Source organism: Calonectris borealis, chromosome 8 (assembly GCF_964195595.1).
Source record: "Calonectris borealis chromosome 8, bCalBor7.hap1.2, whole genome shotgun sequence".
Lineage (NCBI taxonomy): Eukaryota > Metazoa > Chordata > Aves > Procellariiformes > Procellariidae > Calonectris > Calonectris borealis.
Window position 1 is genome coordinate 15,548,595 of NC_134319.1, and position 288,358 is coordinate 15,836,952.

At 37.5% G+C, this 288,358-nt stretch overlaps 1 protein-coding gene across 5 annotated transcripts; it reads left to right on the plus strand.

Annotated features, from left to right (window-relative positions):
• Nucleotides 1-11,675: 11,675 nt before the first annotated feature.
• On the plus strand, nt 11,676-140,618 carry ADGRL2 (adhesion G protein-coupled receptor L2). 5 transcript variants are annotated; one of them, XM_075156125.1, is made up of 23 exons: nt 11,676-11,788; nt 68,274-68,487; nt 89,192-89,301; nt 93,997-94,008; nt 94,941-95,741; nt 103,532-103,828; nt 104,370-104,473; nt 105,313-105,498; nt 106,538-106,576; nt 109,478-109,661; nt 111,567-111,689; nt 111,958-112,163; nt 113,248-113,421; nt 114,497-114,706; nt 115,724-115,944; nt 117,218-117,284; nt 125,828-125,919; nt 126,776-126,820; nt 127,799-127,967; nt 131,665-131,793; nt 132,214-132,310; nt 135,115-135,243; nt 137,836-137,888. In XM_075156125.1, the coding sequence occupies exons 1-23, from the start codon at nt 11,716-11,718 to the stop codon at nt 137,871-137,873; spliced, it is 3,720 nt and encodes a 1,239-aa protein (XP_075012226.1). In that variant the 5' UTR covers nt 11,676-11,715; the 3' UTR covers nt 137,874-137,888. The 5 variants fall into 5 exon arrangements, with proteins under 5 accessions (XP_075012226.1, XP_075012227.1, XP_075012223.1 ...); XM_075156126.1 differs by lacking the exon at nt 126,776-126,820; XM_075156122.1 differs by lacking the exons at nt 93,997-94,008; nt 106,538-106,576; nt 126,776-126,820; nt 137,836-137,888 and adding an exon at nt 138,548-140,618.
• The last annotated feature ends 147,740 nt before the right edge of the window (nt 140,619-288,358 follow it).

The following is a 288,358-nucleotide window of genomic DNA, read 5'->3' on the forward strand; positions in this document are numbered from 1 at the left end:
TTGCTGTTCTGTTATCTCTCTGGATATTTTTGATACAATTTCTTTTTGCATAAAAAAAAGAAATGAGCTTGTAGATACTGGCTTCCTTGTGTCCACACAACAAAATTATCTTGGAGCGCTATACAAAGGTATTATAAGTGTTACGATATCTATTATTGCAATCTTGACTCTTGATTCTTTTCCGATTCTAAAAAATACTGAGATTGTAGGGCTTACGAAGTAAGAGCCTGAAATGCTTTACCTCTCCATGTGTTTAAAAATTGCAAACTGCTTTACAATAAGACGGTCACACCAGCCAGAATATGACTTTGTTTTATTCACTACAGAGAAGGGGTGATTGGCAGGCTCTGGCATTCAGCTGTCCACGGCTGAACTGCAGGGCTTGAGTTGCATTGGCAGGGCTGTGCGTAAAACTTTGTGCCGTGTTTGCCAACTGTGTTCTTGGCTCAAGCTGATGTTACACGTCTCTCGACTCCAAAGCACGCTCATTTGCCAAATTCTACCTAAAAATGTATGCTGGAATTCGTAATTAAATAAAACCCTTGATATTTATTTTATGCCTTGGAAAGGCACGTATTCTTTCACAGTAGATTCTGCTTTGGTAGAAATACAAATAAAAAATAAAATAGCCCAAGGTGGGTTAGAAAGCTGTAACTGCTATTAGGAGAGAAATTGTCTCTTGCAAACAGATTGGTAGCTTCAGTTTCTTCTAAGTATTGGAATTGTGGGACTTTACCAGGTTCTTACCTGAAATGCTTTGCATACACACATTTTTTATTTTTCAAGTATTTTGAAAATTGTTCCACTACAAATGATAATTGCAGTCAGTATATAATTTTGTTGGTTTTTCCTGCTATATAGCAATATAGCTACCTTATTGTTGCCGTAAGCTAAAGTTACCAGTTGAACAATAAAGGTATAATTTATGCCAAACCAGTCTAGAAGCTTTTTCAGAAGACTGATAGCAACTGCTTTTATACATATTGCTATGTAAAATGCTTATTAATGTTAGCAGATGTTGCACTTTAATCCCCCAGAATGATTGTTTGGTAGCAGCAGGAGATTTATTAAGCTTGAGTTGTGTGAAATTGTGTGTGCATAAGCTGCTATTTAGATTGTAAAAATGCCATTGAAAACTGTTAAAAAGTTCTAACTGTAATTGGCACAGAGGTATTAGCTGTTCTAAAAGAAGTATATGTGTACCGTTGGCCCTTGTGCTGTAACCTCTTTATCATTTATCTTCTTGTATTAATGTCACTAAATTATTAATTCATGAGCAGGGTTGGATAGGGTGAAGGCACTATTTAAATGTGGCACATGTATCCTTATCGCTGGAGACATGAAAAGAGTCATTTTGTGTTATCTATAAAATGGAAAGGACATTTAAAATTTCATTTATGGTAATCCACTTCAATTCCCAGTAAAACACCTAGATTATTACTTCTATAATATAATGTTCTTATTAAAATTTTGTAATCTTTCCACTCTGTTCACTTATAAATATTGTTGATAGACAAATGTAGACTTATTTTTTTTTCTTTTTAGTTGCACATACAGTTCATGAACCGCAGCAGAACATACGAAGAGCAGGTTTTTTTATAAAAAAAAAAATTATCTTTGATTTCTGGTAAAAGAATACAAAATAAAGGCCATTAAGTATTTGTAATTGTGAAAGGGCAAATAAATTATCATTTAAAATCATAACATAACCTAATTAAAGAAAAATACGATATTTTCCAAAGTAATGGTGTCATTGTCACATTGAGCTACTAAGACCTATATTATTTAAAAGAAATTGTAAATGCATGACACAGAGTTCTTGGTCTGCTTGGTGAAACCACAGAACGTCAGAGGTCATGTTGGTGCTAAAAATGTGTTAAAAATGTATCTTAAATTTCATCTGTGCTGTATGGATGATTTAAAAAAAAAAACAAAATGTATGGGAAATACAGTGTTTTCAGTCACTCCAATGAAAAGTGTTCATTCTTTTCAATACTTTAAAAAGTATTAATTCTTTTTTAAAATTCTCCGAGTGAAAGCGATTTAGAGATACTTTGTCCTCAAGTGCTCACTGTGGCTGGCGTGGCAGTGCTGGAGATAACCCATATTCCATTTTGTTTAATAGAAGGTATCACTTCACACTTCCCTTTTCACAGTGCATGGGAAAGGCCGTCACTGTTTCCAAAATACATCTTTTTTTTTTTCTCTTTCTTCTCCCCCCAAAGGAAGAGAAAATACTACATAAGATGCTAGGGAGAAGAGTTTTAAATAGTGGTACATGCAAGTAGAAGGAACCTTTCTGTTGAATTACAATTTAGAGTCTTTTTGCTCATAACTTCTCCAAATGTAATCATTATAGTTTTCCAACTTAGCCTTTCTACAAAAGGAATAAAAAATGAACTGAAATAGTTTTCTATTTTTCTATTATAGCTTGAATAAATAAGAAAGCCCAATTAAAGGAGTGGTACAGCTCCGATGGATGACGGGTAGTCATTCAGCTGCCTTGCACAGTTAAGAATAGTCATCTGAACGTTCATTGCTTATTAAATTGTACAAGAAAATACTCTTAGCTATAGTTGCACCATTAGATGCCTAGTCAACTCGCACATCTTTACAGAGCCCATCATCCAGTAACAGAAGAGAATTCTTAATTTCATTGCAGAATCAGGCCCTTTCTGAATAGTTACTGAAGATTTATTTGCCACATTTATTGCATATGTTTCATGCATTCTTGATGTGCGAGCAATAGTTATGTAATTCGGTCGTATATTTGTGTGCAGGCACAAGGAAGAGAGTTAGTGCTGTCTGTGCAGTACTGTCATACATGGCTTCTCACCCTTGAGTTCTTGTTTTCACCATGAATGTGTGTATGAGAAAAGCCAATTACAAGGGAAGAAAAATGAGAGTTTGTTGATTATTTCATGATTTTTGAGTTTTCAGCCTTCTACTTCTGAGTGCTACTGGTATGCAAAATTGGTGAACCTGAAAGATGTGTCTTCTGTCAATGTGTGCTTCTTTTTTTGTACTTAGTTTTGTACAGGCAGAAGTCCTCCACAGGGTTATGTAAATTCAGTGAAGTTTCTACCTGTAAGTCATACTTGCCTGGAGAATCTCTTGTGTGCTTAGAAAGCGGTTAAAGACCATTCTTCGTTGATTATTCTTTCAAAGGTGACATATTTGAGGTCCCCATCATTTCTTCCCTTCTTCTGTTGTCAAAATGACAAATTTTGATGTGGCTCGTGGCCGACTATGGGATGGTAGCACACAGCACTTCCCAGGTTTCTCTGCAAGAGGTCACCCACTACCTTTTAATAACTAAATGGTTTGTGAATGGTTTGGAAAATACAGCTTTATGGAATTACTCTTAGAAGTTTGTTTGGTAGTGGCGGTTTTTAGCGGAACTAAAATGTGGTCTTCTGAATTTCCTGACAGACTGCTGGTAAGAAAATACTACTGTCTGATCACTGTAATATTAATTGTGCTTCAGAGAAAAGAAACAAAACTAGTAATGATGTAAGAAGGGGTTATTTGAAAGAAGAAAAAGAAAAATGCTTAAGTACAGTGTGTTTTAAAACATAATTAAAAGCATGCATTATTGAAATGGTCTTTCATAAAATGCATTATTGTGATGCTATGATAAACTTTAATACTTGAGGATATGATGGAAGAAGAGGTATTTAAAAACACCTTTGTTCTGCTGTCTCTATAGTCACAGGTTTTTCACATTTCTTTGCATGCTCATCTGATATATTTTATCCTAGATTACCTCCTTGCTCCCAAGAAATCCCTTTTGGTAATATTGATAACCTAATATATGACAGATTTTGGTCATTATTATTTCATTTAGTGGTCATATGTATAGACCAAGAGGGAATCTGAATATTGATTCACTGAATGGCTAGTAACAATGATTTATGAGTCAAGGATTCAGTGCAGTGAGCCAAACGCAGTAGAGATTACATCTTACGTGCCACCATTGATTTTGTTTCATATTTCACTGCACAATGATTAGGCCATGGTCTCACAGATGTTAACAGTAGAACCATATTCCTCTCTAAGCAAAAGGTATGCCACAAATTACACATATACACATTGTGTGTATACGTATGTGCCTCCTGCTCCTGATTTTTTTTAAATGATAAATGTTTTTCAGTTACTTTTTAAAGAGTTGGAATTTCTCTGGTAACAGCAAAGGTTTTTGATAGAATTTTTAAAAATAATCAAAAGTGACTTTGCTGCCCACACAAGCTTGTTCTTGAAACTTGAACCGTGTAATTTATATTGAATACAGACCACATATACTGATCTTAAATACAACTGATAGAAAATGGGATGCTTTAAAATGGATGCTATCACAGCACCTTCATGAATCTTTTTGATAATATTCCTTGGCATGTGCCTGGAAAAGAAGTCTTCAGTGCCGTAGTTTCCAGGGGATTGGTGCTACCAAACTGAGGTTTGTGCGTGAATACCAGATGCCGAGGCTGCAGCACAGCCGTCCCCGACCATGGTTCGGTTGCAGGTCCAGTGTATTGGAGCTATACAGCCCCCATTAACCCAGTTACAGCATGGCTAAAAGTGCTGTAAATGCATGGGTAAAAATGTGTTCTTGTCTGCTCTTGCCTGTAATTTGATTTTATTTGGGAAGTTAGTAGCTCCTGGGAGTTTTGCTGGTGACTCTATGCTGGTCTAATGAGGTTGTCTTTACTTAAGCGTGTAAGCTGTGAAAGGCATATCTGAACTCATTTCCCTGCTTAAGCCCAGTGTTGAGCGGTCATGAAGCAGATCGGGTGCGTTGAAATCCTTGCAGTCAGCTCGAGAAGCACCACGTCACTGCACAGGTACGAACATGTCTGACCACAGTCCCAGGACTTCTCTGTTTGTTTTGTTTTTCAGTCTACTTCCACCTCAAACAAGTTCTTGGCTGTGAAAAACACTGGATGGGAGGAAAAAAAAGAGATCAGCTAAGTGGCATAACAGCTTTGAGAAATATGGGCCTTTGCAAAGCCTTGTCAAGGCTGTCAACAAGCAGTTTACTGTCTTACAAGACTGCACTGTCTTTGGTTGATGTTAGTCTAGTGATTTTTTTTTTCCGAGGGAAAGGAATGATATCTTCTAATATAAATAGATTATTTTGAGGATTTTTCTTCTGTGAGAAGTTTGAAAAGCCTTTGAATTTTCTTCAGCTGTTACGATTGCTTTTTTTGGTTTGTCATATGGTTCTTGGTGTTTTTTATAGTTATTCATTATTTTCTTGTTTATTTTTGATGTTCATAAAATCTGTCCTACGTAGGTCTGAAAATGAGAGCTATTTGTTTTGCAGTTTAGTGACGAGAGTGGCAAACAGCCTCAGACTGTGCCTCTGGTGTCCAAAGTGATCAGCATATTTAATATGCTCAGCGTGAAACTAAGATATTACAGCCGATAATGGTTGTAATTGACTTACAGCATCCCTTTCCCTCTCCTTTTCTTTGGATGCTGGGGATTTATCTTTGAGACCCCGGGAAGATGTGGTGCCCCAGAGGGCAGAAGTGTTAAAAAGGTTTTACCTGCACTGTTCGAGAGGAGGTGGTCTGATGTAGCGGCACGGTGCCGGTTCAGGTGAAATACAGGGAATTTGCAATGAGGATTGAGTGACACCCCCATCCTCCCCCCCTTGATTCTGAGCATTTAGCAAAGGCAAAAAGAGAAATTCAGACTTGGCAAAAGGAGAGTGCCTGGAGCCAAAAAAAAGCCATTCTTATTAGCGCTAGCAAAGGTTTACTTTGCTGGCTTATTGAATGAAAACTCCCTAGAGTGTCCAGGCTTTATCCTGTGTTAACAAGAAGGGGCAAAGCTGGCTTGTCAGGAATGGAGCACTGTGTAACGTGTCTGTAAAACACAAGAGTGAGGCCAAGCCGAACTGGAGTGCTGATGAGAAAGGAAAATCTTCGTCTTTTCCTCTTAAATCCTATTTATTTTCTCTGTGAATGATTGCAGTAGACCACTGAGCTTCTGTGGACTGACGGACTAAATTGTGATGTTGCACTGTTAAAATAGTGTCAGTGCACTGCTCAGTGTCATGTCTTGCATAGGTAGATTTGGTATTTTGAATGATCTGCTGCACTGATGAGCTGGGAACCCAGGCTGGTGTGAGGTGGGCATTTCTGTGGTCATTCTAAATTTAGGGTGCACGGTCCTGGCACACTATTTCAGACGTTCCTCAGGCATGGGTATGTCACTTCAGAGCACAACACAGCTGAATGCATTGAAGTCATTTTTTTTGTTGCAAGACTGGATGATCTTGGTCAAGTCTTGTTCTTACTGTATCATTCCCTTCTCTGATACTGTATTCCTACCACACAACTTGGAAAGAGATGTTTTGGGTTAGAAATCCAGTGTTCAAGATGACAATTAATAGGGACTGTTGAATACAGAATTGAAGATAAGACACTCTGGTACATTTTAAGCATTGAATTGCTTTTAATGGAAAATGAGTCTTTGTTACCCAATTTTAGACAGAGCAGAGTTAGCATTTCCTTTCTTCTTGCAATATGCAACTTGTTTAATGGGAACAGATCAGGCATTGATTGTTTACCATAGGTAGTAGAAGGACGCTAAGTAAACCAGCATGGGGTCTTGCTTGTCTTTATTTTTTTTTCTGTAAGATCTCGTAACTTTGAAGATTTTCTACAATCTGGTACTGTAGCACTAATGCAAAGTTATTGATGTAAGTCAATTTTTGCATAACCATGTTGAAGACTTAGGAATAACTCATATTGAATGCATCTGAAGATAATGTTGAATGTTGAAAACTAGAGCTGGGTCTTATTGCAAATATGTGTAAAACTGTAGCTCTTGGATCATAAACAGTATTACTCTGATTCTAGTATTTTACTAATATGGCTTAGACAATTTTACTAATCACACTGCACTAATTAAATTCTTACGTTACAGATTATAGGAAGTTTAACTTTTTTTTTTTTTTTTTACATTGGGAAGGCCTCATGATGCGAAGGCACATGGACACATGATTTCTCAGGAGACTAAGTAGTCTATTATATTGTATGAATATATATCTACTCACGCTTGCCTCCTCTTCCCCCTCCTTTCCTCTGCAGAGTGTCTCAGATATATTACAGAATTACTTCGTTTCATAAACTGGGTTATGAAAGGCAGTGGGGGTGCTGCACGTGTGGCAAGGTAGGTCATAGAGGATTTATAGGATTGCCTGGGTTCTGCTAGTTCCTCGGCTCGTACGAGCTGTGCATCTATGGGTGATGTTCCTTACCTCTCTGTGCCTCATCGCCTGTAAGGCTAGTGTAATTTTTATTTCTGTAATAGGGAAGTTAAAGCTTGACTGAGGTTGCAAGTGCTTCGCAGTGTTTCTAAGATGATTTGGAAAATGAAGCATTATATTATAAAATACATGAGTGTTAGTCTGAAAGACTTTCAGCTAAAGAAAAACATTCTTGCTTAGCTGGAAAGAGCTCTGCATTCCCCTCTATCTTAATTGCCTGAAAAGCTGGATGGAACAGGAGGGAAAAGGCAGCTCTTGAGCGTGCTGTGTCAGTTGTCCGGAAGCTCTTAAAAGACTCTTTTTTGGCTGTTGAAAATAAAACCTTGGGAAGGTTAAATAGAGTATAGTTGGGACGCGGCAGTCCTTTAGAGGTCTTTCTCATCAAAGATGAAAGTATTTCAAGGAGCATACTTGGAGCAGCTTTCTCTTATCTCTGGGGTGCTCTTGAGAAAGGTGGTGGGGAGAGGGATGGCCAAGAGTGGCACGTATTCTGCAGCGGTTGTGTTCCGTCTGTAAGAAGTTTCAGAAGTACAGAAGAACAAGCAAGGCAGGGTCACTGAGATATTTGGGACTTGGAGCACAGCTTATGAATACAGTACGAAGAGATGCCCAATACCTTTGCAGGGTACAGGTTTGAACATTAATGTTTCCAATACTGATCTAGTTTTCTTTAACAGCACGTATGCGAAGAAACTTAACAAGGTGATCTGCTTTGTTTGCAGCAGAGTTTGGTGGGGATTTTTTCCTACGAGAGACTGCAGTATGGCCCAGAGGTAGGGATTTAAGTTACAACTGAAATTTTCTGGGCAGCTTTTATTGCACTCTGAAATTCAAGTAACCTTTTGCTCTAGGGAGTTTCTCTCCGCCCCACCCACAAGCCAAGCAGTCCGTGGTCCGAGTCAGTGAAAAGGTTTATTAAGGTCTGAGGGGAAATAAGTTATTTGCGCAGGACAGCTGCTTGCCGTGGTCTCCTTTTTCTGTTTACAAAGAAGTAACTTAATATGTCTTTTACTGGTCCTACTTGTTTGACTTGGGATTTGTTGTTGTTGTGAGATGCCGCTGACAGTCTCCGTATCGCTGATAGATGGATGGTCAGAAGGACGCGACTGACGGCAGTGTCTATAGCCGGAGTGCTCTCTGGCTCCAGCTCATGTCTGGGTACCTTTTTCAGGATTAGCTTTTGTTATGCTGATGAGTAGTTGGTTCAGAACTGCACTGTTCTTTTACTTGGGGCCACACAGAGTTTCTCAAATATATAGGTTGCATTAAAAATTGTTTGCTATGAAGCTGTTAATTTTTATTCGAAAGAAAAGAAAGAAGCAAAACCAAACCCTATTGCATCAGTTTTCAAACACTGCTTAATTTTTTCTTTTTTAGAAAAACATGTGTTACTGATAATCTGGTAGGAGCTGGTTAGTTTATTTTGATTTCTTTTTGCAGCAGCACACTGAGTTAAATTCTATGTCTGTAGGCTACAGCAATCTATAGAGAACAATATGTTGCACAAAGCACTTAAATTTGTCCTTAAAATATTTTGCATTTACTCTTAGTTGAATAGTTTCTGCTGGTTTTGGTATCACAAAAACATCAATATCCTTTCAGAAACTGTGGTTTCTTATTAAAATAGTTAAAATAAGTCAGTTTACAAGGTCAGGAATTCTTTTTTGATTTTTAAAAAAAAAGTCTCTGCCATAAATTTTGCCTCTATTTCCTAGAGAGATGTTGGGTACCACAAGTGGTGCTTTGATTATTGTTTTTGTTTTTAACACAACCCTTTCCACCCCCCTCCAATTTAAAAAAAGCCCGCAAGGAAGCGATGAGTTTGACGATGGTAAAGCACAGGTATGTCACTATCCATTTGAAGGTGAAGGAAGATGTCTCAAAATCTGGGTGTGCAGTGATATGTTATGGAAATAATGATAAAACTTGAGACTCAGGAAGTAAAAATCTTCTGGACAGACTGGGAACAATCAGAAGGCTGACTTAATTTCACTTTTAGCCATTATTGTTCTTCATCTATTCTCTTGGATTATTCTGATTGCTTACTGAAATTATGCTGATTAGTCTGTGGTGTCTGTGAAATAGTTTTATGATTTTTCCTTTGGGTGCTACAGGTAAAAAATTAATCCAAGCTCTTCCCAAGCTTTTAGCTGAACTATCTCCAGGGGTTTTTTTGGATATATCATGGTGGCAATTTCTTCTTCTTTGCTCAGCAGGAGCTCCTTTGCAATTGTAATTTCTGCTGAATACAGTGCATCCTTTGTGGATTTTTAGATATTTTTTTTTTTTTAGTTGCAAAACACAGCCCAGTATGAAAGATCTAGGGATACAATATGACTGTCTCTTCGTAACTGCTTCTGGGTTGTCCTGTAGCAGCTGGTGTATCACCATCTAAATTGAGGGCACATCTTTTACCTCTAGGCACATGGGTCTGTGCCAAGGAGAGCCACGCTCTGGCTGTCCTGCACTGAAGCACTCCATTTGCTATTGCATGCTCTTTGTTGAAATATGTGCGGATAAAAGTGCCTGTGATTGAAGAGCACCTGTCTGTAGTTGGAAATTGGAAAAAGCGTTTGGTTTTATGTATAAATAAACATAAAATCAGTCGGCCTCAGATGTCAGTTCTCTTTCATTTCCCTGTGTGAGAAGTCACAAGCACGCTTGTGTTGTGTGAGAGGGATGCCTACACTGAAGGGGCATCACTCCTCTTAAAGAGGAGCCAAGTAAAGAAGCCTACTTGGCTATTTAATAATCTCCTGTTCTGCCACAGTCACATTGCCTTCATTGAGAGCCAGAGAAATTGTTCATAATGTTTTGTTAATTCCTGTCTTCCGCTCCTTGGGGGAAAAAAGTGAGTGTCAGTCTTGTTGCTGTCTGTGTGCTCAGGGAACAAACTTATCATTGATTAATATTAACATTGACTAACATACACTGCCTACTTCTGAAAATAATCTGCAGTTCATAGAATTTCTTTGTCTGGCATTTTGTGCTCTTCATCCTTTCCGGTTCTCCTTGCCAAGAGGGTGAATGTATTTTTAAAGCCCTCAACATGCCCCAGTACTCGTAAGACTCATAAGTGGCCCCTGGATCCTGCCACTTAAATTTTTACATAGTCATCGTTATATGTTTTTCAAGTAACGTTAATCTCAAGTACCTCAGGAATACATCCACGCAGTCCTGTCCATTGGTCTTGGAGAGACCAAGCCAATGTGGCACCAGACTTGGCTCTTTGGATCTATAATTGCTGCAATGTTCAGAGAGACATTCTTCCAGAGTTGTTTCACATCTCTGTAATACATAGAGCCAGCTTTGTAGTTAAAAATAATTTATTTTTATATGGATGTTAATTTTTCTGTAGCTTCCCAAACTCTAATAGTCGAGGCTGAAGCATCTAGCTTTGTACAGTGAGATATGGAAGAGGAAGTATGTAGTTACTCCCTTGGCTGGTGAGCGAATGAAGTCATTAGTGAAAGGGAGCACTCTGCTGTCAAATCTTCTATCACAGCAACTGCACCCTATCACCATAATTATATTTTTCAAATGCAAATGATAGCTTTAAGAATTCTTCCTTTGGTACATCGTTTACAGGAGCAGTTCGGTTCATATTTCTCAGTCGGAGACAAATCTCGTCAGAGCCTAAGGACAGGAGAGTCTCATCCGTTACGTTTATTCCCTTTTCTCTGAAGGCGTTTATTGGGTAGAAATGCAGCAAACTGCAGAGTCATATGAAGAGGCCTCCAACAAAATACCAAACAGCGTATTTTGTCGGCAAAGTTGCTGTTAGGGTTTCTCATCCAAGGAGAGTGACCTATGTGTGTAGCACGCAGGGAACGCCAGAGCCGTGGCAGGGAGGAGACCTGCAGAGCCTTACTGTTGAGCAGAGTTGCTCCGTTGTTCTCAGCCACTCCATGTTTCGAATCGCTAAGAAATATGGCAGTGCCCTAGATTTAATTTTATTGTTGTTCTTTGAGGTAGAGAAATGCAGGTTGTGTCAGATTTGGGGAGTGGGAAAGGCTTAGCCTAGTCATCTGCAAATCCAATTTCTTATGTTCAGAGAAAATGTTCTCTTTTTTTTTTCCATGTGTCTAGTACAAGTACATCAGTCACATTCGTACTTTCAATTTTAACATGTATCATTATTTGGCATTCTGTTTAATGATCACTGACCTTGAGAGATTACATCCCACAAACCTGCCAGATTCCCAGCTACAGTACAGGTGTACTGTCAGTTTTTATTAAAAATTTCTGTCTTCATGTCAAGTAGAGTTTGGTATTCCAAATTATTGGTGTTCAGCTATTGATGGATTTTTTTCTTCCAAATCCTCTGCTTTTCCAGGTATGAAGATGAATAATGCACACCACTGGTTTCGATGATGCTGGGCTTTTATAACTGGATTCATTAAGGAATACAAAGAAAATTCTTACAGGGATCAATAATGGTGTCTTCGGGCTGCAGAATGCAAAGTTTTTGGTTTCTGCTTATTATCAGCTTCCTGCAGTGTACTGAAGGTAAGCTTTAGTTTATTTTTTCACTTGAGTTTGCAGATGAGAAGAATGATCTGTACAATTAATTTCTGTTAGATGACTTGAAGTTTGAGGATGTCAAACTATAAGTATCTGTAGCATGTTCTAGGTTTAATTTATAAGATTCAAATTATTCTCATTTTTAATGAAAAAAGAAAATAATTTTTTTGGTTTTGATACACTGTGGTATATTAAAACTGAAATGCTGTGTTCAGGCAACTGAAGTGACAGTATTAATATCCTTGGTTGGTACTTGTCCTTATTTTTGGACACTTCCTGTTTATTCTTCGTTTTTTCTGTTCTCATTGCGCAACTATTTAGAAGCAATGTATATGTTAAATGTGATTATAAAATAGCTAAACAGTGCAAATGAAATACCTGTTTTACTTTTCTAATTTGGCTGGCTGAAAATAAAATGGCAAACACTTCAATAAGAGTAGTACTATGCAAGTTAAATTTCAGGAAATAAAACTCGAAGTGCATACAGGAATAGCATCTACTTAAAAATATTTTTGCTTTTTAAAAAAAAGGGAAAAATACTTCATGCTATCAAATGTGGTTAAAATAGCTCTTAAATTAAAGATATGAGGAAGGAAAAAGCTTTTTAAAAAAAGTTGTATCATCTATTCTTTATCTGTTTTTCTTCATAAACTCTGTTTTATCCAGTTAGTTTGTATCCCCAGCTGTTCTTGTGGCCCTTTCAATTGATAATAGAGAAACACAAATGATCAGGAAAACATGGTTTATGAATTTTTATTTACAAATATTTGTATAGAACTTGAGGCTATTTCTGGGTGTAATCACTTTGACTAGATTGCAGGTGAAAAGACTGGTTTAGTAATAATGTAGCACCTCTGTGCCTTCTTACGTTATTCAGTAATCAGTACATAATATATAGGCTGCTTTGGCGTGATCTCACCATCTTTTAAAGCAGATACATACCTTACCCTTTCAAAATAATTTGAATTTTAAGGCTAAATTTTCAGAGATACTTCAGGATAGCTGCTCTGCCTCCTCCTCTCTTCTTTCCCAAATCTATACAAACAAAAAGGATCTAGTCCCCAAAAATGGCAAAAACCAAGATTAAAAATTTAAATATTGTATGCAGTCTTCCATGTTCACTGCGTAATTTCCTAAGCATTTATTCTAGACTAAGACTTGGATCTTGTGTTGTACTGACAGGCAAGTTTTGCTAAAATAGGTTATTCATATGTATGTGTGAACATACACATATATCGGAGAGTGCGTCCTAGGAGTCTTCATGAAGGTTTCTGAACATGGGGAAGTCTCATTTCGCTTAAATAGCTTTCACAGTCAGTTTCCCTTCCCTCCCCTCTTTTTTCTTAAATATTGCCAGGTTATATTAGAAAACTGGCATTTCCCACGGCACACTGCGGATCTTGGATGGTTTTATCATTGGTGGGATTTCTGATTTGGTAGCTGCCGTACTGACTGCTCTCTTGGTGTCTGTTGAGTCTCTGGACTTGGGTATAATCTCACTTTTATGGGAAAGTAAGTGCCAACAGCTGGAAGGTAAAATGCTTTTCAGCCTCTTTCACAGGTAAGGAAGGTAAATGCATATTAGGAGAATGGAATTACAAATCTTACGACTGGCTGGTAATAACTTGTGTTAATTATAAATGCACTTACATTGCAAAAGTGGTTGCACTAGTTGAAACCAAAGATGTAGGGGGTAGAGGCATCTTTGTGTTTTTTCTGAAGTTTTAAAATACTAAGGATTTTATTTGTTATTGTAATTGTTTCAAATCCCTGTATCTAGTACCTTTTACAAAGATTCATGAGAGTCCTTGCAGTTTAATGCTATGTGGTGGTCAAAAACATTTGAAAACAGGAAAAGCAGACAAGCAACTTACTTTCTCTGGTTTGGTTACAGTAGCAAACAGCATGCTGCAAAGAGTGTTTTATCTGCTGAGTTTGGAAAGGAAAAAGTCAACTGAGAACTTCTGCAGATTGAATTTTTGCCATTTGCAGAAAGCTAATTTTCATTGTCATCTGTAATATTTCAAGTTCATTTTGTTCTGTCCCTGTTTTTCTTGCTTTTAGTAGCCAGCAGCAATCTTTTGATGCTTCAGTTGTGAATTTACTTTTTTAAAGTCTATACAAGAGCTGCTTTTTCAGCTAAAAGAAACAGGGAAGGAAATTGGGAGCAGATAACAGAATCATACCAAATTAATTGTAAATTCTTAAAATAAATGAAATATTGTGGCTCTGTATACTGGAAATGAATATTAATATAGAGTTGGCTTCCAGCCACAGAAGCAAAATGAATACCGCATTATTACACTTTCTCACAAGATTACATTGCCTTCTGCTTCAGTAATAAGAGATGCCAAGTGTAACGTGCTTTAGTAGCACTTCATGCCTGGAAGTATGAACATGAACAAAGGTTAAAATAAGAGCATCTAACTTTTGCTAGAAATAAGAAAATCTTTAATTCTCTTGCTTGGAACTTAGGGCTTTTTATAGAAATCTTATGTGTGTATGCAGGATGTGGCAGTTGGTGCGGGAGGTGAAACCTGGCTGAATTCCCTGCTGTTATATTTTAATGTTTTTGTACAGTTAGCGGGAAAAAAAGATCCTGGGTGTGGACAAGTGACTCATTTGTTCATATACTGAAGCATTTTCCAATCAAGATAAAGACTTCATTACTCTCACAGTGCCTTAACTTTAACTCACCAGGGAATCAGCAAGTAGGCACAGTTATATGAAGGCTGCAATTTTATTTTAGTGTCGCCTGTCCAAATAGGAATCATATCTTCAGTTAAGAAGGTCTTGGTTTTGCTTTGTTTTTCCTGGCTAGAGCAGTTCAGGTGGGGTTGCTTTTGAAGCAGTCCATTCCTTCAGGTAAAATGAACCTGGAACGGACGAGTGCTGGCAGCTGAAGGGAAAACCGCACCAAGTTATTATACACTGCTGGTACATTGATAAACAGCATGTCAATATTGTTGTGTAGAGGCTTGAAAAATATTGTTATTACCATGAACAGCAAGCATTGCAGCCCTGAACAAGGAAAAGGTGAGAGGAAGGAAAAAGGAATGAAAAGCTGAAGTCATGAGCTTGAATATTAAAGTCATTTTGGAAGGTATTTTTCTGTCCCTTTGTCTAGCATATTCTACTATAGGTCTGTCTTTAAAACTACAATTTTATTACAAAAGATGGACTGAAAGAACTGCCTTGGAAAGTATAGTTTGAATGGGAGTTGCACAGGTAGCTGTGTGAAGCCTGGCCTCGTACCGTGGCTGATTTCCTGGGGGAGGTGGGAGCTCCCACTGTGGCTGTGCCAGAGTCCGTCCCCATCCCACGCCATCCCAGCTCTCTGGTCTCGTGGGTTCATGCTCCTGTCGGTCCCGTGCAGCTGAGTCCCTCACCTTTACCTACCTGTAGGAAAGGAATTACTTTTGACACCACCTCTATCTTTTTACTTTTTTTTTTCCCCTTCCTAATTAGGCCAAACCATCCCACAAGTTAAAAATTATCTGAGAAAATATGGAAGGTCAGAGAGTGAGATCACACATGCCTTGTTTCCATAGCAAAGCAGAGTAAAAAGCTTATTATACATATTATTGGTTGCTCTTCAAGCAAGTTAAGACAGATACACTAATATGCATATGAAAAAAAGATGTCAGAGCTAAACATTCCGATTAAGATTGGTTTTTGGACTGTACGAGTTCTGATATTTTAAGCTTTATCTTGCTTATGAAGGCCACCTTTTTGACTCGCTTTAGATGCCTTTTGTTTTTATTCTCTTCTGCTGCTTGAGAAGCACAAGGGCTTGGGAAGCCCTGAAATAATTTTCTTTGCTTACATTTTATTTTAACCAAATAAAATAATTTAATAAAGTTTAATAAGATTTTAACTTATTTTATTATGAATTATTATCTGTGCTTTGTCCAAAGGAAGAAGCATCATGCTTTCATTATCTATTTAATTCTGTTTTCCTAAATGGCATTGATGTTGTTTTAAAAAAAATCCAGCCTGTCTTTGCCTCTGAATGTATGTTTTAATTAACATTATGCTGAGAAATATAAATTCCTGTAAATTCCACTTAGGCCAGCCAAGGAGCTGAATGTTAAATTGGAAGCAGTTTTAAGTGTGCATCCAATGTTAGTGCTTTTACTACAGAAAAGATATACTATTTACAGATAACGTACATTGGGCCACTACAAAGGTATTTGCTATTTTAGTGTGTTGCTTCAGATCTTCAGCCTCTTGTCAAGCCACTCAGCGTGTCTAAGGCATACGACACAGGTACTCAACAAACTGTAGAAGCACGTTGGTTTTCCTACACATTTACTAGGAAGTATTAGCAGGATTTTGCCCAGGATAAAAATTCAAAAAATCTTGGACTTGAGAAGAAATCAACTTCTGTTAATTAGCGGATATAAGTTCTACAAGGGGTGAAAGCCATTACGGAATCATGCAAGAGCAAATAGGAGCACTAATTTAATTTCTAGCTGGGGAATTTATCACAGCGAGAGCTCTGTGAAGCAGACAGTTAGTAGGCAACTACTTGGTTTAACAGAGGTCGCAAAGCATCCGTAGGCACACCCAGTGTACTAAGCCCAGCTAGTTATTGCCTGCCCTTTGGAGGGTCTCTTAATAAGCCTTCCAATACTATTTAATTTTTATTATATATACCTAATGTGTTTTATGATTCTTTAGCAAATGTTTTTTTCTTAATTGGTTAATGCAGATTATGCAGAAGAAAATATCTGTGTGAAGGGAGCAATTGGGTTTCTGCAGAAAGCAACTGCTGCACTGAGTCCTGTTTTCTTTCCTGGAAGAGCATGCCATTTTTCACTGGGGTATTCTGGTGCATACTTATCTGGGACATCTCTTTTTCCTTTTCTGGGGGAGGTGTAGGCCCAACATATATTGTAAAAGGAAATTGATCTAAACAGTGAGACCAAACTTCTTTTTAAAGAAGAATGTCTGTTAAACTTTTCAAGTGCATTTCCAGGTAATAGAGACTGACAGACTGCCTGGAAAAGCCAGAGATTCTTTAACGTGCTGGCAGTGAATATCCTTTCGTATATTCCCTGAGCAGTGAGGTCTGCAGGATCCTATGCTGTAAGATTACATTTTTGAAACAAAAGCAAAACCACCACTGTTTTAACATGTAGAAGAACCATGTAGAAGAATGCAGGAAGAATAATTTTAAATACTGTACTGATATTTATATGAGAATTTGCTAGGAAATGTTAATGTAAGGGTCTTATAATTTAAGCAAAGAAAAAAGTATGAATGTGTAATTACTATGAGATGAATAATAGTATTACTATTTTAATATGCTGTCTTCTTCCTCAGTTACTTAAAAATACTCTCCTTTATGAAGGGGAAATTGTGCATGTTCTTGAGCTCTGTATTCAGAAGAACAAAAGAACACTGTAACGTGTAAAACTGTAGAAACGCAGCATGTTGTGCTAAGGGCGGATGTTATATTTTCAGAGCTCTCTAAGCTATTACTTCAGTTTACCGTCTTTTGTTGCTGTAACCTTGGTGGGTCTTGGTGGGCGAGGCGAGCATGCAGCTGACCACCGCAATGAGAGGGGATTGACTTAACCTTCAGCTAACCGGCACTGACACCATTGCCTAAGGGGCTTTTCTTTTATTAAATATAAATCTGGATATATTTTAGATTAGTTATTACAGTAAGGTACCTTTCCAAGAACACAATAGCTTATATGTCTTTTAAAAAACAAATAGGCTTCATTAGTACTCTATTATGAAATAAGGAAAAATACATCATTTATTTTTATTAACACTTGTATTTTTAAAAGTATTTAATTATTTTCATTTCTGTTTTATGTCGAATGGAAGAATACTGTTTGTCTTAGTAAGAAGGTTTTTTTTATATAGCTTTAACAACATTGTCTTTCATTATGTTGTACCTTTTAGGTCATAGTGTAAAATGGAAGTATAAGTGCTTGAAGCATCTGATACCAGTGAATGCCTCAGCACTGGCTTTCTTATTACATTTAGTGTCCTTATGATCAGATTATAAAAATTATCATAAAGTATAATGATTTTAGATTTAATATTCGTTGCCAAGTTCTACAAGCACATAATGGGTTTTATGCTTGCAAGTAGATCCATTGATGTTCATGGTCTACCTCTGTGAGTAAATGGTACAGAAAAGTAGTACGTTTTATGCTAATTGTGTGTTGTACGGATATCTTAATAGCAGCAAGTGTACGCAGGACGAAAGCACTACAGAGGAAGGACTTACGCAAACAGCTCTAATGTATGTTTCATATATATGCCCGCTTCTGTGTTTGTGATGGCATTCCAGGTTGTGTTAGGTGAGGAAGAAGAGAGAAAACCATTCACAGGGAGAAGTTCTTGGCTTGTCCGTACATACTCTTGTCATAAATGCACTTAATAGTATAGGAGCTCCCAACATGCTGTTATGCAGTTGTATATATTTATACAGTAACCTTCATGGAAGAGATACTTAAAAATTGACTGGCCTTTTATAGTGGTTAATTAGTATCATATTTACTCATCAACATTGGTTGGTTAGAAGAATATTTATAGTTGCTCCCTCTGATTATTACTATTTTTGTTTATTGTATGACTTTGTACTTGGATAATATGGCTCTAAAGCAGCACTTCATTGTATTACATGCTGTCCAAGTATAAAATTAGAAGAAAGAAAGATAAGGAAATAAAACACACACATATATAGTAAAGGTTCGTGAATAATTTTGCTATACTTTCAGTTTTACATGGTACTTATTATGTGGCTGTGTTGGTAAAACCACACTGCAGGTTTTTTATTTCTAATCGCTTAAAATTTGATAAAATTTCATTCTGTCAAAGCTGGATCGGCTCCAGTTTTACTCATTTCTATAGATAGCACTAGTTTATCCATTGATGGTTTGTTTGGATTGACATTTCGAATGAGACCCATGAATGCTGGATATTTTGCCAATCATCGTTCACTTTTTTCCTGGAATTTTTTACATTGTCAACACAGGATCAATTTTGTGATCTGTAAATGAGCCCAATCTCAAATCCGAAGACATCATATGGTAAACTGAATATGCAGTTCTTTCCGATAAATAGGAGCTGAAAAAATCCTTTTGCTTGAAGATGGCCCAAATTCCTGCCCTTCTGGAAAGAGTCTTGAACTACTCCACTGGCTTTCAAAACCCAATTGTGCTAAAGCTCTTTGTGTTTCTGTAATCTCTATCTCCTGGCTTTCTTTTGAAGTGTAAAGAAATGGAGTTGTATGAATGTTAGTTTGGTTTGTGGGTCTTTCTTTCAATCAGGGAGACAATTCATCCATGTCCCAGTGACATTGAGGCAACCCCCGTGAGTGTGTTGCTGGTGGTAGGGGAGATTCCCTGGTTGTTCCTCCTGAGCTTGGACCAGTCCAGATGGTTGGGAATGTTTCATTCTTTTTGTTTTCTTGATTTATACTAGTATAATAATCACTGATTTTTTCTCGGTGTATAAAATGCGGGGGGGGAGACTAGTTGGGAAGCAAAATGAATTTTTTTTCATATGTTGCCTCAGCAACACATACATGTGAGAAACCCAGGGGGACCACATAACTTTCAGTTGTTGGATACAGCAGTCGGTGAGTTTTATGAGAGATCTTGACGATGGAAGGAGAGCTGGCTTTTGTGTTCTCCCTTGTCAGAGATTTTGACGTCTCTCTCAGGAGTTAGGTACTTCTGTTGTGTTCCAGCAGAAAGTACAATTAATGCAAGGTGCTGTTTGAGCAATTTGAGTTCAGTAATTCATTTAGGAAACCTGAGAGGAAGTTGATGCTGAAACCAGATTCTCCTATCTGCTGCATTTTTAGTTGGTGTCGCGATTTAACCCCAGCCAGCAACTAAGCCCCACCCAGCCGCTCCCTCACCTCCCCCCCGGTGGGACGGGGGAGAGAATCGGAAGAGTAAAAGTGAGAAAACTCGTGGGTTGAGATAAAGACAGTTTAATAGCTAAAGCAAAAGCCATGCACACAAGCAAAGCAAAACAATTTGCTTTAATTAATTCACTACTCCCCATCGGCAGGCAGGTGTTCAGCCATCTCCAGGAAAGCAGGACTCCATCACGTGTAACGGTTACTTGGGAAGACAAAGGCCATCACTCCGAACATCCCCCCTTCCTTCTTCTTGCCCCAGCTTTATATGCTGAGCATGACGTCATATGGTATGGAACATCCCTTTGGTCAGTTGGGGTCAGCTGTCCCACCTGTGTCCCCTCCCAGCTTCTTGTGCCCCCCAGCCTCCTCGCTGGTGGGGTGGGGTGAGAGGCAACAAAGGCCTTGGCTCTGTGTGAGCACTGCTCAGCAGTGACTAAAACATCCCTGTGTTATCAGCGCTGTTGTCAGCACAAATCCAAAGCATAGCCCCATACTAGCTACTCGGAAGAAAGTTAACTCTATCCCAGCCAAAACCAGCACAGTTGGAAAAGCAATGAGAAATGTTTGCTTTTTAAAGACTCCAGGGCTATTTCATAGCACTTCTGTTTTAACCATCTTCCTAGCGAGCTTCAGTCAGATTTGCCTGTTCACCACGGATCCTGTTTGACTATGCATGTGACTTGATCTGCCTTCCATGGTGTTCCTCATTAATTTCTCCTATTTCTCCCCATTGAGCTGGCTCTGTTCTTTTTTCTAACTTAGACTTGTGGATTGCCTTTAATATTTCGTCATAATTTTTTTTTAATTGTAAAATGTTACTTTAAGAATAAAGTTCCAATATATTCTGTGCCATTGTTGACATTTACCATTGAAAGTCTGTTGGAAAAATGTGGATTTGAGGCTTAGAACTATCACGCTTTTTAGTGGCTTAAGATAAATATGCTTTTAGTAAACACAAACGAACAGTTTGCTGCTTATGCTTTTGCATCATTTAATTTGCAACAGATGAAGCTGGCATGCGTGAAGAGTGAAGCATGGAAAGTACTAGAGGGCAAACGGGTGGTTTGTGATGTGGATTATTATCCGTAAAGATGGATAGAGTCCACAAAACATCACTTCATGTATTAATGTACCAGCTGGAAAAAAATTAAATATATTAGCATAGCGTATCATGCATAAACTGGTTTAGGCCTTTAATTCAAATCCTGCTCAGTAATAAAAAACTTTAAATCTTCTATATCTTTATACTAGTGTAGATATATATATATCTATCTCTTCATATGTATAAAAAGCATGCTGTGCAAATACATTTTTAAAAATTTGCAATACAAAAGTCTGGAAGTCATCCATATATAAACTGTCTTGAAGGATTTATAATATAGAGTGTTTTGTTCTGCAGTGTAAACTAAGTGCCGACAGAAAAAAGTCAAGAAATGCATCTAACCACCAGTGGTTTTCTTTACCAGTTACACTGTAATCTAATAATACAACAATTATTTTCTTACATGTATTATATATAACAGTATAACAATTAATTTGCTGTATAAATTATTTTGAATTTCACTCTGTTAAATCAGCAAAGTCCTAACTCAGTCCTGGCACAACTCCAGTTATAGTATGTAACCTTATCTCTTTGATGCATTATCTTCTAGCTCTTGGATTTGTTATGGATCCATTTTAACAGCATTTCTATGTTGCCTTCTTTTTATGAAAGGTTTTTTAAGTATGAAGAGAGACTTTCTGAATATTTGCTATTAAAAGTTTGTCACCGTGGTAATGCCATTTGTAAGAGACTCAATGATTCTAACTTTATTTACCTCAAAGCCTCGACTGTTTCCATTCTTTTTAATTCCTTTTTTTATTTGGCTGATTTAGAAAAAAAAAAAATTAAAAAATCTAGTGACGATAATGGGGAAAAACTTTACTAAAGAAAATCTTTGGTCAAGGTATGAATGATTGTGACCTGACCAAAATTCATTCTCTTGATCCTATTTCCATTTGGAGTAGGGGATCGGATCGTAACGGAGGGAGGGGAAAAAAAAAAGGTGCATTTAAAAGCATGCAAAGATGTTAAGCAACGATAACTCTGTAACCATTTAAATGACAGCAGCTGACTATTTGAATTAACTTTGTGTTTGGCTTAATTTGGGGTCCTAATTATTCCTAACTTACGTGAGTAGATTTCAATTATACAATACTGCAGGGATTTGTAGCTAAGGCAACTAAAGGAATCATTTTACATAAAGAAATTTTGTTCAACTGATTAGGCAGGTTAAAATGGAATGATAGAAAATGGGAACTCTTGTCTGATAAGGCCCAATGAATTGTTTCCAATGACACTATAAAGAAGTAACACGAGGAAAGCTCATTATTGAAAATTTTGAGAATTTTTATGCAACATGTATATATCTTGATAATGTGGCGTTAGTTAACCGCTCACAAGCAAGTGATTTTCATGAGTGTTAACAATAGATCTATCAATAAAAAGGCAAATCACATTTTTGTGGTACCTTAGTTTGGTCTTCATGAGGTGACTTTTCCTAGAAGCTTGTTAACTAAAAATTTAGTTCTTAAAAAGATTTTTTGATATATATTTATTTATTTATGCCAGTTAACCATTTAAATAGGCAAAAATTTTTATGTTTACGGCATGGTATTTCATGTTTTAGACATGAAAGCATTTTTAGACATACAAATCTCATCTTCAATATCCCATTTATCTAAAATTGCTGTTCCATGAAAATAATTCTCAATTATGTTACAGCCTTAAGATACCCTGGGGGAATTAGAGGTGAAGGAGATGTTGGAATAAAAGACTCTGGAATCAATTTCCATTTGTATTACCCGCACAAATGTATACCCTTCATTGAGAATTAATTTTTCAACAAATTACCTGCATATTTTGAGCTTAAAACCAGGCATTTTTATATATATGTGTATATATATATATATACACACACACATATATTTAACAGTGTGTACATATATGCTCAGCTAAAATTTCATTTTTATTCTTTTAGCATTTATAAAGTCATGTCTCCTAAATCAGATCTGCAGCATAGGTAGGTGTCTCCTTTTCATGATGGCAGATTAACATCCCTGGACTTAGAATGCTTATTTTTGTTTTTCTCTGGGTTTTTCACACTCACCTTTTTTGGTTTCCTCAACCAGAGTATTGAAGGTTACAAGAATGCTTATTCTGCTGACTCAGGAGTACAGACAACACAATAGCATGTCTGCAACCTAAACTGATAAGCCTGTTTTTAGAGCTGTCAGATTTGCCTGTGTCATTTAAATATATACCTAGACCTCATAGTCAGAGACTTCTAGAGAAGCACTGCAATTGTTTTCTGTGTATGTTGTGTTTAGGAGATCAGAACTTGAAATAGCTCTAATGAGGTCAACGTAAGGCTTTGATGCTGTTTAAAGGAAGAAGAAAAAACCACCTACGAAGCATATGGTTAGTATGTGTAACAGTAGTTTCTAAATTAGACCCCAAATAAATACTTTAAAAAAAAAAAATTTACACAATAATAGATCCACATGAATCTCTTCCCTTCCCCCCCCCGACAAATTCCATTTTTCTGTGGAAAATACGTATTTTTGATCATATGTCTGCTGTTAACATATTAACACTACTCACTTTCAATTAGTATTGCTGACAAGTTATTTAGGAAGATCTCTGGAGCATGTGGAGATGTGCACAGCTTCTCCGTGTCAGGTGTTTGCTTTCCAAAGTGAAAGTATTAAGATGTTTGCGGTAGGTAGTGTGCCTTTGGAAGACCGTCAAGGGCAGGGCTGCAGGTGGCCTTCATGCACCTGGGCAGGAGGACATCTGCGCCTGCCCTGGGAGCCGACATCGCGGAGGTCAGGCACGGCTGCGCTTCTGGGTACGTGCACATCGGTGGGGTGAGCCAGGTGACGCTGAGCTACAGTGTTTTCATCTGATGGTAGTGGGGAGTGTTGAGTCCTGCTCTCTCACCCCATCACCCTCTGTTGTGCTGGCCCCGGCCCCCTGTGGTGGCCCTGTGGTGGGCTGATATGGGGAGCAGGACTGGCAGAAGAAAGTCCGTCTTTCTTTTTGGAGGATGTTTCCCTCAGTCACCTCCCTGAACCATGTCACCCTGGCATCAGGCATTGGACAAGTGGGAGAGGTGTAGGTCATGATCAGAGTGCTCCATCCTTAGGTAGATGAAAAAATAGCGAGATCTGTGCGTCTGCTGGAGCTTGGGAAACCACTGTGCCAGATGAATGGGTATGTTATTTTCAAGGGGGAAAATAGGTCTGAAATGTGTCATTCCGTGTTAGAATCTAGTACCGGTTTGACTCTTGAGTTAACACGATTAATGCTACTTTGTGGGGCTCTGTCATCTAAAGTCAAAGTATCTGGAGCCTGAATCTCCTTCATTTAGTTGCAAAGATGGTGAAGGGTATCCCAGATTGTCTGCAAGTGTTTAAAAGCGCAAATACGAAGACTCTCTCTGCAGCTTTGTGAGGGTGTGGTTCGGTAGATGTCAGAGTTGCATCTGATTTTTGCCCTGAAGAGGGAAACAAGATTTTTCCAAAGGACTCATTTGCCAGATAAGCTAGTCCTTTCAAAGGTGCTTTAGGGATTTTAAGATTGCGTACACTTTTACAGGGACTGTAAGTTGCCTCATTTTACAGTCCTTCCAGTTGAGATTTTTTTCTTTCACTGGTAGTCAGTATTTGAAGCTTCAGAGGAAGGTGCCAAAAATACTAAAATGCACAAATAGCCTGCTTACAGTGGACATTTCTTAATTATTCATTGTCATTGAGTCCCAGTAGATTTATCCCAACTCATTGCTTAATTAAATACTTTTTTAATATCCTAAGTTATATTTTCAGGTTTTGGAGTGCATTACTGTGGTCATGAATCTCCTTGCCTTTTGTAGACTTTACTTTTTAAAGACATTATCATGGAGCAGATTTCTCCATTTCTCTCTTTTCTCCCCATTTCCAGATCATTTAAGGAGTATACCAAGTAACACCATTGCCTTGTAAATTTTGTCATCCTGTTTCTCTCCCTCCATCCTCGCCATCCTTTTCTGATGATCTATGCCACCTCGCAAAACTCAGCTGTGCAGAGGAAATCATTCGGCTTCTCTGCATTGTCTTCCTTAGCCTTAACTGGTCACCTAATTCAGTAAACCCGTCACTTCTCACACAAAAGTAGGCTTCCTACATTTGTTGTACTTAAAGAATTTCTCTTTATGAAATCATTGGAAAACATTTTGGAAAAACACCTGTGAGTTTAAGATGTGCACAGAACATAGGCGTGGAAAATTATACCACAGAGTCAGGAGACAAAACCAGTCATATTTTGTCGGTTTGGTTAGCTTTATATAGTGATACAAGTCATAGTGCCAGATACTTTTCTTTAATTTTGTAGCACAGTTATAAATTTTGCTGCATCTAATTGCAGCAAACTTTTCCTGCTCAGCAGATTTTTCTTCTTGCTGAGCAGGTAGTGTGTTTATATGAATGATACTTGGCTACATAAACTTGGTTTATGGATGTTTAAGGGCTTATAATTTTCTCTTCAAAGTCAAACTTAATTTTTAATTTTTTTTTAATGAAAAGATTTTATGGCCAACACATGCCCCATGAGAAAAAGAAGAAGTTACAGATGGTCCAGAGGAGAGGGTCTGCTTCATACATAAAAACTTCATGTCAGCATTTCAGCAGAGCATTTTCTTAGGGTATCTCTGTTATCACTGACACTTTCACATTGACAAGCATATGGGATGTAGTGCTGAATGTGTAAATTGAAATAATCACATCTAGCATTTCCCTCTACCAGGTGCCAGCTTGCTGCTGCAGCTCTGCACTTAATGTTGAAGGAGGAGTGCTAGGAATAGTTTCATTTGCTAATTACCTCTTATCTCCAGTACCTAGTCCTTGGGCAAACAGCTTACCCAGGTGTTTTTGAGAACACCTATCTGGACAGTGCAGGATTGCAGGTGGTCCTGTGGTGACAGTACAATGTGCAGAACATGTAAGAAATCTCCATCCATCTGTGTATGTTTTTTTGGTTTTTTTTTTAAGTTTTCAGTGAAGAACAGAAGACAAATTTGAGAGAATTTGTCAGTGTGAAAAGCAGAAGACTGCTATTCCTCAGCCCAAGAAAAATGTGTGCATGTGTTTGTTATGTTGGAGTTTTTTTGATAACAAACTTGATTGTCCTGTCTTGTGATTTCAGCAGAAAGTATGTACATGCCAGTAAGAGTTTTGCAAGGACCTGCAAGTTAAAATAAATAGAATGTGGTGGTTTAAGGAAGTGGTAGAGTCTAAATTGCCTTTCAGTACTCCTTTTCCAAGATCCAGTTTAACAGGATTATATAATTTTACTAATACCACTTTGATCTGTCATTTATACAAAAAGGCAGGCTTTACAAAGCATTTGTCTTACAAGTTCTTTTTGGGCTAGACTTAATCACTTGCAGAACTGATAATATTTTCTCATTCTTTCAGAATTCATATTACAGTCTTATGCTTAATATGACTGTGGTTTGAGTACGGAATGGTAAAAGGAGCCTTTTAATTCATAATCCAGTAATTCAGACAGCTAAATTATGCCTTCCTTTACCTGATACTTATTAAAGTGAATCCAAAGAAACTTCACAAGTGTTGATGTCATCCAGTTGCCCTTTTGGGTTTCTTTAATGCTGTTTATAGAACAGATACATTCCTTACTATGAGTAAGTGCAACATCTGTTTCTTTACGATTTCTCCTTGCATTTTTCCACACTTCTCATAAGAGTTAGAGTTTTCATTCTCAGGCATGCTATACAGTCCAAAATTCATGATGTTCACTTGAGCATCTCAGTTATATATGTACGCCCAAGACAATTTTATTAGTAGAGGCACCTTCACGCTTGTTTTATTTCTTGCCTCTAGTTTGCAAGTTAATATTTACTAGCACTCAGGAATCGTTACATAGCAACTTGTTAATTTAAAAAAAAAAACCACAAACAAACAAAACCAAGGAAAAAACCACAAAAAACAACCCAAAGCAAAAAAAAAAAAGGCTAATGGATGATGATACCTTTCTTTTGAATTGAAAAACTCAGACCAGAGTTTGGAATCCTGACGAAGAAAATTTAGTTACTAATGATGCGCTCTTTAAAACCAGTTATGAAGAGTTAATCAATATTTTAATACATAGTTAATCGATAGTTAGAGAATCTAGCAAATCTACAGGATTTTTTAAACTAGCTTGAAAATTACTTCTACCATCTGTTGATGTACTTATGTTGAGCTCATGCTGCTATATAATAATTTGTGTTTAAAAATAGTGGTCTGAAGTGTATTCAGAAAACATCAGTATCAATCCCAAAGCCTATTTTAAAGGATCTCAGGTTGTTTCCAAGGTTAATTCTCATATGGTTCTGTGAAAACAAATCCATGCATATCTCTGTCTTCCTCTCTTTCATTTCTTCTGTAACCTATTTGGTTTGCAACGTTACTGCAACAAAACAAGGAGGTTGTGTTTCAACAGCTAGAAAAAATTGCCATTTCATTATCACTTTGAGTAGGAGTAAAACTGATCAAGGTAATAACTCTAGTTAATACATGAGACAAGAGTGACAATTATGGGGGTATTTCTGAATGCGTTAGGTGCCTAACTTCCATTTCAATCAGGGAGAATGAGGTGCTTTAAAAATCTTAAAAAATATAGCACTTGATAAGAATTCTCACTTAACTGAGAAATGCTTCCTCATAAATGGATGAGGTTCTCTTTGTCTTTGTTTAGATTAGGAAGACTAATCAAACTTAGGTCACATTTATGTCATGCACAGATTATGCTGAATTAATCATCATTTCCTTTCACTCCCGCCTTGGCTGCGTTCATCCCTTGCTACCCTTGTGCTGGTACCTTGGAGGGCTGTTCCGGGGCTCAGCAAGGGCAGCTTGCTGCAGGGCCAGATTAGCTCTACTGGGGACCTGGCCCCACGAGGCGAACTGAGCAGGTTAGCTTGGAGCTCAGAAACCTTCCCGTGCATTCTCACCTTGAACCACCACCAACCCATTAGCTGGTACGTTCCTCTTCCCTGCTTCTCCATCTTCTACATAAGTTTCTGGAGAAGCAAATGTAATTTTGATAGTAGAAGAGAACAGCTATGTGCATCCATTGAGTTTTATCCCTTCCCTGCTAAAGTCTGGTCTTGTATTAGCAAACTGGTTCTAAGTAAATTTCCTAATTTGGGGGAAAAAAAGTAAAAATTACAGAAAATTAAAAAAAAAAAAGTAGCTTGAAAGCTTGGGAAGGTGTGCAATAGAGTGTAGCACAGCTCTCCCCTGCACGGTGTCCTCAGAACATTTTATGAATGGTTAACTTCTAGTGCTGTTGTGTTAACATTTCTGTATTTTAGAAATGAATAAATTATGGAACGAAAGGTCAAGTTACTTGCCCTAAAATACAGAGGGAGTAAGCACTGGGACCCTGATGAGCATTCAGAGGTCCTTTCCTCTAAAGGAAACATTATTTTAAAAATAAATTAATTCACTTACAGTCAAGTCATTTCCTCTGGCATCTGTTACATAAAATATACATTCATAGATGAACAGTTTTGACTAAAAACTCAGCAGGTACCAAAAGGATAGTTATGAATCTCTCTCTCTCTCTTTTGCATCTTAGAGGAGGGAAACTGTCCTGAATCTGTAGTCCTGAAAGGAATGAGTCTGGAATAATACCTGTGCATGCAGTTACTCTATGCAAATCAAACTGCCTTAAAAATCAATGTGCGGGTTTTGATGTAATGGATTACATCTTTCTCTTCTCTTTGCGTATCTAAACTATTGGCAATGCATGTTTCTGTTAGTGCCAATCTAAAGTAAAAGAAATATTCATGATAATTGGATCCAGTTCCCTAAAATTAATTTAAACTTTCGCCATGTGCTTAGTCTGTATTGTTTTCTGTCTCTGAGTTTGTAGGCAGCAATTCAGCAAGCTCAGAGAACAATTAACTTCTTAAAGAATTTTTTCAATCAATTAACTCTAAATCTTAATCTGATTCTGGAGGTAGAATCATCTGGCTAATTCGTGAAGACTGGAGCTTACTTGAAATGCAACAGCAGCACTGGTCAGTTTGCTTCATGGGCTTTGGAGACTTAGGATGGGTATCCGGTTTCTCGGTGAACTCAGTCCCGGCAGTGTCTGCGTGCCGCTGAATGCGGGTGCTCCTCCTCTGCCCCAGCCCCGACTGCTGGATCACCCTCTCCCCGCTGGCACGGCCACCCCTGCGGCCCCGTGCTGACAGGAGCCGGGGCTCGGCCCCGATCACGGTGCTGGGCCATTTCCCAGCCCAGCCCGGGGGTGGCACGAGGGGCTGGGTGTCAACAAGGAGAGGCAGGAGAACACAGGGCTACCCCTTTCTTTAGCAGCGCAGTTTTGTGCTCGATCAAATTAACGCTGAAACTATTTCCTCAATCTCCCGTCAATGCCCTAGTTTCTACAAAGCTTCAGTTTTCTGTCCCAAGAGCCAAGTGTTTTTAAAAGTGTTGATGTGCTTAGAGATGGAGGCAACCGCTTCATTGTAGGTGCACGCTGTAGGTTCCTAGGTATTATGAAAACTGTGTTTATGGATGCCAGTAGGCATTGTATCTGCATTTTAGGTGCCTAAAATCTAGTGATGAGAGACTATGACAGTGGCGTTTTCCAGCTCTTCTTTCTGCTTAAGTGCATTAACCTGAGGGAAATGGGTAAACAGCAAAGACCAAATAGCATCTCGCACCTAGGAATTTATTTCAGGCCTCTGAAGAACTCATTTAGCTTGTTCAAGGGGTCACTTCTTTAGGTGACTCCTAGACCAGGAAAAACAGGATTTTCAGAGAATACCTCCAGGCCAGGTGAGGCCCCAGACCTTTTAACTCTGATTTTCATTATAATGGCTTCCTCAGTCCAGGCATGAATAGACATCTGGGAAACTGATCTGTTCATCCTCCAATAGCCTGAGCGGAAAGTCAGATCAGCCATTTCTTGTCTTTCTGATATTTGTTGTAGCTGTTTCGTAAGTTTTACTGTGAGATTTATGAGCTCAACTGGGATTGATCATGTAGAAACAAACTCTTTCACAAAAACATGATTTTTTCATTCCTTTCCAAAGCTTGTAATAGAAAAAGTGCCTCTAAATTAAATAAATGGAAAATATTCGTAGTGAAATATTTCCTCTTGGAAAAAAATGAAGTGATTTTAAGAGTAATGTTTATGATGTATATATAATGTATATGTTAAACAGTAATTCTTAAAATGATGAAAAAGTTGTTTAGATAAAATTTCAATGTATCATATTAAGCAAATTCAATATCTATATCCTGTAATTCAAACTTACTATTGGTCTTTAGTACTATACTGTGTTATGTCATATAACGACAATATAATGGTTATTGGAAGGATAGTTTTATTTTTCCCAGTGTTTTTGCTACAATGCATGTTTCTTTAGGATCAGCTTTATACCATTAAGACTACGTTCACACACTATTTGAAGAATATGTTATAGATATATAGGGAGATAGAGGTTGAGCTATAGAAATAAACCCTTACATTGTTCCCATGGTACTGATATTTCCTATTGTCAACATGTAATCTCCTTTGTTCTGTCAAGAACCAAAAAGTATTTAAACACATTATTGTGCAGTTCAGTTCTATTTCCAAGTATAGTTGTCACTATTCTAAAGTATCTTCTTATGTTTTGGTTATTCATATGGCAAGCTCTTGGTGCCAAGGCATGGCATTTTTTTATATACAGGTTGCTCTGTACCGTGCAGAAGAGGCTAGATTCACGAAGAAGGCAATGGGTTCCTTTGGGATATGTAGAAAATATTTAAAACAATTCAAAAAGAAAAACTTGCTGTTATTTTAAGAAACATGGACTGTATACTTCCACCTCTTAACACAGCATATTTTCTGTTATTGGAGCTTAATGGATCCGAATCTGAACAAAGAAATTGGATGTTACAACAGTACCAGAAATACGGATTTGTTATGTTTGGTGTTTTTGCTTAAGATTCAGCTGGAGGGAACTGCATTTTGTAGTGACAAGAGTCCCAAACTGATACAAAACAGTAATGGACAGTAATCTGGAAAAGGCATTCTAGACGCTAGCTGTATTATTCATATGACCTCCATAAAACTCTAAGAAGGGGCATTAGATAATAAGTAAGCTATGTACCTGCTGAATACTTCTAAATATATAAGATTTATAATCTGGAGTTGTACATTATAGTAAATCTTGAATCTCATTTGAATGAAAGCTGATTCCCTAGTGCACAGAGGGTGGTGTCCTACTTAATTGCCTTTTTTAAAAATAAATTTTTGCTCCAGAAAGCAGGAGGGAAAAATACAAATTTCCACAGCCATATTTGATATGACTAGTGCTGGAAATCGTGAAAGGCAGAGGTGCCTGATAGGAGACTTAAGATATTCCACTTTGATCGAAGGGAGAGGAAGGTAGCCCTGAGCAAGTGCTGTGAGCAGCCCTGGGGGGACTCCATCTTTAACAAAGGAACAGAGGAATGTAGCTGCGAGTAACGCTCTGAAGCAAGTTAGGTATGGGTAGAGGAGGAGGTCGAAAACCTGCCGAGTGAACCAACACAGTGGAAGAGCTAGGAAGGGTTTCCTTGGGAAGCAAGCTCTACAATTTTGCTTTTGTATTTTACATTTCTTTCTTAACTCTTCCCAATTTTGTAATCAAGAATGTGACCCTTTTACACTTCTCAACGTTTAAAAATGTTTATCTACCTAACATGTACAGGGAGAGTCCGGGATGTCAGATCAGCAGCAGTGGGATGCAATTCCTGCGAAGTTCCTAGTGTCAGCATGGCAAGTGGTATTATGAGTGTCAGGCAGAAGGAAGATGCCCCCCCGGCTGATGCCCCGTGGGCAGCGAGGTGTCCCATTTGGCGAGAGGCAGACAGCAGCAAGGCAAGATGTTCCTGCAGGATGGGAGGAAGAAAATACTTCTTATGCAGGAAAACCTGCAACCTCTCAGTCCAAATAATTATGCCCGAGAGACATTTGTAATAAGTAATACGCAGTTTTTCACATGGAACACCAAAATAACAAAAAGCAAATATTGTACAGATTTTCTAGTTAATTTTTGTGAGGTTGAGAATATTTGGAAGGTGTCTGAGGGAGAAAAGCCTGTAGTCACCCACTCCAGGTTTCTCCACAGTGATGTGCTTGAGTGAGATTGATGCAAAAAAACCCCAAAACAAAAACATTTAGCCATATGAACACAGTGTACTTTTAAATAAAGAGTAAAAACAACTGAATTAGCACTACAGTTAAAATATTTGCCTGTAATGTTTATTTTCTACATTGTAGCTAGTCAGATTTGTTGGTGTTATAAAGGGTTAGAAATGGTAACATTCATCTTGCATCTCACTTGACTAGATTGTTAGCTGTAATAATCTCATGAGAGATTTGAACCCTCTCAATTCCTTATCGTCTGCAGGAGTTTCCTTTTCTTTCTAATTTCCCCTTCAGCTGTTGTTCTCTATTTCTGGCTTGTCTACAATTAAAAAAAAAAAAGTTTTTAGAACTCACTTCTTGTTAATCCCTTTCTTTTGCAGTGTTTCCCTTTGGGGCAATTCTTAATCTCCCAGAAGCATCAAGGCATTCAAGTTAATGTTGGTTTACTGGCCAGTCCGGATAAGAGAGCATTCTTTGGTGCATGTTCTTGTATCTTTTTTTTCCCCCTCATCCAGTAGAATTGTGGATTTCTAGAAAGGTTTGGAGTTGAGGCTGCAGATGTGTTCAGCTGGTAGTCTCTGCTCCCACCTCCTTCCCTATTTCCTTGCCAATTCAAACAGCACTTTCCAGATTTTCTTAATGAAATTCAGTTCACCTTACTCAGCCTAAAGTGAGTAGTAGAGGGATGTATTCATTTAACCTAGAAACCCGATCTGTGAGTTATCTCAGATCTATCAGCCTAGGTGCTTGTTGGGACTTGGATCCACATCGCAGGAATGAAAATTTCTTGCCAGAAATTTTAACTGCAGTCTTTAGGCATAGCTAGCATTGTCGAAATATGAAAGAATTAAGTTATCTCATTACTCTCCACTTTGCAGAGGTGAGAAGTGTGTCAGCACCTTCCCATGATGAATAGAAGTATTTAAGATTAGGTATATTTTTTTCTTGTTACTTCAACTTAATCTCTTCCCAAGGTGCTTATTATTTTTTGTCGTCTTTGCCTGTTTAAGACTCCCACTGAAATAAATAAGAAGCCATGCTTCTGGGGACAGTGCTTGGCCCTTTGGAAGTGTTTTGCTGTGGGGTCTCTACTGCTGTGGTGCAAGTCTCATAATTTGAAATACCTATTCTGCATTTTAAACCATAAGAGAAGTGAAAAAAGAAAAATTGAAGACATGACTACGAAGTTTTTTTCATCTGTATGGAAAGTGTGATTCTCTCGTTAACATTGTTAATGCAGTTAGTAAGGAAAGAACCTGGCTGAAACAAAGATATGTATCAGTAAAACTCAAAATAATTGGCATCAAGGTAGTGAAAGAAAATAGTCACTGAGATACAGTTTATTTTTAATATTAAGGCATTGAAGTTTTTTTTAAAATTATGATTTTTGTTTTGACATCATTATATACACGTTACCGGCATTTCAATGAAGATGACATTTCCTGAAACAAAACACACCATTTATACATGCTGTTGAAAACTCAGCTCTCAAATTATTCTGACTTCAGCGGTAGGAATTACACATATAAGCAGAGCCTTTAACATAAGATGACTGCAGCACCAGCATCATCTTTCATCTCCTTTCCCTCCCCTGTCTCACACTTATTCCTTGGTTTTGAAAAGGTCATATCTGTTAGTGTAAATGTCCTTGTACACCAATACCTATAATAGTAGAAGGGAAAGTTAAAGGGATCTCTATTATGGAGAATTATCAATACTTGTTGCCTTGTCTATATTTCAATTATTATTAATTAAATTAACAAATCCTTCAACTGCTGAGAGTAATAAAAAGCTGAGATTATACTCATTTGCAATTAAAATAAGCCAGCGTGACCACTTAAAAAAGCATCCTACCCTTCTTCCCCACCCCTGGGACCTGTTTCCAACTTTAGTTTGCCCCTCCCTACAGAAATGTGGTCTGAACCCTGATCAGTTATGCAGCATGGGTGATCCATTTGCACTGTAAAAAAAAAAACCAACACACCACAAAACACCTAGCCAAAACAAGGGAGGAGCAGCAAAGATGAAAGCCAAACTATTTTTTTTCCCCTTTCTTTTTTTTGTGGTGGTGCTCATTTATGCTATTTGAAAAGACAGCTTTAGTCTTTTTAAACTCGGTTTGTAGTTGAAGAATCAGATTTTCCCAATGCAACAGGATATGAGAAGACAAATTGAAGGATAGAACCCATGATATTTTTTACTCCCACTTTTGGGAGGAAATAAGAGATTTTTATGACCCTTTTTATTTAAGGAGAAAAATAGAACCCAGGTTGGATTTGATGTTATAAGTATTCCCTTGCGTATAGTTTTGAGGTATTATCAGTTTTTATAGGTGGATTTAATTTCCATGGAGTAAAATCGGTGCTAATTTCAACATGTGGCAGGCTACTGTAATGTTATTTCTTTTGCTGTTTTACAATTTCTTTCTCTGTTCTACTGCTTGATTACTTTTATTGTAAACCCACAAAACAGCTGGCATAATGCACAGATTAAAATTACACTTTTACAAGAATGATGAAGTGTTAAACTACTTTTACTCTGACATTTTGGGTAGCTAGATTTTAATTATTTGACTAAAGTTGTTAATTCAGCTCAATAAAAGCCATATCCACATGATAGATGTAGATGTCAAAACGCCACAAAGGGTTCCCCGTCTTTGATTAGAGGTGTTACTATGATGTTAAACCCAGATTACAAGAGCATTTTAAATTCTATTGATTCTGTCATCCTTCTTTCTAATGTGCTGTTCAAAATCAATGTAACAAAAAAAAAAAAAAAAAAAAAGAAAAAGGCAAAGAATGACATTATATTTCCCCCCTAGACCTGGTGGTTTCTCTGTAAGTTACCAAGAGACAGTCCCCACGTCTTTCACTCAAGAAAGGACTCGACGAGACAGGGATTTAGTCTGACTCGGCTGTCTTGCTTTAAGTTTCATTTTGTTATACATGCTTCACCCATCTTGGGACGTTGTATCGGAGCATGTGCTTGGGGGATGCAGCTGTCAAGCATTATTTCAGATAAACAGAGCCCAAGCTACATCCTATCAGAGAAACTGTCCAGAAAATCAGATACTGCTTCTTTCGGGGTTAGCTTGACTTTTGCTTACACGCAGCACAAAAGAGCTTACAGAGAGGAAACACAGTCCTTGGCACGTTCTGACTAGTTGCAAATTCATGAATACTCTGTATTCTGTCTTTGTTCAAGGCTTAGTCCTTATGACCCCAAGCGTTCAGTTATTCCCTTCCTTTTCCATTACCTTGCTCTTCTTTTCTCAGGGAGATAACAATGGTAATTCTCCTATGCAAATGATACAATTCTTAATGGCAGTATTCTTTAAAAAAGAATCAGTAATATTTTTGGAATAAGAAGAGAGTAAAGAGAGAAAAAGGCTATCAGTGTTTATGGGAGTAATCCTGCAGAGGACAGGTCATACAAAGTCGTTGAATCTTTTCCTTTAAGTGTGTCTTCCAGTGTGTTTTCTTTGAACCTTAAGGGCATAACCTTCTTAGAAGTAATAGTTAAAGTCACAGTTTACAGGATAAATATACGTATCAACTTTTAGCATTTGAAGGTAGAAGTGCAGTTAGGAAATGCGATGTCTACTGTATTGAGCAGAACATTTTACTTTGAACGTATGTGGTTGTAATCTTAAATTTCTGTATCCTGCACAGAAGAGAAAAAATGGGAACCAAATGTTATTCAGTTCACACTATCCTGCTTAAAAGTAAAACTTCTACAATCTGATGTTTTTCCTAAACACAAATATTAAAATTAGCATGCTTTAACTTTTCAAAATTGCTTTTACATAGGAATTCTGCTGAAACATAATGTAAATGTTATGTACTGTGACTTCGCATTTATTGCATTTCAAATTTTATGCCTCAAATGGATGGCTTAAATAGGAATTAAGACAAAATGATTTTTTTTTTTTTTTTGCATTTAAGTAGTTGCTGGGAAAGAGGGAATAGTCTGAACATACCATCTTGTAATCATGAATTAGAATGAGTTATGCCAAGTAGCTGTGGAGGCCATTTAGTATTTCAGAAACACAGCAGGGGAGTTTTTTTAAAAGACATAATTAAAAACAACGGATGATATAGGCTGTTATGGATCTCAGGTCCCAGGCTTCCAGAATAATTTAAGTTCCTCTAAAATACCTCTTGCTGTTGTTGCCTATTAGCATTTGTGTGTTATTTCCCTTTAGTCAGTATACTCGAATGTAGAGATTTCAGTAGGTCGCAACTGTGTTGGTCACTTCCATAATATTTTGGTCAAATATTGTTTTTTTGGTTTTAGATAATAGACCTTTTGAGAGAATATTTGAATAACATTCATGAGTTTTGCTGTTTTGAAAACCTTACCTTAGCTAGGAGAAAGACCATACCGTACCAGTGTAGGTGAAGTTACTTCTGTTGTTATAAATGACAAAATTGTTCAACTGACTAAAGATCAGTATTTTTCTTCGCTAGTTAACAAATTGTACATGAATTGTTTACAATCAGCTCTCTGTTGCTTTAGGCACAGAGGACCATGCTTTAAAACAATTCTGCATAGCTACACAGGGATATATCTTAAATTTCATTGTCGTATCAGCAGTTTTCACTAGGGACTGCAGTATTTGGGGGAAAATTTCCTTGCCGCTAACAGTGAAGATTAACGTGCATCTTTGAAAAATAGAGAACATAAAAACATGCATAACATTTTCAATACTGTAACGATATTCCTGAAAAATGTTAAATAGAATTTTGAATTGAAACCTTACTCTTTCCTTATTGCAGCGTTGATCTGTAGTCATTATATACTGTCCTCTAAATTCCAATGACATATTCACCGCTGTAGACGTGGGTCAGTAATGCTGTGACACCAACCATTGGCATCTTTAAACAGGATACTGTCTAATACAGTTTATAGCTTAATTCCCTGTACCATTAAATAAATAAAGCATTCAGTGTGTGCATCAGTGCCATCAAGCATGAATACCCTGGTGGACTGGGAATTAAATGCCAAGTGAGGGTCAGAAGCAACAAAGGCTGAATAACTCTCAGCAAATGTATACATATTAGGTAAGGAACAGTGCCCCTGATGCAGAAGAAATGGAGTAAGCACCTTGCAATGTCTAGATGGAGCATAAAGGGTTCTTTTGTTTGCCTGAGCTGCCATCATTGACCCAAGTAGAATATTCCATTATTGAATGAACTGAACAATAGTTTATTACAGGTAAAAGGAAATCTTGGGATCCCAAATTCTTCTGTGCTGTTATACAATTAGGCCTGGTTATTGTACAATCTGTAGCCCCTCAGGCCACATAGACTGTTAAAATATATTTTGCAATATCTTCTCGTAGCAGGCAAAAAATATTATCGCAGTTTTGCCAGATTTTCTTTGTCTTAAAATACACTTATAACTTTATATTCTTACAGGTAGCGAATAACTTTGTGCTAATTGTGCTAGTTTCCCTGTTTCTAGTAGTTCAGTTTTGGTTCTATGAAATACTCTGCTTTTTCCAAATACGAAACTTATATGTAGATAACAGAATTGCATTCTGGTTGACCAGCATGAGGTTACTGCTGAAGCAGCTTTTCCTCATCTAATTTAAACAGTTTTTCTGAAAATATCAATTATGTTTTATGATCTAATATAAATGTAAAACAATGTGTCTAGCAAAAGTTCCCAGAGGCTGAATATAGTTGTTTCTTTCTTGGGTTATGTTTGAACAGTTCCCATAAAGAGACATATTTTTGTAAATACTTAAATTGGTTATTCTTCATTATTATAGTTTGGCTAGCTTCATATTACCCTGTAGTGTATAAATATCCTAGAAATATTATTTTTGTTATTAAGATTTAACAGGATCAAGTGCTTAAAAGAGTTACCTTCTTTGCTTTGCTTGCCTAAAGTATGAGTAATGAGCTTTTTGGCTGATCTAATATAGATCATTTTATTTTAGCATTAAAGTATCCTGTGTAAGCAACTGAAATGAAAAGGCAAAAATTGTATTATGAAACCTTTGTTAAAACAGAAGGGCAGAAATTAAATAGGTGACTTCCTGGTAAGCTGCATCAAGGGATAATTATTGCTTTGGATGAGCAGTAACCCAGAATGCTGGAGTACTGATAACTGTCTGTGTTCCCATAAAAATTTTCTTCTTCAGTCTTTATATATAAAAATTGAGTTGGTTGTAACTCTGTCAGTGGGTTGGGAGAATAATTGCCAATAGTTAGAAGGAAAAAGCATGGTTATGACAGAATTTTCCACTCAGTTACTTAAATGTGTTCTGCACAAAGACATTCAACAGCCAAAAAAGTCTGTGAATTGCCTGAATTGATGGGAATTAAATAATGAAAATTAAATGAAATTTGTTTTGGAAATAAAAATGGAAAAAAAAATCAATAATGCATCAAACTGTCATAAGAGGCTATTCAGTTTCTTGCATAGTTTTAGTAATTTATCTCCTGAACTAAACTGGTGAATGTGCTGCTATATGATACTACACACTTACCAAATTCTGTAATTTAATCCCCACTGTAATTCAATAGCCTTTTGCCTGAGATATTGTAATCTCTTTAGGATGTGCTTATCCATGAAAGTAGAGCTTACCAGCCTCTGTGAGACTATATGTGAGCGCAGAATTTAGTGCCCATTTAAGTAGTCCAATGCCCTTTTCGTTAGGTAGTTTAACAGATCTGATTTTGTAAGGTTTTGTTTCCTTAAAAAACCCCTGAAATTAAATTAAGATAAAATAATAAAATTAAAACATCATGGTACTTGTTTTATTCCTGCAGGTGAGAGATTTCAGACCAGATCCTCATTAAATGAGAACAAGTTTAATTGCGATGACTTCACTAGCCATGAATTCAGTGCTAGCTTTCCCTTATTAAGATTAGTTTTTATGACTTTCTGTAAATATCTTGTTTTCCTGAGAGTCTGAAAATATACATATAAACCCTATAATTGACAAGCGTTTAGTGCCTCCACTAATTCCTACCTCTGTTTATATGTTCAGAGCTAACAGAAACATAAACAGGTACAATGCTGGGTACTTTAAGGCTTTCCTGTAATCTCTTTTGATGTTCTTCATTTCTGAATTGGATAACAGCACAGAAAAGGTCGAGCTATTGTTTTGATTACTGAGTAGCACAGTGTCTTCGGCCAGAGTTACAGTAGGTTTGCATCTGGTCATACGAAAAAGGTATTCAGTGTTCATCAGTCTCATAGCGGTTTTGAAAGTTTGATTCAAGTGTGTAAACCCAGTTATTTGTGTGGTAGTCATGAGGGGTGGGTGTTGTTTAAAATGATAATAAAGCAAAACTTCTGTATGATTAGGACTGCTCACTGCCTAATCAGGACAAAAAATCAGGTCCTCCATATTCTCCCATTTTAATGTTTATAGTACCAGTTTCCTGGAATAACTGGAATACTGGAATACAGACAATTATAACTACAACAACTGAAGTAACTGGAATACAGATACTTTCGTATTTGAAAGTAAATTCAGAGGAACTAGATATTGGGGTTTGACTATTTTAAATCCAATGAATAGTTTAAAAAATTACTTTAAAAAGGGAGCAGTAAGAACAAGCAATGAATTATCACTTGGCTGAATGTAAATGCAGATTGCAAAATCATCTAAGATTATTTTTTACACTGTATTTGTGAAGTCCTTACCTTTATGGAAGAAATAATGCAGATGTAAGATCTTTTGTGGGAGAACAACATCAGGGTGAGCTTGTGGACATGTCCCTTCTCCAACTTCACCAGAGTCCAGCGCCTCACATGGCTGGACTCAAATATGCTTTAACGTACAATGAAACTCTGAAGAGAGACTATAAAATGGATTTTTAGGCTCAACAATTGTAGGTCAATAATATTAAAAAATGTTCTATCTTCACTTAGAAAGACATTTGCCTCTTAACTTTCAACCTCTTCAATCCAATCTATGTGTAAAAGAAGATGCCGTTTTTTGAGCGTTTTTGTGGAAGCTAATAACTATAAATAATATTCGTGTGGATTCTCAACAGCATACAGTTTGACCCTATTAGACTTCTCAGATCCCTTCATCTATCCACATCCATTTTTACGTGAAGTTGTTAATTTGTGAAATGATAATTAAGATTTTGTCAATTAATTGTTTTTAAAGTTCTAATAAGTGTATTGTACCACTATAATGAACATGTTCAATTTGTGCTTGTATGGCACAATTTCTTCTTAGGCATCCTATAATCTCTGCCTCATTATCCAAACAAGATTTCAACTTCCTTTTCAAGTACATCCTCATGATTAATTAGGCTGTTAGCGAGAAGGTACCTCATGCAACTGAAAGCGTAATGTAGCACTCATGTTTTGGAATGTGTGTGGTGTCGTCCAGAGACCAGAAGAGGAACCACCAGGATTGTGTCTATGACAGTCTTCAGCTACCCTGTTTGTGCTTTAATAAGCAATTGGAATGGATAATCTGGTAACACGTCATTGTAAGTAGTGAGTAGTAATTGCTAGAAAATAAACTGAGATCTTACAAAACAACTGCATGCATGCACTTCTGGATTTTCACTGTAGATCTGGAGATAGGAGTTGAAGCAATCCTGTTTGTAGAAGTCTGTTTCTACGGAGAAAGTAAAGTATAGAATAAAACTTGTGACTAAGCTTTCTAAAAGTAGTGTTCTCTCATAAGTTTGATAGCCTCTGTCTAAATTCACATTTCTTGTGGAAAATAATGTAGAATAACAATAATTTTCTCATTCATATTTTTCTGTATTTTAGGAATAATTGGAATGCCCATGCACACATTTTTTAAAACAAATAACACTAGAGTGTATCAAAAAGTATTTATGAACCACTGGTTGGTACCTCTTAAAATACTAATAGTGTTTGAATTACTTAGCTGTAGCTACAAACTATACCAAAATATTTCTTATGTTAAATAACTGAGGAGGAGTAATTCTGATGTTCTTTGTTATTTTCTTTTGTCCTTTTTTATGTTTTTAACTTTATCGTTAGGAATGGTGGGCTCTGCCATTCCACTGAAAGATCCTTAATCAGATAATTTTACAAAAAAGCTCTGAGACTGTCTAATGCTTGCTCCCCAAGAAGAAACCTTCTCAAATCCTGGATGAAGCTGACTGTTTGGATTGTTTGTCCTGTACAGAAGTTCAGGGATTCTTCTTATACATGCATATGTCACAGCATGTATCCTGGGTGAACTTCAAATTTCAGAACTGGTCAGAAGGAGCTGCTTTTTGTATTCAAAGGGCAGTGAGTGTTCCGCGTTGCTTTAAAGCGTGCCACTTTTAAAGCTCATTGTGGCTTTGCCTTGTGTTCTGCTCGCCTCTGCCTTCGCTTGCTGTGTTTCTGAGGGCAGTTACGAGTGGGCTTCTCCCTCCTGTAGGTACTTACACATAAATCGCCCCTTCACCCTCTGCTGGATTGATTTTGTACCCCATGTCATGGAAATGCATAGGTTCTGAGCCATTTCTGTAATGTTGTGATAGACATTTCGCCTCAGAGGAGCTGCTGGCGTCGCGTGCTGAGCCCCTCCGCCTCCAGGCCCGCCCTGGCGACCCGCAGCAACCCGCGAGCTCTCACAAAACACAGGGGCCTCGACACCCCCGGGCCTCCAGCGCCGGACGGTTCTGCAGCTCTGTTCTCCCTCGTTCAAAATCCTGACTCCCGGCGTGGTATGTTCAGCCTCCTCTGGTCGGAAACTTCAGCGTGGATCCAAGAAAACTTCTCAAAAAATTTTATGGGAAAAAAGAAAGATCAGTAAAATTTACAATAAGTAACTTGCCCCAGCCCCTGCTGCACACCTGCGACCCCCCAGTCCCGCTCTGCCCAGTGCAGCAGCAATGCGGCATTTCAGCAGGCCTGGCCTGGCTTTGCAGATGCAGACAAGGTTTACTCTGATGTTGACAGCACAGTTTTATTTGTCTTGGTTTACATAGTAACTTAAACAGCTGCCGGAGTATACTGTGGCATAAAACCTGAGTGTGCCCAGAGCTGCCCAAGTGTGTGACTACTCCATGTTACGTTGTGCTTCCTCACCCTGCCTCAACCTTGAAGAAAGGCCGTATAGTATTTTATAAGCTGATTGTGCTTGATCTTGCCGAACTGTAAAACAATAAAACATAAACACCGATTTTGAAATGCGAGCTGAGGAACAAGCGGTTTAAATACCGACTGATTTTGAAACCGGAGCCAAAGAACGAACAGTTTTGCCCAGGCACGCAACCTAGAGTGCCGCATCAATTCACCCGATCTGTTCCCGACTGTTCCCTCCTGAGGTGTCGGGGGCTCTTGCCTGTGTCATGCCAGCTGGTGAGGTACACTTGTTGGCTTGAGGATGGCTCTTGGCCAACCTGCATCGCTTCCAAACATGTTGAAGTGACTAAAATTTAGATTTTAAGTATTTAGTTACTCTGAGCCAGCTCTTCAAGGTTTTCTTTTTCCCATCCCCCGTGACACCCCCTTTGTTTTTTTGTGCTGGAAGATGCAAAAATTGTGGGCTGCTGCTTTGAGACTTGAGCAAAAGTTTCTGACGAACACCAGATGAAGAAAAAGTCGTCTTTTGTAAATGTTTATGTTACAGTTAAGAAATAATTTCTTCCTAAGCACCTGCAGTTTTAGACAGTAGAGTCTACTTACCGTTTGGGGATTTTTGATTTTTTTAGTACTTATTTGTGCTTTTGTTTTGACTCTTGGGCTCTCATTAGTTTGGCAGATGCCTTGCTCTGAAACCGTGTGATGCCTTCCTGGAAATATAATCGAGTCATATAAAAATGACTGTACAGATCGTTTGAGATACTGTATTCACTGTATTTTTAGTTTTGGCCTCTTTTCTTTGGCATATATATGTATATAGCTGATCTTTGCATTTTTTCTTTCCAATATCAGTTTTTATCGGTAAGTAATTGGTAATTCGAGGAGCAGTAATCTTTAGACATTTGCAATATTGGCATGGGAGCTTTGGAGATGAGACATTCAGTCTTGGTCTTGCTTAATGTTAGGTATGTGGTCCCACACTCTTAAGATCACTGTGCTCCTTGTACATTTGGTGGTACCCCCAAGTGGGATCTGAAGTCACTGGTAGTCTGACCTGGAGTTGTCCACTGCTAGCCGGTAGAAAATGTGTTTTTCTGGGACCTAGTTCTGAGTTAGCTCTCAGGACTACTTGCAGGCATCTCCTTCCACCTGAGATCTAGAAGTCAACACTTGTTCCTGCATTTAGCATCTTTCAAAGGTGAACCTGCTGGGAGTGGTTCTGGTTTTGCTGCTCATGCCATCTCCCACCTTTTACACAAAAGTACTTCTGTGCAGGCGCACTTGCGCAGGAGCTAGAAAGTTGGAGAGTGTCATCTGTGCTTGGCAGGGGACGAACATTTATCTCCTCTGAGGCCACCCTAAGCTCCAGACTGAAGGGGTCCACTCTGCCCGTCCTGTCAATAATTTGCTTGGGGAAGGTACAAGAAACCCTGCAAGATGCTGTTCTAGAATAGTCTGATGCTGATGTTAGATATGTATCCTCCAACCTCGATCAAGTATAAGTTGTCTTAAAGCACGAAGGCCTGCTGCCAGTGATCTCAAAAGAGAGTAAAAGCTTCTAACTAGGTCACTCAGCTCCTGGTCATGCTCCCAATCCGATGCAGTAGTCTGTCTGTGCTCAGTTCTAGGCCAAGTTACAGCCAGAATTATTTCTTCGGTCCTAAAATGAATGAATCTTCAACTGCCTTTGGGTTACAATTTTATAATAGGTCTCTGGAACAACGTGGTATTGAGAACTCACAATTGTATTAATGTGTTACCTAGGAAATGCTAATTAATCCACACATATCATTTCCATGAAAAGCAAATGCTGAGTGGTTTATTAACCTTTTCTCTGAGGGAGGTGGAGAGAAAATGTAGGCCTCACCATTAATCTACCCTCCCAGAGAGATGCGCAGAGAAGAGGTGGAACTGCAGAGTTTATTATTTCTCCCCAGTAAGAGTGCCAGTGCCATATACAGAGTTTATTACCAACTTCTGCCCACAGGGAAGTAGGAGAAAGAAAAAAAAAGTCATTAGTGTCTGCTTAGCAGTAGTGATGTCAGGAGTCAGCGCTGGGTTTATTAATTCCCCCGTGCCTGGGAAGGGGGGAAGGCAGGCAGGCGACGGGCAGGCACACCGCTGTGCTGCTTGCAGGTACTGTGGCTCCCTTGCAGGCACTTCTCGGTTTGCACTTAATAAGTAATATTCAAGCACTACCGGTTTGCTTCTTCCCTCTCGTAAGAAAGAGGAATGGTGAAAGCATCGAATTGATCTGGAACAAAAGTCTGGGAGGTGCTAAACTAGCTTTAGGCATGAGTGCTGTCCTTTGCAGGCGTAGAAACAGTTTGGGATTTATTTTTAATTTCCATTTATTCTGATTATTCCACTTCAGTGACAAGTTTGTTAAAGTTATCTAGGAACAGTGAAAGCAGAAGAATCTCTTTTTATTTTCTTCTGATCTCTAACTAAATTTTTGGATGTAAGAGGATGAGATTAAACTGGCTTTAAAATTTTGCATGACCTGGTCACCAAACCCAAACAATTCAGTTTTTCGTTCTAGAAAATGCTGTGCTTTTTTAATATGTTCATTTGTAATGTAAACAAGTTGGATAACTTACTTTCAATGGCAATAATCCACAAGATTTGAAGAGGTGCATATTTAGTTGAATTCCAGTCTGTTTTTTTCCCCAAAAAGTTCCAACATAAGTAAGAGTAAGATTTGATACTCATTTAATTTAAAAAAGTAAGACTTATTTACCCTTTCTAGTATAACAAAATAGGAAGAATGTAAAAATTTCAATTGAAATATCATTGAGGTAGATATATCTACAAATTGGTAAAGGGAAGTGCAAATTCAGTTTAAAATCTATGTTTATCAATATGTTTGATTATCAATCACTGAGTCATCCTTTCTTTAATAATAAAAATACAGGTGTAAGTAAGGATAAATTGATTCTCTAAATATAGATTCTCTAAATATTCCGATGTTTTAAATAATTGAACTTTGATTTAAACAGCAATTTAGGTGATTCTGAACAGTTTGATTTACATTCATCCATTCTGCTTCCAGAGTTGGCAGTGGCTGTGCATGCCACCCGTTCTTTGCTCATGCAGTTATTCCTTCCCTTAGCGTTTAATTATTATTGCATCCACAGACTCTTCTCATCTCCAGTATGTAAACAAGCACAAACGATATTGCATATCATACATAGGAGCACTGTGTGGCAATGGAAACCAAAGACCTCTCTGAGCTTTACTCGAGGTTTCCACCTACATGAACCTGTAGAGCAGAAGAGCTTCTGTCCGTCCTGGGAGTCTGAGGGATCTCTCAGACAATCCTGTCTCACTGCTTGCTAAGGACTTTCTGAGTAATGCTTGTCACCAGAAGGGATCTCTTTTATCTCGGTTCCTGCCAGTGGAGCTGGGTGGAGGAGTTCTGTGTTCCTGTCAAGTGCCCTTGGGAATTAGCTAAGCACCGTGGAAGTGACCTAAATCTCTGCTTTTATCATATAATTAACATCATAACTTAGGCGTGGAACATGCCTCATTGTTTGGCAGTTATCTTGAATTCACCTTTCAACACCAAAAGCTAAAAAAGACCAGAGAATGTACTTAGCAGCAGACCGCAGATTTACAGTACGGAAATAAAATGAAAACACTGCTAGTGTCTACCAGTAATTTAGATAAACTCCAAGCAAACGGGTCGGTTTCTTTTATCTGTCAGGCTGATGGGGTTTTTGTGCAGCCCTGTGACTGGGCATCAACCTTGCACACAGACGCTCGGTCCCAAGGTTTCCCATCGTGGAGGAAGACCCGTATTTGAGGATTGGTACTCAGACTGGGGGATGCCATTCAAATTTACATTCCCTTCCCCTCTCCAGATTTCTGTGAGTGTAACTTAATTAGTAAGTTGATCTTAACCTTTTCCTGCTGCTGCTTAATTTTTAGAAATGCTAACAACCTTTGGGAATGGTTAGGTGGAGCTATTCCTGTCTAGACAGTAAATACAGCTTAATGACTGTCCTGGTCTTTAAACAATCTTTAACTTATTGTGAAGTACATGCTCCCTTATGCTTAGTAGCACAGGGGGCACCTTCAGCATCCTGACCTCTTTTGACATAGAAAAATCCCCTTCATATAAACAAATATGTGTATTTATTAGCAACTAAACCTTACTCAAATCTTTAAATGCGAATCGTACATGTCAGTTTTTACTAGTGCTCAACTGAGGCTAGACAGGGTAGTAAACAAACCCTCTCAGGCTGTAAGGGATTTGTGGGGACTGACCCCAGCTTCATCTTTCAGGGATACTGGGACTGTATTACTCTTTCTCCACCTGCTTTCCAAAATGTGGGAGCTAATTTAGCATAATCTGCAGAGTCTGGGGAGTTATTACTGACCTCTGTGTTTTGTTTCAAAAGGCACCGTTCTTTATAGAAGTTTGAAGCCAGACATCAAAGTATTAATTTTGACGGACACTGAATTTCACAGAAATTCTGAGGGAGTTGTCAAAATGTGAAAGCAAACATCACAGACGAAAAGCAACCAAATGCTGGTTTTAGTTACTTTAATCTATTCTGGTTTTGTATAAACACATTTGTGATGTTGCTTAGTGCTGGCTGTGTACTCTTTTGGGCATGAAGATGTCCTTGATTCCTGTCTCAGGCACTGTTTCTTCTCACTTCATCAGAAATTGGTCCTGATTGACAACAGACATTTGTGTTTTTAAACTGGCTGTTAGGAATAGTCACAGTGCCACAAAGAAAAATAGGAGACATATGTCCCTAGAAGTGTGTAGTGAACGTAATCTATTCAGAGTAGTAGTTTCCAGTGGGCTAGCAGCAGGGAAACTTAAACACATGCATCGAAGGATTCAAGAGTCAGTCTTCATCTGCTTATCCTAAAAATGTGTGCTTTTAAAAAAACTCATCTATAGAAGTCTTTCATAATCTATTGCGGATTTTACTCAAACCTTTGCAAATAAACTTCTGTAACTCGCTTTGATGAGATGGTTGTGTCTGCGACTGTCTTTGCTAATGTTCAAGATTAAGGTGCCTAGGTTTATGTGTAAAACTTACCTTTTTAATGTAGATTAAAATATGAAAAAAGTAAGTGCCATACTTATTCATGTTCTGTGACAGCCCACACAAAGAAAACGGGAAAGTTAAGACTCAAGGTCTATTCTATAATTCAAGGTTTTTACTGAAATTTGAAGGCAATTTAAACCACCTACTTATTTCAAAGGTAGTATCGATAGACCACCTGCTGTTGACATGCACTAAGAAAGATGGAAGGATGTAAATGAGTTTTAGTGATTTGCCTGCCTTTGAATACAAATGAGGCTAACAACCTCCCGTCCTGCACTCTGGCAGTCAACTACCAGAATGTTTTCAGCATGCTTTATTGGAAAGTGAGTGTTGTCATCATGAATTATCATTAGACTTCGTTGTTGTTGATGACTACTTGTTAGCAGTGGATAATTCAAGTGTAATTCAGTTAGAATATTTCAGGTATGTCACTAACTATGTATTTTGTAACCGGCATTTGACAAGGAAAACTACTTCCAGCTGAAACTTGGGAAGACTTCTTTTACCTGCACATAGGTGGCTGTGGAAGGATTTGTGGTGAAGAGCGAGATTTAAGCTGAATTAGCTGAAAGAGGGAAGAGAATAGAAGGCTGCCTATCCCTATCCTATGGTTGTAAATGTAATCTTCCAAGCTCAGTCAGAGTTTTCAGTCTGTCCAGGGAAGATGTGTAAACTTGTCTAACGGTTGTCGTGCTTTTCTGTTGAGAACACCAGGAGACTCGGAAATTAAATCAAAGATTACAGAAATGTCTGTAAGTTTTTCTTTTAGTGCGGATGCAGAGGCCTTTGTGATGAAGACATTATTTCTTCCAGTGGCCTAACAAAAAACTAGGAAGCAAACGATTAAGAGCAGGAAGAGCTCAGTCACTTTTTGGGCCGATGAGATAAAAATCTGAACAATCAGGACTGTCCCTTTGGAATAGCGCAGTTGGCTGCTGGGGGAGGTTTTTGGACTGATTTCCATTCATTGTTTTCAGTGACCCTCCTTGAAGAGCCTGAGAGACATTTTTAAAGTTAGCACCTCTTCTTTCTTCACTTGTGAATTTTGAAAGCACTCCGCTGTGATTTATCTGTGGTTGCAGACTGCCACTGGCTATCTCCTCCCATAGTATCAGCCATCCCTTTGAATATTTGCCACCTATTCCTTGTTTATGCATAGCTTCAAAAGCAACAGTTGTCACAAAGAAACAGGCTATCCTAAATGACAGCTTTCACTGTCTTTAAGATCATAGGTCAAAATGGAAAATGAAGGTTCGGGGATAATTTGATAGCACCAGATACTATCCTAATGTCTTCATAAACCAATTATACAGCTTAATTCAACACTATAAAACTTCCAAGTCAAAGAAATGTCTGCTTGTCCTTAAATGGGCAGCTATCATAGCAGTAATTTGCTTATGAGATGCTTTTCTTTCTGGAAGACTAGTCTGTCTCGGTTCCTATCAAAAATAAATCAATTTCCTGTGGAAACTGGCATAAATCTTTCAGATTGTTTCTTCGTGTTTTTGCAGCGTTTGTCGGAGTTGCTGTTAGCTATAGCTGGGTATTGTCTCCTGATGAATTGTAGCAGCGGATGAACAAAACAATATTAATCTGTTTTTGTTAATCCTGTTTTGTAATTAAATACATCTTTCATATAAATTCTGTTAAGATTTGAATGAAAGGGGATTTACGGAAACATGACTTGCTTTTTATAAGATAGTTTTAGGATTATGAAATCAACACTGGGAAAAAGAGAAGTTTGACTTGCTCACAGAGCAAAAGATTTTCTCTTTGTTATTCCTGCTTTGCTGGTGCTATGAAAAAAAATATAGTAAGAGCATTCAAGCTGGGTTGCCTGTGGTTTAACTCTAATTCTATAGGCTCTACACTCTTTCTCCCCAAAATCCCCACAGCAAGTGACCTTGTCAAACAAAAGTGTGGAATAATGGGAGGCAGCCCAGGGACTGTGGCTCATTTACAAGCAGCTGTTTGCTACTGTCAGAACAAAGGCAAATCAAAGTTGCATTAACGGGGTATGACAGGCACAGTGAGCAACTCCCCAACAATGTTCATCCTCTTGTGTTGTTCTGATTATAATATTGGTTTGCCTGAAGGAGAAAATGGTCATAAGGTCAAGTCAGACATGTATGTTTTCAAAAGCCTTTCAAAATTGCACACATTTTTCAGCTGATCAACTATTGATGTTTTTTAATAAAACTGGCAAAATGGCAGATAAATACATATTTACGTGTGTGCCTCGCTTTTTGTATGACAATTAGAGCCACACAGAGAATCAACAATTACGTCTTCACAGCAAGATAAGTTTGTAGTGTCATCTGGCCTTCCCCTCTTGTCTGATTCAGCTGGTCCAAGAACTAAGGCAATTGTAGGTAATGTCGCTTTTGAATTCCTAAATGGCATCCAGGCACGTTTGGAGGATCACTCCGTCTTCTGCATAGCTTTTGTAGTTTACTGCTTGACTAGAACTTTTCTCTACACCTTGCAAAATAGCACCAAATTATCAGACTCTTTGGTAAAGAAGTTACGTAAATGACATACAACCTTCCTTGAATTTCCATTAAAAGTGTACCCTGAACCCCGAGAAGCATCATGAGCAAGGTCTACTCGACTTAGTTGAAGTCTGGTAATGTGTAGTTATTGGGAAAACTCAACACCAATAAAGAGCACAGGAAACTTCTTACGGAATAGTGGAAGATTTTAGGCAAAAAGGGCCAGAATCCAGCATGTGGGTGAGCAGTACTCCCTAATCATGACTTTATGGAGTACGCAGTAGGTGAGTTTTTAGCCATGTGAATGAGGCTGTTGCATAACTTGAGCCTGTACCGCTCAACACCAGTCTGTCGTCCAAAATCATTACGAATCAGTTAGATTTGCTGAGAACATGTCTGGGAAAGGCTTGGGAAGAAAGGAAATTCAAACAGAAAGGACAGGAGAATTGCTGGACGTGAACTTTATAACAAGGCACACAATAGGCAGCACATATCTCAGTGTTTATTGTACCTCATGTAGGGTGATAAAAGGCTGAAGGCAGAGTGACTTTAACAGTCCCTGAAGTGCAGTATTCCCTGAGAAATACACAGTTTAAAGTGCCCTACTGCCATTATGAAATTTATAAATAAAAATAAGGAAAGTGGTAAGACTTACACATTTATTGGGCAAATGGCTATGAATACCACATCATTAATAACTGGTCAAAAAGATCTATTTGTTCCAAAAAACAACTGAGAAACCGTCTTTTATAGTTAGCAAGTATTTTACTACTAGTGTAAATTCCTGAATTGCTTGATTATTTTTTGATAGGGAGAGGGAAACTACAAAGAGGGAGAAGAGAAAAATGCTTTTAAAGTAAAATATACTGTAGATTTAAGGCAACTGTGGAATACATTTTGGTAATGGCATTTGACATCTGCTATATTTCAGAATTCAAGATACAATAAACTCTTTTAGAATTTAACAATTTGAGGTGCAGTTACTTCATTTTCAGCCTAATTTGCAGTTTAGTTAGGTATGTTGAGAAGGTACAGACATGAATAATGTGGATAAAGGCCAATTAAGTTATGGCCAGTGTATCTCCTAACTTTTAGAGACAGCGTGCTTGAATTCTAAACATTTAGGGTAAAACTTTCAAAAGTGCAGTGGCTTGCATGCATACAAAGTTGTACTGACAACATCTTTTAAAGTGCTAACATGAATGTGAATTTAATTTAATTTATTCTCACAAACTTGCAGTTCTAGCTGTATGTGTTACAGTATCATGTACAGGTGCCAGCCAAGATTACGGCTCCATTGAGCTCTACTCATCCAAAAAGTTCTATATTTATCAGCATGGAGAGCTTGTCGAGTTTCCTCTTTCACTGCCGTTATCAACTGTTTTGAAATATTCAAAACCTTAAGTGATATTGAAAACTTACTCAGTGTCCAAAACACATTGTGTATTTTGAAGTGAGAAATAGAACCGTACTTGTAAAACTGTGCTTGCATTTAACTTAACACTCAAAATAGAAGAACACAATTTGCATAGGAAATTTGATAACACTAATTTATTTTTTTGAAAGGTTCAGATTTCTTGTACTACTTTAGGTGTCACACAATGTGCAGCAGTTTTGTATCATCACCTTATAGTCAGTATATTTAACAGTAGTTAAAGAAATGGAGATTTTATTTTGTTGTGTATCAATCTGTTAAACTCAGATGGCAATATCCTAAATTCCTTTCAGTTAATGGTCCTACTCTTGCTGGGAAAGGAGGACATTTTGTACATTACTTTGCTTGAATAGTGCTAACAGACTAGCAGATGGTCACTTTCCAACTGGTTTGCCTTGAAAAAAGAAATTAAAACATTATAGTGCCGGGGAGAGATGTTGTAATGTGTCCCTTTCAAATTAACAGGTCGTTTTTTCTACTATTTTATGATTGTAAAATAGCTCAATGTCACATAAAAGGTTAAAAGCTGGTGTAAATGGCATCATGGGAAATTTGAAATAAATAGGGTCTCATATGGTTTATGGCTCTATACTTGAACACACAAGGAATATATTTCTTTCCTTGAAAAGGCGTTCTGTAAGAGCTTGCCATGTTAATATGAATTGTGGTCACAATAGATTCTATTTAAAGTAGTTTTAATTCACAAGGTAATATTTTTTTGTTTACTAAATTACTCCTTGCAAAGGCCACTTGTTCAAACTGTTTGCAAGCCTAAGAGAAAATGTGATATTTTCAGAAAAAAATTGAAGCCACAGATTCCAGTTCATTGAATTATTCTGCTGGTGGCTTAGCGGTTACTTTTCGTAAAGCACAGACCTTCAGAACTGATTAAGTTTTAGACTCCAAACTCTCAGGTATTTCATATTGGTGCCAAATTTGTTTTTCGTGGTAAAACTGACTCCAATATGATATTCTGCGATGTCCTAGTTCCAGCAACCCTACTGAGCAAGACTTGAACGAGTTTAGCTCTTGTGTCTGTCCCACTGGCTGGTTTATTGCTATGCAGGTGAAGAAAGGTGATGGGAAAGCCCTCGTAAAGCTTCTCACTAGCTACCTGGGTGAGATAACCCTCGGTTCTTCTTCTGATACACTGTCACCTGTGGCTGTTACAGGGTTAGTGTCCAAAGACTAAGAGGAGATGCTTAAAATTGAACTGTAAATCGAAGGGTTTCTGCTTTATAAGTCTGTAAAATTGTCATGACAATGGGAAATGTTTTGTCTTTCAAAATCATTAGCAGTGGTAACCTTTAAAATTATCAGTCCCATGCAGCTAGGATGTTTTTATGTTGAATCTGATACCAAGACAATTTTCATTTTTGTTTTAAATGGGGGATTGTGAACTACATCTAATTCCATCAGGGACCTGGAAGGAGAGCTGGGAAAGAAAAGAGCCACTGGAACATTATCCTGCACCCAGAGCTTGTTCCTCAACATAAAGTTTGTGTAATTTTCACAAAGGGGAGTGCTGTGGTTTGCTGGTTTGGAGTTTGTTTTCAGTCTCGTCCTACTCTCCAGAAAGAGACCTATGGATAAGTTGCCTATAAATGAGCATCACAGCCAGTTTGTTTCAAAGTGCCTTTAATTTTTTATTTCTGTTTTGCTTCCAGTCATCTTTGCTTAATATAGTTGGTAATCTGTGAGGAAATACAGAACACATTGCCTGTGTTTCTCAGTAGATGAATAGCAATGGTAACTGCGAAAAGAGGCTATTCAGATAGGTGATGAAGCCTGAAGATATAATTTCCCTAAAAGGTAGCTTAGGCCAATTAAAATTAATAACCATCTCTCATAACTACTGCAGGAGAGAGTTGTGGATATTTCTGCATGATACTGTACAAGGACATATTAAAATTGCATTTGAGCTCAGAACTGTTCGGAAACTGCTTATCTAGAGTTTAGTGGTACCACGCCCAACCTAATAAACCAAGATCTGGCGACAGTCGATGGTCAGCCCAGCGCTACCCTGCAGCACAGCTTTTGACCAGTTTGAAGTACAGCCAGTGAGTTGAAGTTTGCAGCAGCAAGGGAGGCAGCATGCCCGCTGCTGCGCCATGCGGGCTAGCATAGACATAAAGAGGTGGGACACCCTTGGCTTCCACCACTATGGGGCAAACTGCCTCCGTTTCGGTTCATACCATATGAGTAACAAGTTGGTTTCAGATAAAGAGCCAATAATGCCCTGCAAAAATTCCCCGCATAATAGCAAAGTTTAATGAAGTCCAGGGATTAGTGTTGTAAAGAATAAGAAGTTTCAAGGCTTTTGTTCAAAACTGCAGGAGTCTGTGCAAAAAGGTGAAGACAAAAGATGATGGATAGAGACTGCTCAGAGGACATAGAAGTTCTAAAGAATTGAAAATCAAATTGACCACCTCGAAAATTGTTCAGAGGAGAAATACCAGGTTGTTATGGCTTCCTACCAGCAGAAGAGACGGGGGTATTTTTTTCACAGTGGATTATGACGGAGAAGGGTCTGGGTAATATCCTCCAGCATGTTGTGTCACTGGGAAAGCCAGTGACACCGTTCTTTGAATCTCGAAGAATGTGAAACTCTTGGGTGACAGAAATAGATTGTCATAGAGATGTTTAGCCCTAAAGGTTCAAGATCACTGAAATTTAGCAAAAGACATAAAAATAAACTGGTTGCTGTCATTGTGCTCAGGAATGCAGGCTAATTTTTCAAATAAGAACAAAATAGTGGTAAGAGCGTGCCATAGTAAATTATCTGTAAATCAGCTAAAGGGCTTTTTTCTTCTGATGGATGCTACATGCGTATTTTGCAAATGAATGTGTTTATACCCAAATGGCACATTCATTTGCTTTTGCGTTATCTTTTCTAATGGAAACCTTTATTTGTCTTTTTCATTTTTTTTCCTTAAGGTGATTGAGTTGTAGAGGCATATAAAGTGATACAGATATTAATATGCATTATTGTAATTGGCTGTAATTAATCCATAATTGTACCTTTTTAACTGGGATGACAAATACGGGGGCTTCAGTTTTTAAATTTATGTAGGAATAATTCTTCCTATATGTGATTTAGGTTTTATAGCTGGAAGAGGTATTTGGATTAAAGAATATTTTGAGCGAATAGGAGTCCATTTCAACCTGAATTATCTCATGATGCTCTGATCCTATGAACTGTTGTGGATCAAAGGTCAAAGCTGAATTTGCCTGAGCTGTCCTAGCTACCAAACACCTACATTGTGCTTCCTGGGAAGAGAAATATGGACAGGATTTGGGTTGGGTTTGGAGGAGGGTTTATTTTGTTTTTGATTGAGCCTGCTCTGGAACAAGCATTTATTGCTTGTTATGCATTGCATGTCTACAGATCTGTTGAACAAAGGTTTTTACCAATGTCCTTAGTTTACGTTGGAATAGTTGAGTATTACAGCAGAAAAACTGTCACACCATATGTTTTCTTGAGATGCTTGGTTTTTCTACCAACCAAAAAAAAAAAGATATGACAGTTGCTAGAGCCAATAAAACTAAATAAATAGCTTTCTTTGAATAGTAGCTGAACAGACAGAAGAAAGTGCTGTTAACATGTTAGACCCCTTTGAGTAATGGATAAAAATAAATTTGTAAATGACATTTACCCAAATGTGGTGTCATGACAAATTTCAGGAATTATATAATTGGTATCCAGAGTGTCCCATTGAAACTTGTATCCTGAGCTGAATCCTTTGCATTCTTTAAATACTGAAAGAAACAAAGATCATTGGAATGGCATATAGCAAAGGATTAAAATCACTAGGGTTTATCAGTCTTGTTAGTTTTGACGTATTTTGGTAACATTAAATTTATAAAAATATATTAAAGAAACTGGTTTTGGTGGTTGTTGCTTGGAATAGCATTAGGAATTAAAAGTTTTATCCATTGGTAAAATAGCAAGGAGACAATCAACTAGTTGCAGCGTTTCAAACAAGAATCAGTTGCAGTTCTTCCTTTAGAAACCCTTCTGGTAGTCTTTTTCTCTCTGTTGTTCCTAAAGAGAGATTTTAATTTTTTTTCCTTTCCACAATCCTTCCCTGTCTCTCTTTTGCTTAAAGTCAGCTGGGAACATAATGTACTTGCCTGTTGTTCCTCGTATTTCCTTACTTTGAAGATACTTCCTCTAAAACCTGCTTCAGGATTTCTTGAAAGATGAGATAGAGACATTAATACAGCTTTTTCCCCTTTTTGGCCTTCCTGGTGTTGAAGTACTGAGAATTGCTTATGCTCAAAGTTTGGTGTGTGTCCAGTGGTGATGTGTGATTACACCAAAAACTGAAGGAAAAAACAAGTTTGGATATCTTTGTCAAAGGTAATTATCATCGCAGAGGAAAAAGACAATGATACAGTAAGCTATCTGAATGACTTGGCATGGGGTCAATTTTTAATCTATTTTGTTGTGCTTTTGAAAGCATATATTTTGTCGTGTACTTCCCTTTCCCAGTTCGTCCTTTCTCAAGCATCTTACATGTCCACGAATAAAATGAACGGCTGATTCCTCTTCCAGGGGGATGTGCTCAGGGGAGTAGGAGCACAGGGGAGCTAGAAATTCCTGGGACTTGTGACAGGCCGAGATAACCAGGCTCAAAATGTTAGCAACAGTAAATTAGGAATGCCTTTCTAGTAAACACGGCTGCTGACACCTTCCAATGCCATGATCAAGCTGGTCGGTCCCATTTCTAATCCAAGAGTTGATGGCAGTCTACTGGAGCTCGCTGGTTAGTGACGGTCTGCAGAGAGGAGGCGGATGGTGCTGGGTGCCGCGGTGGTGGGCCCCGCGCGGGCAAGCTCACCGCCAGTTACAGGGTTGCCTGAGAGGAATAGAAAAGCTACTTTCTCAGTCTCTGACCAGAATGCATGATAAGGCTTGATGTCAAAAAGGGCAAGATTGGGCTCACAGCAATTATGGCAGAAGCATACTGGTTTCCTTGACAACCAGATTGAGGATTCTTTGTGATTTATTATTTACCACTTCAAACTCTCATTCTCTGATTTAATTAGGGAGAGGGATTTCCGTAAGTCCCCTCCCTTCCAAATTCAAATACCCCTGCTCTATTGTTAGGACCAGCTACACCTATCCCAGATTGATGTGGCTCTAAACCAACTACAAATTAGGCTCCGCACTTAGCGTTTGGAATTTTAGGCAGGTTGTTCAGACAGCAGCTAACTGAAATTCAATGGATATTATGTTGGGCGATGACTTGTTAATCTGCGCTTACTAGCAGGGATAATAGACATCTGCACTCGCCACCTCCCCAGCCTCCCCCCCCTCCAGTTTTTCAAAGGCAAGGGACTGCAACAAGTGATACTTCTCAATTGTCCTTAGAGCTATGGGAAAGATAAAATAGTATCTGCAAATGCCAGTTTCTCTTGCGTGGCCAATTCACATTATTTTCTCCTTGAAGGCTTTATTAGCAATACATCAGCCACTGTTGTGTAAACAAAGAGTGTATTTTGATACTTGGGGGGTTTTTTACTACTACCAGTTAGATAGGTATTTGAAACAGAAATCCTCTCCTAAAATGTTGCTAAAGATGGGAAGTACAGTTAATCTGCTCTAACTTCACATATATTTCAAATAGTATTTCCCACATTTATAAAGCAGTGGCTGAATCGTGACCTACAGGGCCTGTTCTAAATTTAGTAATTCAGAATAGAATTTTGAACACAATAATATATATAATAGAGATTTTTATTCAAATGTCATTGGCAAATCTGCGTCATTATATATCAAGACTGAAATTGGGTCCTCCAAAGGGCATTTTTTCTTAAAGTACTTTCCTGGGTTGCATATTTTTTATTTCATATTCATCATGAGGTGTCTGCTGCATTTAATAAAATAAAATGAAGGTCACAGAAGATCGCTAGTTTTCCCATAATGTGTCCCAGTAGATGACTGGAAAAAAGGTAGTGATTAAAATGGGTTGAGGATCTTCCATGCAGACTACATAGAAAATTTGTGTTATTTTTTAATTATAGGGAGGAATTTTAGTTTTAATTGTGTTTATTTCACTACGTATAGTCTTTCAGCTGTAACACCCCAGTTTTAATTTCAAAATTTTATACACGTTTTGTCATCTTTACTGCAGGGAGTTCCTGAAGTGAGTCAATAGGTGTTGCTCTTCCCTTGGTGGGCTGAATGTGAAGCTCCTTGAGTCAATAAAAAGACTTACAGTGACCTAAATACTCTTGTGTCAAGTCCTAGCTCACTAATGCACCAGTGCTCCTTTAGGCTGTTGAGGGAAACTGACTGCTGAAGATGCTTCTTTAAAATGGAGTAGTATAATGAAGCTCATTAATGCATTTTTCATTAGAACAAGAATATTGAGTGTCCAGGTTAAATTCTAAGGAATCTATTCTGCACTCACTGAGGTTAATGACAAAGCTCCCAATGACATTAGTGATGTAGGATGAGAACTTAATTGGGGTAATTAAGATTCTGCTTACCTAAAATTCCCTATTATTTTCAAGTAGATAAAATATTACAAAATTGCTACTATGAAGAGTTGTATAATGTTGGATCTCAACACATCCTTCAGAGATGACAGCATTTCAGTGGGAGATAATACTGTTTCTGTATTTTGCATTTGATTCATAAAGTACCCTTGTAATCTTCTAGAGGCTTGTGTATATGAAAACCATCATCATCATCATCAAAAGTAGGGTTCTTTTTGGTTTTGGAGTTCAAACATTGTCTTTATTGTGGATTTAAAGATAACATGGGCCATACGTTGCTGAAACCCGGTAAGGATCTGGACTTCAAATTCAGCAGTGGCAGAGACGGAAAAGGCACTGCAGTTCCACCGTGGGATTGTATCACTTGCAGAGAGTAGTTTCATTAAATACAGCTTGCTTTGCAGTAGTGCAGACTTACTAAAATCACTATTGGTACCAAAAGAAATGCAGCTTGCTTACTGAGTAGAATAGATAGGATATCCAGCTGTAGTGCCTTTTAGGAAGTCTAACCCCTCCGTTATAAATGATTATGTCAGGATGCCTAATTTAAATAGTTACCCTAACACCTGCTCATTCCTGCCTCCTTTGGACACCCCTAACCTTCTCCTTCCCTCCTTGGCATCCCCAGAAGATTAACAACTCCCTCCTCAATTACGCTGCCATAACGGCTGCTTTGATCACACTCTGAGCTCGCTCTGGAAATTATCTTGATTAATAAAACTCACCGCTGTACAGGAAAGAACAATGTAAACGGATCGACGAGCGGAGAGACCCTGTGGGTGCGAGCAGAGGCTGGCAGTTGGCCGGGCAAGGCTGGCTTTGCCGCGCCGGGACAGTGAGGAGGCGGCAGCCCCGGCGGTTAGATCGGGAGCCGTCCCCTCTGACTTGCAGAAGCCGTCCGCCTGTTTGTACATCTAAATAATGTATCAGGAGAACACGGCGCTTTCGGTAGGAAAGTGTCGGTTTAGGTGGTGTGGAAAAAAGTGGAGCAATCAGATCTTTTATACTTCACAGCTGCCTCCTCCTGAAATACTTGCTTTAGATACGTAGAAAAAGATTTTTTTAAAAGAAAACTGTGACCTGGTATGGTGAAGCACTATGTAAAATGCATTAATTAGTGAGGAAATTACTTCACCTTCCACATCTGTAGTACCGGTGCAGTACTTCTGTCTTGCTGGATATTGAGCTTATACTTGAGCACCTAATGATGATTTTTAAACTGGTCTAGTGCAGAGCTTTCCTAATCCTTTCCTTTATTATTGGTTGTATTAAGATCAATGAACAACTTTGGAAGCACAGTCTTTCAGCTATTAGATGTGTGCTTCTAAGTGGAAGTAACGAGCAGATGCAAAGTTTTCCTTCCTGTGTTGTGTTACAGTGTGTATTCATCCCTTTTGTTACTCTCTAATGTAAATAGCATTAATTATGGAACTCCCATCACATAATTACGGAAAATGGTTTACTTTCTGTCTTAGTACTGAGGGAGAGATTTCAGGGATCCTGATTTTTTCATTTATTTCATTTGAGCATTCATTAGCTGGTTCTCTAAAAGCTGAGAGCATTCTTGCATCCACATTGTGACAGTTGGGGGAGGGACCCACAAATTCCAGGATTAAAAACCAGAATCCAAATTCAGAAGCCCTGAATTTGAGTCCAGGTGGAATTTAGCTATCTTGTCACTTCCTCTCCCTTGTCTTTCGTGTTTGCAATAAGGCATATGGATATGCAGTTCCTTTATAGGTGATTAACAGCAGTTTGACAGGGTAGCAGAGGTGCATATTTCCTTTATTTACTCTGGAAGTGGTACCTCTATGGCCATTCTTACTCCCTGCTGCCCAGGGAGCATGGTAGAACTGCATATATTCATTAGGACTTCTAAAATTACGTGTTTATTTATAAACAATTAAGTAGTCTTCCTTTCTTCATGCAATTTAGTATTCAGAGGATGGTCTCAAATATCTATGTAGGATTATTCCATGATTCCCGGAATGTGCCAGAACCTTAAGTTTGTTGTAGAAACTGTGTATGGTATATCCCTCTCCTCTCTGTAATACTCTCTTTAGAAATCTACAACTATTTCATAGAAGGTAAGGTCAGGAAGAAAAGCTTTTCACTCTGACAGGCATTTTCCGAGATTGCGCCGAGTTTCATTTCTATTTGTGGGAATATTTGAAATGACGGCACATTTACCTTAAAGTACATTCATCACATTGCTCTTCTCCTTTTTTTCAAAAGGTATGACTGTGTATTTTGGTGTAGCAGTTTCATGTGCGGGATCTTGAGCCTTTATGTTTCTTCTTTCTACTCCTGAGTCCTCAGAAATGTTTCGGAAGCTATACTGAGTAAGAAGGGGGATTGCTGTGCTATTTGCATACTTACAAGCACTCTTTAAGTGGCTTGCCGTCATTAAAATTCACCACATAATTTTTCCACTGTAAATTATCTGTGACAATTGACTCCACCCCATTCATTTTATTGAAACAAGAGAGTATATGAACTCTTACATTGTTGCTTGATTCAATTTCTAATGTATATATATTTCTGTTTGTAAACAAGAGAATGTCCCCTTTGAAATTTTACAACTGTGATCTCAAATATTACCATGTGGTAGCAATCATACAATATTTTTAATTAAATCTGTGATAATTTTTTAGCACTAGGCCCATATTTGGTATTTTAAACTCTGGCACTTGTAGAATAACATTTTCTTTAAAATGAGCCAGAATTATCAGGGTCCAGTTTCTACATTTTAGTGAGATTAAATGTTTTGCTTTCTTAAACAGGTTAGGGTATAACTCGTTTAAGAAAGAGACGTACACAGTACACCAAGGGTTATGATTGGCAACCAGCATGTCTCCTGCTGGAGTGATTTAACTTTCACCAATGGACATATTCCCAAGGAAATGGTACATCTCTGCATAGTTTCTATCAACTTCTGAGGTGACAAGGCTTTGGATTTTTTAAAGATGGGAACAAAAGCATAGTTCTTTTATCAGCTGTTCACTCTGAATACTGCTGATGAAAATCATACCCCCTTTCTTCCTCTTCCCCGCCCCTCCTCAACACATGGTTTCCAATCAAAAATGATTGAGATAACTGGAAATATAAATTGTTGTCAAAATACATTTTTATAGAAAATAAAAGAATATTTATTTTTGTTCTGCTACCAGCATCCTGTGCAGAGGAAATAATTCAACAGGAAATCCTGTTGACACAACGTTTCTGACACATCAGCCTTTGTGTGTCTTACCTCCCTGTTTCGGAGGTTGTTTCTGATTAAGAAGCTTCTCCTTCCTGACAGGTGGTGTGCTCAGAGAGTTCACAGTTGGTAAACTGGAGATAACCTCCAGGGGGATTTAGAGAGACCATGGGACTTACTTGCCTTGAGAAATTTTGAAGATGCAATGTATTTAACAGTAAGAAGGAAAAGGGTAGAGTGCTTTCTGCGAGCTGGCAGAGGATCAAGTGTGTATGATGTGAAGGAAAAAAGGAAGGAGATTCTTGCAGCCTGAGAACAGACATCTGGCTGGCAAAAGAAAAGAAATACCATTGACAGATGAATACTGTTTCAAACTGGGATAATTTTAGATCAAGAGGGCAAAGTTTTGCTCTCATGCATACAGCTCCCACTGAAAGGGATGGGAAAGGTGCATGCATATGAGAATAAAATTTGGTTCTAAGTGAGAACTGAACAACACGCATATTTTTACACTAGATATTTAGACTTTCATGTTTAGATCACATGGTTTCCATCTGCCATATGTAGGCATTGCTAAAATGCTGCCAGGAACCAGGCTCTGGTTTGGTGACTTTCATTAAAGGAATTAGTGGTTTCTATCCAGTTTCAGTGTGGCTGGATTCAAAGTGCAGAAGCCCATTTTCACGGTTTAGCATTAATTAGCACTCTTGTGGCAGCCTCAGCAGGGAGGTGAAGGATTAAATGGGCATGAAGACCAAACTATCTCTTTTCCCATAGTGGTGATTCCTTCAACATAGGGTTGAGACATGATGGACGAATAAGAGGATGAATGCATGGCTGCTGTCTGGGCTGTTCTTGTTCTGGAAGGACTTGGGTTCGCAGGTCTGTCCATGTAGAACTCTTTTCTCTCCTGCTATTTAATAAAAGAAAACACAAATCCCAGCAAAAATACAATCCAAAAAACCCCTTAATTCTGCTACCTTGCAGAGACGTATTCTTGCCCTTCTGAATGAGGGGTGAGAGCTGTTTAGGAGAATTTAAATGAGATCCTTGCCAGCCGTACACAGGAGGGATCGACGCGGTTACTTAAAAAGGCTGAGATGCTGCTGCTTACTTCAGGTTTTGCTGAATCATTCAACGAGGTACAGAAAGCAGGTAAGCCCTGACTCTTTTTTTGCTGAAGAGAGCCTCACAGGGATATTTTTGAGAATTGCATGGAGACTGGAAAACGTAAAAGGAAAATTGTAATAAGTTTCAGTGAACCTGGAAGGCAGGACCCGTCCTGGTGTGAGTCAGAGGGCGTAACTCAGGCTTCTGCCCTGAATTACATTAATCAGACATACCATGCCTTATGTTTATGTACACTGAATATTAAGTATATAATTACAGAAGATTACTTACTGTTGTAATTCTGCTGTTCACACTGAATCTTGAAAAACACTAAAATTTGACAAAGATTTTTGAAATTCTAAAATTTTGGAAGACTAAATAGCTGTCTAATAAAATGTCAAAATTATTGATAAAAGGCCATTATTAGTTACTTAGTATTTCTAAAAGCTTTTTTTGATAGCAATTCATATTTCTATTTTGTAAGAGACAGGCTTCCAGATTTTAGCCAAGTAATTAAAATATGAAACGGTATGTCTGAGAAACTGAAGTCTAGAAACCAATGTTAAAAATCACCCCTCACAGCTAATTTATTCAATGAAATAGTTGCCTTGCCTCACTGTAATTTATGTGCACGTTTAAATGGTCAAGTCTGTTCTTAAGGACTTTGGGCCTCTCTGTTGAAGTTCAAATAATGAACATACTTTCATGGTCCTTGTTTTGAGTTAATCCCATTGTATGAATGAGTTAAAAAAAGATGAGAAATGTCTCTTACAAGAAACTAGGTTTCCTTCACTAAATCATCCTTTTTCTCTAGATGTCTCCTCCTTCCAGCATCTTAAATGAAAATAATGAGTATATACTTAAAATGGCAAAGAATACAGCTGTAGGAGAATATTTTTTAAATGATCGCTTCCTGCCTAATTTTACCCCGACTGAACAGTGGGGTTTTGTCTGCCGGGCTGCAGCGCGGGCTGGCACTGCGCTGTCTGCTGGGTTTCCCTGAAAGAAGATCTGAGTGTTGTGATCTCCAGACCTCTGTGCAGTATCAGAAGCTCTTACTGTGCCAATGTAATCTTTTAATAGACATGCTTGCCAGAATGACTTTTTTACTTCAAAGACAGCATTAGAAAGCACAGTTGTCATTTAAATTGCCTCTATCTTTGTGGTAGTTGGTAGTGATCTGTTGACCAGGATTGGATAATTTAAAAGCTGTTTAACAAAATAACATGCTTGTCTGTGTGAAATATATACGCTGCTGAGAAACAGGGAGGAAAGTCTCCCTTGACAGAGTTCGTGGGATTCTTTAGAAACTGCAGGATGCTGAGGCTTTTCTGTGGAATTATAAAAGCTTTGCGGAGCCCATGTTGAGCATTTGCATGATTTTCAGATGGCGAAGTTATGTTCAGCTGTCTCAGTGCACCCTCCGAGCGTGCACGTACACACTTCTTTGGGAGAGGGAGAGGATTCTCAGCACAGTTTTCGTCGGGCTTTGCGTTTGTTGAACATATATTATTGAAATGCTGCCCAAGATGCATCACTTCATCTTGTGTAGAACTTGAATCATCATGTTGCATGATTTGGTAAAATAAAAGAGATTGTGAAAGAGACAACTGTAAACATTCTGTTTGAAAAGATGTGCTCTTTTCAAAAGACCTTTCTGTTAGAGCCAAATAACACAAGAAGCAGTATTTCCTTGCTCACAGAGGCATATATATTTATTTCTGCAAAGATTTGTTTTGGATTCTTAGTTCTTCCAGTATCTGCATTCTTTGAAATAATTTTATATTTCCATGTTGACTTTCTCTGTGCTTTAAGTTTTAATCAAAGGTTCCTTCCTTCTGATGTCAAGGGCGACTGATGTTAGCCTGTTTACATTCCACTATTTTTCCTCTGTATGGGGTGAACATTCAAATGTGGTGGTGCCTTTTTGCTTTTATCTACCAAACTTAGCACACTCTCTTATTATTGACAGCTCAAAAAGATGGTATGCTAGTGGGCAGGATGCTGTGAATTATTAACTTTTCTTTGCACTTTGACAAATTTAGGTTATCTTTCTAAAGACAAATAATTTCTTACAAAGGAACCAAAACCATAAATAAGGCATTGCAAATGTATATAAAACGATTTTTAGCCAAATGTGAATTTAACGTATTTCTGAAACACGGTTCTGAGTTACATTTCTTTCATAGGACTTGTATTTTTTCATTTCATAGACTAAAGTATAAGAGGAAAGATTTTTGTTTGTCATGTTTCATTTAGATTTTTTCCTCAGTGTGTTTTTCTACGTGGATTGATCAACAAAGCATTAAAGAATGTATATTACCACTGAAAATCCCCGCTACCTTTTTTCCTTAGAAATGCGATTTCACAAAAGCAGGTTATTTTGTTTCAATAAAGAGCCTGCACTCAACTAATTTGTGAGCAGATAAAACGTGCAGGAAACGTATGTTTGCCAGGAAGCTTTTCTATAATCAAAATAGTCAGCAGGACAGAAACCACGCTCTTTTTCTCATTAGGTATTAATATTCAATTTAAAAAAAAACCACACAGAGCACTGATTAATATATACAGAGGCGAATGAATCAGAGACAGCATATGCTGCATTTGATAATAGACGCTTACTTGAGTTAATATTTAGGTTGTGCTGGAAGTCCCAGCCCTGGCACCAGAAAGGTCTTTGGAATCGAGAAGCACTTTGCGTTCCTGGGCGGCAGACGGCAGGAGCGGTGTCATCCATGGCACAGTTTGCCTTGAAGCAATTAGCAGGAAGACGAGGAATGTTGATTTCAACTGCAGAAGGAGAGCCAAACAAAAGAGATTTATGCAAGGTGCATTAAGGCAAGCAGCGGGTTGAACACAGGTTGGTTAGAAAATACAGTATTGAAAATATTCATGAGGAATTGCATTGGAGATACAAAGTTACCAGTGACAACAGTAATTATTGACTGAGCCACATACTTACGTCTAAAAAGCTCTGGAATGATGCAGAAGCAGGCAGTAGCATTCAGATGCTGGTCGTTCAAACTTCCATCCTGTGGCAGTGCATCTGTTTATCGGGAATTATCTCCTGAATGTAAATGAATTTCAGTCCTAAGTCATTGCACCTGTTGCCAAGAGGTATTTATTCCAATCACTTGCCTAAAGCGCAGGGAGTTATTGCTTGACATTTTATAGCTCCAAAAAAAGCTGTCGTTTCAAAACCATTTGTTCAGAGAGAAGAAAATGGAGCAAAACAGTTCATTTTACCCTAAGCACTGCTATTTGGCAGTATTCACATTTGCACGGCACAAAGCTGCAATATTGATTTTTCGCTCACAGGGCCTCCCACTAGTTCTTTCCTCGATTGTCAGGGTTTCAAGATGGATTGAATTACACTTTGCTTGTTGATATGCTTATTTTTTCTTTGTTGATAGGAAAATGTTACAAATAAAGCTTCAGAATAAAGATCATAGCAGCTTTGTTAGTGGACTTTACATTTATTTATTTTATTCAGTTAAAATTCTTTCTGTGCCATAGAGATTCCTCAGAGCAGTCTCCCCTCCTAATGCATGCTGCTTTGTTTTGCTTTATTGCTTGCTGCTTTTACAATATAACACCTACGTTACAATCTCAGGTGTGTCCTCTGTTGCCTGTGAAGTGATCCAATGTTGCTCTAGTATTTTTAATGTTTGTCCTAATACAGAACTTCTCATGGATGGCTGCAGGGGGAAAAATTGCAGGATAAAACACATTCATAGTACTTATAGCAGTTGCCATAGATGATGAAATAAGATTTGCAGGCAGCTGATCACTGTAAAAAACTGCAGAGGTTTGGTATTTGGAATCAAGGTATTTCCTAGCAGAAGCAGAGGCTGTGCTGCAGGATCTGCAGTAAGGGTTCAGTACTTGTCACAGATAGCTCAGTGTGGGTTTGTCAGCGCTGGCCCCATAACGATCGATACGTCTGACCTGCTGCTGCACAGACGCTGCACGCGTAGCCACCGACACCTCGGGGGCTGTACCCTACGCCCCCCCCGCCCCTCCCCGCTCTGCCCTTCTGCAAAAATCCCCTTTGGACAGCCAAAGCCGCTGTTCCCCTCCTTGCTGCTCGAAACCCAAAAGTGGGGCTCTGCATCCGTGTGACAGCGCGTGCGGGACTCCTGTGGGAGGGAGGGAGGGGGCGGCCAGGCTGCCCCGGCCAGGCCGTGGCCGGGCCGCGCGGCAGGGGGCCCTGCTGAGCGCAGGAGATACAGGCACCGCTTCCGCCAGCTGGAGGGATGAGCTTTATGTGGACGGCAGAAAACTTGACAGGAGCAGTAGGATGTAGGAATGGCAGTCGCTAGCAGCATTATATTTGGTCCCACTGCGGCTGTCATGATGGTAATTAATCAAAGGAGCTGCTGTATGCATGTGTGGTGGGGGCTTTGCGCGTACCCCTCTCTGTGCCCATTTCACGCCCTCACTGAGCCGTGAGCAGCTTCTGTCTTCGTTGTATTAATTTGCTGCATGGGAGGAACATGTAGGGTGTTAATGTGATGGATTCGTGTTTTAGCTCTTTCCAGCTTTCAGCTCATGATACTTCAGCAAGCCCCTAATAATAGTGTTTGCTATTGCACATCGTTTGTGCAGCCAAACTGACAGCCAGGGGTGAATTTGAGATGGAACTGTGGTGCTTTCTACAGCAGTATGGCTTCTTCCCTTATTAACAAATACTGAAACATACTGGCAGAGTAATGGTACCCATTTCATGTAGGATATGTGATGTAAAGGCAGATCTGGTTGCTGCACTCTGGCCTTCCTCTTGTGCCGGGGTGAATTCCCACCCAACCAAGGCGCTGGTCCTCTGAGACCTCATCGGTTCTTCTGCAGTAGAGAGAGGTTAGAGCCAGACTGGCCCTTCGCATTACTTTCCTACACAAGGTGGACAAAAGCTGGTCCTGGTGCAAAGGGGAAGGTAGGGGCGTGCAGGTAGAGGAGGGGCGGACGGGAAGATGGCCTCTGGCTGCCAGAGAGTCACATCCTGACACTGGCGTGATCATTATCAACAGCTCTTCTTTTGCAGTCCTAACAGATAATCGTCTTCATACATGAGGAGTTTTAATCCACAGATCATTAATTCAGTAGAAGAAGTGACAGCCTCTGGTTCATGTGAAAATTTACTATCAAGGGGTTATCTCAAGTTGTTCTTGATCTTTTTAGATCCTTGCTTCCTTGTGTCTTCTAACGCATCATACTTTTTAAGGAAAGTTTATTTTCTTTGCCATCAAAATACCATAGGGCTCCAACTTTCCATACTTACTAGCTGTTTCTCTTTGCTGTCACAACTTGTCTCCAGCAGCCTGCACTGAAATATTAATGGCCTTGTGCTACTGTATTAAGATGACTTTTTTTAAAAGTAGGCAATATCTGTGATTCTGTTGAAAATTTAGGAAGGATTTACTATTTTAAAGAAATAGGTATTTAACACTATCATGTTACCCAACTTGTCTTCCAAAAAACAGTAATGCATACATTTTGTAAGAAACAGAAATATTCTGTTTAATAATAATACACTAGCAGCTGTGTACAAGAAAGTATACAAGAAAGTAGTATACAGCTGCTGTTGTTTTTTGACGCAATATATTTCTTTCACAAAGAAATGTCTATAAAAGACAAAACATCTGGATCATGTCTGGACTATTGTTTTGTTTCTAAAGCATTTGATACTGCTTCATTACTCTTAGAGAAGTTACCTATTTTTAGGAATTCTCTCAAGCAGAAAAACATGTTAAAAATGAGAATTCCCTGAAACACAAACAAAATTTTTGGGAGGGACAGGGAGATTTTACACAGTACACATCTGCAGTTTGCTGTACTGATCATCTATATATTTGTTCAAAATCTCATCTGTCTGTGGTTTAATTTATGGAAAAGGCACACTAAGGAGGACTGAAGTTCAACTAGGTAAAGTATCGGCGTGTATATTGGATCTGGTGGCACAGACACGTCCATGCTGGGGACATAAAATAGTTAAGCAAAAGAAACCAACTCTTCCCAGAGAAAGGAAGATACAAATTAAGAAAGACTAGTGAAGTTGGAACTATGGCTTTGGTTTTTTGTTGTGGGGTTTTTTTGTTTGTTTTTTTTTTTTTTTTTAAATCCCTTCTGCGTTTGCAAATCCCACTGCTGCTTCCCACTTTCAGACACGGCCTGTCTGACTGTGCCCAAAGAGGAGAGAAAGAAGCAGAGAGAAAAGAGGTGGGAACAGGAACGTGCAATGTAGCCAGGCAGACAGGCGCCACTGTCTGCCCTGGCAAGGGTTAGAAGAAGTGAAGAGGAATTTCCTCCTTTCCCAGATTAAGGACACAGCAGCAGTGGTGTAGGGATGTGACAGTTTGATGAAAGATGCTTCACTTAACATGGTACCAGGTCAAACTGTTTAAAGGTGCACTTCCTTTAGCACACTGATGACAGTTACTGCCTATGTGACAGAAAAAGAATAGTCCAATGCAATATATCCTTAGGCTCAATCCCATTTTTTTTTTCTTTTTTTTCAGGTTTCAGCCGAGCAGCACTACCGTTTGGTTTGGTTAGGAGGGAGCTCTCCTGCGAAGGCTACTCCATTGACCTCCGGTGTCCAGGAAGCGATGTTATTATGATAGAAAGCGCTAACTATGGACGGACAGATGACAAGATTTGTGATGCTGACCCCTTCCAGATGGAGAACACAGAATGCTTCCTTCCAGATGCCTACAAAATTATGACACAAAGGTAAAAATACATATATCATTTTGAGGACTAAAGAGGAAAAATGCCTGAATTAATATGGTGAGAGGTATATACTGTAGGAAATGCTGAGTTGTAGTTGCCAGTTTGCTCTTGAGGTAATACTATTTCTATCTAGTAATATTAGAAGGAAATAAAATCTACCAGTTGCAATTAGAGAGGTTTTTTTTTTAAATTCCATGAGCAAAAGTTAAGAAGCAGGAAGATAACTGCAAGGAGAATGGAACAATTCACTTATTTGGAGATTCCCTGTGTCCAAATGGCGGCTGCATTTTTCTGTAACTTCTGCATACCCTGGCAAAGTTACACATTTCCTATGAATGCAGTAAATCATTGCCGTAGTTCCCACCTGTAAAATGCATCCAATGGAAAATGCTGGAATGATCAAATGCCAGGATGATTATATGTCATTATACACCTTGTGTACAGAAGCATATATGTGCATGTAAGCACAAGTTACATTATGTCTTATTAACAGCGATTGTCATTCAGAGAAGACAGTCAGAAGAGCCAATAAAAGTAGTTTTAGTACAAAAGGTGCATCAGATCTAAGATTCACAGAAATTCCTGTGCTACAGGCTGCATACGGGCAGCAGTCACCTAATACTGACAGTTGTGGAAATGTCAGCACAAATCAGTCACTGGCATTGTCACTGCCTTAAACTACAAGCCTGAATAAGTTCAGGATTGGTGGGAAGTTTTCCTCCCAGTGCATTTTTCCTAGGGTGAGGAATCTTAACAGGGGATCAGAATAACCTGGGAGCTTTCTGGTGCATGTACACAGATGTGTCAAATGAAACATGCAAGTCGTCCTGCGTGCTGTGCTCCCTCTGCTGTGTTCTGTTTGAGCATGGTAGCACTCAGTAACATATAGTCACGTTTTAAAAATAATCTTCCATTTTGATTTCCCAATTCACTCAAGTTGTAATGAGTGTGACTCTTACATCCATGAATACATGGATGTTTTCTACTTCTGTAGTCAAATATTTGGGCTAGATCTCAGGCTTCAATTTCAAATGCTGGAGGTAAATTAAGGATATCAGGCCTTCTATTCTTGTTCTGTGTTCAACCTGTGACTTGTTCCATGATCAGTAAGGGAAAGGCTCCATTGTTACGCTAGTAAAAAAGTAATATAACTTCTCTAAATCATGTTTGAATTATCTTTTTGTGGTTCTAGTTCGTTGTTGTTAATTAGATCAAGCCAGATTTCCATTGAGACTGCAGCAGCAGTGTCATCATCCTCTAATCTGTCAACTCCCTTTGAAACCACCTTCAATTGCTTTTGTAAATGTAGTGCCTCTCTGTAGACTTCCGTGTTGTGTAAAATGCATGTTGTGTTTTGATCAAAGTCCTCCTTATGTTCATTGCAAATATACAGATTAAGGTAGTCAGAGACAAATACAGAGGCACAATCTTGCTTAAAGTGACATCAAACTGTTACTGGAAGGCTGAAATTTCAATCCTTCCCCTTCAGTTAATCAACTATAAGTTTATGATCGCAGAGAGTATTTTTAAACTTCCCCAATTTTCCACTCTTACCCTTTTTTCAACAGATTAAAATGGAGATGTGATCACATGTATGACATTGTTTCAGAATATCTATGCTCAGAGAGAGTTTTTCGGTTTTGTACTTTTTTTTTTGTCTGAACAAATGGCAAAGATCATTTGACACTTTGTTTTCTACTTTTGCCTGGCATTTATAGTAATTTGGAAGTTTGCTTCCATAGTTTTCTTTCTCAGATCCTGTCATAAAGTAGAAAAGATGTCTCTTGCCTTGTTTAATCTTTTCTCAAAATTGCTCAATTTGTGCTATATTGCAAGCATAGAAGAATATTGCAAATTTCTTATGAAATATTAAAAGTTCTTGTATCTCATTTATTTATAACTGCATTGGTGATCATAATTTTTTGTTGTCTAAGGCGAACTGTTGTTTGGTACTCAGCACATGTCCTTGATCTGATATCTAAAAGTATCACATCAGCTGTATTTTGATGGCAGCAATTGCATAGAAAAAATCTCACTGAAGGACTATTCAGATTCATTGGTTTTCTTTTTTTTTTTTTTTTAAACTGACTAGAAAAAAATAATCTGTTAGAACATTTGATCACAGGGAAAACTTTTCTTCCATACCTTTAGAAATAAGCAGCAATAGTTTCTACATTGCCTCTTAAAATCTTGCAGTGTTTACTTTTAAGGACTAATGACATGTTTTTATCACTTCAGCCAGCAGTGTTTTTACCACTGCGTTTGACCACTCAATTCAGTTTAGACCTGCAGTTAAATGTAATTCCACGGCAATTACTAAATACTCATCATTCATTTGCAACAGTACTCCACAGCTTTTGCACAGCAACTGCATTTACTGCAGTTACAAAGTGAAAACACTAGCTTAATGAGATCAATACTGTGAAATCCGAAGATTGAAAAATAAGATGTTTCCAGTTTAACACACAGCCATGTAATCACATGCCCTTCTCCCCTTCCAGAGAATTTGAGATACTGGCACACAAACTTTGCCAGTATGCACTGATGCATCAGCTCCTCTTTCTCAGAACAAGCTGCTACTTAATCTTTTCTCTCTCCCTTTTCTTTCTTTTCTGCAGTTCTCAAAAGATTTTTAACTTAATGCTTTCCTAGGAAGCCTAACTAGAACACTAATGACTTCATTGCTTTGCTTTTACCTTTGTAAAGTAGTTATTAAATTTTTAGTCCCTGATTGAAATTACATCCCAATTATTTTAGAATAAAGTCTTTCAGATGTATTTAGATTCCATGTAAACTTCAGACTGGCACGGTTAAAATTAAAGCTTTGAAGAAAAAGGCTAGACCTTTAGAAAATCTCCCCTTTCACACTTCTCTGATAATTAACCCCAGCGTTTGCATACAGTCAAGTTTGAGAGATCCTACCGTGCGCTAAAGTTGAGTATAGAAATGAGCTTATTTCTAGAATATTTGGTGAGGGAGTAGTGTGAGTGAGTGGCAGAGGACCCACGTTTCAGGCAGTTAAATCTTAAAATAGTCAAGCTCCTTGGTGCTCCACTGCCCTTTAGCAGGGACAAATCTCCTCTGTTTCCTCTTCATTTAAAAGAAATTAAATGAACAGGGAAGCAGAAGATGCAAAGCAGCCTGAGGAAATTGCTCTAGTTGCTCGCTCATAAAGTGTGTTTGTGTGGCTGTAGCCAGAAACTGTCACGAGACTTTGAAGTTGATAAGGCTAACTAGTACTGCTCTTTACAGGCACAGCAGAGATTTGAAATTTAACATGATAAAATTTGCTTATGACCTAGTCTTAAGTTCACTTCCATTGTAAGTGGATGGCATGAGTTATATTCAAACTGCCTGTGCATTTATGGGGACTTTCTGCCTCCAGCGTCAACTTCAAAGCCCCGCTCTGCAACTGCAGGTGGATGGGGCATAGATTTTTGTTAGGACAGGCACTAAGGGTTACATAGATACCCCATAGTGTTTGGATTCCTGTTTTATTAGCTTAAAATAATAACAGATATTGAAAAGTACTTGTAAATATATATTTAAAATACATTTCAAAGGCAAAAGCGTATTGTGTATGTAATTTCATAGTGGAACAATAAGCTGCTAAGATGTGTTTTTGCATGCTGGGACCTTTCTCTCCTGAATTAAAAATAAGCTTTTTTTAGTAGGACTCATTTTTCCTAGTCCTAAACTTTTTGTTTAGGAAAAGTTCCCAATTATTTTAAAGATTAGACACCGTAACTATCTTTGTGATTCCAGTACAGTGCAATTAGATGATATTTTTTGCTTCTGTATTTAAATAAATACTTGGGTAGTGTTGCAGATAATAATTTTGAATAATATAATTTTAAATCTTGAGAAATCCAATATTAAAAAACTGTCAGGTCCATTCCAAGCTGCACACCTTATTTTTTAAGTAATTTACAGTTATAGCTATTGGTGGGGCTTGTAGAATATTAACATTTTGTACTTAAAGAAAATACAGCCTATTAACTCTGAATCTATGGAATCATTTACTTAAACGCAAAATTCATTTAATGTTGACAGCCAAATTAATGATAACTTCAGAAAGAAAACATTGTTTCCCTCCTAAAAAAGGCTAAAATACCTTGAATTTTTAAACAGGAACTTCTGATCTGTGTTCTGTAGAGAGAGCATAGTTGTGATCATTAAAAAGAGGAAAAATTGAAAATGTTTAAAACTACAGACTTTGCAGACCATGCAAACATCCACATTGAAAAATATAATCTCACAGTTGGTATATTCCATTTATTTTTGATCTGCAACATAAAGGAGGTTACATCAATCCTGCACTGAAATGGCCTTGAAATTCTGTTTTCATCTACAATTTATACTATAATTGTAGCTTTATGTGATCTTTACACCTTTACTAAACATATTTAATCAGTATAATTTTGCTTTTTAAATATGCACAAACAAAGCAAACCTCATTATAATACGCAAGCATAAATATAAAAATATGTTAGGTATAACAGATGAACTTAGGGAACTGTAATTTTTTGAAATAACCTTCCTTTTTAAAACATTGCTACAGAAAAGTTGAAGGATTAAAAGAGGAATAAATCCTCTTCAGCAGTGAGTGTTTTTTCTGTTGCACGTATCCTGTCCTATCTATAGCACATGCAACACATGTACCTTCAATTATCATGTTCATCATGACACCAGTGAAGAGTTCATGCTTGGGTTTTTGTTACCATGAACTTTTCTCACATGGTAATACTCTTAACCTGTTACGTCCATCATCTGTCTGCAAGACAGCTGTGCTTAAACGAGGGTCTTCAAAATGTAAGCAAAGTGCCTCCTGTCCCACAGAGTGATCGAGGGAAAGCTGGAGGAAGCAGCGTATCCATTCCTTCTCCTGAGACTTTATTTTGTTCTTAATCCTTCCCAATGGGAGAGTGGGAGAATGGAGATATTCATTCTTTTCCACCTATTCACGTCTAACATATATGTCATTTTGAAAAATCCTGTATATAAATGAGAGTGAGACATTTTTGAAAGGAAACAAAATGAGTTCTCCTCTGAAGAACTCATCTCTCAAGCCCTCCCTCTTGTTCCTACCTGTCAGGTCTGCAGAGGAAACATTGTCATACCGTATAGTGTCCTTTCAACTGAAAACAAGTTTGGTCTGTCCATAATGTGAGTGAATGAAGAAAATCTTCTGCTGGACTCCAGGCTTGGATGGATAGTGGGTAAATCTCCTCTAACTGATAAATCTCACTCATCGGAGTGAAAAGGTGTAGCCAAAAGCAAACCTTGTACAGGATGTCTTTGCTGGGAGAAGGCAAAACCTGCTGTGGGGTCACTGCAGAGCTGAATTCAAGCCTTTACAAGACTTCCACACAAAGAATCATTTTAGTAAGTCAAAAATAGCTTCCTCAGATGGGGCCCACAGTTGATTCTGTGTTTAAACTGTAGCACGCTTCAGATTTGCATTTCTTAATGTGACTTAAAACAAGTTTTTATGGGCAGGATCTTATCCTCTGCCATTCACAAATGACTGTGATTGTGGTAATGGCGCACTTTACTTCGGGGGTCTGCCAGACTTAGACAAGGGCTCTGCTGACCCCTGCTGCTATCCTTGCTTTTTCCCTTGCTTTTCCTTCTGCACACGAAGATTGCCTCCCTTTGTCAAAGATACTATATAGTGAAAAGTGTCTCAGAACAGGAGATATACTTAGCCTTTTTCTACTTTCTGGTCATTAAAAGCTTGTGTATCTGTCCTTTTCGTGTTAGGGAAATACCGGTGTTGATGATAGGATAGCACAGGCTGATGTGGGTAAGGTACGTTCTCGGAATTTATGCACATCGGAGTTCCTGTGGTACTGATGTATCTCATGTACGAGGTCCTTCTTTTGCTTTGGCATGCCAGCTGCTTCACAAAACATTTACCGTACAAGATTATCAACGTTAGATATCTTTTTTTAAGCATCCTTTAAAAATGAAGTCTTCTACTCCTCTGAAACAGACGTAGGTCTTAGTGCAGCAGTCACTCCCATGAGTATTTTGATGTAGCAGAAGCTTAAAATGCTCTCTATTTTTAAACTAAGCTTTTCACAATACCAGGCCATGGCCAGATTGATTTTTGTTTTGTTTTGTTTTGTTTTCTATGTGTTAGTCACAAGACTTAGTTATGACTCAAATGTAAAGAAAAAAGCAGAAATGCACACAGCCTATTTTCATAACCACAGAGCCTAGAATATTCATGAAGCATACCGTAGTCCTTGGCTTTATTTCAGAAAAAACAGTAACACCCATGACTTATCTGGCATTGTGCATTTTCACTATCATTAATTCTTAATATGAAAGTAGTAGGTCTAGTTTACTCATTAAAAATAGGGGGATTTATTAACGGGGTTGTTCCATCATGGCATTGCTTAGTAAATTAAATACAAATCCTCATATTACGAGGTTCTGAGCAGTCAGGTACGGTGAAATATCTGTCAGTGATACTTGATCATCTTTCTGCGGTGTGTTCTATTATTATTTTCTGCAGAAGAAATTATATTACACGTGTGCAAGCACATAACACACACGCGCGTTGCTGTAATCACAGCATTGGACAAGCTACAAAGGAAACAAGAAAAGGATCATTCATACCAACTAATGACATTTAAAATTTAGATTTAGTTTACTTCAAAAAAGATTGGATTCATTATTTTACCAGGGTGTAGCTTGATATTTTATTTAGTGTTTTCATATCTTATATTTAAGTTGTTCTCTTTACTTTATTATTGGCAAAAACACTGTCAAATTCTTGTTAAGTCAGTGTGTATCTTATCTGGCAGGATGGTATATACACATTCATCAGTCTTTCCTTGCTGTTCATGGGTGAAAATAAATATAAATAACTATACATACATATACATACATTTTTAAGTATTACATGCTGTTTCTTGCATATTTGAGCATCATATAAAATACATGCCTCAGCCTGTGATTTTCTGTTTGTTTTTTTTTTTTTTTCCTGATTTCTGAAATGGGCTCTACTAGGTGTGCATACTGTTTAGCCTACAGTTAATCATATACTATAGGTTTGGGGTATGAAATTACCTCTCTTGGTAATTTACTAATGTTTTTGAGAACTTGACTGAGATAACAGTGCTTAACCTTCAACATCTTTGAGTTGAATGTTGTGTTCTCTTGGACGAATTTGTATGAATTTCAGATAGTTTTTGAATTTCTAGTCTAACCAAGGTAAGTTCCTGGTTTAGTTGCACTTTATTATTAAAAAATTCTGATTTACTTATATATTACTGTGCCAAATTTAGTTCATATAGAATAATACCGTAATAATTGCAGCCTATTAATTCCTCCCACCCCAATATATCCTCTATAATACTTAGCCAAAACAGCTACATTATCTGATAAGTTGATTTAGGACTTTATACATGTGTTCATATAGCCATTTATCTCAACCCTTGCTGAGGAGACCTTTATTAAGCTGTGATGACTGCTGAATATGAAATGTAACCAAGATTATTTTTTTATTCAAATATAATTTAAATATTCATCAAAGAGGAGTTATGCTTGAAACTGACAGAGACTATTAACATCAAAAAATATAATTAACTGCACTGGGTATCATGAAGCAGAGTTAGCCAAATAGCCGAGAGGTCTAATTGCTCCAGAGTCTGAGAAGCAATAGTTTTATTTTATACTGTTGCTGTGGAATTAATAGTGATGTGGTTTCCTGTGCGAGGCAATTAAAAGCTGCCTGTTAAGGTTCATTGCATTATAGGAAATCCGTTGAATATCACTTAGTAAACAGAACTGACATGGAAAAGGTACATGAAGATGGGCTGAGCAAGGTATAGATCGTAAATTAGGACAGATTAATATGAATTAAATATATGTAAGTAAATTATGAGTACTTTTTAGTGTTATAAAGTCAGCAGTAGCGTTGAAAGTGAAAAGTTTTCATTAGTAACACAAAGGAAATAGAATTTGAAGATTATTACAGTGAAGCTGTTTAATTCAGAGGAAAGAAATAGAAGAGTAACACGGGTTTAAAAATTAAAAGGTAGCTACAGAGTGGTATAGAGAAATGAGCAGATCTTATATTCTGAAAATTTCCTTCTGCCACAGAATAATCTCCTATTTATAATAAAAAGAACCTTCTGACCTGTGTGGCTTAATAAAGCTTTTTAGTTGAATTCAACAAGAAAAAACATCTTTACTCAATCCCATAGATTCTGCCTGTGCCCAGGCTATACAGTCTAAAAAGGGGTGGCCATATTCATGGCATTTTGACGTTAATGAGGTTGCTGAAATGGAAGAGTTTAAGGATCAAAGATACAAGCAATAACAGTATTTTACGGCATTTCTTTTTTTTCTCTCTAATAATAAAATTGCAATCTAATTGCTTAATAAATGGGCCATCATTACTGAAAGACATAGCTAATTCCCCGCTTTGCATTTTATTTTCTACATGTTGCGGAACAATAATTAGGAAAGATACTATGGCCAGTATGACAGAGGTCTTTTTTTTTTTTCTTTAATAAAATAACTGTGAATGAAAGGAATTTGCCTGTATGTTCTTTAATTTAGTATGATAGTCAACTTCTATGTTTTTTAAGAAGCAATCTTAAAAACTAGTGTTGTACTGGTAAAATAAAATCAAACAAAGAATTCAGCTAGAATTCCTGTTTTATATAATGATTGGCTGCCTGTTTCATACGTTATTTAGCATACTTACCCTGTTTATATCAGTGACATAAGAGTGCGTGCTACTTTCTCAGAAGAGTACTGTCTTTGCCGCTTCACAGCACAGTGCCTTGTACTCCCAGGCTTGCACATGGTGTTAGCAGATATTTAAAGCACTTCAGCCTAACATTTTATAGGTCATGATGAACTGAGCCTATAAAACAAGTTACTGCAATGAAGTTAATGCACTCTTAAGAGTGTTACATAGACCGAATACTCAGTATTCAGTATATTTTTAGCCTGCCGTAGACACATCAATGGGGAGGAAAGGTTCTTATCATGTAGAATTTTTCCATGTCAAACCTGCTTTATAATACACTCGCAGAATCTTTACTACAGATTTACTATTGAAAGCTGTATTTTTTTCCGGGTTTTCACTATAATACAGCAGCTAGCAGAACCTTTGAATTTCAGTTTCTTCTAGCATGTATGCACGTGCGGGCAGGCGCGCACACACACACACAAAACAGGACCTGTTACATTTTTAAAAGAAATTAGGTAGCAGAATCATTTCATTGAGTAAGCTGCCCTGACCAAAGTCATGCAGTTTGAACACCTTACAGGAAGAAGTCTTATTACTTCTTAATGACACCGAGCTCTATAACATTTCATCTGACAAGATACATATTTTGTCGTTATATTTGCAAAGGCATCTATGCTCCTAGTAATCTGTGATCTTTAACCTTACTGTTCATTGCTTCTCAGATATCTTGCTTCTTGTGATACATATCTATATGATGAAGGAGCAATTTTGAAATGTATTTAATACACACGTTTTTCCAGCACTGTAAAATTGTTGTTTCACCATAACTCAGATTTTGTGCTCCTTTTCCTCTATTTAATACATTAATTTAGGCTGAGTTGGAAGCATAACAATAATGTGACAGTTCTGAACCCATAACCTTTCCCTGTTTACTGAATTTCTTAAGAGCATTGAACTCAACTGTACTATTACACTTGTGAAGCTGTAGGTGTTTTCTCATCTAGGATGTAGTAGCACTGATACTGCCTTCAGTATATTATTCTAGTGCCAACATCACAAGTGGGTATGAAAAACATCATTTACTTTGTATATTTAGCTTTCTTAGATAATTTTGCTGCCTTTGTGACAGAGATACAGCAAAAGAACACCTCCTGGAGTTGCATTTAAAACAGGAGCACTTTGGATAATGTGCTGTAGACAGAACACATACGAGTTAGTGCTCAGTTATCATGCATGCCATCAGCAATGCCTTGTTGCTTTCTTATCAGTCACTTCCTGCTGTCAGCCCAGTGCTTATTTCAATAGAAAAGGATTTGCATCAAATGTAATACAGTATTATGTATGGCTAACATGGGGTTTTTAATTGTGCAGGCACATGAGACTCCTTCAGTGGTAGACAGTTTGATAAAAGGATTAGATCATGAATGTTTTTGACACAATTAAAGATTATCTGTGCATTGACAGAGTCAAGCCAGTGAATTTTCTGATGTGTTTTTTACAGAGGTTGAATCTGCTTGACTTGCATAAAAACCAACCACAGAATACTCAAGTTTTTTACAAATGTAAAAACAAGCAAACAAAAGCAGCCCCCTAAACTTTGTTGGGCTTAAAACTGGAAGTTCCAGGAATCAGAAAGTGCACAGCTCAAGTCAGTAACTTAATCACCTAACTTCAAATCGCGAAGAAGAAAGTGGGATTGTGCTTTCCAAGTTAGAGCAGAAGGGTACTTTTGCAGGGGAAGTCCTATACCTGGAAGCCCTGCAAGCTTTCCAGATGATAATTGGATCCAGACATCACTGTGGGTAATGAATAACCGTGCTTTTGTGACAGACATTCCTCTCAGAAGAAAAGAAAGTATTTGTAGTGAGGACTCTCAGACACATTTTAATAGGAAATGACACCACTGTTACAGAGTTGATTAAAGACCTACCAAGGGACAGCAGTTCTGGGAAAAATCAGCAGATGAAATAAGAAAAGTTGTAATTTTATTATTAGTTGTCGGTTAAATATATATAACTTTAAAGCCATGAAATCTGCATTAAAAATTATGAGAAAAAGGACCGTACCATCTTGCTAGCAGATTGCACTTTTATAAATCTCGTAAAATAACCAAGTTGTCTTTTGGCCTCTTGCTCAGTATTTTGCTTTGAGTTCTGTTGAGCCGTAGAAATGAGTCACTCCGTAGCCCTGTGGAATTGGTAGATATGCAGCAGTGGGCACATGGCCTCTGTTGATGAAAATTATAACCCAAAAAGGGGATATTCCCCAAGGCAAGTTTACAAAAAACAATTTATTCTTTTTCACCCTGTAAAACTCATCTTACATGCAGGATCTCTTGCATTATTACAAACTCTAATCCTCTGAGTGGGTAATTAACGGACCAGAAAAGCCATTTGTGGAAAGAAAGAGCCATAAGGGTGAAAAATATTTCTCTGCTGAATGATCTTTAAGGAGTAAATAATTACAAGAGTGAGAGGTTTGGGATGACCAATCTAAATCTGAACATAATTAGGATGAACACAGTTTGAAAATCGAAGCAGTTGGCATGTGCAACAATTCTCATATCAGAAGACTAATTAAATATTTAAAAGCCCAATTTTAACTATTCACAGAAAAATAACCTGCCACAAAAGGGTCTGTAACTTTGCAGATAATTAGGAAGGGTTACAGGGGGAAAAAGCACAGATTGGCTCCAAGGTTCTGCAAGGTCACGTCTTATTATGGTGTATCTTTTATATGGTCTGATAACAAGTTTCTTGCTAATTTAATCTAAGTAGGGCATCCCATAGCGATTTCCCATTTCCCTTGTTAAAAATGTGGTAATTTTTCTATATGCAAACTGCAATAGATGAACATTTTTATAAATAATTGCTCCTAATTGATACAGGCTATAATATTTTTAATTATTCAAGGGGAATGCATGTGTTAAAGTTCAGTTAGGGTTGCCCCCACCACATCCCCCATTTGAAATTGTCCTCATCCTGTCCGTTGCAGAGGGCAACCAAGGGACCCTATGAAATCATGTTGCCTCAGCGGCCTATTCTGTAAATTAGTAAGTCTTACTTTCATGTTAGAGCTAAGATACATTTATGTTGAATATCCATTTCTGCAAACAGGAGAGCTGTGTTAAACTCGGAAGACCCATGGTGAGTCAAGCTGAATTTGCATTGAACTGACCTGGAGGTCCAGTTGAAGCGTTAACATTAAAAGCGTACCAAGGTTTCTACATTTCAGAAGTTGCAGTAACAAATCAGACCTGTCATTTGAAATACCTTATTTTAGTAATTAAAGTGGGTGATTTTTTAAAATGTATTTAAGATCTGTGCAAATTAACGTGACGGATAAAGCTACACGTTTTCAATATTGTAATTTTTCAAGTTACTCATTTAATAATGACTCAGAAGCTGTCTTAAGTTACATAACTCTTAACTGCGTTACGAATATGCTGCATGCTAAGCCATGAGTAAAAAAGATCGATGTGCTGCAAAAAAGAGTTTTAAAGGGTTTTTACTCTTACTCTATGCTCTGTACCTGGGAGTCTCTTCTGCAAGTTTGTTGCAGCGTTATGCCTAAAGATCATACGCTGCGCTTCAGGATTTTCATTTGGATTTTCTATACGCTCTGCTCTAGCACTGTGCCTCAGAAATAAACGCCCCTTCGTAAAGCTCTGATATTATTACCCAACCCTATGTTTCTCCCCTGAAACCTGCTCAACCCACAAGGCGTGATGCTGCACTCATGCTTACTCAGTGTGAATAATCTGTGTAAATTGCTCAGATATTACGATGCTGCACTACTAAAATTTTCATTAGTAAATAAGCATAGCTGCAGGCTATTTATTTTGTCTAAATGGTGAAACATTTAACTGGATCTTTTGAATGGATTACTTTTCAGCAGTGCAGATCTGCTTGGCTTAGTTGGTGTACTAAGACATACACTGCCTGTAATCCCATGCTGCATTTTGCTTGCAAATACGCATGCACATAAATAATATGACAAGATTATGAATATGACTTTATTTCTATTTCTTCTTCCTCAGGTGGGATTGCATTAGAAACATTCTCTGTGAAAAGCAGGTCTCTTCTGCTTCATACTGTTACAAGGTTTGGGTTTGGCTTGCAGCTACGCAAACCTCACCAGGAGATTGTTCCGTTTACTTTGCACACCTCATTGCATCTTTTGATATCTGCTTTTCCTGTCTTTGCTTTACAGTCAGCTCCTCACAGGCTCTGGTAGTTCTAGTAGGCCTTTCACATACGTGGTAGAAAGTAGTGGGGATAGAAAGGTGGGATTATAAAAGCACTTAAAAAATTAGCGAGAGAAGGCAGGAGTTATGTATTCCACTGGAATCTACATTTCCTTTTCCTTTTTCGTTTTTTTTCCCCTCCCTATTTTATCTGCTGCTTCAGTTTCAGGTTAATAATAACCCCATAACAATAGCGTTTGCACCAATAAACAAAGTACTGGAACAAGAATGAATTGTAACAAGAAAAAAATATCTCTGATAGCTTAGATGTGAGTAAGTGAGAAGATTTGTCTTTTTAACACTGACTGCTTTGAACTTACAGAACATGAATACTAAAAGGCAAATGGGTCATAACTAAATGCATTAAAATTTTAAGAAGACGATGAAAGCAAGAAATGCTCTGTTAAATTACTTTGCCATACAAGTCTGATACACGTTCATTGATAGAGAATCAAACTGGGTAATCCTAAGAAAGGGCCTGTGGGAGTTGCGTATTTTCTGTTGTGTTTTATTGTCTATTTGGAGTTTTCATCCTTAATGCATACCCTTACACTCCCACAAGATTACATGGTATGAAGAAAACACAATTAAATATTATTGCGTATTTATTGGGCAAACGGAAACAATGCTATGGTGCACCTTCTACAATATTAATTATGCACTATTTAGCTTCCTTATGTCATGTTTACTCAGTAATTAGGAAGATTCAACAAATCATTGATATTATATTTAAAAAGAAAGTAGAAACAATTTTCTTAGGTTTTTTCCCCCCAAATATTTTTCGTCTGAAGCCACCAGGTTTATTGCTGTAGTGGTCACATTGTCAAGTGCACAGAAAATCCCAAGGCTGGGTTGTGAATTTTCAAACAAATTTCTAGCATGCCTTACTGCTTCAGTGGTCACAGGAAGATCTCCAATATTTAAACACAATTCTTACGGCCAAATTCTGCTTTTATATGTGCTCATGTATCTCCCATTTTTTTCTTAGATTATGAAAACTACCATCACAGCTCACGAAATCTGTTTTCCCTTTGAGCTAGGTAAAATTGGTGCTGTTTTTTTTTTGCATGCTCATTCCCCCATAATAGTTTTAGGGATTCTAACGTATAATAATTTTTAGAAAATCTTATACACAAGTAAGCAAAATTGCCAGTGTGGCATCCTGGGTTTTTTAAAAGCCAGTTGCAGGATTACATGTCTGTCTTCAAGGAAGCATGGCTCTGTAGGGATGCACGCGCTCACTCTTCCTGCATGGGTAGGGTTGTGCTACTGCTGCTGCGCCGGAGTAGCTGGAGCGCTATGCATATTGCAGTGATGGCTGGCCAATGCTGTTTCAAATCAGGGCTGTATAGCAAGGCTGGGTTTTTTTAGCAGGTCTTTTTTTCAGACTTTGGTTAGGCCCAATTTGCTAACTCATTAGGTTTCAGTATGTGATAATATATTTCTTGTGAGGTGAATTTGAAACTCAGAATTTAAATACATGCCTTTAATTTTATCTACTGTGGTATGTGTGTGTGCATACGTATGTATTTATACACCTCTAAAATAAAATCTCTGTTCTCTGGCTATTTCATATGTAAGTTTTATACATATTTTTTAAGACCAAATCAATAAAATATAGCATTTAAGTAATATCTGACATCTTCATACATATGTAACTTTGAGTTTAATAACAGGAGCGGAGGTCTAGTGAATATGCATACGAAAGCAGAAGCACATCTCACGTGGCAGTTGTAGACCTTTAGGAATACATATGTAAAGACAGGCATTTACTCTGGGTAAAGAAGTTCAGGAATTTTTCAATTTAAAATGTGCTGTTGTTAAAAGTCAATACACGAAGTGTAGTCATCCCACATTCCCATCTCTTTTTACTCAGACTGCAGCTCACCCAGGGTGAATAAGGAACAAGACGACCATATGGAGTATGTGGTGCTACAACTCAGAGTTTATGTGCTTCAGGTGGTATTTAAGCAGGTTGCTGCAGGCGATATGCAGGAACATGTCATCATGTTAGCTTTTAAGTATTTAATCAATAGGCTGAAAGAGAAAAAGTGTCAGATCTGACTTAAATGTTTCAAAACATACCAAGATAGGTTTTTTTAAATGTATTGACAATTTAATTAAAAATGAATTTTATTTATTAAATGTGGCTTTACACTGTATCTTTTTTTTTTCTTTTTCCAGTGAAGTACACATGACTGTGTTCTGTGTTTGCCAGTTTTACCTTACTTAATGAAACACTGCATTCACAGAAATGCAGCATTAGAAATACCCAAAATTATTTTGATAGCCCATTTCTGGCTAGACGTTAACTCATATCCTTTTCAAAATAACTTTGGTATTTCTTTTATGTTACTGTCTTTGTCAAAGTTATTTATGCAAAACAAAAGCATTTGAAGGATAAATTGTAATGTGGACATTAGTTCCTACATACCTTAACTTTGCAAACCACTTCGAAAGGAACTGTGTGTATCTTTATGTGACTGATACGACTTACCCATAAAGATGACCTCTTCCCTCAGTCAATCTGTTTGGTCTGTGTAATGCTAACATCTTTCCGGAATCTGCTTCTCACATTCCAGTACTTCACTTTCTGGTCCAGTCATGATACGCTGTGTTTTTCATTTTAATGCTGGAGTATTTGTTCAAGTCCATAGATTTTGCATTTTTAATCTTCCTTAGAACAGTGGTGAATAATGGCCCTTGGCAGGAGATAATGAAATTTTCTTAATTTATATTTTCAAGCAGAAGCTTCAATTGAAAATGGCATCCTGTGGCCTGGAGACATAGCTCTAGTGCAAGTTTCAGGGGAGCTGTAATAATAATGCAATGCCAGCGGTGACGGGGAATGATAGGACAATGAAGAAGTAATTTAAGAAAGAAAGGAGAATGTACCAAAGCTTTATTGTAGCATATCTAATGATCTGCTGAAGATTCCCAATAGCTTTTGAAGCATGACAGGAGAAACTAATGTTATCTTGCCAAAACAGAAGCCTCTGCTTAATCAGCAGAACAAGATTATTGATTAAAACACCTCACACAATAGATTGCACATGGAATCTCATCTCCATACATTGCACGTGGAAAAGTGCAATAATGAGCATAAGATAATAAAAAAAAAGCAAAAGCAATTTGTTGGGAATTGTACAAGTCAAGATTAGAGTTGAAATGCAAACAAATTATCCTGGAAAGTACAGCTGTCCTTAAAGCTGAGCACCGAAGGGGGTGGATGCAGCAGGGACATGGCTACATCGTAAGCAGAAGATACTTGCTAACAGCCCTACTGGAACTGCTTTACTTTCCTTTTTTTCTGTATTCATCTGAAATGTGAAAGGGCCATTCCTCATTTGCACAGTCTTCTTCCTGAGGTGAAAGGAGTTCAGACATTGTACTGTAACTGTTAATTAAACACTCCATTTGATTTTTAGATTACTCAAGTGATGCATCTGCATTATGAAAATGTAACCTTTCTTCATTCATACTAAAATACTGAAGAAACGAGTGTTAAAGTACACAGTTGTTCCTTGCATTCATGAGAATAGTGATACTTCCCTTGCAAAACTCTTGCTGCTGCTAGCACAAGAACCTGAATTATCATTCCTTCAGTGCTACAGTTAGTCTTTTCCTAACTAGGGTTTCAAATTTAATTCATATATTACCTTTCCTAAATCAACTGTTACTGAGTTTGTATAGAGTTCTTTGCAGATCTGCTTTATTTTCTTGTAAGTGACAAAGTCATTGTATCATAAATCTTTGTGAATATTGTGAATGTCTTAAGTGTGAAGACATTTCTTGGTGAGAGATCATGTGAATTTTAAGATTGTACATAAAAACCTGAGAATTTGTGTATTTTAATATATGCTAGGGAAGTATGCAGTTAACTAGATTACAGAACACTTAAATGGTAGTTAAAACCTACAGAAAACTTAAATACTAGATTACAGACACTGAAACACTACAGTATTTGTGATTTGACTTCTTAAATTTGCAGAAATTACATCTGGCTTGTATCATGCCTTCAGTTGGAATAATCTAAAAGAGTTTGAATAGATGGACCAAACTAACAGTATATTGTGTAGAAAAAATAACATTGGTGAAAATGAATGAGGGACTTCAAGTCATTTGCCAGTTAAGGTTGTTGGGGTTGGGTTTTTTTTCTTCCCCCTGGTGGTGTCTAGGCCAATTCTGCAAATCGCCAGGAACTTTATTTCCACTGTAGTCTTGTTTTGGAGAATCCCATGAAGCGGCCACACTCAGAAAGGACTTGCCCATTACAAAAAGGAATGAAAACGGGTGGCAGGATTGAGTTGAAGGCTGTAACAGTGTAATATCCTCTTCACTGGGCATAGTGTTTCTAAGTGTGTAAAGGTTTCTCAGTGGTGAACAGTGAAGCTTGGCTATGGCAGTGATGCGGTAGCTTTGACAATCTGTAGCTGTGTAGGATAATCTGCTGTTTAGTGCTATTTTATGGAGAGTGGAGTATCTTTCATCCAAAATACCAGACAGAATTCCGTGTTTCTTGTCTTACAGAAGCTCAACTAAAACCTTTATCAGTTTGTAAAATGGTCTTTGCAGGCAGCAGCAGAACTGTAGGCCAATAACTAATAGAGAAGTTAGTATCCCTGGTTTTACAGGAGGGAAAAAAAAACGCAGCAGACAGAAGACACTCATTTATCCAGAGAATAGTAGTGTAAATTTCCGAATTGCTTGTCTCAGAACTACCTCTACGAAGTCTACTTACTCTTCATCTCTTCTCTGTAACCCATGAATTGGGATTGACAGCTGCTGTAGTTGCTGTTGGGTTTTTGTGAAGGTTTCACTGGAATTGAAATTTGACCACTAACTGTGTAACAGATAGTTACCTGAAATTTCCATTTTTTTACATGTGAATATTTTAATCAAGTGTCTTTAGTTTGAAATCTTAGAAGTGCATGAAAATCAGAACCTTACATGAAAATTACTCATGTTTTATAAAATGCAGCCAGCGATGCAGCAAAATCAGCGATGTGAATGTCAAAAGCTATGACTTAAAGGACAAATACTTCTATTCATTCAGTTACCCAAGTAACCTAAGTACATGGGGAGGTGGTGGTGGTGTGTGCTTTGTAGCACTGCTGTGTGCTGCAGCAGTGGGCATAGCTCATTGGTTTGGAATTGGGGTCTCCTTCATTTTGGCCAAAGGTGAGCAAAAGGTGACCATATGCACAGCAGGTGAAGTCTCACATAAAGAAATAGTCAAAAGTTTTTAGAAATTCCTGTAAATGGCCTTCAGTGCCTGAATTTTGACACTGGCACTTACTGTACAAAGAAAAAAATACTGCATTTTCTTCTGAATTATTTTTATACATCCTTTTGATACAAGCTAGCATGAAGTTCTTCTCAGTTTCTTGACTGACGGCAACAGTAGGAGTCTTTCACTGGGGGGAAGATGAAAGAGAAGAAAACAACTTTTCATAGGGAGACAAGAGTCCCATCTTTTTCGTAAGATTTACAAATACTACTAGCAAAACTTTTTTTTCCACAGCTAGATATGACCTTCATCAGTTTCATTCTTAAGCAATTTCTTCCAATATGTATCCATTTTATTTTGCAACAAATCAATATTTCCCTCTTAATTGCCGCTCATTCAAGTGTAAAATGAAATTTTCATTCAGCTCAAAGCTGTGGAAACCATTATACTGAATGATGCACTACACAAAGTCTTTTTGTGGGAATTATTTTGGCTTCAGCATAAGGTTTTCACTAAAGAAACAGAAAGAAATTTAAAGAAATTAATTACAAAATCTTACATCCGAGGTTTTCTCATGCTGGTTAGTCTGGCCTGAGGTGTGAGACATAAAAAAACCCATACAGGGCTTAGAACAGAGATACCTTTGAGGTTTTGGGCCATATTGCCTTCTCCTGCTTCTACAGTCTCCTCCTACACAACACACACATTAGCAGCACTTTGACCTCCATGTGAGTACAAAAAAGTGGCTGTGTTGTATGTTTTCAGTATTACAGATTCAGTACAGTGATTTTCTCTGCAAGTTGGGTGCACATTTCATCACTTCAGCATGGGTCTGAAAGCCATTGGATGTGTCATACTCATTCCAGACTCCCTAGTGCTCTGCACGAGCTGTTGCACTGAATAATCGTGCTGTTGGGAGTGGTGCGGCGTTACCTGTGCGATAGCTGTACAGGGACCTGCCTGTGCTCTCTGGAAAGTCACTGCCACAAGCAGCACGGAGGTGACAGGTGAATTCCTCACCAGCTACCTGTATCCATGGTTGTGCATATATACAGAAATCCCTGGCTATTTCCAGTTAGTTCTGCAATTATGACTCTTATGAGGCTAGAAATAAGTAGCGTAAAAAAAAGAAAAAAGGAAAAAGAAAATAAGAATTAACTGATAAAGTCAGAAGAGTTGTTGTTGCCAAGTTTGGTCAGCAAGAGGTACAATATGTCCTGACCAGCTCTGTGCTAGTTTGATTAGTATATAAAAAGGAAAGTGATTTATATCAGTTCTTCAAATGTAGCTTACTCTACCTTTTATGAGGTAGCGTGAATTATTCTTATACCTGTTGGCAATGTACAGCTGTGGAAAGCTGTTGATACAAGATAGATTATTTTAGCTTGGGATGTGGTATTCAGGGAGTGTGGAAAGTAATAGGGCAATAGAAAAGTTGATGTACAGCTGGAGTCAAAGGCTAGACTATTACTTAAGTTCAGACTTCTGTTATTCAGTTTGCTGACAAACAAAACTAACCCCTGAGAAGATCAGCCAAGCTCTTTTTCTTTTAGTCCCCAAACTCCCTGACCTTCTCTTTTTTTTCTTTCACTTCCTTCTGACTATTTTTTCTGTATTACATTTTGACCATCTGATCGGGGATAGGTGATTCTTTTTCCACTTTTAACTTCTAAGGTAACTTTTTTCCCTGGAAAAATGAATTAGTAGTCTAAAATTTCTTTATTATTATTATTAAAAAAAACTTCAGAAAACATTACATTCAGTAGACACTCGTGGTTTGTAATAAAGTTTTTCTTTGTATGAAAATGCATTGGCTTCCATTGTTAAGCAAATCAGATATATGTTTCAGTAGTTAGACTCCTCTAAAATACATTTTAATTAATTTTCTTGCAGTTCTTCCTTTTAACTCTTTTTCTTACTTCCTCAGACGGTCATTCTTTACCTCTTCCTGTAACCTAACAGAGGAAGCTTAGAGTCCACCAATTGCTCTTAAAATAATTAAAATGGAAATGCTAATGCTCTTTGCCTACAATAATAACTCTTCCAACCAAAATAATTTCCTTGAATCACAACAAAAATCTCTCTAAGATGTAAAACTGTTCAGCAGTATGTATATCTCTAAAGATGAAAGGAATTGCTCGTTTTTGTTATTGTACATTGTTCAAAATTACACATTTTTACATTTTGTATCATCTTTGCATTTTGCTGTGATTTTATTGAGCGGTAGTATCAAATCAGTATATATTTGGGACAGCTATATCTACCAGTGGGAACGAGTGACATTTGAGATAACATCGATCTCCAAATTTAGAAGTATAAAGCCTGAACTGAAATGTTGTCTTGAAGCATTATTTATGGACTTCGACTGATCTAGTATTAATTAACTTTGTTGTCTTATGGATTGGACTGCCCAAGTGTGAAGAGAGTTAGCACTGCATATAGTACTTTAGTATGAACTTGCAAATTAAATGTAATTTTAAATTAATTAGCTTGCTTTCTTTTGCCATTCCAGGTGCAACAACCGAACACAGTGTATAGTAGTTACTGGGTCAGATGTGTTTCCTGATCCTTGTCCTGGAACATACAAATATCTAGAAGTTCAGTATGAATGTGTTCCTTACAGTAAGTATAATCTTTTTATTCTTGCTCACTTCCTCTGGCCCTCACAATTAAAGCTGGAGTGCTGTTACATGGAAAAGAAGCATATGTTTATGGCCCACAGACCCATTATGCATGCAGAGCACTTGCAGACTAGGGCCTCCAATTAGCTTCACGAAGTGTGGAAGGAAGCCATGGTGTGATGCTGGCCAAGTGTCTGTCTGTGTTCTTAAGTGTTTGGCTTTTAAGGCTACTGTTTTTCCAGAAAACAAACTCGAATTAGCTATTCAATAGGCCAGATAGAAATTTGTACTTTTGCCCGCTACCAGTTGCTGACAAATTGGCTTGGCTCACAGACTTCTAAAGCAGGAATTGACTTCAATTTTAATCATGATCTACTTGAACGGCTACCTGCTGTTGTGGTGACTTTGGGTGCACAGCAAAACCCAACACTGACACTCTGAGGCAAATGCCTCAGTTGGACATTGTAAGAGGACTTTGTGCTTCAGGGGTGCATTATAAGTGAACGCAGATTCAGAGTGAATAATTAATCAGTAAGTTACTCAAACTTGGTTCTTAAAAACAATGGGGAAAAGAGTGAGAAAGAAATGTTCACTTTTAATGTAAAGGGAAAATATGAATTGTGCCTTGAATCAGTTGCCAAAACAAAATTTTTCACTGAAAACAAAGTAAATACTGAAATTGTATTGAGATAGAAAAATTTGAAGTTACAGCTACTTCAGCAGTTTTGTACAATATTCTTTCTAATGCCAGAATTCAGCAGCTTTAGACATACTTCTTATTTCCTTGCAATAATTAATGCTTTTTTTCATTTACATGCATGCATGTTTATAAAAGTTCTGCAGATTCGAAACTCTTAACTGGTTTTGCTTTCTTGTAAGGTCATTCTTTGCAGTGACTTCTCCCTCGTCCCGTAACTCAACAGAGAAATAGCTGTGTTTGCAATGGAATTTGAGCAGTGCACTCATCATTCCCTTAAGTTATTATTAAGCGTGAATTTCTTGATCTGCAGTAATCCTTAACCAAAGTCACATTTTTTGTTGGTACAGGAAACAGGCCAAGTCTGAGATGCAAAAACACTGTGGTGACAGTATATATCCAAAAAGGAAGGAAATGAGTTCTGGCATAAGCAAAGCTATGTCAAAACTGTCCGTACTGTTTACTGCACAATTTTAAAATTTAGACTTCTTAAACTGAACTACTACTCTGTACTGCTTCACCACATTGAACCTTCACTGTTGTTAAAGGCCAAACACAGATCATCTGGTTTTATTTCATTTCTGCTGTGTCATTGTGAAATGGTTGCTTGCTGATTTTTTTTCTGTACCATTTGTAGGATTGGAAGCCTACTGCATACAGTGATCCCTAGTACCATTCCTCCTGTGTGTAGTACCGGTGGCTTGTTGTAACCGTTCTTCTCGTGCCACTTTTGAGGAGTGATGTCTTACCCCAATCTAACCAAAGTTTTGTTCCACAAAGATCATTTTTACTTTAGCGCTATTTTCATTCCCAAATTCTCAGAAAGAGGGCAGTGCATCTGAGGTCAGTCAAATGACAAGAGGTTACGTTTCCAGTTCCAGTAGGCTAGCTCATAGAGAAAAAGTGTAATGCAAATAATGTTCAAACATAATTTTTTATGCTTTAGGAAGAGAAGTGTGGATATGTTCTACCAATTGGGTATTGCTATCTACAGGAATCTTTTCTTTTCCAGTTTTCAGAAGTATAGTGCCACAGCGCGGCCTACCCTGTACTCTAACGTGTAGTTATTCTACTTTTAAAATGTTTATTTTTGTTTACTGTTAATTGCATTGGCCTACCCTTTGAATTATGTAATTCTGTGTCTATCATAACTCAGGATTCTGGATACTTCTTGTCTTTCAAAGTCTATAAGTTTTGGAGTTTGTCAGCTGCAGCATGTACAGTGATGACACTATGCCCAATTCCAGAACTGTAAGAGGCATCACCTGTCATTACCAGCAGTCATCAAAAAGGTTGCCAGTTACTAAAATCACTTTTGAAGTTTGATTTTGCTTTAGTAGCCATTTTGATTGTTGACCATCTTTCTTCCCTGTCCCACAAAGCCTATCCTGGTATTTTTCCAAGTCTCTTTTTTTGATGCCTGATGAACTCCAGTTATCAAGTCTAGTTTTTTTCTCCCGTGTTCCAGTGCTCCATATCTAAACATACAGAATGACTGAAATCATTAGGTTTGCAAATAGCAGCTGTGCCAGCATAAGAGACTTGTTAGGAAGGTGGGATAGGCTTTTGTGGGTCTAGGAAGGGACGTTTTTAGTGATCACAGCACTTCTAACCAAAGTTCAGTTATGGTTCTTACTTTTTCTGAACTTCATCTTCAGTGACTGCAAGACTGCAAAATTTGCTGTGTCTCACTGTGGCGCCTTTCAGTCCATGAGAGATTACAAATAGCAATCATACCAGGTTTTGTGGTAAAGGTTGGGAGTTCTTACGCACTGGAGTTGGTGTCACCCTTGTACAAAATGCAGCTTATGAGCTCGTCTATGTCTTGCTGGCCTCCAGAAATACATAGCTGCTTTGCTGATCATACATACTGATTGAGCCTTTTATCGGTTCTGTATTCATCGCCCTCATAAGAAAGTACTTAATGAAAAGCTTCCTTTTTTGCATCTCAAAGTGTAGACCTGTTGCTCGTGTTTTCCTAATCCTCTTTAGTACGAAAAAAAAAAATCTATTGAGATACTCAGTTGGATCTCCAACAAAACTAAAATTCTAGACAAATTTGGTAGGCATTGCTTTGTCCTAAAATAAGAGTGTTATTGATTAAATTACAAAGAAATTGAGAGTACCGTACTTGACATTTCTCTCAATTATGCTGCACAATGTATGTTGACACTTTGACTGAATAACAGAAGTCAGCCCTTTTATGAAGAAGAACATCAAAAGTACCATTCTGTACATCTGTGCATTTTTATTTTAAGCCTTTTTTGGACTGAGGAATTCAATAGAAAACATTTTAAAGTGTTTTATTCTCTCTCTGTCTGTATTGATTGGACTTTGCAGCATTTGTTTATTTCAATAAGCCCATCTGTCCCTGAAAAATTACAGCTGTACACCAATGCACGCAGAGCAGACGTGCTACTAATGCTTTTAGTTACCCCTATCTTTTTCCCCCTCTCCTATTACTATATCAATATTGCTCTTTGGCAAGGAATAAATTCATAAATAAAAGTTCACAAGCAGAATAACCTGAAAGTCATTAGCACTGATTGTGAAACCCAGGAATTCACCTCAGAATACATCTTCTGCTTACTTGGATAACTCAAGAATTACAAATTGCAGAAAAACAAGTATTTTACCTAAAGATGTATAAATGAACAAAGGATAGGAAAACTACTGCTCATTTTGAGACTATTAACCCCCTCCCAGTCCCCCATAAAGTTTTTGAATTGTTCCCTGAAGAAACACTAGATCGGCTCAGCCAATACCATTCGCTCAAAATAATCATATGTAATTTTGTTAAATGAAACTGAAAATCCCAAACTTTATATGAAACATACAAATACATTCTTCAGGATAATACCCTAATACTGAAAATGTAATAGCTGTGCAAATAGTTTTGATACACTTCCTTGATATCAGCAGCTACTGTTACACAGATTGGTACATCTGTCATTTTCCAGGTCGTTTTATGAAACTAAGGGAGCATACTTCAAAGGCTACTGAGTATATGAAATAGATTTTATTGCAAATAATTATTGGAAAGCTATTTACTAGCTGGACTTCAGCTGTACATCTTTCTGTAATATGTTCCTTGAAACTTCCTTGGGGAAAAATTGCTGTAGTAATATAACTTTGTTAATCAGGTTCGGTTTATATTTTCCATGTACAGTGGCGGGATGGATATTTGTTTTAAACACTTAGTATGACTGTCCTTGCATACTAGCTTGCTGTTTCGGGCTTAATCGATGATGCTGGAGAATATCTTAAATAGCTTAAAAAATGTTAATTTTTTCTTCTCTTTTCCTCTTGCTTACTGTGCTTTTGCTTCTTTTTTCTAGATGTTTTTGCTTATTCCTTCTAGTCTGATTTTGCAGTTATAGACTGAGAAGTGGCAAAAGTTCTCAAGATTAACATTCAGGAAAAAAAATAATATAAAGCCTAAGGAGAGCTAAAGGATGCAAACTGCTTTCTTTAAAGAAAGGAAAGCAGAGGGATGTCTGGGGCAAAGGTGGGGGAAGGTTTAGTAAGCACACATACAAACCTATAAAATTAATATACTACATTTTGGGTTTATAATTATCTAATTAATATAATATGTATATGTGCACTCGCACATATATGATAAATTAATGTGTCACTTAAAAACCAACTTGATAGCATTATGCTTTGAGAAGAAGAAGAGTATGTATAGCATGCATTAGTAAAGTCATTCATTATTTATTCAGGTTCACTAAGTGAAACTACATGCCAACATATCTGTATTGCCTCCTTAATCTACTAAAATGATTGATCCATGTTAACTTGTGTAACCGTAGAATCTCTCTCCTGCTAGGTTTTCCTGTTGTCTGTTTCTCTTTATCCAATATAGTGCAGTTCTTATTCTCCCTGTGTTTAGCGTCTGTTACTAATTTAATCTTTAGATTAATAGTCAATTTATGTTAATCTTCTTTCTTTTTTCCTTGCACTTTTTTATTTTTCTTCCGATGCTTAAAATAGAAGTGGAGCAAAAAGGTAAATAACGTATACAGTCCAAACCCCAGCTCCTTGTTATGTGCCTTATGGATGTTAACCTCTTCCCTTCCCCTACCCACAACACTCTTATATTATGATAATCAGCAGGATCTCATAAGTACACCTCATAAAGAAGTCGACTGTTTGCAATAAAGTGACTTGGCTGCTTAAAATAGGTGGCGGGGTATAGTGTCTGAAATACTTGGGCTGGAGGGAAGACTCCCTTGCTTTTTTCTCTCCCTTTCTCTTTGTCTTTCTTTCCCTCTCTTTCTCTCACCCTTGGGTAAATTCTTGTTAATCAAGTGTCATCTTGCCTGGCTTCCAGAACCCTCTCCATAGCATGCCATGGTTACAGGGTTTCCTGGTCCGTTTCATTCATTGCTTTGGTTGTGTTTTGTTTTCTCTGCTCCTAATTGCTTTCTCTATATACCTGATGATTTGTTTTGTTCCTTTATTTTTAATCGAGGCACCTCCTTTTTCAGCCTCACCACTTCTTAAAGTTCTAAACAAGTCAATGTGATTTTTTTTTGGACTGAAATGACCTAGCACACTGCTGCACACCAGTTAAAGCTCTGGAGCGTTAATGCGTACTCACTAAAAGTCTAAGACGAAAATGCAAGAGTAGCTCTACATTTTCAGCTGTCTGTGTATGCCATTGAGCCTTGATCTGTACTAGTGAAAACAGTTCCCATCCACTTTCCATACTGGTACAGCAAAGAACATGGTAACTTTAAGAAAAGTGGATGATAAAGGGTGATAATTGCATTAATTATAACATAAGGTATAATCTAGTGCCAATTAAATTGATTTTTTTTCTTCCTGACACAGTCATTATGATTTACCTACCTTTTTTTTCTTTGTTTTTTTCTTTTTCTTATGAGACAGTCTTAATTTGACGTAATTCTTGTCTTACTTCTCTCTGTGACTGTTAGTTTTTGTTTGCCCGGGGACGTTGAAAGCAATTGTGGACTCACCGTATTTATATGAAGCTGAACAAAAAGCAGGTGCTTGGTGCAAAGATCCTCTCCAGGCTGCAGATAAAATATACTTCATGCCATGGACTCCATATCGCACTGATACTTTGATAGAGTATGCTTCTTTAGAGGACTTCCAAAATGGACGCCAGCAGACGACATATAAACTCCCAAATCGAGTGGATGGTACTGGATTTGTAGTGTATGATGGCGCTGTCTTTTTTAACAAGGAAAGAACTAGGAACATAGTAAAATTCGACTTGAGGACTAGAATTAAGAGTGGAGAGGCCATAATCAATTATGCTAATTACCATGACACTTCTCCATACCGATGGGGAGGAAAGACTGATATTGACTTGGCAGTTGATGAAAATGGCTTATGGGTAATTTATGCTACAGAGCAAAACAACGGGATGATAGTAATTAGCCAGCTGAACCCCTACACCCTGCGTTTCGAAGCCACCTGGGAAACGACATACGACAAACGGGCAGCATCCAATGCTTTCATGATATGTGGTGTCCTGTACGTAGTGCGGTCGGTGTATCAGGACAATGAGAGCGAGACTGGCAAGAACGCCATCGATTACATCTACAACACCAGGTTAAGCAGAGGCGAGCACGTGGACGTTCCTTTCCCCAACCAGTACCAGTACATCGCCGCAGTGGATTACAACCCCAGAGACAACCAGCTGTACGTGTGGAATAACAACTTCATTCTGCGATATTCTTTGGAGTTTGGCCCACCTGATCCTGCCCAAGGTAAGAATTTGTTTTTTCTCATTTTTAATCTCTTTGTACTTCCTTTCAGATAACTATGTTACCATATCTTTGCTCTTAGACTTAGCTCTTGGCAGAAAGGCAAGGGGGGGTTGTTTGTCTGCACTGTGCTGAGCAGTACAGTGTTACTTTGGTGCAACGCAAATTTGCAGCACCTGTGAAGAGAGAATTATTTTATTTGGTTTGCAGGCTTGTACTTTTCTTTTCTTTTTTTTTTTTTTTATACAAGTGTTTAGCTTTTCTGTGTTTGAGAATGAGTTGGGGAATTGTTTATTTACTTTATACCATCAGTCAGTTTGACTTTCTATAGCTAAAGTAAGTTTGAGTTCATTCACGCTGAGCTAGAAGCCTGTTCCCATCCGTTCGATGTTACCTGACTTCTGAATTGATTACAGCATACATGCAGACCTTTTAACTTCTTGGCGCCAGCAGTTGAGAGTGATGTGTGCTGGGAGGTCCCAGAGGAGATGTATGGGGTTAATGTGCAATACCAAGCATAAATATTTTTCCGCAACCCTATTTTCACCGTTTCTAATGCCAGGTTAGACGAGATTATCCAACCTCTTTTTAGTAGGTTTCTCAGTAAGTCCATTACAATTGCAATTCAGCTCACTTGAAGTTGGAACAACTACCTAAAAGGAAAGACACTAACTGCCAAAAAAACGAAAGAAAAACGGAGGTCTTTAGGTCTCAGAAATCCCTAAAAATTATATGAACAGCCACATATTAACATCTGCAGGGGAGAGTAGATACCCAGAGAAATGCTCTGTGGCAGAAGATGCATGCAGCAAGGAACAGAATGTTGATAAGCTGCTTCAACAATGAAGGTAACACTTCACTTCTCTCATCTAACTGGTATGCATGTTTAGCAGCCATTTTTTCTACTTCAAAAAAGAAGTAATAATGGCCTCTCCACGTGAAAAGTAGCTATCCTGCTTCAGCGAGGCTGATTCACACACAGCAGTGCAAACCATGTAGTGTGCACACAACTGTATCAACATACATACAGCTTTTCCGAGGTACAAAAGTACCCAAGACGCAGCAGGACAAGGCCGTTTAGAACCAATACATTAGTAATCTTCAGAGCCAAGTGAAGATCTGTCCCGTCTGTCTCCTGCAGACCTCCCTGGCAATACATGGCCAGGCTCCGGCACGTTCCAGGTGTTTGGAGACTGAGCCCCGGCCGCGAGGACAGCCATCCTGGGGAGCTTTGCTCTCTACACATCAAGCTAGTCTGTTCCTCAGGGAGCCTTTGGGGCTGCTCTTAGCAGAGATATACCCACCTATGTAATTAGAAAAAATGTATAGCTTTCATTTTCATACATTCTCATGCATGTCACTTTTCATTTGGGTTGCCTGAGATGAAGATGCATTTTAAATTCTCCAAAGCTTTAATAGTAAGAGGAGAAAATGGAGGTACAGGTTCTAAGTAGCTTTCGCAGTTCAGGCAGCTGCTATGAATGTGGCAAAAGCTAATCTTTAAATCATTGCATTGAGGGAAAAGTGTTAAGGAAGAGCAGGGAGAGAAGAAAAGGTTTTGTGGAATCCTTCCTTTACTTTAGTAAACCCCCAAAAGTCTCCACTAAGACATTTCATAATGTTTTTATTATGAGAGAGAGTCTCCAAGATCCTAAGTTACAGTACCTGTGCTGGCCACATCCCATCTAATATCAGAAAGAGATTTGGGCATCCACCAGCACCCCGTCATGTTCCTGGGTTCCTTGCTAGCATGCAAGGCAGGGGGAGAAATGGTTTATTCCAACCAGACCTAGATGAGAAGGGGTCCAGGGCACACTGCAGGGTGCTTGCCTCTCGTCTGAGCTCTTTGCCTATTCACCTGTGAAGACAGAGAAGGAATGTTTTTTGAGTGATTTATGAGTTTGAGTTTTAAATGCATTATGACATCAGTAAATATGTTTTGATTATGGCCTTTTTAAAATATAGAAACCATATGAAGACACTAGGTTTATTTGAATATGTGATGCATATATTCACAAATGGTATTTTTCCTTATATAAAGCCAATATCCAATATTTTAATTTTGTATGGATCTGTACATAGCAGATCTAAGAATATGTTTCAGTTCATTTCCTCTTTTGCCTAAGCCAATTGCCTGTAGTTAAAGACTACTAAATTAAAGGAAAAATTATCTAATATGATTGTCCTTGAGATGTACTGCTATAAAACCAAGAAGAGATTCTATACAGTTTCTAACTCTATATTTTATTTGTATTATATTCTCAGTTCCTCTTTGTTTCAGCATGAAGTCTGTATAAATTAAAGATCAATCCTTCTATTGTTACACCCTTAAAGGATCTATATGTGTAATACACATTTGGATTTTTTTATCTCACACGGAATTAGATCAGATTTTCAGCACGTTTGATGAAGGGCATTTTTGTGTTTCTTTTGTTCTGGTTTGGTTTGGGTTTTTTGTGGTTGACTCAGATTTCTTAATCATCTACTCAAAGACATAGGTGTTAGGATAACATTCTTTAAGTCACCTAACACAAGAACCTTCTTTTAGTGTCTTTTGCAATGGTACTTTAATATCAACTATTTAATGGTGTCACAAGGTCAGTGCCTCAAAATTGGAAGTCGTGGCCTTTTCTGTTCGAATGGTTAACTTGGGGCCATTGTGGGAAACTCAGCAATCTGTGTTCCCTCTGTTGCCGTGGGAGCAATAATGATATATAGACACATGCTGATTCTTTTTTTTTCCCCATCTATCTGTCTTGGCTATCAGTTCTTGTCTATACCATAACTTCCAACTACCGAGTGCTTCAAAAACAAGAGTCTTTCTTCCTACATGAAAGATGAATTTGTCACGTTTGAGTCACACTTTCGAGCTCAAGGGTTTACATTTGCTCCCAGAGCCAAAATGTTGGACTCATCCATGACCCCAAACCTGCCTTTTTTCTCTCTGTTGCTTCTTTCATTTTTAAATCTGCCTATTGAAACATCTGAAATACCACTATAATTAATCGAATGTTGACCTTGCCCTTGCTGCAAACCTACACCATTTTCTCCTCTTGCAACTGTCCATGTTATGTGCTTCCCGTATCCTTATTTTCTTAATCTTCAGGAGAACTCTTCAGATTTCTAAAACTGCGGATACTGCAGCCAGGCTACTGTTTTGCCCTGACAATGGGGTCTGCTGCTCTTAGAACCCCCCCCTTAACCTCATTCTTCATGTGTTGTTTTTTCTTCTCTCTTCTCGTGGGAATTGTAGTACCTAGATGTAGAAATGGTTTTCAGAGCTATAGTTGACAAGTACCACTCAGATATTGCAGAAGAGCACATTTTCTAAGGTTAAGTGTGAAAATTGCATTTAAAAATCAAAATCTCAGTTTAGAAATAAAATAAAATATATCAGGCCCTGCAAAAAGCCACTATGAAAAATTTGAAACAAACCAGCGTTTTTATATCATTGGTAAATTTAGTGGATATGTCCTGTTACATTCTTTCTAAAGGTTTCCAAGGGACCAAATGAATCCTTGCTGAAATAGGAATTTTAAAAGGAATTTTAAGTTAAAAGATCAGGAAGAATGAAGGGAATTTTCCCCCTAACAAGTGAATATGAGCATAACTTGTAAGGTTTCCTTGGTAACAAAAAGAAAATAAATCCTTTTGTTCTGTGTTAGTGCATTAGGGAGAGATTTCATCTACACTCATCCCAATTTGCGCTAACTGTGCAAACTGTTCAAACTGAAGTTGTCTCCCCTTTTGTACCATGATACCCATCATTAAGTTTTATTGGATCACTGCAGGAAAATATGGATGTTGTGAGTGTGGACAGAACGGAAACTCGAAGAGTACTATCACCAAGGGCTTGAAATAATAGGAAACTAGTGCAACTAAATCTTTGTAACACCAAGAATCTGCGACGAAGTCATGCAGCAAATCGTTAAGTAAATTAGATCTTTACTATTATATCGAATCTGATACGCTACAGATTGATTAAAGAGTGGTTGTACAAATAAAGACAACATAATGGGGACCACATAGCACATTTCTTGATCATAGGTATTTGGCTAATTTTGTGGCATATTTGTTATCATTTTCAGGGTATAAATTTATAAATGGCTGTGTAAACAATTCGCTTTAAAGTGAACGGTATTTGGAAGGGTCAGTAGAGTACTGGCTAGCATAATAGCTGGAACCCATAGGTAATTAGGTGAGTCTTAGTGACTTCCCTGCTATTCACTGAAGCATGAAAACAGGCACACAGCGGTAATAAGCAGAAGGCAGGGAAATCTGGATTTGCACAGGTTTCTGATCTTCGTTGCTTTACATGGCAGCTCAGTGTATGACACCTTTTGAAAATGAAAGCGGGCACGAGTACACTGAAATACCTGACCTATAAGTGCATATGTTTAACTGAAAAATGTATGCAGCTGATTTCTAAAATTACCTAGATGCCGGAGATGAAAATGGAACCATTAGTATTTTCAGAAGTGGTGCATCATCTGGGCATTTCAACACAATTCTAAATCTAAGGTCAGAGTTGTATTTGGGGTGGAGATTTTTTTGTTTTGGCTTGGTTTGTTTTTTTAAAACGTATTTTGTGGCTGCTTAGAGTAGAAATCTGTTGGCAAAGAATACTAGATAGCTTGTGTGCCTTCTCTAAATCTACTCTTCACTGTCAGTTGGGGAAACAAAGTTACTATTCCCCTGCTGTCCTAAGAAATTGTGTTATGTTTTTTATAGAAATCAACTGTTAAACAGGTGTTAAGTTTTACTCCAGTGGTGTCTTCATTTTTAGAAACAGATAGTATGCATAACTGTTTAAATCAGCTGTTAGGAACTGCACGAAACAAACGTAAATTAATTACCCTCAACTTGAGTCTTTGGATTTACTTCCTATTGCTCTTTTCTTACTTTTTTTTTAATTTTACGAAGGCTGTCTTCAGCTGATAATGAGACACACCTATTCTTAAAAAAAGGAAGAAGGCAGAAGAGGTTTTGGTTTTCTCCTCGGCATGTCAAACCTAGTCAAAAAGTCCAAAATAGAATCTCGCATTGTAAAAGCCGCTTTTTTGGCATTGGGCAAAATCTACCTATCTTCAGCCTTGTAGAGGCTCACCCGTGCTGCTTGGAACAATAGGTTAATAACCTCGACATGGAGTTTGTTCTTCTTCTTAGTTGCGGCATATTAATCATCACTGCCATTATCTTACATTGGTAAAGCACTCCGCAAGACAGTGCATGGGAGCCAGCGGATGCTGTCACCCTCAGCTTTCAGAATGAGACACATCAGGTGGTGGCAGCTATCATGTGTCTTCGTGCAGCTCAGGAGAATGGCCTTGCAGATTAAGTTCCCCAACAGGTCATTAAAACCAAAATGATCTGCCTTCTAAAAGCTAGATGTATTCCTTAAAGTGATGTGTTCGGTCATTTCTTATTTTTTCAACCTCCTCCTTTCCCAGACTTCCAGCACTGTCTGAAGTTTCCTGGTACATTCTTAAATATACTGCCTTCTCCTTTTTTTAAATTTAATTCAAGAGAAAATCTCTTAGAAATGATCTGTGTTTTTTTCCAGTTTTTGAGAGAGGTGGTTTGAAGTCTTTCTCCTAAAATGTGAGATTATAAATATATTTCTAAAGTATGTACTACTAAGCTATGCAGGTCATTTTTGAATCATAGGTGATATGCTTTGAAATTGATTTTAATGGATAGCATTAAAATCATTCTACCTAAAGTTGCTAATGACAGCAGGATATTTTAGCTCAGGATGCAGCACAAAGTATGTTCTGAAAATTGTTACCTCACTACTGAACTTCAGAGAGTTGTTATGAATTCTTACAGTGATATTTTGCTCCTGAGACAAAGCTATCCTAAACATTATAGGTTTTGAGTGGTAATTGCAATAATGCTAATACACATTTCAGTGATTAAATATGTACTAATTAGCACAATGTGTTAGGGGATGGATAGTAATAACTGGTTGTCCCCTGCATCATTCTCTGTCCCCACCAGATCCCCATTCCCCAGGACCTGATTCAGCAGGCGTTGCCTGACACTTCTGCAAGTGATTGCAAGTGCTTTTGACAAATGTTAATTGGGAAAGCACTAGAAGGCTGGATGCATTGTAATCAGAAGAAAATTACAGCAGTTTCACAAGATGTCAGGCAAGCACTTGCAGAACAGATCCGGGGATTTCAGGAGGTTTCATAGTAGCTGGCTATGCCACGAATTCAGCACAGTTACACAGACTGTATTCAAGCAGCCAAGAATGAGACTGAAGAGAAGACAGCCTCTGAAGAAGTTTCTCATTTGTGAGCAAGAGAGAGATGAAAAGCACATCTTTGCATTTAGTCTTTAAAAACAGATCATGATGTTCAAAAACTCCAGCCTAAATTCATATGAAAATAAAAAGATAAATTCATATTTGAGACTCCTAATGTATTATAACTGAAATAGAATTGAAAAAGGATTTTGAAATAATTGTTATCTGCCAAACTGCTTGAAAGTTAATCTTATTCAAAACACTAACTTAAAAAACATCTGCTGAAAGAAGGCGAGGCAGCTCTTTTGTTTTTTGTTTATGATTTAATTTAGAGAAGATGCATTGTCCAGTAAGTCAGAGTTCAAGGGCCTAGCAGAAGAAGAAAAAAAGAAAGAAAAAAGCCACTTTATCCACTGAAGTTAATCCTAAAATTAGCTTCATTTATTTCTGTATCAGTTAGGATTTAAAAAATACTTGGTATGAACATATTTATTCTCAGCACAAGGATCTGTGCTTTTATGTGCCTATAAAGCACTGTGAACACTAATGAAGATTTGGAAATAATTAACGATAACTGTTTCAGTTACGTTGCTCACTTGCATTGTTTCTGCCGTTGCTCAATATACATTTGAAGGTGATGAACAGGGATTCCGGACTATATCTCCACTAGCATTAACTAGTATTATCTCTGCAAAGCCTCAAAACCATGGAATAGCTGGGGCTGCACCTCAGCAGCTCCAGCGATGCATTCCCAGCGTGGGTCAGTGGGGTGAGCAGCTGCGAGTCCCAGGCAGAAGTGATTTGGCCTAAGCCGATCCTAGTGTTTCATAAAAGATTAAACTAGGTACTTGCCACTGGCTTGAACGAATTGTGTCTTCATACCTGGTTTGTCAAAAAAGGACGTTAAGGCCTGAAATGTTCAAACATGAGAACACCAGGTACATGCTAGGCGTTGCTTCTGTTTGGAGCTAATCTGGCATGCTGCAGCTCTCTCAAGCAGAATGACTGCCGGGTAGGAAGATGTTATCGTAATTATTTTCCTGGAAGGTGTGTAGTGGGTGACTTGAAGTTTTGGGGTCTGTTTTTTTAAAATGGTCTTGTTAGTTACAGCCCACTGCCTTTGTTGTTAAAGCTGGACTGCATTGTTTATGGCACGCTGATTCAAATTATTCTGTCTGTTGAGTTATTCCTTCTGCAAAAGTGATTAAGTAATCTTTAATTGCTTTGAGCGTGTTTGTTACATACTGATAACTCACTAGTACTGCCTTTCATCCTTTAGAAGTGTAACTATCAATTTTTATTACGGAAGAGATTATTTGGCGAATGTGCTGAAACATCATACTGGTATGAGCTGGAAGTGAAAAAAAAAAATCGGTCAAAGTTATATCTTAAGCACCCAGAATAGCAATAAGAGTAATATTAAGATAAAGGAAAGGAGACACCAGAAAATCCTTTAAAACTACATAAATAACATTTAAAGAACTTTTTTTTTAATAATTCTGAAGTAACTTACTTCATTATTACTCTAATTTTCTCTGTGCAGTGCCTACCACAGCAGTGACAATAACTTCTTCAGCAGAGCTATACAAAACCACAGTGTCAACCACTAGCACTACATCACAGAAAGGTCCCATAAGCACAACATCAGCTGGAGGAACAAAGGAAGGCAGCAGAGGACCCAAGCCATTGCCACCCGTTTCCACAACCAAAATTCCTCCTGTGACAAGTTTTTTCCCTTTGCCAGAGAGATTCTGTGAACCGACTGAGGCCAGGGGGATTAGCTGGCCTCAGACACAAAGAGGAATGATGGTTGAACGCCCTTGCCCCAAAGGAACACGAGGTATTGCCTTTAAAAATGTATCTTGATTTCAAGCAGACATTTCAAAAGCAATGTGCTATTCTCTCATGGTGATTTTTTTTTTAATCTCAAAACTGTCACATGATTTTTTGTTACTGGGAGAATGCAGTATTTACAGGCAATAGTCAAGTTTTAATCTGCAAACGGCATTTGAGCGTAGCCGCAGAATTACCTTGCGCATGCACTTTTGAGAATCCAGGTCAAATTTTAGGGCTTTGCTTGAGGACTGTTGTGAAATATACTTACAGCTGCCTTTCTCATTATGAGCTCCCCTCTGGATGAGTTCCAGGAAAAATCAAAGGCTTTTTGTTTGTTTGCAGAAAACGTCTGGTACTTTTCACTGACTTTTTTATTGCTGTTTGTAATCTACATTATTTCCTTACGTTTTTGTCAATTATTGTCAACTACTGCCATTAGCAGCATTCAGAATTTAACATTGCTTAGGAGCACGGTGTAGCCGATTTCCTGAATGCATGCAGAAAAATGGTTTCCATTTCACTGTAGTTTTCTACATCTGTTGTAGGAACTGCCTCCTATCTCTGCATGGTCTTAACGGGAACGTGGAACCCCAAAGGCCCTGATCTTAGCAACTGCACCTCACACTGGGTGAATCAGCTGGCGCAGAAGGTTGGTTGAAACCTTTTAATCTGGTGTACACTGGTGATTAAGGATTTTAACTCTGAGCATTAATAATTCAGTTTGTTGAAGCCGTCTTTATTACTTTGTGTTCATTTAAAGTAGAAGGAGTTATGAGTACTTTGTGTGCAAAGCATTGGCCAACAGTTAGGTTCATGTGTGTTTTTGTACAGTCTCTCTCCAAGTTCTTGTATTGAATCTGTGATTATGTGTTTTCATTGCTATTTAAAGCAAAGTAGCTTTGCTGGTGTTCAAAAAACAAAAGCTATATTTGCTTAATAAATCAAATATTATAAATCACGCAGCAAAAACTGCGATATACAGCAAGGTTTTTTGGTTCAGGAAAAATTATACTGTAATAAATAGATTTTTGTCTGAGTGCATTAATAACAGTATGATTAGAGTGCAGAGCCACTTTGTGTGTTTTCCCTCCCTACTGAGATTTACTAAGTTTATGAAAACTGGATAATTTGTTGTCAGTACCAGGCTACTTGACTTTCAAATGCCTCAAGCACTAGTATGAACAAATAGATTTCTTACTGTCTGATAATAGCAGTAAAATAAAAGTGAGGATGAATAGAAGATCTAGCACAAAAGTCCCAGTCTGATATCTGGTTTTGATGGCTGTTAAGAACTGCTTTTGTGTGTCACGGATCTAAGAACCTTTAATCTTCTGAGATAAAGAGAACATTATTGGTCTCAATTAGTTGCAGATTTCAATGTATGTGCAAATGGTTATTTCACCACAACAAAGGTACACGGGGAATTGGAATTAGGAGCCGCAAGCAGAACAAGGGACCCTGCTGAGATAATATAAATTGTCATTTCAGATCAGAAGTGGAGAAAATGCTGCTAGTCTGGCCAATGAACTGGCTAAACACACCAAAGGACCGGTCTTCGCTGGCGATGTTAGTTCATCAGTGAGGCTGATGGAGCAGCTCGTGGACATTTTGGACGCTCAGCTGCAGGAATTGCGGCCCAGTGAAAAAGACTCTGCCGGAAGGAGTTATAACAAGGTACACCCCTCCCGTCATCTCCTCCCGCTGGGATAACCATTGCCCTTGGTTTTTTTATTTTTTTTCCTTTCAGAAACATTAGTCTATACTTTGTTCCTGTATGTGTGCTTATAGTTCTGGAATAAACATGTAAGAGAAGACAGCAGTAAATACACAGTGGAAAGTTGCAATTACCTTCTTTAGGGTATAAGGTATAATTCACAATAGCTGACTGGTCCTAAAATAAAGAGCTGTGTCCCTTATTAAAATCTGGAATGCATTATAACTAGCGTGAGGGAAATGGGCATTAGCTCTCAGAAATTCTGTAACAAATCAGCATGTTTATCCGGTGATCCTTTTAACCCTAAAATGTAATAAAATCAGTGGGATTCTGCATATTTTATGTTAACCTGACTTCCTGCAGAATAATAGCACTTTCTTAGCTTTTTTAAGACGCCAACGTCACTTACAATTGATCTTTATAAAAATACCTTCATACACATATCTAAGACGAATAAGTGTTTTCTCTGGAATGATGTTCAGAGAAACATCTCAGAGAAAACGTGTCTTTGGGGTTTAAATACAAATCACAAGTGTTATTACCATTTCTCTTCTTCTCAGAGGAAATGCTGTATTTCTCGGCCTCTTCCTTGTGTCAGCTTAGTCAACAAGCTACAAACAAAACATTTTTTCAGCCTCCTTTAGAGGGAGAATTCCATGCGCTCCTCTCTTATTTTGGCAATAGTTTTATTTACAATCCCTATCTGCCCTTAAAAGAGTTTTCCCAGAGACAGATCAAGTGCCCACACAGGGATTTTCTCCTTTGACCTTTTCACAGAAATCCCACCGTTGGGCAAAGATACCTGGGCACCTGTATGAAGGCTGGGGAAAAACGTTTCCTGTGTGATGTTTTTTGTAGTCATCGCTGGACAGAAACTAGATTCATGTCCAGGATATAGGTCAAATTTGGGATTTGAAACACCAGACTAATTTTTTTTTATATTTCTGAAGCTTTCCAGAATGTGTCTAACTTCTGATTTTCTTTTTTCTTACTAAAAAGCTCCAAAAACGAGAGAAGACATGCAGGGCTTACCTTAAGGTATCTCTCCTGTGCTGTCACCCTGCTTTCTCCCTGCTTCAGCAACCTGCCACGCTTTATCATCTTGCTGCATGATCCTATGTATTTCAGTCTTTGATAAATGTGTATTGTGCCCCATATCAACTGTACAAATGTTGGCTTTGCACAGGTACAACACTCAGAAAAAAAATTAAAGATCAAAGTTTATACCTTTTTTTACCTCAACTTGTTCAAAACTAAAAGAGCAGAAATGGTTATTATCTGAATTGGAAGTAACATCTCCTCATAATACAACTTTGGGTAGAGGAAAAAGCTGGCAACTTAACAGAAATTACTTCAGCTTGGTAGTATTTTATATCAAAGACTGTTTAGAGTTAATTTGCTTGCATGAAAAATGTACCTTATATAGCCTGCTTTGTTCTTTGTGTATTCTTATACTTAGCAAAGTCACTCTTTCTTACAGTTTTAAGAGTTGTTACAAAGGCCAGATTCAGTGACTTCAGAGTAAAATGTAAAGACAAACATTTCTCTAACTTCACTAGTAAAATGTGTGCCACGTGTCCCAGGCTCTATGGAAGGCATGTAACACGTTGCTACCCGATTTTCAGATTCTTTCATCTGCTGTAGAATGGTTGTCCATAGTGGCCAGCTCCGGCTCTGCAATACAATGCCAGTAATGCCACTTCACGCCTGTGAAGAAGAGAAGAAAGTCCTAGAACAGATCGTGTCTGGCTCTGAAAAATTTTATTGCACGTTTTTTCAAAGTTTCTTTTAAAATACTGATTCTTACTTGTACCCTCTGAGATAAAATGTAAGGATGATTTTTGAAAAGAACTTTGAAATACTGTGCAACATAATAAAATAATTCAGACTCTTACTAAAGAGACATATCTCTGTACAGGGTGCTTCTGTCTTTTATCCTGTAGCCCAGGCAGTGGATGAGCGATGTCCAGTTATGCAAAAATATGACAAAAAGAGACAAAGATCTGGAGAGCAATTAAATTCTTAAATAATAATAATTGTAATAGTTTTTTATTAGAAAATATTTTTTAATAGTAAAGGAAAATCCAGCAGATATGGTTTGAGTAGACTGAGTTTTCATCCTTCATTTTCAATAGTAAACATGAGTGTGAGAAGAGCAGTAATGGGGTTGCTCCGACAGCTGCGTCACAGAGGCCGCGTGGTCTTCCCACCGCCCGCTCACCTCTGTCTGAGAGGAGAGAATGCCTCAGAAATATTACTGGGCAGGTGATCATTTTCCACAGGAAAAATGCAGTTAGATTATCTTGTAATAAATAAAAAGCATTTCATATTAATGAATGCATACTGTCAGCGCTATATGGAGATACAGAAGAAACCGTAGCACAACCTGAATTTCCAAACGGTGTCATTTTCTGTAGGTCTCAAATGGGCTTCTCTGTTTAGATAAGACTAATAAACCTCTTGAAATTACAAATCAAAAGCTGACTTACACTATGCAATTGAAGCGAGTTCCCACTTTGTGACAGAGGATTCATTTGTACCTCAGATTAGAAGCTCCAATCTGTATTTTTTGGTGACTAATGAATCTGGCCTCTGCAGACCAATTTCTGTTCCACTCTAGTTAATGGCTGCAGCAGTATCAGTGCGAGCATTTTGACTATTCTGTCTCCCATTAGAGAAAGAAAAAAGGCTTTAATGCCACTTCGAAGTACCTTCCACCTGCCAGGAGGTCGTGGTGGCTCACAATGCAGACAGAAAGAGGATATTAAAATGGATTAGGCTAATTAATCTTGCTCTGACAATAGCCTTGACCAATTTTTCCTATTCGTTTATTTGCCCAATATAGTATTCCAGACTGACATCTTTCTGTTTGTACAATGTGTTCTGTTTCCATTCCCAGTGCTTTTAAATTGATCAAACAAATTATATATATGCTTAATTATGACTAGGTAAATGGGACAGAGTAAACAGGGTGTTTCAGCAATGCATGGCATACTCAATGCACAGCATACTCAATGCACAGCTACATTATGCATTAATGTAAGAGCCTGCCTTCAATTGATTAACTGATTACTCTGATTGATTGGATTATTTTGTAAAAATAATGTAATCACGTCGCTGAATTCTTCTTCTTCCTTATTTACTGTTACTTTATATGCAGCTTAATGAACCTTAAAACATGATGATAGAGTTGTTACAAGAAAGACTTTTTAAAATGGCAGCTTTATTCACTTTTACAGTTTTGCCTTCACTGATAACAGGGACAGTCAGTGGACATCTTGTTTGCTCTATTGATTTCCTTTTTTAACTGACCTTTGTGCAGGAATGGGAGTTAGTAATCTTTTTAAGTATCTATGAACAGGTACAGGAACAGGAGGGGGAGTGAGAGTGGCCTGGGCTAATTTATATCCACTGAGTCAGCTTCATTTCATGCCTCCTGTAATAAAGAAGGCAGTTTGTCATAGACAAGTAGTTTAAAGTGCTGTGACTGCATGAGTTGGGCTAAGTTTCCAGAAGAGTATTACTGTCATTTTAGCCTAAACTGCAGGATGCCAATTTTGGCATTAGTATTTTTAAATAGAAGTTACACATTTTGACACTGACTTCAAGATGAAAGCTTCAGGCAAAACTTCTGGCATTTATTTTTACATTTTTCAGCACATTAATAAGACCGTCTTTATATCTGACAAGAGACGAGTCAAATCTGCATGTTTACCACTTAGAGACCACACAATGCTAGTGGCTAACTGCACTTCTATTAATGCTAATCCAGCGGGAGGATGGAAAATACTTTTATGTTGAAAATAGTTTTCTAGTGCCATTAAATCACAATAAATCATTCTGACGGTTAAGTATTATAATTGTCACCAGATAACGTCGGAAACTTTCCTCAACTGCCTAGGGCAATCAGACCTAATGATAGTTTTCTAATGAATGCAGGCAATTGTGGATACAGTGGACAACCTGCTCAGGCCTGAAGCTCTGGAGTCCTGGAAGGACATGAATTCTTCAGAACAAGCCCATGCAGCCACAATGCTACTTGATACGTTAGAAGAAGGGGCTTTTGTCTTGGCTGATAATCTCTTAGAACCAACTAGAGTCTCAATGCCCACAGAAAATATCGGTAAGTAAATTTCTTTTCAAGCATAATTCGAAGTGCTGTGCATTGCTTTACACAAAATCAGGAAAAAATATTCCAGATAGCAACATACTCTTTGAAAGCTGAGCTGCGCAACATTTGGTGGAAAGGTAAATGCTCCTAAGCAGGGGAAACACACTTTTCTTGTTTAGTTCTTCAAAACTAGCATTCTTTTTTAGTGTCATGAATACAGCGTAAAATGGAAAGTAGTGATGTTGCAAAGTTGATTTACCACTGAAAAATCATTAGCAGAACGTATGGATATGAAGAGTGCTTAAATGGCAGAGTATGGATTTTTTTGAGGTAACTGCTTTCTGTAGAGCTGCAGAAATGCTTTCCTGTTATATATAAACTGTTCCTAATGAATTTAAATTACTTTTATGCAATGTACTCTGCCAGTTAAATATTTTTAGGCACTTAGAACATAGGCCAAATGTTTATATTAAACATGACTGCCTTCAGGTAAAAATGTGTTCAGTGAACTACATCTCCCATAATGCAGAATAGCTATGCTCCAGAGACTGCAAAATAGCTGACGGTAGTTGGAGCATAATTTGGAATTTAAGTGGTGACAGAGAAATGAAGGGGTTTGGTAGTAGAGACATGCAAATATTGGTACGTGGGATGTGTTAAAGCAAATATCATTGCTATGCATAAAATTAAAATTCCTTCGTCTTGTTACAGAGATTAACGTAGTCTCAGTGAGGTACAAGGAAGCTGAAAGTCTGCTAATTTGAGGGGTACCAAGATGGAAACTTGGAATAGACTGCAGAAATGAGACTTTTCACGTTTCAATGTCTGCATATTTGTAACTGTAGAAGATGATTCTGTCTAGTTTTTCATTTGAGTAGAAAGATACTCAGAAAATATGGGGAAAGGTGTTACAATCCGTTATCAACGTAACTGCACCAGTGTTTCTGAAGGAATGTGGGTAGAATCACAGAAAATCTCTCTCAGGATGTACACCAGCAGTTCCATGGAGCTCAGTAGACTGTCTGAACATCACTTCTTACGACTTCAAGTCATAGTTAGTAACACATTACTGATGCCACGCAAGACTGAATTCCCAGCGCACATACATATGTGTGGCTTAGAGAAGGAGAAATGATTCCCTAATTTCATACCTTTTGTCCGTCTATTGTTTAGACCTATAGTTAGACCGGTTTAATGTAATGCAGATATTTGTCAACAGATTGACCACTCTGAACTATATGATTTTACATATCCAAGGGAATCCCATGAATCCCTTTGATGGTAATCCCATGAAAACTTCCCAATATACAATGTGTTATAAAATTAAAACTTAAGTAAGGCTGACTGGCATCTAATTTTTCAATTTAAATATTTTTTAGCAGAACCAATTAAATGGTTTCCTATAAACCTTTATACAGAATTAGATTTAGGAAAAAAATTAGAAATTTTTTTTTAGATACAAATACTGATTTAGCTAAATATACAGCATAAGTATACTTAGGTATTCATGACTGTTTTAAACACTCCTTATATCTAAATCAATACTTAAAGTTCTAGATTTGTTAGCAGAGGATACTGCAGAGACGTTAGGAGCTTCAAAATTAACAAAATTCATGTGGTATTTCTAAGTGGATGTTTTGGGGGCACAAATTAAAACAAGGTTTGATGTCATGTTATCACCATAAAGTGCTGTCATTTTGGTAGTGTGCACTAGGTTTAGTTAAAGAAACTAACTCTGTGTGCTTGAAACATGCAGTACAGATCTGTCTTACAGTGGCAAATGAGGACGGTAGTGTGAGAAAACTAAATAAGGAGTGGGGGGAATATTGTCATCTAGCATATTGCAATCGGGCCAAGAGACATTCTCTGCATTCTCCTTTTTTATCACTTTTTTTTTTTTTCTTCTGGTCTGCTTAGTTTTGGATGTTGCAGTGCTCATTACTGAGGGCCAGGTGCAGGACTTGAAATTTCCTCAGGGCAGTAAAGGAGGCAACTCGATTCAGCTCTCTGCAAGCACTGTGAAACAGAACAGCAGGAATGGTGAGTCTTGGGCACGGAGCACTGAAACTCCTTTAACTTTTATAAAACCTACATTACCTCCCCTAGTTAAAATATCAAAACAAAACACAACAAAACTGCTCTGTGGCTTTTTCTCGAAGATCATGGGTACCTGGGCATTCTTCTTCAAATCCATAGCCTGAAAATGCCTCTCTGTTTACCGATGCTTCATTGTCAGTTCATTAGAGTACAGGTTGCTGTCTTTCTGTAGACCTCTGTGGCGTGATGATGGGATTTTTTTCTTTTGTAGGATTAGCAAAACTGGTTTTCATCATTTACAAAAGTTTGGGGCGTTTTCTCAGTACTGAAAATGCAACCATAAAGCTAGGCAGCGACTTTGCTGGGCGGAATAGCACGATCGCAGTCAACTCCCACGTCATTGCAGCCTCTATCAACAAGGAGTCTAGCCGGGTGTACCTGACTGATCCTGTGCATTTTACACTGGAACACATTGATGTGAGTTATGCTAATGAATTAATAGGAAGGTCATAAAATAAGCAAGAGAGAAAAGCAATGCAGAAAAATAACCTTTTTTCCATTTGAATTTTAAATGTTGGACTAGGTCAGAGACACAAGCTTAGTTAAGTCTATGAACATAAAATTAAATGAGCCTGGTTCAGTGATTATTAGAACTTAAGTGTATTCTTAATGAAAGCTAATTCAGTAATCAACATGAAAATGTAAATGATTAATTTGTTTCTAACTGAAAATTAACTCTTACCTTAGTAGCAGGGTAGAAAATAACTGTTAAGATTCTTGATGCTCTGATGTAGCAAGTTTCAATGACACTTTAACTTTTTACATTAATTTTGGACCAAGTTCTGGAAGCCTATACAAATTGTTTAAATGCATTTATTCAGTGAAGAATAAGGTATTATATCTTGGTTTGTTATACTTTAAATTTGTGTGTATTTTCTTCATGGTAATTTATTTGTTGTGTTTATTTGCTCATTCGTTTGGTCCTTTCTGTTTTCATGTCTCACATGGGGAAAGTAAGTAATCACTACCATGATAGAGAAAATATGGTTGGATTTTCCTCTCATTTTGCCTCTTTTTATAAACCTGTTTTGATTTTTTTTTCATCAAAATAGATAGACATTGAGGAATGAGCTTTTTCCTGATGTCTGTTCACATAACTTTGGCTTGACCAAAGGTGAGAATCAAAGGAAAAAGATCATATTTTCAAATTCTCAATTACAGGAAAAATATCTTCAGAATAAATTCGCAGTCCTAATTTTGCAGAAAGCAAAAATGACTATAGTGTACCATCAGTGCATAAAATCGTAAGATGGAAATTGTAATTGTTTAAAATTGGGTCTACAGTAATTGAGAGTACACTTTAGAGTGTTTCGGACTATAAAGTCCCTTTTAAACTAGATGTCTTCCTTGTGTAACATAGTCCACAATTTTGCTGATGAAAAACTTTATTGTCCGAAACATGCAAAGTTTAATCTAAATTACCCTTTACACATATTAAACAATTGTTATTGCCATCTTAGTGTGTAAAATCCTCATTTTATGTTATCCTTTTATCTCCCAGCCTGACAATTATTTCAATGCAAATTGTTCCTTCTGGAACTACTCAGAGAGGACTATGATGGGATACTGGTCAACTCAAGGCTGCAAACTGGTCGACACAAATAAAACTCATACAACATGTGCTTGCAGTCACCTAACCAACTTTGCAATTCTTATGGCTCATCGGGAAATTGTGGTAGGTAATGATGTTTCTAGCCATTGGCAGGGAACAAACTTTTAAAGATTTAGCTTTAAATTTCTAGCAAGATCCAAAATTGCCAAAGTTTCTTAAGTATTTATAGCTTCTACCCACTCTTTTCAAAGCAATTTGCTTTCTGTAGTACTTTTCTTCCTCACCCGTAAAGTTACAAGCAAAATAACAGGAAAGAAAAACAAGGAAGGACAAGAGTTTACTTCAAGTCATATTTTAAAGTTACTGACCAAGCTTACAACCGTTCTACAGACTTCCCCTCAGTACAGCCAGCGAGTATCTGTAGGGGCAGCTGTGCAGGCTGTTCCTGGAAGCACAAGTGCCAGCTCTCCTTAGAGCAGGAAGGTCAAGCAGCTTCCATACTGGTTGTTTAAATGCCTCTTCATACTCTGAAATTTTGTTGTCTTTTTAAAGCACTTGCTGGATATCAGGGCGTCCATGCAATATTTGCAAGGATATGAGACTTCTCATAAAGTCTCATATCTTTCTCATTGTATTTGGAAAGGTTGCTGAAAAGATAACCAAGATGACAAAAGTGATTCTGTCGCAACTGAAGCAAGGAACCTTCTTTAGCTAAACATGAGATTACAGCTGGAATTACACATGTAACATATTCTGCATTTTGTCCTAACTGGTGTGTAAATCGTTGCTTTCTTCTTTGCCGTGGAGTTGCAGGTCTGTAGGAAAGAACATGTACTCTTAGAGGAAGTCCCAAAGAAAGCTCTCCTCTTTGTTTGCATCAGAGCCTAGTGGCACTTTCAAAATGTTACATTTCTCAACTTGTTCTTGTCTCACAAGTTTACAGCAAGCCATAGGAAAAGTAAAAATGCTATCTGATCTGGCTAAAATAGTCACATTTTTCTCTCAGTCCTGCTCCTCTTCTGCTTACTGTAATCTTGCTCTTCTGGAAAGCTGACCTGAGACTGAGAAATTACTGAGTACATTTTGCCCATCTCATGTAATGAACAAGTAACTTTTCTGGATGCTACCTGTGAAGATAGGTTTTTGTTTATACTCATTAAGAGTCATATTAATTTTCTCCATTCTTGGTTATTTCTAGTACAAAGATGGAGTGCACGAATTGCTCCTCACTGTCATCACCTGGGTGGGAATTGTCATCTCTCTTGTTTGCCTGGCCATCTGCATCTTCACATTCTGTTTTTTCCGGGGCCTGCAAAGTGATCGTAACACTATTCACAAGAACCTTTGTATCAACCTATTCATTGCTGAGTTCATTTTCCTAATAGGCATCGATAAGACAGAGTACAAGGTAAGTTTTCTCTGTGTGTACTGATCTTGTTCTCTGAAATGACTGTCTGAAATGGATTTGAAGTAAAACATGACAACACTGCCAAGTGTTCAGCATTCTGACACAGCAAGGCTGAAATAAAAGCTCAGTGTGAAAATAAGATAGACATGTTCATAAATAGTATTTACATCCATCAGAAATATCACTGTGGCCTTAATTTCTCACTTACTGCAATGCTTTTCATTTTCAGTTGAGAAACATTGGCTATTAACGAAGCAGGTGGTTAAACTTTTGAAAGAGGAGATGAAATCGAATGTTGACATACTGGGAACATATATATGTTTTCTCTATATATTCGTATATCTCAACAACTATTGACTACTTTTGTGTGTGTATATATATATTAGTACAGGGCCTTATCTATATATTTACACGTTTTACTTTGCACATTTATGCAGGTTTTTTGGCAGTATTGGTGAAATTAATTCTGAAATGATTCATTGGGTTGAAATCTAATAATTCAGTATAGTTTCATCCAGAACTCAGCCAAAGGGGGGGAGAGAATTCAGGTTGATTTCTGTTACGACAGTAGAAACTTCCAAGTTACAGCAGATAAAAATGGCTTGATGGCCACTTCATAATTCTACATAAGCTGTATTACATTATGCATCTAGAACCAACTGTTCATGTCTCAGATTGTCTAAACTGTAAGTCCTAAAAGCATATCCGTTTCAAAATCAGTTTCAAAAGAGTTGCTTATAAAATTGAAAAGTCCACTCTATAACTGAAGAGTGGGGGGTGAGACCGCGATTTCCTTATCTTCATTCACACTGTTTAGGTAATTTACTTTCTGTAGCTACTGAGCACACATTAGTATTTTCAAATGTTCAGTGTATGTTTTTAGGTAGGGAAAATGCTCCTGAATTTGTGAAAGATCTCTGATAGAAGTATATGCTGTTCTATTACACATTATTTAATTGGAGATGTAATGATGTGAAGTTTTGTGGTTTATATTTCCATCTTTCTTTTTCTTTGCAGATTGCATGTCCAATATTCGCAGGTCTCTTACACTTTTTCTTCCTGGCAGCCTTTGCCTGGATGTGTCTAGAAGGAGTGCAGCTTTATCTAATGTTAGTAGAAGTATTTGAAAGTGAATATTCTAGGAAGAAGTACTATTATGTTGCTGGCTACCTCTTCCCTGCTACAGTAGTTGGTGTCTCAGCAGCTATTGACTATAAGAGCTACGGAACAGAGAAAGCGTAAGTAATTGCAAGTGACCTGAGTGTTTTTCAAGTGAATAATTTTTTAAAGCCTATTAGCTGTCAGAGGGTCCCTGACAGACTAAAATGCCATCTGAAAGCTTTATTGGTAAGAGAATGGCAATGCTGTGCACAAATTACAATCAAGTCTTTTGTAATTCTCCAGGTTCAGAGGATTTGTACTCTAGAGAGACCGATTCTAAATTATGGTCTTTCTTTTAACACAAAAGATTGACCTGAAACAAATTGAAAAAGTAAATAACTTTTTGGCCTCAAATGTATATTAAGTAAAAATTCTCAATTTAAAGTATCTGACAGGCCTAACCACCCAGTTTTAAGCTAATGCTTCATTAGATCTCTTTGTTCAACTGCCCCTTTAGCTAACTCTCGTCCTGAATTATGACAGTACAATATTCCAACCCGTATGTTTCACTTTGATAATATTTTATCAAGCGAGTAGAGCAGGATTAGAATTAGCCACTATCTTTTATTTGCAAAAATACAGATCTATATAGAAAGTGACAGAAGGTAGACTGTAAACATTTCTGAGGATTTGAGTTGCTGGAGGCATGAATTTGCCTTCCAATAGTATTTACTTTGTCCTTTGATGCAATTAGTTACAGAGTGGGAAGATACTGTTGACTACAAGAAAGCTGCTTGATTTTGCTACTGATGAAAGACAAATAAGAGCAATTCAGCAGGGAACTGGGCTGTATGAAAAACGAATTGCTAAGTGAAGTCGGCCCTAATAGGTTTACACGTCATTTAGTCTGGTATCATATGTATTCTTTCTCTACTGTTTAACTCCCAGTTGGGGCATTTTGTTTATACCGTACTAATTTTCAGCAAAACATGGCATCTGAACATTTTCTGTCTCTTACTCCTCAGGAGTAAGCACTTTGCATATGATACAAAGTTAAAAGCAGATTTTGAAGATTACATGGAAAATCTGTGAGAAGTATTTACTGATGTTAGATTCGTTAGTCCATGATAGCACCTGTGACTAAACCTTTTGACTGAAAGGAGAGAGCGCTCATTTTGGTTTTGTTTCTTCTTATATGTTAGCTATTTTCAAGTTCAATAGTGTTATTAAACAGAACTCATCAGAAGAGTTTCAGGTTAGGAAAAATTGTCCATGGACTAAGTGGTACTGTGCAATGTTTATCATTGTTTACTGGCAAAATGTTAGCTTAAGAAGTATTTTTGGACTTTCCATTTATTGGACTGAGGTGCTAATGCAATTGTTCACTTTTCATTCTTTTTTCCATGGTAGTTGCTGGCTCCATGTAGATAACTATTTTATCTGGAGTTTCATTGGACCTGTTACCTTTATTATTCTGGTAAGAACTTTGTTTTTTCCTTTCCTTTTAGGTTGTCTCACAGCAAAGTTAAAAACATTGAATAACATCAGTCAATGTTATTCACAAGACATTTCATGAAAATGCTTATAAACAATTTATAATGTGACCAGTGGTTATATAAATGTTTAGAAATCTTTAAAGAGTGCTGATCAAATGATTAATTGTCAAAACTGTGGTGGTACTTCAACATAGCCATTTTTTCCTAATGGCTTGAACTCTGAAGATCATATTGACATGTGTAGTCATATGAAAAATCAATGAAGTACAAAACACAGAGTTTTTTTTAAAGGAACCATTATTATTGCTTTCAATTGAGTCACTATTGTACACGTTCCAGAATTTAACTGCTAATTATCCAACATAATTATCTCAAAAGGGTGTTCTAACGCATTGGATAATTAAATAAATCTTATATTTCATTACACTTACACAATATTTGTATGTGTATTTGCATATGCATATTTTTCCATGACTACTACTGTGTGTATTTATGCTACATGTAATGTATGTCAGACATACAAGTTCATCTGTTTTAGTATAAATAATAGAGTATTATGTAACCAGTAGAAAGCACATACACGTTCTTGCAATCATTTGAGTAAAGTCGTCGTATGCATGCACACCCATCTGTACATCCACAGCTGTGTGCCCCATTGTCCATTTAAGATTGAATGTTGTGTTCATACATCAATTATCCATTCTCTGAGTGCTTTCAGGTAAAAAGCACATAGTCATCTGTCAACCCAAGGAAAAAACATCTCCCTGTTGTTTCAGACTAATAATACCAACACTGCACAACATAGGAATTTGGAAGGAAAAGTGAATGCAAGATGTGCATTTTGGCTCACCTTGTCTTTCTCTACTAGTTCAGTATCTTTAAAGCCTGGCTATACTTGAGAAATATTCTAGAAGGCGGGTGCTGCGGACATAGCCGATGTACATAAAGAGCTTTTCTCATAACTGCTGATAGTTTGGAAGGATGAATTAATTTGTTTTCATGCTTCTGAAAGTCTGAATAGTTACCTGTTCCCCTGCCTTTATACAGTAGTAGAGTTGTGAAATGTTAACAGAAGTTCAGTTCCCTTCAGTTTCCAAATTCAGGAGTTGCATTTTGTCATTATTATTTTTTCAGCCTGAAGCACATGCATCAGGCATAATTTTGAAATTTCTGACTTTTATAGATCTATACACCAGACGTACTATTTCAAATTTTTTTGTAGCTTATAGTTTACATTACTTCTCTGTGTAAAAATAAACTGATACTTTGATTATGGAACTTTCTATAAATAATGTACCCAGGCAATCTTTTGTAGGTACTTTATTCCTTCCTGGTATGTTCAATATTGAAATAAGGTTGGTTTTACTCTCTGTTTATATCAAAAACTATTTCAATCCTTGAGCAGTCACTTAAGAAAAGATAGTTGTGCAGTGTATAAGTTGTTTGAGTTCATTGGCATATTTTCAAATAGGCATAGATGCCAAAACTCATGTGTGTATGAGTTGAATTAGAAAAATTATAGTGTTTGTAAGATTTAAATATAGACCATAATAATTGTACAAAGTTTATTCTAAATACATTTAAATTAAATCAAGTGTCGGGATGATAGGGATTCTTTTTTAATTAAACCTACAATTACAACTGAAAGATATACTTAGTATTTTCAATATGATAAACAATATTTTTCAACACAAAGTTGTTTCTTGCAGTTGTTGTAATCATTACTAGAAGATTGTTCTAAGTTTCATGCCACAGTAGTTCAGTTATCTCAAGTCTGATTGTATGGTGATAATTTTGCTTTTTGTGTCTAGCTTTTTATTTTATTGTTACTGGGAGTATTTTGCTAAGTCACCTCTATTTCTCTCCCTTGCTTTAAAATAACATTTCGCATGGGAAGCTTTGGGCATTGCTGACGGCTTTTTCACTTCCTCATAACCAGGTCAGAGTGAGAATAGAGGTGAAGGACATTTAATCATATTGACCATGTACAGACATAGTTCACTATTATTTACTGGCCATGACATTATTATCCTCCAGCAAATCATTTAGGCTGAGACGCAAAAGGCCTTTGGGAGCAGTATTCCCAACTTCAAAAATATGAAACAGCAGGTAGCAATCACAGCACAGTTCCTGGGAGTAATTCTTCTCTAGCAATTGCTTTGCCCTCTAATCGTCCCAACTGAGAAAGCAAGAGGGACTGGAGGAAGAAGTGTGAGAAGTGTAATGGCTGAAAAATAATATGTTGTGCAGTGTAACCGAAGAGCCATATTTGTAGTGTAGCTTACTTAGTGTCAGTAGCATGTGAGAATTTCACCTTGGTAAGCTTTTTAACATGCTAATCAAATCACTTTTATGATGCTCAGTTTAATAGTACTGTCAATGCACATAAATTCTTTTTTGACAATATTGCTTACTACTATAATTTACAAATTTTTCTCTGAGTTTATAAGCATTTGCACTTGTATCTGTATACAGGTTTGCACAAAATGAGAGTGGGAAGTATAGGGGGGAAGTATGAAGTTCCTTAGTACGTCTTCTGAGGAACTTTCAACTTCCCTGTTTCCATAGCCTGTCATGCCTTCGGGCACCAGGGTTATTATATCTATGAGAAAAGAGCATGTAAGTAATGAGCAGTGGGAAACCATTAGTATGCCTGAAATGGTTTAATGAAAGCTTGGATCATGATACGTCAGGAGCTGTTCTTATCATTTGGACAGCTCCATCTGCATCTTTAATAATTAATTCAGTTCAGTAAGAGTTCAGCGTGCACACTCATTTAGAAGCCTTCTTCAGAGAGCACCTCTCTCGCTGCCTGTCCCAGAGAGAAATAGGCTTCTGCATGGCTAAGAGCAAAGATCTGGAGATACAAGAACAGTTTTAGAGCTGCATTTGCCAGGTAACAAAAGCTCCAGGGAGTTCAAAAAGGGTCAGAACATGTGCAGTTCAGCTAGGTTACTTCAGAGTGGTGTTTCTGTTCTTCTGTCTTATCATATCCATGTCAGCACTGCAGGCTGTGTGGAATGAATTTTAAGCTGCTAAGCTCAGGCAGACGTGATTCAATTGAGCAGGTTGATGGCTATAAAACAAACAGTGCACTCCTGTAATCTGTGGTCAGAAAAGCCAGAGTATTTTGACTTCTATGTAGATCCATATTCATTCATATCCAAGGAATAGGTGATGTTGGTTTGACTTTAATTCAGCCAAAACCACTGGAGTTTCCTTCTCGCAGATGGAGCCAATGTTAGGCTACTGAAGGTTGTTTAAGCAAAAATTCCTAGGATGACCTGTTTCATTAACATAGGAAAGATAGTTTCTTTTTTCACTCGGGTTAAGGCATTACTTCACCAAAGTGGATACATACATACAGATGCACACATAATCTAGCTCCACGTATAAAAATGGACTGTATTTGTAAGCTTATGTGTATAAATAATACACGTATATCATTCTATAGTAGACACTTGATAAACGGTATTTATCTATTGCTCACAGGGGGGAATTAATCATAATTATTGCCAAAACTAGCTTTATTAGTGGCTACTAATCCACTGTACCTGCAACTAATTCCAATCCATTAGTCTTCTGTGCAGGTTATTACATCCACTTTTTAAAAAAGTTAATTTCACTTGAAGACACTCCCTCTCTCAAAATTACATAGCTTTCAGGTGTCAGAAAGACAAAATTCCTACTTATACCATTTTTCATGTCCAGTATACCTTCTGATTTCCAAAACGGCCCTCTGTGTGTTGGCTGTGAAAGAAGCATGATCTTCAGGGTGCTGCATTTGATTATTACCGTAAAAATTCTTCAAATTTTATATTTTAAAGTAGTTGCTTTTTATTTTTTTAATATATATCTAATTGTCTTTCTTTTGCTCCATTCTATCCCATTACGCTTGTCCTATTAAGAGATAAGTAGGAACTAGTATTTTAAAAGGTGTTCTAATTGTTTTTCTTCACTTTTACATACATTTCTAAAATCAGAGTGTAGATTAAGCTAGTTCTCTATGTAATCCAGTATCCTGTCTCTTATAGTGGATAATATATTTTATAAATTACAGCAAAAACCTAGTATAAACATGAATGAAATACTATCAATCCAAGGTTTTGCTTATTCTTTTCAGCTAATGTTTTAAGAGATCTCACATTATAGCTCCACCTACTGTAACTGTGTGTTTTGTCACTCTCGATATCACAGCAAAATCTTCAAATCCGAACCTGATGCCTGACCAGACTTCTAAATTCTTACTTTTAGCCTTCAAAAGTGTGGGTCTGATTTTCAGAAGTGCAGCATGAAAGAGATTTTACTGACTTTATCAAGGGTGTGATTTCACTGTTTGAGATGTATGTGGCTGTGTGTGTGCTTACACAATGTATTTATATTTTTTATTATCATTGAAGGAGAGCGGTACTGTTCAGGTGGAGATTTTGGTTCATCTGGGGTGGATGCAGCCCAATTGTCAGGATGACGCCCAGCCAGTCACTAGCCCTTTATGTTATATGAAGTGATGAGAAAGTCATCAAGTTTGCTTTCAAAAGCCCATCTTGCCATTCATGTGGGCCCTTAGGTGACCCTGGAGTATTGCGTGTTTGTGGTGAACATTTTTCTTAAAGAAAGGTGTGCTACTGAGACCATCTGTCAAGCTTGGAAAACATCTAGATTCGTTTGCTTAGATCAGTAACACTTCAGTCCTCACACAGTCATGAAGCAATTCAGGTTGGAAGGGACTTCTGGAGATCTCTGGTCCAACTTCCTGCTCAGCTCAGGCTCAGCTCTGAGCTCAGGCCGGGTTGCTCAGGGCTGAAAAAGCTTTCCGTATACAAAGTTGGTACAAATGAATGCAAAAGCACTAAGTGTATTTCCTTCTCCCACTAGGTATTTCTCACCAAGAAAAGTAATTCAGCCATTCCTTCTAAAAGCAATTATTCTCCAACAAGTTCCCTTCCGTCACTGCTCAGTGTCTTGTGTAATAAAATGGCAGGATGCCCAAAAATCTTTAACTCATGAGATCCTCCAAAACAATCAGTTTCTAGATGAAGAGCGGTAAGGGAGCCAAAAGCGAATCTGTAGAAAGGTTTGGTTACAGTATTTGTAAGTGGGCAAAATAGGCTTTTGATAATGATACAGTGTGTAACAGAGATGCCAGCATGTTTGAACAAGTGGCAAACCATGGTCTTTTGACTGCTGAAACTGAAAACTATGCAATATTTCACAGTGATGGAGAAACAAGTATCATATGCTCTGTTGTCATAGTTACTTTGTCTTCAAAGTACAGTATTCTGCTTTTTTTCCTTTTTTTTTGGAAGGACTTTTTCAGCTGCTGTGATACAGCATTATTATTACTGTGGGCTGCTTTTGGGGTTCTGTACCTAAATTAGAATTAAAGTGTCTAGTAAGAAACTGCTATGTACAGTTATTCCCTAGTCCAGCAAGGACATACATACAGTCAGAGCTGAGTATCTGCATAAAACCTGCTTAGTATGCTGGAGCTTGGCTCAGGCTCTGGGGTAGAGCTTTGTCTGCTTGCACGTCACCGAAGGAACGTCAGTATGTAAATACAAGCTTTTGGTTTTTATATGTCAAACCAGCACTTCAGTCATACAAAGAATCAGAGGATAAAAACTTCTCATTTCATAAGGCAGTCATTTATGGGCTAAGCCATGTCTATGAGTTTTTGATCCAAGAATGATGTTGCTAGTACAGTACAGGATACTTCAGGCTAGCTACTTAGGCAAGGATTAGCTTCCAGCTGTGCTGTAAATGCTATTCTGAACTGGATTGTGCACTCCCAGTTGCATAGGTTGCAGCCAAAGTTGATTTACATGTTAGGATTGGCATGAGGCATGTCTCTTAGCTCTTAATCTGTTTCTTTTCACAAAATGTAAATTGAAGTTACATTTTTTTTAAGCAGGCTGGAGAAGTTCATGTTATGTCAGCTACCAAAATGTGCAAGAAACTTTTTCAAATACAGAAGAAGAAAGTCTGCCTGCAAAGGCATGGAACTGAGGTCACGCGCAGAGCTCCCGTCCTCTGTCTGGTGCAAAGGCCAGGGAGAGAAGCAACTTGTTTTCTCACCCAAGGAACTTACGCAGTACAGTGGAAACGTAGATAAGAGGAACAAAATGATCACAATGTGTCGTCGTTTAATCACGGCCGGCAACTAAGCACCACACAGCTGCTCAGTCACTCCCCCACAGTGGGACGGGGGAGAGAATCGGAAGAGTAAAAGTGAGAAAACTCGTGGGTTGAGATAAAGACAGTTTAATAGGTAAAGCAAAAGCCGTGCACACAAGCAAAGCAAAACAAGGAATTCATTCACTACTCCCCATTGGCAGGCAGGTGTTCAGCCATCTCCAGGAAAGCAGGGCTCCATCACGCGTACGGTTACTTGGGAAGACAAACGCCATCACTCCGAATGTCCCCCTCTTCCTTCTTCTTCCCCCAGCTTTATATGTTGAGCATGACGTCATATGGTATGGAACATCCCTTTGGTCAGTTGGGGTCAGCTGTCCCGGCTGTGTCCCCTCCCAGCTTCTTGTGCCCCCCAGCCTCCTCGCTGGTGGGGTGGGGTGAGAGGCAGCAAAGGCCTTGACTCTCTGTAAGCACTGCTCAGCAGTGACTAAAACATCCCTGTGTTATCAACACTGTTTTCAGCACAAATCCAAAACATAGCCCCATACTAGCTACTGTGGAAAAAATTAACTCTATCCCGGTCAAAACCAGCACACAATGATATAATGAAGTGCTTCTCAACTGGTTAGTCCTTACCTATAAGAATCATAAAAGGTAATCATCGGGGTCATGAGATACTGACACTTCTATTACATTTTGGAGCAATGGAAATCATGGTTAACCTACACTATGTACATATCTTCATTTAAAGGTCAAGTATTTTCTATCGTTCTTGAAACACACGACAGAAATAAATTATAAAAGCTTATTTTTGTTATTTGTATCACATACACTTTTTGTATTAATCTCAAGATACAATTATAAAAATTTTTTACTTTGAATCAGGACTGATGAGGTCAAAAGCTACCAAACACTGTTCTGGTGTTGAGAACTGCATTATAGTTTATACTGTCCATCTTGATTTCGAGACAGCAGCAGCAGTGATAAACTTGATTGCCCTTAGCAGTAGGAATTATTTCTATAATACATGTCTTTATTAAGAGACTCTGATCAGAGCCTTCAAATTACTCCTCTTTTGTAGATTGTTAAGACCTGCTCTTTATTAGGATTTGAGTAACATTTCTGATCATTGTGGCACAGCTGTAGGAACACATCTGGTATGAACTGGTATCCACAATGTTACAAAAATTGTGAGGATTTTGATGCTGTCTCAAACCAAAGGCTTCCCAAAATGAGAAACTGGGCTTGATCATTCTTCATCAGTAACCAGTTGCAGATATATACGAAGATTGTAAGAATGGAGTTATAATATATCTAATAGATGTGTTATAAGGATGTCCAAGCATATTCTCTTAGCTATCGGTTCAGCCATTTCTTGTGGACCATTGTACTAGTGGATGAGGATGTATGTCTTCTCCCTGAAAGGACATAGCTCTTACTGTTTTCAAACATAACAATTTTATTTGAATTGTCTGCATGATATAGGACAGCACATACTAATTGCTTAAATTAACTGTATACCACTTTTCAGTCCATGTTCTACAGGCATCCTTGTATTTGGCTTACCTGTGCTCTTCACATGCTTTGAAATCGATAGGAGAAAGGTGCCTAGTATCTTTGATATCTGTGATTCTGTTTCACAGTAGGAAAACTATAAAAAATTACCTTTACTAGCTTCCCCGGTGTTATCTATATGAATGACACAACAAGAATAAGACAGCATAGTCCTTTCCTTCAAGTGGCATGCAGTCTCGCTTCGACAGAATCCAAACTACAAAGGGAAAGAGGGCAGTAGGAGGGTACACCACCAGCACATGTCTATGGCACTGTTAAGTTTGATGCATTTGCTACATCTTTGTGTTTCTTTTTCTCTTTCTTTTTCTTTTTCTTCAGTTACATTTCAAGACCACAGTGGATTTGTGAGAACAAAAGGGAATAAAAGAACAGAAAGGGAGAAACCAGTAAGGGCGAAAAACATTCCAGAAGCAGGATGGGGTGATAAAAAGACAAGTAGTATAGTACAGTAAAGGGGTAACCATAGACCTCGGAGGAAGTCAGTGAGATGGGGAACAGGGCCAGAGGTGACAGGCGAAGGTGAACAACATGCTGGAAGACAGAGCTGGACTGACAGTGACAAGTGTTGGACATGAGCTAAATATGGTGGTTCATGATGATGAGGTGAATTTGGAAAATTAAGTGAAACAAGAACTTCTAACATTTTTTTTCTCCTCATCCATATTTGCAATCACCTTTTAGAGACTGTCTGATATAGTTACCCAGTTTCACTACATATTTGAAAATAAACTACGGGATTTTTGTTTAGTCTGTAACATCATCATTATTCAACCTATTACTTGAAGTAGTTTGATTTCATTCTTATCTGTTTTGACAGCTGAATCTTATCTTCCTGGTGATCACATTGTGCAAAATGGTGAAGCACTCAAACACTTTGAAACCAGACTCTAGCAGGTTGGAAAACATTAAGTAAGTGCTTTGTGTTCAAGTATGAGAACTATGATTATTTTCTGATTGCTGAACTGATTGAAAGCTACTCTCCATTAGGAGCACATGCCATTGTCTCCCAGCAACTGCAGATGTCAATTAGAAGCAAACAGAGCCAATCCTGCTTTCGTCACATTGTTGCTGTAATGTCACAAACGCTGGTCAAAATTAGATAATTTCAGCCTGGAACTAGTGCCGAGAAACTGTTTCACGGAAATGCCACAGCACTGTAGTAATTTCATTTGCATTTAAAATGCAGTTCAAAAATGATGTTCCTGTTTGCATGGCTGATATGATTATATTAAGTTTGTTTTGTTAAATGACTTTTTGATTTAGGGATTCTGAGCAGTTTCTAATCGTAATCCTGTTCTCCCAAGAGAATTGACTCTATTATTATTGTTAACTTGAAGATTATCTGCTGTTTTCATGCTAATTTAACAAATGTTTACTTTATCGTGGCGCTGTACTGCAGTATCCCTTTCGGAGAGTAATATAAGTGTTACATAATTAACAAGGCTTTGGCAGCTCTTGCTTCTTTAGATAGTCTTTTACTGTGTTCTGTATAGCTTTACGTTGTATGGAAGGTTTTTGTTATCAACACTGAAGGGATGGTGCAACTTTCTAACACTGAGGGTTGGATGTGAAAGGGTCTTACAGATTTGCTTTGAATGTTGAAAATGACGAAGGGAGATTTTCAGTAAGGCTAACATTGTGAACTAGATGTTCTAGATAGGTCAGTATCAGCTTCATTGCATGTTGCATGATGAGAGAGAGCGCTAATCTTTAGCATCTCTCTCTTTTCTTCCTTTCCCTCTTTCTGTCTTCTCATCCACACCAGTAATTACCGTGTTTGTGATGGCTACTATAATACGGACTTACCTGGGTAAGATAGAACCCTACATTAACAAATTTCTAGCATGATTTTTAACTTTACAAACTCGGTCAATATTGTGGATTTCCCTTAATTTTAATTAACTAGTTTTGAGATACCTGATTTGCTAAAGAATTTTTAACTATTATATGCTTTTATAATTTTAAATTGCTTGCCTCTGCATTTTGAATTTCCTATTTTTGACTGATTTTTGTAGACAATTAAAAATGCTCTTATTAATTTCTGTTTCAATTCTGTCTAATAATTTTGTTTCTCTTTTCTGCTTATAATGCTTTCTAGCTATGAAGATAATAAGCCATTTATCAAGTAAGATCATTAGTTAGATGTGGAATTCACTGACTAAATTCCCTTTCCCTTTCATTCTGTGCTGTTCTCTACAATTCCTTTTCCTTAACCTATTCATGATGGAATCTTTTTTAGACTATTCTGTAGAGCAATATCCATATTTTTGTCACATTTCAGCAGGGTTTCATGCGGAAGTTAGATCATCTAGCTTCAGTTTAGCTGAGTTTATCGGAGCATTAAAGATTTGGGCTCTAGGCTTTTAATCTGCTGTTTAACCTTTGTGCATTTGTGTTACATTACTTGGCGTCATATGGCAGCACCACTGTTTAAAATCTATGGTGTGATTAGTGGCTAAGCCAGGTTTATCAATCTCTTTTGTAAAAGCAGATAAAGCAATGGAGTAGCTGGGGCTTGCGCTATACTTCTGCATTCCAAAATAGTTTTGACATCCTATGCAATTCTTGAGAAAGAAAAAGGTCATATCTACTCTTGCTGTTTTCACTGGAGAATAAGAGTACCAAATGGAATTGTTCTTTCTTTAATAGATAAAAGGTTAAACCCAAGGAACTTTTGCATTTGAATATGAACCTAGTGAAAGTCAACTGCAGGAACTGAAATGTTAATATTGGATTTGCAACATGCATTCTCGTAAGTAATGTTACTAAAATTAATTTTCTTTTACAGATCCTGGGTCCTGGGTGCATTTGCTCTCCTGTGTCTCCTTGGCCTAACATGGTCATTTGGCCTGCTGTTTATCAATGAGGGGACTGTTGTGATGACATATCTCTTCACAGTATTTAATGCTTTCCAAGGAATGTTTATTTTCATCTTTCATTGTGCTCTTCAAAAGAAAGTAAGTTACTGAAAACACAGATGCGTGTTCCCTAACTCCTTAAAAATACCACATATATTGCTTAAAAAATAAAGAAAAAAATAGCAATGTCAGGAACTGGGGTATGTTGAAGCAGTTTGAGGAGGAGACTAGGATTCAAAAGCAATTCTTGCTGTGTGTACTTGTGGGAGTCATGTAACTGCTCTGTGGCCTCGGCGGATTTAAAATGGATGCAGCATTTCCAACCTGGGCTTGAAAAGTTTTGAGGCTTTGGGAAGAAAATTACTATAGAAAATGTACTGTTTACCATTGGTTATGTATTAGTTTGGACTTACAGCCAAAAGTCCTTTATGTGTACATGAAACAAATCCTGCCTCCGCTGCAGCACTGCAAACAAAGCATCATTTACAATATCAGCCCATCTCAGCCTGGAAACTCTCTTTCTCAGATCAAGGCAGAAGACCTCTCCTGAGATCCCATTAAGCTGCCACGTAAAGCTACGGGCGATAGGCAGGGATTGTACTATGAGTGCTCGTTGATTACAAAATTAAGTGAGATCTAAAAATTAATTTTATTATGAACTTTGACACACCTTAGAAAAAAGTAGTCATTAATGCTAGACAACTGCTAACAGGGAGAGTTTTCCAAAGATGCCAGCGTGACTACTTTTTTTAAAGTGTTTGCCTCCCCCAGCAATCCAACAGCTTCGTGGTCTTAACTGGAAAAACTGGAATCGCTCAGCTCATGAGTGGGATGTGCTAAATTAGTTCTGCTCCCCTTTGCCCGATGGGAGCAGAGGGGTCCAGAAGGAGCAGATCTGCTATGGAGAGGGAAAGCTTGCATGGGAGAGAGGAGCAAACAGGAGAGAAGGAAGTGAAAGGCGCAGCCGGGTGGGATTCTCTTTGAGTTCCCTGCACGCCTCCTCTTCTCCAGACTGAGGGCAGAGACTGCTTCCAAGGATGCCTTAGAGGTGCTTTAGTGAAGGACAAAAGAAAAAAGCTCATAACCTGTGTTAGAAGGCGTAGCAAATTAAAGTAACGAGAGTTGAGAAGAAGGGTAAACGTCAAAAAATCCCACCCAAAAAACCTTAACATAAAATGCAATACATCCTGCATTTGGAAATACCCAATTTGGAATATTTAGATTCTAAATATTTTTACCAGTTTTAGGCTGGAGACCTAGCCATTATTAACTCTCATTATAGTTAGCTCACCAGAGACATAATTAAGTGATATCTATAAAATGGTTTGAGACCACTGGATACAGCGTTGCTGTGTAAGTACAAAAATCACATTCTTGCGTGTTCTCAACTGTACCAGCCCTAACAGTATTGGCGTCTCTAAGTTTGGGGTAGACAATGGCATTCAGGCATGTTTTAGGAAAAGATCTGGTAGACAGAAAAAATTTTATCCAGATGAACACGGCACTCCTCTCATTTTGAGAGAACAAAAGCACACTTAGAGAGGAAATTGAGCCTAAGAAAAGAAGAGAGGGAAGAAAATGCAAACATTCTCAAAATGCAAATAATTTCTAGATTAGGGTTTCATACAATGTTGCCCTTTCTACTACTTGTATTAGACTTGAAAATCAAAAACAGATTCCTTTTTTATTTCTTTTTACAGCTGTGCATTGTTTTTATATTAAGTGGAGTCAGCAAAAAGCAATATTAAAATACCAGTCAAGTGTGAAAAAGCATAACCTAGAGCAATAAGATTTATACCTGAAAGAACGTTAAAGCTGCAATTTAAGATTTTTAAGTTTTGATGCCTTTGGATATCATCCTATCCTCTGTCTGCATAGCTAATGTAGTCTTCTTATTCTGTTATTACTAGTTGGTCACTAAATTGAACAGAGAAATAGAATTGTGAAAGTGAAAACTGTTATGTTTCCAGTTCTGACAGGATGATAGTGCTGTTGCTTCCATCAGTTTCCAACAAGCTCTAATTTCGAAATAATGACAGTGGAATGCGCAGTACTGATAGATAATGTACATTCACTGCAATGTAGGCATTAGGCAAAACCAGCCCTGGAGGGTAGTATTTGGGTAAAAATACAGTTTTGTTTGCTATTGTCTCTACTATGTAGTGGTTTGGAGCATTTAATATCCATTAGCGTTCAGGAATGTATTTTCTTAGGTGTTATACCATCTAGTGATGATACATACATAGACTTATGTTTTTCAGACTACAGAGTTAAAGATTGTAATTCTATATCCGTGCATTTCTGTTTTCATTTTTTTATGTGTCTTTTGTGCTGATATAGGTAGACGTTCACTTAAAATATGTACCACATACTTTTATAAAAACATGAGTTATTGTCCCTAGCTTGAAGTTAAGGCACTAACTATTCAGATTTTCTTCAACCTTGTGGTTTATAGAAGCATCACAGTATGTAATCCATGAGTAAAATTCTTGTAATATTGAAAACAGCACATGGCATATGTAAATCCACATTATTAACTTTTTGCATTTTCCCCTCTCCCCTTTTTACATACCCATAACTTTCTTTCTGTCCTATATATTCATAGGTCAAGCAGAATTTCCAGATTAGCTGAAATCCCACTTTTCCCAGAAATTTAGGATTTTTGTGGATGTAGAAGTGACACTTAGATTCCCAAGTATCTGGTGGAAGATTTATGAATTTAGACTTATGCATCTTTAAAAATTTTATCCACTGTGTCCTTTCACTGATGCTGTCATGTTGCCAATATATGTATGCACTGTTCTGTTATCTGAAAGCAGTAGTCAGTGTAGCAGTCACCGAATATGAGAGAATTAACTGCTCTGTAAATTAATCCTGATTATTTCATGACAAACGTTAACACACATAAATTACAAAACTAAAGTTTCCAGTAGGTCACTGGAAACAGAAGGTGAATAAATGCAGGCCAAATACTGGAATCATTAGTTAGTTTTGTTGCTCTGTCAGACAAAAATCATATACATAGCTGTATTCAGATTTCCTGGTTCAATAAAGACAGTAAAGAGGATTTTATTTTTTGGTCCTAAAAGTAAAAGATGCTTCATTTCCCAGCCTTTACGGTTCAAAATTTGACTCTGAAACACTGACGGTGCCTCCACCAGCATAGCTGGCGCTCTGCCTGGAGCGGGGCACGGGCGTTTGTGAGCTTTGTACAATCCCGAAGCAGGTGTGACCATATCAACTAGCAGCTGTTTGAGTTACAGACTAACTTTGTATGAAAATGCCTTCATAGTCATTGCAGGTTTTGCACACATTCTTGGAAGGGATAACTTAATGAGCAGTACCAAGCAGTGCAAAGGCTTGCTCTCTCAGCCCTTCTTGCGCACTGAGATGGGAAGCTAGGCTTTCTATGGTTTCTGCGCAAAAAGGTCATATAAAAAGGACTATTTTCAGCCAGCATTCAATTCGGGTGAACTTAACTGTATTAATCTACAATATGAAGACAAAATAAAAATAATCCCATAAATAACTCAGTAATGATTATTCAGGCACATGTAAATGAAGTGTGTGTATGCTTTGGAAATGATTTGTTCAAAAATCCTGGATAGCTGATAATGCTGCCGCTAAGCAGGGAAAAATCTCTGATTTTGCTAACGGCAAACGATTCAATAGACAAGAATTATCTATTTGCTTGAAAAATGTGTGAGTAGTTTCAATGCAAGGTTCATGTCTTTTTGCCAGCAGAGATATTTTACACTATTTTTTGTGCGAAGTAATGGTTTTTTTCCCCCCATAGGTACGTAAGGAGTATGGCAAATGCTTTCGACATTCCTACTGCTGTGGTGGACTACCAACTGAGAGTCCCCACAGTTCAGTGAAGGCATCAACAACAAGAACTAGTGCTCGCTATTCCTCTGGCACTCAGGTAACAAAGATTTTGACAGCATCTTTTAATTAACCTTATTTATAAAAAGCCTACTGAGATGAGTTCCAATCAGAAGCACTAATTGTCTTCTCAGTATTATAATTTAGATGGCAAATACATACTTCTGCATAGTAGAATTGATTCTTTTTAAACATTTCCTTTTACTTTGGTCTAATGCAAACACCTTATTTTTCTTGTAATTAGGGGCTGATTTATAGGAAGGCTTATACCACCATGTTTCATCTAAATGAAATTTTATAAATTAGAGTTTTAATAAGAAAAGGAGGAGTTTCACTCTTTGCTAGAAGAATGACTTACTTTAGGCCAAAATAAGTACAAATATTCTACATAATAGCACATAAGTAGGAAAAAAATTTTTGTAACTTACTATGCTTCTGTCTTACTGCTTTATGTTAACAGAGTCGTATAAGGAGGATGTGGAATGACACTGTGAGGAAACAATCTGAATCGTCTTTTATCTCAGGTGACATCAACAGCACTTCAACACTTAATCAAGGTCAGTCACTGGGAACATTTCAGTTTTAGAAGCCTTAAATTTTATACAGATTTTATATCATTTAACACAGAAGAATTGAAAAGAATGTTTTGAAAAAAAATCTGGAACAAATGTTCTCTAAAAGCAGAGTTTTAAAGTCATCCACCAGCACATTTTAAAACCGTGTTCCTTCAACTGGCCCCTTGCTATAGAAGTTGAATTCCTCCATTCGTGGGAATGTATTTAAATAAGTTTCATCAATAATTTAACTTAAAAGCAAGATCATAATTTTAAATCTTTCCTAACCTTTATAGGTTAAATCTGAAACAGAAATATGAGTGCAGTAACATTTTAATGCATATTTGACTATGATTTTTAGGTGCAGAAATTTTCCCAGTGAAATCTAATTGATATCATTTCTATGCAAAAGATGTCTGTAAAGCATTTATCTTTTCTATTTCAAAGAGCATCGTGTCTGTCACATGGGATAGAATCCAGATTTTCAGGCACAGAGAGGCCAAAACTCCAAATTTCTCAACTCAAATAGACTTTGAAATCTGTAACCTTATTCTCATGTCCAGTTAGAAGACAAGGATATTAACCAAGACAGAACGTCCCTTCCTTTCTCCCCTCCCTCCTTTGTTTTTTTAAGGCAGTTTTCAGCTAGCAATGGAGGGAAGACTGCTCTGTGCAAGCCAAGTTCAAAGCCTGTTCTTCCACCCACGTCCCTAGGAGAAGAACACGTAGCCCTGATCTCATTGCGACCAGTTCCTGCTCAACTCAGAAAGTTTGAAACAGAAAATCCATCACTGCCAGGGCTGCTGTGAAGCCCTCATCAACCACAACTAGCAAATTTTCCTCCCTTGTTTTTTTTCAAGATTTGGTAGTAGAGACATATACTTAACTCACATTTATTTTGGAAGTAAATAGTGTGGTATTTTGCAAAAGAAAAGATTTCAGAAAGCATGATTCTATTTTTGCTATTTGGCATATAGAAAGTGGATAAGACCTGTGTGTCTCACTGCTCCCCCCACTGAATCTTGTATGTTCCTCTGGCAAAATCAAAATTAAGTAACTTCTCCTAAGTAGAAAATGTATATTTTTCATGCTCAAGAAAGACGTACATTCCCTTCCAGTGTCTTATTAAAATCCCGTAAATACGCTATAGATAAAAGTCTGGGATTTCACCCTAATTTGACATCTCTGACTCCTGAGATTTGCTCTAACCATGCTGCACCCCCAATTAATTCAGAGTTGAACAGAGATCTTGGAAGCTTCTCCCTGTTTCGGAGCTCCAGTCTCAAGTCACTGGAGATGTTCTGCTATGATTAGAAAAATGGATATCATCTTTATTCAATTACAATATTGTCACTATCTCAGTGATACGTACATATAAGGGTAGTTCAGTAATTAATGACAAGTGTCATTTTTCCTTTAAAATAAAAATCAAGCTTTTAAAGGTGGCAAAAATTTTTGGATTGAAAAAAAAAATTCTCTTAACTATAAATTACAGATAAGAATTCTAACCAAGATTAAACATAGTACACAGAAAAAACCCAAGCAAAATATATTTCAGGTAGTATTTCTAGTAATAAGTACATTACAAGTGAAAAAACTATGATAAAACCTTTTTAGTTGTTCACTGATACAAACTTTCAAATAAGATTAGCATAATCAGGCAATAATTCTCTGAATCTTAGAATTTTTTGCTCATTTCTGCTACTGAGTATTTATGGTAGTACAAAAGCGTTAATATTTGGAATAAATACTATCTTTTCCTTGCCAAATAAAAATATCCATACTATAAAAATATAGCTGGCTCTTTAGTTGTCCTTGGGTCTGTAATACACTGATCCCGATATAGTGCTGTGCAATGCAATAGAAAAGAAAGTGGAATTTTCCCTTAATGAAATGTTTAAAGTAAGTTTTAAATCACAGCATTTCTTGTGGGTTTTTTTGTCATTATTCCAACCCATTTTTCTTCTAGTAGCTAGAAATCAGAGATTAATTGACTTTTTAATAATTTCTCAAAATATGCTGATTTTTTTTCTAATTATTCCAAGAGTTCTTTAAATGGTGTTGCATTAACATGTAAAATGGGTTTAAAAAAAATCTGTTCATGTAGTATTTTGCTTCGTCTTACATTGTTTGTAAACTGATTGTTTAAAGAAAATTTGTCATTCGAGGAATTCTTTTTTAAAACCTGGCAGATAAAGTTGCAGCATGAATGTCCCAGGAGAAAATGTGAATGCTCTGATTTCTTAGAGCAAATATTTTGCTTTCCCCTCAGCATGCATACTTTTGCATATACTAAGATATGCTTCTTGCAGTTTGTCATCCACTGTCTGTTTGAAAACAGCAATTCCCTTCCACTATCCGTGTGTTTTTAATAAAGTGAATAACAGCTCTGATCCTGTCATAAGAGATTTTTCAATACCTTTCAATCTGAGAAATTCAGTTCTCTCAATTCTGGACAGAAGTGTTCCATACGATCATTTTTAAAGTTATAATAGCTTTATGTAGTACCTTGATCTCTACACATTTAATTGCTATTCTTGTGTAGCAGTGGTTTTGTATACATTAGTAAATGTCACTCTCACCAGATGTTTACTTTGGGGATTTGGACAGCACCTGTGAATTACTGGAATCTAACTGTGTTTTCCTACTCCCTTTTCAAATACATAGCTCAAATACATTCAGAAATTTTCAGCTGAATTACATTTGACAAAGCCTACATGATTCATGATGAATAAAAAATATTCTTTATTGAAACTGTCAGCCTAAAATTAAAGAACTGACATTTTTTTCTGTTTCTTTTGCTTTAGGAATGACTGGCAATTACCTACTAACAAACCCTCTTCTTCGACCACACGGCACTAACAACCCCTATAACACATTGCTCGCTGAAACAGTTGTATGTAATGCCCCTTCAGCTCCTGTGTTTAACTCACCAGGTGTGCTTATACTTCCTGAATAAAACCGCTTTTCTTGGCTCGCTCCAAATCCCTTCTTTTCCCTAGATAGAAACTCAAGTTGCAATACCCTAGCCGTACATTCTGAATTTCTGTCAGTTTGAGAAATACGGTATTGCCAATGTCAGCTTGTAAAACTGCACTATATTATAGTAATGCCTTTGCCATAACAGTATTTACCAATAATTATCCATGTTTTTAACACAGGTGGCATAAATCTTAATATACTATTACAGGACTGACACCACATGGTCCGAGAGCCCATCTTCAAGATATATATCACTTAGAGGTATCATGTCTATGCAATATAAGGTTGACTCTAAAGCTTGCTGAGAAAAACCTGCTTGTGGAACGGATTAGATACTAAAGCAGCGCAAGGCATCTTGACACCTTTGGATACCCCAGTGTAGAAAATTGTATCCAGCGTCAAATAGATCTAAACTATGGTATAGTGCAGCTTTATGGTAGATCATTTTCCTGTAGGAAAATCTTGAGATTAACAGTTAGAACAGTTTAGTTCTGTAGGAATAAAGGGTGTCATCACTTACCTAACATTTTGTTGTTACATTTTCTAGTTGCCTTTTTTAACTATGGTGCAATTCATCAGTAAATATCTAGCAGTTACTGTTTGATGAGTCATAAGATCACTTTAGTATAACTGGAACGATAAATCTTTGATAAAGAGCTCATAAAACCTTGTTTCCAGTTTTTCTTTCAAGTTTCCTTTTTAACTGAACTGTAGTTTCTATTTTCATTCTCTTGTTTTCTTACTTTCCTTATGCTTTCCTCTAGCAACCTACAGAGAGACAAGTATGGGAGTAAAACTTAACTTTGCCTATCAAATGTAAATTTTTTCAGCATGATTTTTAATGGGCACAATTAAAACATAACTAGCGGTCATGAAGTAGACTCAGCGGGCAAGTGGTTCACAATTTGCAAATGAAATGTTTCCACATTCAAAAAGTACTTGCATACTGCTTTTTGGGAAACAACATGAGGTCTGTAGCAAACCCTCTTGGTAACAGAAGTTATGCAATGCTGAAATAATTTGCTGTTTAAAACCAAAGCAGTGTCAAGCAGAAATGCTTAACAATTTACTTATATTTTTACATTCCCACAGTAATCTTGCTACAGGCTATGGAAAGATTTCAAATGAATTACCTGATCATGGGCATCAAAATTTGCCTCATCAAACCAATTTGAATGTATTCTAGCATGCTTAACTCTGCAGTATATCACAGAAAACTCATTTTGGATTTTCAGATATATTTTGGTATCTGTTTAGCAGAAGAAAAGAGAATTAAAATTATAGAATTAAATCACTTTCATGAGGGAAATGAATGCCAGCATGTGGTCCATGTGTTGTCTACTTTTATAAATGCCATATGTTCTGCGCAGCTAAATCCATTGGAAGAAAAAACTTGGAACATATATGAAATTGCAAAACTACAAAGTTGTTTAATCAAAGCTTAAAGAGACCTTTCAAACAACCCTCATCACTGTTTAAATCAGTACACATGGAGAGGACTTAACAATAATGCAAATACAAAATGATTTGCAAATTACTCAGAATTTATTTGGAAATTATTACTGTATTTTTTAGAGTTGAAGACAAAAATCTTTTCATGAGAAAATGCAATTACTTTTTAATTGAAAACAATATTTTCCAGAGAAGATTGAATTTTCTAGGATAAGCTGCAGCTTTAGTTATGAAAAAAACCCAAAATGGAAAAATGTATAATCTTTTCCAAAACAACTTTTTTCTTATACTCCTCCAAGCCTTGCATATAATGCAGCAGCCTCACAGTGGTCAGTCTCATTTCAGTAAAGTCACTCCATTCTTTCTTTACTTCCAGACATATCTGTAGATTAAGTGGTTTTCTAGGAATGCGCTAACCATCTGACTTTCCATGGTTCAGACTGTTTAATTTCTTTCAAAGTATTTTTTTTTCTTTTTCCTTTGCTTGGGAAGCACTGTGCTGTCATAGTTTACATGTCTTTGTGTCTATAGGAAACCCTTTTCTTTATCGTGTTACCAAAAAAAAAAAAAAAAAAAGGCAAAACCAAAAACATAAAGACCTTAATCATCATAAGACTTCATTTTTCCCCCCCTTAAACTTCTTTTCATGTTTCCAGCAGACTTACCCAATCTGTCATTCCTCCAGCAGCTATGAGATATCAGCCATGGCTGATTTCCTCTTCCCATTCCACAACTAATATTTATTCTTTGGTTTAATTTCTGTGACCCATACTTAAAGAAATTCCTAACATTTCTGCATTTGACTTCCATGCCCACGGTAACTGTGGGCCTAACTCTTAATTAACTATTCTGGTTCATTCAGCGCTGTCACTGTGACTGATGCAAACTGCAGGCAAACTTTGACCTTTAGAAGCCTGGGGCCGTTGTTGGCAGACAGAATATTAGTGCAAAAAAATTACATTAAGTGGGAAAAGAAAAGCTGTTATTGCTTAGTAATCTAATTTGCTGAACCCTTGCTCTGACTAAGTTGCTGAGAAGCTCAGTAATTCTTCATCATGTTACAATAAATCATTTTACTTTCTTTTATATATCAGCTACTCTTAGGCCAGATAGCCTGAGCAGACAGACATGATGTGAGTTGTCCAAAGTGAGTCATTCCACCTGCTGTCTATCGTGGTGTTGGATGGTGCTTGTGGGCCCTGGTCCCTGTAGTGTGAAAGATGGCTGTCCTTGTTTAACATAAATTCTTTGTATTTATCCATTTTTTTCATTCTTTTCTTTACTCCATCTCAAAAAAAAAAAGGAAAAAATGTTAGAAATGTTGTTAAAGTAGTTGCTTGCCAGTTATGTGGGTTTATGTTGTACATTTACCTTCAGTTATGTCTGTGATCTAATTCCTTTTTAATTTAGTGTCGTTTAGGACAAATTCTGTTAATTTTCTTTTTCTAAATCATGGTGATGTACTTCCAAACATAGATGTTTCCAAATGAATTGCTTTGCATTACATATGCAAGGGCATGGAGTGAACAGTTCCTTGTGGAAGAGTCACAGAATTGACACCAAATTAAGAAATTAAAATGCCACTATTCCCCACAGGAAACACACATTACTATTTTTAAAATGCATCTTTCCTATAAGGTGTGCAACTGTTTGCATTTGGGAATGTTCAATAACCTAACTTTTCTCAAGTCTTACTTCCAAGTACAACTTTGTCCTGAACTACATTAAAGAATTTTGTTAAAAAAAAAAAATTAAGTAATAAAAAGCACATCAGGCAATAACCAGAGCTGTCCTTTTCCGTTTCAGGACATTCACTGAACAATGCCAGGGATACAAGTGCCATGGATACTCTACCGCTAAATGGTAATTTCAACAACAGCTACTCATTGCGCAACGGAGACTATAACGACAGCGTGCAAGTTGTAGACTGTGGACTAAGCCTGAATGATACTGCTTTTGAGAAAATGATCATTTCAGAATTAGTGCACAACAACCTGCGGGGCAGCAGCAAGAACCACAACCTGGAGCGCACGCTACCAGCCAAAGCTGTGATCGGCGGGAGCAGTAGCGAAGATGACGCCATCGTGGCAGATGCCTCATCTTTGATGCACAGTGACACCCCTGGGCTGGAGCTCCACCACAAAGAGCTTGAGGCCCCACTCATTCCTCAGCGGACTCACTCCCTTCTGTACCAACCCCAGAAGAAAGTGAAGACCGAAGGAACCGACAGCTATGTCTCACAGCTGACAGCCGAGGCTGACGACCACCTCCAGTCCCCCAACAGAGACTCTCTTTACACGAGCATGCCCAATCTCAGAGACTCTCCATATCCAGAGAGCAGCCCCGACGTTGAAGAAGATCTCTCTCCCTCCAGGAGGAGTGAAAATGAGGACATTTACTACAAGAGCATGCCAAACCTAGGAGCTGGCCATCAGCTTCAGATGTACTATCAAATCAGCAGGGGTAATAGCGACGGCTATATAATTCCCATTAACAAGGAAGGATGTATTCCAGAAGGGGATGTTAGAGAAGGACAAATGCAACTGGTGACGAGCCTTTAATAGTGTAGCAAAGAAATATTAAAGGCCACGTACAAGTATTAAAAAGACTTAATTGGCCCCATGCAGGCTCCCTCATATCTGCTTGAAGAGACAATTCTGTTGACCCTGTGGTTCTCCAGTAACGGGGATGACTGGACCTCGCAGTTCTGTGAATTTTTATAAAACAAAAACTTTGTATATACACAGAGTATACTAAAATGAATTATTTGTTACAAAGAAAAGAAATACCAACAAGGTATTTTAAGATATCTTCTGCTGCTGAATTTAACAAAATTGTGAAAAAAAGATAAATAAACACTTTCCAGCCATTTTACTGCAGCAGTTTGTGAACTAAATTTGTAAATATGGCTGCACCATGTTTTTTTTCTAGGCCTACATTGTATTATATACAAGGCGTAGGCTCTAAAATCCTGTGGGACAAATTTACTGTACCTTACTATTCCTGACAAGACTTGCAAAAGCAGGAGAGATATTCTGCATCAGTTTGCAGTTCACTGCAAATCTTTTCCAATAGGGCAAAGATTGAATACATGTCTAACCACTAGCAATCAAGCCACAGGCCTTATTTCATATATTTCCTCAACTGTACAATGAACCGTTCTCATGAAAAAATGGCTAAAGAAATTATATTTTGTTCTATTGCTAGGGTAAAATAAATACATTTGTGTCCAACTTAAACATAATTGTCATTAAAAAATAATTTTAAAGAGTTTGAAGAAAATATTGTGAAAAGCTCTTGGTTGCACATATGTTATAAGCTGTTTTTCTTACACTATGTTCATAGTACGGTAGTATGTTTAAAATGCGAGTTCTACCCGTTTTCACTTATTTTTCACTGTAAACAGTGTTCTGCTTTGACAAGTTAGTTTTTATTCTTACGTTTTGAATTTTTATTGCCAAAAAATATAATTTGGGGAGAAAATTGTTTTAGAAGCCAATTATGCCAAGCCTTGCACAAATTTGGTATAGCTAACAAAGATTGTAACTCAATTCCCTGTTCATTCTTTAATCAGGGTTGGGTGGTAAGGGGTAAAGGGGACACTGGACACTTCTCACAAGCTTTCTCGTGAATAAAAGGTGCCTGTCCTTGAAAAAAAATAAATAAAACATAACTATTACTCTTCCATATTCCTTCTGCCTATATTTAGTAATTAATTTATTTTATGATAAAAATCTAATGAAATGTAAATTGTTTCAACAAAATTCTGCTTCTTTCATCCCTTTGTGTAAACCTGTTAATAATGAGCCCATCACTAATATCCACTGTAAAGTTTAACACCTGTTTGACAGTAAATAAATGTGAATTTTTTTCCAAATAGGTAAAATGCGCATTATTATGTACGAAGCATAATTGGCATCAGCAGTCCTTCAACCCAGCTGTATCCTGCTTAGAATGGCTTCTTTACGTTTCATGATTTAAGTGTCGAGAATACAATAGAAACTGTCTATATAGCTCTACAGAAAAAAGGTCATCTTCACTATTCATTACTCTAGTCACAATTGAATAGTATTAAACTCAGACATAGCAGGGTCATTAGGAAAATGTACTGTAATTTCATATATTTACATAACTTTTAAGTAGGCATCTGTACTGAAATTAAAAATAAGGTGGTAAACACCACTACTGTATTCTTGGCAACAGTAATTAGCAGTTAATTATTAGTGATGAAGATATATTGTTGCAGTGGGGAAAACATGAATAAGCAGCATTTGGATAGCACTCCAAGTGCTATCCAAATAATTAATCCATCACGGCACTGTTTTGAGTTAGATAAATAAGCATGACTGTCCCCATTTTTATCAGACTAGAGAACTGCAGAAGGCAGCTGATGCCCAAGACGTTATCTACAAATCAGTGGTAAAATTGGAAGTCTGAAGTCTTTGTTGTCTTGATTCCCAAGCCTCTTTTGTCCCTCTCAGCCAGGGCCTCTCAAAGATAACGTCAAGGACTTCATTTGTCACAACTTCCAAAATTGCGTTCTTCCAAATAACTCTAAAGTTAATGCCCCGTCATCACAGAGGCCATAGTTTCATGTGTGGCCGCTGTCACTATATGTATTAGAACAGCAAAATTTTATTTGAAAGCCATATCAATTCTGTTACCTTCTAATGCAGTGGAATATATGAAGTCCATTTGGAAAATAAATCAGTGCACTTTGAAAAAGTTTGGATTTCCGAAGTATATTTTGGGCAAGACTTCCTGCTGTTGAAACAATTCATACTGTAAAAAAAAAATCCAGGTTGAGATGGAACCGTGGGGTTCAGGTAACCTCAATGTTATCTGTAATCAGGACTGTGACACCATAGCAATTGTTCTTGAAGAAAAAGCATCTTCACTATCAACCCTGTTGGTAACTCTTGCCAGCATGTTCCTTAACACTTAAAAGTTATTATGTTTACAGTAGAGTCACTGGAACTTTTAAAATTTAATCAGAAACTGTTTACTTCTGTTTAGTAGAGATGCTTTAAAAATCTGAAGTCTCTATGAAAGAAGAATTTGTTCTGATTCAGGGTATACAGCAGACTCTTTGGAGAAAAAATTATTCCCTTGGTCTGTACAGCAACTTAAAAGCATAGTTGCTGCCTTCTATCTAGGAAATCATGTCTTAGGGATTTAAAATTGTGGTGCTCTAGTAATTACAGTACACATGACCTAATAACATCACCAACTTTCAGCAGAATCTTCAACCCTAGTTCAAGCAAGTACTCCTTTGTGTCTAACTAAAGGTGGCAAAACTACATGCTGGAAAAAGGTTTGTAGCATTGTGATCTTTAATATATATTCAGTTGCAAATGCAACAAGTATTCATAAAACAAGGAAATGTAGCTGATGAACCTAAGATGAACCAGCTGAACCTAAGTATCATAAGGGAATTCTTTTGCTAGCTTCTTTGTAATGTAGGTGTTGCTTTTTAGTGAGCCTGTTTTTTTAATGTTACGCTAGTGAGTGTCCTGTGTTTAGCTAGCAGCTAGCAGCCGATACCTTGCCAAATTTCTGTTGGTGTAACTTTTCAGTGTAGTAGGTTACAATATAATTATATAGCCGACAGCTTATTGTAATTTCTTTATGTTCTCTCTCACGTTCCTGCCACCTTGTCTTGGGATCAGAAGGACAGAAGAATTCAGAGGAAGAGTTCAAGAATAGCGACATAATTCAGCAGAATTAATGGAAGCAAGTGTTTCTTCAGGGTCATCAGTTAACCAGTTCCTATGATGGTGCCAAGGATATGCTGCTATTTTAGGCACTGTCTGTCAGAAGAGCTGTAATTTTCTTATGGCTAGTAATCTCCTGTTAGTACCAGTGTTAACCCTACTGGCTCAGTTCAATTCTTCCTTGTAACTTCAGTCCAGTTATATTAATTCCTACAAAAGATTAAATGGGATGTGCATTTAGTGAACTGTTGTATAATGGTGCTATACATTGTTTAATATAAAGGACATCTCAATTCTACATAAGTGAACCATAACATGAAGAAATGCAACACTGGTATATACCTTTATAGTTAAAATTAACCTTTACCTGTGAATTCTACAATACACCTTTGCTTCTTTTAAATTGGAAATGAAATTACTAATAAACTTTACATATATTCACTTATGTAGGCAATAAAAGGTGTTTCAAATTGACATAAGTTATGGATAAAATATGTGTCATATTTTATGTCCTAATTTTTAAGGAAATTTTTTTCTGAACTACTCAGACATGAACAGAAAAACAAAAAAAAGAGTGTCCCTGTGTACTGTTGTTATCCCCCTTTGCCTCAAAACTAACAAAACTTGTCTTCTAGACTTGATTATATGACAACATATGCTAGTGTAAAGTTTAATCCCTGAATAAAATTATTTTTTAAATCAAGGGAAGCTACAGGTAGACAATTACATATGTACGAACATATTCACTGGGGTTTTAACTCACTGATTCTAGGGGACGATGGAGAATGAAAAGTGATGGGACGCAGCGGTAATTCTTCAGTTCCACCTCAGCTGTCACCCTGCAAAGACACTTATGCCAAGGAGGTCACAGTAAAGCATACCTTAAATTTTTTTTTAAATAGATGGTGACAGTCACCCTCCACATTTATGAAGAGCGTCGCTACCATTTCAGTAAGCAAGAGTCTTGCTGTATGGCTGCACTATGAGATAAGGACCCCAGATTTATGGATGACGCTGACATTCTGGGTCTCTTCTCCACAACTACACCACAGGTTGGAATCCAGCTTTGCGTTGAGTTGGGGATAAAAATTAGCACCACCACAGCCCTGGAAGCAAGAGATCTGTGCCTCTCGTTTATATAAACACTTTGTAAATTAGTAGTAATTCAATTAATGGATCCAGCTCAATCATCCAGCTCTGACAAAAATCTGGAGTAAAGATTCATTAGGACCCTGCCTATTTCAACAGAGCATTCGGGGGGTTTTTTCAGTAAAATCCTTCATGTGGTTTTTAGAACGACAACTTCCAAATCCTTTTATTCTGCAGGATAAATTCTCAATGGTATTTCATTAATTCATGCCTAAGAGCATTACTATCTCTTCTTACTGTATTATGTCATCATTAATCTCAACCACTCCCCATCAAAGTTTCTGGCATGTGAAACGGATCACACCATGGTGCGGCCTGAGTGATTATAAATGCTACTGAAAATCAGACAAGCCTCAACTCAGCAGTAAGGAGATTTTAAAGGACCATTCCATATAACGCACCAGCTGCTGAAGTCGTCAGTCCAGGATCCCAGATGGGGGAAGTCACAGTTGCAGAAATAACATTCAGAATAGGTAGTTTTATCAAGAAAATCTTCTACAGCAAAGTTTATGTAATTCTTATGTCTCATTTCTCATTTCTTCCTCGGGTGCACACCTCTCTCTATGTGTTGGAGTAGGAGCCCTGGCACAATGTAGGCTCTGCACTACCAACCAGTTTAAAGTTTAGAGACAGCAAAACTGAGCCCAAAAACAATTATGCACATTAAAAGGTCTGATTCACAAATAGGAAGCAGCAGGTTAGTATCTGTAGGAGCTTTTAAAACGGAGAAGCAGGATCTCTGAATAAACAACATTGAATAGCTATCTGGAATAAATGTGCCGGTCCTCTTGTAGCGTAAGAATTGTTTTAAAATAGCATAATGCTGCTGAACTTTCGGCCTCTGTGATTGCTTAAGAGAATGAGTCCCAAAGGTTAACGAGGTTTTCATGAAAATAATTCATTTTCATCCACTTTAAATATACCGCTTTGCTTCTTTTTTGCATTAGCAGGATAAATAGAAACTTCTTAGCTTGTATTCTTTTATTCTTTATACCACTCATTGTTTTAAACACTTGCCCTTCATCTCCTATTGACTCTTTGTTAAACAAATCCTTGTTTTCAGCCTCCTCCATTTCTCTAATCATTTAGTTGCTAGTCCACAGAATGACTTTTTGTCAGTATGCTTTAAGAGATAGGGCAAGAACAAAATTATGGGTGAATTGTTATTGTTGATTTATGGATGGAATTATATTTTCTATTCTGTGCTTTTTTTTTTTCCCTACATGGTCTCACATCATCTGTTGTTTTCATAGCATCCCTTCACAACACAATTTTTTCCACTACGCTGATCATAGCAAGTAATGACCTAAATAGTTACGGTTAATTTAGAACCCTGCAAAGCCTACAAATACTTCCAATTATTGCCCTGAATGTATTTGCCCAACTTTGTATTTGTCAGCATTGCATTTCATCTGCATCACACTGCCCATTTATTCACTTTGTTAACCCAGGTCATTCACAGTCTTCCCTAGTTCTGATTAACTGAAATAGTTCTCTGTTAACAGCAACCAGTGCCACCTTTCAGATAGCATGTTCATCCCCTTTTCCAGATAACACCAGTTTGAATACAGGGTGTTGGGGCACTATACCATTAGCCTTTTGCCATGATAAAAAAATTGACCATTTAATCCTGCTCTACCTCTTAGTTTCTAATGCAGAACTACTTTAGTTCTCACTTCCTCCATACTGGTTTGCTTTAATGGCTTTTTGGTAGGGATATTTTTACAAGCTGGTTTTTTTTTTCTTTTTTAAATCCAAATAAATTACATCAACCATTCCCTCCACTCTCAGCAGCTGCATGATTGACTTAATTTTAGTATGTTAGAGAGGCACAATTTTCTTGCCCTAAGCATTTACATGTCTTTTGGCAATGTTTCCTCTGCACTATGTGCTTAAATGTGGAGCTGCTAGATGTCAGACCCGAAAAGCACTTAACGGTTCGAAGTGAAACTTTTAGGTGGAATTTAGGCACTGAAATCCCAGGGTACATCAACCACAGGTAAAACGGGCATCACTTCAGAGGCAGAAGTAATTCTAACCTTGTAGACACGTACATTTTTGTCACTAAAGACATTTTGTCATCCCAAGTTCTGCTGGTGCGCGTGTGCGGCCCTGTCATCACAGCGGGGGTGAGCCAAGGCAAGCCAGGCACCACAAGCAGTGTCACTGCCTCGTCGCGTGTGCCAGTGCAGCCTGCGAATGCCACAATCCAGAAATTAGGTTACAAAGGGGAAATTAGGTTCCCTCCCCCTGCTGAAGCTACTGTCCTGACAATAATTACAATTTGGCTGGAGAGAAGAGATAAGCCCTGTAAGTCTGTGTGACTTTGCGGTGTGGATGCCACCATCGAAGCTCTGCACTGTGCACTGACCTGCCCCGTACTTCAGCTGGCTTATTGCAGCAAGAGCTGCATTTGCGAATCTTTCCAAATCTCTGCAAGCCCGTGTGTATCCCTTTGCTATGGAAAACAGGCTGTAAAATTTCTCCCAGCTCTTTGTTTTCCCCACATGCCAGCTGAAAGCTCTGACCACACCGGGTTTACTGTTCATGTTGCGAAAGGCTCACAGATCCTGACTGTGCAGATCCAAAAACTCCGTGGGTTTTGCCGTAACGTACATCACACATGAGGGGCTGTGTGAAGCTGCTGAAAGGCCATGTAGCACCATGTTCAGGGCACCAGCCATGCCAGGTGGCCTGCAGGGTGGTGTGTAGATGCTCTCCAGCCAAAGGTGAGCACCAAAACACTGAGGTGCACTCAGGGCCCTCCATTTCCCACACACAGCTTCCAGCTAAGAAACTCCAAGGGTCAAAGTTGGGCTGGCCAGAGTAGTTAGCCCCTCAGTGTGCCACTGAAGACCTGCTCGCAGAGGCCTACTTCTTTCAGTAGCTGTGCTGAGTTACAATCATGCTACTGCTGCAAATGTTGTCCTGGGCACTCAGCGCTCTGTTTCTCCCAGGTAAGAGTAGCTTAATGTGAAGCTACTGCTAAAAACCTTCCTGAGGAGAGCATCAGCCATAGCTGAAATGACTGGTGACAGGGTTGTCTCCATGACAAAGCACAAACACATGCAAGTTTATACGAAACAGTGAAGGTTTCCAAGCACATTAGAGGCTGCTGGAAGAGCCTGAGCCTGGACTTTTTTCCAAAAGCTGGGGCGGGGAAGGGAATTGTCCTGGTTTCGGCTGGGATAGGGTTAAATTTCTTCCTAGTGCTGTGTTTTGGATTTAGTATGAGGAGAATGTTGATAACACACCGATGTTTTCAGTTGTTGCTAAGTGCCCTCCTAGTCCAAGGACAGCTCCCGTGCCTACTGACTGAGCTAGGTACACGAGATGGGAGGGAACGTAATCAGGACAGCCAGCCCAGCTGGCCAACAGGGTATTCCATACCATGTGACGTCATGCTCAGTCTGTGAATGATAGGCGTGATCCAGGAAGTAGCGATTGCTACTTGATTATCGGTCAGCGCGGGTGGTGAGCAATTGCATTGTGCATCACTCATTTTATATATTCTATCATTATTATTTTCTCTTTTCTGTTCTATTAAACTGTCTTTATCTCAGCCCCTGAGTTTTTCTCACTCTCACCCTTCCGATTCTCTCCTCGTCCCACCGGGGAGGGGGAGTGAGCGAGCGGCTGCGTGGGGTTTGGCTGCCTGCCAGGGTAAACCACAACAGGAATACAGACAGACGGAGAAGAAAATAAAAGGATAATATGAATCAAATGAGGTACAGAATTAATTTTGCCTTTTCTCATTTCTTTCCTTTCCAGCACCACTAGCTGCTGCCCCTTCAAGGCAAGAGAGAAAAATCTTACTAGTGTCCATCCGTCTTCAGTTTAGTGAAGCATTTCTAACTCTTCAAACTTGTTAATTCGTGTTTATGGCCTAGCATTGCCAGACCAGAATATGCTTACAGAAAGCAGTATAGAAATTTATTATTCCAAGCATGTCTTGAAATTTTCAAAGCACACTTTCAAAACTGAATTTAACCGAAACAACTTATTTCAATGGACCAAAACTCTACCATTCACAAAACCACTGAAAATGAAGAAAACAGTCAATACACCTAGCGAGAGAAAGTTGGTTAGGCATTTGCCTTAGCATAGCCTTCCCGTAAATTATCTAGCCCAGTTTTCTAAAGCTATGAATACACCTTCCCCTGAGAACATGGCTGATCATACCAGCAAGGCAGTGTCACCTATCCAGAGGTGCTTGTAATATGCACAGTATCGTACTCCTCAGCATCACTTAAGGAATCTCATCTACATCCACTCTTAAAAGCTATATATCTGCAGAGACAATGTTTGTCTCATATTTAAAGGATTGCTGGCCTGAATAAATACTAAGAGTAAGTAAGCAAATGTGTAAGTAAAAGCTCAGTATACTGAAATTTGTGAGTCCTGGGTGCTAGAGGCAGCAAGAATTGCTGAAAAAAAGTGTAAAGAAGGCTAACCTACATTTATGGACACAACTGCTCCTACAGAGTGCTGTGTAATTTGCTGAGGACCTTTCGTGATCCAACTCATGGTGTGCAAATAGAAGTTGCTCTTAATGCAGATGCAGAGAGTACAAGAAACTACATTCTGGATAGTCTGACATCTAAAGTACGAGTGTAGCTGCTGCAGGGCGTTTCTTCTAGGTCTCAGCAAAAGTTTGTTGTAGATTAACTGGCACTTAGGGGACTGCTTGGTCTCCCCACGTCAAGATAAGAACACGCTACATGCTGCTTATAGTTATAAGTGTTCTAATTAGGTCGACTTGATTATTGTTCTGTGGTTTGATAGATGCTGTATTTAAAGTAATTTCAGATACTAATTTTTAGACCTTTTTTGTGAACTAGTAAATCAAGTGCAATTTATTCACGGAATTATTCTTTTCTTTCCTAATGCCTATTCCCTCTGGCTTGTAACTTTAATTAGAACCTGCTATCTGTTCATATTGGTAATGGTAACAGTTGTCACTAGAGTACCGATGCATAGATTCAGCGCATATTGCCACTTTGACTTTATACTTAAAACCTAACAATCTTCCCAGCTATACATCTGAGAATACCATCCATTAATGCTTTATTTCGCTGCCACCCTGAACTCCAGACTCTAAACACTAACAATCTGATTATTTTTTAACCATCCAATAATGCATTTTCTAAAGAATAGAAACTTTGCAAAAAATAGCTTCATTTGGAGATAAATATCTGCCTGAAAAGGTTATTCAGCCCATCCAGATTTCTTTTTTATTACTATAGATTTTCCCAAGGCAGTATTGTTTCTTGAATAATTATCGATCTAAGCAATTGTGTGCTAAAGTAGGCTGATTCATTCATTAAACATACACACAGAAAAGCTCTTGGTTGCCCTGGTAAAAACAAACAACTCCTCTTCTTTCTGTCTTCTCCTCAAGCCTTCCCTAGAATATGATGATTAGACTGAAATGTAATCGGTTAATACTTGATTTGCATTTGTCAGGAAAAGGAAACATAAAATATATCTCTTTGGAGCAGAAGAATTAGAATCTGGAAAATTGTTCAAAAAAACTAGCCTTGTTTGGTTTGCTTCTTTACACACTGATTTACAAGTTTCAGTAATTTGAAGGGAGTCTTCCAGAAACTAGTTGCAATTAGTGAGGTTCTAAAAGCTTGCTAACTTATTATTTAGGTAAACTTTTACTTCCAATAAAAACTAAGTCCTTTTTATTATGTGATATAGAAAATTGTATCTGTTTCACATTTTTCTGATCAAATATATCAGGAATAGAATAGCTTTCAAGGTCTCTGCTCACTACGAAGACACAGACAGGCTGCTCTTGAAATGGTCTGCACACTAGCCAGTCCATTTTGTGTTGGAGTCAGCAACACCAGCAGGGAACAGGGTTAAGAAGGTATCCATTAGCAAATGCTGAAATGAAAAGGACCTTTTTTGATTGACTTAGGTACTCCATGGATGGTACAAAGTTGCATTTGCCTAGCAAATCTACATATCTTCAAACCCCCAGCACCACTTTCTTACAAAAGAGCTGCGTTTCTCTTGAGTGAACGGTGATGATGCAGGTAAGGGGAAGGGTTCCTGCATGTCAAATATTTGGTATTTTGTTATCCTCCAAAACAGGACAAAGGAATGATCTAAAGTGTCCCCATGTGTAATGGTGGATCAGCATGCTGCTGTCTGCTGTGTGCCCCGGAACGAAGTACAATAGGTTATGCTCTCAGTGAGAAAGAAGTTGTAGCTCCAGACAAACAATGGCTTAACAGCTGTGAAGCTGCTCAGTATTACTGAAATTTGTGAGTCCTGGGTGCTAGAGGCAGCAAGAATTGCTGAAAGCATCCAGTTGAAAAAAGCCACTATAAGGAATGAAATTTAATTCTGTAACTCCTCCATTTGAGAGATCGTGAAGCTATCTGGCTGGCTTCAGTGAATGATGGAAAAATACTCTGGCCTCCTGCTACAGCTCTCTGTGAATATTTTTCCTGAAATACTGAAAGATTATCACAATTGTTCCATTGTAGTTATGAGGCAGTACACAAGCAGGCGTTCTGTTACAACAGGGAGTGGCAGAGCATGCGGGATCTGCCCAAATAAGTTTTGGCTCAATTTATGACAAGATGAAATTAGCATGTTTTGATTGAGGTCTGTGAGATTATTCCAGACCTGCATCGGTTAATGGGAACAGAGTGAGGTTTGCTGTCTGGTACTGTCTATTTTCTGCCATTTCTCTCTGTTTCTCATCCCCTCTGTTTTATTACCTTATCGCAGAGCCAGTGCTGTTCCACACCCGTGCTCTCTTTCTTGTAGCATCACTGGTAAATTTAATGCTCACTACTTAATCACTTTTCTCTCAACAGGTAAGGCATAATTGAACAGTTGGGGGGTGGGGAATGACAAGATTTAGTGCATTATTTTCTCTTAGGAAACAAGACAACTCACCCGTTTATATTTATGCATATTCAACATCTTTCATTAGCCCAATGACCCTACAAGTAAAGGAATCCAGGTCAACTAGTCCAGTTGATAGAAAATAACAGGTACCACATACTCCAAGCCCAGCGCTGGGCCACAGTAACATCAACAAGAGGAAAAGTGACGTGAACAGAAGGCAGGAGCTTTTGCAACGTATTTCTTGTTGCCATGTTTTGTTCTGCCATCAGCACCAGTTTACTGTTCATAACAGCAAGCCTGTAGTGAAGCCCTGGCCCCAGTTAAATCAATGGCAAAAGTTTTTGCTGACTTCAGTGAGATTATGATTTCTCTTCTGAATCATTAGGAGGATCTTCTCGTATTTCAGTTTTTTGATTCTTAGACTTGAGTACTGGACATTAAAAATAAAGACAAAAAAGACCTCAATTTTTCAAAATGCTTTCCAATCATGGAAAAATGCTTTGTTTCTCTTCACTACTTGTAACCTTGTTCCTGCGTGCATCACCCCCAATAAGTGCTATTTCACAATGGAGAGCGTACGCTGTTTTTCCCCCACTAGATCAATACCCGTCTAAAAGTATTTACTCACCAGAAAGGCTGTGATCCTTTTCTTTGTCACCCTTGAACTTCTGTTCTGCTCTTGACTTTTTTTTTGCTTTTTGACACAGGTTCCTCTTTTACTTCCTGGCTATTGCTTGTCTCTAACAGGATGGTTTTTTTCTTCTTTGCTCTTCTTTGCTCTGACATTTATTATAGAGTATACATCACAGCTTTTCCACTGTCCAATCTGACGGTTGGTCCAGCACTGAAATTGCAGCTGTTTTAAAATGCTACCTATAAACACACATTTTATCTTCAGTTCCTGTTCACAGTAGCTTAAAGGAGACAAGAAAATGATGATCAAAATAGGAAATAGGGAAGACTGACTGGGAGACTTGTTTTATAGAAACAGAAGAAGAGTAGAAGGGCAATTAAGACATATAGGTAATCCATTCTATATTGGAATAGGGCAGAAGTCATTGTATCATACTTCTGTGAACGTATTCAACTGAACCACTTATATTCTGACTAGCAAAGACTAAAGTGGTGAAAGAAGCTGGAATAAAAGGATATTAAATAAGCCCTGGATAGTTGACTGCAATATTCACAGCTTTTGGAATCCTTTATCGTTCCTGCAATTGGCCGCTGACACGCCATTTGTCTTTAGAGGAGCTCGTGCTTCTTCCAGCTGTCTGAAAAACAGATAAACCATGTTCACTGTCAGTAGGGACTTAAAACCTGTATTCTCAAAGCAGTATACAGAGCAAAAAAGCAGTTGTTCACTTCCTCCAGTCCGGCTGAAAGCTTCTTACAAAGATAGAGATAAACCAGGAAAATTAAGGCAGTCACCCTTTTGGCCCCTGGGGGTTGAAGTCCTTCCTTTGAATCAGCTAGAAAGGATTTAACGGTGGATGCCTCAGCCTGAGGAAGAATAAGCCAACTACAGCAACACTGGGTACCCCGTGCCTCCACTCCTGGGCCCCAACACGAAATGACCACCAGAATGCCTGGTTTGGGAATGAGTCTCACAACAGAGATGTTTCCTTTAGCTAGTGCCCCAAAATTGAAGTTTTATGTAACATATACCCTATCTGAGAACTTATTTGCTACAGCTTATTCAAAAAAAGAGTGACAGTGTCTTATTTCACACTCCAGACAGCATAATCTTTACCTATACCCTGACCTCACTTCTCCTTATGCTGATCTGCTTCAGGAGGCTACTAACCTCTGTTCTATTGCACAGAGGTAGCACCATTTACAGCCCAGATTTTGACATGTGACACATATATGACTTTGGAATAAAATCTGAAGTGAATCTTTGTCAATGTAGCTGTAATAAGAATACATTTTTTTTCAGAAGGCAGCATTTTAGCATAGCTCTGAACTCTGGGAAAATGGGAACTTTGACAGTGCTCTCTTACATAACAAAATGTATTAATTAATTCACTTTGCCGGATTTCTGGTGGCAGTTACCTTTTTCAACCTTAGCAACGAGTCAGATTGCCATAATTACAAAGAGGACACAGTGCACAGCATAAGATCAGAAGCATATAATATACTTGAAGTGTAAAATGCTCCAACAATAAAGCTAGAATAAATGTATTGTTTAGTTATTGGCACAACTGGTACATTTATAGCTGCATCCAAATAGCTCTGACTCTGAAATGAATGCCTGTGCATAATTTTTGCAATTTGGTGCATATTATTTTTCATTTATTAAGCCATAGGTTAAAGCTGGAGAGAGGAACATTTTAAACTACAAATATATTGTGGCTTATACTATTACATTCATATTAAGTTTTTTTTTTACTGGGGGTGTGTGTAGGGGGGGATAATGAAAACCTTTTACCTATGCATGTCAGACACCATGATAAATAACTGCATAGAAATCTAACTAAACCAGAACAAAAGTCAACTACCTTCCCAAGTCACTCAATGTATTTTCTGTTCAAAGCCTATTGAAAGATTAGATAAGTTGATATGTAAATACTGAAGTGTCATCAGTTTTTTTTCTTGCATCATCTTTATAGACTCAAAAAAGAATTGCAGTTAACAAGCATATTACTTTTGATCGAAACAGGTTTTAGGTCACCAAACTGCTGTTACAACTTCAACCGTTTTGTGTTCTTATCTATCTGCTACTCACTCGTTATACCTCATCTACAAGTGTCGACTGTAAGCTTTTTGGGAAGTGACTACATCTTTCTCTGTAGGAACAGAAAAGGCAATAGACATTGACAACCTAAACACAAACAATGATGTGCTATCATCTGCATTCGTTGTCTGACACTCCAGCAACGAAGTCTGAACAGTCTCAGTATCTGCTCCAGTCCTCCTAACAAGAAAAATTCATCGAGTCAATGACTTTGCCAAAAAGAGCCAACAGTCTGGTGTCTTACAGCACTGCAAGAAGGCTAAATGACATTAGGTTCAAGAATACTTTCGGTAATCAGAACTGTAAGAGGGGAGTGCAGGCATACCAGCATATTTTATACAGCCTCTAAGCTAGATTGCCATACTTGTACACCATAGCTGCTTTCTTTCCAAGTGTTCTCATTCATTCCAGAGCCAGGAGCAAACCCAGGAGAGTGTCACCAGGCAGCAATGTACTCTTGGTTTGTACCGTTCTCTCTCTAAGCTCCTGCAGTAGCCGTGTCTAATGCAGCACAAATGACTTGAAGCACATAATACCACTTGTAGCCTAGCAGCTGCATAGACCCTTTTCTCCCCTAGCAATAAAACGGTTGCAGCTGACCTTATATTAGCCTGGTTTTAAAAGAGAACAACGATGAGAACAGTACCACATCAGGGCCTTCATTCTACTGCTGTAGAAATTAGCCGTTGAAGTCCATACAAGTTCTACAAATGTATCATCTTTAACTTCCCTTACGACTTAGTTTTCTACCGCTTGTCTGCCACAAACCCTCGCCTCCGCCCTCCCCAAAGAAATATTAAACTTACTCCATGCATGTAAGATCGGGTAAGAGAGAAATCCCTGATTCCAGAATTAAAGGTAGCTCAACCAATTTGATCACCCAAAACTTGAACCAAAAATAAAATGTTCTACAATCTATCCATAGACCACTCAGAGACAAATTTCAGTCCTGCAGTACTTTTAGGACTACATTATTAATAGTATTCTGTAGGTTACAAGCTGATTTGCCCGTATTATTTCAAGGTGACTGCATTTTTATGTAGCATATGCCTAACACCATGGGTACGATTACTACTACCATGTAACATCAGTTTTCACGGGTAATTAATTGATAAATGACAGCCAGCTCCTTCTTAGCTGCTACATAAGTCCTTTATTAACACATTTAATTCAATAAAGAGTGGGATAGTACAAATCATAGTGAAGGACAGAGAATCAGTTTGTTCATTTTCATACACTGACTTCTGCAGCGCTCAGTAACAGGGCATGGCTCATTGCTTTCTCTTACAATGGGTCATCTGCACTCAGGAGAAAACAAAAAGTAAAACCAACAGATGCCATTCTTTTCCCAGAATAGCTTAAAATCAAGCTGAGGAAAGGGCAGGAATCTCAGAGGCCTGTCCTTTAAGGTTATTCACTGTGGCTGCAACATTACATGAGGAAAGGCAAGTGAACACACTGAACATAACATGAGCCCCTGGAAAATAAAATTTGACCAAAAGGAAGCAGGATGATAACAGAGAAACAAAAATCGCAGAAGAAGAAAGAGAAACAAAAATTTGGAAAAAAAAAATCAAACCAAAAAAGAATCGCATTGTGTTGGCTAAGGAGGGTGAGAATTTTAATGACACTCTAAAACAAGCAGAAGTATTTGTCCAGTGAGAGATTTAAGCATGAGGACATAATGGCACTGAAGGATGGATCCAAAATAGATCCTTCTTCTGTGGTGCGAAGAACAAAGAGCGGGTGGAAATCTTTATTGTAGCTAATTTGGTATATTTTAAAATAAACCAATCCTGCCAAATTTCTAATAAAAATAATCCACTAGCTTCAATATCGCAAAAGCTCCTATTTACTTCTATGAATCCAAATTCTAGTTCAACTTTGAAAAGGGGCTACCTAGAAACATTTGTTAAATTGATGTTGTTGAGAAGAGGTTTCACAACAGCTGCATGAAACTAAGATCTATATACCCTTCTGAGGTGAATACTTGTAAAATGAAGTTGCAAAATTAATATATGTATTTTTAAAGCGTGTTAGAACTGTACTCCTGACAATGCTAACTACAAATCATGTACTTCTCTGGAAAACTTTTAAAGAAAGTCTCCCCTAAATTGTCATTCTATACCTAAAGAATAATACAAAGCTTGTCTAACTGTTCTTTATTCTAAAATAAACTGAATTTGGTGACCTTCTGACAGGCTGCAAAAGGCATCTCTCTGACTGAATTTTTGGTAGAATGCCAAAATGAAAGATGTACATTATAAAAGGTGCCTTTAGGTAGCTAAATATCTTTAAAATATTTACAGCAATGAAAAGCTATTGGCCAAATTCCTGCCTGAGTCATTATTACAGTCCTGCTACAATATTGTAACTCTATTAATTAGAAATTATAATAACCTGGCTCAGGTTTAGGAAGATAGTCAGGCAACTATTTAACATCAGCCTTGTAGAGCTTTTTAATGATTATTTCAATACAAAATAAATAAATGATAACTGAAGCAAGTGATTTTAATGCATTATACTTTTTCTTTTTTTGCTATACCAGCGTTTCTTTGCAGAAAAATGTCTAAGTTGTGGAATTCCTGTTCAAAATAGAATGAATGCAGATGAGCTGCAGTTGCATTTTCTCTTCTGAACCTGATTCTGAATTCTTGTTTTACCTATCTTTATTGAGATATAAGCCAGACTCTCTTCTCATATACTACTTCAAGCTTGTGTGGAGGTTCGAAAATCACAGTTATTCTGCTGTATTAATCCACAGAATACAGACAAATTTAATGTGCACTTGGTGATGTAGCTCAGAAGTTAAGACATTTGGGAGAACACAGTGCTCAGATACCAGAAAAATCTCCCTCAAGATTTTTTGTTTTAAACACTTTTCTAGAATTATGGACAGACACTTTTATTAATGCTTATTTTGTTTAACCGTGCATGTTCTCTTCCCTGGACCAACTTGTCTGAAGAAAGACTCGGACAAGCAAGTCTCTTGCCACATGTTCTGGATCAAAGGTTGTGGGGCAAAGTCTTTTTGCACAAAGAGGATGGACCAGCACAAGCACCGATAGCAAACTGAGGAAGAGTCCTCTGGTGCAGGTTCCTTTTAAAACAAGATTTTTGAACAGCTGCTTTCCACCAAGCCCTTTGCAAGCTTCAGCTTCAGGAACAGCTGGGAAAAAGCCACAACTTAGATCTGCACTCATAGGGCAAATCTCCAGGGCTGTCTAATTACATTTGAGATTTCTCTGCCCCTGTAAGACACAAGGAGCAGCCAAGCAATAAACAATGAGAATAATTCTGTGCTTAAACAATGGTATCTAGTGTCATTTTAGACACTGAGTGAAGACATCTGCCCAGAGAGCATCCCAGATGGGACTTTAGGGGACCCTTCTAAGAGACAGAGCAATTGCTGTTACATGTCTAATTCCTTTAAACAGAAAACAGAAGTTTACAATGTTTCCATATTTATTAGTTGAGGCCATGATCCTTAAAACATCACACAATATTTAATATTAATCATAGCAAAATTATACACAAAGATAAGGACTTGCACGTCTGCTGATCTGAAGGCATTAGTAAAATACATAACAGTGCTTGTGAAGCTCACAATTTTCAGAAAATCCACAAGACACTCATTCATTTAACCTCATCTTAGAACTTCTTGTCTCTCAGATGTTTTCCTGTTAGAGATACACAACCTTATGAAGACGTTTAGCAGAAAAAAGTGAGATATTACAACCTTTGCTATTTTATATTCAAATACATTATCATTCTACTGAGCAAGGAGATAATCATAAAAATCCTTTTATGTTTGTGTTTAATTCTGTGGTTTAAATTGGAAATACTGTGAATTATGAGTCTTCATCTTTGTTTCAACCACATATGTATTCTTAAAGGCATAAAACAGTTACCATACAAATGCCAGACCATACTAAACAAATGCTGTGCAATTGTTAAAAACATATTACAGTTAAGTGTCAAAACTAAATACAACATATAAATACAACCTCATCTCTCTTTTAAAGTCCCAGCCTTTATTCTCAAAACATCAGCGGCTCTTTTAATATCCATATCCTCAGCCACTGTCATCTGCAAAAGGTCTGGTACACACAGAAATGGGAGCTTAAAGAAGGGTGATGGAGAAGGTGGTAGAAAAGGAATAATTACTTTCTGAAGTCCTAGTAGAAATGGAAAATGAGTGGTTTAGAGTGACCCAAAATCTTATCATTTGCCTGCTCAAAAAAAGACCCAGATTATTCCAGTCTGGTAATAAAATTTTTCATCTACAGAGTTTGGGGATGAAAAATAATCCTCCATGAATGTGCTTGCCTGTACTTCTGGAGTTCAGGAGCAGCTGGGGAGTAAAACAGACATTGTTCCTCTTCTTGCAAGCTGCGTCTTCCTAAGTTTGCCTGCTTTTCCATACAGACTCAGGTTACTTGCAAGTGTCAGCCGAGTCCTCCTCAATCACAAGCAACCATTTGAGGGTACAGTTTTCTATTCCAATCGCCCACTCTAGAAATCGGGCATTTGGAAAATGATAGCAAGACCTACAGCAACACCTAGCACCTGCAAACTGCAGCATGGCAACTGCTTCTCCTGTTGCTAAGAGAACAAGCTGGAAGTATTGCTTGTGCTGGTCCATCCTCTTTGTGCAAAAGGACTTTGCCCCACAACCTTTGATCCAGAACATGTGGCAAGAGACTTGCTTGTCCATCATCAAGAGACAAGCTTTTTCCTTCATCATGAAGGGGGGGTTCCTCTGGGGAAGATTAGCCAGGTATGCTACTGCCACCTTTCACTATATTTAGGAATTAAATGGAAAACATGGACTTTAATTCTGCTGATATCTTGAGAGTCTCAGTTTTCACCTCCATCTTTCTCTTCCATCCTACAATTTTATCCATTACAGTGTGGGAAAAAAATTGGGAAAAATGCAACCTGACAAATTTTAAAGCCAATCTTGGGCTGCAAAATAAATTCTAGGTCAGGACTATTGATTACTTGGCATTCATTGCTGACAGTGTCAAATAGGGGAGGAAGATGAAAACCTATCTTGAAAGCATTGTTACTAAGGTTATTAAAAATAAAATAAAATCCTGCAATGTCAAATACAACTGTAAGAAAATGGGTTGGACTATATTCGACATTGCATTGCCACTGGACTTCTTGAACCTGTGTCAAATGCTAGAAATAAATCTACTTTCCGCTGCAATTGAAGATTCCTTTTTTCCAGGTAACTGTGCAGCCAGATAAAAGCTGATCCTTCAATTTTACAGGTGGTAGGAACTAAAAAATCATTGCCAATGAGAAGACAAGAGGCTGGACTTAAGTCTTCAAGAAGATTTTTCAATAGAGCTACTCCACTTCTGAAGGAATGTGTCCGTTCATGCTACAATCACTCTGTGATAGGCACTGTGTTGTCTGTGTTTTATATGACGCTTTATGAAATACATCAAAATATGTCTACTTTATCTTTTACTGACTTCTGCTGAATTATCAGAGGTACCTATGACACTGTGTGTATATATGTATCTTACCTTTGGATTTACCGTTTTTGCCAGGAAAAAAGTAAATCTACTCCAGTAGCAGAAGATAACTTTCAATTCCAAAGTCCATGAGTTTCCAAATGACTTAGGTGATATCAGCTTGTCAGCAGCTGCTATGGCAGAAAATGCTATGATCTGAGAATCCATTTCATAACAGTGGTACACTGTAATTCTTAGTCACAACAGGCCATACAACGTTGCCTAAGAGGTGACGTTCATCCCATGCTGATAGCTGATATAAGTGTAGGCAGCTTTCAAGTCACCTTCAATTCAATACAATTAAGTGAAATTCAGTGGTACATAAACTACATATAGCTGTTTACACAGGACTAAGATTTATTCTGCACATAAAATACAAGCTTGCTGCTGAGTGACAAAAGAGGTGAAGGAAGAAAATATAGCAAAGATCAGAAATGAGGACAGTTCTAATTAATATAAGCAAAAGTATAGCATAACATACAAGACAAAATTGCCCTTTGGAGACCATGGGTGGTGGTTTATTAGCAGTTTCAGAAATACAATTTTACACTTTAAGATATCAGCTCAATAGTCTCCAGAGTCAAGGCTTCTGCTTTCACTACTGAGCTGCTGTTTGGCTGAGTGTTACAGTTTCCAATTTGATCCCGACTGAAACAGAAGCTTCCATGGTTGGTAGCACTGAAAACGCAAATTAAAACTTTGAAAAATTAGATTAGTGGAAAACATTCACTCTCATATACCACAGCTTTGTTTTGAGTCAGGCTTCCTTGAACACTCTCAATTTAACCGTTTACATCCTCGAAGATTTTCCATTCTCCATACTTATTCTTAAGGGGCACCATCACAGGTTCTCCACTGTTGCAGACTCCGAAGGAACTAAGATGATCAACATAACTGTACCATATGAGAAGGACGTTCCCAGGATAAGTATATCTTATGCACAATGCATTTCCATGAATAATTGCTACCTCTGAATTAAATAGCTAATTGTTGGGAGCTGTATAGTCATACCGCTGGGCACTTAGATGGGCTTAGCAACTCTGATGAAGGAACACAACATATTTATTCTGGCAAAGGACCACTCTACAAACACTGTACTGTTTCTTATACCAGCACTATATTAGTTATCTTTCTACAGCATCACACTGCAACACAATGATGTTTGTGTGATTATGGAATGGCAAAGGGTAGAATGGCTTTCAAAACTTCACAATGTCTATCTGAAATTTATTGCTACCAAGTGTAAATCAATCTTTAAAATTGTTTGCCAGAACTACCAATTCACCATGAAAATACTCCCAGGAGAAAGAAAATATGATTTTATATGAAAATAGTTCTGAGCTTGTTAACAAACAAACAGATGTGTTATCACAGAGTAGAGAGGGATAGATCTTGTCTGTTGGGGTTTTTTTTGTCCACTCACTACAAGTAATTGATAAATGAGGAATATTAATAAACATATCCACTCAAAAAAAGTATTCTCAGTCTTCTCATCTTTACTATGCATGGAAAGATTTGTTGTTAGGGCAAAGAGAAATTAAATGACTACCAGAAGTACTCCTTAAACTATTGTAATACAGCCTTTCTTTAGATGTTCCAAACTTTGTGAGGTTTAGTCTGAAGACTGTTATCACAGCCATGCCAAGTTAAAGAATTGTTTTGGTGTCCCTCAATGTTGTTACACTGCATTCAGTTCGAGTCAGTAAGAAGCTATGAGACCCTTGTCTTCTCTTTGTCTTGAACAAGAGAGAGGTGTATTTCCTGATTTTACTTTCAAGTAGCTGCTGGACATGAGCTTTTCCAAAACTAAAGAGAAAAGCACACTCAAGTGAAAGTCAAGGGTTTGTCTCTGATCAAATTTAGAGGTCGGCTCCAGACCCCACTGTAGTTGACCTCGCACAGTCAGTCTATGAGGCTGCTTTATCTTCAGCATGGTTCCCCTCACAGTAGCGGGGGAAAGGGCAATTTTTAAGCAACAGAGATGCAACCTAGTAAAATAACTGTCACACAAGAATGCAGTAAAATGTTGATGGCAGCGTAAGATGACTACTTAGGTCTGGAAGATCTCTTGATCTTTTCCTAGGTTTCCTAGGCTCAAAGTAAGTTGCACATAGTTTTAGGCACTTGTATATCAAACTTAAAGATTTTGAATATAGCTCTCATTGTCATTAAAAAAAAAAAAAAAATCTGCACCAAGAGGATCATCAGGAACTCAGCAGAAGATACTGCTTTCTTCACATTTCTTCATTTCTAGAACAGGCTACTGGATCCTAGCTCAGGCTCTCTTTAAGCTTACCAGGAGCTGGGAAACCAAGTCTCCCCTGACCTGGGGATCGCAACAATCCTCCCACTCTTCAAAGTCAAGATCCTCAGGAAGATAAAGTTGTACTGTTGAGAATAAGAGGAGCTAAGAGCTCTACAGAGTCTGTGAAATCAACAGGACCAGGGAGAGATTGATGCAGGATTTCACCTTTGTAAAAACAGCTGCTTCTGGTTTCCAATCCAAACCGAACTCTGTGGCAGCCCAGCTGCTAAACCTGATTTCAGGACTAAACTCTCCCTTCAACTGCTACCTCGTATACAGCAAGCAAAGATCACAGAGCAAATAAAATGTTACACATCTAGCAGCTGTACTAATATGGTTCCTATTAACTTCTCTCCCCTCTACCCCCAAAAAGCCTTCTAATTCCTGAATTCCTCTCAGCTTGTAGGGAACAGTGCTAACACAGGTAAAGGGGCAAATAGCAGCAATCATTTGCTCTCTTGCATTGATTCTGCCACAGAGAAGCATAAACAAAGCCTTCAAAGGGCCTGATCCAACCTCTTGCTGGAAAGCCAACCCCATTCCTCACTAAATCCATAAGTAACACATGTGTAAAGGAAAGGTCAAACATCTGTGCACAAGATGTACATAATCTTACACAAAACCGCCAATTCATCATCCTCAAGCAGATAATATAGATATTTTACTATTAAGGATTTACTTTCTTAGTTCAGCTCAGAATTTACATGAGTTACTCCAGGAAACCTGGAGGGGAGGGAATTACAAAGGCAATAGCAGAAGTTGTATGTGTTTAAACCTCTTCTGTAAATCTCTGTACAAAGTTATACATACTGAATGCTAGGGGAAAGCAATTATGATAATGAGCATCTGGTCTATGAGTACCTGTAACACAATGAACTCTTTAAAGTGACAACCCAATTACGGGGAAGAGCATTGCTTAGACCAAGCCCACATGATACTGCTGTTAGTAGATATGTTCTATGGAAAATGAAAATCAAGCTGAAGGGTTTGGCAGGGTGAAAATCTTGTGAAAATTTCTTATTTGTATGCAATAAGGAAAATTTATTTGAAAATGGGAAAAGCAAATAACTCAGAAAGTGGTTTAATGGTCCTACAGGATGGGCCAAATCCTCAAAGCCTCCAAGATAGGCAATATTTAGCATTCCACCACTCCGAATAATTACTTTCTTGGACTACAGACCCAGGTTCATCTCCTGGGTCACAAATTTATTAGAAAGTTGCAAGCAAAGGATGGCATTGCAATGGTCTGGGTCCTGGGAAGGTATTCTTCCTGTCATGTGTAGGCCAAGAGCACCCACATAGGAAAAAAGAAAATTGCATCTGATGAGAGGTAGTGTACATACAGGCCTGCAGGATTAATCAAATGCTGTCTTTGTCTGTGCTTAGGTAGGAAAGAAGGAATGAGAAATGGTCATATTCTTTGTTTCCACTGTCACAAGAGGTGCTGTAGCCAGGCTTCATAATGTATTTTTCTCAGTTTTACTTGGAGCATAAGAACAATAGCAACAATAAAGAGAACAACTAGAAAAGACTCAGTAAACACGGCAATGGGACAGGAGAATGATGTGCCATACAAAATAAATAAGGACCAGTGAGTTAGACTGCATCAATAATGTAGGTCAGCAAGAATGTCTAGGAGTAAGCCTGTGTAAGGTTTCTGCAATTAAGAAAAGAAAATCCTTTGACCCCATGGCATGTCTTCTGAGATGAATATCCCATGGCTACAATTAAAAATATTCTTTGGGTTGGTTGACCCTCTCTGCACATATACCCTGAGCTTTTAAAGTATTTGTTCTTTAAGGTGAAAGGAAGAGATCATGATGGTAAAAGAACTGGTCTAGAACTGAACTGAACTGGAAGTTGCCGTTGGCAAATTTCACTTCATTTTTTTTCCTTAATTGCTAACTTAACTGTTTAAAAAAAAAAGAAAAGAAAAAAAGATTTACTTTCAAGGCCAGATTCATATTGTCTTTTCCCCTCTGTTTATCAATAGATTTAATTTTGGTAATTTGATTTAATTAAATCAGCCTACATATCTCTTAAGCTTAAACATCTTTGAATGTTCAGAATGCAGATGTACATCCAATGACTAGTAGGGCTCTATCAATAAAGGCTAAATGCTCTCACAGCTACTCACAGTCATGCCCTGCTTTTTCCAGCAATATCCACAAACTTTGCAAGACGACCATAAGGAAAGCAGAAGTCACAGACCACTGTTTAGTGAAAAACAGTGTTATGCTTTTGATTTTCTCTAGCTATTGTCCAGTGATCTACAGCAATGCCAGCAATGCGTGCAGGACTACATCTGTTTGACATAGTGCTATGTGTTTCCTACAGCCTTCCATATAATTCTACACAAACTACTTTAATAGATGAATTAATTATATCTGCAGTTGGTATAAATCAACATAGCTTCATTACAGTTAATAGAACTGTACTGATTTATGCCAGCATACATTTTAATTAAAAAAAAGTTTACTGAGCCACAATTTGATGCAGAGACATTGTTTAATTTTTTCCCTTTCTGCAAATTTTCTTCCCTATGAAATGTAACAGCAGAATGTTCACAGTGAAAAATTAAAAGTGGCATGGACTCCCAAGAAAAGGTGTACAATGCTCACAAAAGATGCATAATAGTGCTGATCTTGCTCATTTTATACATCACTTTTCTAATCCCACCATATTTCTGTATTCCATCAACCAAACTAACATCACTAATATTACTTAAGCTTTGAGAGGGGTAGATTTGCAGAGGCCATGGATTTCCTATGATAGTTCCTTTTACCCAAAGCCTCCTCCTCTCTTTTCATTATTCTGTGAACTGAAAAAAATCAGGTTGATTACTTCATTGCGTCATGTAAATACGAACAAAAGAGAAACATCCATCCACTAGTCTGGAGGTGTCTGGCCTTCCATTGGTCAGCTTCCCGTAGCATTTGACTGTGCTGAAGTAATCACATTTTAGTTTTTAGAAAACATACCTTTAATTACACAGTTATCTTCGAGACCAAAAAAAAAAAAAAATTTTTTTCTTGGCTTTCAGAAGACAGCATTTCATGCCTCAATGATTTTTTAAAAGGAATTGAAAAAGCAAGCCTGAATAGTTTGAGAATAAATTACTCCAACATGAAGTGAGCTCTCATTCACCAATACTTACAAATAGCTTAAGCAAAGATAAAATAATGTGTATTGTAATTAATATTTTAATTTGCTAAGAAAAGCTAAATAGTGATTAAACCCCTTCCCCTCTTCCTTCCCCCTGATAATAATGAAGCTAGGCAATTTCAAGAGAAGCAGAGCAGCCAGGAGTTTAATGTCGTTGATTAAGAACATGTTTCCATGGTGGCTATTATGTCCCTCTTTAAAAGATGAAAACAAAACCAAGCCTTATTTCCTTTTAGAACTACAGGGTTTCTTCTGCCTTCATAAGAGAGACAACAAGAAAATGTTTAGGGATAATTAAAGGTAATTAGGCTCATCAAGGCTCATTTCTGGTCTAGCTCCACTTCTTCTCCCTACAATGTGTGCTAATTGCTGCTTCAACATACCAAGTAGCATGGGATATTTTTTTCGTACTTCCACAAACAAGACTATTTGGTCATTACCAGCTTTGACAGTGTGAATAAGAGACTCCTGATTAGCTTTTTGTTTGCTTTTTTAAAGATTTATACTACACATCCTATTGAATCTGATAATAAAGAATAATAAATTAACACTTAGCAATTGTGTAATACCTTCTGCTAGAGGATCTCAAAGTTCTTTGCAAACATTAATGAATTAATTCTTTCAACAGTTGTGTAGAATAGGTATCATCATCATAATTTTGCGGACTACTGAACACAGACAAAAATAGGTTGGGTAGCCCATTTAGTGTCACAGTCAACATGTTATGATGTCAGTCCCCTGTTCACACACAATGGAAATATTAGCTTGTTTGCCATAAACATGCCTCCTGTGTAACTTCTTCTGTTATATCTGTTTTTGATTCATTGATAGTCAGGTAATTTAAGGTATTTAAATGTCTAAACTTCAAAGAGAGGTTTCTAGTGGGAAATTAGTAAGAGGCAGATATGCAGAACCAGATACAAAAATATTCAAGTGCATCTACATTATGTGTTGCAGTAGAGGATATTAGGTAGTTTAGTTATTGGAAGCAGAAAAGCTTCATTAGCACAACTCTCTAATTATCAATTCCTGACAGCATAGTCATGACCGCTCAACTCCCACAGACCCCTTTTCATGTAAAACTGCAATCCACCTACCCAACTCAACAGCTCTCCAGCCTTGAAAGCAGTTGGATGCCACACACATTTAATTTTTCCACCAGAAAATTTCTTTCTCTACTGCTTCTAAGACCACTGCTTCTAAGAACACACAAACAAGAAACTTCATGCATGACTTTATGATTTTGAACAGTTTTAAACATTGATCAACAATACCTCCTCCAACAGTGAAAGATGGGTAAGATCGCTTGCATGTACAGCACATAAGACGCTGCAGCTGATGCATTAATTTCACTTCTTTGTGCATAGCAATTTGTTCATGTATCACACATCCAAATAACTGTGAATGAAATAGGTGCCAAGCCCCACCAAAGTCCAGTCTGGATCCATAAATTAGACAATTGTCCAATCTTCTCATCTTCTAGACCTGTCTAGTAAATATAATCAAATAGATTAGGCTTCTCACAGAACAGGAGTGCTCATTCATCACATGTAAAACCTGGATACAATTCTCTGCTGTGGAGGGACTTAAGCTCACACGTCCAACCTCCCACCTCCCTATTTACAAAGTCATGAGGTGGAAGAAAAGAGATACTTAACTCTTGTTTAAAGTGTTTTGTTTTGATAAATATTTAATTATTAAAAATAAAAGAAGAGTACAGGCAACTACATGAGCAATAGCAATAGCACATCTGAGCTTTGCCACTTAAAAACTGATTGCAGTCCCATGTCTACCACCGATGGTGGCTAGGACATTGTTTTGAGAGGTAAGAGAAGGGCTGAAATCCACAGAAGATGAGGAGACAACTGTACCCATTTTGCCGCATGCTGTCTAACTGCTCTGGCTACACAAAAAGTATGTAAGAGGGTACCATGGTGTCAGCCTCCATTCCACTGTCCTAAGAAGAGATTTAGGATCACAACATTTCAAAGACATGACAACACATGTCATTTCAGGCAGCCTCAATGACTGAATGGCACAGTAATTTCCTATATCACCTGAATTTGGGTGTTCTTTGAAAACCCACCCAATAAGCAGGATTGTGCTGCTACTTTTTTGTCTTTCACATATACTACTCACACCATTTCTGCAGCTTTTAAGTGTACTGATTTGTCATCTGTAAGTCATCCCAAGTAACTAGAGAGACGTAGGATTATTACTGACATTAGTTTAGCTACACCTACTTATGGTTCTCTAGGGTCTTGAACAACAACAAAGGAAACAATATGGACACCAGGCGTTCTGCAAGTCTTTTAGCCAGTATCCTAGTGCTCATATGGAAATGGATTATATGCAAGTTTAAATATGGCATTACCACTTCCTGTGGTGAACTTCTTCAAGTAAAAGGGTTTATTTGGTGCAGAAAAGCATGTTTTATAACAGATATAGTGTAGAGAAGCAGTTTGGCTGGAAATTTCAAGCAGTAAGCTGCGCTTTTGTGCAGCCACAAAGTGAGGCAAAGAGCCACAATCTCGGGCTTTAAGCACATCTGTCTCTGTTGCTACTCATCAGTCTTTGCTCAAGGCAAGTAAGAAAAACCATGAAAAATGTCTTGGCTGTGATCAGAACATTTCTCTCCTAAAAATAAAAATGAATGCTCTGCACAAATTTTACTGGCTCCACCAAAATCAAGTCATAATTAAGTTGCTTAAATCAGAATGAATTTTGTACCTACTTACATCTTAAACCTCAGTGTACCTTCGTTCTTCCAGACAGTTATATCTACCCAAAGACATTAGCACAACTGCACATTGCCTTTTACTGAGAAAAGTGGCACAAACCTTGCTTTGCAAGTTTGAATATGAGTGTAGTCTATTTACATCTCTCAGTAAGGTGTACTTTGGGATGAAAGCAGAATGATTTTTTCCTCAAGTGAACTTTAGTGTATTCTACAGGTATTGTGAAAGCAAGAAGCACCCACTTGATTTTCTTAATAAAAGGAGTATGATTTAATAAAAGAATATAACACATTTGAAATGGTCAGAGATGAATAAGACAGCATGCCCCATTTTAAAAATAGAAATACTTCCCTCGCTCTCAAAAGCTGCTCCCATTCTCAACACATGTCCCTCCACACTAATAAGATCTTGGTGCAGCTAAAAGATTAGTTACAAGGTGCACTATATTCTTTTGGTTCCTTGACATTTATAACCAGGAGACACAGAAGAACTTTTCAGATTCATAAATCGAATCAACTTTCAAAAAAACTTTACAAAAAGACCACTTCAAGTATTTCCACAGTCCTTTTTAGCAGACCTGCTGAGTACCAGTTATCACATCTGATATACAAACTCCCTGAACAGGGTCTGATTTAACCATATGCTGCATAAAACCTTCTACACCAAGGATAACAAATTATTTCCTTGCTTAAAGTTGTCCTTAACTGAATGGGAGTTTAATATACTCCTTCCTGCCAGTCCTCGCACCTGTTCAGCAAAGAAAACCTGGTTAGAGCAGTCTTTCTAATTTCCCTTTCCTCGACTACATCTGCAAACATTTGTTTTATAGGGCTAGGGGTCATTTTGAGATCCATATTGCCATATCCTCCTCAGTCACTGTTTTAGACCTCTGTTCCTGGGTACGAGTACATACCTCACTGTGTGGCCAGTCTTCCAGATAAGCAGCAGCTGGTCTGGACTCACACATGTACTGCTTTGCAGTAGGTGGGAGTGAGGCATCTTCAGAAAGGGTTTTAGACCACAGGCTACAACAGAGATACACTTAATGCAGAAGAGCAGAGAATTAAACAACTTTTGTCATTTGCTAGTCACAGGGACCAGATCCAGTCCAATAGTACCTTAAACCAGTTACCATGGTCTTCCTACTGACTCAAAAAGCCAGGAATCACTTTGACATTTAGGAATTGAATCCATGCTGCTTTTTATCCAAGATCCCTGAACACCAAATGGTGAAAGGCACTGTGGAATATCTCCCATGCAAAACCTCAGATGGTTTTCCCCCACTTAGAGTGGTAGGATACAGGCAGATTTGTACAGCAGATCAGAGTTAGTCGTCAGTTCAGACAGCAGTTTACTTGGAGGTTAAAAAAAGTGTTCTGACAATGGTGTTTACTGGATATGCTTCTGAGGTCTGGCTAGTTCACCAATTACTTCTCATTGTTTTTGAGGCAGTTTCTAATAGATGTTTTATGTTTTCTGATAATGACAGCTTGAGAACTCCTTTCACTATTCTAACAGCTGATTAAGTGGCATTCTTGTTTTCAGACAAATAATCAAGAGCCCCATGAATTTTCTCCTATCCAGAAATTCATTTAATATTTGTCTTATCCTGTGAAATCTGCTACTGCACAAGGTAAGGAGAGACAAGCATTGTGCTAGTACATCCATTTTTAGGGTAAGAGCTAGAATACTATTTCTAGAAAAGCTTTTTTTTTATTTTTTTTTTTTTGTCCATTTCTTTGAGGAACTGGATTTTAAAAGGTTAGGCCTTTACTACCCTCTATGGCATCTTATTGAGGTTTCAGGCATAAACATACCATAGTTGAAACATCACCTCTGAACAGTAGTTTCAACTGGTGAGGTACTGCATAAGGATTCAGTCATTACCAGTGATGTTCAAATGTCTTCTTACATTTTTCAGTCCTAACCAAAGAACTATTGATTTTAAACTACAGTGTCATGGATTATATTACTGAAAACAAGTTGGGTAGAAACTTCCTTTAATAATTAAACAGAGCTGAAAAGGGAGCTCAGTTCTTTGATTACCTGTGACTTTGCATTCTGCTTCAGCTTTGATCTGGACAAGCAGGTAGATGAATGGTTTACATAGAAGGTCACACAGCTTCCTTCACTTAACACTGGAAGGCTGTGCTACATATATATATATTATATATATATGTATTTATATACATACCAGGCATTTACCTGATGTTCACACTCCAGGCTTTTAACTGAATCCAGTGCAAGTCTGGAGTGCTCTTTAGCATTTCCAGAGCCTACCTCTAGGACTCCATCCACTTCTAAGCTTCCTTTATCTACTATACTTTTGATCAGGGACAATAGATATTTTCAAAGGCCTCAGCTGAGACGATTCCAAAGTTTTTCTTCTCCTGAGATCACAAAGTCCATTAGCAGAATCCCTGGTCTCACGTAGTCCCTTCATGCTGATCTTTTCAGCCTTTACCTACAGCAAATACCAGCCACAAGTTATTATGAAATAACATGCTCATGTTTTTTAATATTAAACTTGCTGGATCTTAACTGCTTTCAACTCTATTACATTGAAAAATGTAAAAAAGGTTGCCTTCTAATCCCCCAAACGAGATTGTCTAGACCCACAGAAGATGGACTTGCTATGTTTCCAGCTGGATCTGTTCACATATTGCAAAAAAAAGAAAAGAAAAGAAAAAAGGTGGGGCAATAGGATCTTGAAAGATCTAGAATTTAAATAACAGAAGCACCAATTACTAATTGCAGTCAGTTTGCCTAGCCTCTGCTCCCCAGTCAAAGGGAAAGGTAATTTCAGCATCCCCAACATGCTTTTATATCCCCATCCCTTCAGCCTGTGTGTCACACCTCCAGCTTTGCATTCAGCGTTACCCCCATGTTGACTATGAACACTATTACTTTGACATGGGCTCCCTATGGGACTTTATGATGAGGCATTTTCAAGAGTTAACCTGTTGGAAAGCATCACACACAGATCTAGTATTCTAAACATTCTTCCAATCCTTGTCTTTCTTAAGAGTCCAAATCAGGTTTGTTTTTCATGATCTGTATATTGGACTTTCTGCAGGCAGGAGTCTAGCTGTCTCATACTCTCCACAACACAGAGAGATCCAGTACAATTTGGACCGTGCACAATTGGTATTGTTCTTTCAAAAAATAAAACACTTTACAACCAGTTTCTCAAAAACAATTCTTTACGTAAATATGACCTTAGTACTTATGATGACTAGGGATTTTATGCCTTTTCAGAAACCTATCAAATGGACAAGTAACATATATTCATGCTGTAATAAAGGGTATGCATCCCTATTTTATTTAAAAAGAATGGAGGTTTTAGAATAAAGGCTACTGAATATCTGGTGCCTATCACAGAAATCACCCTAACTGGAAAACAAAGCACATCATACTTATCTATCACTAGATGGAGGCAGTACAAAAAGGGCAAAAGTTACAATAGCTGTGAAAAAGGAATAGTCGGTGCTTCAGATTTCCGCTTCCAGCTCTCAGGTATGGTACTTCTATTTTTTTTATTATATGTTTCACCGCACATTTCTTACATTACAAATGAATCTATTCTAGGTTGCAGAGGCTGGATACAATATGACTAGATATGTGGCAATACAGCAGGAGTGATTTACAGCATGTCATTTGTGTGAAACAAATTGGCACCTAACCTATAGTATCTATGTTTGTATCTGGTTGAAGGAGATAACACTGGTTGTGAAGTACATCACATTTGTTATCTTGCTATAACACGGATTTGCCTTGAAATGACTTGCTCTTGTATCACTTGTGAATAGATGGAAGAAATGGGAGAAACTTAGCATGGGTGCTTTCATATGAAGAAAGGAAATGGATGCCCTTACACTAAGATCTCCAATTTAATTCCTAACATACATAAAATTTCAGCTTGACTTCACCTAGTGAAACAACTCTGACTTATCATTCACAAAAATAGTTCTTGAAGAGATTCATAGAATTTTATTAAAATCCAGATTATGATCCATGATTATAACGCTGAGTGCTGAAGTCGCTTACATGATTTCAATTGCAATTATTACTCAATTGCATATGAGTAATTACTCACGAGTGGGAGAAATGGCTGCCAGCATTTCTTTCAATCCTGAAACTTTTCTCTTCAGAGACTCTTTCAGCCTTTGGTTTCTAACTCAGTTACATGCTGAACTTCTATTCTGCCTCTCCTGTTTTTCCTTGACATTTTTACTCTTGTTGTTGTGGAGTAAACTGGTTTCAGGATACATTTAAGAACATTAACATTGCAACCTAGAGAAGATGATGAAAGTTGTTAAAATATAAATTCTCTTATGTAAATCTTTTCCCCCATTTTTATTTAATGCCAATAAAGGAAAAAAAGGCCCAGAAATGCCAAATTTAATACCAGTAAAATAAAATTAACTGAAACCAGCTGGCAAGACTTATGAATTTAGATTTTCTCCCAGTTTATTTTGTGATTTTTTTTTTTTTTTAAAATATGGAGTTTATCAGGAAAAATTTTTAGGTCACTATCCATGGAAAACAGGAATTGAAAAAGAAAAGCAAAAAAAAAAAAAAAAGAGGGCAGGCTTGAAACTGCACAAAGGCATCTCAGTAGAAAGCAACCCTCTGTACTTCTCTGTGAGTTGAAAATGCCAGCTGCAGAGGCCAGCTCTTTTGGTTTGTTTATTTGTTTTTTGAACAAATAAAGAAGGCTGATGGTATCCTGGGCTGCATTTGGCAAAGCATTGCCAGCAGGTCGAGGAGAGTAATCCTTCCCCTCTACTCAGCACTGGTGTGGCCACACCTGGAGCACTGTGTCCAGATCTGAGCATCCCAGTATAAGCGAGACATGGAGGTACTGGAGAGAAGGGCCACGAAGATGATTAAGGAACTAGAGCATCTCTTCTATGAGGAAAGGCTGAGAGAGCTGGGACTGTTCAGCCTGGAGAAGGCTGCAGGGGGATCTCATCAATATGTATAAATACCTGAAGGGAAGGTGCACAGAAGATGGAGCCAGGCTCTTTTCAGTGATTCCCAGTGTTGGGACAAGAGGCAAGGGGCACAAACTGAAACATAGGAGGTGCCATCTGCACATCAGGAAACGCTTTTATACTGTGAGGGTGACTGAGCACTGGCAGAGGTTGCCCAGGGAGGTCGTGTAGTCTCCCTCTTTGGAGATTTTCAAAGGCTGTCTGGACATGGTCCTGGGCAACTGGCCCTAGGTAGCCCTGCTTGAGCATGACCTCCAGAGGTCCCTTCCAACCTCAACCATTCTGTGATTCTGAGATCTTTCTGATCTGGTCTCCCAATCTTTCAAATAGTCCCTGCTATGCCTTCACCTGCCTGACGCATACAGTGGCAATCCTAGGCATACGTGGTGCTTAGTATTCCTACCTCTGCTTGTAATGTATTGCTGGATGTTTTGCCATGTACTGTCTTGGTGAACAAAGTGCTATCTCGCTCATTCCATTTCCATTCTTTTTCTGGGCAACCTTCCAGACATCTATTCTCTCTTGCCTTGGCATATCTCTGACAGTTAGGAATAGTAACTTTTGTTAAAGACAGGTGCTTCTGCCTCTTTATAGAAAATTTTACATAAATTAAATGGGAACTATCAGTTTATCTAGAAAAGTTAGTTCAGAGATCATATTTTGGATTCCCAGCATTTGGGAGTAGGAATCCAATAAATGTGTACAAGCCACAAATTATAGGTAAAATTCTCACTCAAGTAACTCTGGGGAGTCCGATTTTAGGGGATGGGTACAAACATATTAGCTGAGCATTTGCACATACCCGTGATTAGTCAGGCAAATTATTTAAATTTGCTGCTACAAACAGAATATTTGCAACATAAGTAGGCGCACAGCATTCTGGGTATATCATGCATAATTAAAAAACATTGGCCAAAGGTTTCTTCCCTAATGAATTTTCCCTAAGAAGCAACAATCTTAGAACCTCTGTTAGAAATGTCTGGAAGCATTACCATTAAAAATCAAACCAAAACAAAATGGCTTTTTCTTATAACTGCATTTTTTTTCTTTCGGTATAGAATAGGCACAGCTAGTATACTCTTTTTCTTGCTGTCTTTACTGCAAAGCTGTCCCAGGATGCTGTATCTAGTCAGACCCCATTAAAATCATCAGCAAATAGAAATCTCTTTAACCTAGATTTAAAACCATAGCCTGATCCAGTATTTAAGATCTTGGCCAGGATTTGTTCCACAGTCACCATCCATAATGACTGAGAGGTCAGAGGCTACTTTGCTACTCACAAGTGCAAATGGAACAGCAAATGTACTGGAGTTCTTGCTGCCAATTTTAAGGCCAAGGCTTGTTTTGCAATAGGACATGGAAGATTAAAATAACACAGGAACTTGGCTAGAGGGTAGGTCCAAGCGGACCTTGAAGGAAGTAATTACTTTGTACTACTGTACTCCCTCTTCCTCCCTCTGCTCTTTCACTTCTTTATGTGCTTAATTGTAAATTACCCTCCACTCCTTCTATCACTGTTTTAGTTTTTTCCTTGTACCAGTGAAGCGATACGAAAGTGCTGGTACTAAATTCCTGCTGTAAAACCAGTGCCAATACTTGGAGTCTATGAGCTTCGGAACACTTTGAGCACTGGAGCTAGTGACATTACAAAGCTTGTTAACATAAAATCTTCTTTGTGTTACATTTTTTGCAATACATTTTACAAAAATCTACCCCAGGGAGCCAAGGGGCAGTTGCTTCTTTATTACATTTTAGAAGAGCCACATTATTAGCGTTCCAGTCTATATATTATGAAATTAAGTGGATACCCTTGGGGTTAATTCATTGTTGTAATTGTAATGAAAAGAAACAATTTCTAACCCTCCATTTAAGATCTATAACTATTAAAATCCACTAGTCTTAGTGACTCCTGGGGCCAGTGAAGTACTTCAGTGTATATGAAAAAGGGCACTCCTACAGTGTCCAATATCAGTAATTTATAAAAATAACAGCCTCCAAGTGGGAAAACTAACAAATGAGTTTCCATTGAGCCCCTCCCTGCTGTTTACCATTGCATGCTGGATTCATCAACTATGTAAAATTATATGCATATCGAAATTATGGAGCTGGGTGCCAAGATTATATTTTGCCTAGAGTAGGAAAGGTAGAGGAGGAATCACACAATACAATGATTAAATACAAGGGAAAATCACGCAATACAGACATAGAGAATCCTCTTAGGAAAAAAGTTTAAAAAGCAACATTTTTTTTTCAGAGGCTTCTCCGTAGTAAACTTGCTTCAGCAAATTTTAACTGATAATAAACCACTTTTTTTTAAATAATCAAAGATTAACCATCTATTTCAAAAACTTTTACTTCCCTCTGAAAATGCTTAATTTACTCATTTTGGGAGATATATAGTAATAACAATGCTATTGCCTATTTTCAATGTCTTTATTGTGTATGTGGCTGTACTTTTTGTGAGAATTCCTGCTCACTAGTGTTTTCCTACTGACTTTAATACCGCCAGCTTTTACGTCATCCTATGTGGCAGGTTTCACCATCTCTCCTACATGCTTGTACCCCTTTTCACTTTTCATAATGCTCAAAAGAGAGAAACATTTTCATAAATGAGATGAGAAAAAACAGATTTTAAAACCACAGTAGTTAAAGGGAGATGCAGGAATACCGCACTACAGGAACCTGTTATTAAATCATTTTTATGGACTGACTAGGTTTCAATTTGACAGCAAGCCTTTAGCATGTAATTCAGTTTGTTAGTAGCGAAATAAAATGTACACCATCAGATAGTGTCTTCCAATTTAATATGCTTATATTATTATCATTGTTACTATTAAGTTAAAAATTGTATAAGTGCATTATTGCCTAACATAACATAAATTCCCATTTGGTATGCATGCATGCTGAACAGGCATACTAATTTAATAGTAGGATAGTTTTCTAGGACTTTGTTAGAGTTGCCTTGTGAAAAAGAATATCCCTTTAAGGTTTCAGGAACAGTCTGTCTTTTTGATAAAGGTACTTGTTTAGCTGTGGTTGACATAGCTTTAATACTATTTATCTCTCTCCTTTTATTCATCATAGTATAAACTCCCTTAGGAGAAAGGAAAAGGGTCTTACCAGACATGAAAGAAAGAAATTGTTGTTTTTAAAAAATGCCATTCTACTGGCTAATAAAATATGATGTAAGTTGCTGTGTACAGAGTTTATTGGTTATTTTTAAGGGAAAGAAGGAATGAGGCATCATTTTATATATCACTGACCAGCGAAAAATGGATTTATTTTTATAAGTATTTATTGTAAATTCATGTTAATGTCACCTGTTACTATTGGCAAGCTGTGCTGGAGTATGTCCTTATTTCTCCAGTGTTTACAAACCATTTACAAACCTGATGATTCACAGCTTGTGCATTCTCTAGTCATCACACCAAGCAGTGAAACTAGCACCACCATCTCAGGCTGGTATGTTTGTGAGACTTAAATTGCCAGCTTGAAAGGACAAAGACCTGTTACTCTTGCCTGCTTTCAAAGGATTATAGAAAGTTGTAATACAATAATTGCAATAAAAGATGAAATTTGAAGGCTGATAAGGAACTACAAATATACTTTCATTTTTATCATTGGCACTGCTTAATGTGCTGAATATATGGGTCTTTAGCAATTGATGATTATCAGAACTTACATAAAATGAGCAGGTGGCCTCCATCTCACCAGACAGATGTTAGCATCACATCTAATGAAGCTAAACAGAACCACCGTCAATGGAAGGCTGTAAGTTTAACACTTTTCGTGATCATTACATCCCTTTTAATAAATCAAGAGCTGTTCAGAAAATACATGGCTATCCCTAGGAAGTAGAACACTTTCTAACATTGATTGTGCAGATGGTAGAAAGGGCTGCACTTCTCAAGGCCAGTTGCTAATTATCCCATATCAAATATGGATAGGATGACTGCTGGGCAAATAACTGAGCAGAATGTTGATAGTGGGAACCTCGGCAAGAATTGGAAATCATTAAAAAATTAAACAGGGAACTCTGACCTTTGAACTTCTGATCATTTCTTCCTTATGTCTTCGTAGAAATGGGTTTATTCGAATCTATCTGCAAGTCCCTGTGATTTCACTGCTGATCATGTACTGAAGGGAGCTTTCCTGAAGTGGGACAGAGCAACACACTGATAAGGCTGGGGTGCTTGGAAACTATTGTCCTAATTTGCAGTAAGAAGCATATCCATTTTATTCTAGCATTAGAAATAATATACAGATTTCGGCACTAAAATGCCACTAATAAGCCATATAAGTGCTGAGAATGGATCCTTGTTATATGTGAGGGAGCATGCACAGGGTGAACGTTAACTCTGTGTAACAGACAAAGAAGATATAATACCCCTGAGATGCTGAGTCCGTGGATTATGCCTATTTACTTTGATAGTTGAGTAGTAGAGATTTTATTTGTACTGTGTACTGCATTTAGTCAAGGTAAAATTCATGTTAGGAAGTTGAAAATAAACACAAAACATGGCACAGATGCTAACATCAAATTACAACTTGAATAATTGCAGTATAACTGTCTAAAAATTTCTTGTAATTTCAATTCCGTAATGTACCCCTTACTTTTTTTCTTACTCGTATCCCTTACTTCTGCAAATATAAACATCAGTACATTTGTGAAAGAATTTATTCACCAATGTGTATTTTCCAGCTCTGAATGGCAAATATATGTATATAAAATTATCAATATTGCTTGTCTAATACTGAACAGTAAACTGGTGAAAGAATTCAAAGCAAAGAGCAATATTGGAGCATTCCAAAAAGGTAGAGACATGTTTATGTTTAGTTATTTATGAAATAATGACCAAAAGTAAGAATTTGTTTGTTACAGGAAAAACAAAACAAAACAAAAACAAAAACAAAAACAAAAAACACAAATAAAAAGAAACATTCAGCTTAAATGGCTTTTGTTCAATTTTAAAACTTGCCATCTTAGCTACTGATGAATCTCTTTTGAATATATTCCTAATATAAGATAGCTGTATTTTGCAGACTGCATTTAGTGGAAGAGGAAAAAATCCCAAGTAGAACCCCTTCCCTCTTAATGATGTGCACTGTCAAACCATAAAGATGAGATACACTGCAGTGCTCTTAGCCTGTGATGGAAGTTGGTAACATGTTTGTAGATAGTGAAAAGCCCAATAGAAAACCCAGCATTGGTCAATTCAGTGAAAATCAGCATAAAATTTTTCCACTGAAGTGAAACTATTTGTTTCCTCGAATAAATGGACAAATCACACGCATATAATTTGCTGTTACATCCTAACTACGAAGCCATAGACAAGAGGCAGAAAGTAAGAACAAAAATCACTCCAGAACCTAACTTGATTCATCATTCACCTGGGAGAAGGGAATTCTGACTTCCAGTTTCTGCATCCAATTAATATTTGGAATATCTCCATCCTAAATACCTCCTAGCCACCAGGGATGTGGATTCAATTGTCAAGCACAGACCAAAACTGAAGCCAGGACTCCCACATTCCCCATGGGCTCTCAGCACCACTGGGCAATCAGATAAAATTAGGCACTTGCTAGACGGGTGCAACCCATCCTGAAGGGCAGACTGGGATTGTCTAAGTCTTTGACCCTTTGGGGAAAACAAGGGAGAAAAAAAGCCTAGCATTGTAGGCCAACGCATACAATAAACACTATTTAAAGTCATACCTGAACTACTGAATCCAGCCACGCAGCACAGAGACAACTTACCCACGGGTCCTGCAGATTAGCACCATGCCAGGGCTGAAGACAAGCTATCAAACACTGCAGCTGAATTTGCTGTAGAAGGGCTATCTCCCCTTACTTTCTGATGAGCATTTTTCAAAATGCGACTGCCCCAACCAGGAGAATGTAGAGCAGGAGGGAATCACGCACCATCCACCCCGACACACCACCCCACTCAAGCACAGCTAGATGAGGGTTTTAAATGGGCAAAAGGAACAACTATGCACCCCAAGGAGCCTTTGTGTCTTCTTTAATCTCACATATTTTCCATTGTGATTAACTTGCTACTCTTAATCCATGAAGGATTTTATTTAAAAAAAATAAAGTGAATAACCTGTCATCTCCTCACTGATGAGGAAACGGTTCTTCGGTGTGGTAGATATTTGGAGCCGTTTACAATGCAGGGATTGCAAGTTGAAGAGCTGGTGTGCTAGCCAAGCATTTCCTCCAAGCACCTCATTCAAGTGCATGAGGAATTGCCTCTCTTCGTACGTTCTGTTTAGCAAGTGTAATGGTCTGAACTGCTTTGTTCTCCACATATATTAAAAGCAGATTCATCACTGAGTTAAAGAAAATAACCAAGTACTGTCTCCACAGACTTTTAAATAACAGTTCCTCCCCTTTTACTCTTGGCATTGCTACAGATGAATTACAGAATATTGGATGCTTGCTACAGATCCTTGGGCTGTTCCTTTTGCAAAGAAAATTTGAGCTTTTAAAGAAGCATGTCATAGTTCCAGCAGAAAATATACCACTATTGAAGTTTCATTTTAATAGCTGGATAAACCCATGGATCTGGCCAGGTTTTGTTTTCATTTTTACACTGGAACTGTGAAAGTTTTTCATTTATACTCTGTAAGAAGCAACTAACAAACCTGTCTCTGATCAAGTGTGTTAATTTCAAATCTGAAACTTAAACCAGTTACTTATGCTGTGAGGGAAACATTCTGAAAAAAAAAAAAACAAATTCAGACATGCTTAGCTATATGTAAAAGTAGCATTCAATTGCAAATGGTAAGAGGGGTCACACAAATGTTACCAGAAGCTTCATGCTCCATGCAGACTTGATTCAGTGACACTTAAAAGTTAAATGCAGAATATCTATTAGATTTTCCTCCTGGCCAAAGCCTGGTACTCATATCTTAAACAAATGTATTCAATACTCTTCTTTCAGGCCAGTTATGGATTGAATCATTGATTAACTCTGGAAGCATTCTTCAGGTTTGCTGAAAAACTTACTCTTTTAGATTTCTAATGATTTCTAATTAGATTATTAATGACTATAATATTAAGTTACTACCACTTTATTTGCTGGAGATATTTTTTTCCTAACGTATACAGTATTTTGAGTGCTCTGTCAGGAGTTTTAAATAGCAGCACGTGCCAAGTTCAGAACTTAAAGTCCTTAAAAAATGGAATTAAAAACAGCTCAATACCCCCAAAAACAGGAGAAAGAAGTATTTTCCTGGGATCACTCACTGGACAATATATTCCTATTTGTAACAAAAAGTTTCAGTACAAAACAAATAGTTTCATTAAATGGAACTGGAACGCAGCATTAGTTTGGGAAAGCACAGCAGCAGAGTGTGAAACCATTTAAAAAGTAAGCAAAATATACCCCCAAACAGGGTCTAGAACAACCCCCAAACACCTTTGGCCAGGCTCCTCTCCAGGCTACAAGAGAAAGCACTACTGCACTTCTTGTCACCTGCACTGCCTGCTCAGATCTTTCTGGCTGGGTGATCTCTCTAGCTGAAATGTCATCTCTGCGTGGGGCCAGCGTGGCCTCAGCACTTCTATAGGTACTGTGAGGGATTTTTGTGGTGCTGGGTAGGTGTCTCCTGGGCCGTCCACAGAGACGCAGTCCCTGTTGCAGCTGCAAAGTAAGTCCAGGCTCTCATCCAATCTGTTGGTGCTGGAGGAAGGGAGAACTCAGGACAGCTCATTTAGATCCTGAAGTCTTCTACAAACTTCTCACTACCTTCCACCATGCTGCCAAGTCTCTCTTTTTGTCCCTGTCCTTATGCTTTGGAGGAGGCTTAACAGAATAGTAGAGTCCAGTCTACTGAAGATACATTTCTGTAATCAGGCAAAGGCTCTGAACTCTTAACGTCCTTAGTGCATCCTCTGGGCCACGCATAGCCAAGTTGGAGTAGAGCATATGCCTCCATTCATTACTCAGAAAAATAACATACCAAAAGCCCAATAGTCAAAATTCAAATGGATGTTTGCACTGTCACAGGGCTTGTTATTTGTTTTGTTTGTTCTTTTCTTGAAGTTCATCAATATATGAACAGATTTGCAGCTGTCATCTATACTCAGCAAACTACATCAAATAATCATTGCAATTAAACTTAGCCACATTTTCCTTTAAAGTTGATTTAGATTGCATTGTGATAATTTTGGATTTACTTCTTATAATTTTACACTCATATTTCATATATATTTATCACTTCATTTTGTGCATGTAGATACCTTTCAAGAGTTCCTCCTTGGTGACTTCTCATCTTGTAGTTATTTTCTTAATAAAAGGTAACTCCAGGCATATTTCTATTAAGAAATACAAGAATAGGGTGATGACTAAAAAAGTATATACTTCTAATCATCCAGTAGTATATTAGTTTGAGAACACTGAGCTAATAAACCATGAAAAAACAAAATAGATGTTGTTCAGTTCTTGATATTTACTTTAATTCCAAATTCTTGTATTGGCCACGTGTCAATCCTCTACCGAAGTTGCTTACAGAAAATACTCATGTTAGGAGTATATATAGGGTTTTGTTACATATAACAGTTTGCTGGTTTTGGCAAGGATAGGGTTAATTTTCTTCCTAGTAGCTAGTATGGGGCTATGCTTTGGATTGGTGCTGAAAACAGTGTTGATAACACAGGGATGTTTTAGTCACTGCTGAGCAGTGCTTATGCAGAGTCAAGGCCTTTTCTGCTTCTCACACCACCCCAACCAGTAGGTTGGAGGTGCACAAGAAATTGGGAGGGGACACAGTTGGGACAGCTGACCCCAACTGACCAAAGGGATGTTCCATACCATATGACATCATGCTCAGCATATAAAGCTGGGGGAAGAAGAAGGAAGTCAGGGACGTTTGGAGTGATGGCGTTTGTCTTCCCAAGTAACCGTTACGCGTGATGGAGCCCTGCTTTCCTGGCGATGGCTGAACACCTGCCTGCTGATGGGGAGTAGTGAATGAATTCCTCGTTTTGCTTTGCTTGCGTGCGCAGCTTTTGCTTTACCTATTAAACTGTCTTTATCTCAACCCACGAGTTTTCTCACTTTCACTCTTCTGATTCTGTCCCCCATCCTGCCATGGGGGGAGCGAACGAGCGGCTGCGTGGTGCTTAGTTGCTGGCTGGGGTTAAACCACGGCAAACAGAGAACGTTAAAAATCTTCTCTGGCTTCATATTTTATGAATATATACTTTAAGAAAGGGTTGTAGTTTTCAGGGTAAGATCACAGATATCCATAATAAAATATACTGAAAACACACTCCGATTCCTTAGTTCTGCCTCAGAAACAGATTGAAGGCTAAATATTGCAGGATGTGTGATATCAATACCAAGATTTTTGAGAGAGGTAGCACAGCATTTCTACCACTCTCCCCAGGTGGGTCACAATGAAATACAAGAAAGTTTGGCACAAACCTGATCTTTTACTGTACTAAATAAAGTCAGATCACATTTCCTACAACAAGAGGGTGACAGAGACAAAAGAAGAGCTGAATATTTTTAAAGTTCCAAAGACTGTGAATCCTTGTATGTTGGAGGTGGCTTGATTTTTGCTTTCTATAGATTTTTTGATAGCTCAGAAAAGAATGAAGCCTCCAAATATAGGCCAGCACATCTGTGACCCAGATAAGGAAAGCGATAAACAGTTCCATGATAAATGATATCTCAGGGAAGGATACCAGATATCTTGATGAGTACTAAAGAATTTCCATGTGGAGAACAAACACTATCAGAAAAAAGGAAGATATGGTAAAATCAAAAACATTTCAGGGACATGAAGCAAAAGGGGAAGATGAGGAAATGTTGTCTTTGAAACTGCAGTGAAAGTGATTCTTTCCATGTTAATCTTTTTCAACCAGGGTGTCTGTAGCTTTTATTGAAAACTTCACTATTTTCATTAGACTCTGAAAATATTCAAGTTAAGATGGATCACAAGGGTTTTCTTCCATGGGAATTCTGATATTCTGTGGGTGAAATTGAATAATATTTTACAAGAACTATTAGAAATGCTTTCCTCCTTTCAAAACACCTCTCCTTCACTTCTTTTTTTTTCTTCCCCAACATTGGTAATTGCCGGTAATGCCTATTTTTTCCACTTTTTAAACATAAAGTTAAAAAGAAAATATTTTCAGAATAACAAAGTTTCCATCATATGAACAGTTAATTCAGAATTTGATGGCAGTCACTTTACTGTCCTCACTATGCATAATTCCCATTTAGAAAAGCCTTAACCCTAGAGTTATAGTAGAAGAAGTGCTCACTTTAGTATTTTTCTTCCTTAATCCAAGATAAATCTCTGTTATAGAATTGACTGCTTTTTAAAGGAACAGAAATGGCAAGTGGCTCTATCTTAAATTAAAAGAACTATTACCTTTGGTCTTCTAATTCTTCTCAGCAATGTGTTGTCTCAGGAGGCACTTTCTCATCCGTATGAGATGTAGGTGTAGAGGGAAAAACACATCATTGGAGTTATGTACTAAGTGACTGCATAAGGAAGATATATACAAGTTTAGAGCAATGGAAAATAATTGCCAAGTATGTCATGTATGAACATTTTATTACAAAATTTCCGTAGCATAAGCTATTCATCAAATAAGACATTTTTATTGAAGGCTACATTTTCATTCCCTCATGCAAATGGGACATTGGAAAGTAAAAAGTAGAGACTCACCATTTCTGCTTTCATGAGTTAAATGCCTAAAAGCTTAGTGGCACTTCTGGTACATCACAGCTTTGTACAGCCATACCCCAGAAACCTTCATGGCCAGGGTATGCCCTGCCAGGATATCATGGCGTGTATTTTCAGTTAACTGTTCATTCTTTTGCTCCCAGGATTTTCGTTTTTCCTGTGGCCTATCAGCTTCTCTTTTTAACTTCACTGTGTTAGTGCCCCTTTCTGTACTGCTCTTTACATGGCTGTGGCTTTAAATCTGGACCTTAATGATCCTCTGATTTTGTATGCTCATCAGTCTTTCTTTTCCTAGACAGATAAGCAACAGATGTCCTAAGATCTGCCAGATGATTTGGGATTTTCAAGACCTGTCGTACCCTGGAATTAGTGAACACTGGCAGCATGTACAACAATAACAATGCTGGAAGCTATCTGTTGGCTGATGCTTTGATTACAAAGTCATTTGTATAACAGTAACCAATTACCATTTGTCTAACTACTCACAACATTCGGTGGATGGTATGTACCTCATATTAAAAAGACCTGGATCCAAACCAGTCCAGCTTTCTTTTACCTAAGATTAAAAGAAAAAAAAAAAAGAAGTACCTAAGCAAATGAAACATTTGCCCAAAAGCAGAAATAATTCTCTCACTAGTCCCTCCTCCAAATGCTTAGTTTTACTCGTTCTGACAATTATTTCATCTAGGTAATGTAATACATTCTATATTTCAATGCCTTCTGGTTTTCAGACCTGTATGTATTGGTCTTTAAAATTACACTGTACCACACACTAGCATCCGCTGGAGGGATTTTAGAAGTCATCAACAGGCCAGATAGCTTATGGTTGCTGAACACAAGGTATTTTGACTCTCCTGGCTAATTCCACTTATTTCAGCAGAGCTGTGCCAACAGTGAATCTGAGCCCTCTATCTAAACTTAATTTGTTCATTACCTCCAAAGGCTATTGCAAATAAATAGGCAATCAAGTAGCTAGAAGGACAGAAAAGAGGGATACGGTGTATAATAGGTAACCTTACAGAAGACAATCAGAGCACTTTCCTTCCAAACAGGAGACAATAACAGTTCAAACTAATCACAATTCAAGTTTTCTTTTCTACATTTAATTGATACTCTGGAGACTTTATTCAGCTCACTCTAAATCAGTCCCTTGGTAACTGACTTCACTGATAACTGGATCAACCTGCAGGTAAGAGCTGGATTGGGATCTGTAGAGCATAAAGGCCTCTGCTTTATACAGCAGTAAAGCTGCTCCAATACATTCACAGTGTAAGCAATTGTTGAGAAAGGCTTCAGATGCCCTGACAATATATTTTACCTTGAACTGGTAAAGCAAGCTCAATGTTTACCCAGTTCTTGGCTTCTTCACTCCCGCTACACTGAGAGTGACACTTGTGAAATGGATATCTTTCCCTGGGGAATGAAGCTAAGAACAATTCAGTTTACAAACTCTAGGCTAAGAAGGACCTTTCAGATAATGCTTCCAGTGAGGACTGACTGGGATGTCTCTTTACCTGGAGTACACAACTTACCTCTACACTCCTGTGGACTCCTATCACCTGTCTGATACCTTCCAGTCATTACCAAATAAAATTCTAACTATTTAGAAAATTTCAGTAGACAGTGCTATTTAAAAGACCTTCCAAAGATGTAACAGAATGTGTCTTTGAGTCAAACAAGAATCTTATCTCACTGTGGTTTCTAAATCTCTAAGTTTTTTCTGAGGAAAGGAGTGTTGAAATCTGATTGCTGAGGTTGTGCAGCAAGAATGAAAGCTAAAGAGAAAGATTAAAGATGTTTAAAGTTCAGGTATATCTTTACTATCTTTCTCAGCACATTGACATAGGGATTAAATACAGTTTCTCAGAAAACTGAAAAAATCATTTTAATAGAGTCTATCTATTAAGTAATGTAAGGATTGTTATCCTCACACCTAAAAGAAGAATATTCTATCATGAAAGAATCAAGAATAGCCCTTGAAGTAGGATATTCAATCATAACATTCCTAAAAGTGCCTGTTTACTTTTGATCAGACTTCAGAAGGTGTTTTTTTGTTTCTTTTTTTACTTTTCAGGGATACATGTATTAAATTTTGGTGTCCTTGTGCTGCTGTCTCTATCTTCAAACTGTTTTCCTTCAGAAATGGTATTTTTTTTCTTCTGTCCTCATACTAAATATCTGTAATGCCATACGGAGCTCTTCCATCTTACAACAACCGTGGAGATCAATCATCTAATGTGGGGCATACGGTTCCATTTTACTAGATCATCTTGGCCAAACCATTTAGTCTTTGGGAGCTCATGTGCACGACTCTAACATATGGCTAATGACCAACAAATGATTTAAGTTCACTGGAGTAAAACCAAAACTCTTGTCTGCTGCAGCTACTCTAGAAACCTGCAGCATAAATTTCATGAGTAACCTGGAGGGGTAGGGGCAGGCATAAGAACAAACTCAGAGTGGCTCAGGTCTATGCAGCATTTCTCTTAAGCTAATATGGTATTTCTTCATAAGGCTATTAGGTACCCTAGTATGAGTATTTGATCCTTTGAATAGTTCTATTTTCTGCCTAATCACTCATAATGGAGTTAATTCCCAGCCTTTCCCATGGTTGTTTTTAGCAGCTGAATACTCAATAAGAAAAAGTGTGGGGGACAATTAAGGAAGAAAATGGTGAACTGTAAAAAGGGAAGGGCATTTTGGTCTAAAATACATTTGCATTTCAAAAGATTAGAGTAAATCATGTGCACTTAACTGGCACTTGCTTTTTTAATTTAATTAATGCTAGAAAGACACTTTAAGACATAGTGCTCTAAAGGTGCTTGGAAGGAAAAAAATTGTCCCCCAAGTGTCTGATGTGAAGAGCCCCAGGGTGACACTCAGAGTAATGCACTTTTTGAGCACTTCAACTTACTAGTGTCTTTCAGCGCTTAATTAACATAATTTGACACAATTATAGATATAAACACTTTATAAGCACTTGGTACTAGGAGTGTCAAAAAAGTGTTGATCTCCATCAGTTTATACTGGAAACAAAAAGCTCTAGCACAGCACTCAAACAAGTGCTTAGAGCTGTTCGACATTATTAATAACATTCAAAGAAGTACCAAAAAGAAAAAAAAAGTGTTTCCAAAGTGTTCTCTGGATAAATTCTTTAATGATTTTACACATCCAGTAGCAAGCTACTTAAAACAATTAAAATTGTATGAAATGCACAGAGTTACTCAATTCTGCTGCTCACTAACTAGCTGCAAAGACTGGGTAAGGAAGTCAGCAGTATTTGGGGGAAAAGAGGAAAACCAAAAATGGTGCCATTCAGAATAACAATTACCACCTTATCTATCATATTTACACGTTAGGTCTTCTGAAAGAGGATTGAGAATATGTAGGCTGGTATGGAGCACAGGCCCAATTCATAGTGTTTAAGGCAAGACTGAGTGCAGGTATGCCATGTGACACTGTACCTAAAGAGTTTTTTTCTGTTTATGCTCCTAACTTACTTGAAAAAACATTTGGGAAAAAAAGCCCACATGAAATGCACTGTTTATTTTCTCGATACAGCTAGTGAGTCCTCCACTTGCTTAATGCACACAAGAGTGTTTCTTTTGAAGAGAAATGTTGTTCTCCCAGAAGATACTGCTGGGGACAGGTACCAACAGGCAGAATTTGGCCAGCAGTGAACCCACATCAACTGCCTGCTCCACACATTTCTTATCTGAACAACAGATCCAGGTTTTGTGCTGAAAGTTCGTTCTGTTCAATGGGGAAAAGAGCAACAGCACAAAGCTTAGGTTTGCTCACAGGACACTGCATTATCACTTCTCCCTCTCTTTTGATCCATGGATTTTCTTTTCATGGAAATAGTTTTTAATTATTAACTTTTTAATTAGTAACCTCTGAGCAGTCCAAAATTTCAAATGGGGGTGAGGACTATGTTTTGTGTAAACATGTGGTAAAAGGATCTGCTTCTAAAGATTGATTTGAAATAAAAAGTAAAAAAAACCCAGCAGGCTTTTTTCTCTTTTCCTTTCTCTTCATATTTATAATTTAGCATGCATTTACTCAAGTCAGAGGCTGTGTTTTGCAAAGTGAGTGAAGCGCATAAACCCTGATATATATTATGTCTTTGTATGTGAGGTAGGTAAGTTAAATTTATGAATATTTCACCTGACTTTTACATTGATGTGCTGGTTTTGGCTGGGATAGAGTTAATTTTCTTCCTAGTATCTAGTATGAGGCTATGTTTTGGATTTGTGCTGAAAACAGTGTTGATAACACAGGGATGTTTTAGTCACTGCTGAGCAGTGCTTACAGAGAGTCAAGGCCTTTGCTGCCTCTCACCCCACCCCAGCGAGGAGGCTGGGGAGGCACAAGAAGCTGGGAGGGGGCACAGCCGGGACAGCTGACCCCAACTGACCAAAGGGATGTTCCATACCATATGACATCATGCTCAGCATATAAAGCTGGGGGAAGAAGAAGGAAGAGGGGGACATTCGGAGTGATGGCGTTTGTCTTCCCAAGTAACCGTTACGCGTGATGGAGCCCTGCTTTCCTGGAGATGGATGAACACCGGCCTGCCGATGGGAAGGAGTGAATGAATTCCTTGTTTTGCTTTGCTTGAGAGCGCAGCTTTTGCTTTACCCATTAAACTGTCTTTATCTCAACCCACGAGTTTTCTCACTTTCACTCTTCTGATTCTGTCCCCCATCCTGCCATGGGGGGAGTGAGCGAGCAGCTGTGTGGAGCTTAGTTGCTGGCTGGGGTTAAACCACGACAATTAATCATCTTAACACTTTGCGATCTTTTTGCCAGTAAAGTGGAATGACAATTGATCATATTAAAGATCAGTCATCACATTAAGAAGATACTAACTATGTAAACTAAAAGAAACAAAATGAAATTGCAAAAGGTGACATTTTCAAAGTCATAACTTACTTTCACTAGGGTTAGCACCTAACTGCTTTTGAAAATAATCCATTAGAAATTGCCCCTATTTACCTTGTTAAGTGTTGGAAGTGTGTTCTTTCAAGATCCATCCATTTTGATTTAGGATATGCCTGATTTGCCTTGAAATTATCTCTGTCATGTGCAATTGCTGAAGCATTGCTTGCCGAAACCAGACCAGAACATCTCTTCTTTTAGGTTTGGAATGAGGCTGGGAGTGGTGTATAACTGAGGATCCTAAAAAAAAGAACAAAATAGCTCTAAAAAAAACCACCAAAAGAATAAAAGAAAATTAGAGGCAGTAGGAATTACAGGATCATTGAAAAAATCAAACCAATTTTTTAAGCACCTACCAGTAGAGACTGCAAAAACTGTGGCCTTCCTTTCTCTGTCTGAAATTTGCGATCTACCAATTTAAGGCACGGTTGCAGCAAAGCACTTAAGCACTGCTTAAATCCTCTTGAAGTCAGAGGGATTTAAGTAAGTGAATAAAATTATGTGCATACTGAAGTACTTGGCTGGGCTGGGTTGCATTGTTGAATTTGGCCATGGACAATTTTAAAAGATTACTCCAAGACTGAAACTGTTATCTGTAATTTCCTTGACAAAAGAAGATGTATTCTGCCTTTCTCCCTCTAATACATTTGAGATAAATAGGAGAACAGAAACAGCTAAAATTGGTTATTTTTCAGGGGGAGGGGGGAGGGGGAGATAGTCTTCAAGAGAAAAAATGCATTCACAGTCAAGAGTTCTGTCTCTCTACCAGGTTGCACATTATGTCTCTCAACTTTTTGGGTGTTGCTGTGAAAAACACTTGCTTTTTTTTAAAAAAACACCCCTTCTCTCCTGAATTCAACTGCAGTTGAGGAAAAGTCTAAAATTGTGATTGAAAAAGCTCCAGCCTCACTACTGTCTAACCACAGAGGCATTTCTTTGTTTGACTTAGTCTAATTCCTCTAGGATCTAGGAGGCTGTTTCAGAGCATGTTCAAAACTCTTCCAGTTTTAGCAGTTCATTTAGCTTGTCTTAAACCTGATAGGAATCAAAAAATTATGCAAAGGATTCCTTAAATCCTGAGGGATGCAAACTGGGGGGGGGAGTCGGGGGGGGGGTGGTGGATATGGAAAGTATACGTAATGTACAAACAGAATTTACTCCCAATGAAAATACAGCAAAATATTCTTTCATAATGAATGCAAGAAAAGGATGGTGTAATAGCCTAGGAGGGAGAGCACTCACTACAAATAGGAAATGTGTTAAATTCCTTCTTCATCCTGAGTGGGTTTACATGTATATCTCACAGCAAGAAAGGCCCACACATAACCATGAGGTTTCTTCTCCACTGGTGCATTTGAAAAGAAAACTGCTAATGTTGTTCTGGTCTTCAAAGAACAGTTCTAGGTGTACAACCTGAGGAGCTTTGGGATTGCAGAACCCAAGTAGGCAGAGTTCAGCCTTAAAACCCTAGACCAGGCAACTTAGCTCTAGACAGAGGAATTTAAAGCAGATTTCTTGAAACATATCTTACTGCAGAGCTTCACATGTCTCTTCTTACCACACAGGTGTTTAGATAACTTTTCTTAGGTCATAATTCCACCATGTTCTAGTCAGGTAATGTAGAAGAGATTAGATGTCCAGAGATTAGACATCTAAAACTTAGTTCCTGAGCAAAACCACTTTTGGATGGTTATGGTTTATATTTAACTTACCTTTTAGAACCTCATGTAACAAATGGTTTCAGCTTAATTGTTGGTGTGATTGCAATTTTTTTTTTCATTAGAAAGAGATGACAGAAGCAGCTTTTTTTTTTCTTTTTTAAACAAAAATAATGTAAAGTGTTATTGTTACAGTATACTAGTTTATTCACCTAATTCCACTAGCAAAAAATATCTTTTCCATGTCTGGTTAAATGTAAATAAAACTCTGTGGTGGAACAGTTGATCTAGATGACAACTATCTGTCTGTTACTCCTCAGCTGCCACTATTTCATCAAAACACTCTGGCATTGTGGCACTATGCCAGTTATAAGACAAATAGGGACCTTATGTATAGCACAATGCCAGATTTCTTAATAAAAGCAGTCCTGGAACAATCAACCTCATCCCCTTGCTCATTTGCAAACCCTGAATTCATTTAGCATATATTATAAATCACTTTCTTCCCCAGACAATAGGCATTTGGGATCCTCTGGCATTCCAAGGCCCTTTACTCACAAAAGGTCTCATTTTGTTCCACTCGTAGGTTGGTTTTTTTTTTCTCCTTGTAGCTTTAGTCATAAAATAGCCTTTTACTTAGAAGAAATGCATTAATTGAATACATAAATACCATTAATGAGGGGATATGTAAATGACAATATACTAAGAAGACAATCATAACAGTTAAAATTGCAAATACATAAAGACACGGATGGAATGATTATGACAGTGCTGAACTATGTACATATACACACCCTTATAATGGAAATGATATAATATTACTTAGTTGGTTGGACTATGTATCCTATGTCTGTATTTGTCTTAATCAATGAAAGGTTTGTAGTTTGGCATGGATATGACAACGGAACACAGTACTCCAGTGGAAAATGTAAAGCAACCTTAATGGCAACACAATCAGACCCACTTAAAACATCATACAGTCATTACATTTTGGGAGGCAAACACATTTGTTCAGCAACTATCTTAATATTTTGCATGTGATTAGCTTAGCTCTGTCACACTGTGTAAGCATGCCAATAATATTGTTGAAGTGATATCAGCATAAATGAAACTTTTTTTTGTCTTGAAGGGCAATAAGAAGCATCAAGTAAATTGTGCTATATCTAGGCCTATAGCCTAAACTGCGATCCCGGATACTTTTGGAAATCAGGGCACAGCTGGAGTTGATCCTCATTTACCTTCTCTGTGCAGCTGGATTTAATTCATAATTACCTTCTCTAGGTCTTTGTCCAAAAAGAACATATCCAATGTTTGTTGATTTTTTTCTAAGACATCACCATATGCAGCTTTTTCTTGTCATTAGGAAGTTTTGATGACAGTCTTGACAGGTATCATTTATTTTAATAGGCTGAGTTGCACTCAAATCTTTGGTTAATTCCATGATCTGCTTCATTTATTATCTGCCACAGGTATGTTGTTCCACTTCCAACCCAACCTTTGCTCAGGTACTGACTGGCCAGTATGGACAAATAGCTGCTTACAAATGCTGAGAAGAAGGCAAGAAAATCCCATCTTCCCTTTTCTTAAGCCTGTCATGTGTTGTTATTAAAATTTGACGCTTCCCTCTTGACAAAGAGGGAACACAAATTTGCAATAACATAAGCTTAAAAATGCTCTGCTGTGCAGATTTTTTCTGCCTCCTCAAATCACTCATATCAATCTACTTGTTTCTTCTTTATTCTCTTCTTCCCCACAACCTTACTGTTTGTAATGAAAACAGTCCGCAGGCACTCCAAACGGAGCGGCTAAAGCCAATCTGAGGGAAACAGAATTGTCAGAAGCACCACAGAGCTCAGCTACAGAAGCACAGCGATGGGTGTCAGATATAGCTGCTGCAGATCTCGTAGAAACACGATGGTTGGCTCATACTCTGGAGCAGATTTCTGATTGAAATGGATGGAAAAAAGAGCTATGCAGGCAATTGCAATTAGTTCATATGATGTGGGAGAGTGTGCCTTGCTCCCTCGTGCTGGTAGGTGAGAGGTGGAGACCTTCTGGAGACCTTCCAGAAAAACTGTGCCTTTATACAAAATAGGAGGTTATTTTTTGTTGTCTTAAAACATTACAAAATTTATTAGATTATCAAATTTATTCACATTTCATCTTTAAACTTGCAGTAATTTTCTTCAGTTAAAAAATTTTCTCCAATAGCTATTGTATGAAGAGGGGTATGTAGTAAGTAGCATCATTGTGCAATAAGTATATCATAGTAAGTGGAATTACAGAACTAAAAATTAAGCAGCCTTAGTGGCATGAAAATCCACTGGCCTGTGTTAACAAGGACTCTCTAGATAGGTGAGACATGGTTTTAAGAGATGATATCAAGATCTGAACATTGTCCATAGTGATTTTAAATATTAATGAAGCATCACTGTGTAGCTTTGCATATCCAAAGATGAATTCCATATTAGTTTTATGTAGCTGAATAACTAATCTTTATTACCTTATAATCAAGGTTCTGAGTTTTTTAATATTTACATGATTGATTCATGCATACAGGATCAATTTGCAGGTCATTCCTTTCTTTGCTTTTAATAATTTGTTCCTCCATTATGAAAAATTGCCAATCTAACCATTGCTCATTGCATTGGAATTCAGCTTTTGTGACTTGGATTAGATCATATTTTCAATATTGAAAAATTACCTCATGACGGTATTTTTGGTGACAAGTCTTTTGCTATTCTTTCACTCCTTTCTTCAGATAAGAATAACAATTATCAGTTGTCTAGATGATTACTTACTTTCTCAATACTCACAGGGTCATAGTTTTTTGCTGGGCAAGTGATACAAAACCTTATTAATGGAAAAAAAACAAAGGCAAATATATTTCTAATCAAAGACTTTATATCCCTATCCATTCTACATTTGAGGCACGGTAGATGAAGGTATTAGGAATGGAAATCTGCCTCTGTAGAACGGTATCCCCAATTACTGCCTCCCAGAAAGGTTTTCCATCGAGCTTTTACAGTGTTTTTGCTGCATATATACATACAAGGGAGCAAGATATAATGTATACAGGCACTGGTATGTACAGTGCCTTCCAGAAGAGTTTTGATTGAAGGCCTGCATAATAATATCAACAAAAAAGGATAGGACTACTCATTAGGAAACTACCATCTGAAACTCTAATGAAGTTAGCAAAACAATAATCCTTGTTAGCACTAATTTTTACCCAAATAACGGAAAGATATCCCCTGTCTAATCTATGGCACTTATGTGAAGCATGGGCACCGTACTCATAAGGGAATCAGCAGCAGCACTACATATATACAGGACATATCACAGAACATCAAGATTTCCACTCAGAGAATTCTTTTCTCAGAGAAACTTTTGGGATACCCATGAAGCTCTGGAGATCTTTTGGGTGTTGTGAACTGTTCCTTTATCTTCAAGCAAAACAACTCTAATGGAGTTTATAATCTTTAATATCTTGAAGTCTGCAAAGAGTTCACAAGGACCAGTTTAAAAAGTATTTTCTGGAAAACATATTCCTTGTAAAATTTGAAAAAGCTTAGGGTAGTTTACTAGAATAACCAGGGAATTCTAGCAGTGTAACTGACTGCTTCGTCTGGACTAAAAAATGTTTTTAAACATCAAAGCAAATGAACTGAAGAACCAAAATTGTATCTCATCAAAATCATTCATTCTCCAGATTATGTAAATAAATGTCCTAAACAATGGAGAAGATCCTACCATCTAGGACCTATTAAATCTTTGAAAAAATTCAAATACATTCTCTTAGTCACTTTGAAATACACCTCACATACATTTGGATCAGGAAGAATTTAACCAGAAATTTTATCTAAAATAATAATAGTACATATTATATGATGACTTTCATTCCCAGTGCATCACTAAGTAACACACATAAAGCAAAGGTGAAAGGGTATAGTTTCATAGTGAGTGACATAAGCAGCTAACTGCTATAGTGGATGAAGACAAAAGCAAATCCTTTGGTTTTATAGGCAAGACATTGTGAAAGAAACAGAACAAACTCCATGAAGCCTAGATAGAGCTTCAGACTTTGGACTTGAGGTTTATAGGCATTTCAGATCAGCTGTGTAACTTCCTGTGTCCTTCCCTTCAGCTTTAGGAAATAAGGTCAGAACTGTGCACATACAGATGAGAAAATATACACATAATTATGAACCTGCAAGGTATTAAAGAGTTAATATGGATCAAAATATAAGAAAAATCTCAAGCCATTTACTCAGTTCATATTCATTTATCTCCCACAGGATGAATTATGACCTGCTGTTATACTTTCCTAGTTAGTCCATAGTATAGACGGTTAAAGGCCAACAAAAGTCAATCAAAAGAAGGTTCCATCTTACAAAGTATTCAGCAAAACATCCAATGTTTTTGAATAGTGGCTAGTTCAATGAAGTGAGAATTCATTTTTAAATTCACTGTAATCACTGCTTAATGCAATAGCATTTTTCTTCAAGCAATTTGGATAAAAATTTCCTATTTCGTGAAACTTCCTTTCTGTAGTCCTTTTCAGAGACATCTGTCAGAATAAGATCTTCATACTGTTTGCTGTCATTCATTCCAAACAGGTTCACTAACAGCTGGCAGGGAGGGATCAGGTCTAGCCTAGGGAAGTGGGGAAAAAAAAAAAAAGACCTATCAGGAGATTCAAATTACAATTGCACTCAGTGCATGAACTTTCTTTGTAGGAAAGAGGTTTCGGATGCAGATTCATTTATAGAAGAATATGGACATTTCTTTCAAATGACCATATTCATATATGAGATCCACTGAATCCTGCTGAAATGAACTGGACAAACTCATTGTTAAAAATCATATACAGTAAAAAGTAGGGCTTATCCCTTTCTTGCTTTTAAAAGTGTTTCCTTCTCTAAGCTTTGAACTTAGTCCCATTATATCAAATGTAGCCATTAAAAAGGAAATCAATCCACATATTCAAATTACTGACATTTAACCTACAAGGAAAATAATCAGTATTGTAAACTTGGGTCATGAGCATATTTTTCTTGTATGCTACAAAGCTCTGGGTATCTTGTGATCACAGTTACACAATAACTCTAGTACACAAGAAACAAAGCCTTGTTATGTTATGAAAACATCAACACATATCAAACAATTGAATTAGACTTCATAGGTACAATAATTAATATGTGCAAAAAGGAGAACAAAAGATCAAAACAACTTAATTAAATGTCAGACTTTACAAGCATATCCTCACCTATGATACGCAGACTTAAAAGCATGTAGGCAAGACTCACAGTAGGAACCATTCTTTGGTTTTATTAATTACTGGAATAGTTAAATAGCATTTACTGAAGAATTATAGGATCATTTAATGGAAATGCAAAAGTTCATAAAAACCTCCAAGGTGCAAAATAAGAAGTGATTTGATCTTGAACCAATTATAGCTGTTAAAAACATTCTTGGAAAACTTCCAAGATTAATTCCAAAAGATTAAATTTTTAAAGAAAAAATTTTACATTTTGAGTAATTTAAGCAAAAATGACTCCACTATAAAATTCTCAAAAAGTACAAAAAGTAATTTCAGATTAATTTTAAATTGGGAAAATGTGAGCTGTGCAAATTAGAGCACTGTGGCAAGCTCTAATTCACACAGTCAGCTCCTTACACAGTAGAAAATGAAAGGTTTGCTATCCCAAACACTTCTGGAATAATACTTTCTAAATGTTTTCATTTGGAACTCTTTTTAAAAATATCAGGTAAAAATATACACTCCTTTAAAACATTAACAGGGTTTTGTAGAGCTGTGAATTAATTGCTTACATATGTGAATGATTTTAGGTCAGCCAGGTATAGAAGGACATATCCAAGACTCCTGCTGAATTCTTGTCAATGGAGCTCCACAAGCCAAACCTTGGCTTCTTCAGTGAGGACACATGCAGATACATAGGAATCAAACATATCTATTGTACTAAACCCAAGATCAGATGGAATTCCAATTCACAAAACAAATGGCACCTTTCCAGTCTCTTAATTAGTTATTATATACCCTTAGTACTTAGAAGATTCTTCTTTTGAAGATCAAAAAATGATAATCCTACTTTATATAAATATCATTCTCATTAAAAATATCCTACTTTAAATGCAGGTAGAGTTGAGAAATAGGACTGTAAGGGATCTAGCCCCAAATTTAGAGATATCAGAAATGTCTTTCCATTGTATTAGAGCATATGAATCAAATTTGAGACAACTATCCTCAGGACACACAGTTAATTAAGAACTAAGCCAGAACAAAGCTCGTGGCTTTCAAATCAGAAGCTAATGTGTTGCCAGTTGGAATATATGCCCCCCCCCCCCCCTCCATGATAAGGCTGAAAATACACGTTTGTAAACTGTATTTCTCCGTGTTTTCTCTGCTCTGGAGAAATCCAGAACTGTAAAAGATACAGAGCAATAAATCACAATTAGTGCACAGTTAAAGAGAAGGTTTTTTTTTCTTCCCCCTCCCCCCCCCCAGACAAGAGACCTCCTTCCCTCCATAAAAGGAAAAGGGGAAAATGAGAATGGAATGCCAGTTATTTAGGCAAGAATAGTGACTAAAGATTTTTTCTCCCCAAAGTATCTCTTTCTTATGCAAATAAACTTGCACATAAATGCTGTCTGTCTGCTTCTGCATAGGTCCACCAAAAGTATTTGAATTTCTTAACCAAATTTGACAGAAGGATGGAGTTGTTAGAGATCATTAACTGTACTCAAATTTTATGAAAACAGGCAGGCCAAGTAGTAAAGGAGCATCTATAAAAGTTACAGCATGGCCACAAATGATAGCAAATGGAAGAAAGCCTTATAAAAGCTCATCAGTAAGCAACGTTTCACCTCAATCTTGTATTTTTGTAAACATGAGTGTCAAACAACTAGAAGACTAATCCACAGAAAACTACAGTTAATTTATCCTGGAGCTTATGGAACTATTTGTCATTTCATTGTAAGAACAGACTGACTAGCACATTTTTTAAGTATCTAGGGAAATATGTGGTGGTCATTGTGGTTTACGCCTGTCCTAGAGCACTGAGAGCTCACGGCTCACACTACAGAGCTGTCCTGGCAGACTGGGAATTCATAATGTTAGTGGATTAGCTGCCTCTTGAAAATGGTCTCCAATCTTCTCTAACATTATGTGTTATTATAAAAATAGTCTGATATTCCTTCCATGAGCAGAGAATCTAATGACCATAAAATAACTGGTTACTGGTACATGAATCACTCTGAATATAAAATATTTGTATTATTTAAGTAACTAGGGAACTGTTTTTCCAGTTTCCTTTACAAACTCAGAAAGTTAAGAATCAGCTTTAGAAAAACTTAAGAGACAACTTGGTGATTGATGTTCATTTACATATAGAGACTTGGGCGAAACATTAGGTGTGGTTTAGATTAATTTGAAACAGATGTATAACTCGTGATTGAAGAAAAGCTCTACCTCATAAATTTAATTAAATTATAAGATTCAGAGAAATCTGTCTATAAAACCCAAACATTCTGGGTCTGAAGAACTACAGCATTGTTGCACATATGCTAGCAGACTGCATGTTCATAAAATGAGATGTTACAATATACCATGTTACACTCATGAAGGAATGACTTCCTGAATCCCTGAAAAAGGTCCTTCACTGTGCCAGGAAAGAAAAAGAAATCAAGGAAATCTACAAGTGCTAAATACATCTCTCTCTGAAATGAGATGCTAAGTCTGCATTTATACACTTTCACCTTATTCCTCCTAAACTAGTAAACTGCTAAAGATAAAAAGGAAGCTGCATTATAGTGCCATGAAAAAACAACCATTGTTTCTGCAGTTTAGTTTCAGCATCCTTGGTGAGATACTATTGGCAAAAGATCTGCCAAGAGATTAGATTTAATCAGTTTTTATAATCAACAAATAGGATTTTGAGAATGATACCAGAACTTAAAGTAGTAACAAATCACTCCAAATGCATATTTACTGTCTAGTGTGCAGTCTGGAAAGAATATAAACTGTAATGAACAAAGAAATTGAATTTATTTCTAATTTGACATCTCTGACATTCATTAATGTATCTGTTCCAAAACACTCTTTATAGAGAGGTCTAACAAGTAAATAACACTGATATTCATCCCATTACTTAAGTTAAACACCTTTAATTCCATTAGGTCAAGTCACTTGCATTTCTGCAGTTACTAACTGTCAGCTAATCCAAAATGCCAGCAAGGATTTACCAATCCTAAAACTGAATTCCTCTGTCTATCTCTAAACCATTGCAGTTATCCGTTACGGAATAAATTAGGAATAATAGGATTCTTGTTTCTCTAGACTATAACTGTTTAGTAATTTAGAGATAAAACCAATTAGTATTAGATCCCTTTTTACATTTCATTTTAATTGGTATTATATTGAATATTCTTATTCTTCATTGGGTAGCTCCACTAGCACAATTCTAATATTAGCATGTCTTTTGTACCTTTTAACTATCTGAAATGATTCCAGTAAGGGTAATAATAAGACTAACACTGCAAGACTGATATTTAATGTTATTAATAATTCTCAAATCAGGAAATTCTCAAATAAGGGATACAAAAGATTGCTAAGTTTAAAACACCGTTTAATTTTGGTAGAGGTATGCAAATCAAAAGCTGGAACAACGCCTGGGAGAAGAGTGTTTAAACACGCTTGAATTTCTCCTTATTTCTGTTTAACCCTCAGGTTTTTTTCCTGATAAACATTTGCCCTAATGCCTGCTGTGCAAAGAACAATAAGAAAATCACCAAAGCTCCCCAAACCATATCAGTGACTCTTCCCGAGTCATTATCTTGCAGCTAACATAAGTAGCATGAAAGGTATGATTTCTACCACTCCCAATAGGGATCCAGTGCAAAGTATTCAGCATGATGTCTCACAGGGAAAAATCAAGATCTAGAAGCTACATCAGTACCTATCTAAATTCAGTCTCCAACCTCCAATGCTAGAAGAAAAACATTCCTAGTACAGTTAATGCATGTAATTCCATTTCCTGTTCTCGAGTAAAAGTGTAGCTATATGGTCTCTTTTGTTGATGAGCCCATTGACTTCTCTTCTAACGACGGCTGTCAAGGGGAAAACAAAAATCCTAATACAATCTAATAAAAGGTTATCTAGATGGGAAATCCTATTCCAAGAATGAAAATGTGGTGTAGAGTATATACTAAAACATTGCAACTTTATGTAGCACAATAAAATATATTAGCCTTTTTAATACATTAAAAGTTTTCCTTCCTTGACAAAAACTTTAATCTTAGGGATGCCAAGATAGTTTTTGTTAGCTTTTACAGCCACAAAAACAATTATTGTGAGCCAGAAGACTGCCTTAGGAATACTTGGTGATTAAGTTTACTTTTTTTAATATATTCTTTGTATTTTTAGCCTGAAAGAATTTTAGGTCTAACATTAGTTAAAATATAGCTATACATTATTTGAACAGAAACCAGATTTTTTGTGTGTGTGTATACATATATATATAAAAAAAAAGTTAGACAACACGGTTGAAAGAATGATTCATTAATCTCTCCATTGCCCTCAGTACTTGCAAATCCTGATTTCCAGGGAAAAATATTGCCATATTCTACAATTACATAAATAAATACACAGAATTCTTAGAGAATGCAGGATAGCTGCTGCTCTTCAGCCAATGTCAGAGGAACAACAAAGGGTGATTGTAAATACTGGTTTATAGCAATACCATATGCACCTGTGGTTGTTTCCTGCATTTGCTTTTGGCTCAGAATATAAAGCTTCGACCAGATGGCAAAACCTGCCACAACATTTGCAATTAGCAAATGTGATATAGATCAATTCAGCATTTGCTGAAGGTAAAGGAAGAGATGTAAACAGTCATATATACTTGAAAACTAAAGACTAAGTAAACACAAAGCAAAGTTCTTCTATGGAACTAGATTATATCTGTGACATTTTATCCAATTGTTTCTGTCTCCCCTGTAATTCTTTGCTGGAGATCTGAAGGTATAAAACTTCAAAAGTCTTATGGGGACAAAGCTCAGGGGGTGAGAGAGAGAAAAATAGCCTGGATAAAAGTTCACAAGTTGTGGAAAAGGGCATAAAGTAGAATCCAAACACAAGTACCATGTATGACAGATTCCTAGGCATACTTCCATTGAAATTATCACTGACAAAAAATTTTGAAAATAAGTGCACACATGCATGCATAGAAACAGACAAGCCAATTTATCAGGGAGAATAAACACCAATGCCACAAGACAGTGAATCATCACTGACAACAAAATATTGAATGTATACACACGCAGTACTTGCCAAAGACTTTGTAGTTCTTTTGATTGCAATTTGTTGAGGTTCAAATTAATTTCAATTTTTGTGTAGTAGGAATCCAAGGGTTATTTAGCCTCTTTTAAAAAACTTTGCTTTATATAACATTAGCCAATATAGAGTGCTGTAGTACATTTTATAACACCGATATTTCAATTAAATTAACAGGACATATATACATTTGAAAATACGTAAATATATGTAAAAAATTGTATTCTTGTCATCATCAAAGTGTATCTGCTACAATTAATTTTGTTCAGAAAAGGCAAATAGTGTCTACGTGCATTTTTTCCTCAAAATGAAATCCAGGAATTGCATATGACAGTCTTTTCAGGCAGAATAATTTCTGAGTTGATCTATATATATACTTAAAGAATATCCTTTGTTGTGTACAATGATTGTTTTTATAGTTTTGCATTAATACCTCAGTATATATATAAGCAGCACTGTGAGCACACATTAGAAAACTTAATTAAACTATTAAACTTGTAACCTATTAAACTTGAGCTAAAATTTGTCAAATGCTGGGGAAGCCATTCCACAAATATAAGAACTTTCATACCATCATTAAGAAAATAAAACTGAAAAGAGTTACTGAGCACAGTTTCATAGCCACATGAAATAATATTTTTCTAAGTCTAGCACATAATCAGAAACTAGACCATAAAAATCACACATACTTGTTAAGAGAAATAAATCCCCAAGACCCTAAAAGAGGACAAATCATTTCATTTCATTAGTTACACTGTGTAAGGCCTTCATCAAGCAAAGATTTATGCACACAAACAATCTCATGGATAAATCTCACACATGTAGTTCAAGACAGATTAGCTGTTACAGGATCAGATCCTAAATAACTGCTTGCTCAGATGCTTGGGAAGCTGTTCCTGAAATTGATACTCAGCCATCCTCAATGTTGGCTAAGATTTAATTGAGTAATCCAACTGAGTGCATTTGAATTTGATTACTTGTGGAGTTAATGCTACACAACATGAGAAAAATGGCAGCATTGCACCATTAGAGTGACAATTTTTGGTTGATCAACCTGAAGGTATAATCATGCTGCAACATTAATGAGAAGCCTGAAGAAAGCTCAGGGGAAAGAATCAAAGAAATGTTTCTTTAATTAAAAAATATGTTAAAATCTTTAGTCATTATTATCATCAAATTATTTTCATGCATTGTTTGGGAGAATTAACCAAGCCAATATTGGAGGTATCATAATGTCTTTAAAACCTATAAACATGGAACAGAAAATTAGCTAAGTGTGTAAGGTTGGCATACAGGACAAAATTAATCTTATTTACTGAACTTTGTTCCTGCTTAGTTTCAGTCTTGCAGGGGCCAAGACAATTACCTAGCTCAGTTCACAGAGAAACTAATTCTATAAAAACCTAACAAGCCCTAAGTCACCATTTGCTTTTAAAAATGCATCTATGCTGCCATGCCATTACTAGCTGATGAGTAATGAGGAGCATAAAATTAAAGTAATTAAGGGCAAAATAAGAAAGATGGTGCACCTTAATGACAGGCAATATTAATTATGCCCTGCGAATGTACACTTCGGCTCAACGGTCACTGCAGAAAAAAATTATTAGTGGCAACTCTTTCTGATTTTGTGAGCCACAGTTCAAATAAATTGTATTTGCCCTCTTAGAGTCCATCTAAGCATTCAAATGAATTGTTTTAGTGCACAGAACTGTGTGAGGAATTTTATACTTGAAAATGTGTGTCTATTTGATAACAGCGCATAAGGCTCCCTGCCACAAAATGGTAGCTGAAAGAAAATGGCTGCCCCCATGTATGTAGTGGGGGGGGACTTCCAGGTCCTTACACCACGTGACCAGAAAAGATGCAGCATTTCTGGGGCAGGCAGGTCATGTGACTGCCTGCAGGGGGCGGGGCACTTCTCACTTCGAAGATCGGGGTCCTTCTACTACTCCTATTTATTATTTGCTTCATCATGTTTATTTTACGTTTTTCTGTTTAAAACAGGTGCAATCAAAGAGAAAGTGCATCACATGACACACCAGTGATCAGCCACACACCACAAGCAGTGCAGAGCATACATAACCCACAGGCTGTTTCCAAAATACCTAGTGAAAACAAATACACAAAAAGAAATCAAACCCTCTTTGCTGGAATTCCTCGCAGAAAACATGACCACTGTCTTCCAGCATACATGGGATGACAGTGAAGGATGTTTGATTATCTCTTCAGTGTGTTGATGACTCACAGAGAATTATACTGTACTTCTCTGTTGGGGAGAGTGATAGGATTCAGGCCATACAGGGACAAATCAGTCTGGTTCACCTCCTTTTAATAGAAGGTGTGTATAATTTAACAGAATTATATCCACTTAGGACTTGCCTTGAGAGGATAAAAAGGTGCTAGCCAACAGTGCCAAGGTGTCTCCAGTCTAATCCAATGTAATTTCCGTATTCTTAATGTTTGGAAATGGAGTTTTCAAACCTGGATTAACCTAGTTTTAATTCATTGAAGTATTTCATATGAAATACGTGAGTGTTTCTAAGCAGCAGTAAGAAGATGGACACTCCAGTCAATTCAGGAGGCCAGTTTCCATTTAAGGCATCTGGGACTAACAAGACTTCACTAGCAGAAAGAATGAGGAAGGCAACCTAGAGCTTTGGTGTGGAAGTCCTGAGATAAGGAGCCGATACAACAATCTATTTTGTGAATGAGATTTAAAAAAAAAAAAAAAAAAGAAACCTAAAAACTTAAGCTGTTCCCAAAAGAAAAAGCATTTTAAGTTAATAGCCAAAGTGAAAAAGAAAATCCCATATGGAATGAATAATTTTCCTAACACGTCTTTTTTAATTTGAAATAAGATTTGTGATAACAATGTTAATGCTGGGGATTTTAAGTGACAGAATATTATTCTAACTCATTTCTTTAAAGTCTCAAAAAAAAAAAAAACCCTCCTTTGTTAGGCCTAGTTTAGGCCACCTTAAAGCTCCTTTCAATCAAAGTACAGCTTCTCATTAAGGGAAAAATGATTATTAACATCCTCATTTTGCTTCCTCTTGTGAATTATTTGCATTCAAAAATGTGCACGGCATTAGTTTCAGGGTAAATGCAAATATGACAGCGGGATTTCTCACCAAGCTCCTTTTTATTATTAGCTCTTTTTATGTCCTCCATTTATTATTCCCTCATCATTTTTCACAATGTATTAAAATGTTACATTTCCTAAAATAATAATATTTTCCTTCATTTGGTAATTGTCTCAGTCCAGTCTACAAAAGTCTCCATCACAGTGCCTACTGTCCATAATTTGAAATAGTTTATAATAATTGTTCATCATTGCTTAGGGGAGCGTTGGGCATTAGCTATCACAGTTACAGAATCCCTTCTCTCCCACTGAGTACGTGATTATTTTAGGTGAAGTTCACATGACAGGGGGAGAGGGCAGGGACACTGGCAAAGCTTATACTGTGACTGCCCATGGTAGACTCTCAGTCTGTGATCTGAAGATAAATTGAGATGTTTTCCAGTTTTTTAAGTTTCATCTGTCCCATGTCTGCCAGAAACAATGAGACCAGCTCTGAAATATATTTCGAGATTATTTTAAATAAAACACCAAAACAAAACAAATAAACTATTACTCTGACTATTACTCTGACTCATCTTCCTGACATTTTAAGAGGAATGATCTTGGATGCTGAAGATTAGTCAAAACATAGTGTGTTCAGTTACAACAAAATCAAGTTACCAGTGGCATACTCTCTGCCAGGGTTGTATTTGATAAACTGATTACAATTACTTCTTTTTTCCCTGGTCATATTAAAAAAATGGAAATAGATCTGACTAATAAAAGCAAACTAATAAAATCATTTGATCATCCTGATTCACCGCACTTCATTGTGCCAAGCTTCCCTGTTGACTCTCAAATTGTTACTGTCAAATTCTCAAGCATTTATTACACTCAGGATGACTTACGTGTCCCTTTTTTCTGTCACTGTGTTGATGTCCGTCATCACACCATCACCACCGTCTAATTGCAGCAAAGCAGAGTAAAGACCACTCTGATACCACCCAGTGAATATGAGATAATTTTGTTTCAGAGTAACGTATTCTGCAGTAAAATCGTTTACTGTGATCTGTGTTGACATGAACGCAGATAACATCAAATTCAGAAATGTATCTAAATACATTTAGAAAAAGTCCTTAGTTGATATAATTTTTAACTTTCTTTGAGGGGTGTCCCTAAGATTTATCACAGGATCATTTACCAGCATATAGTTGAAACATTGCTACTGAATTTGACCTACTGATGTTGAAAATTACTGAGAGGAGTAGAACCAATAAAGCAGTTACTAGCAGGATGTATGCTAAAAGAAGATCGTATGCTATTTACACCTTTCCTATGCCTTATTCCATTTCACTTGCACAAATGTACGTGCCCATTTTGTACTCATGAGTGTCAGTGTGAGTAATCTATGTAATTCTGAGTTCAAGTAGCGTAACTTACTGCCTCAGAATTTGTTCCTTTTCTTAAAGTGGTTTCTGAGTTATGGTGGATTAGTTTTCTGCAACGTTTTGTGGGAGAGACTTGGGTTAACTTAGGGTTCGTCATGATATGGGACCACAAAGAGCTGGAAATGCTGAAAGAGGCGGAAACACATTGTCCACGTCATTCAGTGGTGACCCATCTAGCCAAATTAAAAGCAGCATAAATGAACTCCAAAAATTGTTCTACCCATGTGAAATTAAGACAGGCATGAATTTGGGAGGGGAGAGTGGGAGATGGAGAATGGGTGTGGCAGTGAATTCAAGACACTGCAGGCTAAAATCCTTGCTTATCAATCTTCTGTTAACAAGACTGTTAAGTATTAGCATGTGCATTTCTAGTGTTTGTAATGACCAACAGTGAATTTCATATTAAAGTGAGCTTTTGAACCTAAGAAATTCTAGCAAGTGTGCTTACGCTCTCTTTTTCTTTATCATTTAACTTCTTTCCTATAGCATATTTTAATCATTCCTTCTCTTTTTTCCTATTCTGCTATAAGGATATGCAGCTATTACCATTATTATATGTTTTTAAAGACATATTTGGCTCAGCTACATTTCTCTCATTCTCTAACCATAGATAATTACATCAATAACTTATATTAACAGAAATTATATTGGTTATACAGAGCTTATTCCCTATTCTTTTCAGGAGGTCCTTCAGAGCACTGAGCCTTTCATTTGGGCAAGTAGTACAGCTTATTAAAATAAATTCGGTTTAATGACATCTAATTCTGCAATGATCAGTTAATTATGGACTCCTGTTTAGTTTCCAGTCCAAGACGAAGACATAAAATCATCACCTGATGATCAGAGGAGCACGTTTCCATGATTTAAACCATACTGTAGTACTCAGATACACCTTAAGTATCTGATTAGTTCAGAAATAGTACGGAAAGGAGCACAGGTTGCAGCGCAAGGCTGTATTGACTGTTTATTAACTTTTGCCAGTCAGCTCTGCTTCCACTTCCTTCACCACATGGAGATTTTCAGGACAACTGACAATAAAACACCACCTACAGTACAGATAGGTCACAAACGCAAATTCTGAACTCCTGTCAAAACTAGTAAGACAATGCCATTTTCAAGTAATCATTGAAGTGACAGTTAGCATTTGCAATAGAAACTCTTTTTTGAGAGAAATTCCACACATTTGGTATTTTCTTTTAGAGGTAAAACCACAGAAATTAAACAATCCCTCCAAAACATTTTCAGAGTTCCCTTACAGCTATTATCCCTACTGGAGACTGGAGAGTTGTTTCAGAATTATATTTCAGAAAGAATTACATGTCAGAATGGTTTCTCTAAGGAATTATAGTCTGTCCTGTGTTTCTGTTCCACAAAGCAGAAAGCCTCACAACCTTTTGGTTAGGGAATCAAAAAAACTTTTACTCTAACTGTGCCAATCTTATTATATTATATTATAAACCTCTCACCCTTTCCCTCTCAGCATTTGCTTTTAGCTGTTCCAAAGCCTGTCAGAATGGGGCAATAATCTCTGTTTGGACTTATGGTACCTCAAGATCACAAGCTGAGCCACAATCACCATATCATAGGTGAAAAAGGTCAACAAGATTCACTGGGGGCAAGGTCTACCACAAGGACAAGATACAAACAGTAGCTGGCAGAACACCTGCTTATATCACATACAGGCTAAGGATATACTGTTATTCTTCAGACCTATGAGACCAAATCCTGACCTACACAGCTACTGGCTTTTGGCTGCATAAATATGTTTCCCCTGGACCAAATTTATAGAAGTATGAAATCTTGCATGGCTCCAGGCAGAACTAGCAGCATGAACACTGACTCAGCTTTGCTGAGGTCATAGTCTTTAAAAAGCCAGTAGAAAGGACTGGCCATTAATTTTCTCTGGTATGATTTTACTTTTCTCATTATGTGCAAGAGTTTTGTTCCAAACTAGGAGGCTATGGCTGTAGGCTGGGGAGAATGCATTTCAGTGAGATAAAGCTCATAAAAAAGTGTGACAAACTGCAATGCCAGGGTTGTCTTGGTTGCAAGTGATGTACCGAAATTAAATCCCAGCCCAGCCAATAAGGACACTGATGGTGCTACACTAGTTGCAGTAGGGCCTCTTATAAACTCCACAACGAGACATAGCCATAAAAGCTCAATACACTTAGAAGCCCTAATACCCCAACCAGACATTTCAGAAGAAAAAAAAAAAAAAGTACTAACAATTATTTCAATCTCTGCAGCTATTTATATTTACTTATTTCACTATTTTTCCTTTTGCAATCAGACCACTGAGATATCCAATTAAAAAAAAAATCAAGTTGTTCCAATGCCTTTCTAGTAACTGGAGGATGGTCCCCATTCACACAGAAGCAAGCTGCTTCAAAATATTTTCTAGGGGAAAACTATCTCCTTCATCCACCATGCAATTGTATATATTCGATTTCACTTGATTTCCTCTCTCTTTTATCATGTATGCCGTTCCACCTGCCATAGAAGTTGAAATGTCTATCTGAATACGTCAAAATATATATAGGAACAATAGGTCTGGTTCTTTTATTAGTAGTCTTTACTGAAGATACATTCTCACACATCTGCAGGCTGAGAAGAGAATGATAACTCTTATAAGATATGCATTTTTCAATTCAATATTGAGTGATATAAAAGAGCATGATATAAAAGAGATACTGAAGCAGGTATCTCCTGATAGGTAACTATCTACACCTCTGTTGAGCACAGCTCATCCAGGACAGAGAGATGGAGGTCAGAGTGTTGATTCATTTGAGCCCATTCTTTTAGGAACAGGTTTATTGATAAGAAACAGTTTATTATTATTTGGAAAGGTGAGGGGAGCATTGCATGTCAGAATGGAAAAAAGGGAGAGGAAATTAGTGAGATACAGAGCTGAGAGGACATCCCTGGAAAAGGAGTGAGGAGTCTGTCAAGCACTTTTTTTCCCACTCAAAAATACTAAACATAAAAACAAATAAACTGAAAATATTACTTCAATATTCAATCAGAACATATTACTTCAATACTAAACAGATACAAATTGGCATTTTAAAAGTACACTCCCAAGAGAATTTCTGAGGGTTTTGGGTTAAGTTTTCATTGTCTCTGCCAAAACAGAAATACTAACTTGAATCTCTCAGGGCCAATGAATTCCTTTTGTGGTATTTAGTGATGTTATTAGGAGTCTAGGAAGCATTTGCTATAAGAGAATAAAAACAATATGCTACTTCTTTAGGAAGAACTAATGGAGTGTTGCCAACAAAAAATCCAAAGAATCATGCGAAATTTTTGTTTGGATTGCATAACGGGATAAACTATGTTCTGGTGCGGAACACAGAGATGTACCAAGAGCGACCAAGTGTGGCAGGAGGGAAAGCTGATCTTGTGTAACCTTTGAGCTGTCTATATTCTAAAGGGGTAAAAAGGGATATTTTCCAACTTATCAGAACTACCTGGGTGTAACTGCATTAAAACTGTGACTGCTCTATGCACCACATTCCCTCTTCAGTCCCCAAGTGCCTATATATTTTTCTTGTACCTTCTAAAACTTTTCTCTCATCCCAATACAAAGCCATATCACTATGCAAGTCCCAGCATCGTGCTCTATTTTGTCATAGGCCTGGAAGTAGCAGAGTGCTGAAAGTGTCCAGTTAGCAACAGACTTTACCGGTGGAGCTCAAAGAAACTGTGGCCGCTCCATATTTTGCAGCATGATTTTATTTGGAGAACAAGGTTTTTCTTCTCACTTTCTCAGACTGTGAGGCATTCTGGGAAATAAGAATCCGTAGGGATCAGTGCAGGTTTTTTTGGAGAGGAGAGGTATAAGGCAATTTACATAGTGTGTAGAACTCTGCTCAGAGTTCTGCCAAATTTACCAGGCTATTATTGCCTGTAAGCGAAAATATGAGGAAAAATAACAAGGTACAGTCCATTTTGGTTTACATGTATGAGATTAAGAATTTTCACAGATTCTGCATCTTGCTGGGCAAATCAAACCCTGAAGCTTTGTCTTGACAGTCTCTTACACAAAAGCATTTATTTCAGCTTTCATATTAATGCCTTTATCAGATGAAACTTTTACTTAGTCATATTTATATTAATTTTAGTAGCCAGCTTAGTGACTCAGCTTTCTAGGGGGCTATCTTCTGCTTTATTTCCTTTAAAAAATGGAAGCAATTATTTGTGCTTATGAGAGCAATGGGAACAGCAGTGCACTAAAGACAAAAATATGTGAAATTATCCACAGGAAAATTACAGAGAAGCTACAGCTGCAGTAAGTGTTCCCACTAACTACCCATTCACTGACCTCCTTCTTGAATTACTTACTTGAGTGAATGACACAGCAGAGAGACAATCTGAAAGACCCATTTGGCTATCACCCCACTGAAAATGTCAGCTGAGCTCTTGTTGAGGAATTCTGTTCATGTTGATCAATTGCTAAAAACCTTAATACAGTAAAGGCTTAGCAAGCCCACAGCTGACTTCAGTGACAGCATCTACGTAAAGGCAGGCACAGAGTTATTTGAATCTTTGCAGCATGATCCCTTAACTTGAGATTTAGACGTTTCCATTGGACTGGAAAAAATAGTTTAAAAATGTACAAAAATCCTACAATCTTAATTAGGAAGGATGGTGTCAAGAACAGTTTTTTTCCTAGTTTTTAAATAAAACTGTTGTTAAAGCCAGGATTTATTCATGTAAATTAGTTGGCTATTGCACAAATGTTATTTGACATTAAAAAAAATCCAGATATATAGTACAATGGGATGGTAGAAAATACAGATACACTATATATTAGTTTTCAAAACCAACGTTTGACTTATGGAAGTGAAAGCACAGTATATTAAGGGGAGAATGCTGTGACTGATTTGAATGAGAGTTACGGGTCTTCTCAATGTTGTTACCCTGCTGTTGTTGCTAAGGCACCTTTCTTTATTAGTTATATTATTTGTATGTGGATGAATTCATCCAGCAAACATCTTTTGCACTTAGTAAAAATGAAATGTAAGAACCATTAGAATGTAAGTGGAAAGGTATTTTTTAGGAAAGACAGCAAGTTCAGTAGAACAGTTGTTCTAGCACTTATTAAAACTTTCCAAAATGGTATTTCATCTTATGTCCCTAATTACTGAACCACACTTCTTGTATCCTGACAGGCAAACCTGTTTAAAATTCTTGAAGAGGCTGAAGAAATATGACGTATCCAGCCCAAAGCACCTTCCGCCACATCTCTGACAACATTCAGCTCAAGGCACTCTGACCCCTCAGTTGATTATCTGTGCCTTGACAGTGCTGTCTACAAAAAATGCCAGAAAATTAGCACTTCTGAATGCCTGTTTTGCATTCTTCAAGTACATTATTAGAATTCTTTTGTCAAAAGAAGCATGCTACCTCATTGTATTCAAAATAAATGCTCTTTGATTTGTATGACTTTGTGTTTGTAATAATACACCCAAACAAAGATCTCATTTGTTCTGCTGGCAAAAGCTAATCTGTACAAGGATTTTTTTTTTATTATTTTCTGCAAAAACTGCCTTTCTGAGCCTAGAGATTGGGTTAGCTAAAAGCTACACATTCATTATCTTTAAGGTACCATGTTAATGAAAGGATTTTAATCACTGACATTGCTATGTGAATTATTATTACACAAACCCCTGCTGTTGAGTTAGACAAAATTAACCCAGTGTAAGGGGCATTAAAAAAAATCACAGCTAATTAGTAAGCTAACAGGAACAAAGAGAATGTATAACAAAGATGCTGAGAGGAAGACACTTACGTAAAAGCTGTAGCTTCCATTCCAACATTGATCTTTCTGTATAGAAATCTTTTTTCTCTCTGATTTGTTCCATTAGACTTGAGCATTTTTATGTTTTGTAATTAGTTCTCTAAACCACAATGTCTCACTTCTCTCAAACTGTGGAAATCCAAAGGCTCATAATAGAAAATGGAAGATATTTAAAAATGCTTTTAAATTATTTCCCCAGCGATCTATATCAGAAGCATAAAGTAATTCTCTGGATTATTCTAGGAAATTATTTCCATATTCTCCACTGTTCTCCATGAATTGCAGAATACTTTAACTAATCTAGCCAGGTTCCATTGAAATAAGCCCTTCATTTTAATGGATTGATACTATTGTCCAGGTTGCAATTCCATATGGAGCAGATAAATGAAGCTATAGGTTTAAATCACTGCATGGCTTCTCTTCTACACTCCTAGTCATGCTGGTTTCCAATGGGCAACACATCATTGTGCTGATGTAAGAGCCAAGGATGAGACGATCAAACCTCAGAGAAGTATTCATGCTGGGTGCCATTTGTTTATAATTGCTCTTTGTAAGTTATAGTTTCAGATAAAGCTCCCAAAATGGAATGAAGAGAAAATAATAATTAAGTCTGTTTCTCTTTTGGAGCCTGACAAAGGGTTTAAAAATTTTTTTTAACATGTTTGTCCTTCGTTCACTATTCCACACATTCCCCCCTTCTCTCTTTTGTTCATCAGCCTTTTCAGCCTGATAATTAAGACTCAAAATATTTGCTGCTGGTGTTTTTTTCCAAGCCATCATTTGGTTTGTGTTGTAAATGTGGAACAACAATCATCTAGTTCTCTTGTGTGCCAGTAATTTAGTATTTCAATAATCTCCAATTGTTGAAAGGTTTAAAACAAATCAACATTTCTAGCAGTTTCCTTTTCTTTGTGGGGAAAAAATACGTGAACATAACATTTACAGCATATACTCTTATATTTTCCTTTTTTTCCTCCTGTTTTTGTGATTCTTATGAGGGAATTAAAACACAGGGCAAATGCTGAGCACAAAACAGAAGACTCACTTCAATAAAAAAACAGCATTCTTGCACAGGGGCAGTTTTTACAACCAATATCATCACTTCAGCTCTGCTATTGCTGGATAATTCCATTAACTCTTTTTATCCAAATTCAAGTAAAATAAAAGAAAAAGGTAGTATCTAATATATTCTGCAAGGGGCAGTACATTTCTGTTATGTAGAAATTTCCATGGAAGGATCTTACAGTGTTTTAAAAATATTGTCTAACCATGCCAAAAAACTCTAATCCAAAACTGTGTTCGTTCCACAAGGTACACAATGGGTCCAGGAAGGTTAATGACAAAATTGGGAACTAGATGTTAAGCACCTCAGAGCACATTTTAGAGAGTAATGAAATTTATTTTATTTCCAGAATCCCTGGGCAATGTTCTTCTCTGCAAATTATCAAATCTGTAAGGAACTGCCTGAGTCACCATTTTGGGGAGAACTGTGGGTGTTAATCCGGCCCGTTGTCTAAAATGGATTTAGATATCCAGTTTATATAGCACTGAAACTGTTTGCCAGTGACTGGCCTCGAGTCAAATAAATCAGTGATAACTCCCAGAATGGAACCTACCCCACAGTCCTCACCCCCAGTGTATTTTTTCTTTTTTGGTTGTTTTTTTTTTCATTCAATGTTGATACACCAGGAACGAAATACACTTTTTCCTACATTATAAGTTTTCCTATAATACAACTTTCAGAGCACAGAAAAGCAACACAGAAAGTCATCCTAAAATTGTATCAAAATCCACAAATGATTCGGCTGAAAACCTAGGAAGGACATTCGAGTTGCAGATGAGAGAGACTCTGTGGACTTCTCTAACTCCTTGAGAAATTGGAACTGATTCATTAGTCCAGTTGAGAAATGACTGGCAGTCACAGAAGACAGCACCCAGTCTCCCATGCTGTGGCCCTTCCCAGTGTGTGGCAGCCAGCTCTCCAGTGCTGGAGGTGAGGAACCTTCCAGGGAGTGCAAGATAACAAAGCTACTCGGTAACACGTGCTCTCTCTGCAGTCAGTTTTACTATAACCCCATCCAGTCTTTGGTTAGATTACATCCTCTCTCTTTAAAAAATAGTGCTATACAGATGTGGACAAAACTCCTTGGATAATCACACATAATTCACAAGCTTCCTTCCAACTTTTACACTATTCTGGCAAAGATTTCCTATACATCTTCCCTAGCCACCAAGGTGGTTCCCTTCCCCTCCTTGTACTAAATCAGTCAGCTTAATGCTGACCTGTTGTGAATCTTGCAATGGGGAAAACTATGGATAGCTTTAGCTGTAACAACCCCTACTTATATATATTGTTCATATGCTGTATTTGACTAAGCATGAATTGAAAGTAAACAATTTCATGAAAGAAAAGAAGCTGAATTAATTTTTCAGATGTCCACAGCAAATCTCTGTTGTCTATTGAATGTCATTTTTTTACTGATGACAGATAGCTATGTATTTATGAAAAATAGATACAGGTCTGTCTATCTATCTATATGTGTATGTTTTCAGATATAAGTGCATATGTGCATTTGCCTGTAAGAATTGCATAGGAAAACTGATTAGAAAAATAAGACTATCAACTCTGATCCATTTGTGCTTTTCAGTTGCATATGCTACGCAGTTATTTGCTCAGATTTCATACTGATGTCAATGAAAACTGTATGCAAGCAATGAATGCATTATGTGCAACAGAAATTTGTTATTTATAGCAGAGAGGTTTCTTTTCTTCTTCATAAATATCATTTAAGCTAGCCACTAAAGTCTGAAAATATAAAGGTCCTGACATTGCCCTCTTTGAATGAGTATTTCATATTGTTAAAAATGTTTCTAGCTCTGTTTCTTCAAAGAACTTACTTAATATGCTTCCGTATTAGCATGCATTTAAGTTTTTTGCTGAATAGGGCTGAAATTCCACTTTTTTTTTTTTAGATACATACTAACGATTCTAATGGTAAAAAAATGAATTTTACGTCACTTCTTTATGTCTTATACAAATGATTTACAAAAGTTTTTGAATTTTTATCTTTGCTCTGCTGCACTACAAAGCAGTTATCAGACCCCTTTGTGAACACTTTGGAAAAACACAGCCACAAATTAGTAGTATTTGGTGCTAATATTACTAGTTCAACATTTGAAAGGGCTGCTCACTGGGGAAAAATAACATGTTCTTTAAGTCACAGGAGAAACTAGGGAGATAGTTAATGGGTGTTGGCTGTGCTGCACATATTGTGCACAATGCTGTTCACATTGCAGCTGACTGACTGCCAATAGATGTGGAAGTAATTGTCAACAAGATTTATTGTTACTTTCACATTTATACAGTTAGAGAGGAAAGGTTGAAAGAGTTTTGTGAAGTTCAGTGCTGACTTCTACTGAACCATAGCAACACACACTGATTATCACTAATGCATGTCACTGAAAGAATTTTGCATCTTTGGAGGCCTTAAAAGTCATTCTTTCTTGTCAGAGCAAAATCCCGCACAATCCTCGGTAATTTTTTCCTGAGATCAATACTTGAGCTCTGACTTCAGTTCTAGCTCACAAACTAGCAACTTTTGAGTACACAACTGGACTTGGAAACGTCAAGCTTTTTTAACAACAGAATTACTGCACTCAAGGTAGTCAAAAAATAACCACTAGAGAGAAGCAGGTGTTTTTACTTGAAATTAAGGGTTGTAAGTAAGGGGGGAAGGCAGTGGATCATCTTTGCAAAGTAAAGACTTTAGCTCACCAGTTTGAAAGAGCACAACAAACTTGTAATATAAATGTATAAATTCCAGAGGCATGAATTTCAATGAATGCTTTTTTCAGCTTCTGTTCCTGTGGTTTACACTTCTAGAGAATGTTTTTAACCTAGCTTCACTAAGGCAAAACTGTTTGATTTACATATAATTTTGTATACATATATATTCTAACTTTAAAAGGATAGATTTATTTTACCAAATGCTACAGAATTTAATCAGAAACCAAGATTCAATATCTCAGGCATTTTTGTGTCTATCCAGATAGAGCAAAAAGTTTTACTTTGAAGGCCCTTAGGACTGTCTTGCTTGAATCTCTGGTGGGTTTATTTCTTTGTTTCAGATGGAAATCAACTGAGGTGAACTTTAAAGTTCATCTAGTTTAGGGTCATCTAGTCCAACCCTGTCCTGCCGTGGACAGGGACATCTTCAACTAGATCAAGTTGCTCAGAGCCCCATCCAACCTGACCTTGAATATTTCCAGGGATGGGGCATCTACCACCTCTCTGGGCAACATGTTTGCTTAGAAGACCCTTCTAGCTCTGGCATCTTCTTAACTAATAGCTCGAGACTATGATACATGAGACAGACTGAAAGCAATAGCCACCCAGATTCTTTCAAACAAAAATTTCTGTGAAGGCACTGTGACTTGGAAGAGAAAGAGGGGCTACAATTGGAGGACTTACACAGTGCTGCTGGGTGTTGCTGCAGTCTGTATCGAGATCTCTGAAAGCAAACAGGGAAGATATTTAGGCCCAATTATTATGCATGAAACGTGCTCTTACAGTACTACACAAATACATGTGTGCAATTACCCCATCTGTGATGAAGATAATTAACTGCTCAGTCACTGAGGTGGACACCTACTTGTTCATTTAGCAGGATATTTTGTCAGTTTGTCTGCATATAATTAGCACTATTAAAGTCTCCATTTCTATTTTATAGATGGTGCTGGTACTGATAAAATTCTTTATTTTATTATATTTTAAAAGTCCAATGTACCAAAAGGCAGCAAGTGTGTTTAAAAGTGCTCCCTGGAAGCATGTTTCTGTTCACTTGCGGTTCTGTACTTACCTATTAGGAAGCATGACCCTAATTTCAAAACTAGGCATGCAAACACATGCCAAACAGCTGATAAAAGTCTCTGAGTTCATTTGTTTGTTGCCAAAGAGGGTACAGCTTATTGTAAACTAATAACATAAAAAATTATCTCTTCTCAAAACTTGATCTTGTCTTCCAATTTCAGGTGGCATTTCCCAGCACTGTTGCAGCTGTTCAGGGAATTATCTTGGTAATGAAGGACATCTGGATAATGGACAGAAGAGTGTCAGGATATGTAGAAAATAGGATGGGAAAAGAGTTATGGCAATTTTGGATTGGAACTACTCTAAAGTTTCCTAACAAGTATTAGAAAAAACGACATTTCAGATAAGCAACCTGTTTATCTAAACATTATTTACAGGGCAATCACATTTTTTGCAGGAAGACATCTGAAATTGTAATGCCAATTTAAAAAAAAAATATTTAACTATTAAGGAGAAAACCAAAACAGTTTGAAACAGTCTTCTGATAGTTAGGCAAACACTGTTACAAGATACAATATAGGAAAGTATCTGTATACATCCTTGTGAAAGTAATGAATTGCAACCTCGGTCTTGAATGTTCCTGACAATTAGATTTGGCCTAAAGATGAAAACATTTTATATCTATGTCTCTTCCTGTTTTAGGAATTCCCCTGTTTTCCAAAATACCTACTATTTTATGTTGCTTTTCATAACTTTCTATACTCTTATTTCAGAAAAAAATGTATGGGAACACTATATTTGAAAATAATATTATAAATGTCATATATGTATGGGAAATATGACTGCTCTTTTCACATAGGCTGAGAGCTCCGTGTTCCAAGTCTTGAACACGTGTGCGCACACACACGAATTGCCTCTCCAATTCTGCCTACATTGATTGCCCCCAGGGTCACTAACAAACTATACAACCTCAGGCAAATTTAATCCCTGATAGTCAAATAGTTCCCAGAATTAGCAAAAGTCTGAATAATGTGAAGTGCTGAGAAATCATTGATGACTGTTGTGTATCTGCGTGAGCCAGAATAAGAGCACTCACACAGCTGTAAGAGAATCAGAAGGTAATGCAAGGATAAAGCAGAGTATTAACAAGGGTAATTTCTGAGAGAATGAGGCCAGAGGGCTAGGTACAAGCTGCATTGCATAGTGCCCAGAAGAGATCCCCTCTGGCCCTTCATTCTAGCGATTCTGTGTTATGCATATGAAATAAATGAAAAAATTGGCTACAGAAAGATATGCTAAGTGGAGTAGTTGAAACTTCGTGATTTTGGACAACAGAAATTTCTGCCAATTCCTTTCTACTGCAGAGAATCAAATCCAAAACTTCACCAGATTTGTCTGAACAGCCCTGCAGACTGATAGCAGGACTGAAGTTCTACTTTGTTTGGTCCTCAACCCAGGTAAAGGCATGAGATACTAATTGAGTTATAAGCAAGGCTTTCTCTGCCAGAGGTTAAAATCCTGACTTTTTTCAAGGCTCACGTCACTTGTACCCCCAATATTTAAGTGTTCTTGTTCCAATGGGAAAATGGTTAATTTTGTAAGAAAAATTCTAAGGACTCAAATCCTATATCCTTGAACATTACTGTGAGCCAACAGGTAGAAACGTAACAGTCTCAAAAATAAGTTAATTTGTTGGACCATTAAAGATAATTTGTGTGAATAAAGATACAATTGGCCAATTTACAAAGAAGTCAGGTAAGGCAACAAATTATTTAGGAGACAAAAGTAACTAAGTGGTTACAACAAAAATACTTACCATGACTTTTTTTTTAAGATAGCATTACAAGTCTCTCTCATCATGCCTACATGATAGAGGCAGTAATGGAAGAGCTATTTTAATTACAAAGAATTGGTGTAGCACATACCACTATTTGGCAGCTGGATAGCATTAATGCTGAGTAATGCAGAAAGTTTCCAGAGATAATATCTTCATTAGCAGGACTATGATGTCCTACACTGGCTTGCTTTTAGGTCCACTAGGCTGAAAAACAAATATTGCAGATGAAACCTTCAAACAGCATGAACAATTTTCTTCCATGTTTGCTGCAGAGAAAGAAAAAATATTGAGGTATAAAAAGATAATCTGGTGACTGATGCAGACAGTCATCTGGTGCCCTGTTTCCCTTTCTCCCAAGCACGGCTGAGGCACTCAGCTGTCTGACATCAGCCCCTTGCCCCCTGCTCACCTTCCCTTTTTATAAGTGTCAGTAAAAACCTAGTACAGATAAATTAAGGTAGTTCAGAGCATATCCCTGGGTTTCATCATCTCCTCAGTTACCAGCCATAGGACAGATTACAATTTCACAGATGCTAGGAGAGGAGATATTATAGCAGAGCAGTAGTGCCACTACAGATAAGGTTAAGATGGCACTTCCATTATAAACACCTATTTTCAGTGGTTTATAACTTCAGGCTACAAATTTCTCTCAGGCTGAAACTTGGCATATTTGGGCTCATCTTGGTAATGGCTTTCCCTGTCTCTTCATACCATTTTGATTAGGTGTTTGCGATATGAGAATGCAAACAAATATATGTCTCTGGTGGTTTCAGATGGCAATGAAATACTTTTCTTTCATGAAAAAGCCTGGAGGGCAGGATGTTCCTGTCATTATAATACGCGTTTTACTGTCAGCTATTTCCCCAAAAAGATCATTTCTAAAGTGACAAAATTCACATCATTATTTCCAAAAAACGTTCAGGACAGCGAAGGGGTATGGTCCCTGCCCATCTGCCCTGAAGGACACTCTGTGTCCCTCTGAGCGGTGAGAGCTCGCAGTGCTCGCCAGTGCCGCACGGTCCGGGCTAGCCATTGCTCAGGGCTATGATAAAAGCCAGCCTCGGCAGAAGAGCATTTCTGGGAGTTCAACATATTGACCAAAACTTCCATATTTTGGAATGAGGAAAAAACAAGCATCATTATATAGCACACAAATCTCATTATTTTAATGAGGCATTTATTCTAATTGTTTAATTATTTTGAATTATACCTCATTATTAAAATCTTGTTTTTTCATTTTGATCTTTAATGAAGGATGTAATGAAATCCCTAAATACAGTACAGCTTTTTCTCTGCGGCCTTCTCTCATAAAGAGAAGAATTTTTGCCAAAGATGGTAATTTTTGATCAATCCTCCAAAACAATAAGTACAAAGACCTACTTGTATGTCTGTCTAGCTGCCTCGCTCCCTTCATGGTAGTATCTATTTCAACAGCTATTTAAAAAAATAAATAACTGTAATAAACCTGTTGAATGGGACAAATTTTGTGTCACTTTTCCTTTGTATTTCTTATGTAACAAGATATGTTGAATTGTTCTATCACAAGCAATGCATAACACTTCTGTGCTTTTAATGAGCTGAGAGGGTGCTGTATCAAACAAAGCATATTTTTAAAGAGTCAGACTCACAGTGGACAGAGTAGAAAAGGACAAAGAAATGGGAACAGGAAGAGAAGAGAAAAAAAGGCATACCAACATTTGGGAAGGGAATATAAAAATGATTGAATGTCAGTTATTCTTGATATTTTTCATTTTTTCAAAATTTATTTCTGATTACCCTCATCAGTTAAATTTTTGCCAGTATATCTAATGCACACTATAACTCCTTTGTAGTTCTGGAACATATGTGGTATGTATATCCTTCAGGGTGCTGGGCTGCAGTAAACCTACTATGTACATTCCTTGGGACACTGGGCCCAGACACACTGGCGAGAGGAAGCAATCACAATGGCATTATGTTAACTAAATCTCCCCAAAGTCTCTGGGGGCACCATACTGATATTTGTTTTAGAAGGAAGACATTCACATTAGCAGATATAGACAGCAGTGTGAAGCACATGGAAGGAGGTGACATACTTCTTACTCTGGTCACTCCAACTCGAAACACGTGGCAGGACTAGAAAGAGGCCAAAGGCAAAAACAATTAAAAATTGAACTGCTGGGTTTTTTTGAAAAAGAGACAGAAAAGGGGATATGATAAAAAAAACATAATGGCAGAGCAAGAAAATTAAGAAATTATTACATGGAACATACCCAACAAAAAGCCACCCATTGAAACAGAAAAGCCATGATTTAAGTACTGTGAGAGTACGTCAGCAATGACTGCAGTACACCAGAGAGACACCCACACTAGCTTTAGACGAGTGAGGCCGGGCGCTGCCAGCAGTCAGCTACGGCAGCGCAGAGCTCAGCATGAGCTAATTTACCCAGCTTCTCAGCAAAGTAAATTGGCTGTGTGGAGCTCAGTGCTGCCTTGGTTAGATTGTTAGCGGTGTTTGAATTTAAATCTAGCTCAGGTTTCTCTGCATTACACTGCAGGCACTTGAATGATTGCTGGGTAAACCTACCAAAAGACTTGCAGAAAGACAGTTTTTAGACAAATTGTACACCTATGGAACTCCTTCTAAAAATGTTATTAAGTTAATAGTATAGTACAGTAAAACTCCTCCCAAAATACTAGATGCATAGGCAGTAGGAACATTCACGGTTGCTTTACAGAGAACGAAATTATTGCAAAGGCTATAAGGAAAAGATATTATGCTGCAGGGCATAAACCCCAATTTAAAGCTCCCTATAAACTGCTGGTCCAGGTAAGGTTTGGATGACAATCCTGTATGGTGTATTTTATATTCCTAATTGGATATCCTGATTAAAAGTACCCTTCCAGTGGTTGTTGTAGAAGAATCTTTTCAGTACATGTAAGACATCATTATAAACACCATTTAAAAGCCTGAGTCTAATCTGGTGAAAGGAATAATTTTTTAAGGCAGCATGGGTATACCAGCAAAAAAACCCCAACCTAAACTAAAATACCCTAATTTAGGAATGTTTAGCATTTAGTTCTAAATTCCAACTCACAAATGCGGCCATCTATCTCAAATGTTACTTTACTAGGGAATAGATTTATCTGTTGTGGTTATGATGACTGTACGTTATACAAAATTCTTCTTTGAAGAGATGGATGTTTTTTCCTCTTTGTAAGGATTGGCCGTGGTTCAGTGAGGCTGCAAAAATACTTTCGAATTAGGCATGGGCTGGTGATAACTGTTAGCGATCGAATGTCAATGGGCGAGAGTGGGAAAAAAACCCATATAATGGCAGATGATGGTATGTGAAAGTGCTGGTTACACTGACACAGAATCACTCTATCAGACTTTATAAATGAAGGACAAATTAAATTAGGTTGAATATATGGTTATTTAACAACACTCAACCAAACATTTCTTTGCTGGATAGCAAATAAGGCTTGTATTTAACCAAAGATTAGTGCATTCCAATTTTAATACCAATGCAGTTTGTTTTTATAGGAGGATCTAAACAGCACTTTATGTTGACATTTCTATTGCGTATTTAATGAACGCATATCAAATATGCATGGCAAATAAATACTGTGTTCCACGTAAACGTTTCCTGCACACTCCCTATCTTTTCTGCTTTGAAATATATTTGTTCTCATAAAAATGCACATCACTACAATGTAACTAAATCTTATTTCAATTTTTTTCCAGACAAGAAACAGAAATCTAGATCATTATAAGTACTGCTGTACTGCTGTTTTAAAATGCAGCCCTGAACTGTACCTCTGCCTCCCTCTAAGCAGTCAGTCTGCTGAGAAAGTACCTTTCTGACAGAACAGATTAAGACTATCCAAAACTCCTTAATCTGTTGTCCATACAGAACAGTGCTGTGGCATTGCACATGATGCAACCAACAAAAATCAGACCTGGCAGAAGATCCTAACTACGTTCTTCAGCCTGCATAGCTAAACGTTTCTTTGTGCTCAGCTAGAGCAGAGGAACACCTCGTTTGGTAGCACCTGGTTAGTTCTAGGTACAGGGGCGTACATTTCCAGCACAGTGTTCAATTTGACAGGATAAAAGGTTCATCATTCACAGCCCAATAGATCATAGCTGAAGTTTACTTCATTTGGAATTCTAGGGGACATGTAGAAATATCTGGCAGACATTTACTATGTAACAGCCTAAAATGTTGTCTCTATTCGAAGAACTGTTTAAACACATATTGTGAATTATACTATATAAAGAATAAAAAAATATCTATGTCTATTACACATATGTTCTGGATACTTGCAAATAAGTCTAAGGCTATGAGAATTGTTCCAATTTTCATTTTAAATGTTGCAATCAAATCTAGACGTTTATTATTTGGGTGCCCTGAATTTCATACTGCTTAGCTTGAACAGAGAACAGGCAACTCCTTTTTCTGTGCAAATATAATTAACATAAAGGCAGTAATTACTATTTTTTTTTCTTTTTTTTTGATTCACAAAGGCTTTTCAAACAATATTGCAGATTTTTTAAAGGAAACATAAACATTGTATTTGTTTGGTACCTTCAGGTCCAGAAATAACAAAAAAAAGATTCTTTAGCTCAATAGATTCTGAAATGAGTGCTTATTTCTGCACACCTTCAGGTTCTGGTATTTTATAAAGGAGCTTTAATGCTAGTCTGCCTAGTAATTCACTATGGGATATCTTTATATACCACTGACAGTAATACGGCTCATTTTGGGTGATTAACTTAACCCCCAGTATTGCAAATGCCGTGTTACATTAGCATATCTTTCAAGGAATAGTTGCAATGTGAGAAAATTGCCTGTAGGATTATTTGCAACTAGGAACCTGTGAAATGTAAAATAAAATTGAAGACTATAAAGTAAAACATCAAAGCTACCTAAAATATTAATAGCCAGTACTCCAAAAAGTAATTTAGAAGAATTGCATGAGGGAGTGAAAATTACTAACTTAAAAACAGATAGCCTTGACAAAATAAAGTCAGAAGTTTAGAACAAATAATAGATAATACAAATTCATTGTATACACAATATCAAAAGAATGTAAGCGGCACTAGCAGCTTTAGTAGCTGAAGAAGGCTGGGACAGAAATGCCTGACCAAGCAAGCAACTAGATCTGTACAAACAAAACAACAAAGTTGCATTATATTGAATTTAGGCTACTGGAGAGAAAGAAAAACAAGTACTCTTTAATCCATCTATTTTTCTGTCACATTTTCATTCTAATTGAATACAGGCAGAATTTGTGGGCAGAAGGATTTTCTTTTTAATTGATGCATTTGGAACTGAGAGCCATTGTCACGCTGTTCCAAATCATGTTTTCACCTGCTCTCTGTGGGGCAAACCATGTTGGAAGTTCCAGTTGGGTTTCTGTGGAAGATTACAAGCTTCAAAGCTAACATTGTGAAACCTGTTTCCTTTTTGATATGCACTTTTTCTTTTAATAAATTTCAGAACAAAGAAATAAGCTCAGGTGAATCATAAAGGCACAGAAAATAGAAGAAAAAGTCTTTAGTCTTGAATTGGGCCCCGGTTCTGCATGACGCATGGCAGAGCTTGGAGATGGATTCATGTTTAATCTTCTTACTGAACCACCGCCTCAGAGAAGTTCTTATGTACTTACGCGGCTTACTGCTCAGAGCACTAACACTGGGCCAAGAGCACGAGCATGAGCAAACTCCGCGTGAACCACAGAGGCTGCCTGCCATCCGGGGCTGCCCAGCCTCGGCTCTCCCTCTTTGCTTGGGATTACACAGGCCAGAAGGTGACCGAAAGACCTGCACATTCAAAACTACTCCAAGTTGCACTGGTTGCACAGAACACCTGCAAGTGAAAGCAATGGGACTACCCTGTCCTCGTCTGCTCTTGACTTCGTGTGAGGTGATTCCAGGTCAAAGTCTAGGTAAGAAGCTGTGATTCACTGAAACCCACATTTGACTTCTGAGAGTCTTTAACTTTAACTGTATTGCTGCCAGGGCTGTTCTGTGAAACCACATTAATGTCATAGCAGGTGCAGACTTAAACTTTGCCAGTGAATTATACACTGTACAGCAAGGAGGGGCATTTCTGAAGAAGTTGCCACATACACGGGGTCATTCCCTTATGCAATCGAATAACACAAAGGCTTAGGAGGAAAGTGCAGAAGCCAAGTATATTTAATTTAGTCTCGTATTTTAACTGTTTTTTTCTGAAACGGGCACTGCCCTAATGTAGAAGTCTCCCATGATAAGGCATTAGTAAATGTTCTACAGAAAACGACGTAGTTTTGGTTGAAAGGGGACTGACTCAATGACTGAAGAGGTCTTTTTTTAATCTCTAATAACTGTGATCCTACTATTTCCATAGACTTTTATAGTCTATAGTACAAGATGATAATATTGAACTTATTTGGGAAGTTCCGGTACTTAAAAATGTAAAGAATTCTACCAGCTGCTTCTAAAACAAGAGAAGAGTTTTTTGTATTAAATACTCCAGACTAAATTCTGTAATTCTTGGTACTGATTTTTTTTTAACCTGTGATTAATATATTTCAAGACACTATTTATAATCATGCTCGCTTATAGATATATCACGATACAATGTGGATAAAAGGATTACAAAAAGAGCGTTGATACTATGCTTCTAGCTTATATTCAAAAGGCAGGGAAGGAAGCTTTTTCAAACTGACCTATCCATCCAAGTAGCAGATGAAAAAACAATGCCAGCAGCTATTTTCAGATGACCTACTCTAAATACCATCTGGAATACAAAACCTTGAAAAGAAAGGTGCTTTTTGTTCTTCTTTGAGCTAAAACATGTAGAGCAATAAGAGAAAGGCACCTTACAGTGAATGATTCACTTTCCTATAATAGTGTCTGGAGTCTCTTCTTGTTATGCCATACTTACAAGGTAGCAGAAATCACCTTTGAAGTGACTTAACTGAATCGTAGAGATTATTCTATGGATAACCTACTGCAAGGCTGCGGTATCTTTTTTTCTTTCCTTCCATCTTCCACAAAGGGAGTCTTCCTAAAGCACACTGAAGTTCATTATATTGATAAGCTTGTGATCCCATCTAGCCTGTATGGTTTCTTTGGACAACTGGTTACCAGAAATCATTCAGAGCAGCATGAAGAGTCTAAATCCATGTGGGCTGGGAGGATTAGACCCACCTTCCACCCCTGTTGCACTGAAGGTATTTTGACTCCAGTTACAGAAATCATCATGAAATGGCAGTGCTTTGTCTTCTGAACTGGACTTTAAGAATAAGGTTATTCTTCACTGTAAAAAACCTTGCCTGAGCCAAACTTAATGGTTTCCCAAAATTCTTTTGCATCTGCCTATTCTATGTATAATGAACTATTTGACCAAAAGTGTTTCAGCCAGTGAGGGCAAATGAGTGACCTTTATAGAGAAATCTGTAATAACTACACTGTCCAAACAAACATTCTAACAAAAGAACAGAAAAATAAAAATATCCAGAGATAATACTGTGGTTAAATGGGGACTAAATGACCACAGACTGATTTCTATTAGTTTCACTATTGATTTCTAAAATCAATTACTTGATGTATCCTATGTATGCTAGATTCTTCACTCAATGAATATATGTACCAGGATTTCCATGTCAGAAGTCAGTGCTGATTTTTACGAGCAGTGTCTCATCTGCTACGAAATGGAAAGGAACAGTTAAGCCAACTCTTTTTTTTTTTGTCAGCTTTACATTTAGTACCAGAACTTCAGAGAGAGAACTATGCTTCTCTCAGCTGTGAAATACTGTGCCTTGGCAATCTCTATTCTGTGGATCCATGATCCTGAAGCTGATGGCCACACAGATGCCAGGACTATCTTGAGCAGGCTCATGCAGTCCTTTCAGCAGCTGAATATTTCTGAAATGCATCAGTAGACTGATTCTTTTGCCTTTTCTTTGGAAGTGATGATTTTTTTTAGGATGCCTGGGCTAGACTGCTCTCACCTGAGCTGGTGGCTTGACTGTTGCAGGCACTGGGCACCCACTTACCCACTGAAGGCAGTGGGAAAGAGGAGTGTTCTGAAAATTTAGGTCATCAGCTTTGAAAACATATGCAATACTTGTACTGGCATATTACTTTTCACCAGCTGGGGTAGCTGGCACAAAAAAAGCTTAAAACTTGGAAGGGTTTTGTTTTGTTTTGTTTTCTGAGTACTTCCATTCTATTCAGGACCATACAACTCTGTGACTGTGAGAAATATTTGTTACTGAAGTACATGACACTTCTAGAAGAATTTGTAGTCACTTGACTTTTGTGCGTGTGTTGATAACAGTACTATTTATTACAGAAGCCTAAAGTGTCTCTTTGAAAAGAAATTACCAAACATAATATTTCACTTTGTACAAAAATATCCTGTAAAAAGATTATTTTCATGAATAGCAACACTTCGCTTCAATTTGTATGTCTGTTTGCAATTTCTAAAGAAGCTTTTAGATAGATCTCATTTCTATGAAGATTTGATAAGACAACTCTGAGGAAATAATAAACAGATTCTATTTATAATGGACTTGCTAACTAGTGCTCAGAAAAGGCTTTTATGCGTGAGGTCTTTTTCTTTGAATTGATCTTCACTGGGATAAAACTATTATCATAGGATCCTGTTCAGTCCATAAGTATGCAGGGACTTGATTCCGTCTGAACCCACATCTAAGGAGAAAAATTAATTGTTTCTTGGAACAGTAGGTGATGGCAGTACACTGACATTTCCATTAAAAAATTAAAAAAACCCCCCCGAAGTTACTGTTTCCTCCATTTCAGGATTCTTGGGGAGATCTCATAATGTTGCACCTACAATGTCAGACTGGTTTCTCATCTGGTAGTATTCACACCTAACCAGTTTATCAAGGAAGTAGGATGTGGCATACTTACTTTTCTCAGATTTCACATTGTCCTTAATAACGATTGTAGAATTTACATACTGAGACACGGTGAAAAGTTCAGGGAGTGACTTTCACAATTACAGGAAGCCCAGGCTTCCAAAAATAATAGCTTAATATGATTGAATGAGCAAATTGGTGATTTGCACATACAGATATTTAGTTATGTAATGAGCAGAGGCTCCAGGAGTAACAGGCAAGTTTCCAGTGCCTAGTTCATAATGTTCAGTAGAAATGGACAGGACTTTTTATTCTGAAATGCAATGCCTCTGAAGAAGAGAGCTGATATGATACTACAACTAGCCAGTTTGACTCTGCTGCCCATTCCCACTCAACTGAACCATCAAAACCTTTGTTTGTTCATTTGAAGAGCTGATTTATCTGATCTAATTCCTACAAGATTAAAGACTATGAAAGGTCTGTCTTACTTCCCTGTTGCATGCAGAACTTGTCTGTATTGTAGGGACCAGTGTAACTAGTTTAGACCAACAATAAATTCATTCCTCTGCTCAAGTACCATGAGGAGCTCTCTAAATATTTTTGAAGACCTGGGGCAGTATAATGCGAGGCAGTGGGGGAGAAGAATCATCCTGGATTGCAGGGTCCTTTCCCACAGTAGGCAGCTGCGAATAACTTTGAAAGTTTCAAGCATGAAGAAGTCTCCAGTGCATCAAAGCTTACTGCTTAAATCTTCCTGCCCCACAAATCTGCTACCGTCTCATCTGGCTGTCTGGGACAGACTTAGGAAATAGTGCAGAAGCAAATGACACAAACAAATTCAGAACAGTTATCTCTCAAATGTTACAAAGGAATTGTAGTTCAGTAGTCTAAAAGAGTTAAAAAAAAAAAAAAGCTTGACTTTAAAAGCTGTTTTTTTACCACTGCAATTTGTTGAAGAAAATAAAAAGTATAAAACACTTTACCATTATTTTAATGGATACATCATGTTCCCCAGCATCAGAATTACAAAGGTGTAATTTTTTGTATTTATAACCCCTATCCTCATTTGCAGTGAAAATCTTACACATTTTTTTTAAGAGATTTCACTTGGAATACTTACCTACCTTGCTATTTTGCTCTTATTTATTATTATTACATATTTTATTCTATTCTTTCTAAGAAAATAAATGGCAAAAGACTAACTCATTACACAGCATCTCATAAAGCTCTCACATTTCTTGGAAAAAATGGTTTATGCTAAGATTGGTACTGACAAGCACTTTTTTAATTGCTAATAATGTATACACAAAGAATACGGTAGATATTATAACTGATTATAACTTGCTGCTGAGGCTATAGTAATCTTCTCTGTATCAGAAGTCCCTGCCATCATTTTCTTCTCTAGAGGATGTGGCTTGATTAGGGCAGTCCCATTGTTTCATCTGAAATCTTAGCAGATTAATACTTTCATCAGGGCATCAATTTGTCCCACTTTTCTTTTTGCTGCTCTTTGTGAGTGACACAGCCAAAGGAATGCACCTCTTTAAACTGTCATTCAGTTTAACTCCTCCTCTGCAATTATACTGGCATGCATAATACATCATAACAAATTGGATTTTATGAAGAAGCAACAACAGAAATTATATTTGCTTGTGGCATAAGAGAGAAGCTGTTGTAATAGGGGAGGGAAGGACTGAGGAAGGGATAAAGAAATCTAATGAATTATAACCACTTACAGAAAACAGCAGTTGCCATCTCTTTTCTCAAGGTTTTTCCTTCTTCTTTAGCATAAAGACCAATTGCAAAAGCAAAATAAAAGAAAAAAGGAAATATTAAACCAAATAAAATAGCTTTACAATTAGCAAAGGCTTTACAAAATTGTACAATGTGTGTGTTTTTTTAACAGGAAGATATTCTTCTGGCTTTAGAGGTTAAAAATAACTGCCTTACTTCAAGGAAAGCTTTTTGTTTGAACAAAAATTGTTAACGAGTCACCATCAGGTGAAAAATCCTGCATCGTATAGGACAAATATCTTTACCAGATCTCCTGGTTGGAATAAGGAACTTCCATTTTCCTTTGACGAGCAGAAGGCCTTCCCCCAAATACCAAACTCTATGATGGTTTTCCAAGTCTCTCTAAGTCTAGCAGACTCAGTGGCTGATTATCCTCCTCTATGCATCTGTTTGCCAGAGTTATTGAAGATAAGGAGCAGCCCAGAATATCCTTCAAGCAGCTGACTAGAGCCAACAACATATCCCCAGTGTGTATGGGACTTCAAGACAGCAACCAGATCAGTTGTCTACTCCAGATCCCTCAAAAAAGGCAAAATATGCATTTGGCAGAATATCAGCAAAAAGTCTTTTGGTTTACAAAAGAATTCAGATGAAACAGGAATGTTTACAGTGGAACACTGAAACCATTCTAATGTTTTAACTCTGAGATTGTTTGTCTTCAAGATATCTTTCAAAATTTAAAATGTGTTTTTCCCACACAATTTCTGTTAGCTTCAATTCATTTAAATTCTATGGCAGGTGCTCCACTTCATTGAAAAAAGAAAGGCGGTGGGGGGATCAGCTTTGCTGGGACTAGGACAAATATCTTTGTCCTTTGAAAAATAGCGTATTTTTGGCTCAGTGTTTAGAAAATAAAATTTTGTGGGTAAAATCTGAACATTTAATATGGAATTAGGACTGTATTGTTCAGAAGCCTTGTCTTACCCTCCTCCCCCCCGGCATCTAGCATGTCCCATGATGATGTGCTACAAGTTCTTGATTCAAGCTTCAATAACCTAACAATATACTGGTACGCAACAAAAATAAAAGGAAAGGTCAGGGAATAAATAAGTGGGAACACTACAAGCAAAAGCACAAAACCTAAGAACAGTAAACAGTGGCATCTTTATGAAATCCCAAACTTCTTTGCACCCAGACTTCATAGTGATAGACATTCCCTGGAATGTTTCACTCAGCTTGAGGATAGTAGCAGTCACATAGGTGGTGACTTTACATGTTGTGGGTATAAGTGATCTAGATATAAGGGGCATCAGTGATGAATTGATATAAGGTGTGAATTTAGACAGTGAATATTTCAAAATACTTATGTTAGAACTATGTAGCACACATCTTTATAGATAAGGGATTCATTTTTATCTCTTCTAAAACTGTGTCCTACTAACTTTTACCTTAATGATGGATGATAGCTTCAGGACCGTTGCAAGGCCTCACAAAATGGAAGCATTATAATACCAATTATGTGGAGAGTAGAAATTAGCAGCAAGATGACAATTTCTAGACTGATCTTAAAATAATCAGGTTCTTTCCTTCCTATAATTAAACCAAGAAGTTCCTTCTCAATTAGACTGGCAGAAGCTGCTTCTCGATGAGACTGGCAGGTGGATATATAGTTATTTCCAATAGCATTAGTATATGTCACAGGGGTAGAAATGAATCAAGAACTGGGAAACAGGAGAGCCTTATGCGAACAGGCAAGTTTGGCTGCCAATTATTTTGGTTGCATGGGCAGACTGCTATCTGAGATGCAACAACAGCCAAAGCTGAGAAAAGTGGTATCTTTGTAGCACATACTGTGTTCACCTACTCTTCATATTAGGATAAGACATTTGGTTGCTTACACAATTATTATCATATTAGTGACCATTGTCAAGAAGTGCCCTTCAGCTACTGCTTTTCCCACGCTAACACTGCTGAAACAAACCACTTGGATTTCACTATGAGTAAAATGAATATCTTTTCAGAATGATTAAAGAACAGACTCTAAGCACATTTCTGTAGTTTAGTATCTTCCTGTCACTTGTCTTTGTTGCAGTAAAACTGTATTTTCGATGATAATCTTTGGCTTGCACATTTATTTTAATACTAATTATGTGACTGTATTGTTACACAGATAGTTGTGGGAGTTGTCAATTAAATTCTCATTTATGTTCAAGCATGAGTCTGTTTTTAGTTCCTTATGCACATGCATAAAAGAAGTCTGCCTCTTGTAAACTGCAGTTTGCTTGATATATGCGGTTTTTATAGTTTATCAGATATTATTATGCTGAAGACTTCTATTCTCTTCATTTTTTCTTCAATGCAATACTGCATAAGCATGTACTCTATATTTATTTTTTTCAGACTGTATTTTAAACTTCATTTTTTAAACTTTAAAAAATAATAATGAAAAACTCCCAATGGATTATGTCCGAAGATCATAATCAGGTCTGTATCTGGGTGAGATTTTTTTTTAATCATTTTTCCCTCTGTTGAAGTTAGAGAGCATTTTTCATGGCACTATTCCTTCTTAACAATAAGAAATTCACTTCTAAGAGTAGGGCAAGCAGAATACTTGCATGTTAACAGATAGTGCTGTCCACTACGTATAGGGAATTTCCCACAGAAAGAAATGTGCTGACGTTGATCTAGCTTTTTATGATTTTCATGCTAATCAATGTGCAAAACATATAGGATCACAGGTAATGATACCAGTTAAAACAGTATTTGTTAGTTTTTAACATTCCTTTGCATTATATGTGAACCGAAACAGTACAATACTGTGTAGTTCAGAAAATAAACGGATCAGTCCTTTCTCTTTGTCCAAATTGAACAGGAAGTTGACTAGCAGCAATAGGTGGTGAAAAATATATTGCATTTAGAAAATTCCATCAATTTAATAATTTAGGGTATAATTAACAGTACAGGAAATTTGATTAATTCTTTTTATGAGTTTTAGCCTGCTGTGTGCTTCTAAATACAAGGAGGATCTGCCACTGAAATCAAAGGAAGTTTTGCAGTTCACCTCAATGAATCTTAAGACTTGCACATCAGATTTTGTAACAATAATACACACAGTGATCTGGAGTGGTGGATACATAGGCTTTGCCTGAAAATTAAAGGCTAGAAAAGAAAGGGTATACTGCCTTGGCAGCTTAATTCACAGGTTACGTTTTTCTGGCCAGAGGTTAAGTGCCCTCAGACTGCAAAAAAAAAAAAGCTATTTTCTCATAAAACGCAACGCATGATACAGATATTTAATGGTCTCTGCAGCTGGTGAAGAGTTAGTCTCAGAGGGCTAGGAGGTTCAGTAACTTCCTTAACTTTTAAATACTTAATGGACCTCCCCAATGAAGCTAGAGATATTGTAAGATCAGCCTTTTAAAAAATACCCAGTACTGTCTACTTCTATCCAGATGAGATGTACCAAGAGAGCAGCTTATATAATTAGATCCATGGTTGAGTCTCATTTTCTAAACTTACAAGATACCCTTGAAATTCTGCAATACCAGATGCTGTTATTCAGACATTATTGATTATAGTAAAGATTTGTTTTGAAACAGACAACTCAGTAATGGCAAGGACTTGAGTCACACTTATCACCTTGTTACACTTAAAGATGACATCCACTGAAAAGCCTTCCCAAATCCCATGGGCTGCTCTGCCCAGTCCTGGCATTTCATCACATTCACCACATACTGCATCGTAACACTTCTGAATTCAGCCTGTATCTTTCCTAGCTTAAGAAAAACAGAAAAAATCCCAACTTTAGGACATTCCTGACTAAATTAATCAATGCATCACTATAACAACGACTATCATCATAGTCTAGCTATGAAGAATTCAAGCAGCACAACGGTAGCGGGACTGATGGGCCAAAGAGACTAAGGAACCATATTGCACAGCAGGGAATAACAGCTGTGGGTGGATGGTTAAAGAGGACAGAAACCCCTTTAATTGCTGGTACGAGAGTTCTTGCTAGTCAGCAATATGAACTGGGACTGTTCTCTTCCTTCTTCACATATGCCATAATTTCCCAGGCCTCACTGATAAGACCACCATGCATATCCAATTCAATTCAACTAGAGTCTAGCAGTAATCCATATATACTTTAAAAGGCTGAAAAATTAGATAGACAAAATTTAACTATAAATGAATTAAAGGATTGCTAATATTCTAGATCTGAAACAACCTAGAGTAAAACTGGATCACGAAACTGAAACTGCTTAGAAATAGTGATGGATCTTTAATAGTAAATAGGTGGAAGATATCCACCCTTATTGTACAAATGCATTGAACAGTTTGTCAGAAGATGTCTTTGTATCTTTTGAAAGAGGAGACAAGTTTACATGGATTTCAGTCCTTCTCAAATAGTAATAATGAGAAGTTTTACTTCATTCATTTGTGTCATCCCACAAGAATCGATTCTCTCCAGTCCTTTTCTATATTACTCGCAATCACCGAGGTGAATTTATCAGATTATCTGGACTTATGTGTCAATAAAATAGTGATGATATTCAGCTCTTCCTGTTTTGTCACATCTCCAGTATACAAAGTGCTTAGATAAGATCAGTTCATTTATAAAAAAACCTGGCTGCATTTGAATCTAAAAAAGACAGAGTGCTGAGGGGCAGAGAAGAAGAATTTGCAGGAAGGTGCATTCTTCTTTGATTGAAATTGTTGGCCCAAAATTAGCCAGTTCAATACATAGCTTGAGGATATTTGGATTCCTTGATGCAGCTAAGTTACATAGCACTATCCATAAGTAGCAGTTTCTATTATTACTGATCGCTACAAGGCTCCATCCCATCTTGGCAGATGAAGCCCAGCCTTTGGTTATTTGCATGTGTCACCTCTCAACTGGATTACAGCCATGTAGTTCCTGGGCATGAAGCCACCACACCTCAGGAAACTCCAATTAGTACAAAATGCTGTAATACATGAGCTGCCCTGAGCAAATTTATCCTCTCTTACAGTGACTTCTTATTGACTCTTAAATCAAGGGAAATTCTTGGTTACTACTTTTAAGATAAAAAATAGCCTGAGCCCAAGATTTTTAGAAGACTGAATAAAATTCTGGGATCTGCAACCTTAAAATACAGCTTCACCCTTTCAGTAACATAATGCTCAAAAAGAGAGTTACAACTTGTCTACCTGGAAGACAGAACATCCCCAACGATGGAAGACAGAAATGAATTCAATGCACATTTCTGTAATCTTACAATCTTTACCAAATACATATTGTTATTAAAAAAAAAAAAAAGGAAAGAAAAGGAAAGAAAAAAAGAAAACAATCAACACCAACAATAATACTGTCAGACTCATAGCCTCTACTACACATGCTTTCTTGCCCCTAGGGAGAATATTTTGAGAATAAAAAAGAAAATGCAGTAAGGAAATAAAATAATAAAAATTAAACAGATGTTTCCTAATAACCTACTGAAAGGCACTTGCAAAAGATTAATGAGTGCAGTACAACGCCTGTATAGAACTGAAAGCGTGGACTACCTGACTGTGTAGTCATGTTTCCAGTCATTTAGTTGTTTTTCTTCCTGCACATATCCAATCTACAGGTTAAAAGGGACATTTTTCCTTTAATGAGCAAATTTCTCATGAAAGAGAAGGTGCCAGTGTAGTGAAAAAAGCTTCATTACTATCTACTGAGTGTTCACTATCATCTTTCTGAGAAGAGCCCAGTTTCTGGTAGTCAGATGTCTATCTCCAGACACCACTGCTGAAAATCTCAGAACAGAGGCCAGGGGACACTGGCACCCTCGTTTTCTCTCCTTTGATGATTTTCCCTCCTAGTGCGGTGAGCAAGTGAGTGTTGGCGCTGGAGCGGAGGCTATCCCGTCACTGCCGTGCTGCCTGCGCTGCCTGCGCTGCCTGCGCTGCACCTGTTCCCGCAGCGAGCACAGGGCTGCAGTCTCCAGGGTTACCATCCGGCACCTTTCAAAAGCACTAAATTAACTCCAAAGAAAGAGATCCCTATTGCAACTGCGACGCATGAGGAAACGATGCCAACTCTATGAATGATGAGTGTTCTGCTTGCCATGTTGAAATTGTTTGTCCTGTTGTGCATATCCATAAATTAAGCAGCTGTTATTTTTTTTCCAATTAAACACAGCCCTTACAATGCATAATAGGTCATTCAGATGTGTGTCTAATCTGTCTATCCTCACTGAACAAAAGACTAGATTCAGGCTTATAAACAAGCAGTCAGTTGTAGAACATTCATTTAAAAAAAAAAAAAAAAGAAGAAATTAAAAAAAAAGCTGTAGAGTTGAGTTCTAAAAGGATTAACATTGGGAAAATCTCCAGACCAATAAAAGAAACAAGAACAAGTGTGTCCACATGCCAAACTTGATGGCAAAACTCCCTCTCAATCCTCTGTGCTATTCCAGAGGATGAGAAAAGCTTATGTATAATTAAAAATAACCATGTATTTGTACTTGCTAAACTGACCTCCAGACCACATATGCTTTTTCAATAAAGGCCATACAAAATGCTTTGCTAATTTGTCATCTTAGTATTCAGCTGGTATGCAGTTTCCTTTGGACAGGTGAAGCTTGTGTCGTAGGTCATTAATCAGATATCCTCCCCCTCACGTACAAGAAAGCATGGCAATTGATCAGTGATCCTTAAATCTTTTCGAAGTCACTGAACAGCAAGAGTTCAACTTTTCCTAGAATCTGAGAAGCTGAATTTCATTACAAACAAACCACTCTCCTGCCACTGAAAGGCTGCATTAGATAACTCAAAAAGAAAATCTGGAATTCCATGTTGTGTGCAGAGTAGCCTGTCCTTTGAACATATTTATTTCTTCCCTCCCCTCCAGTCCCCTACTTCTCTGCCAATGAAAGAGCACATCTAACCTTTATAACCTTGAAAATTGCCTACAGTAATCATCTTTTTACTTTTATGCATATGAAATGTGATTTTCTGCGCGCTTTTATTCAATAATTTGTCATCGGTGGTATCTCGGAGCAAAAAGCTCATCAGATAAGGATGAAAGCAACATGTGTCAACAAGAGTGACCCCTCCAAACTGGATCCTCCAGTCCAGCTGAGCTGGGCTCACTAAAGACTCCAAATAGGAAATGAAGACAGGGTTCAGGTTAGAGTAGAGGACTTGTTTTGCTAACTTCAGTCTCATCCTAGGGAGACAGTCACTTAAGAGCTTAAAAGCAGGTTAGCCTCAGCTGTACCTCATTATCACACACTGCCACTTTTGGAAGGTGGCACAACAGTTACAGGACAAGGAACATTTCCAATCCTCATCTCTCTTTTTGCAGTCAAGGTGAATTGACTGAACTTACCTAATATCTGTATTCTTTAATATCCTGTTTGGCTTGGAAACTGTTCATGCCATTGCTCTGTAACGGCCAGCTCTCCAGGGCACTGCTTGCTCTCTTCTCTGCAGGTTTGGAGTGGATAAGGGCTCATGGGACCACAGCAATGCAGGCAGGATACAGCCAAAAGCACGAGGAAGTCTGGGCAGGTCTCAGATTTCATGCATGGTCTTGGTGTAGTAATTATGTAGGCACTTCTTAATGGGTGAATGACCACCCATAGGATTTGGCACCTCCCCAGGAGTATCTGGTTTATTAAAAATGTCAAAAAGCTCCCACAAACTGAAAAGCAACTGGAAAAAAAATCATTAACTGAAATTGAAAAAGCCAGTTTGGTGATATTTTCACCCAGGTTTGCTATCGTTGCTGGTTTTACAGATGCAGACATTTTAATCTGCCAGAAAACTTTGTCTCCTGCTGGGGAGAAATGGGACTTTTTCTAGAGAAAAGAAAGGAAGGGAAAAGGAAAGAAAAACTAAGACATTTTCTTAAAGATATTTTACTGAAACTGTTGGCAGCCCTAGTAGTTGGTGACAATTGTGTCTGGGAGAATAAATCAATGCTACAGACTGTTAGATGACATTTTTCTCAGGTGACAGTGTTCTACTATGTCTCCTGGTGTTATTATCTTTTCATTGGCTTTAGGACAATAGAGGAAAGAGTGAAGAAAGGATTCTAATCAGAACAAATATAGGACAAAGGCAGCTGAATTAAGACCTTCTACATGCTTCTCTTCTTCCCCAGATCTTCATTGTGCGCTTAGACTGCAAGGATGTCAAATGGGGATAGCTTCCTGCTGGAGCTGCTTCAGGGCCCTGGTAGGTCTGGGCAGCATACCAACAGCCACTTACTCTCACCACTCATCCTCTTCCACTCTAATAATCACAGCAGCAGGTTGATTATCGGGTTGTAAAATACATGGGGTTTAGTGCTGACTGCAGCACTGAGTGCCTCCTCAAATTCCTCATTGCAGATCATTTTCATAAAATTTGTCAAGGGTCTTGTCTGAATTGTATTTTCACATAGTTAATCCTCTGTCTGTACAGCAATCTGGCCCTGTGCTGCTTGCACTGCAAAACACGCCTGTGGCTGACCTCTGTGTACTCTCTGCTCGGTTATCAGGATGCAACTGGCTCAGCCACCCACTTAGCAGGTCCTGACAAACACTGCTACAGACACATGTGGACTGACCACAAAGAAAAGTAAAGACAGTGAGGAAATGAAAAAAATCTAGAGGAGGTAATATGAGATTACTGCTGACAGACTTCCCCTAAGCACACCCTGCAATGTGTAGGAATAGTCCATGGAAAGCTGTAGGAGATATCTCTGACTTCAGGCCCTGAACTTTGGCAGGGTTCACAGAGAAGTTCACTGGGAGCCAAGCTTAGCAGTTTCTGATAAGGATGAGTTAATAAAATGGAGAATGAACTTAACCGGTGCCTAATAATAGTGGGTAGAGCAAGTTCTGACTAAGAGAAAATGGAGTATTAAAACACAAGTTATCTGCTTGACCTTAATACCAGAGAGAGAAATAGTTGGAATTTTCCCTATCCATTTTCTGGTCCAGCCTGTTCATTTGGTGTATTTCTGTTTTCCTTTCTTTCTTTTTAATTATGGATGGTGAAACTGTTGCCACCTTTGATCCCACTTGTGACCATATTTAAGGTATTTATTCTCTGCAGCATAAAAAACTTTTTTTTTGCCTTTCCTCCAATGCCTCACTACTTATAGGGCTGAAAAGGACCACAAATAAATGCCTAGAAATAGGGACAGAACAAGGGAAAGATAGCATGGGAATGCATTGTGTTTTATCTTGACAGAAAACAATACTCTTCTTAGGTCATGTTTCCATCCTGAAACTTGAGTACAGTGGAAAACAATGGAAGTATTTTGTAAGGGAAACAAAGATTATATTATTCAAGATGGAAAGGAAGTGGTACCAAAATACCTCAGGAGGAGACAAGAAACAAAATGTCAAATACTTCAATATTTATTTTTGGAAGCTCCATCATTTTGTTTTTAATTAATATCTAGTAACTCCTCTCTAACAAACAATGCTTTCTTCCATACTCCTCTTCAAACACAGGCCATTTCCATTATGTATTCATTTCCCTAAGTATTTTTAACAGATAGTTTTCCTAGATGTCTGATTTGTGGGGGGAAAAAAGAAAAAAAAAAGAAAAGAAAAAAGCTTGCTGCGCAGTTGAACTGAGAACTGAGAACTGTTCCCTCTCACTAATGGATCAACTGACAGTCAAAAATAGAGGTGTCCTTTCTTCTGAAGGACAGCAGCTTAGTTAGCAGAATTCAATGAAGTTTCCAGGTGACTTCAACTAAAGTTAATTGAAGTCTGTTATTTAACAAAGAATATAAAAATCTATTAAGTTTCTTCGCTCAAAAGCTGTGAGGGATGTATAAATACAAACATGACTCAAAAGGTAAGAGAAATGTGTAAATATAGACCTTTGAACAATGAGTATTTTTGTTTCTCTAACAACATTAAGATGCCTGATGACCCAAATTCAACAGCAATGCAGCATATAGTCTTTTATACAGTAACATGGCCAGCTCTGGCTATTATTCCTAACACTTCTTCTTTACATACATTCTAAATAGTCTCCATAAACTGCAGAGTAATACTGGTAGATGGAAGCTTTTGTCAAGTGGTATTGCAAAGGCATTTTAAAATAATTTCTTTCCTGTGTTCACGTCATTGCCTTGTGTTAATAGGAAATAGCTGCTGAAGAAGACACCGTCATACTCACATTTATTCCTTTCGCCTGATCATTAAAAATGTTTCTTAGTAGACTTTTTGCACTGAAAATTATTACTTTGTCACTAATAATCTACTTTACCATATTTCCAATATTTTGCTACATATTCACAAGCCCATTCTCATTTCTAAACTACAGACTTATTACCATATAATTACTTCTGATAAAAATAAGATTATCATTTCACTTAAAATGAAGTATGAGAAGTAATTCTATTAACTTTAAGGGGTGACACTCCAAACTTAAAGCATAACCACATTTAGGCTCCAGTACTTAGTTTTTGATTCTCAAGGTTGTTACAAAGCATCTGAGAAGTGCACAGAGGAGAAAAGAAGAAAGCAAAAAAAAAGATCCCTGTTTCTCATTTTCTTAAATTCAGAGTGTTTTGGTATGGCAGTGTTGCACTGACAAAATAATGTAAGGAATAAGCACTTTCTATTTAAAATTCTGTATTCTCTTTTTCTTCAGATAGCAGCTACTGAAAAAACAACCCCATTTTGTAGTACTGAGTAGTGAACAATCACTATCACCCCCAGGCATTCTCTATGTAATGTAGTAGGAGCCTGTGTTTAAACACATTCTGAAAGTCTGACACACACATGCTATGCGATAAGCGTCTGTCATGATGGTGCTATCCTAGGGCCAAAGACTCTGAACTGCTACCTTAACCCACAAGATACAATTTTTGAAGATCAGGATTGAAATACAGTACCAATGAGGAAAAGTAAAGATACTATTACCCTAGGAATTCATTACTGGTTTATTCAATTGTGTCTTTTTCACAAACACTAAAAATTCCTTAAAAATACATAGAAGCCACAAGAACAAAAAAGCAATAGTTTTCACTCCCTAGATAGGGAAGGCTGAAGGCTTGCAACTTCTGGCAACAGGCAGAAGGCTCCTTCTCCACCTGCAGATCTGCAATTGCAAAATAGGTTCTGTCCCTGGTAGCAGTCTAGGGGAACAAACCTCTGTTTGGGGCAGCATCACCAACAGGATGCAGCAGGTGACAGTAGTGGGAGACCTCCTCCCGCAGGGAAAGTGGTACCTATCTGCCACCAGACTTGCTGTGCAGGGAGGGTTTTTGCTTACGAGCAGTGGAGCAGGGACCCGAGAGGTTTGCAGTCTCCTTCCTTGGAGGTTTCCAAGGACCAGCTGAACAAAGCCCTGCGCAGTCTTGTCTGACCTCCAGCTGGCCCTGTTTTGAGCTGGCAGATGGACTAGAGACCTCATGAGGTCCCTTCCAACCTGAATTATTCTATGATTCCATCGGGCCAGGAGAACATATTGTTAAAATTACAGGCAAACTGTGCTATTGCATCTTCCCTCAGCTACAGTACCATTAGATCATGTGCAAAAAAAATGGAGTAAATTAATGCCAGCCATCAAGGGCAACTAGCTGGCAACAGAAATTTGTAGAAAAGAGAGTGAGATGTAGAGCAGTTCCTGCTAAAAGTATATCATTACAATGTCTTTGGAGCTTTGAAGCTCCAGTCCAGGACAGTTCAGGTGGTGCAAGAGATTTTATGCCCTAAAATACACATCAGCAACAAAATTCACCCTAGTTCCAGTAAAAATCCCCTTACATTAATAAAGCTAGGATGAAAAGCAAGGGCAACTCGTAATTGTGGCAGTACATTGCAACTGTGATACATGAAAGCAAAGATACAGATAGCAGCAAGTGCAATAGCAGGTTCTGCAGTCCTCAAACCAGCGATAGCAGTCACTGATGTTGTTATCCTTCATTCTTTACATGCCAGCTTAACATATTCTCATTTCATTTACCCTCATTCACAAACCCCTTGGTTTACTCAACTGCTTTGCCTCTTCGCATCCTTTAAAGGAAGGACCCAAAGACTTTCTAGACTCATCTTTGAAACTTGCTCCAGGCTCTTAGCCAGGAGTCCAACAGTGCCAATGCTCTCTGTGGAAAAAAAAAAACACAACAGGAAAAGTGTGGGGTTGACACGGCCAGACCAGCACACTGTGTCCCTTTTCCTGTGTCTCCTCCACCCTCTGGAGAAGGCTAGCTATGCAGTGAGCCTTGGTGGATGGGCACACTCTCAAATCCCAGGTACAGGGAGCAGCAAACAGAGGCAATTGCAGGCACCTGGTGTCAGTGTCAACCCATTGCTCTGGTTATCTGCCCTGCCCTTTTTGTAGCCTGCCATTAAGTGCTAAGAGGGTCTAAAACATTTCTAAATCGGACTGGTAGTATTTTACATGCCCTTTCCCCTTTGCTCTGCACTGGCATAAAGAACGTGGTTTATGCTCTTTAGAACCAGTATCAATGATTTAAATGACCCTTTTTGGGGATGAACCCACTTTATCTCCCTCAGCATTCCTGATGTAAATCTGCACGCCTGGAGTTGCATCCTGGCCCAGTTTCCCACTGGTGACCGAATAGTATTTTAGACAAACTGCTTCAATGGTCAGACTGCTAAAGAGGCAGAGTAAACAACAGTTACTCATTTTTTGTTAGGAAACTGCCTTCACTTCCCATGGAAAGACACTGCATCACACTGAGCAAATCAATACTAGCTGTACAGAACACTTTATTGTGGGACTGCACCCGAAGAAGATAACTGTGGCTTATATCTTCTAAAAACAACTAATGTAAACCTCTGTTCATAAATAAATACTTCTGACAAAACGGCTTGTTTTAGTTGCAGATTTTTAACTTATAAGATCTCAATCTTATAATCAAGGCAAACAAGTCCCACAAGCACAGACTGAATTTTAAACACCCATTTTGGTGATTCTGACTGAAGAATGCTCTACCACAAATTTCCAAGTAAGAAAAAAAAAAAGTATATGATATGATAAGAAAAAGCACCAGTAATTTATTTATGTTGTTCAACCATTGGTATAATTGATGAAACATTGATAATCTTTATTTACCAATACCTACAACAGCTAATGAGAAATTTCAGTTGAAGAAAGATGCATGTATCTTATTTATTCACTTTATGAATGACTGAATACTCCCATCAGTAACTTTGTCCAGGCTTTCTGGGCTCTGCTGTATCACAGAGCTACTGTGCTCCTTCACCACCATTCTAGGGTACGGTCAGCTTGACCGAACTGAGAATGTGAGATTTCCCACCTCTGCCTACATATGGAATCAGCCTGTACAGATACTTTCACAAGCAGGCCCCCTGCTCAAATATGACTCAAGCTGGTCACTGTTGCATTTACTACCAAGGAGTACCCAGCTGGTGTTGCTAAGAGGGATCTTACCAAAAGAGTAGACTCAAAAGATTTTATTTCTTTTTCCTTCTCTGCCACAGGATCCATGGATGACTTTAGGGTGTTCCCACGATCTATAAATTTACAAAATCTAGCACAGGCAAGGTCCTGATCCACGGCTAAACACCAAGCATTTTGGTAATATATAAATATAATATGTTTTCTGCCTCTCTTTTTAAGAAACTTTATTTCTGAACTAGGGATAGCAACACTTTGTGACCTCAAAAGAGAGTTGCAATATTGCACTAGTATCTCCTGCAGCATACATCAAGCAGAAAAGCCTGTATATAAGCAAACAGGTCATGTATCTGTACATGTCTACAACAAGCTGCTGGTCACATTATACTCCTAATGAAAAAATGTCAATGTCAGAACACCCACTAGCACAATTTTCACCCTTGCTGGTAGTCCAGGAAGAATTTACAAGGACTAAATGTACATAAAGACTGACTTTTCAGTTTGTAAAAATTCTGCCAGTTATGGCCATGAGGGTGATGACTCCTTTGGTAAAGGGCCTTAGCCTCACATGTTTTCATTATAGCACCTGTGCCTACAAAAAATGCACTTAAATTTAATGTGTAAAAACTTTAGACTTTTTTAAAGCTATGAGCTGTGGAAAACATTGAAAGATTGGACCAGATTTCATATAATATATATTTATCTAGTTAGGTATCTATTTATTGATCTAATGTGTCTGTTTACATAAAATACACAAATGTTAGACAAAAAGTATATGGTAGCAGATGCTTTAAACAGATTAAATGTTATTTTTATACGTCTCTGAAGTCTGTGCCTCATATTAATACAATAGATTGTCAGATTTTTCCGTTGTTCCACTTCAAAGCATGCAATTATATTACCTTAATTGGAAGCACTGATGTGTTTTCACCAAGGATGTTTATTTGTATTCTGACTACTGAGATATAAATATGGGACCATTTGCTATATTTAGTTTTCTACTTACATGAATTTTTGTTCTCTGCATTTTATCTTTACAAACTATCATATTGAGTTTATTTCCAATGCAGGAACTATGAAATTAAACTAATATAATCTAAAAACTTTTTTCTTATTGGGATCTCTGATCAATTCTTTATAGTCAAAGAACTTGTTAACTGCAGAGCGCAGCAACGAGAAGTGCCACAACTTTTTGACTTGCGAATTGCAGCAGAACCCAACAAGTTGGGAATTCATACACTGAAGTGTTGGCATCCATTAATCCAAAGGACACTTCCAAAGTTTATATGTCATTTGTTACCAGTTCAGTCAACATGGATACCCAGAACTTTTTATACTTTCAGCATTAGTGAAAAAATAGTGTATCTGAGATGTTCTGAAGTGTTGGGATGAGAATGTAATCCTTCTTTCAGGATTTTTCACTTAGGCAACATTCTCACCTCATCATACAATATCTGTATCAAATTACACTAATCCTTTTCTAATCCCACAATAAAAATACATTACTTTGCCTTGCACTTTGTTTACTGCAATACAGTTCTGTTTATCCCAATACACAAAGAGGTCTGCACATGGCTTGACAGTACACTGACACCTGTGGTTAATGGCTATGAGAACTGTGTGCATTCGTTAGAGAAACAGTCTCATATTTCACTCAGTAGAACATGCCATCTAAGAGTGTTTTCCTCAGATAATTTGCTATTAACTGAAAAAAATGTCATTCAGAAAAATCTCAAGATTACTTATCAGGTCATAGCATTCTAGATTTCTCATCTAATTAAGGTTTTACTCCACAAAAGGGTATGTCTTTGGACTTTGCTTTGACTCATCTAATGTGCAATAAATGTATTACTCAGGGTTTAGACTTGCTTGGGTTTTGGTCTCCTGGTGATTAACACTTGAATTTGCATAACAGCACCTATGAGACTGTTTCAGAAATGCAATTCCCAACACAAGTCTAAAAAGTGCACATGAAGTACCTAGCTGTAACCTTATACAGTCACATCTGTTCACCTCAGAATTGTCTAATTTGACCTTTTGAATTTATCTGGTTTTCTTGATATTCACGCAGTGTTCAGTCCAATGAGAAAAACATTTTTAATTTCTCACAATGTACATCTAGATATGAAATGTCATTTCTCTGGGGGATGATGAGAACATGTTTGGTGTTACGCTTCCATTAGTTGACACAAGTGCTGATTAAATGAAAAGGTCTGCAGCCATCCTAAGATGACAGTATATAACACAGCGCAGGGACTAATCATGCTTCCCCTTTAGCTTGGAGCATAGAAATAAGTGAAGAAGAATAAAACGAGGAACAAACTATCCAAAATCTGAAGGAGAAAAAAGAAAGGAAGACCTCTGACAGCCCCTTAGCCCACAGAATCAATATCCGTATTCTCAGTACTCTCCTGACATTTTCAGAGGCAACAGGAATGGAATCAAAATACTGTGAGCCAGTATTCTGGACTTCCCAGTGAAACTTCCCTACAGGATCCCAAAGTCTACCTTCTAGGCGTGTTCAGAAGATTTTGGCAAAGCCTGAGATTTTTATGAACCCTTGTCCCACTGTCTCATAACTTTTTCTTCCAGAGGAGAGGAAAACAGACTCACAGACAACAGTAGAGAAGTTTTCACTTTTCACAAGATGTGGAAGGTAAGAAAGCACTCCTAATTTGGTTAGGAGTGGACTGCTTTCAAAGCCACAGCATTACAGTACCATTACTGAAGTCAGTTTTGCTGATATGCAGATAAATCAGAGGCTTTTCCCTTGAACAGTGATCTCCTTTGGAATGAGCGTACGTATAGGAAAGAATTGGATAGTTTTGTCCATGCAAATGACACTGACCCCACAAAAGGATGTCATCTAACAAAATGCTCATGTGTTCCCTTACTTTTCATTTCTCTGAGCTCATCGGTGTGTCACACACACTGCATGAATGAGGCAGATGATATCTCTGTCACAGGCCAACTTGATACTTGAGCGTTTGGCTACCTCGAGATGCCACTAAACTGCTGCCACTGAAATCGCTGGTAGCAGCAGGTGTGGGAGAAGGGCTGTCACTGAGAGAAAGGAAATGCTTTTGTTAATCAGACTTAGACCCAGCAATACTGTCATAATAATAAGAACCTTCTTCAGCTTTTGCCCAAGCTTTTATGAAGGAGCAAGGACAATTACACTGGGACCAAGCAGCTCAAGGGTCCATGTGCCAAGGTACAAAAATATGTAAAGGTAGGTAGAAATGTGGCAGTCATAAACAGGACACATTATCCCTCTTCTGGTACGGTCCAGGCCAGCTACGCTGTATCGCTGGTCTCACTGCATGGGGCACAAACAAAGGCACCTCTCTTCTCCTCAAAATCTGTATCTTCGATAAATAAAAAGACTTCCTTATCAAAGAATTTTTATTGTGTTATACCTAATACGTGTTGGTGAACTGGATGAGACACTAGAGCTGCCTTGCCTTTGCTAGCATTTGTAGTGATATTACTGTCCTTTTAGCAGCAAAGGCCCTCTTTTGGAAAAGCTCGTTCTCATTCTTTGTGCATCACTAATGGCTTCAGCTCACTGGAGAACAGATCCAATCCACTGGAATCAGTTTTCAATGATGTAAAATGCAATCAAATCAAGGTACTGCCCTAGGATATCGGCTACAGAACAGATTATAAAAAAGGTTTCACATTTTAATTTCAGTGCAGTAAAGTTTTTTATAGGAGTTTCTCTAGGTGCCCCTGCAGAAAACAGTTGATGCAATATGATTCCTACCAATCTTGACAACTTCTTACAAAAAAAGCCCACAATCAGACAAACCCCACAATGTCTTTTCACCATCTGCAAAAGCTGAAAACCTCAGTACACTGTACAGATGTGACTCTGCAATTCCTTGAATATCCCAGGAAGCCAGGTTATAATACTCATATCTTTAAAAGTAAATGTACTGGAGGATTAGCTATTAAACATATAAAATATACTGGTTTAGGTAAGTACGAGATAATAATTTTCTTTTTGTTTGGTTAAAGATTCTTTAACGTAAATTAAACAAGACATGACAATGTGTGGCTGTGTAAGACTGCAAGACCTCCCATTTTGTGAATTCTAAACAGGAACGATGCCCTAAGCATTGCTTCACTTTAAGTGAAACAAGAAAGCCAACATTCCCCATGGAACAAGTAATATGAGCAAAGGTCTTTACAAGTCCCTTAACGATGGAACAAATCTTTATATTGCAAGCCACAAGGATGGTTGAATGGTTCCTCTGTAAAACTGAAAAGATATACGGGGGAAAATATTTTAGAAGATGCCATACTAAATTAGGAGTTTTACGCCTGTGAAGAAAATCTGAGAAAAATCTATCTACAGGATAGATTTTCACTTTATTACACTAGAACTAATTATACGTTCATTAAAAACAATGACTGTTTTATAAAATGTGGTTCTTTCTGCTGCATTTTTCTCTTGACGAACCCCAAAAGATCTAATGCGAATATTAATGTTTTATACATAAAAAGTAGGAATAAAATATATATGGGGCACAAGTCTGCTTTTGCTTAAATTATTTGACAGCACTCTACAGAATCAGGACCCATGTATGTTTTGGCCATACAGATTAACTGAACTTAAAATACTAATACTTGAACATTTCCAGAAAGCTATACCTCACAGTACCAGTATAATAGCTAACTTAACATTTCACTAAAATTATTCATCTGTTGATTTAAGTAGCAGTTGTTATTATTTAAGAATTCATCATTGAGAGAGCTTTTCAGGAATTTCTTTTTTAGTTGTTTTGCAACTAAAATATTCTCAAGTGGAGATTTTTTTTAATATTAGACAATTAAATAGAATTTTATACTCTACGCATCTCATTTTCATAAGGGAAATTTGTAAATCATGCATTTATTAGCCAATATTGTTCTATTTTTTAAATTACCATCAAATTACATACCTCTAGTAACTCCCTTTGAAGTAAATGAGTAACATTCTCAATAAATCTTTCATTTTAACTAGGCACATTAGATATCGTTAGTACAAATTCATTATAAATTATACTTCAGATTTCATAAAGAGTTATTTTCCCAGCCCTTTTTTATATTTGAAAGTTAACTAAGATAATATTAGTTTTAGTAAATGCCCTGCAGTTACCCAGATTTTAATACGAAATTATTTTTCCTTGTTTTCTATTGTATTCACAAGGCACAAATATATAACCTAGGTTTATTTCACAACTGTTAAATTAAGTTCTATATTTGTTTTCATTCTAATGATATATCTAAATTCATAAGTGTAATTTAAAATGATGCATTACAAACTACTATTTTGAATGTAATTATTTTAAAAGGTACATGAATTCTAAATAATCACCTAATTATAAATTAACTTAATGCTGTTTTATATGATCCTTCTTTAAAAAGTGATTTCTGCTTAATGTACTGCTTTCAGCTTCATATGTTATTGTTGCAGTACCTACATCCATTACTTTTAGTAAATTCATGGAACAACTCATCATTTCTGCTCTGCCTCCAGCAGGGATATGAGTACCGATAGGAGCTGTTGTCACTCCGCCGAGCTGGAGGCTCTGTAATGGCATAGAGGGTGTTTCTTGTACTCAAATCGTACCTGTTGTGCTGTTCATTGAAAGCTGCTAATGCGTCTGATTTGCACACCAGAGCTGTCGAGCACTGCACACAAGAGTACAAAACCAAAGGAAAGAGCAGGACATAGAGAGGAAGACACCTCAGTCTTTCACCGACAGCAGTATCACCAAGTCACCCTGGCGAGGCAGCTGTAGAAGGGCGCCCACACTTCACTGCTCCACTTGCACGCTCCGGGTCTTGCCTGCCCCTGGGCTTCCTCCGAGGCTTCCTCCAAGCCAGCCAACACCCACTTCCACCGGGCACTAATCGGGCTTTGCTCCCACCTCCTCTCAGCCTCCTTCCCAGAGGAGACACACAACCTCGTACCAACGCGCAAGGACAGTGAACAAAGGGAGTCAGCGCTGAGCTGATCCCAGCACTCCACGTGTTGATGCCATGACTACGCACCCCTCCCTTTGCCTTCATCACGCCTGCACCCGTGCTGTGGCCCTGAATGGGAAAAACACAAACAAGGAAGGGGGCCAAGAGAGTATGGAAGGAGAAAGAACTCGTGCAGCCTCTGCATGGGCCATAATTTGGGTTCAAGTAGCTCAGCATCTATGTATAGAAGAAGGAAATGTAACTGAGAACAAATTGCCAGAATTTTTCTGTCAGAAAGATGTATGACACTTTTTTTGCCATAGAAATGCCAGGAATGAATAATATCACTGAAGCAGGAACAACAGAATAGATGTGCAACATGACCCTTATAATTGAGTAAAGGATGCAGATGGCAAATCTAATGAGGGAGAAAGTATATTCATGATCGCTTTACCTGTTATCTTTAAATATTTGTTTTCTCTGTTTACATTTAGCTATTTTTCCTTTCCTGCCCACCCCAAATTAGATAGAAAAGAGGAGCCAGTGTTCAGGTAGGAAAGGAAACTAGAACGCCAGCTGTGCCTGCTGCTAGAAAAGCAGTATGAAAGAGGCAAAAGAATTCTTGTGCTCTTAAAAACAGCAAAACAGCAACAAAGAACAAAACAACCTTTTCCCTTTGCCTCCCTTTTTCAATCTTTGTTTCAAATGGGCAAATCACTTCAAAATGACTGTTCTCAAACAATCACCAGACTCACAAGATTTATTCTGTCCTCTGAAAACAGAAGAAAATATATGGAAAAGCTCAATATGAAATGTAACACAGTCTGATTTTCAAAAGCTGTCAGCAGCCACAATTTCTGAGATCTGCAGGTGTTCAGCAATTAAGTATAAAACCTCACTCAGCTTTGTTAACCCAGTTGTTACATTTTTAAAAAGAATTTATAAAGTAATAAATTCAAAGAGCTGGAAGTTCTAGAAATAAGGTGGGAAGACATAATCAAAGCTTTTGTCAATTAACATTTTTTTCTTTTGGTTCTATCAATATCGCAGAATTTCTTACCCATCCTTACTACAGACTTGGCCAGTTTTTCAGTATCTTATAAATCATGGCTGATTTGAATAAATCTTCCCACCAAAAATTAAGAACAACTGCTATATGACCAGACAGGAAATTAAAAAACCAATGAATCCTGAAATAGAAGGTAGGACTTCACAATGTTATTTCATTGAACCTCAATTACGGGGAGGTATACTCTGGGTTTGTAAAACTTGGGCTGTCCTCACTGGTTTTCAAATTATATGGCACCAAACTAGGTACCACTGCTGCCTCCACAGTAACTTCCCACTATCAGGGCTGAGCTGTACGCCTTGGGCAGAGGCAACCTTACAGTTGCAGATGAATTCTGGCAGCGTTAGTCTTCATCTTCACCAGCTGCATCTGCACTACTGAGCATGACAAATCTGAGCTCAGATCTCAAGACCAAAGTTGCCACCCATACCCACTATGTCCTTCAGAAGCATCAGTGACCTCACAGTCAAATCACTTCGTATTTCTGGGTAAAACACCCTGACTGTTACAGTACTCTCACCAGTACACTTTGTAGCCCATGTTTCTAACATGGCCTAGAAATATTTCACTGTAAGAATCTCCTGGTATGAATAATTCTGGTTGCAAAGGGTGCTGCACTTCCAGCCTTCCTCTGGCTTCTGCTGGGACTCGCTAGCTTAAGTAGAACACAGACAGCATCACTGCAGTTACCTCCATGACAATACAGTCATTATTTGCCAATACCTGCAGATTGATACCCACAATTAAAATTCCGAAGTCTGGGGTGATGTTACTCAAATAAGCCTCATCAGAGCCTCTAAATACTACACAAAAATCAGGTTTTCTTTTTTTATTAGGGTCGTATAATGAAAATATTGGGTATAAGTTCATCTCCTATACAAGCTCAAAAATTTTATTATTTTCACAAGAAACCGCAATGTATCCCAACAACTCATGACGATAATGTTTCATTTTTACCTGCATTACTATTATTTGTCATACGTAACCCTTCTATCAGCACTTCTGAAAAAACAGTGTTTTCTGTAATAACCTTATATCCCAAGGCAATAGGATTCTCCTCTCAGTGCCCTGAATTACCTCTGGAAAAACCCACAAGTGATAACTGACTCATTCATGTAGTTGTTGCCAGCTCAGAGGCTCACTGCACATCATCTCGTGTGGGGAATCAAAACTATCTGTGGTGAGAAAAGCCTCGCTGTGAGTCTAAGTCTATATGCTATTTTCATTAAGTTATTTTCATTAGCTGCTCTTTCACCACATCTCTCAGGCTGACTGTGGCCCACTTTCAACACGGCTGCTTCATATGACCTGGAATGGTGACAGTGGAAGCTCATCCTCCTAAAAAAGCTCTTGTATTTTTATAAAAATTCCCTTTGCTTATGCATTATTTAGCATCTCAGACTTTTTAATGTTGATTTTTTTTAAAAGGGAATTTAAGAGGTACCCAAACAAAAGCATTCAGAAAAATAACAACTTGGCTAATGTAAAGTGCCAGGATAACATTAGCCTTACTGTTGCAAATTAACTTTATACGCATTATAAAACACAACTAAGAAAAGAATGTAAAAAAATACTGTAGGATAAAGTAAAACCAATACATAATTAATGCCATAGTAAAAGAGCAATATGATGGAAAACTGTAATGGAACTAAATACAGCACTGTGAAATGCAGCCCATAAATGTGCATAAAATATGCATAAAGGTGCAACTGCTCTCAGCCTGGTCGCACAAAGGAGGATTTCATGAAGTGACTAATGGTTCACTTGTTCCAACCTGTAGTCTAGAAAAGTACTGAGAGACAGAAATTTTATTTGTCACTTGAACCATTGGTATTGACTGAAGGAAGAGAAAAGCACCAGGGTAAGGAGAGGGTGGGGGGAGAGGGGCTGCCAAGAAAGCTGAAAGAGCATACGAAGTACTGCAGTCAGCAGTGGAAAGTTTTATTCTATCATCATTTATTCATACCACGGTAGTACCTAAGTACCATAATCAGGGATCAATGCCCTGTTGTGACAGGCTCTCTGGAAATATTTTTGTTAAAGGCGGTACCACCATCTAATTTTATTTAGTGTATTTTCAATGCCATGCTAATTACTCTTCAATGTACAAATCATCTACCAGAAAATACAAGAGAAATGTTATGTGGTATTTTTGCTCTTTGGTATTTTAGGATAATATGTAAGAGTAGTTAGGGGTTTGTTTAATTAATTAATTTTATAATTATTGCCCAATGCCATAAAAACATTATGAGAAGAGGTAAAAACTATATTTTTAATTACAACCACTGTTCAGAATCAGAGCCACACTGTATCCCAACTACACACTGAGTACTGTTTTCTATAGACAAAGATCAGTTTACTCAAGGACTCTGGTGCACATGCCCGACTTGGATATCCTTTCACATGCTGAGCATGAGACTAAGAAGAGTTGAGTTTTACTCAATGAGGAGAATGAAGATTTCTAAGACTGATTGCTAAATTGCCTGTGTTATGCTGGGCTTTTCAGTACTGAAAAGATAATTCATGACCCCCCTTTTTAAGCTGCATCCATCTTCCTTCCCTTTGGTTATTTGCCCATCAGCATGGACAGATACCTGATTTCACACACATAAAATTGGGACGCCCAGCTATCTGCCTAAATTACTTGAAATCCTGATCTTAAATAATTTTGAGAATTAATAGCTGAGATGAAGAGTAATTTCTATTTTACAGAACTTCTGTTCCAAGCTAAGATGATGCTATACTGAATCATATATGACTGTTTTATGTTACATTCGTTAAAAAAAATTATATTTTTCAGAATTATAATATGACATATTCCCAACCAAGTCAACACACAAACTGTGTGTTAGGTCTGCTTTCTGAAGCTAGTGTATAAACAGAAAGAGAAACAGATTTTGTTTTAGGATGAATTATGGGAGAGTGGGCACTTGAATAGAAATGTGGCAGAAAAGCTTTCTTGAGTACTAGAAAAATAAAGTCATATCACTGAAGACGATAGAACACTTTTCCTATTACTTTATGAATATACTGCAGCACCATAAAAAAATTAAAGCACTAATTTAAAAGAAAGACGACTGTATTATGTAGAATAATATGATAAAGAAAGAAAACCTGGCTTTGACTAGGATGAATTATGCTTCTCAAACCCACTATGATTATTTGAAATGGTAAACAAAACAGTGGATAAAGAAGCAGTGAATACGATATACTTATGACTTTTGAAAAGTTTTTGATAAAGTTCCTCACAAGAGACTATTAAGGAAATTTAGTAACCACACAGTAAGAGGTAAATTCTTGTCAGTGATTAAAAGCTGATTAATAGGCAGGAAGCAAGGAGTAGGAATAAATAGCCCATTCTCAGTATAGGAAAGATTAATAGTGGAATACCCTAGAGACCAGCAGCAAGGCCAATATTATTTAATATATTTAATTATGATAAGAAATGGGCCAAAACAAAACTCACAGTTCTGAATAATTCTGAACACAGTAAGGTTTGAAATCAGGATCTGGCACTCAAAACTTGTAGCTCAGACTCCTTTCAACAAAGTGGCCAGAAGAGAATTTGGAGGAACATGACAGAAACACAGAAACTTAACGCACCTGGTCCGGAAAATGCAACATTACATAAACCACACTATCCAAAAAGTCTGTATTTCAGCAGTGGCTGGTGTTATTTAAATATATGAGGTAAATTGCTTTAATCATTCAGGATGATATTGGCTAAAGATAAGCTCTTCAAATTACTGCCCCTTCTTGACCTAAGCATTCAGTTGAAGTTCAGGACTGTCAGGAGAAGAAATTTCTTCTCTGTTCCCCTTCTCTGAAGAAATTGATGCAATGCTGCTTTCTTCAAAGGCATGTGCAAAATCCTGCTCCTCTCAGCACAGGAGACAGGTTTCTTAAACTGTTTCTCTCTCAGTTTTTAGAGCAACAATCTTCTCAAGCTCTTTTGTTCATTCATTTATTTGTTTAGGGCCAAACTAAAAGCATACTGAGTTGGGGGGGTTGGTTGGATTTGTGTTTGGTTTGGGGTTTTTTGGTGGGGGAGGCAGGGGGATGTTGCTTTTCTTCTTTCTTTTCACCAGTTTCTTTCATTTTCTTGTCATTTCTTTGCAGACGCAAACTTTCACAAAACACCACCAGTCAAATCAGTGACTGCAGATACTTTGTGCCTTTTTGGTTTTGGAAGAGTGTAATTAAGAAAACTGTAATGTCTAATACAGCATAGTATAAAGAAATATAAGGATAACATAAAAGAAGTTAACAGTAACTGAGTAAATCTTTTGACTGTATATTTTAAATTAAATCTGTGGTGCAAAAGGCAAGGGACAGAATTCAGTGGTCTTGATAGACTCCTCAGCCCTATGTTCTTGTTGCGCTTACACACCTGACAGCAAATTTATTAATACTGTCTTCTCTGTCTTTGTGAATTTCTGTAACTTCTGTCTGGAACTTCTATGACAGTTTAAATTGCAGAGTATATATAAGCAGTCTATATTTTGCACACGTTCTGGACCAACATGGAGAAGTAAATTCTATAATACATTATTAAAAATGGATCTTCTCTCTATTGATAGATCTGAAATGAGATGCAAGATGTAGCACAGGTGAATATATGAGATTAGTGAGTTGTATAACAGGTCTCACTTAGCACTGAATTATTGCCGAATCCTATCACTATATGCTGCATACTGGAACTTATTGTATCCTCGTACATAATATTTCAGAGATGAATGAAAAGAATGGGGGAAATCTAATTCTTCACAGCTCAAGAGGGCTCACTGGCATTAGGAATTTAATTTGGCTGGAGGGAGAAGGGAAAGCTGCAGGGCAGTATTGGGAAGTGGAAGGAAAAAAGAAATACAGTCCCTTACCCAGGGCAGTACACAGCTCAGAAGTTGGAGGGACTGTGTGTGCCAGTATCTAAAAGCAGCAGAGAGCGGGAGCAGATTATAGTAGATGAAACAGCTATTCATTTCTTTGCTTGTCTTTTTCTCAACCATAGTTGAGAGAAGGATGATTAAGAAAAAACAGGACCTGCACCCATAGCCATGGAGATAGATCCAGAAAAGGCACTAAAAATTATTTGCTGTCTAAGTATTTTAGTTTTTAATAAAGTATTCTACATAATAGAAGACCCCCGCCCAGTTTAGCAATGCAATTAAATTTGCAGAGAATTCTGGTGTTCTAGAGAGGACAGTGAGTGGATATGCTATATTGCACATAGTGGAAATTACATTTACCTGTGCCTATGCTCAACTGCACTGATGAATAAATGACAGTTTTTTCTAATACAGACTAAAATAGAGCAAGGAAGAGCAAAAAGAGCAACAAAGTCTGCAAAGCTGCCTCTTTAGAGTCTGGATTGCTGTCCTACAAAAGCAGTTAACAAGAGCATGTTAATCAACACACAACATTACAAATTAAAATTGACAAGAAAAGGACCAAAATATCTCTGAAAGGGATCCTGTTTAACATTGGTTTTCGGCATTCATAGAAAATTAAATGTAAGGAGTCACCTGCAGCCATGTAATTATTATAACAGTCTTTAGAACCAAACTGCTAACTTAATGATTACAAAATCCTGTGCATAATGGAGCTTTCTTGGTCAGAAAATCAATCACCTGCATATTTCAGAGAAATATTTACTTAGTTGGAGGTAAAAAAATAAGTTTTTACTGCTTTCTATAAATTTCTGTTACCTCTACAGGAAAAACACAGAGAACAGCATCTGGGATGGCATTTATTCTTTGTATTCGTCTCCTTCCTTCATGGGCCATTGGGAAGAAAAGGCTTCTTTCTAAACTCCTGGTAACATTTGCCCTGCTGCATCAAGCCCATTGATTACCTTCTGGGTTTCTACCTGTAAAAAACAGGAAGGATCTGATGCACTGAAAAGGGCCAAAGACGTTTGTCTCATCTGCAGTGTTTAGTTTTGTAACTTCACGCTGTAGAGTAACTGTTCACTAGTATTCATGCTAGTGAATACTAAAACTGTGTACCTGCGATGGCACAACATTCCTTTTGAGGCAACAGAGTTAATATTCCCCGTGTCTCAGCTTATTGGGCATACTGTCATGCTCAGCTGGGGCCTTCCTATCTAACATTGTGCGGTGGCACGGAGATACACAGCTAGCAATAGACACCAACGCCCTCAGCTGAATTGAAGAATTTGGTGGGGGGAAGAAAGATGCACAGTATATACAGTCTATCTATTAACAAAATCTTTTTCATCTGTTTGACACTATACCAAGAAAAAATCAGCTGTCAGTTCTTGTTTTGATACATGATACTAGTTAGTTCAGGGCAAACTAAATTGGTAATTTAAATGAGTTTAGTAATTTTTGCATTTGAGTAGGGAGAATATGTTACATCATAAAGAAAAGAGCTACTTTACTTCAAAAAGTACATTACAATTAACCATAATAGCCCCTCATTTTATGAAGTGAATCTTGAGACAAAGCACTAAGCTTTGTGTGTCATCACAGTCAAGTCTGCAGAGAAATGACATACAAGCTTTCAACACCTGAGGAAAAATTAATTACATAAAATATAACAGACCAAATGGTCAAGCATAAGGAGTAGCATCAAGTGGTATTGACGAGCTGCTATATAGCAAAATTCTCCCATTACCTCTTTGTTCAACTAACTATACTATGTAATTATAACAAGCTCTTTTTAATGTCATGTTGAGCTGCTTAGGGTCTTTTATTAATTGTAAGCCACTCCCATGGATCTCACATAGGGATGACATCACTTCTATGTAAAGAAGATTGGGGTAAAGACATGGAGTCAAGCTCTTTTTCCACATTTCTAATATTTCTGTGGATTTTAAATTACTACTTAAATCAATTGATGTTTTCATCTATTATAAAGGATTTAATGGATCCTATTCTCTCTGTTGATTACACTTGCGGTAAAATGCAGGAGATACTCAGCAGAAGGTGTGTTACTCAACAGCTCTCCGTCATTAGTGATTTGCTAGTGAAAACCTTAACAACACATCTTTCTGCATGTAGTTCAGAGTTCTCTGTTCAGGTTTGAAACTCAGACATTGCTTAGAAAATTACTTGTTCATTTTACATCTCAGTTATCTTTTCAAACAGCAATTGTTGTTTTTCCTCCTCCTTTCTTTGGAAATTGTGCATCTGCTGAGAATACTGTGTGGGCAATAATCTATATAGGTTGTACTTTTGATGGGTCAGGATCCACAGTACTCAGTTATTTAGAAATTTTTGGAACATCTTGATCTGCATCTTTAGATAGAATTTTAGCAAGTAAATGTTATGCATTTACACGCATAGAAATATATACTCCCATTTCTGATCATATTGGAGAAGTCTTAAAAGGAAGCTTTTACAGACTTTTGGTAGTTTTGCATCTGGTCCTTCTTGAGTCAAGAGGTAATTTAGATACATTTTGAATGCAGCTTTCATGGCTGCATTGTGCTTTATTAATACACAGTCAGGCCTACCATCAAAAGAACCAACTTGGACCAAAACAGACTCCCTTTTGACTCAACAAGAATCAGACTGCAAATAAGAATATAAAAAGAGAACTGGTAGTACTAGCCTGCGTCAGAAGCCAGAAGATGAATGAAATTAATCCAGCTGCTATTGTACTTAAAAGTCAATCTCATATTTTTCGGTGCTAACTCATGAGTTTTGACTACTTACTTTACCCGTGACTATGGAGTCATCTGGGAATCTGACATACCAAAGATTCAACTTCGGATCTTTTTCCCCTAGAAAATAATCTATTTCTGCAAGTAAGGACACATAGCTGCAGGTGTCACAACTGCAGCTTCCTGTGTTCACCATCCTCACTTTCTTCTGGCACCTTTTGTTCTGCAAAGTGTCGGTCTGGTTCTGCTCACTGGCTTTTGACTCAGGACCATATTCTGCACGACCGCTGTCCGTCTTTAACTACTGTCTCCTGCACAGGACTGACCGGCAGTACTGTCTTCCCTAACGACATTTATTATCAGGTATCTTGACAATAATTGGGGGGGGGGGGGGGGACCCTGCAGAAACACACTCAAAGCTTGATTTTAGTTTCATTTCATTCTCATTTACAAAAATAGATTAAAAAAATAATCAAGGCCTTACAAACGATAAGAAGTCTACCTGTGTCCACATCCTTTCTTGCTCAGAGACCAGGTCCAGCAGCCAATACACCTTAGTGTGTCACAAAATAACTCAAGACAGAAGTATTTTTGTGACCCTATACTTATCCACCTCACTTAAAAGCTGACAGGTGATGAGGAAGAATACATCTTACACTGGCCAAGAAATGGGAACTGTTAGGAGCCCTGCAGATACAATTCTCCACAGCTCCTGATAGCATGTACAGCTCTATAAACTGTTGTAATCCAGGCAGAAACTCCTACAGCTTTGCCTGGAATAGGGAGCTAAACAAATGTTATAAGGAAAATAAAAGCCTCTAAAAATGATTTTTTTTTTTTTTTAGGGGAAAATGTAAATATAGCATTAGTGTTCCTCATATGATTTATTGCTACTTTGTATCTTTAGGATAACACAAGTCCATTTTGTTGTTCTACTTGATGGCACTTTTTTTTTCCATGTATGGTTGAGCATAGAATAAACAGGCTCATAACTGTCAGCACATAAGTTACTGCCAATGTTGCCTTGGGGTCATATTAACTTATATACCTAATTTTTCTTCTTTTTAAATTTTTTTTTTAATTAATAGTTTTTCTTACATGTATACATTTAGCATTTTCTTGTTTAGCTGACATGGTCTCCTTTTGGGGTTTCCCCTGTGGGTGTGGGAGAAAGAGATTGATGAATTATAATTTGATGAAGGTAGTTATGGTAGCAGAAACTGAGAAATGGAATATTTGCAAAATGCCAGAGGTGAAGGAATAGGATACACATGATTAAAGTTGCTATAAAATCAAAGCTGTCAAAGCAACAATAGCAGTAAAAGAGAAATATTCAAGCAATGTTGGCTTCCCCAGAACATCCAGTGGTGCCATGAAGCATATTATTTAGGCAAGTCTGTTAGGAGTACAGGAGGTTTGGATTGGTTATTTTTCTCACTGACTACAAAAAAATATGTTGAACTATAAACATTGTTTGCTCCAGGAATTTCATCCAGGGCAACTGGGGATTGCAATTTCCTAATAGCATTCACAGTGCAAACATTTACAGCAGCCTATACGAGGACTGACTGAATGGAAGAAAGGTAAAGAACCTGAAGACCAGATCTGGAGAAATAAAGTGCAGCAGAAGAACCAGAGAGAAACTGTCTTAGCAAAGGACTGAAGTAAGCAGGGTGTAAAGGCTGTCTTTAATATAAAGTACATTTCACTGTGGTCAAATGTGTACAGTCAGACTTTTGGAGTATTGGTGGCTGAGTCACAAGCCCCTCAAGTAAGAAGGGGCAAAGGAGTAACTAGAAAGCAACTTGGCTCTTAAAAATAACCTAGAATTTTTTTTTTTTAAATATAATTTTCCGTTTTGTAACTTTGTTTCCAAATTTGTTGATAAGAATTTAATGTTTTGCTAGAAGTAGTTTGTTTTCATCTTTAAGATTAGGAATGGTAGGGGCGTGTGTCCAAAACACACTATTTCTTTGGAGGCAAAAAAAAAACCCTAAATGAAGCTCTGTGTGTGCAGATAAAACCCTGTGGGCAACTCTAAGACTAGAGAATCTCAGGAGATAAACATATGGCTACATATCAGCTAGTGTCAGTTCCCGTACAGGATAAACTCACGTTGTTCCCTTTTTCTGTCTGCTATGAATAGCTATTGAGAAAGAACTGAACTATATTTTATATATTCCCTTCAGATAAGAGCTAAAGGGAATAGCAAAAGAGGATGATGACTGCAAGAGGAAGCAAAGAAAAATATTAGAAATGAAATTATTAAATATGAGTGGTAGAAGAAAAGCACAGTGAAAACTGCTTTTTAAAGTTACTTAAAGATGTCAGTATGAAGCAGGGACTACAGAAGAATAAAACAGACATGTTTTCAAAAAAAGAGCACGGAAGCTGCTGAATGCTTCTTCCCTGTTTGTAGTTCAGATCGAGCAGCTTTAACTGCTAGCCTAGGGAAACAACAAGTTCCTCACATGGAAAACCTCAAAAGGTGCAGGATGAGGTTGTAGAGCAGTGATGATGAACAGATTTGGTGTCTAGTGTCACATTTATTGTTGAAAGATCTATGCCTTACTGCTCTTTCATGCCAGTCCAGTCCTCTGACAGTGCTAAAGTTGACACTGTTGCCAATGGTTTGCAAGGCTGTGAGAAAACTGACAAAAAAATTTCTGCAGAAGCAGATGAGATTTTACGTGATTCCAGCTTTTGTCACAAACCTGGAACTCAGACCAGATTTGCCCAAAAATGTTTTCAGTGACTCATGCCAAATGTTCACCTTGCACTTTTTTCAATGAAACAGGTAACATACGGATTTGTTTATGCACGGACGGAGGAATGGGTTTAGTTTGACTTGGAGATTCAAAAGCAAAAAAAAAAAAAAAGCAAAACCACAGCAGGTACAAAACCTACAGCTGCATTCAGACCCACACTAACAAAGGACTCATACCAAGGAAGACAAACCAAACATTTCCCTCCTCTGTGTAGTTTTCTAAAAGATGTTTACTAATTACTGGTGACACTTATGTTTAAACATAGGCTTTACTGTTTTATGTTCCACCTTTTCTCTCCATCCGACAGTGAAATAAAGGATTTCAGGTTTAGCCCCGGAATCAGCAGAATTATTCCAGTCACATTGCCAGGTTAGTGGCTTACCTGTTTCCCCCCAGAGCAGAAATTGTAGCAATGCATTTGTTTCCATAGTGACAGGATGATGTAACGGAGGGCGGAGGTTTCCCTGCTTCAAGGATAGAGTTGGGCTGCAATGGAGAAAGACCTTAGCTAATGACAGTGAAGGGCCTTCAGGGAATGATCAGGTACTAGAACTTCTCCAGGAGTAAGTGCTTTGCTTTTAATGTTGTCCTGCCATAAAACCGAGATTTCAAAGCTGTCTAGAAATACCTAATCCTAATGGGAGTTTGGGCACCAAAATCATTAGGGTTCATTTTTCAGTTTATCTAAACAGAAAAATAAATGATGCCAAATATTAAGTTTTTCATGAAGATTTTATATATATATACATATACATTTAATTAAGCAAGTTCTTTTGTCTAGTATTAAATGAAGTTTTTGTGAACACAGTAAAGTAACATTCCTAAATACGCTATACTAGCACTGTTGATATATGCTAGGCTATTTATGTCCCCATCTGTTCAAAAGACACTGTCTGATCCTTTATTCCTTCAAGTTCTTTATTGTCTCCTCATTATGTACCCTTGACACTACTAGCTGAATTTGGACACTGAAATATTTCTCACATTTTAATGCAGTCTTCATGTTATCTGGTTTTTGCTTTCATTTTCCCTGAAGGCTTTAGCAGACACAGTGGCCATCTCACTGAAAGTAAGGTCTGGTACTAGCAAACAAGCTTCAAAAGCTATCTGAAAACAAAAAAATGCTGATTGTTTATCTTTTGTGTTCAAGCTCATTGAAACCTTATTCAGTAGAGTGCAGTGATTTGAATCAGGAAATTAAAATTAAACTGCTCCTACAAACTAATTTTAAAAAGGCAATACTAAAGCAAAATCAAAGTGAATTGGTCTTGGTTCCATCCAGTCACCAAACCTGATTTCCTAGTTTTGTTACGTAGACTCTAAGTCCAGGCACCTAGTTAAAGGACAAGGTTTTAGCTGAAATAGCAAACTTGCTAGGGTCTAGAGGGAACAGACAGAACTATGCAAAAAACAAATCTTTGGAACATATGAAATTCACCTGATTTTGTACTTACAAACCCAAAGCTCTTTCCAATTTACTGCAGTCTAAAGGCTGTGAGTAAAACTCTGTATATTACAAGTCCTACAACCACATTTCTGGTGGCCAAAAGTGAAGCTATAGGCTCTTGTCCCAGAACATAGTCTTTTGATTTTTTGACTTATTCAAATCCAACACATCAAAGGGTAAGAGCTGAAGACACAGTGATCTTAAGCGAGGTGCAAGATAATACCCAGTGACACAATTCTGCAAACGTATTAATTACCTGTGTACATAGGTGAAAACTCAAAATGAAAAATATTATTCTAGAATCTACCACACACAGAGACACTGAGCTCCTGTGCTTGGTATCCACAAATCCTGTCCTGTGTTTTACACATGGTATTATCTGTTACAGCCAAGGATATTTCTTACGAGAAAGAAATAGTATATACCCTTAGGTATTTACAGGCACTTGTATCTCCAAAAATATCCTAAAAGACAGAGACATTAGCTGTGGAGGAATTAGGCCAAAAAATACTGGTACCATAAAATTTACAACATCCATTCTCTACCAAAACAAAAGGGATACTTCAAAACTAAGCATGTAAGTTATGCTCTGTATTACATAAAACGTATAAAATTGGAAAACTACCCCACAATTCTAACATAACACAGTGTTTTAAGTATGACAAAAAAGTAACTTCAAAGACCCAAATCATACTTGGAATACTTATTCCACAAAAGCAGAAGATGGGTTTTAAAGTGGAATTTAATGTTTCTATTGTAAAATATCATTTTCTCAATTACTGAATGTTTACATGTGCAAAGAAATGTATCTTTGTAGTCTTTGCTAGACTCTAGATCCTTTAGATTAAATTCTAATCTCCATTTTTATCTTTCTAAGCAGAATCTTTTTCTTGTTCAAAGCGAGTGATCTCAGGATGAAAACTCTCCAAATGGAAATGGATTCAAAATGGCACTTTGGTTTCTCCAAAACTCACCAGTTTTACAATATCTTTACTGTAGATCTCATATGATATGGTATGAAATTCCATCTGAAATAACAGGCTTTGGAATATATCTGTAGTGTTATTTCTGTAGTTCTTAGTACTTCTGCAATACTGAGGCTGTTCTTAGACAAAAAAAAAGATCGCAGCATGAATGCAATCTCCTTCCTTCTACCAACTCTCCTTCAACAGAAGCTCTTTAGCAAAGAAAGACAGTCCAAGCATTTAACTATAGTTCTGTCTATCCCAATGTTCCTGCCTAGAAGCTGGAATGCAGTAACAATCATAACCCAGAGCTAATGCTGAAATTCTGGCTTTTTTATTTTAAGCGAAAAGTTTGGGGGTTTTCTTAGGCATTCTAGTTTTGCTTTCATACACGCATAAGTCAAGAATGTCAGTGCATGGAATACAAGTGATCCTTTTGCAGGAGAGACATAATCTTTGCATGAAATCATTTCAAAAATCATACAGTGAAGAGAGCACAGACTGTTATTCCCTACAAATAACCATTCATAACTATTCTTAAAATTAATAGGGAAATGAATTTTACTCCATTTTCCACTGATTATTTTCGTATTGCTGCACTTCTTGGATCTAATCAGGGATGGAAGTAGATCTGAGGAATACTGGAAAAAAGCCAAACAAGGGAGTTGAAGTCCAGTCAGAAATATTAAGTGCCAGGGTCTAAAAAACAAGCGTATTCTGAGAAAATGGTGAATGCAATACGGCAGACCCAGTAAGGTTCATGAGATGAGGAACCTGTTGGCAACTGCAGCAAACATCTAGAGGTTTGCTTATAGCTATTGAGGATTACAACGAAGGCAGGAAAGCTCCCTGTGGGAAAAGTATTCTTTAGTTTAGCTTTGGTTTTAGTGAAATTATCCCAGCACATGAAAAACGCTTTCCACAATATGCAAACAGTCCCATGCAAGCGGATCCCTATGCAATGATCTTTGTCCCACTTGCATAAGGAAGGAAAGTCCCAGCCACCCTCCTTTCCAGGTCGAAGGCATCAGGCTCACTCTGGAGCACTTTTTTTCCTAGAGAAGCAGAACACTTTCTCCTAAACAGCATGTTTGACCACAATTCTGCTGGATTGATGACAGCACCATATAGATTAAATATGAAAACTCTCAAAACAGAGATTCACATTAACTGTGTCAAAACTTACGTACGGGGTGCAGAGGGTATCTTTGTGGAAAATTACAAATAAACAAAAATGGACAATAATATGAAAAATTTGCTTGGTATTTCTACAGAGGAAAAGTGGTAAAAAGGCAGCTCTTCAAAGGTTCCAAAATTATTATAGCTATTACAGTTTGTCCTCAACTTAAGCCTAAGTTTTTATAACATAAGGAGACAGAGATTATTTGTGGTTTGGCAGCTGAACTGAAAGAGAAAAATGTTCCTCAAAAAATAGTTCAGCGCAAACAAAACTTAAAGTGATTAGGACTTTTGATGCTGAAATGAAAAAACCCAGAAAGCTCTCTTTTACTTTTTCTGTAAAATTGCAAAGGAAATGAAAGGACAGATTCCCATAACAGATGACGACCTCTTTTTAATAAATAGACCAGTTGGTAACAACTTCCACCTGACACATGGGAAACATGGTTTCAACATCTACCTCCAGCTAAAGAGAGCTGAACCCACATTTCTAAAGCACATGTCCTAACCACCAGGCTAGAGGGTAAGCCTTGACCTTAGATTCTCAGCGTAAACAACAACTAGGAATTTTATATGTCACTTGTAAGATGTGAGAAAGAGATGCCTTTCCAAATATACGTTTATTTCCAATACTCAGGTATCCATTTAAAAGTTAGGTGTACTTGCTTGTATAATCACACACTGTGCCAAAGCAGAAAAAGATTAGGTTTGAACTTGAGTCTTCTACCTTTGCAACTGAAAAAATAGGCATTTGAAGGTGCCCCCCTTCTCTTTGACTTTATATAGAGTATTTAGTGATTAAGACAAAAAAAAAAACAAACAAGAGTCTTCTGAAGAGCTGTAGTGATGGCACTCAGCTGTGTGGTCAAAGGTACTTCATCCTGTCCCTGATCTTTTGAATGTTGAACTATTTCAGGTAAGAAAAAAATAGTTTCAATATTAAAGGGTGGGTAGTGTACATCGTAAACATCACAGAACTTTTTTGGTATGTGAGCTCTAATCCCCTTAGATGGGGATGTGTGTATAATATATATGCATATATATATATATGTGTGTGTATATATATATATAAGAACTGACCTTTGATTTTCCACACCTTGAACAAACATGTGCTTCTGAACCATTAAGTGAAAAGGCAACAGCAAACTGATAACTAATTAAGATATAATCCTCACAGATAATTTTTTATTCAGATAATTCCAAGCAGACGTTGTTACAACAGGGAATGCTTGAAATTCTCCACAACTTTTCCATTGGAAAGCTAGGGAGGGAGGAGTCAGATGAAGCTGATCCAACCCTTCACTGACTGTTATGATTGGCTTTCTAGCCCTTTGAACCTTGGAGCTGCAAAACCAGCTGTAATGCAGACCAGAATCTGGCTCTAAGCCTTTATGTTTTCAGCAGCAGAAAATAAGATTAATATAGTTTTGAATAAGCACAATGAACTTCATAGGTCTGATATAGATTTTCAAAGTTAGGGCCAAGTAGTTGAATGTAAAGCTACACATTTCTGTACAGTGTCTAGATTCATATAACAGAGGTCTTTACAGAAATTTAAGTGTTGACAGATAAGATGGAATGCTTTCATGTATTTAATGTCTCTCCTGCCCTGCTAAATGAGAATTCTAGTGCCAGAGTTTAACGTGCTTGTAAAGAAAACTACCTTATCAAAAATTTAAAATCAGCTTTATTTTTAACAATACAGGAAGAAAGAAACGTTAAATAAACATAAACCAGTGGTATCTAAAGTATTTCAAAGTTATAACAGTTTCAGTGTTTTTTTCCTGTCTATTCTCAGCATTTGTTACAAAAGTTGTTTGAAATGCAATTAGTGAGAGAAGTTTGAAAGGAAAGCTTGACAATTCTGTTCAATAAAAATATTTATTGTTATTTTATTGGTCTGAGAATGTCATGATTTTTCCTTTGGGGCTCAGAATTGCACTTTAATACCTTGATAGATCATAACTGTTAGGTTATTATAAAATGTTGACAGATAAGGCTGTGATTTGTGAAAGCTCCATATGAATTTTACCTTTAATTTCTGTTAACATTTGACAGAGCTTCATGACATTAGAACCACAAAGTTCATTGAAATTCAGCAGTAGTTGAGTACCTTGCATACATTTCTCATTTACAGATAACACTTGTACATCTCCTGACACAAAGATTCAAAATGAATCTCGTCAAAAGCTGTAAGAAATACACAGTGTTTTATTTCACAATAAAACTGAATGCATCAAAGGGCCTCTGTGTTGGTAAATTACTCCAGTTGGGCATAGGGAAGATTTTTAATTGGTCTGCATCTTGCCTGTTCTGACAATGTTATATCAAACACATCAAAAAGTAAATAAATGACTAAGGTTGCCCCCAAGGTGGCATGTCAGCAGCAGTGTTCCTGAAAATTATTACCAAAATCATGAATGGTTCATACAGACTAACAGCTTCTGGAATTTTTCATTTATTTGTGTAATAAAGCATGGACAAGCTTTGTGTGTTATGAATCAATATTTAATGAAGTCTAGCTTTCATAACTGACATCTTTACTTACGAACATAATCAGCTATCTGAAGAAAAATATACCAATACTAATATAACAAAATAAATAACAAGAAATAAATAATAAGTACACAATAAATATACTAATACTAACATAATAATTCTGGTTTCCCCAAAATTTTGTGCATTAGTCCTGCTTTACTGACTAGGGTGAAATATTATTCGAAACTGCTTCCATATCAGTGATTCATAGAAGATGGAGAGGTAGCCTGGGAAGAAATTATGTGCAGTTTTTAAAAACTGCATCATATCAGGGCACTTCTTCAGAGGTCCCTCGGAGGGAAAGCAACACATCAGGGAGAACAACACTCCCCAACAACAAATCAGCTGTAGCAGCTAGAAGTCAAGCAGCTGAAGCCTGCAAATTTACAGACCCTCCCTTGACAATCTGCAATACAGAGTGGATAATCCAGATATCTTTCTGAATATTCTTTCAGCCCTAGAAAGAGCACTCTGTATTCTTGCTCAAGAGCTGTTGCAGAGGTTATGATTGCTCTATCTTTCTCCAGTAAATAACCTAAGGTCTAACTTTCCAGATATGTCTTTGTGAAATCCTTGAGATATTTCTCGAGGATTAAGAGCATAGGACAATGTCTAGTAAGAATCAAATTTTCTTCATCTCATGGACCTTATTGACTTTAAACTATCATTGATTTCAACAAAACATGCAGACTAATGGCAGGTTCATAATTTCATATAATAGTTGCATCATCTTTACTACTTTATTTCTAGTTAATTATCACCTTAACAGAACTGGAAGCAAGAACACCATTTTCACCTTTCTAGGTGGGATGAAGTTAATCCATCTCCATAACCTGTTTCATATTTGAAAGTATCAGACAGCTGGTATTCAGATCACAGCAGAAGGTATTTAGTGGAAACAACTGTCAGATTTTATTTATTTAGCATTATTCAGATTTACAACCAAAGGCTTTTAACTGATGCATGAATTCTAGAGAGACATTTAAATGCCTTTCTGCTATTTTGATTTTTTGTTATAAAATTTTGTCTTTGACAAACCTACAGCAGTGCATTATCTTTTGTCATTGTGACCAGGGTCTTTTTGGTTTTGTTGAGATGTACGTGACTTGGGTTGTGTGAGTATTTAGAGTTATATGAGACATTCCTTCCACAACCCACATTTTACTAAGGAGTTCCAATACACTTCTAAGGTTTTTGCTTCATCTGCACAAATGTTCACATAAGGCAGCAGGTAGCTAGGTATATTCTCATAATAAATATACAGGGTCATTCAACCAAGTACTGAATGTGGATTTTCAAATGCCAAAAGTGTGCATCTTTTCCATTTCCCTAAAGTAATAATTTTATTGGTACTTTTATATACGCAAGTATCTTCTGCTGGGACAGGAACTAACGGTAGCTAATGAAATGTAGCTAATGTATTACAAATGAAATGCAGTAGCTTGAGAGATGGACCAAGATTTCAATTTTTTGGATGCTGATCTGACTTGATGTTCGAACCTCCTAAAGTTGTGTTACCGGTATGAAATAGAATGTTGTGTAAAAATAGGCATGTTTGTTAAAAAAGAAGCAAAATGGAATGGGTAACTTCATTCAAATGCCGGTCTTTGATAACTAACAGTTTGGCATAGGGAAAGTGTTGTGAATAAGCATAAGTGGAACAGCTCTATGGAACAATATGAATGAACACTGTGAAATAAAAAGTTATCTTTTCTTTGGCTTTATCCTGAACTATTTCAGAGGCAAGTGTCATACTCCTTGATATTTTGCACTGGAATAACAGCATGCCAAAAAGAAAAAAAAAACCGGACACTTATGAACATGATCAACTGGAGAATCCTTCAAATGAGCATCACAGGGATAAAAAAAAAGAGAAAAACTATTCATTTTTGACAGAGCTGTATGTACAACTCTAAGTGATTCATCTCTAGATAATCTATTTCAGATATAAAACTAGAAAGACCTTTCTTTGAAACATAATCTAGTCAGATAGAGATGAAACCATAAAGGTCAGGATACATTCTGAAATTCAGATACATACTGAGGTGCCAAACACATTCAACTGGAGAAATTTATCCTTAATGCAATTCCCATGCCTGTTCCCTGGACCTTTGTGAGGAGGAGTGAAGTGATTCTTGTATTTTCTTATGCTACCAGACAGAAAAACAGAAAAATTTGTAAAGGTCTGTAAGTCTAAGAAATGGTATTGAAGTGGGATTTAAGCCACAGTTACAGAATAAAGAGACTAGGAATAAATATATGGCCGAATTAAGACCAACAAACTACCTCTACTCTGGAATCAGATACATCATATGCAAATCATTAGAGCTGCAGCCAAATAAGAATGTATAACCTTTTATAACATGTACAATAAATTTTAAACCAGGCACATTCTACACAGATTAAATGCTTTTTCTATATGAATGATTTTTAAGTCTAAATAAAGGAATTAAGATTAGGATTCTATCATGCTCTATTTATAGGATTTTCAGAAGATGTAAAGTCACTGCAGTAGCATGGATTCCAGCAACCAGAAGTATTCTGAAGGTAAATGCAGGGTATTCTATTGTTACACCCTTCCATAAATAATGTCTTTACAAGCATTGTGAAAAAGAAGAAAAGTGATGCATGTGAAGTAGCAGCTGGTATCCAGTTATGGCCAGTCACCAATAAAACCATTAAGTACACAAAAGTATAAAATAAAACTGTACAAACAGAAACAACTTCTGACAGTGATCTATAGCCCCACTTCAAAAAGGAAATCTTAGTTGAGTGACACGTCAAGAATTGTAATAAAAAATTAGAAGCTCAATACCACAGTCCCAGGCTACATCAATCTTTGTTTCCAATGACAGTTTCTGATTTTGCGTCAAACTCTCACTAGAAAATCAAAATAAGTTCTTTTGCTCACCAATGTCAGAGAATCAATATTCATGCCATGCGTAATTTTCTGAACAGAAGAGAAAAAATATCTAGGATTTTTCCCAACAGTGTTCAAAGGGTTAGTCTCACACAGTCTTTGAAAATATCTGGATGTGACTCTTTCTAGATGTCAAAAATGTTGATCCAAGTTCAGTCAAACAGGATTAAAACAATGTCGCGTCTTTTTTTCCATACCATCTCCAACTTTTATACTCCCTCTCAGCACGTATGAACATAGCACTAAACTAAAGGACTTCATGATAATCTCATGTTCTCTCCTACTTCCACTGGGAGCTGAAAAAACAGGTATATATAAAAACAGATATAATTTTTCTCTAATGTAAGCTATAAGATAGTATTGTTTAGGTGTTACATTTCTATTTTCTTACAAGTTGCTTATCACCACAATATCCAGACTGTCAGGAATTTAAAAATAATGTCTCTCCCTTCTCCAGAGATCAGAAAAAATGATATAGAAAAGAGTGTGTGTGTGCGTGTGTCTGTGCATGAGAAATTTAATGAGGGAAAGCCAATTCAATAAGCTGAGTTTTGCTGAATGCTGTGAGGTTGAGAGTCATTTTTATTTATTCCTGTGGTAAGTTTCATAAGCTTAGTTCTCCTCTCTGTGCTAGTGAGATTTCTTCTTCTGGTCACAGCTTCGTGATTCCAGTGGAATGTAGCTGTCAGAGCTTATAGCAAGGAATATATTTAAAATATATAGGGCTCAGAATATCAGGGAATAAAACAATCTACAACATATATTCACTAGAGAGCCTGAGTGGAATGCAGAACAGACAAATGATATTTTCAGTGGCTTGCAATTTCTACCACTTTGAACTTTCATCATTGTTTGCAGTTTCTTTACAAAGAGTGGATTATAATAAACACATCTGGAGATCAGAAACCATCATTGCAACATCTGTGCTCAGGAGACTGAATTATACATTTGTGGAGTAGTATGTCTCAAATAGCAATAGAGATTTTGAAGTAATGATCAATCAGAAATCTGCAGTAATATTAAGGGAACCAAGATAGCTATATAATATACCTATAAAATATATATAACATACCACATTTTTAAGGATTCCCAAAAGAAGAGCAAGGCTGCTGAGGTCACAGACTGAGACATGTGAGGGAGAAAGATCCTCTAAGACTCTGGTTCATCAACACTCCTCTAATCTCTCCATCTCCACCTGGCAGGCAATAATGTTTACCTGTCCCTCAGAATTGTCTTTTTTGTGCCTTGGTTCTAAACTACAGGACAAGAGGAAGAGTCATTTTCACTTAGCATAGCCCAGATTCAGGACTACGAAAGGGTGAGAGGGACTGAGAGACCATATTTACAAGGCACAGCCTCATTGCCACTAAATGCCTGAAATGGGAACAGAAATTGGTGTATTCTCAAGACGCAAGAGATCCTCTCCTGAAAACCAGTGACTCCTATCTCTCAACTTCTGTTGAGGTCCAAGTTAAGCAGAGAGTGCACAATTACTATAAAGCACGTGATCTTTACTTTGGTGAAAACGAGCTACATCTGGCTTTTAATTCCTATAAACTTCTGAGCTCAGTGGTAGCTGAAAGACACTGCTGTTGAACACTGCTATCTTAAGGCAAAAGTCTAAATGTCCCAGGACCTTGACAATCAGTTTGAAAGACCAGCCAAAATCCAACAGTGAATGCTAGGTTTGCCAGATATGTGGCATTATATGGAAGATCCCCTTGCTGTATGGAAAAGCCTCACAACCCAAGGGAATATAATAGATAACAGTTTTTCCTTTATTTAGGGGGCAATAGTACGTAAGTTTGACATGGATGTAATGGAGTATATGTCATATGCCATGTTTTACAGCATAGGTGACCAACTCATCTGTCCAGAAGAGAAGGTCCTAGTCAGTGGTGTGTCAAAAGACTCAACATCTGCAAAACAGGCTTGTATTCAAGGATGCAGAATACAAGGGAGAGAGTTAGAGGCATCCAGGGGACATGTTCTGTTATGATACAATTGTGGTTGCTGGTCTTTAAAAACAAATCCACAAACCTAAGCCTGCCACATTGGCATATTGCTCACTATGCCAGTTGTAAATACTGTTTTTGGTCAAAATGGCTACCAGATCCCTACAGCCTAGAAAACATATCCATATTAAGTAAACCTACTTAAACCTTAAAAGTAATGGTTGGAGAAGCTGAAGCAAAACATCACTTTTTCAGGTTCTTCACTGAAATGCCTAGTCCTTTCATTGTATTGGAATGCAAGTCCTTTCATTTTTCTCGATGGACTTGAAAATAACCACAGAATAAAATACAAGTTGGTGCTCAGGTCTTTATAGTAATATATCAACCAAGATTTAAATAGTTTAAAAAAAAAAAAAAATGAATGCCTGATCATCTTCTCCTCCTCTAGTCTTTTCATCTATAATAGTTCCATTAATTCTTTTAAGCTTTTAATTCTTTAAACAATACCCCGAGAATTCTTTCATGTCTTTGCTGTTGTTGTTTTTTTCTCTTCACTCCTCTGTGCAGTTTTATACTTCACTGTTTGGGTTGGGTTTTTTAATATCTTTTCATGCTTCTTTTCTTTTTCTTTTTTTCTTCTTCTTTTCCCCCCTAGCTTTTTCTTAAGATTTCCATATTTTTCTTAACCATATCTTTTCGTTTCATTTCAATCCTGAAATGAATTCGTTGAAGTAGAGTTTATGGAAGAGTTGCAGAGAAAATATCAGGATCAATCAGCTTTTGGAGGAACACAAAAGTAACTCTGAAAAGAAGAAATGGTCATTGGCTGGAAGATTTTTAAACATACAGCTGTGGATAAGGCATTTATACACTGACTATGACCATTCAGCTTCTGTCTAATCCTGGAGATGCTTAAGCTTCATTGGCTCCACTGCAATTTTCCCAAAACATTTAGAATTGAAAACTCAGGAATCAACAAAATATTTTAGTCTAGACAAGGTTCAACAGCTTGACAAGCTTGATCCAGAAACTAAGCTGCTTAATATCAAATACAGAAGTAGAATCTAACCAAGTAGAAAGAGACCAGAACTCAAGACTCTACTCCTTCTGGCAAGTGTCCTGATCACTGAACTACAGATTTATGTTTCTCTGCTCGCCAGCTTTCTGCATAACAGTACAGCTGCACCAGGAGAGGAATGCATGCCACTGCTGCCTAGCTGGTTTGGTAGGCATATTCCCAAGAGGTAGAAATACCTACTTAAATCTGCTCCACTAGAAAAAACGAAGTACTAGAAAGTCTGTGAAGACGCTAAGAATCGAGTACGAGCCTGCATACTAAGTGTTAGACTGTTATAGAGAAGAGTTCTTCCCCTTTTATGTGTGTTTTAAAAGATAGCAATGCCTGAAACTTGTAAGGGGAGGAGGGACGGTAGTATGGGCACCTACCTGAAGAGGAAAAAATGACTCCCTGAGGTCTCAGTTGAGCAGTTTTTACTTTCCTATAAGCCAAACCATGATGGCAGCTTTGAATCCCATCCTGAGGTTTTTAACTCCCCCATAACCTAATGCTTGGAGCCTCGCCACCCAGCTGCAACTTCTGGATTCACGCTGGACGTCCAACAGGTGAAAATCAGACTGCACAACTCGCGCCTCCCAGGGAATTTAGCCTTTTACAGTGCATACCTCAGCACTCATTGTAAATTGAATAATATTGCTCATTGCCTAAACATGGATAAGTCTAAATATGACTATGCTTATATACAGGTAAACTAAAAGATGGTGGGGCAACTTACAGGTACTTCAAAGATACTTGCTTTGATTATGATTATGATTTGAATTTCAATTAATAGAATCAACCCAAAGGACTGACTCCAGACCTCAATACCACTGAAGAACAACAGGCATCAAAATTCAACCGTCATTCTGCAAGCTGCCCCTACAGTTGCCCCTAATTACCAATTAGCCAAATGAATACTAGGTTATGGCCTTTTCTGGAACCACTAGGATTTGACATTTCGGTGAGCTTTTTCCACTTTTTTCCATGTCTGCTTCCTACATTCCAAATGTTTTGTGAATTTCCATTGGGTTAATAATGTTATTCTGTTATATCTGTTTGGTAAATATCACCAAATGGCATGTGTTTGGTAAATAATGTTAATTGTGTGCCCCAGCTAAATAAAGAGGTCAGACTATTCACATGAGTCTAAAATTGTTTATCACATGTAGTACAGAGGAGCCTGCCTGTGCTACAACTGTGGGGAAAACAGACATAGGAGTAACAGACAGTTACGTTCATAACCTAAAGCATAAAAATTCTCTAGCGTACTGACATAACTATAAATAACTAATGACACATCATAGGTAAGTTTTGCTCAGCAGTCCCAGATTGGAAAATCCAGGATATTAGAAGACTTTTAAAAGTCACTATTTTTGTCACATTCGTTGGTAAGAGTCAGATAACAGCTGTAGTGAAGAATTATACTTTTGTTTAATCTGCTTATTATTGATTAAGCCAAGTCCTCTGTAGGTACTTGGCCAAGAAAATATAGAAAGATATTCAGGTGTCATTGGATGTAATTTTGAAGTTTACACACTTTTTTAGCCTGGCAAGCAAAAATATTTCACCCAGGATATTATGCATGCACAGGGCTGCCAAAAATATGTTTAAATGTTACAGATCTACAGTGCCATCTGGCCAAGCAGCTTTTCAGATAGATTCTAGAGACATAAGAAAGAGACACTGCTGGATATCTCATAAGGTACATAAGGGAACTCTATTTCCAAGGTATCAAAGATCTTATCTAAAATACAGCAGACCACTGTCAAAAGTAGCCACCGTTACCTTTTCCAAGAGAATAAAGGAAACAAAGCAGGAAGGAGAAATTCCATAAGCTCTCAAGAGTTTAATGTATTCACGTATGTACTATGGATATATACATATATATACAGACCTACATATATATTCACGTCTGTATATGAAGTGATCCTTTCAAAGGTGACATGGTTTGTCACTATTCCCACTGATGTTAGTGGGACTAATATTAGAACTAACTGCAAATGCAAAATAGGAGAAATAAATACCAGTTATTCATTAAAGAAAAAGACAAAAAAAAGAAAGGAAAAAAAAGAACAACAACAGAAATCTGTCTGCTCAATCTATTTCTCATTCATCTTCTTGATGCTTTAGATACTTCTAATTACTCTACCTGTTTTACAGCGGGTACTAGGTACCATTTTACCAGCTTTATAGCTTTGCATTTGAAATCATTCGGTAGTGTGGTCTGCCTCTAATTTTCTTCTTTTGCCAGCATTCATAACCTCTGCAAAATATTTTTCCAATAAAGAGGAGATATGTTTCAAACTGAGAAAGTTTAGGTATTATGCAAGGGAAAACTAGCAACTTGCTGATAAAAGCAAATGTTGCATAACAGCAGAAATTAAGAATACAATTGCTAGAAACTCATGAAGATTTAATACAATCATTTAATACTAGAACAGAGGGAGGAAAAAAAAAACACCACAAAACAACCAGTCAGCAATACACTCAACAAATGTAGCTTCTTTTCCTGCTTCCATAGATTGTCAGCAGACCATGCTTTCACAAATGCATTCATATTTCGTCAATGAATTTTCTGTTTTCATTATTTTAAAAATAATTATTTTTAATAAAAGACTTAGTTTTATTAAAAATTGTTAATACTCAACACGAGAGATTTTGAATGACTAAGAGTTAAGTAGTGTCATGCCCTTTCATAACCAGTATTAGTCTAATTTTTATAATTTTGAACCTTTTTTAAAGAACCATGACTTTAAGCCTCTGGGAGAGACAAACCTGAGGGATATTTAATGGGTAAACAAGATAAGGGATTTTTTAATCATTATAAACCTTGCCATGGAGGGAAAAAAAACAAATTTTGTCTGTGTCATTGTACAAAAATGAGATAGACTGCACTAAAATTGACTGGCTAAGGGTAGAATCAGTCATCTTAGAATGAGCCGATGAAAAGCAACTGCACAGGGTATAATTTTGGACAATACAAACAGGTTCTTTCCCAGATCACAGTGTCCTGAAAGCCCTGATTTTGGGGGGAGAAACCTTAAGAACATTGTATTCCTGTTGCACTAGGAATAATGTAATTTATTAAAATACTAAATAACCATCCATGCATTCTAATTTTCTGTCACCAACACAAACTGATTGAGTAGGTGGGCTTGTTATAAACTCAGAGGAAGGCGGTTATCCTCTTGTCTGGCTTGCTTAACTGGGTCTGTGCCAGAGCACTAAAGAATCTGTCATCGAAGAGTAAAAGCGAAGTCTATCCTGTGTCACACATCTATAAATAGGCACGTATGTATATGTATGGACATGTCTCCACATATTTCATTTTCTAGTGCAAATAAACAAGCACATTTAAAATTCACTCCTGAGCATTTCCAACAATTAATTTTTGGCAATATTCGAACAACACAAGGGCAGTGGAATGTACAGCCTGTATTCTATTCACAAGAATATAAAATGTATGCATTGCATTCACTTGTTTCTCATTTTCTTGTTTCAGGAACACCTGGCTGCTAGTCACTCTCTGCCCATGCTGCCCCAACACAATGAATGGGTTTCATATTTTCTGAGCTGACGAGCAGAAAGAAAGAATATACGTGCTCACCACATATATATGAAGATACATGTTTATATATGTGTGTCAATACAAGAATATAAAGTGCTAATCCAACACAACTAATCCTCCACATAAAGCACTAATCAAACAAACCTATAAACCAAACAAAATAATTCAGTATCTCTTCTTAGCTATCCTTTCCACAGGTGTAGTAAAAGAAACAATTCAATATTGATCTGCCAGCCCTCTCTCCCAGCTGATGAGCGGAAAATTCAGCTGCAATAGCCACTTGGGCCTCTATTCTTGATGACTCTTCCTCCATCCTATAACTATCCTATTAGAAGAAACTTGCCTGCAGCTTTTCCTAAGGGGTCAAAAAGAAATTTAATGTGATTATACTGGGGCAAACACAGTCCCTGAATCTCTTTCACATCAGCCAAGAAGCTCTTTTGTCGCTTATGGCAGCATCCCTCTCACTCTGCCAGCAAGCAACACCCTTTGTCAGGTCCCATAAAGAAACAGTAATCTAAGATAAAAACCTCTTCTTTCCTGTCAGGATTAATAAGAAATGAAGCTGAAGTATTCTGCTGACAAGGATGAAAAGGCAATATTTAAATTAGAGCAAAACCTAGTATACACTGTATGTAATTTGATTAAACAGAAATCTAAGTGATCAGTGTTAACAAGGGTCCACTTTGATAAACAGAGAAACGTTAAACAAACTCTTCCCAATTAAAAATGCGGCCAGACTGCCTGCTGCTGCCTTCAGTGAAATGAGGGTGGCCTTCACGGAGACGGTTGCAGCAGCAGCTGGCAGCCGTCCAGCGCGGTGCAAGGGAGACGCATCTCTCCTTGCTCAGGTACTTATCAGCGCCTCCAGCAGCGAGGCCGGCACCGCAGAGCCCCGAACGAGCAGATCCCCCTGCACCCCGTGACAAGATAGCTGGTGGCTACTCGCTGTGTCTAAATTACAAATCCACTTGCATGAAACGGAGCCTGCCCAATGCCAGAAAACAGACAAAGCCTATGCAAAGAGCCAGCCCTCGGAAGGGATAAAGCAGCTCCTAGAGGAGAAACAGTGATTAAATAAAGTCCAACAAATGATGCCAATAAACAAGTTTTCAATTACCAAAGGACACCCAGGCAGCCAAAAAGAGGCTGCTAAAAGCTGTAATCACACCACTCTCCAGTACCCACTTCAAAAAGTACAGAAACATATAATATATTTTGGCTGGAAAAGAACACGTAGAACAGACTATTTAAGAAAATTGCAACCTGCTACAAAAACAAGCTTGAGTGCCTTCTATTTAAGAGAGTGGGGCTGCATTTCAGATCCCATTTCTTACTTCAGGTGAATTATATCTCTGAATCACACGGCAGTTATCTGCCTGCATCTGTTTTTCTTTGACACCATTATATCCTCCTGTCCTTGACCCCATCTGAGACTGACAAGCTCTGGGGACTGCTAATGGGGCTAGATTTGCCATGAATATTTGTTTGTATTTATAAATGAATTTACTTAAGCCATATTAATGTCATTTGTGTATTTGCTTTCTGAAAAAAACTCGTTCATTTGGGTTTTGCTGGCATGAATGCTTACTAAAGTAAATTCCAAAGACATAGCCAGAAGTATTAGGATCAGAAAGAGGCTTTTAAAATGTACTGAAGTGTGTCAGTGCATTTATATTTGCACAAGACAAATGATTCCTACTCAGCCAGCGAAGGAAGAGAAAGAAAACATGGAGGTTTCCTGACCAATCATAATTAACTAATATAGCATGAGGAATAAGCAGAAAACTGTTGGTAACCAATAAAAATAGTTGCATGTGTTACCAAGCAGTATTCAAACATTTCTGCAGACTGGATAGATACAAGGATGCAATATGGTCACAGCAGACTACATACAGAGAAGAAGTCTATACTTTATTAGAAACAGAGTTTGTGGCAAATCGTTCACTGAGCTGAAATAACTGAACAGGGAGTGTTTCACCGTTAGGTCATTTGTGTGTACTCCAGCCTCTAGTGAGGAAAGGAACAAGAACTTCATGTCACAAGGTGGTTGATCAATGGCTTATCAGATGCAGCCAAGATCCCAACAGCACTTTTTGCGTCATAATGGCATCTTTTATCATTTATGCTCCCAATAAAGGTTATAGACTGGTTTGCCACTGATGCTGCCCAGATTTTTTTATGTTCAATATATCCTCTCTCCTTTCCATTTTATCTTCAGGCCTTCCTTTAACTCAGTTATAGTCAGTAAGAGGTTCCTAAGCACAAGTTTTGGTAACAGTAACAGCACTGCTGCCTATTAAATGCAATGCGTTCTGATCTCTGGGTATAAACCATGGTCATTTCATAAGGGGAATCACAGCTCTGACCATTTAGATTTTACTACCTTCTTTAATTTTTCAGAAAATTAAGCATTAAAGCTTTTGGAGGCCAGCCCTTGCAGCAGCTGGACTAATGTTGATATTCACACAATGAGTTAACATAAATACGCTCCCTCTCCCCTCAATACAACTCTCTAAAGAGGAATTTAGGCATGGCTATATAGTCAGATCAACATCAGCATGCCTCCTCCTTGGCACTAGGGACATGAGGCCTAATGCCTGAAAAGAGTTTTTAAAAGAAATAAGTATATTTTTCTTGGTTTAGTAAGAGATTTTGGCAATTCAGGTATAACAGTCATAATATTGACAGAAAAAGTTCTGTCAGACTCTAGATTGAGTTGTTTCCCTTGCTGTGGGGAAACTCTTGCCTTTAAAACTGTGTCAATTTTTTTAAAAAAACCTGTAACCCTATAGCATGATAGGCAAGAGTTTTAGGTTTTCCTAATAATAAATATTTTGCACAAAGGTTGTATCATTAGCAGATATTCATCACACACTTGTAGTCATAGACAAATTTCAAAACAATCAGCTGGCATGAGTGACATCCAGATTGATCTGAATCATTGAGTGGTCTCCTGTTTCCTTTTCCTACCAATGCCAAATTAGGACATTTCATTAACCATTCACTGGCTGCCTCAGTCCTTCTCTTCACTGCAATATTAATAAGCTTTGTTGCACTCCATGAAACTAGAAATAGTGGCTTGAGAAAAATGGTCTCTTTCTATATTAGGTCACTATAAACCTGATAATAATATTTTGATAGTGTTTAAGCTCCTTTACTCATTCTTCATGAAATATTCCTTTTCTTTCTCTGTACAGCCCTCTCTCACTGTCTTTCAAGTTTTCATAATTGGCCCTAACAGAAAAAATCCCAGTGCTCTTGCTCTCAGCTGCCACCAAATATAATCAAATTGATGTGCTCTCTACCTCTCTAATAGGACTTTTAAAACAGTCTCCTAGGATAGGAGCTCACAATCCATACAGAATTTACTGGTTCTGATAGGCAAATCTATATTTGCACATATACTGTGCTACACCAAACTTTCCTGAAGCACTACAAACCATCAAAATTTTTTACCTTACCTATGTCTCCCTGCTCAGTTGTCTCACAGTACCAGGTCCCTGGGAAGACCAAATCTGAATGTGGGTTTGAACATAGAGCATAGGGGACCCTGAACAACTATTTTTGCTAATTAAAGTACTGTGCAATTCTTAAATTATTTTGCTTTTAACTCCGTGTTTGCTCAACAGCAGAATAATTGTAAATTACACTTTATTTGGTTTGCTTTTTTAGTAATTTGGCACACTGGAAGAAAAAAAAGTGCATGTCAGCTCAACAAATTAAAGTCAAATGTGGTTTAATCATTTTCACTTTAACCAAGACCATTAGCATGGCACAATTACATAAATCCTAGAAGCTAGAAGAGGAGTCTGCGAGGCAGAGCTGCCATTCCTGCTGCTGAGCAGCAACGGGGGAACTGCTGGGAAACAAAGACACGAGTAGCCTCTGCCCCACGCCTGGCCCTCCCCACAACAGCAGCAGCAGCACCTTTCCTTGACTTGACAGAACAGGAGGTTTTTTCTGATGCTCCCACTCAGCCTGACCATGTCCTGCCTCAGGCAAATAGCTGTCAGGAGTATTTTCTGCCCTTAGTAATCACAGAAAATGAAACCACCCTCTTGCTGTAGACTAGCAACCTCTCCCAGACTCCCATTAAAGGAGGCCAGGACATCAAATGGAAAATGTAAAGCCTTGTGGAAATGAAAAAGACTAGGTTTTCAGCCTATTTTTGCCAGCATCATAGTTATTTAAAGCACTGAGATCTGGTTTGAGTGTGCTTTGTTTTACATGATGATGATTTGAACCTCTCCAGTCTGAAAATTATTCTGAATTCTTCCAGATTAAGATTTTAAAGTACTTCTTACGTGAAGGCAAGATACATAACATTACAAATTATCTTATACACCTTCACTATATTTTTCCAGGTCATTTGTGAGCTAAGCTTTGAGGAAAGACTTAAGTTCTTTCTTAGATTATTGAAATTGATTTGCACTTTACTGCTCTTTTAGACGTTTAGGGACATTAGCATGAGACTTTACCATCATTGCAGGTGTTATATGATCTCGATATAATATGTTGTGATCCCCATAGCTAGTGAATTGTATTTAGGAGGATTACAGTGGATTAACTAGGAGGTTAATTTAAATGGCATATGTTCTCATTTGAAACATTTGGATGACTAAACCATGTATTTAGACATGGTTAAACTCAAAGCATATACTGATGATAATATATCTAGCAACCAGAGTAAGCAATTATTTTCCTAGGCATTTCATTTTATCAAACAGATCTTTATAAAGATTACAAAAGTTCCCAATAGATTTGGAAAATAGTATCTCCTTACTTCGACTTGCATAGGAGATCATCCAAAAGGATGAAGCTAAGAAACTTCAACTTAGTGAGCAAAACAATTTCTGGTATGCAGCCTAAAAACATTGCTGTGACATGCTAGTGTTGAACAACTGCAAACTCAGCCTCACCGATGCTGGAAGGATTTCCTCGGCTGTCAAATTCTGGAATCAGATTCTTCTCCATGTATTTTGATGTATGTTGACAATCAGACTAGGTACAGTACTAACCCAACTTAGCTAAGAACTATGAGAACTATATAAGAGCTATGTTTTAAAGAACTATGTTAACTATGTTAAGGACTATGTTTAACTATGTTAAAAGAACTATATTTTCAAAATGTGGCCTTTCAGAATGGAGAGAACCAAGTCTCTGCCTCTCACAGTTCCATGTGCATACTGGGACAAAGCATGAATATGAGTCTGGGGAATCTCCCTCCAGGCCAATTCCAAAGGGAAGATGCTCTCAGACATTCAAACAGACTCTGGTCCATGTTGCTTAGGTCACAGAAATCTAATGATGAGGAAATCAACTCCATACATGTCCCCTGAATCCCAGCTCTTCCAGGTTTATTAAAAGGAAACCAGACACAAGCAAACACAGTACGGGAAAACTCTCTGCTCAAAAAGCCCAGGGTAAGAAATCCAGCAAGCTCTACTGAAAACCTGTGATATTCATTCCACACTATCAGGGCAGCATTGCCTTCCTTCACCTTCAATTATCATTTTCCTAGTGGCTGAAGGCAAAAGGCTATTCTGTCCTTTGCTTTATTCCCAAATGTACTGGCTTCCTTGTAACTCAAGCAAGTTTGCCATCTTACATAGGTGTAGCAGGGCACAGCTAATCTTTCTGTGTTGACCAGTGGGAAGGTTATAAATCACAGATTTATTCGTAAACTCTCATATGACACTGTAGTTTTCCATATACATGAACAGATTTCTAACATACATTAGTTACATGTAAAGTAACAAGTTAAAATTCAGGGCCCAAATACTTAGCTCTGCAATAGTTTGTATTTAATGTATTAAAGCCTAGGAATTTGAGTTCCATGTTGTGTAACAAAAAAAAAATCAGTCTACCTGCAGAATTTATGATTTAAACATATTTTTGTTTATAGAGCAAAACAGATTTAAATTATGATCTTGGAATTTTGTGAGCTCATTGGAAAATGAGCTATTTTCAAAATGTAGCCATAAATGTTATAATTCCTGAGGGAAATGTGTTAAGACTAGACCACTTTGAAAATCATCTGTCCCCTTTGGGAGTCCTAAAATAGGATCCAAATCCACCTGAAAATCTGTTCCAGTTGTGCGTGCTGGTTACTTGAAAAACTAGAATGTTATTGAAATTTTCTTCTTGTATGCTTCACTGCATGATCCATGCATAGAATTAGTGTTCGTCAGCATGGGCTATATGTCGTGCAACGGGATTCCTGCTTCTTATCCAGCTGTGAGAAATGCACAAGCTGTAAAATGAGTTAGGAAAGGAGTGAAAGAGACTGAAACCAATGCAAATGAGCATAGTAACAAAGGAACAAAAGTGTGGTACTATTTCTAAAAAGAAATAGGAGAAGACATGGATAATTCAGGGTTAGGATCTAACAAACATTTTCACACCAAATCACTTGACCTCTTGATGTAGATGGTACCTTTTCAATTCTGCAGATTTGATATTTTTGGGGGATACTTCTCTGTGAAAACAGTTTTGCCCATGTTTTAATACAAACGTTCTTCCCTTCGACTTGACAATTTTGTCGTTTCTCTCTTTGTACAGAAGTAGCTTCAATATTGATGCAAAAGGTGTTCCTATTCTAATATTAGGTTATTAGAATTTTACCTATACCTTGTGCTTGTGATCCTTTGAAGATAATAGATTTTGCATGTTTATAGTAAGTGCCTGTTTATCTAACGAAACAAACGTTAGGAAATTCTCAGAGTTAAGGAAATTCCTAGAGAAGTTCCAGCATTTGCTAAGAAATCGCTAGCACCAAAAGTAGTAAATAATCATAGCCATAAACCCCAAACTTATTACTGCCAACTGTACTTATACAGAATCTAGTAAATAGCTTTCTGAATTACTCAGTACTTGAAACTTTATTATTTCTTTTGAGAGAATGTGCGTATGTATGTTACAGAGACTCGTGCACTCTGCAGACTACTTGACAGTAGTCTTTCACTCCAAACTATAAACATATTATGAATTGTGAAACAGGAAAAGTTTGGCTGCAGGCAAACTATCAACAAGAATAACTTCTAAGACACCAAGACATTATCTCTTTTTACAAGGTAGCAGCTGTTGCCATCATGATCTTTATTTACAGAAAACAAATTCTTTAAAACTTTTTATGCTTTAGAAGAAAACACGAGTATGTAAAACTGTGTAAAGATTTAAAGTAAGGATAACTATCAATCAGTTTGTTACCAGGGTTTTAGATCAGTAGTGCTTCTCTTCTTGCAGATCTTTAGTTTTAAGCTTATAACAAAGAAACTCATTAGAAATATTCTATATTCTCAAATACAGTGCAGAATGCTTGTAAGTGAAAAATGTTTCCAGAACATTTTCTTCCTAGAAGATAAAAAAACTTTTCTGCCTCTTAAATGCTTTAAAAATATAAACTTGATTCATGACATTGGTTGAAAAAATTGGCTGCACAATAATGCTATTTTGTGAATTTTGAGATGTCTGTATTCAATAAATCAAATGGAAACAAATGAGCTTTGATCAGATCACTTAGTGCACAGATAGATAAATTAATGAGCATTAAGGCATTGTGTATTTCAGTTAAATCTTTATATTTCTATCTCAAAATTGTTCTTTAAATGTTTTCTTTGAGCTGAGTTGAATATTTTTCAGCTTTAAAGGCTTAATTATCATATATTTCTGCCCAATTATAAACTGTTATCTTACAGACTGATAACATATAAATTGGCAGAAAGTACATATAAAAACCCATATGTAAGTTTTAGAAATCTGTGGCGAATTTTGTAGCAATACAGTTTCACCTAGAAACAGTGACCCCACCAGGTAAGATCTATTTTGAAATTTTGGAAAAACAAAAAAAAAGAAATTCCCCAAACCAAAATCATGTATAAGACATTGTAACTGAAGATATCATCATTGCTCTCTTAACTATATAATGTTTTATCTATCTTGTGCTGTAATATTTCTTCCATTAATAATAAAATATTCATAGCTAACAATTGTAATTATTTTCCTTTTCTTTAATTATGGGGGTCCCTTAAGGTGCAGTCACAAACCCATGTGGCTAAACTACTGAGAGCTGTTTCCCTAAATAAACCCTGATGAATGATCTGCCAGTCTTTGTGTACATTTGAAATATTTTTGTTAATTACTTGGAAAGCAACACCTTAAGCACTCTTCCTTATTCTCTCTCCAGATAATTGTTCCGAATAATAATAAGCATGGTCACTCTAAATAAAAATCCACTTTACCTTTATGCCCTTAAATGTCTACATTCCTTTTGTGCCGAAAACTAGGGTGGTGGTAGGTTATGATATTTTTCTTGTTGCAGATCCAAGTCTTATTTTTAGATACGTTATTACTGCTGAGGAAACAGAGAAACTCTGCAAAGAGTGTTTGTGTACCACAGTTACATATTTTTTCCATCTGGGGAAAAAAAAGATTTTCCTCAGCCTCCTTTTAACATATGGAGTTTGTCACATCAATCATTGGTGGAGAACATGTAGTGGCACCCATGTCATATGGGTGACAGGGCTGTTTTACATAGTATCAGTATTTCAGATTCATGCCTTCCCAAGCTACAAAGCACAGACATTCTACTTAGCAATAGCATAGTTCTTCCAAAGAAGAGCTGTCTTTTGTCAAGTATTTTCATCAGAGAGATGTAAAAATGTTACAAACCATCCAGAAGTAATAATCTAGGTACTTCAGCATGCAGTCATTCTGTAGCTTGTATAATAAATTTGAGCTTGGTGCTTAATACGTATGGGGATCATCACTAGGGAAACCATTCCCTTGGCACCTATACTCATATATAGGAAAGAAACCTTGTCTTGCTTTTATGTCTGGCTCAGTGAGACAGTATTTCAGAGAAGATCAACAAAATTTCTAAAAAAATCTTGTCCCATTTATTTGCCTTTTAACTTTAAAAAGTAAGTGGAATCTGTGTTTTTTCTCAAGCCCCAAATGCATCATAATGGGTCTGTTTTGCTCTGCCACTTACCTATTACAGATCACCTACTACCACCGTCCTTATGGCTCCTTTCCTACACAAAAATGATGCCAGCTCTGTAGCATCCCTGTCCTCTTGTCTGCAGGCGCCACAACATTGTCAGCAATTATCATTTACCTTGGTAAGGCACTTACTGCCAGTTACTGTTCAGTCCATTGGCTTGTTGACCTCTCTGCGAATAGCTAGATAATTTAGGGTATAAATGGCCGTGATAATTACAACTCAATTTAATTTCCTTTCAGTGATTCACACACAGATGTTTTGATATCACTGAAACTACTAGCCGAAGGGACCACACACTGTGTAGTGCCTAGTGTCTAAAAACTTAGCACGGTGTCCTAGAGGACTTAGGTAGGGTATGAATGCAAAACTTCCAGTTTCTGTAGATGATAATTTCTTAGAATGGAATTGTAATCCTCAAACCTCATCCCACTAGGACACTCAGCCTGGAAAGCCTGAATTTTGGTGTTTAATTCTTCAAAATTAAACACTTATTAGGCATGCCGGTGCCTGTCTGTGCCTCTTGTGTGTAAAACCTGCGAGGACAATTTTTTATCTATGTCAACTCTCTGCCCTGTTCTAGTAAATGTTTTCTAGGTCAGATAGCCTTCAAAATATAACCCCGCTGGTGGAATTAGCAGTGTTCATCTTTCCCTTCATGCTTGTTAACTATTAATTCAGTGAAGAAAACATTATCATAGGACAATATGATTTAATGTCCACTTGCCCATGGGAATTCGAATCATTTCTCGTAAGGAATGCCCCATTCTTAGTGGACATCCTCTAGTGTTGAAACTGCATCCATGACATGTAGATTTAAATATTCATTCAGCAAGAGAAAAATCTACTAGTTTAATACTAGAATACTGACAGTGAGGTGCTCACGGTTCTGCTGGTAAGACGGTCTCTTTGAAATGGTCTTTCATCTGCAAAGTTTTGCTGCCTGAATGCAGTGTGTTTCAATAAATGAGCCCTTCATTTTTGCATGGGGACTCAATATCTACCATCTTTGCAAATAAATACGCAGCAACAACAATCCTTCCAATAACAAATTCCCAGGCAGTCAGTACAAGCAACAAATCCTTTAAATTTGCCTCACAGAACTCCAGGTGGCAAAGGAAAGCAGAAATCTACTCTGTCACTCCCAGAGACACAAGCAAAAATTAAGAAGTCATTGTCATATGGGTCCCTGGTGAGCCTGATGACAATACTTGACAAAGCACATATGTCATCAATGTCCAGGATAAGGAATGTATTCCTGTCACAGGACATACTGGCATTAAGGCCCCTGTAGGAGTTTGTCTAGAAAGGCAAGTTGTCACTACTGCCTCTGATTGTCCCTCTCAAAGGAAATGTATCACTTTGCTTTTAGAACAAGACAAATAAAATAAAGCACTGAGCATGACACAGAAAAAAAACCAAGGAATATCTAAAGCATGCATAGAGTTTCATGTCTCTTCCATGGGACTTGTACAAAAAGGGATCAAATGACACAGATGTTTGATAAAAGGCAAGGCAAAGCAACTGTGAAGAACATGCCTGTGACCATCCTGAGAGGGAAGCACCTTTTGTCTAGTAGCCTGCAAATTTTGCAAGCACACAAGCATATGAATGTAGAAATCTGCAAATCTCTCTACATAATGTATTTTAGATGGTTCTCCCTGCTTAAAGAAAATGTATGTAAACTGTCTGCAAAGGTGATTTGTATCCCTGGGTAAAACTGTTTCATTGGGCTTCTGGCAGCAAGCAATTGTTTGTCAGATGTGATGCTCATAAGACCCTTAACTATAGCTATACTAGTAACTGCCTCTATAATACTTAACACATAAAACAAATTATAACAATATCCATACGATTAGCATATAAGTAATAGTGCTATATAAAAACTCATAAAACAAAATGTATGGCTACAATAACCATATTAAAACAACCATAGTTCTGCTTTAAATAACCATATGAGCCACGTTTGGAAGATATTATAGTATTTACTGATTAAGCATAAGGAAAAGTCTACTGCCATCATCTCAGAAGAAAGAAATCAATTCGAGTTTCTATCTTTCCTGTAGGTATTGGAGGGCCATCTCAAGATAAAAGCCCAACGGAACCATCTAAGGAACTTCAATAATCCTTTGATAGTTTAAAATAATTAAGAGACATCCTTTTTACCATCTTTTTTGTTTTTTTCAAAAGGGTACAATGATGTGTTACAGGCAACAAAAGAACATGATGCATACCATTAACTGAACAGTAAATCATCTTCCTTTCAGAGAACTGGACCTCTTGACTGCACTTGGTGACTTAAAAAGTCAAACTTACACTGATGCTATAAAGTCAAACTTACACTGATGCTAAACTGACATAGGAAAATTAATCAGTACGATATATCTCTTTTAAACAGTGACATCATTTAGGGGCTGGGAAACTTAAAATGCAGAATGGATTTGTCTGAATGAGTACTACACAAGACTGTACCTAATTGTTGAGAATATTTTTCTCTGGGTGGAAATTTGAAGAGGAAACCCTTATTTTGTCACAGGACTGGTGCTTCCAGTCAGTTTAGCAGTTTCATTTTTCACTTGGCAGCTGAAGTGCTGAAATACAGTGAAAATGAAAACAAACAGAAATGTTATGTTTCTGAGACCAGTAAAAGCTAAAGGCAAGAAGATTATCCCAGGAGATGGGGATCAGTAAAAAGACCTTTTGCACCTCCGTTGAGGTGCTCAGGGATGGGCATATGTGTGTGGAGGAGTTATACAGAAGACCCAAGGGGAAAGGCATAGCCAGCTGTCTCCTGTCCGCCACAGCTCCTGTGCTTCCCATGGCGTGAAAGCTGTCCTAAGCCCAGTGCACACCAAGGAGGGAGGTCTCATGGACGAGGCAGCTCCTTACCTTTCTACCCTTCCTCCAGCCCTGAGCTCAGTACAGCAACCCACTAACAGACAATCAGGCAGAACAGAACCAATACAAGAAACACCAGTCATTTTTCATTTGCTTATGGACAGGCAACTTATGATGATGCTCTGATGATTACTTTCTATTGAATGAAGCACCTTCTGACCTGTTCTTCTCAGTCATTTTCACTGTACACTAAATTCCGTTTGCCATGTCAGACCCTTAATTTTATCAGAGCCACTAATGCAATTTTCCAGAGCAGCAGCATTAGCTCAGTTTCCTCATTTTGTCTCTGGTGCCTTGTAGTTCAATTTATAGGCGGAAATAAAGACTTGTTGGAACTTGCCTCCTTCCCCCAAGGGTAATCTTAATCCAAACCCAAGGGCAGAATCTGGGCCTAACCTCCAGGCTTTTTCTCCCAAGAGCTGATATATCAGCAGATGATCCATATAAGTCATATCACTGTCATTGAACAAAAAACAATTTGCACTATCAAAAGCAGATTTCCAGCACGGAGAGATTCACAAAGATATCTGAAAAGGGAGCACACTGTTTTTCTTTCTGATAAAAATGGGAGGAGAAAAAACACACAAAAAAAAACCCCAAAGCACCAAATGAAAAGAAAATTTCAAACCAGCACGATGCAAATAGAAATATGTTTGCATTAATTTTGAATCCTTCTGCACATTCGTATTTAACAGTTATATCCGCCTTATACTATCCATAAAATATATCAGATACTATTAAAAAAAAAAAGAAAATTTTCTATGTTTACAATAAAAGAATATTATGTGAAAAACAAAATTTGTCAATTTTGGATAGAATAGGGGATTAGTAAATTATTTTTTTTTTTTTCCTCTGTGGAAGTTTTAGATCTGCTTAACACTAACAGTAGCCTGACCCAGCATGGCATTACTTTAGTCAGAATGTCTGCCTTAGCATTGCTTAAAACAACTTCATTGAGAATTAACCATTGCGGAAGTCTCAAAAAGTTCAGTTAGCAACTAGGAGCTCAGGACATGACTGTGTCATCAGAATAAAAATGAACACTGCACTCAGTGCACTGACTTGTCAGTTAATTTACAGAGATCATAAATAACAACGGTCCAAGGATAGATCCCTGAGCTACTTCTATAATGACATCCATTAAATCTGACATGATGCTGTTTAATAACACAAGCTGTATGTGCCCTCCTAAGCAGCTAGCACCCAGTTAATTACTGGGATGATTCCATACCTAATCCACTCAATTTATCCTGTAAAGGAATATAATTTATGAAATAGACAATAAAAAACAATTTTAAATGCACTCCATACACATCCCCTGGAAACAACTCACACTTAATCTGCAGTGTTTAAAAGCATCTGATTTTCTCATTCTGAATTAACCATAAACATTCTAATATTATTCTCCTCGAGAGTCCCTTATTATTGGTACTGCAAACAAATACAGCGTCCAGTCTTCATGCTGCTGAACCACCAGCAAGGGGTGCTCCGTGGGAGCACACCCAAACTAGATTACTGCTGTTCAGACTGTGCCTCTTCCAGGCGTGCTACACAGTTTCTGGGTAATCTGCAAGTCTGAGCAGGGCAAGCCTGGCTTAGGCCGAGTCTCACTCGCTCTAGATGCAGTCTGTGCTGCCACACTTCTCCCCAGGGAACAGTGAAAAATGCTGAACGAACATACTGGTGCTAAGAGGGCATCAATGCTTCTTTTAGAGATGAAGAAAAGGAGCTGACGTGATTCCCAGTGACAACCAGAAAGTGTGAGAGAGGGAGAAAGGTGAGAAAGAGAGGGAGATCGGAGACACTGCCTTGGCTCGCTCTCCCACTTAAGAATGAAGGGAGAGTAGGATGTCTCCATAGCAACCACCAGAAAGCATGGAAAAGCAGTGAGCAACAATGATTATAATAAGATTAGAAGAGGTCACACAGATCATCAAATAGTTCCCCAAAATCTCAGGCAATCACGTAATAATAGTCGATTAGTCTGGAAGCGCTCCGTGGAACAAGTACTCCACATCCTCCACATCCACACATCACAAACTGCTTCCTAACTTATGACTAATTTAAAATTTGTAGTTTAAAATAAAATTAAAAAAAAAAAAAAGAATTATACTCTGAAGGAAAGGAGGTTCAGAGAACAGGTATCCTATATTCCTGTGACAGGAAGGAATCTACTTGCTGGCTCTGCTCGGTGATTTTGGGACGAGTACCTCACCTCCTGCTGTTGAGCAAGGCAAGCACAACAAACCTCCGACATCTGTCCTAAGCAGTCTGATCTCCGGGAGAATTACTCCTTGATACCAAATTTAGGAACCATGTTAACCCTCAGGACGTGAGCAAGATGCATCAGTGAAATTTCTGAACACTAAAAGGAACACCAGTTCACCCCCTTGTGCATGAATCTTGTCTCTGACAACATATCAGTATGGGCTGATACAGAAGGTACTTGTTTCTTAAAGAGGTATCGGTGAAAAGGAAAAAAGGCATGGGACCCCCACATACCAGGTTTTAGTTGCTACACTCAGTTCACTTCCAGAAAGTGGCCGGACACCACAGCGGTGAATAAGATATAAGGCTTCCAAGAGAAGGAACAATTTACTTCTCTCACTAGTGGGTGGATGAGATTTTACGGAAGGCAGAGGAGGAACACATTCACATGCTCCTCCTAATGGCCAGAGCACAGGAGGTAAATCTAGCTGCAACTTGCTAGACAGAATAAAATAAAGATACTCAGTCTGAAACTGAATGATGCTCCACACCTTTAGAAATATGCTGAGCATTGTCATTTCCCTCTGATATTGGAAGGAAATGTGGGGGAGACAAGAGTGCTTGTAGTCTAATGCACTTACGCTTGTTATTTAGAGACCAGTGACTTTTAATTTTCA

What these genes read in the sequence shown, in the direction of transcription:
- ADGRL2 (XM_075156122.1), top strand. Translation starts at nt 11,716, where the DNA reads ATGGTGTCTTCGGGCTGCAGAATGCAAAGTTTTTGGTTTCTGCTTATT. An exon ending in CTTCCTGCAGTGTACTGAAG is followed by an intron (nt 11,789 to 68,273) that starts GTAAGCTTTAGT and finishes CTTTTTTTTCAG; the next exon opens with GTTTCAGCCGAGCAGCACTA. An exon ending in TTGCCCCAAAGGAACACGAG is followed by an intron (nt 103,829 to 104,369) that starts GTATTGCCTTTA and finishes CATCTGTTGTAG; the next exon opens with GAACTGCCTCCTATCTCTGC.